General features: G+C 43.2%; 1 protein-coding gene across 1 annotated transcript; it reads left to right on the top strand.

Moving 5' to 3' along the window:
* The first annotated feature begins 53669 nt into the window (after positions 1–53669).
* On the top strand, positions 53670–221934 carry THUMPD2 (THUMP domain 2 tRNA and snRNA guanosine methyltransferase). The gene is made up of 10 exons (XM_089681777.1): positions 53670–53891; positions 80814–80946; positions 91728–92107; positions 105203–105280; positions 114211–114263; positions 165164–165251; positions 166702–166773; positions 189480–189594; positions 211826–211946; positions 220156–221934. Exons 1-10 carry the CDS (start codon positions 53775–53777, stop codon positions 220418–220420), a joined length of 1422 nt encoding a protein of 473 aa, XP_089537903.1. The 5' UTR covers positions 53670–53774; the 3' UTR covers positions 220421–221934.
* The last annotated feature ends 234 nt before the right edge of the window (positions 221935–222168 follow it).

Raw genomic sequence — 222168 nt, 5'->3', positions numbered from 1 at the left:
TCATGTGGCCGCCGTGACGTCACGTCACGGCAGGTCACATGATCTGGAAAGGTCCCGATTGAAAGAGCGGACCGGGACCTTTCCGTGAGTACCGCACATGTGTGCGCTCTCAGCACATATGTTTTTTGTTACATGAACTGAAAATGAAATGTGCGGCCGCTCGGCGTCTAGGCCCAGACGACGGGAGGCCGCACATTTGCATGCGGCTGGTGTGAAGGGGTTAATGGTGCACTAGATCCATTAAAAGTCATATACAGTCATGGCCGAAATTGTTGGCACCCTTGATATTTCTCCAGGAAATCATGTATTTCTCACGAAACGTATTGCATTAACACATGTTTTGCTATACACATGTTTATTCCCTTTGTGTGTATTGGGACAAAACAAAAAAAGGGAGGAAAGAAAGCAAATTCGACATAATGTCACACAAACCTCCAAAAATGGGCTGGACAAAAGTATTGGCACCCTTTCACAACTGCGGATAAATAAGAATGTTACAAGCATGTGATGCTCCTGTAAACTCACCTGGGGCAAGTAACAGGTGTGGGCAATATAGAAATCACACCTGAAAGCAGATAAAAAGGAGAGACGTTCACTTAACCTTTGCATTGTGTGTCTGTCTGTGCCACACTAAGCATGGACAACAGAAAGAGGAGACGAGAACTGTCTGAGGACCTGAGAACCAAAATTGTGGCAAAATATCAACAATCTCAAGGTTACAAGTCCATCTCCAGAGAACTAGATTTGCCTTTGTCCACAGTGCGCAACATTATCAAGAAGTTTGCAACCCATGGCACTGTAGCTAATCTCCCTGGTCGTGGACGGATGAGGAAAATTGATGAAAGATTGCAACGCAGAATAGTCCGGATGGTGGATAAGCAGCCCCAAACATGTTCCAAAGACATTCAAGCTGTCCTGCAGGCTCAGGGAGCATCAGTGTCAGCGCGAACTATCCGTCGACATTTAAATGAAATGAAACGCTATGGCAGGAGACCCAGGAGGACCCCACTGCTGACACAGAGACATAAAAAAGCAAGACTACAGTTTGCCAAAATGTACTTGAGTAAGCCAAAAGCCTTCTGGGAAAACGTCTTGTGGACAGATGAGACCAAGATAGAGCTTTTCGGTAAAGCACATCATTCTACTGTTTACCGAAAACGGAATGAGGCCTACAAAGAACAAAACACAGTACCTACGGTAAAATATGGTGGAGGTTCAATGATGTTTTGGGGTTGTTTTGCTGCCTCTGGCACTGGGTGCCTTGACTGTGTGCAAGGCATCATGAAATCTGAGGATTACCAAAGGATTTTGGGTCGCACTGTAGGGCCCAGTGTCAGAAAGCTGGGTTTGCGTCCAAGATCCTGGGTCTTCCAGCAGGACAATGACCCCAAACATACGTCAAAAAGCACTCAGAAATGGATGGCAAAGAAGCGCTGGAGAGTTCTGAAGTGGCCAGCAATGAGCCCAGATCTAAATCCCATTGAACACCTGTGGAGAGATCTTAAAATTGCTGTTGGGAAAAGGTGTCCTTCCAATAAGAGAGACCTGGAGCTGTTTGCAAAGGAAGAGTGGTCCAAAATTCCGGGTGAGAGGTGTCAGAAGCTTATTGATGGTTATAGGAAGCGACTGATTTCAGTTATGTTTTCCAAAGGGTGTGCAACCAAATATTAAGTTAAGGGTGCCAATACTTTTGTCCAGCCCATTTTTGGGGTTTTGTGTGACATTATGTCATATTTGCTTTTCTGCCTCTGTTTTATATTTGTTCCAATACATACAAAGGGAATAAACATGTGTATAGCAAAACATGTGTTAATGCAATACCTTTTTTGTGTGAAATACTTGATTTTCAGGAAAAATATCAAGGGTGCCAACAATTTCGGCCATGACTGTATACAGGCATCCATGGGTGAAGGGGTTAGTGTACAGGTCACATAGAGTGGGAGGATCAAAATTAAGGGAACATTCACACCGATTAAGGCAGCTGCGAATTGTAGAGGCAAGAATTTGTGACTCTCTACACAGCCTGCAATTACTTGTGATGATCACTGTTGGACACACTTTGGCATTAATCGCTGGTGTAAATGTAGCCTAAGAGGTCTGTTGGCACTGTTACTGTATTGCAATGGTGCTATCAATATTTTTTTTTGGAAAAAAGGAAAAAAGTACAATTTGTCATCACATGTAAAGATGCTACAGTGTCTCCTAAGGCTGGCCATAGATTATGCAATTTTCTTTCCTTTAACCACAGGTTGAAGTAAAGAAAATCACTAAATTCCCCCATCAACACAGTGAGTGTTGATGGGGGAATCCCCTTGGCTCCACTATCGAATTCTATTAGCTGGAGGTTAGCCAGCAGCTGTAATTATACAAAATAAAAATAACAGGCTGTTTGTACTGAAGTCGTTTGATTGATTGACTTCATTACACTGCCTGCTCATATATGGATCCAAATTCAAATGGTTTCTGGTAAACCAGCTAATTTCAATCTGTCTATGGCCAATTTACAGTTGCAAGAAAAAGTATGTGAACCCCTTGGGATTACGTGGAGTTTTGCATGAATTGGGCATAAACAACAATAGAAGAACACAGTCTGCTGAACATAATACTACACAAACATTAGATGTTGCCATGGTTTAATTGCACATAACATGTAAACATTCACAGTGCAGGGAGGAAAAAGTATGTGAACCTTTGGACTTAATAACTTGTTGACCCTCCTTTGGCAGCAATAACCTCAACCAAACGTTTCCTGTAGTTGCAGATCAGACCTGCACAACGATCTGGAGTAATTTTGGACCACTCCTCTTCACAAAACTGTTTCAGTGTAGCAATATTCTTGGGATGTCTGGTGTGAATCGCTCTCTTAAGGTCATGCCACAGCATTTCAATCGGGTTGAGGTCAGGACTCTGACTGGGCTACTCCAGAAGGCGTATTCTGTGCTGTTGCAGCCATTGTTTTGTTGAATTACTTGTATGCTTTGGGTCATTGTCCTGTTGCATCACCCATCCTCTGCGGAGCTTCAGTTGGCAGACAGATGGTCGTACGTTTTCCTGCAAAATGTCTTGATAAACTCTGGAATTCATTTTCCCATCAATGACAACAATCTGCCCAGGCCCTGAGGCAGCAAAGCAGCCCAAAACCATGATGCTCCCTCCGCCATGTTTTACAGTGGGGATGAGGTTTTGATGTTGGTGTGCTGTGCCTTTTTTTCTCCACACATAGTGTTGTGTGTTCTTCCCAAACAACTCAATCTTGGTTTCATCTGTCCACAGTATATTTTGCCAGTAGTGCTGTGGAACATCCAGGTGCTCTTTTGCAGACTTCAAACATGCTGCAATATTCTTTTTGGACAGCAATGGCTTCCTCCGTGGTGTCCTCCCATGTACTCCATTCTTGTTTAATGTTTTCCTTATTGTAGATGTGTCAACAAAAATGTTAGCATGTGCCAGAGATTTCTGTCGGTCTTTAGCTGACACTCTGGGATTCTTCTTTACCTCATGCAGCATTCTGCGCTGTGCTCTTGCAGTCATTTTCACAGGACGACCACGCCTAGGGAGAGTAGCAACAGTGCTAAACTTTCTCAAAACACCTAAAACAGGTGTGTGTTTTTTAAGGGCAGGACAGCTGTCAGCAACACATCCAATATCATCACACTGTTTGGAGTCAAGGTTGGCTCACTCCTGGCTCCAATTAGCTCTGGGAGAAGTCATTAAGCTAGAGCCTCACATACTTTTTCCTCCCTGCACTGTGAATGTTTACATGTTATGTGCAATTAAACCATAGCAACATCTAATGTTTGTGTAGTATTATGTTCAGCAGACTGTGTTCTTCTATTGTTGTGACTTAGATGATGTTCAGAGCACATTTTATGCCCAATTCATGCAAAACTCCACGTAATCCCAAGGGGTTCACATACTTTTTCTTGCAACTGTAAAGTTACAGTCCAGTTTTTGTTTACATTGGGTCTTATATGACAATGAAACTAATAAGTTGTAAACTAGGAAACAGTATAGGAGAGTGTCTGCAAGGAGGGGAACATTGAGTGCCTTTGGGTCACAATGGGGAATTACAAGTCCTAGCAACATAAAATAGGTAAGCCTTAAGTCTATCAGGAGTTGGTCAAAGTCTGTCGGTAGCATATCTGAGATCCACGGATCTCAGGTTTTCTTAATTTTTTTTTTACTTTGGTTAATTAAGAGTGGTGAACAATCAAGTTTTTGCAGTCATTTGTTTAGTGGCTATCAGGCATGCTTCATAAGTCTAACGTGATGCTTTATGACACCATCTGGTTTAAAGTGGTTCTAAATAATTAAGGATTTTTACCTTAATGCGTTCTTTCCCATTGGCTCCCTCTGTTGTCAATAACAGCCATTGAGGAGAGAGCAAGGGGTCGGACCAAGCCATGCTCTGTGCATCCATGAACACACAAAGCCAGCTTGGGAGTGAGCCTGTACAAGTGCCCCCATAGGAAGCAGTGTTGGCAGGGGGCCCAAGATGAGGATTGGGGCTGCTCTGTGCAAAACCATTGCACACAGCAGGTAAGGATGACATGTTTGCTATTATTAAAAAAAAAAGTTAGGGGCCCCTTTCACAGGGGGTTGACTCTATTTTGATCAGCAGGTGATCTGTCCGCTGATCCCCTGCTGATCATAGCAGAGCAGGCGGATGAGCCATCCATGTCCGCTCAGTTTATGGGCAGGCAGGAGTAAATTGACTCTTCCAATCCACCTAGATGGAGAAGGACAGAGCTCCTTCTATTTTTTTTTTTTTAGTGTACCAGATCGGATAAGAGGTAGGCGGGTGTAAATGGACACAAGTATGTTTACAACTGCTGGTCCATAGGGGTTAATGGACCGTCCGATTGGGTCCACCAGAAAAAACAGATAGACCTTCCTGTGAAAGGGGCCTAAGGGATTACAATCACTTTAAGATTGAGTAAAGTTTTTCCTGGGCAGATGGGTACTGGGTTACCTAATAGTAATGCTGACATGTTATATACTTGCTTCCACAGAGATTGAAATACCAGGCATGTCCACAATGTATGCAAATATGTTCCATGTTCAGGGAAAGCTTGGAAACAGGGACCTGTACAGCCTAGAGTAAATTGGGCAAGTCGGGTGGGGACCAGATACTAATGGTATAGGACTTTGTAATTGGTTTCTAATGCTAAGGCATGTTGTAATCATGACTTTGTGGTGTCCCAAATCTGAGTCCATTGTTTTGTTTCTATTGTGATATGGAGGTGAAGAGAGGCCACTGTGGACCGAATTGTACAACAAAGAGATCAGCTTTGGGGAGAACAACTTTGCGGAATGGGGGTTATTTCAACATTTTTGGTATATGGGAAAGTGTTTTAAACATTGCTAACTAATCGTTGCAACATTATGTTATTTAGGATTTCAGATTTGGTATGGCTTATTTGAAGACCAGAGATTTTGCCAAATTGTGACACAAGGTTGTTTAGATTAGATAAGGTGATGAGAGGGTTACTGATAAATACGATAATATCCTTTGTAAATCAGCTAAGCTTATGATGATGGCCAGCAATGGTAAGACCAGTTATATCTAAATTTTATTCTAATAAGCTGGGCCAGGGATTCAGTAGCAAGGGCAAAAAGCTAGGGGGAAAGAGGGCAGCCTTGTCTGGTACATCAGAATATGGGGAAACCCAGAGACTTAGACAGCCCATACATTAGTCATTATTTTTCATTCAACCAGTGTGTTGAACGAAAAAAAAAAATGAACCAGTTCCTCCATCTACACACCAGCTGAGTTGTATTCTGACAGCGGGGAGATTTGATCGGTATATCTACTTCTGTACAATCAGCCTCCCTATACATGATTTGAAATTCGTCTGATGCCCGCGTATAGCCAGCTTTAAAACCTGTGTATTTGATGTGTGCTTTAGGAGATGAAAACAAGTGGCCCAGTTATGAAACATTGGTCCCAACCGCCGATTCCTGTTGCAGGATATAAAACAAGTAGGGCCATGAGATGGAATCAGAGATTTGTTTTGCACTTCATGGCCCTGTTGTCTCTATTGTACCCCTCAATATTGTGTTCCGGTGCTTCCTGCTCATTTGCTGCCTTTCTGGGTGAATCAGAAGGCTGGAAGCAGAGCTACAGTAAAGCCTATTACCTCTTGCGGTGTGCTCTGACAAATAACAAATGGCTCAGTGCTTTCATCATCCTGAACGTGCAGGCACCCTGAGTCGTGTTCCTCCCAAGTTCCTGAAAAATGCTGTCTTCCCAATACTCAGTGTCACATTGTGCTGTCAGTTTGTGTCTTTGCATGACCCAAGCATTCAGTGTCCTTTTCTAACTGTTGGGGTACCAATACATGTTAGTCTTTAGAGTCCTGTGCCTCCACAGTGTGATAGTAGCCTATTTATGGAAAGCAACATTACCTGGAACAAGAAACTTTATTCATGACATAGACTATGCAAGGCTCAGTTTAGTAGAAATTTGCTATGTTTATTTTATACATTTACTAGATGGGACGTTTGATGTTGTTGCTTTTGCTGGAATAAACAGCCCATTTGGTTTAAAGTGGTATTTATCTTCCCTCATGATTTTTCCCTCTTACCTGTAGAAGTGTGTTCTCTACAAAACCCATACTCACCTGCACAGTGAACCCAGAGTTGTCCCACTGCAATCTGCTGTGTGGGTGACATACACCAGGTCCCAAACCACCATCTTGGTCGCTTTTAGCTGATTGACTGTTTTCAGTGCAGGCAGCCCAGCCAGCCTCTATGTGTGCCTGATCATGCAGCCTGGGAGATGTGATATATATATCCTAGTAGGCTTCAGGACCAGAGGATGGGGCCTAAAAAAAATGTTTAAACAGAACAAACTCCCTTGCGTGAATAATGTTCTGCTTTAAAGACAGAACATTTTTTGCCTCCACTTTAAATATAAGTCCCACAATTGGGGCTTGGATGTGGGCAGGATCCTTAACCCTGTGGTCAAAGTGACAATGACCTTAAAGACTGTGTAACCTTTGGTAGCTACTAAGGCTAGTAAATGAAGAAGCTGATTAAACAGTTTGTACGGGGGAAGGAGTTAGGCAGCCTATGTGAGCGGAAGTGTGCTCTGCAGCTCTGTACAGGATCCTGTGATATCCTGATTGGGAAGCCCAAGAGCCGTGTGAGAATCTCTGCCTGTATAGGCAGGAGTCGGGCGGTTTGTGGCGGAAACCCAGAAGCCGCAAGACATCCGGGTCATGTGTAGGTGGTCACCTGGAAGGGGAGCCGGTCCTTGGAAGTGTGACTGGTGTGCTGGTCCCACTAGCTGTGTAAGCGCCGGTGGAAGAAGGGATTATATTAAGGACATGCTGCCAGTTACACCAGAAAATGACAAGGAGGAAAGAAGGAAGTGAGATGGCTGGTCGGCTCTCACAGCAAGGTAATGGACCTTCTCAGCAACGACAAGGGAGAGATAAACAGAGAGAAGCAGTGGATAAATTAAAGTAAGTACACTCATACTCCCTCTAAAGCACCATCTGAGGCCCCTCCAACAGAAATGGCAACTTTATTAGTGTCACAGAAGAATGGAGAGGAGGAGGGGGAGATGCAGCAGTTAACTGTGAGGGATCCACCCATGGAGGGACCCTCTGCTTTGGCTGGTGCAAATAACACAGGGAGTATAGAACAACCAAACTGACATGGTGCAAATAACACAGGGAGTATAGAACAACCAAAGATGCATGGAGGAGCTCAGCTATGAGGAAAGATTAGAGGAACTGAATTTATTCTGTCTTGAGAAGAGGAGATTAAGGGGGGATATGATCAACGTGTATAAATACATCAGTGGTTCATATAGTGAACTCGGTGTAGAGCTATTCACCTTGAGGTCATCAAAGAGGAAAAGAACTGTAATCTCCAAACACGGAAAGGTTTCTTCACAGTAAGAGCTGTGAAAATGTGGAATAGACTCCCACAAGAGTTGGTTCTGGCCAGCTCAGTGAATTGCTTTAAAAAAGGCCTGGATTCTTTCTTAGATTCACAGAATATAACTGGATACTAACATTTATAGGTATAGTTGATCCAGGGAATTCCCGATTGCCTCTCAGGGGATCAGGAAGAAATTTTTTCCCTGCAGGAGCAAATTGGATCATGCATTGCTGGGGTTGTTTTTGCCTTCCTCTGGATCAACTGTGGGTATAGAATTATAACTTTTTTTTTATTTTATTTAATGGTTGAACTGGATGGACTTTTGTCTTTTTTCAGCCAGATTAACTATGTAACAAGTGACTCTGGGCCTGCTGGATGAGGTAGAGAGTAATATAGTATAAATGGACTCAGAGCCTACATTGAAAGATATACCAACAGCTGTACATACATACGGGACCTCATTGAATCAAATAAAGATTGTAGAGTAAGGTTGGCAGCTGTTAAGGACAGAATGAGCAAATTGGAAGAGGAGATGAACCCTGTAAAGTAGAATGTTCGAAACACTAGTGTGAAAATATCGGATGCTGATGCCCGGTTAGAGAACAATGAGAATCGGATGAGGCAGAATAATTTAAGAATAGTTGGTATCCCGGAAAAGGCAGAGGGGAAAAATCCAATAGAGTTTATCGAGAACTGGTTTGTGACTGTATTTGGGAAGGAAAAATTTACCCCGTTTTTTTCAGTGAGTTCCATTCTGTGCCCCACCTCCAGGAGGCCCTGCAAGACCTTTCCTGCTTAAAATGTTCCATTTCAAGGACAGAGATAATCTATTACAAATGGCCAAACAAAAATCTGGGTTGGAAATACAGGGTACAAGAGTGGCAATTTTTCCTGATGTTTCAGCTGATGTGCAATGAAGGTGCTCTAAGTATGTGGAAATAAAGCGTTGCCTGAGAGAGTTAAATGTATCCTATGGAATGCTTTATCCAGCAAAGCTCAGAATTATAATGGATGGAAGGACATTTAACTTTGGTTCTCCAAAAGAGGCTACAGAATGGATTGATAAGAATGAACAGCAGCTTACACATGCTAGCAAATGAGGGGGTTGAGTGCTCCCTAAAATAATAATAATACGGGAATGCAAGAGGACATGAGAGTGGGTTTAGGTTAAATGGACTTGGCCAATAGGGCCAAGAATGATGATGCATGAGTGCTAATTTTTTTTGTATTTCCCCTTTTGTACCTGCGGGATTATGAGTGGGGTAGAATGTGTTGTCAGAGGTTGAGGTGTTTTTTTATGGTTAAGATGTACTACTTGTCTCTGCGGAATTTATTAAAGCTAAAAGATCATTGCCATGGTAAAAGGGGGTTTAGTAAAAGCAAAAATAGAAGGATTATCCCTATTATGGATTATATCTCGTATAATATAGGGATATTGAATATGTTATGTATCGGGCTATTTGACTGTAGGTAAGAATGCCATAATGTCCTGGAATGTAAGAGGTCTGCACGATACTAACAAACGTATGGCTATATTTAACACTATAGGGTTTTATAATCCAACAATCATATGTTTGCAGGAAACACATTTAACAAGAGAGACATAAACATTTTTGAGAAGGGCAAAATATCTGCTACAATATCACTCAGGATATACGATCTACTCTAGAGGAGTGAGTATACTAATTTCAGTTGACACATCCTTCTCCGTTCTGCAAGCTTTGAGTGATAAGTTAGGAAGGCATATATTTTTATTATGTAACTGGAATTCTCATATATGCATTTTGGGAAATATATTTGTACCCCCTCGTTTGATATGGGGGTGCTGAAATCCTTGTTCCATTTTATTGCAAATCACCATTTAGTTCCTGTCAGGAATCATCGCAACGCATGGGTCTACACATGCGTAGGTGTCTGCCGAGACGTACAGTTGTGGCCAAAATTATTCAACCCCCAATGCTGTAAAGGGGTTTAGGGACTATAGTGTACATTTGGAATTGTATTCAGAATCAAATCCTACAAGGACGTTGTAACTACCCAAATGCAACTAAAATGACATCAATTGTTTATGTAATACAGTAGTAAATGGTTCTTATGTGGTTTCTTCATTGCCACAATTATTCAACCCCTTAAAGACTACCACTCTGAAGAACAGAGGTTCATACAGGTGCTTTCCATCAGGTATTGAAAACACCTGTGGATGTCACCGAGCAGCAATCAAGCATAATAAGCACCAATTAGGCAGCTTTAAAATGACTGTGATACTCAGCTCCTTCTAGACATTTACTGGTGTGGTTACAAACATGGTGAAGGCAAGAGAATGGTCCAGGAAGACAAGAGAAGAGGTGATTTCTCTTCACAGGAAGGGCAATGGCTATAAGAAGATTGCAAAGATGTTAAACATACCAAGAGACACCTTAGGAAGCATCATTCGCAAATTCAAGGCAAAGGGCACTGTTGAAACGCTACCTGGTCGTGGCAGAAAGAAGATGCTGACTTCGACTGCTGTGCGCTACCTGAAGCGTAGAGTGGAGAGAAGTCCCCGTGTGACTGCTGAGGAACTGAGAAAAGATTTGTCAGATGTGGGTACAGAAGTTTCAGCCCAGACAATAAGACGCACACTGCGTAATGAAGGCCTCCGTGCCAGAACTCCCAGGCGTACCCCCTTGCTGTCTCCAAAGAATAAGAAGAGTCGACTGCAGTATGCCAAAAGCCATGTGGACAAACCACAAAAGTTGTGGGATAGTGTTCTGTGGACTGATGAAACAAAATTAGAACTGTTTGGGCCCATGGATCAACGCTATGTTTGGAGGAGGAAGAACAAGGCCTATGATGAAAAGAACACCTTGCCTACTGTGAAGCATGGTGGAGGGTCAATCATGCTTTGGGGCTGTTTTGCTTCTGCAGGTACAGGGAAGCTTCAGCGTGTGCAAGGTACCATGAATTCTCTTCAGTACCAGGAGATATTGGATGGAAACGTGATGCAGTCCGTCACACACCTGAGGCTTGGGAGACGTTGGACCTTTCAACAGGACAATGATCCCAAGCATACCTCCAAGTCCACTAGAGCATGGTTGCAGAGGAAAGGCTGGAACATTTTGGAGTGGCCATCGCAGTCACCAGACTTAAATCCGATTGAGAACCTCTGGTGGGACTTAAAGAAAGCAGTTGCAGTGCGCAAGCCTAAGAATGTGACTGAACTGGAGGCCTTTGCCCATGAAGAATGGGCGAAGATACCCGTAGATCGCTGCAAGACACTTGTGTCAAGCTATGCTTCACGTTTAAAAGCTGTTATAACTGTAAAAGGATGCTGTACTAAGTACTAAGATTGAATGTCACTTGGGGGTTGAATAAAACTGATAATGCTGTGAGCACAGAAAAGACATTTGTGGTTATTTCATTATAACTGTTATGTTATATTTGTCTGACCTACAAGTGCCTCTTTAATGTAAATGTAAGCAAGATGACTGAATGATCAAAAGCAATGTCAAACTGGCCAAAACACTCAATTTCAGTGGGGGTTGAATAATTTTGGCCACAACTGTATAGGTGGCAGGGCACTAGGACCCAGGTGCACCCGTCATCTGGACCGTACTAGGCAGGCACTGGGACCCAGGCTACGCCTGTCAGGTGCAGGGCGGGCTATTTAAGCTAGCCCTGCAACAAACACTTGTTGCCAAATGGTCTTTGTATCCTGTTACCTGTGTGTGAGTACTTCTGATCTGGATTGTTTTGACCTTTTTGCCTTCTCCCGTCCTGACCCCTTGGCTTGCCTGACTCTGCTCCCGGATGTTCCTGTTTAGATCTGACCTCCTGGTATTGACCCTGCGTGTGACCCGACTATCCTTTGCCTACCGTTTTGTACCTTGCCGATCCTCTAGTTACTGTCCCGGCCTGCATGACTCTGATTTAGCTCATCCATCCATCCACCCCGCAGTGATCACTAGGCTCCCTTACATCAGACTCCTAGTTCTCTGGAGCCCCTGTCAGGCTCCTCTACCCCTGTTGGAGATACCTGGTAGTTGCGACCTGGTACCGGAGCGCTCCAAGTCCATCCCCACCATCAGGGGCCCTGGTGAACAAGTGCTCCGGTGCTTAGACTCCGCACGCTGGGGAGGCTCTACCGGGGGACTGATAGAGGTGCTGTCAGGCGGTCCCTTACAGTTCCAGTTGTTGTCGTGGGAGATTTTAATAATATTTTGGATCCCACATTAGATATACTTACATTTTTTTCAACTAATGGGCCCAAGAGGACATATTCCATTTGCTCACCATATGTTGGAGGTAGGGCTTAAAGATCTCTGGAGGCATTGTTATCCCTTGGAACCACAATATTCGTGTTTTTCACGGACACATATATCACTATTACCAGGGGCGGACTGACCATTTGGAAACTCGGGCACTGCCCGAGGGCCCGGGGTCAGTAGGGGGCCCCATGAAATGCCCCTGGTACATTTTTCATAGGTTTTTTTTGAGTTTGGGCAAGGACACAGGGGCCCCATGATCCCCTATTGCTCGGGGGCCCCATGAGTTGTCAGTCCGCCCCTGACTATCACGTGTTGATTTTGTATTTGGCAATTACTTAGTTTTTACTTTTTACCACAGGTTAATATTTACCTAGGGGATTATCAGATCTTTCACCTGTTTTTTTTTTATCAATGAATTTGGGAGCACAAAAGAATAGAGGGATATGGAAATTAAATCCTTTTTGTGTTCCACTATTTAAGAATAAAAATAATATAGTTTTACACATAAAACTATTTTGTTTTCAGAGAACAGGGACACAGCATCTCCATTGATTGTGTGGGACGCATTGAGAGGCTATATTAGAGGTATGTGTCTGAAGAAAGTGGCAATTATTAAACATAATACAAGGAAGTGGGAGACAAAAGCAAGGCAAAGGGTGATCAAAGAAGAGGCAGAATACATAGAGAACCCAAATAGTGAAACAGAACAGAGATGGTTAGAAGCACAACAATTTTATCAGGGTGCGGCTATAAGAAAGGCTAAAAGACGTTTTCTAGTGCACAAACCTCCTTTGAAAAAGGGGAGAGAACAGGACACTTATTGGCAGCTATTGCTAAATCTCAAAGGACTGGCACACATATACCGGTATTGGCAGTAAATGGAGAGTATGGTTACAGACACTCCATCAATAGTACAGGGGTTTAGGTGGTATTATGTGGATCTTTATAGCACTGAAATGGTAGATGACAACCATGAGTCAGACAGATGGCTAGAAAAAAGTACGGTACCAACTTTAGGGGCAGAGGATAGAGACCTCCTGAATACTCCATTGACACTAGAAGAAATACAGAGGGCAGTATCAAGCTTCCCTAGTTCAATAGCTCCTGGGAGTGATGGGGTATTAAAATCATGAAAAGATCCATCCTAGGTAGATTCATAAGGCCAATATCATTATTGATGACCGATCTTAAAATATTAGCTAAAGTTTTGTCCATTCGTTTGTCGAAGGTTATAGCAAAATTAGTACATCCAGATCAATCTGGGTTTATACCAGAAAGGTCGACGGCTGTAAATATATGTAGAGTATATTTGAATATTCAGGTCCCCTCTGATAATATGGGTGAAAGGGCTATGCTATCTTTAGATGCCGCTAAGGCATTTGATAGCGTCAAGTGGCAGTATTTATGGAATGTATTGAAAAAATTTAATGTAGGTGAAGAATTTATTGAATGGGTGAAATTATTATATCAATCCCCTGTAGCTCGATTAAGAATGAATAACGTTTTATCAGCTCCAATTAGACTAAGCAGGGGGACAAGGCAGGGATGCCCATTGTCCCCCTCTTGTTTGCATTGGCATTGGAACCCCTGGCCATAGCCATATGTGGCGATAGCCAGGTGGTGGATTTTAGGAGAGGTGAAAGGAGGAAAAAATAGCTTTATATGCAGATGATGCTCTATTGTCGTTCGGAGATATGACATATAGCGGTATAGAATGCATAAAGTTAAAAAACCTGGGGCCTTTAGAACCACTTCAAGGCCCACATACGACAGGCCCAACAGGCTCAGTTTTAGGTATATAACTGTTCCACCATGTCCAAACATTTAGCATTGGCGATAGAGTGCTTGAACTGATCCCAGTAGTTAGGGCTAAATTCAAGGCAACATGGAAAGGGCCCTATGAAGTTGTAGAGGGGGTTAAGGAGGTGAATTATAAAGTAAACCAGCCAGGTAAAAGAAAGCTGTACAACATATATTGGGTAAATTTAATCAACACATGGAAGGATAGAGTGTCCCTCACTGCCCAAAGGTCTTTTGGACATTGCTAAAGAAACTTTGGAGCGGGAGGTAATCCCTTAAAAGAGTGATAGAGCACATCACCCAAATGCAGGACAGAATAGAGATGGTTATGCACATCATCAACGCCCACTTGCAACAGGCCCAACAGGCTCAGTTTCAAGGATATAACTGCTCCACCAAGGTCCAAACATTTAGCACTAGTGAAAGAGTGCTTGTACTGATCCTAGTAGTCAAGAGTAAATTTGAGGCAACATGGAAGGGGCCCTATGAAGTTGTAGAATGGATTAGGGAGGTAAATTATAAAGTAACCCAGCCAGGTTAAAGAAACTCTACAACATATATTAAGTAAATTTAATCAACCCATGGAAAGTAATGAGTCCCTTACTGCCCAAACTCTATTACCCATGACAAGGATGGGGCCAACAATGGTGCCTGATGTAAAATTTGATTAGACCCTGTCAGTTAGCCTGAAATAGGAAGCTAACATATTTCTGCTTTGAAACAGAGGTTTTCTAAGAACCTACCACACTAGACCAGGGTGAATGGCAATGTTCATTATGCTATTCAAAATAAAAAATTCTAAATTCTAGGTGATTCCTAGGCCTGCCCTTCCATCATACTCTCTAACTTAAATCAAGGAATGCGCTAAAACCACAAACTATTCCTAATTTAGTGTAGAAACATTAGTGAAAAAGATATATATATCTATTATCAATTAATATCAAAAAATATCAAAATTATGTGCAAAACATAAGTAATTTAAATAATTAAATTTGTGAATATAAAAAAACAAAAATGTCCAATTCTGAATTTCTTCAAATGTCCAAACAAATCCTTTTCAAATTCAGGTGCTCTCAAAGAAATTGTGCCAAAATCCACCACCAAAAGTAAAGTTGGGTAACTCACCAGAGCTCCATGCTGATCAATCTCTAGATCAGCAAAAAACGCTTTTTGCTCTGGGAGCAGATGCAATGAATCAACTTCTCAGGTGTGATGATCAATAGCTACACATTCATCCATAAGGTAGGTATCCACCACTCAATATAATTGAGTGGTTATATTGAGTGGTGGATATATACTCAGTTATATTGAGTGGTGGATACCTACCTTATGGATGAATGTGTAGCTATTGAAAAAAACCTCTCTAGGAATACACACCAAACAAAGCATGTGCAGACTTGCATCTGCTGCTCTAAATTTGACAGATGGATTGGGGACAGCAAAAGAAGGGGAGAATCAGAGAAGACAGGATCAAACAGCCTTTTTACACAATGCGTAGGATTAACCCCTTCCACAGTGACCATAACAAGCATGCTTTACTGCATATACAGACTGATTTTACTGTTGTGGGTTTAGTAACACTTTAATACCAGTGACTAATGCTAGGTACATGTGAGAAGTGTTTTTCATTCAACCCAGCAGGTTGAAGAAAAAAAAAGTGAGAGGTTGCCCTACTAACTAAACGATGTTAGTGTGGCAATCTCCGCTGCTGAGCTATTGTATTCTGACAGGGGGACTACCATTGGCTGCCAGCTCTGATTGGATGCTGGTTTTCCAGCATGCCCATTCGACAGAATGTCAGCCAGTTTTTGATGAACCGATGAATATTCGTCCTGTGTGTACTAGCCTTTCCACTGGAGGGGTTTCTGAATGGCTGATCTAATGATTGTATTCTATCATGGAAAATACCATATTTTTCACTCCATAAGACGCACCTGACCATAAGACGCACCTAGGTTTTAGAGGCGAAAAACAAGAAAAAAAATATTCTGAACCAATGGACTGCAGACATAGTACAGGGAATGACCAGAGACTGCGGACACAGTACAGGAGATGACCAGAGACTGCGGACACAGTACAGGAGATGACCAGAGACTGCGGACACAGTACAGGAGATGACCAGAGACTGCGGACACAGTACAGGATATGAATGGCCCGGCGCCTTCTGGGACCTGTCATGTGGTCCAGTGTTTTCTGGGACATTCACAAAGCGCAGCGCATGCGCAGTGGGCACCCGGCTGTCACAGAAGCCAGCGCGGGAAGACTGTGCAGCGCTGGAGCGAGGAACAGGTAAGGCCTTGCAGGAGAGAACAGCTGAGCGGCCAGCCCGGTATTCTGACATTCTGACACTGGCCGCTTTATATTCGCTCTATAAGACGCACTGACATTTCCCCCCCTTTTTTTGGGGGAAAAAAGTGCGTCTTATGGAGCGAAAAATACGGTAACTAAAGCCTGGTACACTTCCGGTCAAGTCCTGATATAACTAGGCATAATAATAACTAACTCTGATCAATAGATGGCAGCCACATCACATAACATTGCTGTATAATCCATTACAGTACATTACATACTTGAAAAGTCTTGCGAGCCAGAAGGCAGACAAAAATTCCTTATTTTATACTCTCTAATGTTGGATCGCAAACCTCTAGCACATAACTACCAATGTGATAAAATGCAAAATAAAAATATATTGAGTGTTGCGCTCTCAAACCTTCAATCAATACATGATTATTTAAATCATTTAATTATAAAAATTACAATAATTAAGAATGATGTGTGTGAACAAACACAAATTGTAACAATCTTATACTCTGAATCTTCTGAATCAACTCAGATAAACCATGTGCATGGAACAGTGATGAACAAACAAATATAAAATAAAATAAAAATAAAAAAATGTCCCAAAAAGTGACTTTGTGCTGAAAAATCTTCAATAATTATAAATCGGTGACTGCTTGTGAATCCTCCCTCAAGTGAAGATATGTGCTCACCTCATAGGAAGCCTGCAATTAGGCTATATAAGCTTGCGGTTCACCTCCTTTGGAACCTGCTTGTTTGGAACTCCTGTTATAAGATATCCATGGTATACGGCATATGCTATGGAATGAATCTCCTCTCCAGAGGGTGCTATTCCTCTATGTTTTCATCTCCATGCGGTTCCGTGTGCTCTGACATGGAGAAGATCCCATGCTGGCCCTATGGTGGCCGTGTGTTCAGGATGGAGACCGATTCTGTTGGACCTTCTTGAAGCCGATCTAAAATGGCTGAAAGTGTTCCTGGGACAGGAAGTGACACAACAGGAAGATGAAAAAAGGAGATGAAAACATAGAGGAATAGCACCCTCTGGAGAGGAGATTCATTCCATAGCATATGCCGTATACCATGGATATCTTATAACAGGAGTTCCAAACAAGCAGGTTCCAAAGGAGGTGAACCGCAAGCTTATATAGCCTAATTGCAGGCTTCCTATGAGGTGAGCGCATATCTTCACTTGAGGGAGGATTCACAAGCAGTCACCGATTTATAATTATTGAAGATTTTTCAGCACAAAGTCACTTTTTGGGACATTTTTTTATTTTTATTTTATTTTATATTTGTTTGTTCATCACTGTTCCATGCACATGGTTTATCTGAGTTGATTCAGAAGATTCAGAGTATAAGATTGTTACAACTTGTGTTTGTTCACACACATCATTCTTAATTATAGTACATTACATACATTTATTTTCAACAATATGGGCAGAACACTCCCTGTCTGGCATAATTTATTATGACACTACCTATGTAACAACTGCTATGCAGAAAAAACACACAAACAGGAAAATGGAATCCTAGCTAATCTGAGACTAAAACTATAATGTCAGTTATAGGTCTAAGATAAATTCTGGCGGTCCCATTTTTTTATAATCTTGACATCTACCTTTCTAACCTTGCCATCTCTGCTTGGTAATGCATTTACAACAAGTCTTATGGGCCACTCATTCCTGCCCTCTTGGCTGTCCTTCAACAGAACAACATCACCCACTTTTACATTTGGCGATCCTTAGTCCATTACCTATGGCTCTGCAAAGTTGACAAATATTCCCTCCTCCATCTTTTCCAAAAGGTGTCTGCCAAGCATTGCACTTGCTTCCATTGCTTTGCATGAACTTGCGTTGTACTTATTTTTCCAGATGGAGCAGACAAAGAGTTCACCTTTTGAGTCAACAACATTGCTGGGGTTTTAACTAATATCTTCCAGCAAGAACATCTCTCAAAGCAATGTGAATGAAGTGCTTCAGAAGCTTTGGTACTGAAACTTGTCATTTCCAATCTGATTTCAGGGTCAACTTTGGGCTCTATGAGTGGATAAATATTAGCAGTGTATATCCTCACAGTGTGGTTGGTACAGAAAGGATGGGCCTGAGAACCATATAGAGTTCTGCAGGCATACTGCTTGAGTAGGTCTAGTGGCAAAATCTGCAGGGTTTTGCTCTGTAGATACATAGAACCACTGATCTCGGTGTGTAGATTGCCGGATTCTATTCACTCTCTTGGAGGCATACAGATAGAATCTCCTTGTGGTGTTGCAAATATACCCTAGGACAGTCTTGCTATCAGTAAAGAATTTCACAGCATCAAAGTCAGTGTCTAGTTCATAAGTGATTAGCTCAGACATTTCAACTGCAAGTACAGCAGCACACAACTCTAAACGAGGAATTGTGTGGGCTGGTTTAGGTCTTAATTTGGACTTTCCTATAACAAATCCAACATGGCACACATTTTCTGCATCAATTACTTTCAAGTAAGCCACTGCACCTATCGCTATGGTGGATGCGTCTGAAAAAATTCACAGTTCTTTCCTGCGAGCTGTTGATAGAGATATGGGAACATAGCATCTGTCTATCTTTAGGTGCTCTAACGCTTGCAAGGATTCTGTCCATTTAACCCACTCACATAGTCTCCCTTCTGGAAGCAATGCATCCCATTCACTTTTCCCAGATGACAGTTCCCGAACTAAGGCCTTTAAGGCCTTACCTTTTATTGTCACAGGTGACACAAACCCTAGGGGATCATAGAGGCTATTTACAGTGGATAGAATTCCTCTACGTGTAAAGGGCTTTTCCTCTGAAGAAACTCAGAAAAAAAATCTGTTTCTAGATCCCAACTCAGGCCTAGGCTTCTCTGCAGAGGAAGGGGTCTGTACCTAGGCAAAGATCTTTAAGATCCTTAGCTCTGTCTGCTACAGGGAAGGCTTCCATTACTCTTTGGCTGTTGGAAGCGATTTTATGAAGACGCAGATTGGATTCTACCAGCATTTGCTTTTCTTTACTGAGGATGGAAATTGCATCTTCAGGCGTGCAAGCAGAAGCGAGTCCATCATCCACATAGAAATGCCTCAATACAAAGTGTTTAGCTTCTTGTCCATAGAACTCCGCATTTTTCTGGGCAGCCTTTTGCATGCAGTATGTAGTGACAGCAGGAGAGGGCCTGTTGCCAAATACGTGCACTTTCATTCTGTACTCGACAATTTCCTTGTCTATGTCATTGTCTGCATACCAGAGAAAACGTAGAAAGTCTCTATGGTCTTTTCTGACAAGAAAGCAGTAAAACATTTGTTGCACATCTGCTGTGACAGCAATGGGTTCTTTTCTGAAGCGCATAAGGACACCTAGCAAAGTATTGTTTAGGTCAGGACCACTTAACAGTACATCATTTAAAGAAACTCCTTCATACTCTGCGCTGTAATCAAAAACTATTCTGACTTGGTTAGGTTTGTGTGGCTGGTAAACACCAAACATGGGTAGATACCAGTGTTCCCTGTCTGTCTCAATTGGTCCTGCAACTTCAGTGTGATCGTTGTCCAGCATCCTTTTAATCAATTCAGTGAAATCTCTTTTCGCTTCTGGCTTTTTCTGTAGTGTTTTGCTGAGTGAATGCAAACGCTTCATGGCTTGTAACAGGGAGTTACAAGGCAAAACACGTCTGGGTGTGCGAAAGGGGAGAGAGGCCACCCAACTGTGATTGTCATCTTGGTAGGCCTCTCTATCCATAATCTGTAAGAAGGTCTGATCCTCTATAGAGAGGGTCTGTTTATCATCATCTTTAGTTTTCTGGAACACTGTAATCCCTAGATTGTCTGTCTCAATGTCGGAATTGACTTCTTCTTTGCCATATAGTGTAGAAGAGCCCCAGTGTTGTGTTGACCTGCCAAAGTTTTCCTTGACAATGAAGCTGTTGTGACAGGGACTGAGAAGAGATGTGCATCCATTTGTTAACACAGATGTCTCCAAAGTACTAATGTTGTCAGGCTGGTGCACTGTCCCCAGGCAAACTTCTCCTACAATGACCCACCCCAGGTCCAGTCTCTGTGCATAGGGGGCATTGTAAGGTCCATTGATTTGCTGGAGCACCTTGTGTACCTGAAGGATGTCTCTTCCAAGAAGTAGGATAGAAACATCTGGCTCAACAGCTGGGATAAGGTGAGCAATTGAGCAGAGGTGAGGGTGATGATGGGCTACTTCTGGAGAGGGAATCTCTGTTTTGTTATCAGGTATCATGCCACACTCTATTAGGGTAGGAAGTGGGAACTGCACTTCCTTATTGAAGTATTCAATGGTAAAGCCAGTAGCTCTTCTCCCTGTGGTTTCAATTGTCCCTGCACATGTCCTTAGGGTGTATGGAACTGCACTTGCCTTAAGGTTAAAGGTATCAAAGAAGTCTGACATTGCAAGGGATCTGTTGCTCTGTTCATCCAGCACTGCATACATTTTCACTGCCCTTTCTCTCTTGCCAGTGGGATATACAGTCACTAAACAGATTTTAGAGCATGATCGTGCACTCTTGCCTTGTCCACATACTTCAGTGCAATTCGACATTACTGAAGAGAGTGCGGTCTCTTGTTGCTCCCTGCCCTGATCTTTCATGGGTTCTACAGTCTCTAGTGGTGCAGGAGCAGGGCCAGGGTGCAAAGCTGCAATATGTCTCTCACTGCCACATTCTGTACATTCCACTGATATTTTACAGTCTTTGGCAATGTGGTAAGTAGATCCGCAGCACTTAAAACAGATGCCGTTTTGTTTAAGGAAGGACATCCGCTCTGCAATAGGTTTGCTTCTAAAGCCTTTGCATTTCTTTAGTGGATGTGGTTTTTTGTGTATTGGGCAATGTCTGTCTGGGTTTTCTATTGTATGTACCTTATGGGTGCTTTGACAGTCTGTGACTTCTGAAGGTACAACTGTTTTGTGTGTGGATACAGAGGTCTTACTGTGAGGTCTGTGAGGTCTTTGCGATTGATTGCCGCTGGTGGTGAAGGTGAAACTAGGATCACTTCGGATTTTCGCTTGCTGTCGGACAAACCTAGAGAACACAGAAAAAGGGGGAAAAGCGATTCCATAATCTTCTTTGAATTTACCTCCCACAGACATCCAGTTGGCTTGCAGATTTGGAGGTAGTTTCTCTACTATGGGATTAGTGCCTCTGGCCGTATCTAGATAGGAAAGCCCTGGCAAGTAGCCATCCTCTTTGGCATATTCTATCTCTAGCAGAAGATCACTGAGTTCTTGTAGCCGCACGTTGTCTCTGTAGCCCACCTTAGGAAAGACTTCAAGTTTTTTCAACAGTGCTCCTTCAATTACCTCTGGGGATCCATACGTTTCTTCTAGTCTTTTCCAGGTCATGTTGAGTCCTGCTGCAGGGTTGAACAGGTTTGCTCTTCTCATCCTCTTTGCATGCTCTGCTGACTCGGTACCAAGCCATTTTATCAATAAATCAAGCATTTCTGCTGGTGATAAGTTCAGACCTCCAATGGCATTCAGAAATGAAGCTTTCCATACCCAATAGTTTTCAGGACAGTCATCAAATTGGAGAAAACCTGAGCTATTTCTTTGCGGATTAGATATTTGGTGACATCCACTGCACTGTACAATCCACTGTTGTTCGCACATGTAATCTTTAGGTTGAGGTAGTGGGAACACTTGTTTTTGTTCCTGGGAGATTCTAGTGCTTTATTTTTGGTTTGCTGGCAGCCACTGACCTCTTGTGGTTGATTGAGCCTGCCCAGGGGGTCTGTAGATCTTGGCTTGAATTCCTTTGCTTCAGGTTTAAGAGACTGTTCTTTTGTATGTACATCAGTAAGGTTCTGGACGTACTCACTTGTACGATCTGCAGAGGATAGAGGTTTTTCTGGAGCCTTTGGGTCCTTATGTTTTTTCACTTTCTGACCGGCTTGTTCCCATGTAAGCAGCGGCCTCTGCTTCAGCAACTGCAGCTGCAGTCTGTCTCTGCAGGATAAGCAATTTTGATTCTTCTTGTGCTATGGCAGTGTCAGAGCTCCCGGGTATGACCAGAGGTGTGTGACTGACGCAGGGAAACGCAGACTTCAGATATGTTATAAACAATATAATTTATTAACACTAACAATACATAAACGCAGTGCAATACTAAAACATAACACAGTGCAAACAAACCAAACCAACCACCCACAGATGACAGTACATACAATGCAAGCGTCGTCAGGCAGGCCGGGTCAATATCAATCGGGCAGGTAGGTACAGGGGGAGCAAGCGGAGAATGGTCGGGGTCACAAGCCAGGTTCCACAGGTAGCGGGCAGCGTGGTACAGAGGGTCAGGCAGAGGAGAATGGTCAGACAAGCCAGGGATCAGGAGCAGGAGAATGGTCAGACAAAACCAGGGATCAGAGCAGGGTCAGCAACGAATCAGACAGGAACAGGAACAGGAACAGGGAGCAGGAACAGGATACAGGGCCCAGGAGAAACACACACCAAGGCAGAGTCTGCAGGTCTGGCCATCCCTTAAATAAACCAGTATAATCAGTTCCAGGTGTTTGACTGGCTGCAAGGTTGAGTCTCTGATTGCTGGGAGCACCCGCTGGCCAGCCCTGGTACTGCAGCTCATAAGGCAGGTGAGTCCCACTATTGCTGGCCAGTCCATTCCTGACAGTACCCCCCCCCCTCAAGGAGCGGCCTCAGGACGCTCCAAACAGTCCTAGCTGGGCAAAATGTTCCACCGCCCGGGTCTGGTAACTGGCGGGATATCAAAGACTGGCACACCGGGCAGGACCCCGGGCAGCGGCACACCGGGCAGGACACCGGGCAGGGGCACACCGGGCAGGGGCACACCGGGCAGAGGCACATCGGGCTGGACTCCGGGCAGAGGCACATCGGGCTGGACTCCGGGCAGAGGCACATCGGGCTGGACTCCGGGCAGAGGCACATCGGGCCACCAGGTATGACAGCGGGCACTGGGTCACCAGGCATCAGGTCATATGGCTCGCCAGCGGGCACCGCGTCATCTGGCAGGGCAGTGGGCACCGAGTCACCAGGTACGACAGCGGGCACTGAGTCAATTGGCACGACAGCGGGCACCGGATCAGGTACCGGATCATCTGGATCAACAGCGGGCATCGAGTCAACTGGCCTAATAGGATCATCAGGCTGGATCAGTTCATCATGCTGAGTGGAGGCATCAGGCTGAGTGGAGGCATCAGGCTAAAGACAGGCATCAGGCTGGGTACAGGCATCAGGCTGGGTACAGGCATCAGGCTGAAGTGCGGGTGCCGAGGCACCAGGCTGAACCACGGAAGGCAGGTTCTCAGACGGCAGGCTCACCGGTTTGGATACTGGCAGGATGGTACTGGTTGGAAAGAATTTTCACTTTTTTCTGGTTTTAACTACTGGAGCACTGCAAGTAAACGCAGGTCTGCAAACGAATGGAGCAGCTGGAGACAGAGAAGAGCTGGAGGATGAAACAGAGGAGGGAGCAGTTGCTACAGAGGGCTTTTTTACAGGGTTAAAGGCAGGATAGGTGCAGCGAGTGGGAACAGGGTACTGACATGCGGTAGATAGCAGGGCAGGAGGAGCTGTTGGGAATGCAGGAATAGAGCTTTGAGGAAATATATTAGAAGCAGGACTGGGTTTTTGTAGGCTGACTGAGGCTGGGTGCAACAAATCTGTCCATGTCTGCAGTATGGGTTGAACAAAGCTGAGCTTACACAAAGCCTGTCTGGTCAATGACTGCACTGCGTTTATACAATCTCTTAGTATCTGTGGTGAACATGCAGAATAATGCTCCAAGAAGCAATCCACATCATCCCCTAATAACCATACCAGGGACTCTACCTGGTCGGCACTAAATGGCGGCAAAAATTCATCCCTGCATTCGGGGGTACCAGATGAAACCAACTCCGCACAAATCTGAATGAATGGCTGCACCTCAGAGAATTCTGTGCCCTGATCTACTAGAACATGAGCGAGCCGTATACATTCTAGCAGTTCATCCCGGGGATACTCCTTCAGAGTTTGATAAGCATACTCTGTCATCAAACACTAGCAGATATAAATACACAACCTCATCAAGATCCATCCTTCCCATCAACAAACCAAGATGGCTTCCCTGTGCAGCCACTTCTGGTCAGGATTGGCCTTGGTGTAATGTCAGGGCTCCCGGGTATGACCAGAGGTGTGTGACTGACGCAGGGAAACGCAGACTTCAGATATGTTATAAACAATATAATTTATTAACACTAACAATACATAAACGCAGTGCAATACTAAAACATAACACAGTGCAAACAAACCAAACCAACCACCCACAGATGACAGTACATACAATGCAAGCGTCGTCAGGCAGGCCGGGTCAATATCAATCGGGCAGGTAGGTACAGGGGGAGCAAGTGGAGAATGGTCGGGGTCACAAGCCAGGTTCAGCAGGTAGCGGGCAGCGTGGTACAGAGGGTCAGGCAGAGGAGAATGGTCAGACAAGCCAGGGATCAGGAGCAGGAGAATGGTCAGACAAAGCCAGGGATCAGAGCAGGGTCAGCAATGAATCAGACAGGAACAGGAACAGGAACAGGGAGCAGGAACAGGATACAGGGCCCAGGAGAAACACACACCAAGGCAGAGTCTGCAGGTCTGGCCATCCCTTAAATACACCAGTATAATCAGTTCCAGGTGTTTGACTGGCTGCAAGGTTGAGTCTCTGATTGCTGGGAGCACCCGCTGGCCAGCCCTGGTACTGCAGCTCATAAGGCAGGTGAGTCCCACTATTAGTGGCCAGTCCATTCCTGACAGGCAGCTTTCTTAGCTGCTATCTCCTGCATCAGCATGGCTTCCTTTTCTGCGTACTGTAGCTGGACATGGGCAGCTTCTGCCTTGGCACGAGCTCTAACTGCTGAGGAACTTGCTGAGGACATCTTGCTAGAGCGTTAAGATCTGGACACATGTGACTGTGCATCATCTTGCTGGGCACTGGGGATGTTGTCCCTACCTCCCTGTGTCGGCGGTAGTGTGTCATCAGCCTCGTACTTTGTTCCTGATCTTAGACTTATGCTGCAGTAATGGCGCCTCCGTTTATTCCAGACCGCAACGTGGTTGTCCTTTTACTGTTCAGCTTCGCGTTATTGAACTGTTGTATAACACTAGTCAGAAAGTCTAACAATAATTCAGAAGTCAAACGTGAGACATCAGATCTGTATGTATTCTTTGTTCTGAATAACTTTGTAAAACTACAACATAAGCACAAACAAAGCATACAGTACATTAAACATTGTACAACAGCTTCATCCCATCAGTGAGTGTACTCATGGACAATTCCATCATAAGTCCAGGAATAGCTCAGAGCTCCACTGTATGCTGCTTGCTAGATCCAGAAGCAGTCACGAAATGGAGGATAGGAAGTTCCAGGTTAAAGGTTACTGTCTCTATGTAAAAATTGCCACTTCCGGTCAAGTCCTGATATAACTAGGCATAATAATAACTAACTCTGACCACTAGATGGCAGCCACATCACATAACATTGCTGTATAATCCATTACAGCACATTACATACATTTATTTTCAACAATATGGGCAGAACACTCCCTATGGACGGTGTCAATGATGGTTTTCTGCACAACTGTCAGGTCAGCAGTCTTTCCCATGATTGTGATTCCTACTAAACCAGACTGAGAGACCATTTAAAGGTTCAGAAACCCTTTGCAGGTGTTATGGCTTAATTAGCTGATTAGAGTGGGACACTTTGAGCCTAGAATATTGCACCTTTTCACAATATTCTAATTTTCTGAGATTGTGGATTTGGGGTTTTCATGAGCTGGAAGCCATAATCATCACAATTATGACAAATCACGGCTTGAACTATCTTGCTTTGCATGTAATGAGTCTATCTCATATATTAGTTTCACCTTTTAAGTTGCATTACTGAAATAAATGAACTTTTGCATGATATTCTAATTTTTCGAGTTTCACCTGTATATTCAGTATATTTTTTTTATGTACAGCCTAAATCTAGATGCAAACCTACTTCCACTGCCTCTATACTGTCCCTGTTTCAATGAGACTTTCTGGTTGTTTAATATGACTTCCCATGGTTTGAATGAAGATTTGTAAGATCAGAATCTTTTAGCCTTGCTTTAGATTTGCTGTGGTTTTTGTGATACATTTTGAACAATAAACTGCTACATTTGCTCTTATTATAGGTACTCTGAGGACATCTAGTGACATATTTCAGTATGAAATTCTTTTCAGGATTTGGTTTTTGAATGACTTTTTTTTATCAAAATTGTCTTTCTAATATGTTTTACTGTATTTATTGTTAACCATATACCATGGTGCGGAGGGGTTTATTTCTGGTATTGATAAATATTTTTTTGTTAAATTTGTAAAAACTCCCAGTTTACCCATTTTTGCTTATTTATGCATATAACATTAATACTCATATCTAATGTAAGCCCTGGTTCACAGTAGTGCAATTTTGAATGCAACTTGAGTTTCACAGAATTACATGACAAGGGTAATCACATACTAATGCATTACTGTTTTGGTATACCTATGTATTGTATTAGTCATTCATTATTCCTAACTACTACCCCAGGAGGATTTCTATGATAAGTTTCTGACAGGTATTTTTAGGCACTTTTAGTCATTCATGTTATATGATGTCTAATAATAACACACGTTTCTCTATATACTGCAACTTGTACCTCCAATGTCTCCAATCCAATAAAGGGGAACCATCCAGAAACACTCAATGGAGGTATCCCAAGTCTCCAGGCTACCTGTGCTGCCCCCAATCGTGGAGTACCCTTGACATATTTATTTATTTATTTCAGGTGCTTATATAACACAGTCAATTTACACAGCTCTTTACATATATATTGTACATTCATATCAGTCCCTAACCCTCAAGGGGCATACAAACCACTGATATTGCTAATACATTCCAGAAGTATTACAGTAGTCTATATGGAGCAAAATTTAAGAAAGAAACAGATGAAAAACGGAAGGGGAAAAGGCAAACATATTTAAAAGAAGCAAGCGTTCCCAGATTGGATGAAGTCAGAATAACATCTTTTAGAAAAGCTTAGTCTCACAAAATGAAGTAAATTCTGTATTGAATAGCACAGCTGTAGGTAAGAGCCCCAGGCCAGACATATATTACAGTTATACCTAAGAAGGGGAAAGACGGGTCCCAGTGTACCCGTTATAGACTTATACAAATTGCACCAGACTTTCTTATATTAGTTCAACACCCTAAATATGTTCATTAAAATATATTACCCATATGCTGAAACTATTTTATTCCCTTTATCTCTGCCCTATAGCAGAATTACAGCTACAGGGCGGGCTCCCTGCGCAAAATTGTGTGTGTATATATATATATATATATATATATAATGTGTGTGTGTGTGTGTGTGTATATGTGTATATATATATATGGAATTTTCTGCTCCTGCCGTGATCATAGGCCGCGCGTGCCATTTGACCTGGTGGTGCCATGATTTGCTGCCCAAATGATCAGCAGATTCAGACCAGTGATCTACTGATTGATCCCTACCCTATCACACATCATTCTGTACCTGTGTTTACATTTACACAGGTACAGGGAATGATGCAATCTTCTCTCCCTGGGTACATTCCGTTCCACAGAGAGAAGAAAGCAGATACACGTGAGTCAAAAACAACACACTTTTACATTAAAATCACAGCTAGGTCACATTTAACCCCCTGATCGCCCCCCAGTTAACCCCTTCACTGCCTTATCACCAGTGTACAGATTTTTTTACTGATCACTGTATTAGTGTCACCGGTGACTTCAGATAGCATCTGAATGAATCAGATCAGATCAAAACTATACCAGCGTTCACAATAGTATAGTGTTCCCAAAAATGCAGCGTTAGCAGAATCAGCCTGCCAGCACCTGTATCTAGCCCCTATGCTTACCCCTCAGCAAGTGCAGTGTTATTAGATCACTGTCACTTGATACATTTGCACACAAAACCGCAGTGTTCGCAGAATCAGGCCTGATCTCTGCTAGCACTTGCAGGTACATTTTTTGTAGAGGTTAAAGCAGTGAGTTGCACTAGGTACCTATAAATTTAGTGGCCAAAATGTCCAACAAAAAGGTACTCTAGTGAAGAGGCCTACAGGATTCTGATTATGTCAGATGAGATTGAAGGGGAAGCCTCACTTACAGAATCAGGTTCAGAATAGGCACCTGTAGACTGCAGAGGCACTCTGACAGATAGCTCAGATGATGGAGTAGAGGTCCCTGCTAAGGTCAGGCGTACCCAACCCTGTTCCCAGGTTGCTGAGGTGGTACAATTGCATAATGATTCTCATATGCAGCAGAGTGCCATTACTAGTGCCGCTCAACCGTTTGGTGAACTGGTGAGCACCAGCGGCCTAGTACATCCTGGTCTTTCACATACCAGTACTGCAGTATTACTTGGTGACGTGGGTCCCATAAGTGCAGTACAAGCTGGTGTGGTGGCTAGCACAAGCAGCCACTAAGAATTCGCACACAGGCCCGTAGAGCTCATTGTGTCCTTCCAGATGTGCTTGCAAATCCTGATTGGCAGCCCACAAATTCTGCAGCACCCATACTTCCCCCATTCACTGCCTAACCCAGAATTCAAGTGGAAACAGCAAATTTACCGACTCCCCTTGATTTTTTTGGAGCTTTTTGGCTTGGAATATCTGTATGCATTGATTGTGGATAAAAGCAAATCATATGCACAACAATTTATTGCTGCCAACCCACATTCTAACCTTGCCAGACGATTTGCATGTAAACCTATTATGGTTTCCGAATTTAAAGTTTTTTGGGGCCTAACCCTTGATATGGGCCCATATCCTCTGCTTCCATGGCCAGGCATAGATATGAGGATATAATGTGACTTATACATTTCAACGACAATACACTCTGTCATCCTCAGGGTGACCCTGAATTTGATCGGCTCCACGAATTTCAGCCCCTCATAAGTCATCTTACCCAAAAATTTGCAGATGTGTACAGTGGCGTATTTTGGTTTTGTGCTGCCCTAGGCAACACAAAAATCGGGCGCCCCCTATGGAGAGAGCCAGAGAGCCTTCCACTAACACCCCCCCCCCACGGTGAGAGAGACACTCACCTTCACAGCTCTGGACATCCCCCAGAATGAGAGTTGGGCTTTCCATACACCATCAAGCAGCCCACAACCTCTCAGGATCTCACCTGGTCCCCATGCCACATGTGTCCCATCTTCCAGGGGGCGCTGCTGCCCCCCTGAAAAATGCCACCCTAGGCAAATGCCTTATTTGCCTTGTGGTAAATACGCCCCTGGATGTATATACACCCCAGCAAAACATCTGTGCTGATGAGTCCCACATTAGTTTTTCTGGACGCCTTGCATTCAAACAATTTGTCCCTGGAAAGCGTGCCATGTAATTTTCAGATTTACGAGGGAAAAGATAGTCACGTGGAACCCCCCGAATGCCCAGACTACATGGAGAGCAGTGGCAAGGTAGTTTTGGACTTAGTTTCACCCTTTTTCCATATGGGGTACCACTTCTACGTGGACAATTTTTTTATTCAAGCGTGCCACTATTAAGATATTTATACAATCTTAGAATTGGCGCATGTGGCATCATGCGACTTAATCGCCGGGGCTTCCCCCAATCTTGGAAAGGGGGAAAACGCCTGCTGGAGAAATGATGAATTGCTCACAGTGAAGTGAAAGGACAAATGGGATGTTTTCATCCTGTCTTCCGTTTGCACAGACACAACCTTCCATATTTCCATGGCAGCTGGTGTTGTTGAGAAGCCCCTCTGTGTCCACGACTATAATCTTAACATGGGAGGGGTGGACTTCAACGACCAAATGATGAAGCCGTACTTAGTTTCCTGAAAAGCCAGACGCTGCTACAAAAAAGTGTTTGTTTATTTATTTCAAAAGTGTTTGTTTATTTCAATGGGCTCTATATAACGCTTTTGTGCTTTACAAAGCACCTGAACGAAGTGGATCCTTCCTAAAATTCCAGGAAGAGATCATCATGGCTCTTTTGTATCCAGAAGGTGCTGTGGCTCAAATCCACAACACACATGCAGTGAGTCAGCTGCATGAGAGGCATTTTTCCGATGCCATTCCTGGTACCCCAACCCAAAAGTCACCCCAAAAAAGATGTTGTGTCTGTAGCAGACACGGAATTAGGTGTGACACCAGCTTTTTGTGTCCCTCCTGTCCTAGCCAAGCTGGTCTCTGCCTGAAGAACTGCTTTCTTTGCTACCACACTAGTGGTCTATTAGTATAGGGTACAGCACAGCACAGTTCAGGGCACATATTCACTATACTCACACAGGGTCTCAAAAGATGTTAGTCAGGAAACTGGCTATCGCATTTTGAGAGACCTTAGCATCTGGTTAAAAGTTAAAAAAGTTGAAAAGTAAAAATAAAAAAGTAAAAAAACCCCACCAAAAATAAAAAGTAAAAAATTTAAAAACCAAAAATAGTTGTCGTTTTATTGTTATGTTACTGTTGTACTGTTACTGTTTTACTGGTACGGTTTTATTGTTACTGTTTTATTGTTAACATTGCTGTTTTCTTTGCAGGAATGCCATTTAGCTGCAGCACAGATCTGTTTATTCTGATAGCAACAGGGACTTGCTCTCAGAATATACATAAGTGTGTGCAGCGCTGTTGGATGAGACTTTTCATCCACAGTTAAAAAAGAGCATATATGCCCAAGCATGGGGGCCTGGGGTGGCCAGTGGGTGGATGGCCCCTATGCTTTGGCATAAATATTTTATAATTTTTGGCTCAGATTTCAATTAAAAAAGTTGTTTCATTGAGTTACTTTTTATTGTTAACCGTTGCTGTTTTCTTTGCATGAATGCCATCCAGCTGCAGCACTGATCTTTTTATTTTGACAACAATAGGGGGGGTCTTGCTCTCAGAATATACGTAAGTGTGTGCAGCACTGTTGGATGAGATTTTTCATCCGCAGTTATAAAAGAGCATATATGCCCAAGCATGGGGGCCTGGGGTGGCCAGTGGGTGGATGACCCCTATGCTTCGGCATATATTTTAAAACTTTTTTTGGCAGAGATTTCTTCATCCACATCGATCGATAAATAGAGGAATCTTTTAGGTTCTTTTTTAATAGAAAATTGAATGTGTGCCCACCATTAGACGTGGGTGGATGCAGGTCGGTATATTCTAATGGTTGACATACCACACACTTTTTCTGGCAGAGATTTCTTCTCTTTATTTCATTCAGCCCACAGGCTGCATAAAAAAAGAACATAGCATATACAGTCAGGTCCATAAATATTGGGACATCGACACAATTCTAACATTTTTGGCTCTATACACCACCACAATGGATTTGAAATGAAACGAACAAGATGTGCTTTAACTGCAGACTGTCAGCTTTAATTTGAGGGTATTTACATCCAAATCAGGTGAACGGTGTAGGAATTACAACAGTTTGCATATGTGCCTCCCACTTATTAAGGGACCAAAAGTAATGGGACAATTGGCTTCTCAGCTGTTCCATGGCCAGGTGTGTGTTATTTCCTCATTATCCCAATTACAATGAGCAGATAAAAGGTCCAGAGTTCATTTCAAGTGTGCTATTTGCATTTGGAATCTGTTGCTGTCAACTCTCAAGATGAGATCCAAAGAGCTGTCACTATCAGTGAAGCAAGCCATCATTAGGCTGAAAAAACAAAACAAACCCATCAGAGAGATAGCAAAAACATTAGGCGTGGCCAAAACAACTGTTTGGAACATTCTTAAAAAGAAGGAACGCATCGGTGAGCTCAGCAACACCAAAAGACCCGGAAGACCACGGAAAACAACTGTGGTGGATGACCAAAGAATTCTTTCCCTGGTGAAGAAAACACCCTTCACAACAGTTGGCCAGATCAAGAACACTCTCCAGGAGGTAGGTGTATGTGTGTCAAAGTCAATAATCAAGAGAAGACTTCACCAGAGTGAATACAGAGGGTTCACCACAAGATGTAAACCATTGGTGAGCCTCAAAAACAGGAAGGCCAGATTAGAGTTTGCCAAACGACATGTAAAAAAGCCTTCACAGTTCTGGAACAACATCCTATGGACAGATGAGACCGAGATCAACTTGTACCAGAGTGATGAGAAGAGAAGAGTATGGAGAAGGAAAGGAACTGCTCATGATCCTAAGCATACCACCTCATCAGTGAAGCATGGTGGTGGTAGTGTCATGGCGTGGGCATGTATGGCTGCCAATGGAACTGGTTCTCTTGTATTTATTGATGATGTGACTGCTGACAAAAGCAGTAGGATGAATTCTGAAGTGTTTCGGGCAATATTATCTGCTCATATTCTGCCAAATGCTTCACAACTCATTGGACGCAGCTTCACAGTGCAGATGGACAATGACCCAAAGCAGACTGCAAAAGCAACCAAAGAGTTTTTTAAGGGAAAAAAGTGGAATGTTATGCAATGGCCAAGTCAATCACCTGACCTGAATCTGATTGAGCATGCATTTCACTTGCTGAAGGCAAAACTGAAGGGAAAATGCCCCAAGAACAAGCAGGAACTGAAGACAGTTGCAGTAGAGGCCTGGCAGAGCATCACCAGGGATGAAACCCAGCATCTGGTGATGTCTATGCGTTCCACACTTCAGGCTGTAATTGACTGCAAAGGATTTGCAACCAAGTATTAAAAAGTGAAAGTTTGATTTATGATTATTATTCTGTCCCATTACTTTTGGTTCCTTAATAAGTGGGAGGCACATATGCAAACTGTTGTAATTCCTACACCGTTCACCTGATTTGGATGTAAATACCCTCAAATTAAAGCTGACAGTCTGCAGTTAAAGCCCATCTTGTTTGTTTCATTTCAAATCCATTGTGGTGGTATATAGAGCCAAAAATGTTAGAATTGTGTCGATGTCCCAATATTTATGGACCTGACTGTACATATACTCTACTCTAGATCTTTTATTTTAGGGGGTTCTGTTGCTTGCCAATGTTTAGGAATAAGACCTTTACAATATCGTATTTTATAATGCTTCACAGATGTCTCAGATGTATGAAAGAGAGTGAGACTGATCTATGGGTACACTAATCCTCAATATCTCCTATATGTATTGAATTATCACCCGCCAGTTCTCTTGTATTTTGGGACAATACCACAAAATGTGTGCCATTGTTTCCTTAATCTCACACCCTCGCCAACATAAAGGTGATGCCTCTGGTCTTTGCTTGTGTGCTATGTTAGATGTTATATACCATCTTACAATACATTTATAATTCATTTCAACCGTGTTCATATTCACTGCCCAGTGTGTTAATCTAAATATTTAGTTTTTTTGTTGCTCATTCAATTTTGTTCCAAGCTCCTTTTCCCACTTATCTTGGGATTCTGAAGAACCCTTGGGATTCTGATCCAGATAATTCAGTAAGTATCTTATAAATTCTACAGGTAGCATGTTTTTATATTTTGTTTAAACCAAACATATGTTCTAGGGCAGGGGTGTCAAACTGGCAGCCCTCCAGCTGGTGCAAAACTACAAGTCCCATCATGCCTCTACCTTTGACAGTCATGCTTGTAACTGTCAATCTTGCAATGCCTCATGGGACTTGTAGTTTGGCAACAGCTGGAGGGCCGCCAGTTTGACGCTTGTGTTCTAAGGGATACATATCCTCTTCTTTCCTTAATGGTTGTGGGAACGTTGCAACAAAATGTCTCAATTGATAATACCGACATTCATCTAGTATTGAAAATATTTCCTTCTTATTTTTTAATTTGTGAAAAGAACATAATTCCCCTTTATTTACAATATCTTTCAAACGTGTATTACTATCCTTTATCCATTTTCCAGAAATTTTACAATTCCCAGGTGGGAAAAAGTTTTTCCCACCTAAGGAATTAAAAGTGAATTATACTTCCATTCCATCTGTTTGTGCAATGTATCCCATATCCTCAATACATTCCGTGTCAAGGTGCTAGTTTCTTCATCCAGTGTACGAAACTCATGTGGTATCCAAATAATCCTATCTAATTGTGCCTTACTTAGTATACTCTCTATATTTACCACCGTGAATTATATATCCAATCCCCTGTTTGTGATATTAACACCGAGGCATAATATCTCCTAAAATCCAGGGTATTTAGTCCCCCCTCTTAGTTTATTATTACTCAAAATTTCATATTTAACTCTTGGTTTTTTATTGGCCCATATATATCCGAGTATCATTTTTTTTAATGGTCACAAAAAAAGACTCTGGTAGTTGTATTGGGAGCATATTAAACTTATACATGACTTTTGGTACTATGATCGTCTTTATCTTATTTATTTTATGCGACCTATCCAGAACACCCTTCCCCTTGAAATTCTCTTCCTTAATTTTCTTTATTAGTGGGATATAATTTGCCTGATATAGATTTTTTAGGGACAGGGTTAATTTTATTTCCAAGTATTTTAATTATTTTTCTTTCCATGTAACGGTTCCAAAGAAACTACAAACAGTAGAGTGGGCACCCCTGCCTTGTTCCATTGTGCATTCTGAAAAACTTTGACAATGATTCGTTAACCTTCACCGCCACAGACGGGCTCCTATATAACTCTTTGATCCACTTTAACATTCTGGGCACAATTTCTAGTATCTCCAGTGTATCGATCATAAATCCCCAATCTACTCTATCAAAGGCCTTTTCAGAATCTATCGATAAGAAAACCCCTGAGGCCTTACCTTTCTACTTTTTGCAGGAGGAGCAATTATTTTGTATTTCAATGGTTTTTATTAATTTTAAACAGTATAAAACAGAGGCAACAAAACACGCCCACGCAGGGGCTATCAATTGCACCGATAGAAAATGCATAATAGAGCAGACAACGCTCTAATTCCAATAAGGCAAAACGTATGCCCGCGCAGGGGCTATCAATGGCACATAGGTTACAATAACATCAGTGAAACTCAGATTATCGCACCTAAAGACAGCTGTCCACTGTCACATCAAAACAAACAGAAAAGGAAAGAGGAAAAGCAGAGAAGAAAGAAAGAGAAAAAAAAAAAAACATACACCAAAGAGCAAGGGTCCATGAGCGCCAATACAAAACTCCTTCACCTCCCTACACTGGCCGGGGGGAGCGTGGGAAAGGCATATTGCAACCACGGCTCCCATATTTTCAAAAATTTATGTTGAGAGTCGTTGCATATACTCGACATCTGTTCATTGAGCATCATAGTAGTCATACGATCCGCACCCCCTGAAAAAGTACAAACGGACTCTTCCAGGCCTGGGCAATTGTCCTAGTGGCCGATAAAAACAAATAGGAAGCCAACCGCTGCTGACGAGCCAAGAGGCCCGGTATGGGGCAATGAAGCAAAGCATACCGAGCATCCCGGCGTATGGAGAGATGAAACAAAGTGAAAAGGAGGCCAAACACACGAGACCAAAAACGAACCAACCTCGGGCATGACCACCAGATATGCAGTACATCGCCACGATGGCCACAACCCCGAAAACATCGATCACTACAGGCAGGGTTAGCCTGGGCCAAACGAGCCGGCACCCAATACCAACGAAACAATACCTTATAGGCTGCTTCCAGCGTGGTCGTATTAAACGAACATTTAGCTATGAGTGACCAGGCTTTATTCCAGTCCTCCGGATCCACAGCCACTCCCAGGTCGCGTTCCCACTGAACTACATATGAAAGAGAAGTGTGCGATGAGTATCTGTTCAAAACTGCGTAAAGAAGGGAGATAAGGCCCGGGGCGCCCGGACGCTGCTGGCAAAGCCGTTCAAAGGCAGATTTCTGATATGGGAAAGCAGAAGTGGCCCTCAGCGAGAGTAGCCAGTTCCGCAATTGAAGGTACCGAAAAAATTCCGCTGGGGGAACATCCCGAGACTCCCGGAGGACATTCCAGGTGGGAAAGGACCGAAAAATCAAAAAGTGTTGCACCTGTGAGAAACCATGAGCCACCCACCAAGAAAATGCCCTCGGGTGATCTAGACCCGGCGGGAAAAGAGGGTTATTAACGATTGGAAGCAAGGGCAAGAAAGGTGACATCAGACCACTGGAGTAACGTACCGAGTCCCAGACTCGTAGGCCATGGAGCAACATCGGACTCAGCGCCGTAGGGCGCAGGGCAGGGGGAAGCCATAGAAGTGTCGATAGTGCGATAGGGGCACAATTAGGTAGTTCCAGCAGGACCCAGAGAGGAACGTCGGAGGAAGCGTGCAACATAGACAGCGGGGCAATTTGGCTCGCCTGATAATACTTAGTTACATTGGGTACCCCAAGACCACCTTGGAGTCTATGAGCAAAGAGCGTATTTCTAGAAACTCTGGGATGCTTATTGGCCCAGATAAAACGCATAAACTTCGCCTGAAGCAACCGAAGAACCCGCACTGGGAGGGTGCGAAAATAATATAACAATTTCGGCAAGATGGTCATTTTCACCGAGTGAACCCGTCCTATCCAAGACAGGTGCGGAAATTGCCAGGAATGCATAAGAGAAGATAAGGAGCTAAGCAAAGGATAATAATTTGCAGCAAAAAGGGAGTCATAGGTGGGGGTCAAGCGAATGCCCAAGTATTCAAGAGAAGAGGAAGCCCACCGGTAAGGGAAATGGGATTGTAGGCGTGAAACCAAATCTGAAGCCAAAGTAATATTGAGAGCAACGGTTTTATCCAAATTAATACGTAGACCCGAGATCAAGGAAAAGCGCTCAAGAACCCGTTGCAAATTAGGAAGCGTCGTCAGAGGATTAGTAAGGGTCAAGAGGGCATCGTCCGCAAAGAGGCTCAGCTTAAACTCCTGTCCCGCGTATGGAACCCCCGATACATTGCAGTCGGTCCGGAGCGCTAAAGCCAGTGGCTCAAGCGCCAGGACAAAGAGTGCCGGGGACAGTGGGCAGCCCTGCCTCGTCCCTCGCCCAACAGGAAAGGGATCCGAGAAATATCCAGCGTATTTAACGGAAGCCGAAGGAAAGGAATACAAGGCTTGAATCCAAGAGAGAATAGAATCCCCGAAACCCCAGCGAGACAGCACAAACCGCAGATATTCCCAGGATAGAGAATCAAAAGCTTTATATATGTCCAAGGACAATAAGAATCCTGGGATTTTCCGTTGTTGCAGAAAATGTATAAGATGGACCACCTTACGGACGTTATCACCCGCCTGCCTCCCGGGGACGAACCCTACTTGGTCCCTGTGGACCAGGCTACACAAATATTTATTGATGCGAAAACTAAGGATCTTGCCCAATATTTTCAAGTCTTCATTAAGAAGAGAGATGGGCCGGAAGGCTTGCGTTTCCTGGACATCATCGGTCGTCTTAGGAATCATAGAGATATGTGCCCTAAGTGCGTCCAGAGAGGGCAAGGAGCCCTGTCGTAACTCATTAAAGTAGGCAGCTAAAAAGGGTGCCAATAGGGCTGAGAATTTTTTATAATAGAGACCGGAGAAGCCGTCTGGACCTGGGGCTGCGGTGGACCGTAAAGATTTGATTGCTTGTAGCACTTCCGGTACGGTGACACCTGCGTTGAGGGCCGCCTGTGCTGCCTCGGTTAATCCAGGAAGATGGAGGTCCTGAAAGAATGCCTCTGCCTGGGCCACAGGGAAGGGATCTGGGGCAGCATAGAGGCGCGAAAGGAAGTCCGAGAATCGGGAAACAATCTGCTGGGGATTAGAAGTACAGCCACCTGTGGAAAGTCGAAGCCGAATCGGTTTATGGGGTTTCCCCACAGAATTTAGTTTCCTGGCTAGCATGGGACCGGGCTTATTAGCACACGAATAGAATTTATGTTTGGTCCAACGCAAGGCCCGTTCCGCCTCCGAAGAGGCAAGGAGGTCCAATTCTGTCACCAGAGCGTCCCGAGCGCGTTTATGGGCCACGGATGGAGATGACTTCCAACGCGCATCCGCAGAGGCCAGGAGAGAATGAAGCTCCGAGAGTCGACGTTCCCGCTCCCGCTTCCGGACCGCAGACAGCTGTATAACATGACCCCGCACCGTGGCCTTATGTGCTTCCCATAGGGGCACTGCTGAAGAGACCGATCCCGAGTTTTCCGTAAAGTATGTCCGTAAGAAGAATTCTATTTCTTGGCAGGTAGCCTGAGTGGTCAGTAAAGAGTCATTGATGCGCCAATGAAAAGGGCGTCGTTCTGACCCAGAAAGGGCAAGGAGGAGTACCAAAGGATCATGGTCTGACCAGGGTGAGGAGGGAATAGTTATCCGCCGGACCGAGGGGAGGTGCTGGACCTGCATGAATATATGATCAATTCTACAAAAACTGTCATGAGGGTTAGAATAGAACGTAAAGTCGCGTTCAGTTGGATGAAGTTCCCTCCAGACGTCCGCTAACCCCGCTGTCCGCAAAAGAGAGCGCATACGTGCCTCCAGCACCAAGTCATGAGAGGGGGTCGCTCCTTGTGCGTAGCGCCTATCCAGTGTGGAATCCAAGGTAACATTCGAATCCCCCATAACAAGAGTGTCGAGAAATAATGGTGCAAAGATGCGAAAAGAATTTATGCTGGAAACGGTTAGGAGCGTAGTAAGAGACAAAGGTAACCTCCTGGTCCCAGAGGGTGCCTTGCAGAAGCAAATACCTGCCCGTGGGGTCCCCTATATTCCGAGCACAGACAAAGGGGAGTTTGCGTTTAAAAGCTATCAGAACACCCCGACGCTTCTCAGGAGCCGAAGCCGTGTAAAAGATGGGATAGTGAGGTGAAAGATAACGCGGAGCAGAGGACTGAGAAAACCTGGTTTCCTGTAGACATACCACATCAATTTGTTGCGACTTGAGATGATGAAAAACTTTAGCCCGCTTCTGAGGCGAATTGAAGCCTTGAACATTATGTGAATATATTTTCAAAAGGGGTGAGGCCATGACGGTATCAACGCAACACGTTCAGCAGAAAAAAGCCCAAAGCAGCCAGCAATTTCCACTCCCAATGGCGATCGGACCATGGCGTCCCGGAACCCTGCAGAAAACAAAAACAAAAAAAAACAGAGAAAAAGAAGAACAAAGAAAGAAAAAAGGAGTTACCCCTAACTGTATCCTTCATGTGTAGGATGCATGGTGACATGCATCCTACACATGAAGGATACAGTTAGGGGTAACTCTACCACCGGACACATGGCTGCAAATGGAAACATCAAAACAGAAGCCCTCAGGGGGCAAAAAGGCAATGTACATAATAGAATATAGTAAATCTTAATAAACTAAAAGTCCCAGGAGCAGGAACCTCCGCGACAACCTCCCCATAGAAACCCGGAGAACCACAGGGGCCAACCCCCCTCCACCCAACCAGGCCCACCGGGTCAACCTCCCACCCCGGAGCCCAAGGGAACCATCACCCAATGCCACAAACGTAGACCCAAGCACCATCACATGGACCCAAAACAGGCTGCGGCAGCAAAAAGTCCCGATTCCTAAGTCCAGGAAGAGACCCCCCCCAACCCGGGATGAAACCCAAAAGGGCAAGCCAGAGCAGTCTCAACCTAGAATGTCGACAAACCGGGGAGGCCCTAAGGGCCAAACTCACGATCTCGTCAGGGTAGTCCCTCGGTGAGACGATATGTGGGAGTTCCCAGGTGCATCTTCAGCCTGGAGAAGAACAGGAAGGACTTGATCGCGAAGGGGTCTGAGGGAGAGCCCCCCTCCTGGTGGACGACCGCTCCCAGATGCGGCCCAGAGCGGGCGGCCTTGCCGAGGATCCAGATGAATGAGCCGGGCTCCGATCAGCAGCTTCCGGCGAGAGAAGATGTAGAGATTCCAAGAGAGAATGGGCCTCCTCCGGCGTAGCCACAGAATGACTGCGGCCCTGGTAGGTGAAGGTGAGGCGGAACGGAAAGCCCCAGGCATATTTAATTCTGTGTTTCACCAGGACCGAAGTGAAGGGCTTCAACTGGCGTCGCTTCTGGAGAATGGTCTGAGAGAGGTCCGCGAAAAGCTGGTAGCGGTGCCCCTGGAAGCTAAGATCAGGGTTATTTCTGGCCGCCAAGAGGATAGTTTCCTTAGTGCGGTAATAAGTAAACTTGATGATGATGTCCCTCGGGGGCCCATCCGGTCGTCTGGGGCCCAAAGAACGATGTATGCGGTCAAATTCGAGCCGGTCAATGGGAATAGCGGGTGTCAGCTCCTGAAACAGAGCAGTAGCAGTGGAGGTAAGATCAGTGACCGTTTCCGGAATACCCCTTAACCGCAAATTGCCACGGCGGGAACGGTTTTCGAAATCCTCAAGCCGCAGTAGTGCGTCCGCCAATTCCTTCTTAAGGTCGCACAGGTCCTGTTCGTGATTTTCAATGACCGTGGCCGCAGCGTCCATTTTATCTTCGAGATCATTCGTCCGATTGCCCAAATCCCAAATTTCCCGCGAAAGACGGTCGGCCAGCTTGGAGGTAGCGGAGGACAATTCTGATTGCAACATACTTTTAAAGCGGCGCAGGAGCTCGGCATCCCGCAGGGATGGAATGTGCGACTGCCGGGATGGCTCGGGATCCAGGTCCTCCCCACTGCCAGGATCCATCTCACCTGCAGGTAGTGATGGCAGGGGACCCAAACTTGCAGCCAGGGCTTCAGCTGTTGTCCCGGGCGAAAACCGCGAAGCCGGGGTCCTGGAAGCCTCCAGCGGCCGGCCCAAAATCGAGGCCGCGGCTTCACCCGCGATCTCCGGCGGGTAGGCCGCAACCTCCCGAACGGTCCGTCGGACGCTGGAGGTGCGGGCGGCCGGGGTTTTTTTCCCCATCAGGGTGCTAGAAGGACAGGGGGACAGGGAGGAAGCGGAGAGACCCCCCCTGAGGGTCAGAAATCGGCCGATTTGTCCGGTGGCTGAGACAGTAAATTAATAGGCAGCCATCCTGGCTGCTGCTCACGAGCGCCCCCCCGAGGAGCAATTATTTTAATCTGTTATCCCTTACTTCTCAATGAACCCGCAATGAATCCTACTTGTTCTACGTGTATCCATTCCGCATCAGCTCTTTTAACCTAGTTACTAATACCTTCGCATATAATTTTGTATCAGCATTTAATAAAGATATACAGTGGGGGAAAAAAGTATTTAGTCAGCCACCAATTGTACAAGTTCTCCCACTTAAAAAGATGAGAGAGGCCTGTAATTGGCATCATAGGTAGACCTCAACTATGAGAGACAAAATGAGAAAAAAAATCCAGACAATCACATTGGCTGATTTGGAAAGAATTTATTTGCAAATTATGGTGAAAAATAAGTATTTGGTCACCTACAAACAAGCAAGATTTCTGGCTCTCACAGACCTGTACCTTCTTCTTTAAGAGGCTCCTCTGTCCTGCACTCATTACCTGTATCAATGGCACCTGTTTGAAGTTGTGGACAGGTGTCTTTTATACTGATAACAAGTTCAAACAGTCACACTCCAAACTCCACTATGGTGAAGACCAAAGAGCTGTTGAAGGACACCAGAAACAAAATTGTAGACCTGCACCAGGCTGGGAAGACTGAATCTGCAATAGGCAAGCAGCTTGGTGTGAACAAATCAACTGTGGGTGCAATAATTAGAAAATGGAAGACATACAAGACCACTGATAATCTCCCTCGATCTGGGGTTCCACGCAAGATCTCACCCCGTGGGGTCAAAATGATCACAAGATCCCAGGACCACACGGGGGGACCTAGTGAATGACCTGCAGAGAGCTGGGACCAATGTAACAAAGGCTACCATCAGTAACACACTACGCCGCCAGGGACTCAGATCCTGCAGTGCCAGACGTGTTCCCCTGCTCAAGCCAGTACATGTCCGGGCCCATCTGAAGTTTGCTAGAGAGCATTTGGATGATCCAGAAGAGGATTGGGAGATGTCATATGGTCAGATGAAACCAAAATAGAACAGTTTGGTAGAAACACAACTCGTCGTGTTTGGAGGAGAGAGATTGCTGAGTTGCATCCAAAGAACACCATACCTACTGTGAAGCATGTTCCCAGAGAGTCTCCCTTGGTGTGGCCGTTCAGGATGTAGAGCTCCAGACTGTGACACAGATTCAGCAATTATCTTCCATTCTTGTTTATTGTACTGTCATAGCTGTTTCTTTGTGTATGTACCGTATTTTCTGGCATATAAGGCAACTGGGTGTATAAGACGACCCCCTAATTTTCCAGTTAAAACATAGGTTTTGGGCTATACTCGTCGTATAAGACTACCCCCCTTCTGAGGCAACACCATTTAACCCCTAGCCTACAGGGCACTTATACCCACTTCCCCCCCAGGCCAATTTTTAGCTTTCAGGGCTGTCACACTTTGACAATTGCGCAGTCATGCAACACTGTACCCATATGAAATAGGTGGCACTGATGGGCACTGATGAGGAGGCACTGGTAGGTGGCACTGATGGGCACTGAAAGGCAGCACTGATACATGGCACTGATAGGTGGCACTGATAGGCAGCACTGATGTGCACTGATAGGCGACATTGATGCGCACTGATATTCGGCACTGACTGGCACTGATTGGCAGCACTGATAGGTGGCACTGATGGGCATTGACAGGCATCACTGATGGGCACTGAAAGGCAGCACTGATACATGGCACTGATAGGCGGCACTGACTGGCACTAAGGTGGCACTGATTGGCGGCACTGATTGGCATTGATAGGTGGCACTGAAAGTCAGCTCAGATGGGCACTGATATGTTGCATTGATGTGCACTGGTAGGCACTGATATGTGGCACTGATGGACACTGACAGCTGGCACTGATGGACACTGACAGCTGGCACTGCTGGGGCTACACTGATCATCAGGGCACACTGATCATCAGTGCCCTGATGATCAGTGTACATGTCCCCTCCACAGAAAGCCGATTACTGGCTCTCCTCTCCTCTGTCAGCGTGATAGCTCGAGAGGAGAGAAATGCCGGCATTTCCCTGTTTACATGTGATCAGCTGTGATTGGACACAGCTGATCACATGACCGAGCTGATATCTTCGGCTCTTTCCGTGATCGATGATCCACTGTGTCCGAGGGACACAGCGCATCGCCGCGCATGCGCAGAGAATGGGAAGACGTCATATGAGCCAATAACGGCAAGTGATGTATTTTATTAATGAATACAGAACCTGCTCAGATTGGCTGCATCAGAGAGGCGGGCTGATGATGTCACAACTTCAGCCAATCCGAGCAGGCTCTGTATTCATTCATAGAATACATCGCTCGCCGTGATTGGCTCAGCGCGGTACACTGTATGTAGCTGAAGCTACCGTACAGTATTACCGCACATCCAGCGGTTCTATATCCGGCGTATAAGATGACCCCCAATTGTTGGGGTATGTTTTTAAGTAAAAAAAAGTCGCCTTATACGCTGGAAAATACGGTATCAACTCGTGACAGTAACTTGCAGGGCCCAGTATGTACGTGTTGCCATCAGAACTTACAGTCAGGTCCATAAATATTGGGACATCGACACAATTATAAAATGTTTGGCTCTATACACCACCACAATGGATTTGAAATGAAACAAACAAAATGTGCTTTAACTGCAGACTGTCAGCTTTAATTTGAGGGTATTTACATCCAAATCAGGTGAACGGTGTAGGAATTACAACAGTTTGCATATGTGCCTCCCACTTGTTAAGGGACCAAAAGTAATGGGACAGAATAATAATCATAAATCAAACTTTCACTTTTTAATACTTGGTTGCAAATCCTTTGCAGTCAATTACAGCCTGAAGTCTGGAACGCATAGACATCACCAGACGCTGGGTTTCACCCCTGGTGATGCTCTGCCAGGCCTCTACTGCAACTGTCTTCAGTTTCTGCTTGTTCTTGGGGCATTTTCCCTTCAATTTTGTCTTCAGCAAGTGAAATGCATGCTCAATCGGATTCAGGTCAGGTGATTGACTTGGCCATTGCATAACATTCCACTTCTTTCCCTTAAAAAAACTCTTTGGTTGCTTTTGCAGTATGCTTTGGGTCATTGTCCATCTGCACTGTGAAGCGGCGTCCAATGAGTTCTGAAGCATTTGGCTGAATATGAGCAGATAATATTGCCCGAAACACTTCAGAATTCATCCTGCTGCTTTTGTCAGCAGTCGCATCATCAATAAATACAAGAGAACCAGTTCCATTGGCAGCCATACATGCCCACGCCATGACACTACCACCACCATGCTTCACTGATGAGGTGGTATGCTTAGGATCATAAGCAGTTCCTTTCCTTCTCCATACTCTTCTCTTCCCATCACTCTGGTACAAGTTGATCTTGGCCTCATCTGTCCATAGGATGTTGTTCCAGAACTGTGAAGGCTTTTTTAGATGTCGTTTGGCAAACTCTAATCTGGTCTTCCTGTTTTTGAGGCTCACCAATGGTTTACATCTTGTGGTGAACCCTCTGTATTCACTCTGGTGAAGTCTTCCCTTGGTTGTTGACTTTGACACACATACACCTACCTCCTGGAGAGTGTTCTTGATCTGGCCAACTGTTGTGAAGGGTGTTTTCTTCACCAGGGAAAGAATTCTTTGGTCATCCACCACAGTTGTTTTCCGTGGTCTTCCGGGTCTTTTGGTGTTGCTGAGCTCTCCGGTGCGTTCCTTCTTTTTAAGAATGTTGCAAACAGTTGATTTGGCCACGCCTAATGTTTTTGCTATCTTTCTGATGGGGTTGTTTTGTTTTTTCAGCCTAATGATGGCTTGCTTCACTGATAGGGACAGCTCTTTGGATCTCATCTTGAGAGTTGACAGCAACAGATTCCAAATGCAAATAGCACACTTGAAATGAACTCTGGACCTTTTATCTGCTCATTGTAATTGGGATAATGAGGGAATAACACACACCTGGCCATGGAACAGCTGAGACGACTGTGCAGCGCTGGAGCGAGGAACAGGTAAGGCCCTGCAGGAGAGAACAGCTGAGCGGCCGGCCCAGTATTCTGACATGGTGGCGGCAGAAATACCGGACCGGCCGCTTTATATTCGCTCCATAAGACGCACTGACATTTTCCCCCCTGCAAATACCCCAAACACAGACTCCATATAAACCAAAGCCAGCAGGGGGTCTGATGTCTTGGCAATTGTTTGCTCAGAGGGAGAAAAGAGCAAACAAACAATGAAAACCATGAAAAAAGAAATCCTTAAGCAAAATCCAGAGACTCTGCTGATTTGCTATTCCATACTGAAAACACTGAAGGATACAGTCAGGTCCATAAATATTGGGACATCGACACAATTATAAAATGTTTGGCTCTATACACCACCACAATGGATTTGAAATGAAACAAACAAAATGTGCTTTAACTGCAGACTGTCAGCTTTAATTTGAGGGTATTTACATCCAAATCAGGTGAACGGTGTAGGAATTACAACAGTTTGCATATGTGCCTCCCACTTGTTAAGGGACCAAAAGTAATGGGACAATTGGCTTCTCAGCTGTTCCATGGCCAGGTGTGTGTTATTCCCTCATTCTCCCAATTACAATGAGCAGATAAAAGGTCCAGAGTTCATTTCAAGTGTGCTATTTGCATTTGGAATCTGTTGCTGTCAACTCTCAAGATGAGATCCAAAGAGCTGTCCCTATCAGTGAAGCAAGCCATCATTAGGCTGAAAAAACAAAACAACCCCATCAGAAAGATAGCAAAAACATTAGGCGTGGCCAAATCAACTGTTTGCAACATTCTTAAAAAGAAGGAACGCACCGGAGAGCTCAGCAACACCAAAAGACCCGGAAGACCACGGAAAACAACTGTGGTGGATGACCAAAGAATTCTTTCCCTGGTGAAGAAAACACCCTTCACAACAGTTGGCCAGATCAAGAACACTCTCCAGGAGGTAGGTGTATGTGTGTCAAAGTCAACAACCAAGGGAAGACTTCACCAGAGTGAATACAGAGGGTTCACCACAAGATGTAAACCATTGGTGAGCCTCAAAAACAGGAAGACCAGATTAGAGTTTGCCAAACGACATCTAAAAAAGCCTTCACAGTTCTGGAACAACATCCTATGGACAGATGAGACCAAGATCAACTTGTACCAGAGTGATGGGAAGAGAAGAGTATGGAGAAGGAAAGGAACTGCTTATGATCCTAAGAATACCACCTCATCAGTGAAGCATGGTGGTGGTAGTGTCATGGCGTGGGCATGTATGGCTGCCAATGGAACTGGTTCTTTTGTATTTTTTGATGATGCGACTGCTGACAAAAGCAGCAGGATGAATTCTGAAGTGTTTCGGGCAATATTATCTGCTCATATTCAGCCAAATGCTTCAGAACTCATTGGACGCCGCTTCACAGTGCAGATGGACAATGACCCAAAGCATACTGCAAAAGCAACCAAAGAGTTTTTTAAGGGAAAGAAGTGGAATGTTATGCAATGGCCAAGTCAATCACCTGACCTGAATCCGATTGAGCATGCATTTCACTTGCTGAAGACAAAATTGAAGGGAAAATGCCCCAAGAACAAGCAGGAACTGAAGACAGTTGCAGTAGAGGCCTGGCAGAGCATCACCAGTGATGAAACCCAGCGTCTGGTGATGTCTATGCGTTCCAGACTTCAGGCTGTAATTGACTGCAAAGGATTTGCAACCAAGTATTAAAAAGTGAAAGTTTGATTTATGATTATTATTCTGTCCCATTACTTTTGGTCCCTTAACAAGTGGGAGGCACATATGCAAACTGTTGTAATTCCTACACCGTTCACCTGATTTGGATGTAAATACCCTCAAATTAAAGCTGACAGTCTGCAGTTAAAGCACATTTTGTTTGTTTCATTTCAAATCCATTGTGGTGGTGTATAGATCCAAACATTTTATAATTGTGTCGATGTCCCAATATTTATGGACCTGACTGTACTTGTTTGCTAGATGGTCATGGTGTTTGTTGCACTTTTTGTCCTTATTCTCCTGTTTTTCGTGGATTTCTTCTTGTTCATTTCTGTCTTGCGTGGCTTGTCTTTCAATTTTGCTCATTACAAGGTATAAGTGATGACATTTCAGGTGCTCATGCTTAGTGCTGTTGCTCCTCTGCTCTCTCTCATCTCCCTCTCTCCTTTCCCCTCCTCTCCCGCTCTCTCTCTTCTCCTCTCTGCTGAAAAAAGGTATGTAGCTGTGTTTATTTGATTATGTACTAGCCTTGCCATATTCATTATACTAGGGGAGACCAGATATGGTAAATTCAGGTTGCTGGGTTTAGTATCACTTTAAGTATATATTTGGATGGGGAATATCATACCAAACAAACTGAGGTCCTATATGACTAAGCTAGAGCATACAGAAGGGGAGAAAGCAGTCTCCTACCTCCTGGGTAGGAGGTACACTTAGTTGTAAATCCGTTGTTAATTTGTGTGGGATTGCATTTTGTGGCTGTGCTACCAAATTCTCTGTAATTGCAGCAGTTAGCTGATAGAGGATGGGCCTCCATGCAGATTAGCATTTATGTGTGAAATTTGCTCTTTTTGGAGTGCATCAGGACAGAAGTGCAGCAGAACAAAAGTGCATAGTTTGAACAGCAGTAGCTGTATACAGTAAATTTAAATTATTTCTAATTGCTAATTTACTTTTTATAACTTTTGTATTTTGGCTGTGTTGCTATTGGTGATTGTTTAGTAGCTATTGGAGTGTTGAAGTGTTGAGTACTGGGTGTTGTCAATTAGCATATGTATGAGAGGTAAGCTATTACCCTAATTGGTGCTAAATTAGTTTGGTATTTAAAGTGGTTGTAAAGGTTGAAGGTTTTTTACTTTCATGCGTTCTATGCATGAAAGTAAAAAACCTTCAGTATGCAGCTCCTCCTGTCTGCACCTGTGTCTCTGTACACGAGAGAGTCTGCTCTCCAAGGTCTCTGCCTCCTAATTGGCTGAGAGGCAACAGCAGGAGCCATTGGCTCCACCTGTTGTCAATCACAGCCAGTGAGGCGAGAGTGGAGGGGTAAGTGCTACCATTGATGGGGATTTTCTATGGATACCATCCACTGAGGAGATACTGACCGTGAAGGATCCTGGTGTGATCCCATAGGCGCGTTGACCCAGTGGGTTGCGGTAAGGCGGTGAGGGGACAATCCAGCCATTTAAGGATTTATATCATTGGCTTGAATGCACATTCACCGCATCACCTGCATGGTTTTGAATCATTGGATCACTTTGCTGATTTGCACAATTTTGGACTTTTTATATATATTTTTGTGTATTTCATTATACAGTTTGTTTTATTAATATTGGATTGATAAGATTTATATGTGTTTTTTGATAGTGTGAGTTTTTTACATCTGTATGTTGTATTTGGGGGGTTTGAGCATGTATCACTTTATTTAGGAGGAATATCCCTCTTTTTCAGGGATTCACTGTATGTTGCACTAGGTCTATTTTAATTTGATTCATTGATCCCAATTAGGGATTTGGGGTTTTTTGTTTGTCACTTTGTCATTTCTCACTATATTGGGTCTGAATGGGACCAACTTGTTGTTCGTGTATTCTGTGTAGGTGTGTCACAATAGATCCCTAGAGGATCAGATCACTTTGGATTCATCACTAGATTTACAGCTGAAAGTCAAAAAATTAGAATATCATGCAAAAGTTCATTTATTTCAGTAATGCAACTTAAAAGGTGAAACTAATATATGAGATAGACTCATTACATGCAAAGCAAGATAGTTTAAGCCGTGATTTGTCATAATTGTGATGATTATGGCTTACAGCTCATGAAAATCCCAAATCCACAATCTCAGAAAATTAGAATATTGTGAAAAGGTGCAATATTCTAGGCTCAAAGTGTCCCACTCTAACCAGCTAATTAAGCCATAACACCTGCAAAGGGTTCCTGAGCCTTTAAATGGTCTCTCAGTCTGGTTCAGTAGGAATCACAATCATGGGAAAGACTGCTGACCTGACAGTTGTGCAGAAAACCATCATTGACACTCTCCATAAGGAGGGAAAGCCTCAAAAGATAATTGCAAAACAAGTTGGATGTTCCCAAAGTGCTGTATCAAAGCACATTATTAGAAAGTTATGTGGAAGGGAAAAGTGTGGAAGAAAAAGGTGCACAAGCAGCAGGGATGACCGCAGCCTGGAGAGGATTGTCAGGAAAAGGCCATTCAAAAGTGTTGGGGACTTTCACAAGGAGTGGACTGAGGCTGGAGTCAGTGCATCAAGAGCCACCACACACAGACGGATCCTGGACATGGGCTTCAAATGTCGTATTCCTCTTGTCAAGCCGCTCCTGAACAACAAACAACATCAGAAGCGTCCTTACCTGGGCTAAAGAAAAACAGACCTGGTCTGTTGCTCAGTGGTCCAAAGTCCTCTTTTCTGATGAGAGCAACTTTTGCATCTCATTTGGAAACCAAGAACCCAGAGTATGGAGGAAGAATGGAGAGGCACACACTGCAAGATGCTTGAAGTCCAGTGTGAAGTTTCCACAGTCTGTGTTGATTTGGGGAGCCATGTCATCTGCTGGTATTGGTCCACTGTGCTTCATTAAGTCCAGGGTCAACTCAGCACTTCATGCTTCCTTCCACAGACGAGCTTTATGGGGATGCTGACTTCATTTTCCAGCAGGACTTGGCACCTGCCCACACTGCCAAAAGCACCAAAACCTGGTTCAATGACTGTGGGATTACTGTGCTTGATTGGCCAGCACACTCGCCTGACCTGAAACCCATAGAGAATCTATGGGGCATTGCCAAGAGAAAGATGAGAGACATGAGACCGAACAATGCAGAAGAGCTGAAGGCCGCTATTGAAGCATCCTGGTCTTCCATAACACCTCAGCAGTGCCACAGGCTGATAGCTTCCATGCCACGCCGCATTGAGGCAGTAATTGCTGCAAAAGGGGCCCAAACCAAGTACTGAGTACATATGCATGCTTATACTTTTCAGAGGTCCGATATTGTTCTATGTACAATCCTTGTTTTATTGATTGCATGTAATATTCTAATTTTCTGAGATTGTGGATTTGGGGTTTTCATGAGCTGTAAGCCATAATCATCACAATTATGACAAATCACAGCTAAATCTATCTTGCTTTGCATGTAATGAGTCTATCTCATATATTAGTTTCACCTTTTAAGTTGCATTACTGAAATAAATGAACTTTTGCACGATATTCTAATTTTTCGAGTTTCACCTGTATATATTTTTATGTATGTTTATGTTTTTATTCATATGGTTTATATTTATATTATAGATTAGCGCTACACCATTTATTTATTTGTTTGCCAAAAGTAACTGTTGTATACAAGGTTGTAAACCAGTCAAGTGTTGGGGATAAGGCTCTTAAAAGGAGAGGTAATCTTCTTGCTGGCAATTCAATTCTAAGAGGGGTTTATTTAGGTAGTCATGTGGAAGTGTCAAAGGAAGTTTGCCTGGTGCTACTGTTAGGAGATAAAATGCGCATTTTAAAAATTGACATGAAAACTAGTGAAGAGTGCAATGTAGATGTTGTTGTGCACACAGGCACAAATGATTTATCCTAAAATGATGTGCGTTCTGTACAGAAGAATTTTCAGAATTTGGGCCAAGATCTTCGACAGCTAGGGTTTACTCTTACATTTTCAGACATCTTACCTGTCCAAAATGGACAAGAAAAAGTACTATGTATAGCAGAGTTCAATACTTGGTTAACCACTTGAGCTTCTGAGGATTTACCCCCCTTAATGACCAGGCCTCTTTTTGCTACTCAGCGCTGCACTAATTCAACTGATAATTGCGCGGTCATGCAATGCTGCACCCAAACGAAATTTACGTCCTTTTTTTCACACAAATAGAGCTTTCTTTCGGTGTAATTTGATCACCTGTGTGCTTTTTATTTTTCACGCTATAAACAAAAAAAAAAGCCAAAAATTTTGAAGAAAAACAATATTTTTTACTTTCAGCTATAAAAAATATATAGTAAACTCAAAGTTGGTTATAAATTTAGGCCAAAATGTATTCTGCTACATGTTTTTGGTAAAAAAAATCCCAATAAGTGTATATTGATTGCTTTGTGTGAAAGTTATAGCATCTACAATCTATGGTATAAATACTGCAATTTACGCCATTTTTCTGCTATACAGTGCTGCGCTAGTTTAACGGACAATTGCGCGGTCATGCAATACGGTACATAAATGAAATTTACATCCTTTTTTTCCCCATAAATTGAGCTTATTTTCGGTGGTATTTGATCGCCTGTGCGGTTTTTATTTTTTGCGCTATAAAAAAAAGGCTGACAATTTTGAGGGAAAAAAAACAATATTTTGGACTTTTTGCTATAAAACATGTCCTGTAAAAAAAAAATGCAAAAATCAAATTTAGTCATAAATTTCTGCCAAAATGCATTCTGCGACATGTCTTTGCTAAAAAAAAAAACCAATACGTGTAAATTAATTGGTTTACATGAAAGTTATAGCGTCTACAAATGGCGGGAAAGATACTGGGATTTTTTTATTTATACTAATAATGGCGCCGATCAGCGACTTTTGGCGGCAATCAGCGACATATGGCGGCGACCAGCGACTTATGGCGGGACTGCGGCGGACATTTTGACACTGGGGGGGGGGAACTGACTTGGGGTCACTGACATCCCCAGTGACACCAATACAGTGATGAGTGAAAAAAAAACACTGAAACTGTACTAATGTCACTGGGGAGGAAGGGGTTAACATTTTTAGAATTTACTGTGTAAGGGGAGTGTTTTACTAGGGGGCGGGGGTGTGTACTGGACGGGGGGAGGGAGGGGGGAGCTGATCTTGGGAGAGAAACTCTTCTCTCCCTCTTCAGCTTGTTGGCGAACTGTCACAGAGCAGGGCTGTGTGTAAACAATGCATCCCTGCTCTGTCAGTGATCACCGCTCATCGCGGGAAAACGGCCGGTAAAAACCGGCCATGACCCGGCGGCGGAGACCCGCTGCTGACACCCGCGGGACAGGTAGGGAGGGCGCGCACCCCCTACCTGTTTTGAAGGCAGCCGTTTTAAAATGTGCTTTTGCCTATGAGCGCCGCCCTGCCACCGTTTATATGCGGTGGCTGGGCGGCAAGTGGTTAAAGAATTGGTGCAAAGCTGAAGGTTGTCATTATCTTAGTCTTGATACAAGCAGGTGGTATGACATTGAGCTGTACAAAAGAGATGGTCTGCATCCATCACACAAGGGCACTGAGCTTCTTAGTATGGAATTTTGGAGTTTTTTTTTACATGCATTTAAACAGAGAAATGGGGTCGGATATGTAATTGATGAGGAGCATTTCTGTACCCAGCAGTTTAAAACAAATGTGGTGGTTTGTGTTGTTAAAGCGGAGTTCCACTCACCCTGTCAAAAAATAAAAGCAGCTACAAAAACTGTAGCTGCTGACTTTTAAAAAACAGCCACTTACCTGTCCCTCGTTGTGTGTCTCACAGCCCATTTCACCAGCCGTCCTATATTCCAGGAGGCCGGCATCTTCAGTGTGGGCACCTGACTGTGTAGCTTGCGGCTTCACAACCGGGTACCCACTGCGCATGCACGAGTAGTGCAGCGCTTCAAGAATGGTCCTGTAGTCTTCTGGGACCTGTCACGTGTCCCAAAAGACTACAGGGAGGGAGGGAGGACACCTTCCGTTTCCGATCACTTAGGCGATCAGACCGGAAGTGGGAGCGGGTACCTATCAAATTCGGGGTAGACGTGACAGTAGGGTTAAGGCGTTTGCAATGTAGCGTGTATGGTTCAGGAGTTAGCTATGTAGAGTGTAGGGTTCAGGAGTTTTCTGTGCACTGAGTGTAGGGTTCAGGAGTTTTCTATGCACAAAAGTGTAGGGTTCAGTTTTCTATGCACTGAGTGTAGGTTTCAGGAGTTTGCTATGTACAGAGTGCAGACTTCAGGAGTTCGCTATGCACAGAGTGTAGGGTTTGGGTGTTTGCTATGCAGCGTGCAATGCTCAGGAGTTTGCTATGCAGAGTGTAGATTTCAGGAGTTTCCTATGCACAGAGTATAGATTTTAGGAGTTTGCTATGCACAGAGTGTAGGGTTCGGGAGTTTGCTATGCACAGAGTGTAGGGTTCGGGAGTTTGCTATGCACAGAGTGTAGGGTTCGGGAGTTTGCTATGCAGCGTGCAATACTCAGGAGTTTGCTATGCATAGTGTAGATTTCAGGAGTTTGCTATGTACAGAATGCAGACTTCAAGAGTTTGCTATGCATAAACTGCAGGGTTCAGGAAAGAGCTGAGTTCAGAGGTGTGCTATACATAAAGCACAGCGTTTGGGAATGTGCTACAGACTTCAGGTTTTCTATTCTAGCTTCAAAGAGGTTAAATAAGTGAACTTCCAAACATAAAAATGTTGAAGGGATAAGCTGTACAGAAGAAGCCCCACTGCAGGTTCGCAACATTGCAGTAAGCTGCAGGTAATTACACGTGTGGATGCCGTTCCAAACGTTTTCCGTTCTCGATCTTCCTCTTTGAGTTCTGCAAGGCAGACGCACCATGCATGCCTGCGAATCTTCAGGAAAACCATACACTTGTAGCCCCGCCTCTTCCCTGGTCAGCTGGTATAGTCACGTGACGATGACCTTACGGATGTCTTTACGTACTACTTGCTGGGATCTCTCAGTTATTTGCGTTGTGTTGGTTTGTGACCCTCGTGCAGAGTTGTCAGCTAGTATATAGTGGACGAGGTAGTGATGACAGCTGAGGCGCCCCCTGTGACGGCGGAGTCTGTGAGATTCTTCTGCACTGCTGGCCGAGGTATGGAGCGCTTCGTGGTGGATGAAGTGACTCGGAAAGTGTCGGCTGCAGAGGTGAGTGCAGGCAGGCAAGTTCTGGTGCTGTCCAGGACTATGGTGTTACAACACGTGTATACCATGTTAGGTGTCTCTGATTTTGAAGCTGGTTCTTGGGACCTTGAGAATATCAAAATAATTTTGCAAAACTGTTTGCACCTGCCTTTGCGTCAAATTTGAATCTTTGATAGTGTCCAGGGATGTACTTTCCGAGAGGCAAACAAGGCGTTTGCGTTGGGCTGCATTTTACATGGCGTGGCGCTGCTCCCAGGAGAAAGGGACGTGTGGGGGTGTGAGCGGCAGGGCTGCCATCGGGGATGGGGGGCGCCCACGACACACAAGGGTACTGGCTGTAGAGGAGGACAGAGTGGTGGGTGGATCACTGGTGTGCGCAGGGAGTGTCCAGGGCCTGCTGACAGGTAGGCATTGGTTAGCATCTGCAGTGTGGGGTGGGTGAGGCTAAGAGGTGCCAGTGGAGGACCTGTGGAAGAGGACGAGGTTCGGGTGGAGGAACCCCTCCGTTCTTTGCTGCAGCTGTCACCAGAGATCCTGGTGGAGATGGGACACAGGCACAGCTACCACTCCTGGCACCAGACCCTAACACCATCTGGAGGAAACTCTTCTGGACAACCACTCCTATCATGCTGCCCCCGACCTGTCCTGAAGGGGTGGATAGATTTTGGGGGAAGGGTGATTTTTAGTCTTGCCTAGGGCAGCACAAAACAAAACTACACCACAGACAGTGTCCATGCATTTGCCACGTGTGGATCCACATCTATGGGTGCCCGTATGCAGCTCCGAGGTGGATGCAGAAAGCGTCTCAACACCTGATCTTCGCACCTGTCTGAATGAGCCCATAAGGGTATTACAAATGTTTTTGTATGGGTATTGGGCCTCATGAGTTTGTTTCCTGGACTGGGCAAAGAGGAAAGCAGCTCTGTAGGAGGAGAGACATTCTTCACATTTAAACGCTTGACCTCCGAAAGGTTTTACCCCCCCCCCCCTCATGACCAGAGCATTGGCTATTCAGCATTGCGCTACTTTAACTGGCAATTGCTCAGTCATGCAACACTACGTAAATTAATTTTTTTTTTTTTTTTTAGATAATTTTGTTTTTAAAACCAATAGAGCTTTCTTTTGGCGGTATTTGATCAACACTTTTTTTTTTTCTTATATAAAAATTATGGGAAAGAAACAATTTTTTCTACTTTTTGTTATAAAACATAACCAATAAAAAAATCTAATTTTTTTATATACTTGGGCCAAAATGTATTCTGCTACATCTGTGGTAAAGTAAATCCCAATAAGTGTATATTAATTGATTTGTGCAAAAGTTATAGCTTTGTACAAACTATGGTATATATACTGGAATTCATGCAGCAGTGAGGTTATACGGGAAATGGTGGTGATCATGTACTTATGGCAGGTCTCTGATAGTGTAGTGGGCAATCTGAGGGGCTGGGAGTTAACACATCATTAGTGACACTAATACAGTGATCAGTGCTAACCCTGTCACTGTACTAATGACACTGGCTGGGAAGGGGTTAACATCTAGTGGCAATCAAGGGGTTGTTTGCCTAACAGTGTGTAATGTGTGCTGGTTTTACTTTACTATGTCACTGTTTCCTGTACACAGATTTCTGTGTTTTGTAAATTCAGAACTGTGTGTGATTGGGCACAGCTGATCAGCTGACATAAGCTAAAATTATTGCTCATGCCCCAAACCTGGAGGAAGGCTGATTATGTACCTATACTTGATTGTGCCTGCAAGTGCATTCCGCTCACAGTAAATATATGGCAAGTGGTTAAAACATGCATATTGCGTGTATACCGGTGCTGCTATGGGATAAAAAATGCCTGTGGAAAAAAGCCTTGTACATTTTTGAGCGTAGAGCAACAGGCATCCAGCAGAAAAACCCTTAGGCTGCTTTCACATTGGTTCGCCTCAAAAACACTTGAAAAATGACTGAAACAATTGAGTACTGTCTGTGATACTTTTTTTATTTGCACTAACAAACAATTTTGAGGACAAGCTTTCGGGGAGTGTCCCCTTCTTCAGGTCAAAGCAGTACTGATCACAAAGGGTTAGAAGAGATGTTTTGGAGTTGGAATAAAAAAAAAGAACAGAGTTAAGATAAGACACAGCATAAGCAAAGTCTAGGCAAGGGGGGAGACAACACTCACAGAGGCAGTGATGCTTGAGGTGAGAGTCATAAAACTGTTGGATAATGAGTGAGGAATCCCATGTCCAAATTAAGGCCGTTATCTCTTGTGTCAAATAGAATTATCATTCTTAGTTCAAAAGTTTTTCTTTCGTGAATGGATTTGAAATTTCCTTTAAGAACTAAAATATTGAGGTCTCCCAAACTGTGGTCTGGTTGTGCGATATGGTGTCCCACAGGTGTGCAAAAGTCATCTTCTTTATTCCTTGATGATATGTCTGTGTATTCATCCTTGTTTGCAACTTCTGTCCTGTTTCGCCAACATAGGATCCTTTGTTACATTTTCTGCACTGGATAAGGTACACAACATTACTGGAGGTGCAGCTGTATGATCCGGAGATAATGAAGATCCCTTTTGAGTGTCTGACACTTTTTGATTGATTTGGTTGCACAGTTTGCAGCGTATTTTATTGCAGGGTTTGCTTCCATTATTTGTGACATCATAATCAGAAGGAAGTTTCCTACTGATTAGTTTATTTCTGAGGTTGGGGGGTTGTCTGAAGGCCAGTATTGGTGGTTGCTGGAATATTTCTTTCAGAGTTCCATCCTCTGTTATGATGGGTTGTAAATCTTTGATTATTTATCTTATTCCTTCTAGTGCTGGGTTGTATGTAGTTACTAGAGGTACACGGTTGTTTGTTTTTTTTCTCTTTGTACTGAAGTTGATTTTCCCTTCGGGTTCTCAAGGCTGTGTTTATGCTGTTGTTGATAGTTTTGTCCTTGTATCCTTTCTTATGGAAGGAGTCTGCTAGTGTCCCGAGATGTGTATCTCTGTCTCTTGGGTCAGAACATATTCGGTGGTATCTAATGGCCTGACTGTGTATGATGGCACGTTTCATGTGTTGGGGGTAGAAGCTGGAACTGTGGAGGTAGTTGCATCTGTCAGTGGGTTTCCTGTATATTGAGGTGTGAAGCGTATCATCCCTGATGTATACTGTGGTGTCTAGGAAGTTGACATGGGTGTTTGAGTATTCCATTTTTAGTTTGATGGATGAAAAGTGTTGATCAATGTAAGTAATGAAAAATTGAAAAATGACTAGCATTTTTGAGGTGTTTTTCAAGCAGAACATCAGATTTTCATGTTTGAATTCACTAAAAAATGCTACTAAAATTCAATATGAGTTATTTTATCAAGTCATGCGGTATTTTAGTCGTGAAAACCATGCGCTAATGTTTCAGCAGTCAGCGGGGTCCCCCATTGACAGCTGACTGTAAAAGAGAGAATTGCCAGCAATTAAAAAATAAAAAACGGCATGGGGTCCCCCCCTCCATCCATACCAAGTCTTTCGTGTCTGGTGTGGATTTTGAGGGGACCCCCCCCCACGCTAAAAAAAAAAAGGCGTAGGGTCCCCCCACAATCCATACCAGACCCTTATCTGAGCATGCAGCCTGGCAGGTCAGGAAAGGGGGGGGGTGGAGAAGCAAGCGCCACACCCCCTCCTGAACCATACGGCCCTCCCTACCCCCCCCCCCGAAGCACCTTGTCCCCATGTTGATGGGGACAAGGGCCTCTTCCCCACAACCCTGGGCTGTGGTTGTGAGGGTCTGCGGGCAGGGGGGCTTATCGGAATCTGGAAGCCCCCCTTTAGCAAGGGGGCCCCCAGATCCCGCCTCCCCCCCATGCGAATGAGTATGAAGTACATGGTACCGCTACCCATTCACAAAAAAAACCTGTAGCGTGAAAAAAGACAGGAGACAGTCTCTTTGACAAGTCCCTTTATTAAAAGAAGGAAAATAAAAGAATGTCCCCGGAAGTAGATTCAGTGTCAAGCATTAGATCAAAAAAAGCATTGATCTGCTGCTTTTAAAAAAAAAAAAAAAAAAAAAAAAAGTCTGGAACCGGAAGTGACAGCGTGCCGGTCCTCCAAGGGCATAAAAATGAGTGGAGGCCATCTTTCCTTCACTAATCTCAGTGCCCAGCGCTGGGATCATTCGATCTTTTCTCAGGTAAGGCTGAGAACTACCAAGCGGCGGACAGGTGACGGCGAGGGACAGGGTTTTTCGGCACCTGTATTGGTGCTTTTTTTCATATCGGCCGAAAGGGGTGTTTTTGGCCAAAACGTTTCGGCCACCGAAATTTCGGTGCATCCCAACTCTAAACACCTATGTGGTGTGCATGGACACATAGGCTAACATGTAGGGGGCGTCTAGAGACAGAAAATAAAAAACTGCCAGATGCCCCTAACAGCCACGTTAAAAACATCCAATGCACGAGTCCTAAAATAAGTAAAGCATGCTGGCATTTTTCCGCTTTGCAAGTGCATGTAAACTCATACAAATGCACATGAATGTGTGCAAATGCACCACAAACCTGTAAATGAACATCGTAAAGAACAGAAATTAAAATGAGAAAATATTCCAAAAAACACACTGCAAATACATGTAACTGCACTACAAACAGACTGAAAACACATTCAAATACGATTTCAGAAACATACAGTGAAGCAGAGATTATGAGCTGTCAAAAGTGGAACTAAATGCAAGACACCTTGGTTCCAACGGTCCGACACCTGCAAGGTCCCTTGCTGGTGGTACCATTTTTTTTTTTTTGTTCCAGCTTCTTTTGGTTGCCGGTCTTCGGCCATCTTAAATGTCCAACACAGAATGTCACTCCTGTACATGCATAAGAGTGCAGTCATCCTGACACACAGGCACTGTGGCAGAATGTAAAAATCAGCTGCGTATGCACAGCTCAGTGGACATTCTACAGGTGATTGCTCCTAGATTGTAAGCTCGAAAGAGCAGGGCCCTCAATCCCCTCATGTTTTGCATTGTATTGGTATTGTTCTGTCGCATGTTCTGTCCCCGTTTGTAATGTACAGCGCTGAGTGAACTATTGGTGCTTCATAAATACTGTATAATAATAATTGCGAACAAGCTTATAAATATATTTTAATGTAGAAAAGACATTGGATGTCTCTTCTGCAATAAAGAGCTAGCCTGTTTAACAGGTTTTTTTTTTTCTTCAACTTCCGCTTTATAGGCCAGTGCACAGGAACATGGCGGCTCTGTGCACTTTGATTTTCAGCTAAAATCGCACTGAATTGCACAAAAAATAGTGCATGCAAAAATACACCACATAAAATCGCAAGCTACTGCAGTAGCATGTGACCTGGTGCAGGCAAAAATACTGCACTCGCAATCTGCGTATGGGGTGTCATTTGCAATAGATTGACATCAAAGTCCATTTTATGGCATGTCAGTAGAACTGACAAGTAGCGATAAGCTGAAAATGCCTGGGTTCTGTTCAAATCCAAACTCCACTGAGGACATTAGGAGGCGAATGTTAAGAAAACAATTCTGGCTATTTTTCTCTTTCAATAATTTTTATTAAATATTTTAAAGGATACAGAGCATAACCTCATGCAGATATATCAGCAAGATTGGCGTATTAATGAGTTCCAAAACATTATCAATCAAATATCAAGTAAAAAAGGAGTAACTGGAGAGCAGAATGTATAACGAAGTACATATTAGTAAAAGAATAATGATTTAGCAATTTATGCAAAAAACCTAAACTGAGGGCCAGTAATGAAGTAAGGGATGCTCATACGTTTGGTGTGGATGTTGGGTCTGCTATGCAGGAAATCAAGAAATATGTAAGCAGGGGCCACCACAGTAGAACTGAAAAAAATAAGAGTAGAGAAAAAAGGACAGGAGGGAAGGACGCCAGGGAGACCCCAGTCCAAGTCCTAGGGCCTCAATAACTTTAGCTAGCGGTAGACAGAAGTATGAGCATATTGAATCCAGAGTGTTTTTTTTTGTTTTAACATTTCTTGTGTATTTCTTGGAGAATGCTGGTGAGTTATTAATTTGTAAAAAAAAAAAAAAAAAAAAGAAATCTAAACAGCGGTGGAAGTCTTTTAAGGATATAAACGGTTTCCAAGCTCTTTCTATTGTTTTTTTTGCCTCCTGTAGTACATATGTTGCCAATTTTAACTTAAGACCTTGTGTGGCCTGGAGGCTTCAAGTGTAACACAACATACCACGGATCTGTAGGAAAGGGACAAGTTAGTAATGATTGTAAAAGTTTACAAACGTTTGTCCAAAATCTAGAGAGCATAGGGGCACGTTCACCATGTGTAGAGCATCCCCTGGAACAGGTTCGAAAACAGGTATCAGGAGAGGACGGGTGCCAAACGAGATGGGGCCATGTACCACCTCAATATGGTTTTAAAGGCGGAGTCAACTGTGAGTACCAGATTTGGGACTAGTCTTCCTTATCTTTAACTAAAAAGATTTGTAAAGGGCATTAACACCCTAATCGTACCTAGGAGCAAAGAAAGGGGCCACTGGTGCAACTGCCAAAAATAAAAATAGGCATGGAATATACCTTTTAAAGGAGTCTTTTTTACTCCTTGAAAGAAGTCCACATGGAAACACAGTGGCTTGAAGTTTACATTGAGGCGACGTCAGCAGCCTTTCTTCCAAACACCATCTGGGGGGGGCTCTCACCAGCAAGCCATGTATAAACAAGAAAAGGAAGGAGAGAAAAGCACCACTACTTAAGTGTAGCATTTATTAAAATATATTTGTGAAATGAAAAACAATAAATATGCACTTACAGTGGATATACAAAGTCTACACACCCTTGTTAAAATGTCAGGTTTCTGTGATGTAAAAAAATGACAAATAATTTCAAAACTTTCCACCTTTTTAATGTAACCTATAAACTGTACAACTCAGTTGAACAACAAGCTGAAATATTTTAGGTGGAGGGAAGTAAAAATATAAAACTAAAATAATATGGTTGCATAGGTGTGCTCAACCTTAAACTAATACTTTGTTGAAGCACCTTTTGATTTTATTACAGCACTCAGTCTTTCTGGGTATGAGCCTATCAGCATGGCACATCTTGACTAGGCAATATGTGCCCACTCTTCCTTGCAAAAACATTTCATATATGTCAAATTGCGAGAAAATCTCCTGTGCACAGTCCTCTTCAGACCACCTCACAGTTTTTCGATTGGATTCAGGTCTGGGCTCTGGCTGGGCCATTCCAAAACTTTAATCATCTTCTGGTGAAGCGATTCCTTTGTTGATTTGGATGTATGCTTTGGGTTGTTGTCATGCTGAAAGATGAAGTTCCTCTTCATGTTCACCTTTCTAGCAGAAGCCTGAAGGTTTTGTGCCAATATTGACTGGTATTTGGAACTATTCATAATTCCCTCTACCTTGACTAAGGCCCCCAGTTCCAGCTGAAGAAAAACAGCCCCAAAGCATGATGCTGCCACAACCATGCTCCACTGTGGGTTTGGTGTTCTTTTGATGGTGTGCTGTGTTGTTTTTGCTCCAAACATATCTTTTGGAATTATGGCCAAAAAGTTCAACCTTGGTTTTATCAGACCATAACACGTTTCTCACATGCTTTTGGGAGACTTCAGATGTGTTTGCAAAATTTAGCCGGGCTTGGGTGTTTTTCTTCGTAAGAAAAGGCTTCCGTCTGGTCACTCTATCCCATAGCCCAGACATTTGAAGAATACACAAGATTGTTGTCACATGTACCACACAGCCAGTACTTGCTAGATATTCCTGCAGCTCCTTTTAATGTTGCTGAAGGCCTCTTGGCAGCCTCCCAGACCAGTGTGTTTTTTTGGGGGGTTTTTTTCTCGTCTTTTCATCAATTTTGGAGGGACGTCCAGTTCTTGGTAATGTCACTGTTGTGCCATATTTTCTCCACTTGATGACTGTCTTCACTGTGTTCCATGGTATATCTAATGCCTTGGAAATTATTTTGTACAATTCTTCTGACTGATACCTTTTAACAATGAGATCCCGCTGATGCTTTGGAAGCTCTCTGTGGACCATGGCTTTTGCTGTAGAATGCAAGTAAGATAATGTCAGGAAAGACCTACTAGGACTGAATTTTTTTATTTGGGTTAATCACAGACACTTTAAATAATGACAGGTGTGTACTGACTCCTGCTTAATTCTGAACACCGCAACATCCCCAGTTATAAGAGGGTGTGCACACTTATGCAACCACATTATTTTAGTTTTTTATGTTTACTTTGTCCCCCCACCTACCTAAAAGATTTCAGTTTATTTTTTTCAATTGAGTTCAGTTTATAGGTTTCATTAAAGGTGGGGTGGAAAAAGTTCTGAAATTTTCTCATTTTATTTACCGCACAGAAACCTGACATTTTAACCATTAGCCGCCCGGCCTATAGCAGTTTGGCGGCGGCAAAAATGCTTCACCATTCCGGGTGCACACCATTTGGCGTGCTCCCGCACATGCGCAGTTCGCGCGGTTGCAGAGCCGCGCAGCGGCGCGATCTGTCACTGGCCGTGTACCTCGGACACGGCCGAAACAGATCTGAGTACCGGCCTCCGTTGCCTGTGCCATGGGACCTGCTGTGACCAATCACAGCAGGTCACATGACAGTTGTATACAATGGATGGCTTCATTCATGCCATCCATTGCATACTAGTGCCTAGCTGTGAATGGTCACAGCAGGTCACATGTCGTGATTAGCTGTGTCCAAATCACAGCTAAGCACAAAAAAACCCCCAGAATGAATCGATTTCATTCTGATAAATGCTTGCTTATAGCAAAGTAATTCTTTGCTATGAGCAAATTGTGTAAAAAAAAAAAAAAAAAAAAAAATACTGATCACTTCCCCGAAAAATTATGACAAAAAAAATACAACTTCAAAAAACACGCCATTCCTCTTATGAAGTACGTCCAACTGTCTACTCTGCAAAAAGGGGTCATTTGGGGGATATCTGTACTGTTCTGACATTCTTGGACCTCAAGATATTAGATTGGCTGTCAGTACTTCAGGATTGATCAATTTTCAGATCTATACCATAGTTTGTTAACTCTATAACTTTCCTACAAACTAAAAATACATCCTAATTTGGGTTATTTTCACCAAAGACATGTAGCAGAATACATCTCGGCCTAAATTTATGAAGAACACTTATTTATTTACAAACTTTTATAACCGAAACAAAGAAAAACGTGTTGTTTTTTTCAAAATTTTCGGTCTTTTTTTGTTAATTTAGCAAAAAATAAAAACCCCAGCGGTGATTAAATACCACCAAAAGAAAGCTCTAGTTGTGTGAAGATAATGATAAAATTTTAGTTTGGGTACAATGTTGTATGACCGCGCAATTGTCATTCAAAGTGTGAGAGCGCTGAAACGTGAAAAATGGCCTGGGCAGGAAGGTGTAAAATTGCCCGGTATTGAAATGGTTAATAGGCGTGTGTAGACTTTTTTTTTTTTTTATATATATATCCAATCTACATTTAAAAGATATAAAATTGTATCAGTAAGTCTCCAGCAGTTGGTGACCTTCCAGTAGGCTAGTGGTGAGCAAGCCCCTTTGGGTGAATGTGATGTAAGGTGCTTGGAACCAGGAAGTTAACCAGGGTAACACCAGGAAGAGCCAACAGAAGCAGCAGACTGTGTGTATATCATATGAATGATAACCAAGATGGCTGTGATAATGTCATGTGTGATGTAGATGTGCATGGTTATGCATTTTGGGGCATGACCTTCTTTTGTCAAACCCCCCCTTTGTCAAACCGGAGGTGCTGGGAGGTTGATGGGGTCAGTGGTGGTTGGGGGAGGATCGGGGGAATGGGATCAGCGGCAGTGCTGTGGAAGGAGGAGGGGGATGGGATCTGGAGCAGTGCTGGGGGGGGTGATGGGATCAGTGGCAGAGTCCTTTCCATGGCTCTATCCATACTCCCTTCTCCCAAACAAATTCCTTGTCCTGGTGGATCACCACTTCAGCTCTAATAGTGGGCAAATCCTTCCTGCCTTCCTTCGGAAGTTTTCTAATACAGAAGCAAGTCTGTTAAGTTGGAGAGGGGTCTTCCAGTCCTTGACTGTTCAGGGAACAGGGCTAAGAGAAGAAGCCAAACGTCTCATCAACATCTTGGAACTCAGAGCTTTCAGGCTGTCCCTCCTGCATGGATCCCTCTTCTAAAGAGACACACAATTTGAATACAGACAGACTGTGCCACCACAGTGGCAGATATCCTCTATTATTGGGGCACGAGGAGCCTTATTGCCGTGGAGGAAGCAAGATTCTCTCAGGGACAGAAAAACACTGTCCCTGCACATTCCAGTAATTGGCCATCACAACTTTGATCATGGGGAATGCTGTTTTTTTCTGGATGTGTTTGATCTGATATGCCAAAAATGGGGCTCTGGATGTTGACATCCTAGCCTCCAGATACCACAGCATACCACCTATGTTGTAATCAGAACCAGGAATCCTCTGTAGCCTTGTATCCCCTTGTTTCAGTTCAGGCTATTCTATACAACCCAGATATGCTATTTTAAGGTACTCTATTGCACCCTGTGGAATAGTGTCTGGCTTTAAAGTATACTTTTTTTTTTTCCCCAAGATTTCAACAGAGTGGAGAGAGAATAGAACAGTTATATTGCTACCTCCTTCACCCATTAGGTTTGGTTCACGTATGTGCGGGTGGTGCGACTGCAGATCTGCACGAAAATCCGTACAGCCGCAGGAATGCGGACCCGTGGGCGGGTGCCATTAATTCTAATGGCACGCCGCCTGCACTGGAAAACACAACTGTACTGGGAACCGAGTCACTGGGCATGGGAGTCCATTCAAATGAATGGGTTTTCGTGCCTGTGCAAAACGCACCCCGCATGGCCGCGTATATGTGAACCAGGGGTTAGGGAAATTTGCCCTTTTCTGCATACCATTATCATAAAAAGTAAAAGAAAATCCCAAATTTTGGGCTGTACCCAGAACAGTAATAGAGAATTCTTCTAAGAGGGGACACTAGTTCCTAGGGGACCCCAATGGATTCCCTTAATTTGCAAGAATTTCCTCTCCCTTCCTGTTTTGGCTATGGAACAGGAAATAAGGTTAAATCTCCCCAATGAGGCACAGCGGGTTGAAAACTGACAGGGGTTATAATCTTCCCTTACTGTATCCAAAATTTAAAAAAAAGTGTTGCCTGTAGTTCTACTTTAACAGTATGGCTTTTGAAACCCAGGTCTTAATGTATAGAGTGGCTTCTGAATCTGTGACTCCTACCTTGCTAAAAGCAAGAAAAGTTACTTCCAGGAACATTTATTATAGTACCTGAAGTCTTATTTCACCTGATGAGAGAAGTAATTTTAATACCAGAGAATACTCTTTTCCACATTATGGCCTTCCTGCAGCCAGGTCTTGACCAGAATCCAGCTCTTGGCACCCTGATGGGGCAGCTTTTGACCTTAACCATCCTCTTTCAAAGGCCTTAGGCTTTTCATTCCCTTAAAAAAAAAATTAAGGATTTTTCTCCTATTGGGCCCCCCTTGCAGCATCCTGTGCCTACTTAGAACCTTAAAGTGGAATTTCTGCTTAACACTAACTATGTTTAAAAATGTCCTCTCCCCCTTATGCTCCCCATGCTGAACCCTTCAGTCACTAGAAAAAGCACCCAACAACTGCTGGGAAATCCAGAAGCAGTGATAGTACCCATAGGCTTCCTTGTCCCATCCATTGTCGATGCTCTTTCCCCTTCTCTGCAGCCACCAAAGACTGACATAGGGAGCCAGATCACATGATGGAGCAGGTTAAAAATAGATAAGTGTACACACGGTTTGTTTTGTTTTTACATGGTTTAGTCAGCATAGGGACTTTTTTAAGCTTGGCTAGTGTTGGGCAGGAATTCTACTTTTAACTTGGTTCTTTTTGCCTGGCAGAAAACACCCTTTACGGGACCCATTAGAGATATTCCCTTACAAACAAAATCAATATTTAGCATGTGATAACCTATATAAAAAGTGGGGGGGGCATGGTCTGCCAAGATCCAAGATGGTCGTGTGATACAGGAGCTCCTGCCAGCCTGAGACCTTGCATCGATATTAGCAGAGGAGCGGGTGAGACAGAGCCATTATATGATGGGGAAAGCAGACCGGAAGGTCACCGGTTCCCGCAATCCAGACATATTCAGGAGCTGTTCAGCTCTCAGCAAAGGGACAGGCCACATGCAGCATCCCCCCCCCTCCACTACAGAAACATGTGCTCAGGGTGTACAGAGCACAGACACTGGGGCTGACATTGCATCTGTCCCACCGCATGATCTCTCTTTAGGCTCGCATACACTTTCTTTAAGAGATCTGCAGGCAGTTGCAGCTGACATTTAAAGCTACTTTTACCACAGCCCTCAGTGACCTAAGAGAAGACCTTCATTTGTTAAGTACTGATGCCATAGTGGAGATACAGCAGTTGTCGGTATCGCACACATCTCATATCCGTGATTTTTTTTAGACAGATTGAAGATCTGGATAATAGAGGTCACAGACATAATATCAGATTGCGTGGCTTGCCTGAATCTGTGGAGTTGAGCGACATCCCCAAAACAGTAATTGCGATCTTCAATGATCTGCTGGGCCGTCCACCTGCTGCACCCATTGATCTGGACCGTGCACACAGAGCACTTCGCTCCAGAGGCAGAGATTCTGACCCCCCAAGAGATGTGGTGTGTTGGTTAGCTTTCCAATCAAAGAAGACATTCTCAGAAGGGCCAGAGAAAGAAGACGCCTTTTATTTCAGGGTAATGAGATACACCTGTTCCAGGACCTCTCCTCCATAACCTTGCAACAAAGGCGAGAACTTCTCCCCCTGCTGGACACACTTCGCTCTCATAACATACCATACATGTGGCGATTTCCATTCTGTCTCTCTGCTCAAGCTCAGGGGCGCACAGCCTACCTGCGAGTTCCAGAGGATCTCCCCAGCTTCTGTTCCTCACTAGACATTCCTCTAGTTGAGCTTCCAGATTGGTACAGATCTCTGCGTCTTCCAAATGCTACTGACTCTGGTCGAGTACCAAGTGACATGAATTGGCAAGGCCCCCATCTCTGCCGCCACCGATCGGTCACTTCCACTCCTCCGAGACTTCCTGCCAGAGGCTCCACTACCAACAACAGCCCGACGGCCTCTCCTGCACATCGCAGGCCTCGCCATGATGCCTAAAGGCCTTTCTTTGATCTCTTCCCTGACTTTCTCTCATCAGCAATACTTATCCAGACTATGATCTTACCAGATCCCTCCCATCCAACTCCAGGACCATGCTGGTAGCACCTCGGGTCCTATTTGGCCCCTTAACTGTACACCTTCACTCTTTCATTTTCTGCTCTCTAACCCATCCGCCCTGGTCTAGGTCTTTTAATGCCCCTGCAGATATTGCCAAATTCGCCTCATCGATCATGAAGACCTTTTCCCTCTCCGTCTCAGCTTCTCCAATGGACCGCCAGTCCTGATGTACCTCTGCAGGCACCCTCCATGTCACTGACCTTTTTATTGCTGCATTTTCACTACCTCTGATGGAAGCCTGAGGGATGGTCGTACAGTCTTTCTCTAGCCCTGTTTGTAATGTATATGCTGATTTGTCCGCTGCATAGAGTCTCTGGAGAGTATGGATCTCCAGACCCTCTATGCCTGGCCCCTGTTTTGTTGTATGGCCTCCCAGGGGTCTTTTTGTTGGTCTTGCAGTGGTCAGGGGTGATTTCCATGCCCTCCATTACATATTATCTGTATTTCCCTGACCATGATCCCTACTGTTCTTCATCAGAGTTTACTGTGAGAGGCTTCATACTCCAGCTCGCCTTTATACCTTTTCCAGGGGTAGTGTGGGATGGCGGGGGAGGAAGGGATCCGGGACCCGGGCTGTCATTTCATACTATTATTATGTTACATATCTGTTTGAAATCAAGTATCCCCTCGTTACACTCTCCAGGTGTTCCCTGCTTGGTCCGGCCTCCTCCTTCACCTCATGTCATAACCCATCTAAACCACATTTACTGCTTACAGGTTTTGAAACCATCAATTGGAGCTTCTGCTAAGCTCTCCCCTAGTCCCGTCCTCTCCCCTCTCCCCTTGCCTAGCTACTGCTATTTTTTCTTTTCAGACACGAGGTGCTACTTGATTTTTATAATGTCGTGGAGTCCTGCGGGAGCGGGGTGGGACATGGATGGTTTGAGTTTTTGGGAGGAAGTCGGGAAGAGAAGAGTTAAAACAGGTGAGAGATACCTTAGCGTTCCAAAAAGAAATGGTGCACCATGTCTCATTTTTCCCAACTGTTTCCTTTGATGGTTGCTTTTTTTTTTTTTTTTCCAGAATGGTTGCCCTGCTGTTTCTGTGATGTTGCAATGTTTTTGCACTAAACAGATTATGATACGATTTGCTTTTCATCTTAATATGCAGGTTTCCATCTGGCTTTCACTTATGTTTTATTTTCAGCATGGACTCGCACACTGGCCCTATCACGGCACACCTACGATGCCACAACTCTGCCCATAACTTTAGGATCATACCACGACTGCATTCCACTTAGATGTGCATTTTCTCATTTCCCTACATACAATGCTTCCTCCACGATACGCCCTAATGATATATGTATTCGGTCTCCTTGCCCTCATGACATTTGTTACATTTTCCTTCTGATATCCCTAAGCTTGTTGCTGTGTCTTACCTCACCCATTATGCTGGACGATGGCGGTTGTGCACCCATCTATATCTTCATTCAAACGAATTGTGCTCACCCTCCCTCCCTGACTCTTGCATTTTTTTAAGGTCCATGGCCCGGTGGACTCTTTCATTTTGGATCCACCGCGTTTCCCACACAGCGAGCTTTGAGAGCTCTCGCTGAACTTTTTCCGGCCGTCTTTACTCCCTTGTCCTCTGCCTCTCATCTCCTTTCATTCCTTGTTCCTATTTCTGCTATTTCCCTCCTACCCCTTCTTCTTTCTTGTTCTTTCCTCCTTCCCACATCTTGGTGGGTCAGCTGGTCTACCCCCACTGCCGGTTATCTCTCCTCCCCTCATTTCCTCTTCCTTTTCTTTTTATTTTATTTTCTTCCCCCTCCACCCCCTCTTCTTTTTTTTTTTTTTTTTTTTTTTTTTTTTCATATCCCTTTAGGTTCCCTTTACTCTCCTGGACATGCCTTCTCTCAACTCCCTGTCAGGACATCTTTCGCTGAAAGTTCTGTCTATTAATGTGAAGGGTCTGAATACCCCTGAAAAGCGCTCTCTCCTGCTTTCACACCTTTTTAAACAGAGAGCGGATATTGTCTTTCTTCAGGAAATGCACTTCTGACACGATGCCATACCTAAGCTTACCAACTCCCATTTTCCAACCGTTTATCATGCTCCTAACCCTCATGCTAAATCTAAAGGCGTTGCCATTTTGATTGCAAAGCACCTCCCTCTGGCTATCTCGGAGTCACTTCCAGATCCGGATGGTAGATTCCTGTTTCTAAAAGGTAATTTTGCCAATAGGCCCATCACTTTAGCAAATCTTTACTCACCCAACACTAGACAGGTATCCTTTTTCTGCTCCATTACCTCTTCACTCTCCTCCTTCCCGATGGGTATCCTAATCTTGGGAGGTGATCTTAACGTTCCCCTATGCCCTTTATTGGACTCTTCCTCGGGAAGCTCTTTCTTGCCATATAAATCCATTAGACAGATTCACACTCAACTTCAAGATCTGCAACTTCACGACTCTTGGCGAGTCCTCCACCAGAATGTCAGACTATACATTTTTCTCCCCTCCACACAACAAATATTCCAGAATCAATTACCTCTTTATCACACAAGCTGACCTCTCTTTCCTCCATGATTCCTCCATCGAACCGATGATCCTCTCTGATCATCACCCTATCACTATGACATTACGATTTCCGGAGAAACATTCCTGTTCTAAGATATGGCGTTTGGATGCCTCTCTTCTTTCTGACTTGGCCAATGAAGAAGAGGTTCGCTCCCAATTAATGGACTACTTTTTGAACAATCAAACTCCAGATACCTCTTCGTTAACTCAATGGGAGGTACATAAATGCATCATTCGAGGAGTCCTAATAGCTATGGCCACAAAACGTAAAAAAGAGAGACAGACTCGCTTGCAACAACTCTTAGATCGCATCAAATTCCTGGAAAAGGCGCACAAACATAATCAGGCCGCCTCGACTTTATCTGATCTTACGAACACCCGCACACAGCTCTTAAACGCAGATGCATTCTGTCGCAAAAACTTTTTTATAAGTTTGCTAACAATAGCGGGAGATTCTTAGCCAGATCCCTCCAGACAAAAAAGTCGAGTTTAACGGTTCACAAGATTAGGGGCTCGGATGGCTCTTTGGCCACCTCAAATGCGGATATAGCATCTCACTTTGAGCAATACTACAAAACATTATACAATCTCCCTCCAGAACGTCGCCCTTCTGAGGCCAATAAGCCTAGAGACACCCTAATCTCTGACTTTCTTCGCCTCTATAGTCCTTCCACTGTACCTGATGATACTGGGGTAGGATGGAGGCTGAATGAATCACTTCTCATGGATAAGGATATTACACAGAAGATTGGGAAAGAAATTGAGAGATTCTTTAGAGAGAATGAGACAGAGGATGTGTCCATGGCAACAGTTTGGGAGTCTCACAAGGCATATATAAGAGGAATCCTGATTGCAATTGGGGCAAGAAAGAAAAGAGGAGAGAAACTAGTGGGCTCTTAAAAGATCTATCTGACCTGGAACAGATACACAAAAATAGTATGGTAAAAGAAATTAAGCAGAAGATAATAAAAAAGAAAGAGGAGTTAGAGACACTGATGGAAGAGGAGAGAAGGAGAGTTTATAACAAAGTGCTAAGTGAGAAATACAAATGCGGAGATAGGCCAGGAAAATATTTAATGAGAGCCTTAAGGAAAAAGAAAAATAGGAATTATATAGATAAAATAAAAAGCCCCAAGGGAGAACTGGTCCACTCAAATAAGGAGATCGCAAAGGTGTTTGTGGATTATTACAGGAAGTTGTAAAACATCAACCCATACGACGCAGCAAATAATATGGAAAAGAAAAATAGGGAAAAAAGGAAGATATATTTAAAAAACGCTGGATTACCGAAACTAAAAGAAGATCAACTAGACTCCCTTGAAGTAGAAATAACACAAGAAGAGATAAAAGTAGCAGTTAAAAGTATGGAGAAGGGGAAAAGCCCAGGACTGGATGGCTACACAGCAGGGTACTCTAAAACATTTAGCGAAATATTGATTCCCAAATTGGAAAAGTATATGAATGCCCTGGGAGGAGAGATGGATATGAGGGGAGAATCTTTACAGGCTCACATGGTACTGTTACATAAGGAAGGGAAGGTTGCCTCGCAGTGTTCGAGTTACAGGCCAGTTTCACACTAAGCTATATGCAAAGGTCTTGGCGAATAGGTTGAAAGAGCTTATGCCTGAATGGATACATGGAGATCAGGTGGGCTTTGTCCCGGGAAGGGAGGGCAGGGACAATGGGTTGAGATCCCTGATGCTGATACAGAAAAGTAGAAAAGGGGAGATACCGGCGGTGGTTCTTACAATTTGATGCCGAAAAGGCCTTTGATAGAGTAGACTGGGGCTTCATGATGGATACCTTAGAAGCCCTGGGAATTGGAGTCAGAATGAGAGAATGGATTGGAAAGCTGTATAGTAAGCCCTCCGCAGTGGTAATAGTAAACGGGGAAAAAACAGAGCCCATCGGGATGTCAAATGGAACAAGGCAGGGTTGCCCTCTGTCTCCCTTATTATATGTTCTGTCACTAGAGCCTCTTCTGTCAACAATAAGGAAGAATGGGGATATAAAGGGAATTCAGATAGGAGACGTAGAACATAAAGTGGCGGCCTTTGCAGATGATTTGCTGTTTTACGTGGGGAATCCCAGGATAACACTCCCAAACTTAATGAAATTGCTGAAGGAATATGGGGAACTAACAAACTTAAAAATCAACCCAACAAAAACTGAGATCTTAAATATAAATATCCCAAAAAGCGAAAAAGAGAAAATACAAAGAATTTCCCTTCATTTGGAAAGAAAGAGATATAAAATATTTGGGAGTAAGGCTTAGTGCGGCGTATAAGAACCTGTATAAACTAAGCTATATTTCATTATTAAATGAAATGAAGGGGGAATTAAAAACCTTAGAGGATTTCCATCATGGTTAGGACGTATAAACCTGGTAAAAATGATAATTGTACCGAAAATTTTATATAGATTCCAAATGATCCCAATTAAACTCCCGGAAGCCTTTTTTAAAGTAATAAAAAGAATGATAAGATATATTTGGAAGAATAAAAAACCAAGGGTGTCCCATGAAATATTAAGTAGAGATAAAGGGAAGGGCGGTCTGGGAGTCCCAGATATTAAAAGATACTACAAAGCAGTAATATTAGGGAGAATTTTTGATTGGACGTTCAATTTAGAGGGGAAAAGTTGGGTAAAAATTGAAAACGCACTTAGTGGAACTAATTTGAATAGAATTATATGGGTACCGGCACAATATAGAGGATTGAAGGAGGATTCAAGTTTGTACACTGTAAATGTGTTAAGGGAATGGGATAAAATACACAAATATATGAAATGGGAATTTAACTCTATACTAATGCCACTAAGAAATACAGAATTTTTTCCCCCAGGTAGAGAAGAGATAATGGGTACATGGTTTATAAAGGAAGATGTCCAACTTAGAGATATATTGGGGGAAGGGAAATTGAAGTCCTTTTAAAGAGTTGGAAAAGGGAAATATTTTCACTAGGTTAGACGAGTGGCGTTATCACCAATTAAAATGTTTTTGGGGAAATCTCCCAAAACCCCTGAGAATGAAAAAGGATTGGAATTTGTTTGAAAGGTTGTTGGATGCACGGGGGGATGGGAAACACGGAACAGCTAAAATATATAGAATCCTCACAGATTTAGACACAAACACTAAACCAATGCACATAGTGAAATGGGAAAGAGATATGGGGGTGATTTTAGATGAAGAAAAACAGAAAAAAATAAATAGATTAGTTCACGAAAAGATGGAGAAGTTATACCATATACAGGAAGATAAGGTGGAGGTATATTCCGCGAAATGGGAAAACTTTTTGCAAATATGAGAAAGTGAAAAGGAGAAAGTTATAGAATGGATAGAGGGGTAGGATAAGCTTGCTTTGGATAAAAGATAGTGAAAAAGGCAGAGTGGGGAGGGTTTTTTTTTTGGGGGGGGGGGTAGGGGGTAATGTTTTAAGAGGGGAAAATAAAGTAATAAGAAATAATTGTATATTTATTATGAATGAGATGAAAATATTTTTGTAATTACTGTGAAAAACCAATAAATATTTAAATTAAAAAAAATAAAAGATAAATCGCAAACAAGCAATCTGTAGATGTGTAATCCAACAATCCAACTGTTTGATCCCTCTCCACTCGTACAGAACAGAAAAGAAATCAAAGCTCACAGTGCAAATACATCAATCTAAAATTACACCTTACTGTGCTTACTGTTTTTTTGTTCTTTTTTTTTTTTTTAAATTTAAAGATTTATTAATTTTTCAGATAAACAAGTTATACAAACATACTCATTAAAACCTTAGCGTATTATCAAAACATTTATCATTTCACCCCCCCCCCCACTTATATACCACCCATCTCCCCCTATCAAGGTCCTACCTTTCCTCAGGGCTTGTGCTGCTCCATGTGCTGGCATCCATCTTAGGTCTGCAAAGCATTGTGGGATCCTTTATGCTTTCAGCCCTCTGCGGCTCCTCCCAGGGGGTGGCGGCCTATCACATTTAAGTCTGCTGTTTGCAGCTGTCCATTGCATTAGTGTCTTGTCTGTTGCACAGCAGCAAGCTCCTGTTCAGTTAACTCTTTGCTCTCCTGGATACCGACTCGGCTTTGGCTAAGACTCCTCCTGGCTTCTGACCCCGGCTCTGGCGACCATTCTTCCTGGCTTCTGACCCCGGCTCTGGCGACCATTCTTCCTGGCTTCTGACCCCGGCTCTGGCGACCATTCTTCCTGGCTTCTGACCCCGGCTCTGGCGACCATTCTTCCTGGCTTCTGACCCCGGCTCTGGCGACCATTCTTCCTGGCTTCTGACCCCGGCTCTGGCGACCATTCTTCCTGGCTTCTGACCCCGGCTCTGGCGACCATTCTTCCTGGCTTCTGACCCCGGCTCTGGCGACCATTCTTCCTGGCTTCTGACCCCGGCTCTGGCGACCATTCTTCCTGGCTTCTGACCCCGGCTCTGGCGACCATTCTTCCTGGCTTCTGACCCCGGCTCTGGCGACCATTCTTCCTGGCTTCTGACCCCGGCTCTGGCGACCATTCTTCCTGGCTTCTGACCCCGGCTCTGGCGACCATTCTTCCTGGCTTCTGACCCCGGCTCTGGCGACCATTCTTCCTGGCTTCTGACCCCGGCTCTGGCGACCATTCTTCCTGGCTTCTGACCCCGGCTCTGGCGACCATTCTTCCTGGCTTCTGACCCCGGCTCTGGCGACCATTCTTCCTGGCTTCTGACCCCGGCTCTGGCGACCATTCTTCCTGGCTTCTGACCCCGGCTCTGGCGACCATTCTTCCTGGCTTCTGACCCCGGCTCTGGCGACCATTCTTCCTGGCTTCTGACCCCGGCTCTGGCGACCATTCTTCCTGGCTTCTGACCCCGGCTCTGGCGACCATTCAACCTGGCTTCTGACCCCGGCTTTGGCTACGATTCCCGCTGGTTCTTGACTTGATTATCCTGGAAGACGACCTCGGCAGGAGAACTTCTGTCCTACCAAGTCGTCCGCTGTTGCTGTTGGACTTGCATAGACTCTTGCCTTGTTTCTGTGTAAAAAAAAAAAAAACTATCTTTAATTGCACCTCCTTGTGTGTCTGGCTCCTCGCTTACTATTTTCTCCCAATACTCTTGTATTTTAGAACACTCCCACCATATGTGATACATTGTGCCTCTACCTCCACACCCACGCCAACATAAGGTGAATTATCTCCACTCAATCTGTGTGCCATACTTGGTGTAATATACCATCTTGCCAAACACTTATAATTCATTTCTACCTCCTGAATATTTACATTTCCATGAATTATTCTATACATTTTCCTATGTTTTTCCACATCTATTGTTACTCCTATTTCTCTTTCCCATTTTTCTATATATAGAGGCCTTATATCTGCATTTATTTCAGTGAGAATCTTATATATTTTAGAGATTCCATGTTTCCCATCTCCCCGTGTACCTAATAAGTGCTCAAAAGGATTCCAATTCTCTCTTATTCTTAAAGGCTTTGGAAGCTTTCCTATAAAGTGTTTCAATTGAAAATAACGCCACTCATCCATTCTCAAAAACGTCTCCTTTTTTTTTTCTAATTCCTTAAGTGATCCTATTTCTTCCCCCACCATTATATCCCTTAATTGTGCATCTTCCTTCTTAATCCACTTCCCTGTGATACCTTCTTTACCCGGCGGGAAAAACTGTGGACTTTAAGGGCATTAACAATGAATTTAATTCCCATCCCATCCTTTTTTGTAAAACATCCCAAATTCTTAAAACATTAAATGTGAACAAACTTGTACTGTCTGCTAATCCTCTGTATTGTGGAGGTAACCATACAATTCCACTTAATTTAGAATTACTTAGTATATTTTCTATTTTAACCCAGCTTTTCCCCCCTGCATTATATGTCCAGTCAAACATTCTCGCCATTATTACAGAGTTAAAATCTTTTTAAATCTGGGACTCCCAATCCTCCTTTCCCTTTATTTCTACATAAAATTTCCTGGCTTATTCTCAGTTTTTTTATTCCAACAAATATTAACATTTTTTTAATTGATCTAAAGTATACTTCTGGTAGTTTAATTGGTATCATTTGAAATTTCTTTTTCTCTCCAAACAAAGGGAAATTCCTCCTGTAACCTATTTTTCTCTCTATTTGGAAGATTTATGTTTAAAATTTTTTTGTTGGGTTAATTTTTAAATTTGACATCTCCCCATATTCTTTCAGTGATTTCATTAAATTTGGCAATGTTATTCTTGGGTTTCCCACATAGAACGGCATGTCATCTGCATAAGCTGCCACCTTATGCTCCGTATCTCCTATCCAAATTCCGTTTATATCTATATTATTCCTTATTGTAGCCAAAAGAGATTCCAATGATAAAACCTATAGCAATGGAGACAAAGGGCATCCCTGTCTAGTTCCGTTCTGCATCCCAAAATACTCTGACAATTCCCCATTAACCATGATTGCTGCTGAGGGTTGACTATATAATTTCCTTATCCACTCTCTCATTCTAGGTCCCATCCCCAATACTTCCAATGTATCCAACATATATCCCCAATCTACTCTATGAAATGCCTTTTCAGCATTGATGGAGAGTACCACCGCAGGTATTTTCTCTTTCCTACTTTTTTTTGTATGAGAAACAGATCTCAGTCCGTTATCTCTACCCTTTCTCCCTGGGACAAAACCTACTTGCTTTATGTCTATCCATTCCGACATTAGGTCTTTCAACCTGTTTGCCAGAACTTTTGCATATAGTTTGGTATCTGTGTTTAATAAGGAAATCGGTCTGTAACTTGAACAGTGAGTATCATCTTTACCTTCCTTATGTGTGAGAACTACATGGGATTTCCTACTCATTTCCATCTCTCCTCCCAATGCTTTCATATATTTCCTCAGTTTAGGTACTAATAATTCTTTATATTTTCTATAATATCTCACTGTGTATCCATCAGGTCCTGGACCTTTCCCAGCTATAGTGCTCTTTAATGCTAAGTGTATTTCCTCCTGCATTATTGCTGATTCTAGGGATTTTAATTGCTCCTCACTTAATTTTGGTAATCCTGCCTTTTTTAAGTATGTCTGTCCTTTTTTTTTTTTTTTTTTTTTTTTTTTTTTTTTATATTTTTCCTACTTCATCTTTACTTATGGAGTTGTGGGGGATAATATTATATAGCTTATTATAATATTCTTTAAACACTCTAGCTATATCTTTAGTTGAATACAATAAATCTCCTTTGTGGTCTCTTATTTTCTCTATATAGTGCCTAGAATTTTTTTTTCTCTGAGCCCTCATTTTAATACTTTCCTGGCCTATTTCCCCATCTGTATCTCTCGCTTATCATTTTATTGAACACTTCTCTTATCTTATTCCAGAAATGTATTTAATCTTTTATTTATTACCTTCTGCATAATCTCTTCTGTTACTTTGTGTCTGCTCTAACTCCCAGAGTTCACTAAGAAGCGTGTTTATTTTTTCTCTTCTTTCCCTCTTCTTTTTTGCTCCAATCGCTATCAGGATTCCTCTAATATAGGCCTTATGAGCCTCCCACACTGTTGCTATGGACACTTCCCCAGAATAATTTTCCTCAAAAAATTGCTTTATTTCCTTTTTAATTCTCTGATCCACCTCTGAATCCTGGAGAAGTGTCTCATTTAACCTCCATAATTTCCCCCGATCTGCTCTTTTACCCATAATTGCATTGTGACGGGCGTGGTCTGATTATTGACATCACTTTTATTTTTACTTTGACCAGAGACTTGATAAGTCGATGGTCCAGCAATATATAATCCAGTCTTGAATACATCGCATGAGAATAAAACGTATAGTCTCTGTCCTAAATGTGCTTTATTCTACATATATCTACAAGTTGATATTGGTATATCATTTTTTTTCAAGGATTTCAGAGACCTACTACAATCTCTTTGCACAGGGGACGTCATATCCATCTGGGGATCCATGCTGAGATTGAAATCACCTGCCACAATTAAATTGCCTTTTTTGAAATCCAATTTCCTCAGAGTATTTTTTAGGAATACCTCCGGTTTCTTATTCGGGCAATTAATATTTGCTAATGTACAGTCTATTTCCTGTAATTTTCCCTTCAAACAGAAATCTCCCTTCCGGATCTACCAATCTGTCTTCCAGCTTAAACCTTATATTTTTTGCAAAACCTATTGCCACTCCCTTGGCACGTTTAATTGGGGAATCTACATAAAACCACATTGGATAATATCTGGAATTTAATTTCACATTTGATTCTTGCACCAAATGTGTCTCCTGTAAAAAAAAAAAAAAAAAAAAAAAAAAAAAAAAAAAAAAAAAAAATTGAAGAAAATCTATGTTGAATTTCTTTAAAAATCCCAAATCTCTTCCCAGGACTATTTTACCCTTTAACATTATAAGTCACAAAGTGAATCTCTTCCATTCCTCTCCTCTCCTCACCTCTATCTTCCCCATCTCTTCTCTCTTCCTCTTTCCTACACAGCTTCCCCTTTTGATTTCTAGGATATCTCCAGACTGATGTTTCTCCCACTATTTCGCAGAGTCTTAAACTACCTATCCCCACCCCATACCCTCCTCCAACCCTCTTCCCTCCCACTCCTCTCCCTCCCCGCCCCCCACCCCCCCATCTCCCTTTTTGGCTTATATTTTGCCTATGAATCATTTGTGGTCCTAATCCCACCTTTGATTCAGCTTTTAAGGTGAAACTCTGACCATGAACTTTCCCCAATAAGCGTGTCTCATCCTCTGTGTCCTGCCATACTCTAGTAAACTTCAAAAATCATAAGAGAGAGGCAGAAATGTAGGGAGAGAGAGGGGAAAAAAAAGGCGAGCACCCTACCATCTTATTCCTCTTTACTATTCCTACTCTCTATTTCTCCTTAGAGCTACTTGCCTCCCCTCATTTTCCATAGCCCACATTTCTCCTTCTTCCTCCCAACCAGGGATCTTTATATTCTGTATATCAAGTCTCTCACAAAAGTCTCTCAGATCTTCAGGGAATCCTTAGTCTTGCTGAACATCCATTTCTCCATCCGATCAAACACGCTGGAAACCCCCAGCTATATCGAAAATTCTGTTTTCTTATCTGTTCCAATAACGGTTTCAAAGTTCTCCTTCTTATTAATGTTTCCGCTGCTAAATCAGCAAAGATCTGTGTATTTATGTCTCCATATTTTATTATTGCTCTTCCTTTTATCTTCTTCCAAAGCTTTTCTTTATCCCAAAAATTATGGAATTGCACTATTACATCTCTTGGCATTTCCTTTCTATCTTCTTGTATGTATTTTCCTATTCTATGTACTCCCTCCATTTTGAGAGGCTCTGTTATAGTTCGATCCATTATAGTATTCAGCATTCTTGTTATTATTCCCGTCAAATCTTCTCCTTGGGAGATCTCTGGAAAGCCTCGTATCCTTAGATTGCATCTCCTATCCCTGTTCTCCTGGTCTTCCAATTTATATAACAGATTTCTTTGTTGTTTTCTCATTTCCATCTCCTGTTTTTCTAATTTATGTATAATTTGGACATGTTTATCTAGTTTTTCTTCTGTCTCCCCCACCCTTGATAATATTTGCCCCAGGTCTTTGTGTAATTTCGCCGACTCCAGTTTTAGGGATCTTTCAAGTCCTTTAAACATTTCTGCTTTAGTAGGCATCTGTGAGCTCTCCATATCCATATCCACTTCTTCCATATGTTGACTACTGTTAGCTATTCCCAGGGATAATCTGGAACATTCCCTGCCGGTTTCTCTCTCACCTGTTACACCTATTCCCTGTTGTCTCTCTGGAGTCTGTTTCTCCTGTGAGGGTATATATTTTTTTAATGGACCCTGTTTGGAAAGCCTTAGGCCCTCCTCCCTTTTTTGATACTTTGTTTTTCATGCTGTCAGGGACTATTTAAATATTTCGCAGTTCTGGTTTTGGGGGGAGGCCTATTTTTGATTTAATATCAAAATTTGTTGTCTTCCAAGGGTATTCCCCTCTCAGTTCTTTTCTTCCTTTTTCTCTCCCCCCCCACTCCTGAACTCATCTACCCGGGCCCTCTTCTTCTAGGTCTTTATCTGTTTTAAATTGTCCTCCTTCTGATTTTCCTCTAAGACCCCCTGGGTGAACCCCTCCTCAATTTAAATATATAGTTCAATACATACAGTTCAGTTCCAATGCAATATATTAATCTTGAGTACTTTTGCCTCTCTCACGCCAGGTACTCTCTTCTGGGGAACATTGCACTTTACATTCCCCTCACACAATGAGTGGATTGCAGGGGGGGTTCACCCAGCCCGCTTACGTGTGACTCCAGCTGCCACGATCCTGTGTGCAGGAGGAAGAGCGCCGGCGTCTCCCTTGCTCCAAGAAATGGCGGCCGGCTCCTTTGCCTCCCAGAGCTCCCTTGCACCAGATCACCTGATCACCCGACGTCCACTGAGCTTCGGGGAACACACAGCACCGGGCCGAGAGCACAGGAAGACCAGCCGTGATGGCCGCCACTCCTGGAGATCCTCGCTCCTCGCTCCACGCACCACGCCAGGCAAGCCCCCCCCCCCCCCTCCCCGGCTAGTTTCTCCAGGGTTTCCCGCACATCTCTCCCCTTCTTGGCAGTCCACTGGTGCTTGAGAGTCGGGAGCCCTCACATCGAGCTCCCGCTCCAAGCCATGGTCAGGCTCCTATCTCCTATTTAGAATATTGGTGTTTATTTTGCAGTACCTCAAGTGTTTTCTTCTTTTTTTCTGTTTTTTACACACACACATACACACACACACACACACACACACACACACACACACGCCTCACATTTTTGTAAATATTTTATTCTATCTTTTCATGTGACAACACTGAAGAAATGACACTTTGCTACAATGTAAAGTAATGTGTCCAGTTTGTATAACCGTGTAAATTTGCTGTCCCCTCAAAATAACACACAGCCAGTAATGTCTCATGAATTCAAAATAACAAATTTTAGAAACTTTAAAAAACAATGGAATATACTGAATACTTTTATTGCAGTTATAAACTTCATACAGTTGTCAGAATACAATATTTTTCTAAATTATGAGATTTAATTTTGCATGAAGATTGAATTTTTAAATTATTATACTATATATAAAATGTAATATGTTCTTTAGGCTGTAGAAATATCTTGGTTTTCTTTTTCTAGGTGGAAATTCTACCAGGAAAAGTTTTCTTCACTGGAAAGCCAGATTTGAATGGAATAAAAAATGTTAAATCTGCAGAGAGAATGTTTTTGCTCCTAATGAAGGGGCCACCAGTTTATCTTGCTAAACATAAAGGTACGTTTTGTTAATGGGAATGTATAAAGTTTCTTTTTAATTTTTTCATTTACCATTGGCAGGGTTAAAATTAAAAAAATGTTAACTTTTTTTCTTTTTTAGTCAAGGTAACATAAAATAATGCATATAAATGTTATTCAGACAGCAAGCATAGACCTTCCCATATGTTAGTTTATCCTTATCTGCTTATATTTTGGGGAAATAATAACTTTTGTTTAGAGCTACAGATTAAATTTTTGCACACAGCTGCATATGGGGAGTGAATCACTCCACTACCAGTCTATTCAGAGGGCTTCATTCAAAAAAAGTCTGAACGTAAACCCTTCTGTCTGCAAGGAAGCTTACTTTCCTAAGGATGAACCATTTTGGTGATTGGGAAATGACAAAGCTTTTGAGGATACACCTTTTGGGTGTCCCCTCTGTAACTTTAATCAACTATTCACTGTCTTCTTATTCAATAATAGAAGCTGTGCATCCAGATCAGCGTGACCTCAGTAAAACCTTGGGAGCCGTACAAAGACGCAATGTTGTAGGAATGGCTTTTAATGTTGCATCATGCACTGTACCCTGCTTGGATGCTCAACGTGGTGCAACGTATGTTAGACACAGTGTGTTATAACGGTCCAGGGCCGTGGTCCATCCCTGTGGAACCCAGTCCCTGAAGACCCCTTAGGGGGTATGCCCACCGTGATGGGCGAAGTCTGGACCCTATATAGCAGTGGTTCTCAACCTTCCTAATACCGCGACCCTTTAATACAGTTCCTCATGTTGTGGTGACCCCCAACCATAAAATTATTTTCGTTGCTACTTCATAACTGTAATTTTGCAGTGGGAGGAGTAGTGCCACATCATTTGGTGTCAGTGGGAGGAATAGTGTCCCATCACTGATGTCAATGGGAGGAATAGTGCCCCATCATTGGTGTCAGTGGTAGGAATAGTGCCCCATCATTGGTGTCAGTGGTAGGAATAGTGCCCCATCAGTGGTGTCAGTGGGGGGAATAGTGCCCCATCGTTGGTGCCAGTGGGGGGAATAGTGCCCCATCGCTGGTGCCAGTGGGGGGAATAGTGCCCCATCGCTGGTGCCAGTGGGGGGAATAGTGCCCCATCGCTGGTGCCAGTGGGGGGAATAGTGCCCCATCGCTGGTGCCAGTGGGGGGAATAGTGCCCCATCGCTGGTGCCAGTGGGGGGAATAGTGCCCCATCGCTGGTGCCAGTGGGGGGAATAGTGCCCCATCGCTGGTGCCAGTGGGGGGAATAGTGCCCCATCGCTGGTGCCAGTGGGGGGAATAGTGCCCCATCGCTGGTGCCAGTGGGGGGAATAGTGCCCCATCGTTGGTATCAGGGGGGGAGGAATAGTGCCCCAACGTTGGTGTCAGTGGGCGGAGGAATAGTGCCCCAACGTTGGTGTCAGTGGGGGGAGGAATAGTGCCCCATCGTTGGTGTCAGTGGGGGGAGGAATAGTGCCCCATCGTTGGTATTAGTGACACCAATGATGAGGCACTATTCCTCCCACTGACACCAATGATACTTACCTTGCTGACCCCTGCTCCAGCCTGGGCTCGCTCGCTCCCTCCCTCTCCCATGGTACAGACACTTACCAGTCAGCTGTCTTCCTTCTCCGGCCTCTCTCCTCCTCTTCACTCGCTCGATCTTCGCGGTGCCGCTCGGCTCCTCCTCTCCAAGCTCCACCTCCTTGCCGGTGATTGGCCGCCTGTGTGCCTCTCCTGAGCTACAGTTCCAGCGGCCAATCACCGGCGAGGATTGATCCCGGGGGTGTGTCCAGATGACAGGGGCGGCATGTCATCCCGCCCACACCTGGAGACGGATAGAGGAGTGGTGTCTCGGTTCCTAAGACCATCGGAAATATGTGTTTTCCGATGGTCTTAGGCGACCCCTGTGAAAGGGGTCGCGACCCACAGGTTGAGAACCGCTGCTATATAGGGACCAGTGACATGGACAGGCAGGATAGGGTCACAAATATATAAACAGGGATAAATAATCACACAAGGCAAGATGTATGGCCTAAGTAGACATACATGTATACATATAAAGGTATCATAAGTGTGAAGTGAGACACACAACAATGGCACTCTCATGCATTATAGTGATTCAAGATAAACGATGTGAATGGTGTCCATGTGCATATAACAAATTCCATGCAGATGTGAACTGCAAGTGCCAATCCTCTATTGCTGGGGTGCCCCCTCACCTTCCTGCCCAGGCCCCTAAGGACCAATGAGCCTTTGATACTACAATGGGTATCCTTCTGGATGTTTAGATGGATCTCTCCGATAGTAGTGGTGGTACTCCCTCCTCTTGTCTATACCATAAATCGTTGGTGGTACCAGTGTATGGCTCTCCAAGACTATCACCAGTAAGGCAAGAGAGACTCATATAGTGTAAAACCGTTTTAATTGAATGAATAAAAGATGAAATCCTACTTACAAAGCAATCCAAATGACAAAGCTTTCACACCACTCAAAGGGTGTACTGTATGCTGGAAAAAGGAGCACCAAGATGGCGCCCGCGCCGGATGTGACGTCACATTGTTGATCGTACAAGCTCCTCCCACTGGCGTATCTACGCGTTACGTCACGAGAGACACGTGACTTCGTCAGGATATACACCTACCCCTGGTGGAGCTTAATTTATCTAACTTGTTGGCCAATCAGTGATCAAGATGGGCGGACCACAGCCGCCATTAAAGTGTAGTTCAAAACGCCAGAGCATATGTAAGACAACCCTATACAGCGGTATATAGATATAATATCCGAATATATTGCAGGTAGGGTTCTCATAAATGAAAATCACTGTATAGTATATATAAACCTTGGAAAATATGCTTGTGTAGGGAAAAAGTAATAATTAATAACTAGAACAGAGAATATATGTCTACTTGTGCATAATAATGCACTATATATAGATTTATAAAACGAATATAAAATCATAAAAAATTTTATTTGAGTAAAATGAAAATATATATAAAATTTATAGTTAAAATTAAAACCCGAAAAATGCTAAAAAAGCCCTTGTATACAGTACACCGATATTGTGATAATGCTTATAAGGCATACTTAAACAAAAATAAACCTCCAATCAATATAGATAATGATACTAAAAAATAACAGGGAAAAGATGATAAATCCTACTATAAGTAGGATACTACTCTAAATAGGACGCTGAGGGCCATTTATTCATCATAAAATGATGAAAGAGTATAAGACCTGATTACAAGTTACTAATGAAGCAATTCAGGTCAAATTCTACATTCAGACCTCTCGGAGCTTGAGACCTCATTAGAAAGATCCATTTGGATTCAGTTTGGCTAATGGATCGAACTTTATTGCTCCCTCTCCAGTGATTCTTAAATTTCTCTATACCCCGAAATTTTGAGTTTTGAGGGATCACTTTGATGGTGGGTAGCAAAATGTCTGGAGACACTATGTTTCAGATGACCTTTTTTGATGTTTTGCACGTGTTCCCTAATCCTCTTCCACATGGGCCTCTTTGTTCTTCCTATGTACTGTAACCCGCAATCGCATTGGCGGCAGTACACCACTCCCTCAGTGTGACATGTTATGAAGTCCTTAATAGTATATGTCACACCAGTGGTGGTTGCTTGGAACTGTTTCATTCTCATGTTAACCCTTCTTGTTTCCTTAGAAAAAGTAGAACAAGAAATAAAACACAGAAAAACTAAGAAATATCAAAGAGATTTGAGTGATTTTAGAAAAGACCAGGTCTTTAAATGGCAGGATAACATGAATTCTACAGTAGTAGCTTCAGTCAACACATCCCCAGAAAAGGTAACTAAATCTGCCCCAAAAACAGGAACTACACCACAAGATAACAGACAAAGAAATAATTCATAAGAATACCCGAAAAATAACTATCATACCCCAATGAATAAAGGGAAACCAAAAAACAAAGGACCACCGTATAATAGACCCCAAGGGAATGGTTATGGGAACCAATGGAGACCACAACATCCACAATTTAGACCTCAATATCCTCCAAGGTATAATGGGAATCCATATCCTAATGACCGTCAGTTATGACCACCCAATAGAGATCAAGGCTATTATAATAATGATAGAAATTATTACCAACAATATAATGTAAGAAGCCCATTACCTATGTATAATCGCTTTGAACCTATTAGATATGATTACCCGCAGGAGAATTTTTTAGATAGGAGCAGAGTAGTAAGAAGTCCGGAGGGGGAAAGGAGAAGAAGCCCCCCAAGAAATATAGAGGGTGTAGAGCAGGAGCAAAAGAAAAAAAAGAAAAAGAGACCATTAGGTGTTGGAGTATTCAATCTCAGTGGGGCGGACCTCTCTAGGGAAGAACTAGAGGTATTAGACAAAGGCCTGAAATTTGCTCCACCTAAACCTGCTAATAAATTTAATGTGTATGTGGATATGCTTAATTTAACTAGAAAACGTAATATTAAAAAATATTTTCTAGGAATCCCAGGGAGCTCAAATAGAACCAGTAGAGTGGCCTGTAAAATTATACATACTGATCTCAGGAACAAATCATTGTTCAACCCCCAGACACTTAATACAGAGGCGGGCTGCTGTGTCTTACCTGGGTCCGCAACTCCGTGTCCCAGTCCCACGTCAATCTGGTCAATGAGGCGCTGCTGGAGGAGGGGTAGGGAGGTTGTCAGCGGGTCTGGTGTCTGCATTTCCCTGGATCGCGATGTGTGGGCGGGATGACATGCCGCCCCTGTCATCTTGCCACACCCCCGGTATCATTCAACAGCCTATGGCAGCTTGTCCCTCCCTCTGAAAGCTCCGCCTCCTCACCGATTGGCTACCGGAACTGTAGCTCAAGCAAGGCACACACAGCCAATCACCGGCGAGGAGGCGGAGCATGGAGAGGAGGAGCCGAGCAGCAGCGCGAAGATCAAAGAAGTGAGGGAGCAGCTGGCGCAAGTGAAGAGGAGAGCGGCCGGAGAAGGAAGACAGCTGACCGGTAAGTGTCTGTGCCGTGCAGATGGAGCTGCTACTGCAGCCAGGTATGCTGGCTGTGGATGGGAGAGGGAGGGAGCGAGCCCAGGCTGGAGCAGGAGTCAGCAAGGTAAGTATCATTGATGTCAGTGGGAGGAATAGTGCCCCATCATTGGTGTCACATGATGGGGCACTATTCCTCCCCCCATTGACACCAAGAATGGGGCATTATTCCTCCCCCCACTGACACCAACGATAGGGGCACTATTCCCCACCCACTGACATCAATGATGGGTCACTATTCCCCACCCACTGACATCAATGATGGGTCACTATTCCCCACCCACTGACATCAATGATGGGTCACTATTCCCCACCCACTGACATCAATGATGGGTCACTATTCCCCACCCACTGACATCAATGATGGGTCACTATTCCCCACCCACTGACTCCAATTATGGGTCACTATTCCCCCCCCCCCCACTGACACCAATTATGGGGCACTATTCCCCCCCCCCCCACATTGACACCAATGATGTCTGTGCGTGTGTGTCTGTCTGTGCGTGTGTGTCTGTCTGTGCGTGTACACATGTCTGTGCGTGTACACATGTCTGTGCGTGTTTTTGTGTGTGTATGTGCCTGTGTGTGTACATGTCTCTGTGTGTGTGTGTGTGTGTACAGGTGTCTCTGTGTGTGTGTGTGTACAGGTGTCTCTGTGTGTGTGTGTGTGTACAGGTGTCTCTGTTTGTGTGTGTTTGTTGGTGGAGAGTAACTTTTAAGGGCTGGCTAGTAGCTCAGGACTTGAAATTTTAAGCCCTGCTATAATTGTTAAACGCTATAACTTTCAAACAAACCAATTCATATACACCCTGTTCCAAATTATTATGCAAATTATATTTTTCTCATTTACCTAAATAATTGATGTAAATAACAGCATAATTCTCATGTTATCAACTATTAAGAGTACAATTCAAATTTTATTGAACAAACCTCCTAATGATAACAGTATTTTTTTTTTTTTTTTTTTAAACCTAAAAAACTTACAATGCACTGTTCCAAATTATTACGCACAGTAAGTTTCAAAACACTTTATAGGTTGTAAAGAACTGAAAATTGTCATTTGTTGTGTTTGCAGCATATTTACTGAAATCAAAAGCTATTTCAATCAAACTTTTAACAACATTTTAACTTTTTAAACATTTTAACAGGTCACATTACATTTTAACATAGGACCCCTTATTTGATAGCAGCTTCACAAGTCTTGCATCCATTGAACTTGTGAGTTTTTGGACAGTTTCTGCTTGAATTTGTTTGCAAGATGTCAGAATAGCCTCCCAGAGCTGCTGTTTGGATGTAAACTGCCTCCCACCCTCATAGATCTTTTGCTTGAGGATGCTCCAAAGGTTCTCAATAGGATTGAGGTCAGGGGAGGATGGAGGCCACACCATGACTTTCTCTCCTTTTATCCCCATAGCAGCCATTGCTGCAGAGGTATTTGCAGCATGAGATGGTGCATTGTCATGCATGAAGATGATTTTATTACGGAAAGCATAGTTCTTCCTTCTGTACCGGGGAAGAAAGTGGTCAGTCATAAACTCTACATACTTTGCAGAGGTCATCTTTACACCTTCGGGGACCCTAAAGGGGCCGACCAGCTCTGTTCCCATGATTCCGGCCCAAAACATGACTGCACCCCCGCCTTGCTAACGTCGCAGCCTTGTTGGAACAGGGTGGCCATCCACCAACCATCCATCTGGACCATCCAGGGTTGCACAGCACTCATCAGTGATCAGGACTGTTTGAAAATTAGTCTTTATGTATTTTTCTGCCCAATGCAGCCATTTCTGCTTGTGAGCATTGGTTAGTGGTGGCCGAATAGAAGGTTTATGCACAGTTGCAAGACTCTGGAGGACTCTACACCTTGATGTCCGTGGGTCTCCAAAGGCACCAGCAGCTTCAAATATCTGTTTGCTGCTATGTAATGGTATTATAGCAGCTGCTCTCTTGATCCGATGCATGGATCTGGCAGAAATCTTCCTCAATGTGCCTTTATCTGCACAAACCCGTCTGTGCTCTGAATCAGCCACAAATCTCTTAATAGTGTGATGATCACGCTAAAGTTTTCGTGAAATATCTAATGTTTTCATACCTCGTCCAAGGCATTGAACTATTTCACTCTTTTCGGCAGCAGAGAGATCCTTTTTCTTCCCCATATCACTTGAAAATGGCGCTCTGCTTAATAATGTGGAACACCCTCCTTTAGTAGTTTTTTCCTTAAATTGGGCTCACCTGCCAATCTAATTATCACAGGTGTCCGAGATTGTTTTCAGTGATCAAAAGAGCCCTGACACACAATGCCATCCATGAGTTAAACTGAAAAACAAAATATTTAATCTTTGTGACACTTAAATAGAATTTGCATAATAATTTGGAACGGGGTGTACACTTACTTGGATTATTTTTTTATTTTACAAAAGATATGTTGCAGAATACATTGTGGCCTAAATTTATGAAGACATTTGAGTTTATTGGATATTTTTTATAACAAAAAGTAGGAAATATAGTTGTGTTTTTTTTCATTGTTTTTTTTTTTAAATTGTCAGTCTTATATAATAAATAAAAAACCCAATGGTGATCAAATACCACCAAAAGAAAGCTCTATTTGTGTGAAATAATTATGTAAATTTCCTTTGTGTACACTGTTGCATGACCACACAATTACCAGTTAAAGTAGCACAGTGCTGAATTAAAAAAAAAAAAAGGCCTGCTCATGAAGTGGGTAAAACCTTCTGGTTAAACTATGTGTTTGTTTTAGGCTTTACTTCTACTTTAGAAAAATCATGAATGTCTTGTTTTTAAGATCAGAGTGGTTTTAAAACTTAAAGCATGTTTCCACTTTTGCAGTTAAATTGGGATAACACCTACTTTATCTTTTATATGTTCTCATTCACATTGCATAACTTAAATAATAAAAAAAAAGCGCTGCTTAATTTTACTTTGCTCTTTTCTTCCATACAGTGTCCCTTTCTGTACTATGCTGGCAGATCTCATGATCAGTTGTAAAATAGATGCAAACAGAATCTGAAATAACAGGTTAGGGCTTCTAAATCGCATAACTGCTGCCTGCCCACTGCCCTACAGTAGAACTACTGCTACAGGGCGGCAGGCCTGTGCAAAATCGTGTGTGTATGTATATATACGTAATTTGCATTTCTGGTTGGAGGGTGTGCACACCGCCCTACTAGTCCGGCTATTGGTGGTTAGGGATGTCTGTCACCGAGTCCTGACCGGCAATTACCGGCCAGCACTCGGCGATCGCTGTGTAAAGCTGACAGGGGAGAGACCTGCGTGTAAACACAGGTCTCTCCCCTGTCGGCATGGACATGCTGTTTTGGATCTCTCTGCACAGCATGCCTCTCTAGTAAAACACAACACTGCACACAGTTAACACTTTGCCCAAAAGTGAACCCCTTCCTGCCCAGTGTCATTAGTACAGTTTCAGTGCTTTTTATTAGCACTGAATTGGTGTCACTGGGGATATCAGTGCAGTTAGTTCCCACCCAGTGTCAGAATGCCCGCCGCAGTTCCACTATAAGTCCCCGATCGCCGCCATTACTAATCTATATAAAAAAAAATTCCAGTGTATATATACCGCCATTTGTAGACGCTATAACTTTCACGTAAAGCAATTAATTTACACGTATTGGGATTTGTTTTTAACCACTTGCCGTCCGCCTGCTATTTATAAATGGCAGGACGGTGGCACTCCAGGGGCGGGTTGCCATTCATAAACGGCACCTGCCATTTCTAGCTGTGTGTGCTCCCTGGGAGCGCGTAGCACCGTGATCTGGTGCCCGTTGTGTCCTCCGGACACAGTGAAACACCGATCGTCGGACGGGACCTCTGTATGAGGTCCCGATCATGTGATCACTGATAGGCCAATCAGTGATCACATGCAAAGTAGTAAGCAAGATGTCACTTCATTGCTTACTACCTGTGAAATCTGTGAATGATCACAGAGGTCATATGGTACAAGGCTATTAATAACAGCCTTGTACCATGTGACAAGCTGTGACCAATCACAGCTCACTCAGTAGTTCTCAATGGCTGCAAGAATGCAGACAGAGAGAGCAATGATTGCTTTTACATCCTATATGGGTGTAAAAGCAATCACTGTAAAAAAAAAAAAAAAAAAAAAAAAAAAAAATCTTCATCACCCCCCACAAGTAGTACAGTGTTATAATTTTTGGTTATAAACTAATTTGGCTTTTTTTTTTTTTTTTTTTTTTACTTACTAAGAAGATAACAGAATACATTTTGGCAAAGATTTATGATGAAAGATTTATTTGCAAAATTTTATACGAAAAACACTTTTTTTTTCTAAATTTTTGGACTTTTTCATTTACATAGCAAAAAAAAAATAAAAATCCCAGCGGTGAATAAATATCACGAAAATAAAGCTCTATCTGTCTCAAAAAAATGGTAAAAAATTCATATGGGTACAGTGTTGCATGAATGCGCAATTGTCATTCAAAGTGTGATAGCGCTGAAAGCTGAAAATTGCCCTGGACAGGAAGGGGGTAAAAGTGTCCGGACAGGAAGTGGTTAAGCAAAGGCATGTAGCAGAATACAATTTGGCCTAAATTTATGACTAAATTTGATTTTTAATTTTTTTTTATTGGATATGGTTTATATCAAAGTCCAAAATGTTTTTTGTTTTTTCAAAATTGTCAGTCTTTTTTTGTTTTATAGCTCAAAAAATGACGCGGAGGTGATCAAATACCACCAAAAGAAAGTTGTATTTGTGGGGGGGGAAAAAAGGACACAAATTTTTATTTATGCACAGCGTTGCATGCCCACGCAAGTGTCAGTTAAAATAACGCAGCGCCGTATTGCAAAAAATGGCCTGGTCACAAAGGGGAGTAAATCCTCTGGAGTGCAAGTGGTTAAGGAGGGGAAACTCTTTATGCCCCTCTTTGTCAGTGGGGACAGATTAATTTTCCTCATTTTAAATTGTTATAGCTTGCATTCTGCTTGGGGCCTGCTCCAAGCAAACGCCTAGAAAGGTAAGAAATATTTTTTTAAAAATGTATTTTTTGTGTATGTGTATGAAAGTGAACACAAACCTACAGTGAGGTTTTCTCAACTTTGACTGCAAAATGAAATACATTTTAAATATGGTTTCTGTAACATTTTGTTTCATTTCATGAGACTGAAGAAACCTTTGACTTGTACTGTATTCAAATTGTTCTCTATAGTTTTCAGTTTATCCTTTTGCCCAGTAGTAGTTTACCACATTGAACTGGAGTTATTACTTTATGCTTGAAATGTTTTGCAGCTTTAAAGACAGTTTAACTCTTTAATTCATCCATTCTTGCAGAGAAAGATCCTGATTAGCTGCTATGGGCAAAACAGGCAATTCCTCCCGTAGACATTTTGTTAAAGTGGAACTTTAGGCACCACATTAAAAATGGGTGGACAGGCAGGATTTTTATTACAGAAAAGACATGCTTTATCTCTATTGCATTAAAGTAACTTACCTGCCTGTCCGCCCTGGTACAGTAAGCTGCGTACACGCAGCTCACTTAGAAATTCAGTAATGCCAAATCTGACCGTAATCCCTGCCTGGCCAATGACAGCAGCTGACAACTGAGACCTGGAAGCCGGCACCCAAAGATGTCAGCAGCCAGGCGGGGAGATTGGGGATTCCGCAATGCTGGAGCTAAGGTAAGTATTGTTCCGCTTTAAATGAGCTAATTATGTTTAAAATATTCTACAGGAAAGTCACTTATTCTGACTGGTTTTTATTTATTTTTCTTTAAGGTAATATATCCTGTGTTCTACAAAAATCTATCATTGGGGAACCCCATTTGTGGCTAGAATCACTGCAAATATGGCAGTATCTTCAGAAACAAGTTTCAAAAGAAGCAATTTTACCAGGACAAAGGAAAGTTGAGAAGAGAAAATCAGAGGGCTGTCCATTTGTTTCCAAGACAAAAGCTTGCAAGCAGGATACCACTGTGAAGGACAACTTTGCATATTATGACCAGATAGTCAGAGAAGCTCCAGCCCAATCTAAAAATATGAGCAGTGAAGAAGTGACTAAAACTAGATATCAAAGTTCTGGTGAAAATGACAACACTGTCTCTTTTAGAGTGTCTTGCCGATGTTCTGGAGGAAATGCAAAAAAGACTACTGCACAGGTATTATTTAATCTTCTTTCAACCCCTAAAGATGCTTACAGAGAATGTATAGTGGCTTTGCATATATATGTATGTGTGTATGTATATCTATCACACACACACACATATATTCATTCCTTGTTTTCGTCAGAACTGTATTTCCCTGGTCATTCTCCGGGACAGTCACAGAATAGGCTTTCCCACCTGCAGGAAACACAAATGAAAGGAGAATTGACCCTTTTAGAACTCCTCTGTTCCCCTCCACTATAAATTGATATCCTTCAGGTAAGTTGCTCACACAGGATAGTGTAAGGCCTTGTTCACATTGGAAAATGCCAATCCAAACACTTGTGTGAAGGGCAGTCTTCACCCATGCAGGATGCAGAGACCCACAGGGATGTACATTCCCGGATGCTCTTCAGGATCCCTGTGGCCAGCCGCCTGTCATTGATTTGAACAGGCTGTCTGCAGTGAGATTTGACTGCACCATCCAGCTGGAGTTCTTGCCTGATCAATCTGTAATTACTGAGCATTCACAGATCATGTGATCAAATGAAAGTGTATGCTCAGCAATATATTTTCCTGCTGTCTGTTAGGGTGTTAGTAAACTTTTTTCAAGAAAAGGGCTCTCTGCAGTGTGCACTGCATACTAGTACCAATGTGTACTAGTACAGTAGTAATGTGTTCGGAACGTAAGAATGCCCCATCGTTTGGAAAATTATCAACCCACAGAGGACTGAATTCAAAGACGCCCTATAAATTCAAAGTGAAAAAATTATGCAGCAGGCTAGTCCATTTTGCTGAAATTTTGGCTCGGTAGTTTGTATGGCCCCCACGTGTTTGAATGCATGCCTGACAATGTTGGGGCATGATCCTAATGAGACAATGAATGGTGTCCTGGGGTATTTCCTTCCAGATCTGGACCAGGGCATCACTGAGTTCCTGGACAGTCTGAGGTGCAACCTGGCATCGGATGAACCAAAACATGGTTGGATTTAGGTCAGGCGAGCATGGGGGGCCATTCAGTGTTATAAATTCCTTCATCCTCCAGGAACTGCCTGCATACTCTCACCCCATGAGGCTGGGTATTGTTGTGCACCAGGAGGAAGTCTGGACCCACTACACCAGCGTAGGGTCCAACAATGGGTCCAATGATTTGATACCGATACCGAATGGCAGTCAGGGTGCCATTGTCCAGCCTGTAGAGGTCTGTGTGTCCCTCCATACATATGCCTCCCCAGACCATCAATGACCCACCAACAAAATGGTCATGCTGAACAATGTTACAGGCAGCATAATGATCTCCACAGCTTCTCCAGACCCTTTCACGTCTGTCACATGTGGTCAGGGTGAACCTGCTCTCATCTGTGAAAAGCACAGGGCGCCAGTGGAGGACCTGCCAATTCTGGTGTTCAGTGGCAAATGCCAGTCAAGCTCTGCAGTGAGCACAGGGCCCACTAGAGGACATCGGGCCCTCAGGCCACCCTCATGAAGTCAGTTTCTGATTGTTTGGTCAGAGACATTCAGACCAGTGGCCTGTTAGAGGTCATTTTGTAGGGCTCTGGCAGTTCTCATCTTGTTCCTCCTAGACCAAAGGAGCAGATACCGGTCCTATTGCTAGAATAAGAACCTTCTATGGCTCTGTCCAGCACTCCTAGAGTAACTGCCTGTCTCCTGGAATCTCCTCCTTGCTCTTGAGACTGTGCTGGGAGACGCAGCAAACTTTCTGGCAATGGCATATATTGATGTGACATTGTGGAAGAGTTGGACTGCCTGTGCAACCTCTGCAGGGTCTAGGTATTGACTCCTGCCACCAGTAGTGACATTGACCCTAGCCAAATGCAAAACTAGTGAACAACAGTCACAAAAAATTAGTAGGGAAAAAAATGTCTGTTGCCTTCATCTGTAAAATTATTCATGTTTTGGGGGTCATCTCATTGTTGCCCATCTAGTGCACCTGTTAATTTAATTATCACCAAAGCAGCTGAAACGGACAACCCCCTCTGCTACTTAACTGACCAGATCGATATCCCAGGAGTTTAATTGACTTGATGCTATACTCTGATTAAAAAGTGTTCCTTTAATTTTTTTGAGCAGCGTAGATCTGTTCAAAAAATTATGCAAGAAAATTGCTACATACTACAGACTAGCCCTAAGTTAACTAGCATCCTTTCAGCTAAACTAAAGGTCAGAATATGAAAAGCATTAAATGTTTGAATCGTGGTAGGGCCTTGTTTTCTGAAACAAAAATATAAACATCCATATCCTTGCTCACTCCATTAGAAGGGATATACCAACATAAGTACAACTGAAAGGTGAACTAATCTCACATGGCCAAAAAAAAAAGCTTTAGATACAAGAGGTACAACTAGAAACCTTTGGTAAACTGTTCTGATACCCATGTGATATGTGCTCTTTTCTGTCTCTGTGATCTGTATTATATAGGTTTTCAATAAGGAATACAATGCACTAGAATAGGGAAATCAAGATGCTTTATTGAAAAAAGGTCCAGTGAACATAGTGTTCTGAGACACCTTTTTTTTTTTTTGCAGAACACCATTTAAGTCAACTTGTGTAAGAGTTCTAGGGATCAAAGTTACCCTCTTCTCACCCCCATGATTTTCCACCCAGTGACAGAATCAAACTACTATGTTATCAGGAGACTTACTGGATTTTTTAAATAATGCATTAATGTTGAATGGCCTAAAGGAAGCTCTTGATGGTCACACTGAAATAAATGTATTGAGTGGTATTAGATTTTGTTTGTGTGTGTGCGTGTATAACTGTATTTTAAATATTTTTTCCAGACTGAACATAGGACAAACCCTTGAATGAACTAGCGTATACATTTAAATGTATGAACATTTCCTATTTTACTGTCCCTAGCCTAAAGTGAAGTGCTTCACACATGTAAAATTCAAAACAAGTTTCAGTTCTTTTCATTTTAATATTGCAACAAACACTCCTTTTACTAGTTGGTTATGCACAAAGACTGCTATTGGCTTTCTTCCTCTTGCAATACAGATGATATAGCTCTCTCTTTGTATATTTCCTTTTTCTAGTTATGAATTCTATATTTTATTTTATGTCCATATGCAACATAGGATCAAAATCATTGTGTATGCATAATTGGGAGCCTTGGTGACCTTCACTCTTGTCCTGTTGTCCTTCAGTCTTTAACCATTTGCCGCCCGGCCAGACGGAAATGACGTCAGACGCCGGAACAGGCAACTGGAAATACGTCAACGCGTTTCACCCCACCCACAGGGCGTTATCAAATGCCCTGTTTGATAACGCCCTGTGGGTGGGGTGAAACGCGTTGACGTATTTCCGGTTGCCTGTTCCGGCGTCTGACGTCATTTCCGGTGAGTGGAACGCACGCCGAGCGGTGCGTTCCAAGGGGCCATCTTTGCATAGTGGATGAGTCTGCATCTGAGGTCTGTCATCCTGCTGTATACCTGGCTGTGGGGTCTCTATACAGAAGTCGCTGTATATGAAAGAAAGATCGTTTTTAAAGAAAGATCGTTTTGCTTCAATAAAATGCGGGTTAAATTCTGCTAAAATGTGAGTGGTCTGGAGAAATTCTTTTGATTGGAAATCACTACGGTATCACACTATGGTCTTTTCTTCTTCCTGATTTTCCCTGGGGGATTTGGTGAGAGGAGTAACCAGAGGAGGTATCCATATCCTAGAGGAGGCAATATTTGGAGGTCATATACAAAGTAAAGGGGGTCCAGGAGCCCTTAATATCCCTGAAAGGCGTTTGACTCACCATTATCTGGTGAGTGCGGTTAATGTTGGTTTTGCACTGGTGGATGGTGGAGGTATCACAGGCACGGAAGAATCCAATGAAAATATAATATAATACATTTTTTCACGGGACTGTTATTTTGGGATTTTTGTCACTGGACTTATTAATTTTAAAATTATATATATTTTTTCATTAATATTTCAAAAAAAAAAAAAAAAAAATTTTGTGTCAGTTTTTTAAGTTTGTAATATTTACTAATTACACTGTTCAACAAATTTTTATTTTTTGCCAGTTTTGGAAACAAAAGGATCCATTTCTTAATGAATTTCACATTCTGAGTTCAAATATAACAATGAAATTTGTCAATTGGCTCTAGTTTTTCTGTAAACGGAAAGTTTTCTACTACAGGCGTAATGACTACATAATGCACAATAATTATATAGATAGATGTCTTTCCACAAATATAAAGCAAGTGATATTGACTACATAAAAAAGCCTAAATGGCATAATATATTGCATAGGATTACCAAGAAAAATTATAGCCATAAGCTAAGTTGAATCATTTTAATACTTAGGATTCTCACTAGTTTTGTCTTCAGTTTGTGTCGGTTTTGCTTCTCTTGGTTTTTCTCTTGTATTCGAGGAAAGGGCTATCTCTTACAACTGCACGTGACTACACGCTTCAGGTTCTTCCTCACTTGACTCAACCACGAAGGATTCTGGTGCTTTAGGAATTGGTAGCCCCTCTCCATGAGGAACTGGACGTATTGCCGATGGAATATTTGGATAGTGCACAGATAACTTTTTCTTCTTATTGAGCCCTTTTACAATTGGAGGCACCATACAAAAGTAACAATTACTAACATGATCTGTTGGCTCTCTCCAAATCATTGGCACAGCGAAAGGCATAGATGCCTTTTTTTCATTCAACCATTGCTCCAGTGCTGTCCCACAAGAATTGCAGCATATATGTGGTGCCCAGCTCTTGTCCTGGTCTCCTATCTTGCAGCCAAAATACAAGTTGTAGGCTTTCTTAATCATTCCTGTTATCCTCCTTTTTGTGAGATAAAAGTTATTTCACCGCAGATATAGCAGAAATGATCTGCTTTATTCACACAAGTTCGAGGCATTACTGAGTAGCCTATATAAGCATAAAACGAAATGTAAAGACGCTGTCGAACTACAATCAGCTACAGATACTGCAGCTTTTATGCAGTGAAGTGATGCAATTAAAGGCTAATATTGCATCATCTCAGTATACATGCAATTTTCTATTGGTCACCAGTATCAATTGCGCAATATGCAGCTGAAGTTGCATCATAATTTTGAATGGCTTACGTCATTAGATGGGTGAATATATCATGGAAACTAGAGCCAATCAACATTTTTTAGGGTCATTTTCATTTTCAGCACCCCAAAATTATGTAAGATTAGCTAATTTTATGCCCAAAGCTTTTTACCTGTTGAACAGTGTTATCAATTTTATGGGTTGGGTGATGCAGTTTATTGCTTTGTGGGTTTGCGCTGGTATAAATTGATATAAGTTTTCTTGGTTTTTGCACCTGTGTACAGCAGCATCTCACGGGGAATAGTGTGTGTAATAAGAGAGTCCTGGGCGCTGAGGTTTTTTTCTTTTCTTTTTTACAAATTATTTATTTGTAAACTTTTATAACAGAAACAAAGAAATGTGTTTTTTTTCAAAATTTTTGGTCTTTTTTTGTTAATTTAGCAAAAAATAAAAACCCCAGCGGTGATTAAATACCACCAAAAGAAAGCTCTAGTTGTGTGAAGAAAATGATAAAATTTTAGTTTCGGTACAATGTTGTATGACCGCGCAATTGTCATTCAAAGTGTGAGAGCGCTGAAACGTGAAAACTGGCCTGGGCAGGAAGGTGTAAAATTGCATGGTATTGAAATGGTTAATATAGGAATTTTGATTATGTCAAGGTTTTGCTAAGTTTGCTCTAATCTGCTTTATCAAAGTCTGCTCTGTAATGATCACTGTGATCAAGGAAGCCTTAGTGACTTGACTATGCATTTAAGTCTGGCGGATATCTGGTTCTTGCAAACGAGCTTAATTTTCAAGGCATGGTTCACTCTTTAATTGCAGGGCCTCTATCACTAGTGAATGCATAAATCATACCTGAAACATATCATTGTAAGGCTGGCCATACAACAGTCATTTTTTTGTTCAACCAGTGGGTTGAACAAAAGAAAATGATGTAATATGCCCCATCCACGCACTCTATGTGGATGGGTGAATCTGTCCCGCTCAGCTATTGTAGTCTGACAGCGGGGAGATTTTCCTGTCTTCATAATTCATTCACCACAGCCGGCTATTGAAGTGTTTAACAAGTATTTTACTAAAAAATAACCTCCCAAAATATCCCAGGTTGTAAATCCATTTTTGGTCACTTTGTTCAGTGATGCAGATCCAGGTCAGTAATAATGCATGACACCCACTGAAAAAAAAAAAAAACAATCACAACTGCTTGCCAGCAGATGACAGCTAAGTATAAACAAAGGGGCAGGTTCTCCCAGATGATACCATTAACCAAATGTAGGATTTTACTGTATTTGGCTAATGATCTCACGGGATCTCCATAAACACATAGGGTAGAGATCAGGATCTACTGCTAAAGGGTCCTCAAGATTCTAATAAGCTTCCTGTTCTGCCAGGCTTCATGCTCAGGTAAGGGTCTGGTGTGGATTTTTCTTTTGTGCACTTGGTTCTCCCTTTTTAAAATCCATATTCCAAGGGTCTGAAATTGAAGATGGAGGGGTACATAATTCTTTGGAAGACCTGAAGAGCCTTCTATTTCTGAAATAGATCCGGACAACAGTGAGCATTATAGTGGCACATCCCTCATATGTATACAATTAAAGAAATAAAAGTATGGATGGGATTTTTTAGGCACTCAATAAGATCATAAATTTTAAATACCGGTATACAGATTTTTATTGTACAAATACTTAAAATCAAAGAACATGATTAAAAGCCACCCTCCCTTCCCCTCCACCTGCCGGCACCTGCTGTCCCAGCCCACAGATGGGTAGGTGGAGCCCGGGTTACATAGCAGGGGAGGGATGGGGCACTTTATCGGTGTGTGTAGAAGCAATCAGGCGCCAGTGGATGGCTAAATGTAGAAGAAAACTACCTACCCGGCGCCCAGAACTGCATGTCCCGAATGTTGGGCGATAGGAATTGTGCATCCCTGAGGCAAGGAAGACACAAGGGATGCCAATATAGGACCTCCAGGTAACTGAGACCACAACATAATACTATCAATATGCTTCAGTTAATCGATTCATCAATTTTAACAACTCATAAAGGCTTGGTTTGGAAAGAAGAAATGACCCAAAGGGCTGAATATTTATTAACAAATTTTCCAGTGCAGGAACACTACAGGATTACAACCAGAGATGGAGTCATTGAGGGTCTAAAAGTTTAATTATACCACACCTGATAATGATTTTAAATAAATGAGGGATTACCTCTCATAAATTTAAGTAAGTATAAAGGCTAGTCAAAGGCAAAGAAATTATAAATTGAAGACTTACAAATGGTCCTTCATCTACTAAAAAAAAAGAAAAAAAAAAAAAGAAAAGACAATCCTATGTCTAGTAATTTAGAGGAGGCTTGCCACATTCTGATATTGACCAATATTCACAGGGTACCTATCCACAGCTGTCCCACACTGGAGCCAAAATGGTTATTAGAATCCCCCAATGACTGCATTTGCTCAATTGCAGATAACCCTTATGGCACCTAAAACTGCCTGCCAATCACCAAAGCTCTTTTTAGCACACAGATTATGCCAAAACAAGTCCAACGATTACATAATTTCTGCCCAAAATAGGACGAAAGGCATACTGCAGCCATCTCTTGTCTTCTAGGGAGGACCAGAGTCTCCCCCGCCCATTTCTTGTGCCGATGATGTCCCCTCCACTGACTGGGAGGAGATGGTTCCGGTAAGCCTTCCGCCCCGTTTTGGGTGTCAATAATGCAACCATTGGACTTGTTTGAGCATATCCTTTAGTTAAAAAGAGCTTTGGTAATTGGCAGGCAGTTTTTTGTGGCATAAGGGTAATCTGCAATTGGGCAAATTCAGTCAATAAAATAATGGGTTAAACGAGCACTAGGTGAAAGAGTAAGCTGCTAGCATAAAGGTCAAACCTCAAATCCTTCTAATAAGTCAAATAAGGCAAATTCAGTCAGGTTGGGGTCCAACCTTTCTGTATTAATTTACATATGTGCATATACAGTATGTAAATAGACTATATAAATCTAAAACATATGTATTATAATTACTCCATCAGCGATTCATTGTTGCCAATGACTCTTCCCAGTGTAAAGAAGCACCAGCCACCACCTTATGAAATGAGCACTCACCAGAAAATATGCAACAAAATGTATGGCAAGCTTAGCATGTCATCAGAGGTAGGTGAACCTTGTGGACAGCCTTCCCAGAAGAGTTGAACCTTTTATAGCTGCAAAGGGTGGGCCAACTCAATATTGAACCCTATGGACTAAAACTGGAATGCCATTAAAGTTCATGTGTGTGTAAAGGCAGACAGCACAATACTTTTGACAATATAGTGTATGTTACTAATTGCCCCACTGTGATTAATTGTTGCATTTTGATTGTGTGGCGCTGCAGGTGATTATCTTTATGGTTCTATAGGATTTTTTCTGTCAACTTTCTGCTAGTAGCCTACTTTATCACAGCATGGACCTTATGTTAGATGTTTAGAGTATGGCTTTTATTTGCTTCCAAACAGGCAATATATCTCCCATGTATTTTAGTGCCCTATGTGGTTCTCCTTTAGTTTTTGTGGCTAATATAGTAGATAGGGGGATGAGCATAGGGTCTGATAGAACCAGGACAGTTTGCCAAAGTGGCTGTATGTAGCAAATTAACATTGCTATCAGAGATGGGCGAGATTAGGCCTATCAGCATTGCATTTAGGGCATGTGGATAACTATGCATTTGATGGGAGGTTTTGGGGGGGGGGGGGTTAAAAGGCTGTTGGGCTTGATGAATAATTAAAATTTTATTTCTCTTCACTTTCTACCAATTACTGCTTTGGTAGTATGTAGCCACCCATGTTGGCTATGAGACCAGGGTTCTTCTAGAGGTAAATATAAGAGACTAACCCATTTTTGTATATGTCCTGTGTTTATTGAGGGTTCTGAGCAAGTACCCTCTCGTAGGGTATGATAGAATCAGAACAAGTTACACTTTTCAGGGGGTTTTTGCAGTAATAACATGAAGTTTGGATGTACCTTTTTAGGTCAAATGAGGTTATCAGGGCAGAAACGAGGAAGCTTTTAAGTTGTGCTTATTGCAGAAACTGTCATTGTAATATTTTATAGAGTTCAAAACTTTTCCCACATTCCATTTTCCACTTTGTACATGCCATCCCTTCTTTCACTGACTGTTCCGCAAACAAGTGTGAGTAGGTGGTAGATATCAGATTGCTTTGGGATGAGTCTCTACTAGAAAGGGAATCAGGAGAGGTGAGGGGTTGTGAGTACAGGGACCTGTGTTGTGAGTCACTCAAAAAATGTCTGAACTGAACACAAGTCCAAAAGGTAATCCTCTGCTCTTGCATAAGTGGGGAGGGCTGATCGTAGCTCAGGAGCTGGCAAAGAATGTTTGGCCTGTGGCTTTGAATACGGCCATATTGAAGCCAAGTATTGTTGAGACATGTCCGGTGGAAAATTGGGGTTCAGACATAGCTGGGTCAAAGGGCTTGGTAAGGATGAAATTGTAGTCTCATTGCACTTCTCATGGAAGCAACGGAGAGTGACCTATGAAAAAATGATCCGTCATGGAGCTAAAGACATGCTTGAGAAGGAGCCATGGAACTAAAGCTAGAAAAAGTGCTACAGGTTTCTTTTATATAGAGAAAAAGGCCAAGGTTCATAGGCAGAGATTTGTAAGATCGATGCTTAATTTGGACATTTTGTTAGTTTTAAGAGCAAATCTAGGTCTCCTTCATATAAAGGAAGTGAAAGCTGAGTTAAATCTGTTTTTAAGTCTTTGTATCTTTGTTTGTGATTAATCATATGTAGGGTGTATACCAGTCTGGCAAAACTGTATTTTAATCAAAAGACACGTGCCTAGCATAGAAATGGGGAGATAATTGTAATTAAAGAGATTATGTTGTTGATTGGGGGGGGGATAGTTGAGAGCATGCAAATAGTGTATGTTTTTAGATATTATCAGAGGCCTAACTAGAACCTTCAGGGACCCAGTGCAAGAAACCATGAATGACCCCCCCCCTTCAAAAAGCATGATTTTGGTACATTGTTTTTTGTTTTTCAAAATATTAAACAGTAAAACATTTCTGTTAATGATTTCAACTTACTGTAATTGTCAATAGGAGGTAGTTTTATGATCAGACATGGTCTCATGACAGGTCACAATGATGGTAATGCACCTGCAAAATACCATACAGAATAACCATAAATCAAGCTGATATATACCTCCATTGGACAAAGTTATAGTCAAAGATTCACATTTCAGTTAGATATTTAGAGACCTAAATATTACATTTTGAATGAGGTTCTTAAATTTTGAAAATATAAACACTACGTTTATAGATGCACACAACTTTATTGAAATCTTCACAAAGGTGGAAGAGAAGCTTCAAAAAGCATTCACAACATGGCCAACAATAATAATTTCAACTTTTCCAGAACTTAAACCATTTCACACATTTTAACTTTGTTTCTGTGAAAGAAGATCTGTAAAATAGAAATGGTGACCATATATTAGCATGGTTTATTGAAACTAGTAGTGAACAAAAACAAGCATGCTTTCATCTTACCCGGTTAGTCCAACTTGGAACCAAGCATGCAAAGTTCAACCATAAAAATATGTTCGTATAACTGGTAACAAAAACTTAAAGTGTTTACAGTAACTTTTAATAGAACCTATGTAACTGCACACGTACTACTGTGATGAAAAGTCCTCTATAAATGTTGATAATGTTGAGTCTTTTAGCTCTCATTTTCTATGCTTGACAAAGCAAGCCCAGAGAGTCTTTGTTGAGACATGGTGTTTCTCAAATAAACTTTAATTGGTTTTGATTTTGAGAAGGACCTTTCTGCAGTTATTGATATTATTATTATTATGCAGGATTTATATAGTGCCAACAATTTTTACTGTTTGCCCTCCCTGTTGCAAAGCTCTGTGCAGTTACAATACAGTTTAATACAGGAGGAATTAGATGGTCCTGCTGGTTGCAATCTAACAGTTGCTGCTGTTACTGGGAGTATGAGGAACAGCAGTAATGCTATGCAGACATCTAGGAGAGTAGATGACAGTGCACTGTTTTCAACAAGTAGTAGGTGAGTAAGATCCTTTACAGTGGAACAATTACAAACCTCTTGAAGTGCTGAATGTAATTAAAAAAGCTGGTGATATATCCTCTTTGTAAAATTCATTCAGTGTTGATGCTGCGGCAATTAGATTATCATCAGATTGAGAAGCAAGAATGGCAGGCTGAACTATTTCAAATCTGAGGGACTTCATTTCTGTAAAATGGCCTGACAGCTGATTCATAAAAGTGTCCAAACATTTATAAAATACAGTTGTTTTAAAGTGTTCCTTTGGATCAAATAATCTTTCAACTATGCACAGCTCATCAAGCTTGACAATCTGGAACGGTAAACATTTCAATACACTGATCATAATTAACTGTATGTAGAACAAGATATAGACGCGGATAACTACTTCTTCAACTCCATCAACAATAATTGTAACACCAGTGAACCGTATAATCAAATCAAGGATGGCAAATCAATTGTACATATTAACAGTAGGAGCCTGTATGCAAATTTTTTGCAAACATTAAGAATTACCTGAGTCAATTTACACATTTATTCAACATCAACATCATAGCAATATCAGAAACATGGGTCAATGTGGAGAAAAGGGTTGACTTTAAGCTGGAGGGTTATGAGTTTATGCACATAGATATAAAATAAAGGTGGTGGAGGAGTTGCAATGTATGTGGACAATATTCTTGACTTCAGGCTGTTGGACAATATGTTAACTGTTGTTAACAATGTGCTTGCATGTATATCAGTTGAAATATAGTAAAGTAAACTATAAACCCAAAACAATTAGCTGTATTTACAGGACACCAGGTTCTAGTATTCAGCTGTTTTAAGACTAGATAAAGGGGATATTTACAAAAAACCAAAAAAAAAACCTCCTAAATCAATTTGTCTGTGAAGACTAACATTGATCTGCTTAATCCAAGTAAACACATAAAAGATGATTTTATTAAAACTATGGTAGTAACCTGTATCCAAAAAATCATCAGACCCACCAGGATAACTTCTCACTGTGTCAGGGATGCCACAGGCATCCAGCAAGGATGACCAGGTCAGTGGACTGTACCTTAAATCAAGAACCAGGTGGAGTAAAGTTAAATGATGTTTTTTTAACATAAAGACCACTTTTACAACACCAATAAACCATAACAATGTAAAGTGACAAAATAAACGTGAAGTGGAGGGAGCAGACAAGAGCAGGGCAAGGTCAGTACTAAGACCGGAAATGAGCAGGGAGCAAGGTTCTGAGAGAGCTGGATGCAATTCCCATTTTGAATACATAAGGAAATGTTTTACTTAATTACAAATGAGTGTAACATCTGATATAGAGTAGAGAAAAAAAAATATATCAAGGGAAGGACAGTACATGAGTAGCTAGTTTAGGACCAATTTTGGAGATACAAGGCAGGTGTTTTTTCCTAAGGAAAGGACAGTCTTGCATAACTCTTAATGAAATAAATATAATTCTCAGTAGCAAGATATTTTGTATAAAACTTACATTTACAATTATAATGTGATTCTAGATCAAGGGAACGACTCAGAAATGGTAGCATAGGATGTTAATAATTCAGCACAGAGAAGAGTGGATTAATGGACTCAAAACTATATATATTCCAGGGTCTGCTTGTTAATTTTAATTTGTTTTTATTGACAAATCTAGTATATTTTTATGTAGCTATGGATGTCAGGGGCAGGAGAATTGTGTAGAGAGGAATGGATGTTGGTGGCAGGTAAGTTGGGTATTGAGGGATAAATATCAGTAGCAGATTAGAGGAGAAATTGATGTCAGTGGTGGGAGAGGCATCCAGGGAGGGATGGAAGTGGATGTCGGCTCAGGCATGTATCTAGGGAAGGATGGGGGTATATGTAGCTGTAATTGTTTATTTCTGTTTGTAACAAAATACACCTGACTTTTTTTGTAGAACACCTAATGTAACTGGGAGTATTGCAAATGTAATTCTTTACAGGATAGGGCAATTATTAACTGCTTTTGGTACTTCATCATATTTTTCAGGAGATTGGTCGTATTATTGGTTTATTACTGTCGAAACTGTTTGGCTGGAAACCTGACCTGCGACAGCCTGTGCTTGAGGTAATTTTTGGCGTGTTACAGGATTAAAGTGTAACTAAAGGTGGAGAGGAATTAAGACATCTGTTATGATCCGCCAGGTGGTGCCTCTGGCTGCCCACTTGACAGACCTACCCAAAGCGTGGAGTCTAAGTCCCGGTCTGTGCTTTCACCAGGGCCCCTGATGGTGGGGATGGACTTGAAACAGACCAGGACCAGGTCAGGACCTCTGAGCAGGCCCACCAGTGGCAGGGGGAACCTCCGGGGATGTATTGGTACCGGGAGAGCCAGATGTGAGGAGGACGGCAGGGCCTAGCAGGATAGATCGCGAGCAGTGGTCCCGTGGGGTAGGCGAGGTACAGAATCGGCAGGCGGAGAATCGTCAGGTCACACGCAGGGTCAGCAGGATAAGTCAGTCCGTAGATAGGTTCAACAAGCCGGGGGTCAGGATGGGAGAAGGCAGAGTAGTCAGGGGCAATCCGGGTCAAATGCAGGAGAAGGCAGAATAGTCAGTACAATCTGGGTCAAATGCAGGAGAAGGCAGCGTAGTCAGGGTCAATCAGGATCAAAAACACAGGTACAGGACTCAGGAACTCAAAAGACCTTGCGGCGATCAGTGACAGTGCAGGGCATCTTTAAATATCGCGCCCTACACTGTCATTGGCCGCCCAGGACACGCCCCCGGGCTGTCATTGGCCGCCCGAGGCGCGCCCGCGGCTCCCACTGCGCATGCGCGGCGTCCTGTCATCCGCGGCTCGCCGGGACCTGGTGCTTGTGTCCCGGCGTGAGCCGTTGCCAGCGCGCATGCGCCGGCCGACAGGATGCCGTGGACCCTGACAACATCTGTCTGGTTTATTGCTGTCTTTATCCCCGTTAGGGAGTTTCACCTCTACTTGTCTTGTTTACCGTTCTCATTGACAGTGAAAATAAAGGAGAGTCACAAATTTTTGCCTGACAGAATACTAATAGAAAAGAAATCTTCCAATGGAGACACTCTTCTGGTGACACATTGGGATTCCCTCACTCCCTGTTTTGGCTATTGGGCTGGATATGAAGGGAAATCTCCCCACTGGGACACTGATGGTAAAAAAAAAAAAATTGTGGGGGTTATAACCCTCCCTTATGCTATCCAAGATTTAAAAGTTTGTTATACGAATTGTTTTTTAACATTTATGCCTATTAGCTGCCAGCAGAAGCTGATGTGACAAAAGAAGATGGTTATTTTCTTGGTTAATTATGCTTAAATTGCCATAATTAAAAAAAAATTATTCTGAAAGTTATTGTATACTGAAGTACCAAAGTCTGAGGTAAAGCAGCCTACAAAAACTGTAGCTGCGAACATTTAAAAAACAGTCACTCGGGGGATTAATAAAGGGTTATTGAGGATAGGAGACTTCCTTTCTGTTGCCCGAATCTATCCTCTTTAATATTCTAAGGATAAAATGCAGATGCTTCCCACTGAAATTTTTAGATTTTATCAAATTGCCTCTTTTATCCACTCGAAAATTGCCTTATTGGGTGAACTATCCATCCTGACCTCTTTCGTAGTCTCCTGTGAAGGTAACAATTTGGCTAGATGCCATATATCTCTTTGGTGTATGCCCTTCTTGCTGTTCCGAGTTGTAAACTTCCCTATATGGACCAATGGGAACGGGACCTGAATATCAGCTATGATATCTCAGACTGGCGAGACATAGCTTTAGCATTGTCCAAGGTTTCTAGCAATACCTCCTTAATTGAGGCGAACGATAAAACATTATTGAGGTGGTACTTGGTCCCAACTCGGATTGCGAAAATGCATCTGACTACTTCCCAAATGTGTTTTAGGCCATGTGGCCAGGTGGGGTCTATGTTCCTCGTCTGGTGGCAATGCCCAATAGTAATTTAGATTTTGGATCCGCATATTTAATCTACACGGTGATGTTGGTGAATATACGTAGAGCTCCGTAGTCGGCCCTCTTCCATAAATATCCCATTACAATTCCTAAGCACTCCCTTAGGCTGCTCACCCATATGTCGTTAGCGCAAGAATTGCTATAGCTAAACATTGGCAGAGTTCTCTTATCCCTCTAGAATATGTTAAAACTAAATGGAACTGGAACATGATCAATGACAAACTTACCTGTACGCTACACAACAGTACTATCAAATTTGACAAAACATGGGATCCATGGATTCAATACATCTCTGTTCCTTGTTCCTTCCCACAGTGACCTTCTCCTCCTCCTTCCTCTTTCTTCTTCTCCTCCTTCTCCTCCTCCTTCTCCTCCTTCCTTCCTCCTCCTCCTTCTCCTCCCTCCTCCTCTTTCTCACTCCTCCTTTTCTCACTCCTCCTTTTCTCACTCCTCCTTTTCTCACTCCTCCTTTTCTCACTCCTCCTTTTCTCACTCCTCCTTTTCTCACTCCTCCTTTTCTCACTCCTCCTTTTCTCACTCCTCCTTTTCTCACTCCTCCTTTTCTCACTCCTCCTTTTCTCACTCCTCCTTTTCTCACTCCTCCTTTTCTCACTCCTCCTTTTCTCACTCCTCCTTTTCTCACTCCTCCTTTTCTCACTCCTCCTTTTCTCACTCCTCCTTTTCTCACTCCTCCTTTTCTCACTCCTCCTTTTCTCACTCCTCCTTTTCTCACTCCTCCTTTTCTCACTCCTCCTTTTCTCACTCCTCCTTTTCTCACTCCTCCTTTTCTCACTCCTCCTTTTCTCACTCCTCCTTTTCTCACTCCTCCTTTTCTCACTCCTCCTTTTCTCACTCCTCCTTTTCTCACTCCTCCTTTTCTCACTCCTCCTTTTCTCACTCCTCCTTTTCTCACTCCTCCTTCTCTCACTCCTCCTTCTCTCACTCCTCCCTGTAACAAGGTTGCGTGAGCCCATTTGAATTGGTTCTACAACATTTTTCATGTTTTTCTGATCGCTTATTTAAGGCGCTTCATGTGGCTACAAGTATGGAGTCTTATTTTTGTGATATAACATGGCATTTGTTTTTGATGTTATTTGTATTTTGAAAACTTTTCAATAAAAACCATTGGAAAGTAAATTAAAAAAAAAACAACCATTCACCTGTCCGAAGATCCAATGGTATCCTCACCTGTCCCCAGCACCAGCATCTTAAGTATGGGCACCCGGCTATGACAGCTTGCGGCTTCATAGCCAGGTGTCCACTGCGCATGCGTGAGCAGTGCTGCACCTTGTGAATGGTTTTGCAGTCTTCTGGGACCTGTCCTGTGTCCCAGAAGACTGCAGGGGGGAGGGGGAAGGGAGAACCTCTGCTTCTGATCCCCTAGGCTATCGCAGCAGAAGTGGGAGTTGGTACCTGCCAAAATCGAGGACCCACTCCCCAAAGGTGCCAATCCTTAATTGGGAGCAGGGGATGAGGCCTTAAACCAGAACTTCCCCTCTTGGGTAGAGCTCTGCTTTAAATATGGAGTGGGATGTGAATGCTTTTATCAGTAATAACTAACCCGACCTTAAAGATTGTCAAGTCAATTTTTTTTTTTTTAATTCTTTACACACATTCTGTACAGACAGACATGGGAGAATCAATAGTCAGAGCCAACCAAAAAATACAACTCAAAAGGTAAACCACAGCATGAACCTGTGAACACGGTGCCAAAATCATACTTCATTGCATTGATCATCGCTTATGGATAGTAGTCTGGTTCTTGCCACCCAGACTGTGCTTGTTTTTTAAATGTCAGCAGCTGCAGTTTTTGTAGCTGCTGACTTTTTTTTTTCACCAGAGACTGGAGCTTTGCTTTAAACCGTGGGGTGTGAGAATTTGCAATTTGTACTGTATATCCACCTGGTCTTCATCTAAGATATTATGTCCTAATCCATCCTCCATGTCAATGTGGGACATATTTGTCAATCCGAAGGAACAAAACCCCCCTTTTTAGTCCTGATTGCTAGTATACACTCACAGGCCACTTCAATTACTTGGTAACACAAATTGCTTATCGTCCTATCACATGGCAGCAACTCAGTGCATTTAGGCATCTAGACGTGAAGACGACTTGCTGAAGTTGAAACCGAGCTTCAGAATGGGAAAGAAAGGGGATTTAAGTGACTTGAACATGGCATGGTTGTTGGTGCTAGAAGGGCTGGTCTGAGTATTTCAAAAACTGCTGATCTACTAGAATTTTCACACACAACCATCACTAGGGTTTACAGAGAATTGTCCAAAAAAGAGAAAATATCCAATGAGCGGCAGTTGTGTGGATAAAAATGCCTCATGTATGGGCGTTGCCTGATATTCTGTGGGTTTATATTTCCTTCCCTTCCATCACTTCCTGGCCTACCTCCCAGTTTGCTTACCTATATAAGACATGCTCAGTGTAGGCCACGTTGTCTGTGCAACTTTCCAGTTCTCTGTGCTCCCATTTGTCCTTTGTCTGACTACCCGTGTACCAATCCTGGCTTCATCTACCGTTTATGCTTGTCTGCCGCCCTCCCTGACCCTGTTTTGTTTCCTGGTTTTCCTTCAGTCTCCTGCCATTTGTACTCAGCTCATGCGAGTGGTCTCCGCATCTTCACATGTGCTGCAACCTGGTTCCAGCTTACTGCATGTCCATCCCCACCATCAGGGGCCCTGGTGAAGAAACAGGATGGGGCTTAGACTCTGCACCCTAGGGAACCCTGAGTTGGCAGTCTGCAAGGGCTCACACAGACAGACTACTGACAATCCTAAATTTGGTGTCAGCTTTTCTAATTTTTAATTTGTACCTTTTTAGCACAGTTTACATTTTGTGTTTTTATTTAATACTGTTGCTTTCTCCCTGTCACCTGTGACCAACTTCCCCGATCACCTTTTTATGGGGTCAATATGTTCCAACCTAACCGTTTTACTATTAACATGTTTGAAAAAATGTTTTTTTTTTTTTCTTCTCTTTTCAGCAATATCTCTCATTCTATTTTAGCTGCCCTGATCGCTCTTTTTTATTTCTAATTGCATTCATCAAAGTTTTGGAAATGGAAATGGTCCCTTTATATTTTTTCTCATTAATATGCCTTTTTACCTTAGTATTTAGCCACCCAGGTTTAACTTTTGTTCTTTACATACAGTATGTTGCCTAGTTGAATGCACTGACAAATGCTGATGTTTATTATGTTCTTAAAGCACTCCCACTTTTTTCAGTGCTTTGGTGGAAAAATTGGATCATATTTAGTAGCATAAGCATGAAGTGCAGCTTAGTAATATTGTCTCTTTTGACATGTAATATTTTTCTACAGTACATTAAAGAAATGACATGCCTACAGCTTGGAAGTCTTTATCTTTAGTGAGTACAATTCTTATCATGGATGCTCAACCTGTGGCCATCCAGCTGTTGTGGAATTACAAGTCCCATGAGGAATTGCAAGGCTGACCGTTATAAGCATGACTCCCAAAGACAGAGGCATGATGGGACTTGTAGTTCTGCAAACCCTAGAGGGCCACAAGTTGAGCTTCCACATTATAGGTAGTGATCTCACTAATTGTGAAGCGCTATAAGGATATCTGCATTATACAGGATACAGTGATTGTAACAGAATTCACTTGACTAGTTTAAGGGGTTGAGCGCTGCTCTATATGGTCTTTGGCAGCAATGTACCCAGACTGCGCTTGAGTACTTCCGTTAGAATACCGCTTCCCCGTCCAAACACCGACAACAAACACCACAGCCGACCATACAAGACTACTTTATTTGAACACAGATACAAGATGTATACACTCAGGGGACAATCCCCCATCCCTGCATAATAACACAGGGTGGGGCAATCTACATTTAGTAACGAGACACATGGGTATTCAAACTTCACACCAGCAGACAGTCCCATCAGGAGGGAGGGCTGCTGGAGACACCCCCCCCCCCCCCCAAAAGCTAATATACATAAACACATCCCATAATAGTTTGCTCCCAAGCCAGACAAACAATAGAACAATGGGATGCAGCCACATAACATTAAACAACAACCCCCACCCCACCTATTTCCTAAACATGTCTACATGGTCTGAGACGAAACCCACACAATATTAGGACAGATCACCCTGTACCCCTAACAGGCACAGGGTGATTTACACATAAGAGGATATGGGGAGCTGAGACAGGGGTCTCTCCACCTCTCCAAAGTGAGCTGGGTTCCATGGGCCCCTCACCCAAAGTGACTCCTGTCACAAGCAGTCCCCAACCTTTTTGGCACCAGGGACTGGTTTCATGGAAGAAAAGTTTTCCTATAACTAGACGGTCCCATCTGAGGGGTGATAGGAGATGGTAACAATCGAAGTGTGTTGCTTATGTTAGGCCTACTCTGTAATGTCGTTTTGGTTGCTGTCACTGCAAAAAAAGGATATTGGAAATGAAAGGAGGCTTTTCAGTGTTTTTGTGACAATCTCAGAATATTCCAACTTGGCTTTAATCCAGAACATATGGAGATTTGAATTTGTTTGAAACATACATTGAAAGCACCTTTCCTGATAATGGTGTCCTGCTCTAAAGCATACCAAAAAAATTTCCCTCCATTGTCAGGACGTGATCAGAGCTGTCAGGATCTGACAGCCACAGTCTTTTGAGAAAAAAAGACTATTTTTGTATTACCAACCGAGTCTCATAGGACACTCTGGGGTGGATAAGACAACTCATAGTGATGATTTATGCTTTCAAGGATAAGGTACTCCCAGTACTTTTAGGTGCTCACTCAACCAATTGTGTTGGAGTTTCCTGGGCTTTCTGACATCTAGCTACTCTTGCCAAGCTTTGCGGGGTCACCACCTGGTCTTTGGTTGAGATCTTCCCCAAATTCTACCAGATGGACATCCAGGCCTCTGCGGATGCAGCCTTCAGGTGCAAAGTTCTTTCAAGAGCATTGCTGTTGCCCACTCCTCTGATTCATTGCTTGGGGATGCCCCAGGGTCTTTGAAAATCCACCCAGCACTATACGATTGAGGCAAAATAAGTTTTTTGACTTGCCTGAAAATTTGATGTTTTGGACTACAGTACAGAACACAGGCCACCCTCCTCCTCTGATCCTGTGTTAATTTCTTGCCTAAAAACCAAGGTTTCATGATGAGGGGTATGGTTGTATGGGTACACCAAGGGGGCATATCGAAAAATCTTTGCTAATGTCCAATCACCTGAAAGTAGCAACCTATAACCCTGTGTCCTATGAAACTCCAGCCTGCATTCTGTACAGTACTCAAATATATGGATTTTACAGGCAAGTCAAAATTCCTTTTTTTTTCCTTTTTTAATGCACCCTCTTCCTGTGGGCAGCCGTTATGTAACCAACAATTGTGTAACACCTATTGAGTACTGTAATGTTTTGTGGACGTGCAGTTTTGAGGTCTAACACATTTGATATCTTGTACTTGACACAACCATATCTCACATTTTGTACACAAAAAGTAATTTCAGCAGTTCGTTCTGCACTTCTGTGACCTGTTTTCAACCAAGAATGGGTTAAAGTCTGCTGTTGGCTGATGCCACTTAGCTGGTCAAGACTCTGAAAAGATCGCAATTATATGCTCCGGGTCCACCCTGGACCTGGCACCTGGCTTAGCCTCCGTGATCTGCCGAGAACCTGAGCCAGCCCCTCCTGCCCCCTGCACAGCTCAGCACTCCAGTGAGCATTGGACGGACTGAGCAGAGAGATGGAGTCTGACACTCATGGCTCTCTGCACAGAGTAGCGGGGGAGAACTGACCGATTAGCTGTGCTCTCATTGCAGAGCTGGTGGGGGACAGATGCAGCATTGGATCATATTTTTTTCTTCTTTAAAGTCTATACTTGTCTTTTAAGTTTAGTCCCCACAAAAGTAATAAAATATTCACATTTTCTGTAAAATAAAAAACCAATATCAAGTCATGTAAATAGACTCCAGATATGTCAATACTCAAAACTGCACATTCTCCTGAAATGTTAACAAACCACAGAACTGCTTTCACACTGATTTGCTTTTCTTCCATTTTTGCAGTAAAAAAAAAAGTGGAAGAAAAACGCTTGACCAGTAAACCTATGGAACTGTTTACACTGATCTGTTGCAGTCCATTGCGCTTTTTAAAGTCCTGCTGCTGCATTTTTGGTGCAGTAAGAAAAACCCCACAGCTGCAGGTCTTTCACTGATGGAAAAGGCGGTAAAAACGCATGTATTTTTACCTCATTTTTGCAAGGGAGCATTGCAATAGTGGCCATCATTTTTTTAAGCAGTACTTTAAAAACCTTTTATAGCCCATCAATTTAGAGCCATATTTCTAAAACATGATATTCACAAAACATTTATGGCAGTTTAATGCAATTTAAAAATTACACCAGAAAGGTCCATCTACAGAAAAAGTGGGGTGAATGTCACATTAACTGCTTTATAAGTATTCCACTGAATGTTAAATGCCTCTTAATTATTCCTCTCATTCCAGGGTGTGTGGTGGGAGCAAAGGCCTTTGAACATTTGAAAAAAAAAAAGAGTATAACTAAAAAAAACAGTCTTTTTTTTCATTTATATAACAAAATGATTAAGTGATTAAATGGCACCAAAAAAAAAATCTGTGTGTTTCAAATAAACTAATTAGTTTGGGTACAGTGTTGCATGACTGAGTGTCATTTAAAGGGTGACAGTGCTGAAACCTAAAATAATGGCCTGGATAGGAAGGGGGTGTTTGGTATTGAGGTGGTCAAATGAAACATTTTCTGAAAAAAGTTGATAAATTTTCATGTTGCTAGTTGCCCAGCTGCCAGGCTGGCCCTCTGGCTTTAAAAATCTGAGCCAGTGAACCAGAACAAGTATGCAAGAACAAGTATACTTCTGAAATTTCTCAGACTTGAAAACTTGTTCTGCAATTTAAAGGAGGCCAGCAAAGGTAGCCCCCATGTTTCTGTCAGGACATGTTTTGGTCCCATAGTCTACATAGTCACTATTTTGACAAAAATTTGGCTTTTAATGAGCATAATTGTTAAATTTTTTTTTTTGTTTGTTTGTTTTTAACATTCCAGATTTTTGTTCACCTAAATGATATGTATTCAGTGGTGGGATTTCCAATACTAAGGTAATTATAAGGTGCCAGTTTTGTGCATTATCATACCATGAGTTCTAGAATGTGCCTATAGATGTTTAAATTTGATTTAATCATATACTGTATATAGAAAATAGATGTGTGTGGGCATTTTAATCTACTTGAAAGTAATTTTTCTTTGATCAAATCAAAAAGGAGAAACCAACAGGTTTTAAAATGTACTGTACAGCTGTGTTCAAGATGGTGCAGTTTGTGCTGGAGCATGAGGAGAAATTGCTCACTTGCACATTTTAGTAAAAACTATTAAGACACCTTTTCATAGGTTTCAGTGAATACAAAAAAGAAAATAAAAAACCTGCATATAGAGAATCCTAAACCCAAGTTTGATCCAGTGGAAAGCAAAACAAACCTTATAAAGGGTGGTTCTATTTGCTCCAACAGGGATAAAAACTCCTTCCTGATCTCCTAAGGCAGTGGTCAGCAAACATTTCTACATCAAGTGCCGTTTTTAAAAGCGTTACAAAATCAATTTGCAGTGATCAATAGCACACTGTAGACATACGTATAGTTTTTCTGCACCTTCACATCTCAGATCAGCCCAATCCCTGCACCTTCACATCTCGGATCAACCCAATACCTGCACCTGCACATTTCAGATCAGCCCAATACCTAGCAGAGGGGTGAGCAAATTTATTATTCCTCTTCTCAAAATACTATAAGAGAATTTATAGAGAACCTAGAGGATTATCCAGCAGAATCTATGCCGCTTAATGCTACTGTTATGAAAGATATGTTAGTTACCCTTAAAGGATCCCTACATAAAGAGATGATGAGCTTTATGTCACAGATCAATACAGAGGTGGAAAACCTTGGTGAGCGGGTATCACATGTGGAAACTAAAATGGGGGATTTCACCACTGCTCATAACGAATTAGTGGATGCCCACAACGAAGTTGAAGATGAGCTGAAATCTTTAAAGGCGAAAATGGCGGATATTGAGGACCGCTTCCACAGAAATCACATTAAATTTAGGGGGATTGGTGAGGACACCCCTGTCGCGGATCTCCGCAAATTCATTCAGGATATGATATCCACATTACTGCCGCACACCCCGAATAGGGAGGTGGTGGTGGATATGGCGCATAGACTGCTGAAACCCTCTTTCCTTCCAGCTCATGTCCCTCAGGACGTCATTGTGAGAGTCCATTTCTATCATGTGAAGGAGGAACTCATGCTGTTTGCGCAGAAGAATACTCCTCTGCCAGCGCCTTACAGCGGGATCTCTCTGATTGCTGACCTTTCTCAACACACCATACTAGCCCGCAAGAAATTGATTTCTTTCACAAAATTACTGCTCAACAACAATATCAAATACCAGTGGGGGTTCTCTACCAATTTGCTGATTACAAAGGACAATCGAGTCCTTACGGTCACTTCGGAAGAAGATGGCTTTCAACTTGCCAAAATATGGGGCCTTATACCAGCAGAGGAGGAAATCGTGCCTACAAAATCCTCCCCTAGAAAAATCCCCTCAGAGTGGGAACAAGTAGCGGGCTGACACATGCAACTGCTTCCTCCCACAGTCTCCGGTGCCTTATGTTTTCCCCGCTGCAAGTTTGGATAGCGGCGTTCTAGGCTGTTTGCCTCGGTACTTCCCCCCCATACATTCGAGTGATTAGTTTCACGTGAACTTATGTGTTACTTTTTTGTTTTGTTTTTTCTCCCCAGTTTTTCCCCTCTTTTTGTGTTTTTCTTCAGAGCAGCAACTACAGGATCTCGACAAGTCATCCTATGTCACTATTGGAGGGACGCACCTCCTTTGCCCACGTTTGAAAACCATGGTCCCCGTAAGAGAACAACTCTGGCTTTTAAACCTTTCCATGCTATTTTCGTTTCCACCACTTGAGGGCAAACACATCACTCAACCAAGCTTCCTCATGGTACTAAAAATTGTCTCTTTGAATGTTCATGGCCTTAATAGTCCATTCAAATGCCAGATGATGTGGAAAGAAGCCCAACGACTATATGGCAATGTGCTTTGTGTTCAGGAAACCCATTTCTTGGTATCTAAAGCTCCATGCTGCTCCAACCGCCTGTTCCCACATATCTTTACATCTAATGGTCCTACTAAGAGGTGTGGCGTATTAATTGCTGTCCGTGACTCTGTCGCTTTCTCTTTACATTCCCAAGTGTCCGACAGTAAAGGCAGATTCATAATTATCGTCTGTGAAATCAACATTACCTACACTATTGTGAATCTCTATGCCTCGAATACCCATCAGGTCCCTTTTTTTTCTCCTTGCGGAAAAAAGTAGCAAAAATACAAAGGGTTTTTTTTATTTACTGTGGAGACTTTAACGTTATTATCAACAACTCGATGGACACCTCCAATTCTTCACGGCATTTGAGACCGTCTCTATCCCAGACCATCACGGCAGTCAACCTTTATGATCCCTGGAGATGCCTCCATGCTTCTGAAAAGGACGTTACACATTACTCGGCACCCTACAAATCATATTCCCGAATAGACTTTTGGATGGATATCCAACTGCTGCAAAATATTTCTAAAGCTGAAATGCATCCGATGACGTGGTCGGACCACTCTCCTATTTCTGCAAACATTGAGGAGACTTTGAAATTTACTCCGGTATCCTTGTGGCGTAACGATGTTTCCATGTTTTGTAATAATGTGTCTTGCCCTGTTATTACTGCTGCCTTAGAGGAGTATTTCGCTGTTAATTTAGCTTCTGATACCAGTGCAACTAATGTATGGTGCGCTCATAAAGCATACTGCAGAGGGTTACTATTGAAACTGGCATCGCAGGCAAAATGGGTTAGGAACCGCATTCTTCTGGACACCATTGAGCAAATAGCTAAACTTGAACACACACACAAACTCTATCTCCTAATACTTTTCAGGAGCTTGAAACCACCTTCAAGAATGAAACTTAGGATTCTACTTTTAGGGAGATGTGGTCAATATTTAAAAAAGGCTAAATTCTATTCTCAAGGGAATAAAGCGGGTAAAATGCTAGCAAAATACTTAACTAGACAAGCAAAATCCAAAATATCTTCTCTCATAGACCCTACTTCTAATACACCATCTTATCATCCTAATAAAATAGCAGAGGCGTTCCGCACTTATTATTCCCAATTATATAACCTCAAGGATGACCCTTCTACCCCCCAACCCACCCCAGATTCGATTGATCAATTCTTGAATAAGCTATCACTGCCCAAATTAGACCTTCAAAAACTAGAAAGTCTTAACCCATCTTGGAAAGTGAAATTTCCGAGGTCATTAAAGCATTTCCTAAAGGGAAGTCTCCGGGTGGGGCCGGCTTATCAAACGAATACGATCAGGAATTTCAAACTATATTAGTTCCCCATATTAAATGCACATTTGATGAAGCTATTCTCAAATCTACGTTCCCATCGGAAATGTTGAGGGCTATCATCGTTAGTCTACCTAAACCGGGGAAACCCTCGGACTGTCCACAAAACTTTACCCATCTAATTACTAAATACTGATCTCAAAATTTACGCTCCTCACCTAATTCAGGCCGATCAAGTAGGTTTTGTTAAAGGTAGGCAGGCCCCAGATAGCACTTGTAGAATACTAGACCTAATGCACTTAATCAAATCTCGTGGATCACAGGTGGTGTTCTTGGCCCTGGACGCCGAGAAAGCTTTTGACAGGGTTCACTGGCAATACTTAGACGCTACGTTGCACAAATTCAGTATTACTGGATATATCAATTTGGCTATTATGGCACTTTATACAGTTCCTACTGCTCAGGTTTTCACGTCCAATGCCATATCCGAACCCTTTAGCATTACTAGTGGTACTCGCCAGGGTTGTCCGTTTTATTTCCCATCATCTTCTCTCTAGTAATGGAACCCTTAGCAACGGCAATTCACGATAATCCCCAGATCTCGGGCATTCAGGTTGCATATACATCTCACAAAATTGGCTTGTTCGCTGATGATGTGATTCTTATGGTTACTGAACCTGTGAAATCCCTGTTTTAGTGGAGTTACAGCGACTTAACAAATTTTGAAATTTCGTGGATAGGAAGAATAGCAGCCTTTAAAATGCTGGTTCTTCCCAAAATATTATATTACTTTCGAACGATTCCAATAGTTATACCACATACTTATTTTAATAAATTGGAGGTGGCTATTAGAAACTATATATGGCAAGGGAAGAAGCAGAGAATATCTTTCCTGTCCCTTTCTAAACATAAATCTAAAGGCGGGGTTGGTCTCCCAGGGCTCTCCAGCTATTCTGCCTCTATTTTGGATCAACTCCCGGAGTGGTTCATCCCTTCAGACAAACTATGGTACAAATCGAGAAATCTATAGTACCAGACAAAGATCTTCAGGCTTTAGTATTGGCTAAAGCGGCCCATTCCACTCTCCTCAATACCTTTCCGCAATCCATTGCTGCATCACTCGCGGCATGGTTTTTTTGGTGTAAATAAAATTATTCCCTCTTCTTCTAAGATTTAAATAGATATTCCCCTTCTAGCATATGAACACTTTACCCTAACCTCGACACCAGACCTTTACGGGAGTTGGGTTATACTACTCTTGCTGATACAGGGAATGCCACCCCAAGCAAAGGTCTATACTCCCTTTTACAGATCAGAAGTTATGGAGCACATCTGAAGACGTGGATTGAAATCGACCCCAAATTCTGGCAAGTCGTGACGAATCCCGTCCGACTAAAAAATGGGATTTCGTGGTTCTATAATTACTTACATTATGATACTGACCTCACTACCCCCCGTAACATAAGTAACTGGGAAAGTGATCTTAATAGGTCTTTTACAAGAGATGAATGGGAGGCTGCACTGGGCAACAACTTAAGCATTACCAAATGCACAAATCTCTGGAATTGCTCTCTAAAAATTTTTTATCGTAGCTACCTCACTCCGTATACTCTTGCTAAAATGTATCCCAATACATCGCCCCTTTGCTGGAGGAATCGCGGAGAGGAGGGCAATTTACTACACATTCTGTGGAGGTGCCCCCTCTTAAAGAATTTCTGGCAGGAAGTCTTTGCACTCATCTCACGGGTTTCTGGCACGATCACTAACCCAGCGCCTCACTTAGCTCCTTAATATTACAATACAATTATTCCCTGCCCAATATAGAACAATTGTTGATCACATACTCATCGCTGCTAGAATGTCTATTACTGCTGTTTGGAAATCAGTGAGGACTAACATTATAGAAGTAATCCATAGTTAACTCAAATTATTTTTGCGAGAGAGCAGTGGCAATTCAGTGTCAACATATGGGGAAATTTGATCTACAGTGGTCTTGTTGGACAAATATATGTTTTTATCCCATGATGTAACTGTATGAAAATACTGTTTTGTTTATCACAGTGTTTTGATTTGGTCTTTGCTGCATCTGTGCTCTAGTTCTAATTTTCTCTGCTCCTACTCTTCTTCTTATTATTATTATACAGTATTTATATTGCGCCAAAGGGTATGCTCAGCGCTGTACAGTAGCAAGGGGGACAGAACATGAGACAAGACAGTAACTATACAATACACGAGGGGTTCGAGGGCCCTGCTCTTTCGAGCTTACAATCTAGGAGGGAGGGGAAGGTGGTACAGGAGAAAATGGCTGTGGGGGATGGAGTGGTGGGAGGAGTGGAGGAGGTTAGTTGTTAGGTGAGGTCAGGTGTTAGGTGAGGTTGGGGTAGGCTTCCCTGAAGAAGGGGGTTTTCAGGGTGCGCCTGAAGGTGAGGAGGGTAGGTGACAGTCTGATGGATTGGGGTAGGGAGTTCCAGAGGATGGGGGAAGTCCTAAAGAAGTCCTGCAATTGCGCGTGGGAGGAGGAGACCAGGGAGCTAGAGAGCAGAAGGTCCTGTGAGGAGCGGAGGGCACGGGTAGGGTAGTATTTGGGTGTCAGGTCGGTTTTGTAGTTTGGGGCGGCGTTGTGAATGGCTTTGTAGGTCAGAGTTAGCAGTTTGAATTTGATGCGTTGGGCAATCGGGAGCCAATGAAGGGATTGGCAGAGGGGGGAGGCAGATGTGGAGCGGTTGGTGAGGTGGATGAGTCTAGCCGCTGAGTTTAGGATCAACTGGAGTGGGGATAGCGTTCGTTTGGGTAGGCCAGTGAGAAGGGAATTGCGATAGTCCAGGCGTAAGATGATGAGGGAGTGTACGACTTGTTTGGTGGTGTCTGGGGTGAGAAATGTGTGTATCTTATAGCGTTTCTCCCCCTTCCCTTATTCTTTCTTTTATTTTCTCTTGGTTCTCGTTTATTTTTGTCTATAATTGGCACTATGTATTGCACTATGGGCCTTAAAGGTCAATTCAGTTGTTGATTACAGATATTGACAACATTGTTGATACCTATTCTGTATACAATTGTAAGTCATGGGCCATTACTCTGAGGTCCCACCAGACCTAGGTGCGTAGTGCCACTGTGGTATTAAGATGTGGTTATGCATACTGGTTCTGTATATTCTCTGTCTGGAACTATCTGTTACTTGTAATCCTTTTCTGAAAAATAATAAAAAAGAATTGAAAAGAAAGAAATACTAATCTCTCCAGGATCTCCTTCTCAAACTCCTAGCATGTATGACAATACACACATAAAAAGAGAACAAATTCCTCCCATAGCATTGTAAGTTTTATTAAAAATTGTGCAAGACGAGACAGAAATCCACTCACATGAACAAGTGCCACTCCAGGCACTGGATAATTGGAGAATGTAAGAGAACCGTAGCGTCGCCACTCAGTCTAACCATGCCGGAGTGCTTTCAATGAGCTGACTCCAGACCACGTTCAATGGGAACCGGAAGTGATGACAACGGCCAGGCCTCAATACATTTTGCGGAATCGTGTCATCAGGGAGCTTGAAGCAGCAGTTATCAGATGCTCTTCATGACCCTGCTAGTAAAGCAAGTCCTGTTATCTGATTTCAGGACCCTGGAGAACTTTTATCTTGACACACATTCGGTCCACAAAGCTCTAGCTGTGGCAGTAACTTAGTTTTTTTTTCTTTGATTTAGAACTTCCACCTTTGAAAAAAACATGGATTACAACCAATAGTTATCTGTAGTGTCCATGGGGCACTTGGTAATTAACCTACAAAACTAATCTACAGAATCTCCCAGGGTCACTCAACCAAAGGTACCCTTCTAAGACTGGTTTCTTTTTCTTTGGCTTGGGGTTCATTTGTGTGCAGATCAGACACTCCGGCACCACCTGTTATTACTTTTCTCCCTCCAGTATTTTGCCTGGACAAATCTCAAGTTGCCTTGAACAATCATATGGCCTGTCAAGCTGTTATGCTGGGAGGACACAATAATTATAGCCCTTCAGAAGTCTAGCTTAGCAAGAGATTATCTTGTAACACATTTTTGGAAGGATCTGCCACTTTTTCTCCAAACTGCATTTTGATCTAACTCAAGGCATCATACTTTCCTCTGCAAAATTATGTTCTTCCCAGGCCTGCCTTCACTCAGCTTGATAGTGTCCACTTGCCTCCTATCAGGGCTGCCTCCTTCGCCAGCTTATCAGTCTAGTTGCCCACTGTCATCCTCATTTTTCTGGTGAGCTTTCACTTTAATGATGGCCATTCTCTGAGGCTAAACACTTGCTCTTTATGGTATAGCTCTGAGGACAGAGCTATGGACCAGAGCTTTTCCAAGGGCATTACTGAAACGCCATGTGTGCCTTAAAGGCAAGCACTTGATATCGATCAAGTGCTTGCCTTTAACCTGCTGACGTGCTATCAGAGAAGATGGTTAATGGCCATGAACTAAAATGCCTTAATCCCCTTGTTTAGTAAACCGGAATATACTGGCCAGTGGACTGCATTTGATTTGGAATGGCAATCTTTGCACCAGTAAATTCTCCACTGGACACTTTATGTATAGAATAGACTCGGGAGAAAATCAACACACAGAGGGCCTTTGCCAAGCTTCATTAAAACATCACTGAAACATCAATGAAGCATTATCTAAGCATAAAAAAAGCACGTTGAAGCAGTAGGCGCTTTAATATGTGTTGAAATCGAAACAAATCTAAATGGACCCTAAAGAGTCACCTCTAAAACCATTTTTGCTCCTCCTAGTTTTTCACAACCCCATCTTTTTATATTTTATCAAAAAATTGGGTATTGTATTGTTTGTGTGCACCAAAATTTAATTTTGGTGTATTTTCCCTGAATATATGTTTTTGATAAATAGCTGCACAAGTATTGTTTGACAAATAATTGCAATTGCCACCGTTTTCTTCTCCAGGGAGTAATTTCCTACCAGAAAATGCTGATTTTAATGTGTTTAACCATGGAAGATTTATCCCTTTTCCTGACCAGGCCATTTTTTGCTATTTGGCTCTGCACTATTTCAACTGGTTATTGTGTGGTCATGCAAAGCTGTACCCAAATTAAATTTATGCCTAATTTTTCACAATTGCGCTTTCTTTTGGTGGTATTTGATCACCTCTGGGTTTTTTATTTTTGAAGTTATAAACTAATTTCTCTTATAAAAAATATCCAATAAACTCGAATTTCGCCATAAATTTGGACCAAAATGTATTTTGCTACATGTCTTTGGAAACAAAATCCCAATAAATGTATATTGGTTTGTGAAAGTTTTAGCGTTTACAAACTATGGTATAGATACTGGAATTTACAGAGCTTTTACTTTGACCGCCTGACACATTTCTTAAGGTGAAAAAATGCCAGGGCAGTACAAACACCCCCAAATGACCCCTTTTCGGAAAGGAGACCCCCTAAACTATTTACTGAGAGGCAAAAAATCAATATTTTTTGCTAGAAAATTACGTTGAACCCCCAAACATTTATATATTTTTTTTTAAAGCAGACGCTCTAGAAAATAAAATGGTGGGTGTTGCAATTTTTGTATGCCACTCAGTATTTGCACAACGCTTTTCAAATTCAAATTTTTTTTAAAAGATGCACTTTTTGTAATTTTAATGCACAAAAAAACAATATATTGGCCAATTGTTTGGTAAACTATAAAAGATGATATGCCAAGTAAATAGATTCCAAACATGACATGCTTTAAAACTGCACGAACCGAGCAACGTTGACAAACCACATACATTTTTAATGTCCATAGGCAACGCTTTAAAGCGTTTACAGGCTACCACTTTAGATTTGCACAGGAAGTCTAGTGCTAGAATTACTGCCCTTGATCTGACATTCGCGGCGATACCTCACCTGCATGTTGCAGCTGCTGTTTAACCACCTTCCGCCCGCCATATAGTACAATGACGGGTGCAAGGTGGTTCTCTCGTTCTGATAGGATGTCATATGACGTCCTTCCATTCTCACCGCGCATGCGTGGCTCAGGGAGCGCGCAGTGCAGCGATCACGGACACAGCGGATCACGGAAAGAGCCGAAGATGTCGGCTCGGTCATGTGATCAGCTGTGTCCATTCACAGCTGATCATATGTAAACACGGAAATGCCGGTTATCGGCATTTCTCTCCTCTCGAGCTGTCACGCTGACAGCTTGAGAGGAGAGCCGGTAATCGGATTTCCGCAGAGGGGACATGTACACTGATCATCAGGGCACTGATGATCAGTGTGCCCTGATGATCAGTGTGGCCCCAAAAGTGCCACCTGTCAGTGTCCATCAGTGCCAGCAGTCAGTGCTCATCAGTGCCACATCAATGCCACATATCAGTGCCCATCTGAGCTGCCTTTCAATGTCACCCATCAGTGCCAGTCAGTGCCACCTATCAATGTCAGTCAGTGCCACATATCAGTGCCATGTATCAGTGCTGCCTGTAAATGTCCATTAGTGCAACCTATCAGTGTCCATCAGTGCAGCCTATCAGTGCCCATCACTGCAGCCTCATTAGTGTACATCGGTGAAGGAGAAAAATCACTTATTTACAAAATTGTATAACAAAAACTACGAAAAAACGTTTTTTTTTTTAATTTTCAGTGGTTTTTGGTTTGTTTAAGAAAAAATAAAAATCCCAGAGGTGATTAAATACCACCAAAAGAAAGCTCTATCTGTCTCAAAAAAATTATAAAAATTTCATATGGGTACAGTATTGCATGACCGCGCAATTGTCATTCAAAGTGCGACAGCGCTGAAAGCTGGAAATTGGCCTGGGCAGGAAGGGGGTATAAATGCCCTGTAGGCTAGTGGTTAAATAGCTACAAGGGGCTGATATTTGTGTACGCCGTTACACGCGCTGGGGGACGAGGGTGCTTTATTTTTTCATTATAACTATATATTTTTTTTTTTTTATCACTTATTGTTATGACAGGAAATGTAAATATCCCATGTGATAGCAGTAGGCAGTGACAGATATTATTTTCTGAGAAATGTGGGGTCTATTAGATCTACTTTTAAATCATCTTATCTCACCAAGATCGGTGTGTTCCGATGCTAAAAATGTTCATAGCTTCCAGTTTCTTAGACTAAAGAGATGATTGGAGCCATTCTGGTCTCCAGTCAGCTCTATGGTCAGCTGGCAGAAGGGATGGGGCTGCCCAAGGAAGCCTTGAAATGCAGCGGAGGGGGGGGGGAAACATACACGTGCATCTCCTCCTGCTGCTTGTAAAAGCAATCCTGTGGCTACTTAGCTGCTAGGATTGCTTTTACATGAAAGCTGTCCGCCAGCTGAAAACAACCATATTGAGCATACATATAATGCTCTTTTTTTATTTATTTTATGCAGCCTGTGAGCTAAATGAAAAAAAGAGAAGAAATCTCTGTCAGAAAGTGTGTGGTATGCCCACCATTATATATATATATATATCTATCCCTTATTTCTTTTTTTTTTTTTTTTAACACTGGATGAGAAATCTCATCCAGCAGCATGCATGCACTGACGTATATTCTGAGAGAACACCCTGCCAGAATAAACAGATGCTGCAGCTGAATGGTGTTCCTCAAAAGAAAACGGCAATGGTTTTCAATAAAACAGTAACATTAGAACAGTAACTCAATAAAACTACTTTTTTTATTGAAATCTGTGCCAAAAAATATTACAAAACATATATATGCTGACACATAGGAGCTATCCACAGAGATGTGCGCTTTACATACTGACGTCTATCCATAGAGCACACCCTGTTGTTGTCAGAATAAAGAGATCGGTGCTGCAGCTGAATGGCATTTCTGCAAAGAAAAAAACTGGTTAACAATAAAACAGTAACTCAATAAAAGCACAACTATTTTTATGGGGGGGTTAGGGGGGTGTTTTTTACTTAAACTGTAAATTCCTGATGTTAGGGTCTCTCAAAATGCGATTTCCTAACATCTTTCGAGACCCTGTGTAATTATGTGCCCTAGACTGTGCCAATCTCTTGAATTTTAGGAAGGATTCACTTCATCCAGTTGCTTTGTAAAGCACAAAAGCATTGTACAGAGCCAATTAACCACTTGCCTATTGGGCACTTATACCCCCTTCCTGCCCAGGCCAATTTTCAGCTTTCAGCGCTGTCGCACTTTGAATGACAATTGTGCGATCATGCAACACTGTACCTATAGGAAATTGTTTTATAAACAAAAAAAGAGCAAATAAATTGAAAAAAGTTTTTCTTTCTATTATAAAATTTTGCAAACAGGTCATTTATTTCCTTCACTGACGTGTTGATGAGGTGGCACGGATAGGCAGAACTGATAGGCACTGACTGGTGGCACTTCTGGACACTGGCGGTACTGCTGGGCAGCACTGATGGGTGACACTGCTGGGCAGCACTGATGGGGGGCACAGTTGGGCACTTGTGGCTGGAACTTCTGAGCACAGGTGGGTGGCACTGCTGGGCACTGATCATCAGTGCCCTGATGATCGGTGCCGATCCGTCCTCTGACAATTGCCGGTTATCAGCAGTACTTTCCTCACGCTGTGACAGTGTATACCGGTGATCTGCTGTGTCATTGGTCACAGCTGATCACGTGGTAAAAGGCCGCTGTGATTGGTCTTTTACTACATCACGTGATCAGCTGAGGCCATAGGACACAGCTATCATGGAGATTGCCAGGAGCACGGGAGGGCGTGTTCTAGGAGGACGTCATATGACGCCCTCGCAGACCTGGACAACCGCACTGTAGCCATCATTCGGCTATAGCACGGTTGGCAAGTGGTTAAAATAAGTACAGAAACATTTTTTTGTATCAGCGTCTGCTTTTACGGGAAACTAAGTACGGCTTCATCATCTGGCCGTTAAAATCCACCCCTCCCATGATAAGGATATAGTCGTGGACACAAAGGGGCTTCTCCACAACACCAGCTGCTGTGGAAATTTGGATAGTCGTGTCTGCATGAATCAAAGACAGGACAAAAACATCCCATATGTCCTTCCAATTCACTGCAATTCATAATTTTTCAAGCAGGTTTTCTACCCCTTTTTAAGACCGGTATATACAAGCCATTTGGGAGAAGCCCCGGTAGGTCGCACAGTGTCGCATGCGCCAATTCCAAGATTGTACAGATGACTTAATATCGGCATGCTTGTATAAAAAAAAGTGGTACTCCATATGGAAAAGGGTAGCACCAAGTCCCAAACTATCTTGCCATTGCTCCCCATGTAGTCTAGGCATCCGTGGGGGGGCTCCACGTGTCACTCCCGTCTTTTCCCTCGCAATCCAAAAATTGAATGTATAGCCTTTCCTGTTGCCCTCTCACAAGTCTTATACATTTTGACCCTATATCTGGCACACTTGCTGGGGAGAAATTGTTTGAATGCAAGGCGGCCAGAATATCTAATGAGGGACTTATCAACTCAGATGTTTTGCTGGGGGTATACACATCTGCAAGTTTGTGGTTAAGGTGTTTTACAAGAGACTGAATTTTATGGAGCCTATTATATTCAGGGTCACCCCAAGGATGACAGAGTGTAATGTCACTGAAATGCATAAATTGCATTATATTCTCATATCTTTGCCTGGCCATGGCTGCAGAAAACACAGGCATATGATGAATCTGGTCTGCGAACCAATACAACCGCAACTCATTCTTTTTAGTAATGTCCATGTTGAGGGCTAGGCCCAACAAAACTTTAAATTCATAATAGGTTTCCATGCAAATGGTCTGGCAAGGTTTGAATTTGGTTTGGTGGCAATAAATTTTGTGTATAAATTGCTTTGATCCACAATCAGTCCATACAGATCTTCCGTGAAAAACTGCTCCAAAAAATGAAAGGGAGTAGTTAAGTTTGCTGTTTCCACCTGAATTCCGGGTTGGGTAGTGAATGGGGGAAGTACGGGTGCTGCAGAATTTGTGGGCTGCCAATCAGGATTTGCAAGCACATCAGGAAGGACATTATGGGCTCTGCAGGCCTTGAGATGGAATTCTTGGTGGCTACGGGACACTACTTGTGTTAGCCACCGCATCACCTTGTACTGCACTTACGGGACTTGCCACATCACTAAGTAATACTGCAGTGCTGGTATGTAAAAGACCAGGATGTACTAGGCCGCTGGTGCTTGCCGGTTCACCAAAAGGTAGATCCGGCATGAATACTGTCACTCTGCTGCATATGAGAATCATCATGCAATTGTAATACCTCAGCAACCTGGGAACGGGTTCAGATTCGCCTGACCTTAGCTGGGACCTCTACACCATTGTCTGAGCTATCTGTCAGGTTGACGCTGTTCTCTACAGGTTCATATTCTGAGCCTGATTCTGTCAGTGAGGCTTTCCCTATTCTCTTATCTGACATAGTCATAATCCTGAGGCCTCTTCACTAGAGTACCTATTTGTTGGACATTTTGGCTACTAAATTTATAGGTACCTAGTGCAACTCATGGGAGAAAGAGCATCTGACTGTCAGGACTTCTTGAACTGTCACAAAAACATTACCTGCTAGTGCTAACAGGGATCAGGCCTCATCTTGCTAACCCTGCAGTTTTATGTGCAGTGTATCCAGTGACAGTGATGTACTGACACTGCAGTTGCTGGGGGAGAAGGAGGGGGGTTAAGCATAGGGGTAAATGCAGGTGCTGGCCGGTGTTGGGGCTGATCCTGCTAACGCTGCATTTTTGGGGATATTATACTATTGTGAACACTGGTATAGTTCTGATCCGATCAAAGATATTGATCCGTTCAGACACTATACTAGCAATAGAGGTTTATTGTGTGTGCGCATTTTCCTGGCAATCAATGGGTTAAATATGATAACTGATGTAGTGTCGGGCAATTTGATGCTATCTAGGAGGGACACTAATGCTGTATAAAGTCGCCTGTGGTAACGGCAGTGAAAGGGTTAACTGGGGGCGATCAGGGGGTTAAATGTGACCTATCAGTGCTTTTACTCACGTGGATCTGCTTTCTTCTCTCTGGAACAGCATGTTCTCCTGGGAGAGAAGATTGCATCATTTCCTGTGTCTGTGTAATGTAAACACAGGGACAGGAATACCTCTTATTCAGTACAGCAGGTCCAGGCTAAACCTCATTGGGCTGATCCTGGTGAGTGATCAGTGCTGTACTGAATGACAGCATCCCGGGGTCAGCAGGCATGCACGCACGTGCCCCCTGCCCATGAACAGGTGGGAGCGCGTGTCACGTGTGTATGTATGTGTATAAACAGTTAGGTCCATATATATTTGGACACGGGTACAATTTCAGGTTTTTTCAGCTACTGACCAAAACATATTCAAGCTATAGTTCTATAACGGATATGGGATGAAAGTGCACACTCTAAGGTTTAATTTGAGGGTATGTACATCTAAGTTGGAGGAAGAGTTTAGGAATTACAGCTCTTAAGAGTAGCCATCCCCCCTTTTTTAAGGGACCAAAAGCTGTTTCATGGCCAGGTGTGGGCTACTTCTTATTTATTTCTTCATCATTTAAGCAGGTAAAAGGTCTGATCCAACAATATTTAGAAAGTATAAGGTGAATAAAGCACTTGGACCGGATGCCATACACCCATGGGTACATAAAGAATTGAGCTTTGTCATTTCAAAGCCATTATTTCTCATTTTTAGGGACTCTTTAATGACTGGCATAGTACCACTGGATTGGCGTAAGGCCAGTGTGGTGCCGATATTTAAAAAGGGGTCAAAATCTTTACCAAGCAATTATAGACCTGTTAGTTTAACTTCTATAGTTGGGAAGATACTAGAGTTTAATAAAAGACCACATAGATGAGTTCTTGCTAAAAAAAAAAAATATTTTAAGCAACAGACAGCATGGATTCATAAAAGACAAAAGTTGTCAAACAAATCTTTCTTTTTATGAGGGGGTGAGCAAAACCTTGGACAGAGGGATGGCAGTGGACGTGGTATACTTGGATTTTGCAAAAGCATTTGACATAGTTCCCCACACACAGCTAATGTGTTAGGTAAAGTCTACGGGCTTGGAAAAATCCATATGTAAATGGATCAAAAACTGGCTAAAAGATCGTATTCAAAGAGTAGTGGTTAATGATTCATACTCTGAATGGTCTAAGGCTGTCAGTGGTGTACCACAAGGTTCAGTGTTGGGATCCTTACTTTTTAATACGTTTATAAACGATATAGGGTCTGGGATTATAAATACCATTTCAGTCTTTGTAGATGACACCAAGCTGTGCAGTGGAATAACATCCTTTTATAGGATGTCTTCAACATACAAGCCAACCTCAATGCACTGTGTAATTGGGCAACTATGTGGCAAATGAGGTTTAATGTTGATAAATGGAAGGTTATGCACTTGGGGACTAAGAATATGCATGTATCATACATACTGGAGGAATCAATGGTGGAGAAGAATCTGAGAGTTCTGGTAATAATAAGTAGAGATGAGCGAATTATTCAAAAATTCGGTTCGGCTGATTCGGCGAATTCGCCAAATAAATTCGCTTCGACCCGAATATTTTCGCTGCGAATTTAACTTATAAAAAGGGTGTTTCTAGGCTTCCGAGAGCCTTTATATTAGTGCAGAACACTGTACCTTTAATTTAAATGCCCTTGGAGTCTGCTGGGGAAGAGAAATAATACTGTCAGTCAGTATGACATGCAGATGAGTGCCGTCGATCTTAGAATCACCGCACGCTTCACTCATTTGGGCAGTCACGGGGCCAAAACCAGAGTGTGGAGCCACAGTGTGGCGGTGGAGGCAGCAGCAATGGGAGGCCATACAGCACCCTATGACAAAATGGAACCCACCAGCAGTGTGAGGAGACCTGAAAGTGGCACATGGCAGAGTGTGGCGATGGAGACAGCAGCAATGGGAGGCTGTACAGGGACCCATGAGAGACTCTGGACCTGGCAGCAGCATGAGGAGGCGGTACAGGGGCCCATGACAGATTACGGGCCTGGCAGCAGCATGAGGAGTCGGTACGGGGGCCCATGGCAGATTACGGGCCTGGCAGCAGCATGAGGAGGCGGTACAGGGGCCCATGGCAGAGTGGCGGAGCGTAAGCAGCTAAAATTGAAGGCCATACAGAGGCCTATGTTAAAAAGTCCCCCCAGCAGCAGCGTGGGGAGACGACTAGCAAGAGTCCAATAGCAGAGTGGCGGAGCAGAAGCAGCTTCAATTGAAGGCCATACACAGGCCTAGGTTTAAAAGTCCCTCACAGTTAATTCCAATAACGAACTCTACTCCTCCGTGCAATCTACTTACGAGACCCTGGGCAGGTCTGGGTCCAATTTGTGGTAGAGACTGGTTTTGTTCAGCCATGCTTGAGCGAGTAATAACAGGTCTGTGGTGCCCTTTGGTGTCTGGCTTAATGCGCACAACACTGAACGTTCCAGCGTTTGTCAACGATTTGCCGTTAAGTGATGCAAACCCGCTGAACCACGTTCATGAGGAGCCGGTACAGGGGGCCATGAATCAGTATGGACCTGGCAGCAGCGTGAGCAGACGACAGAGGCACATGGCGCAGGGTGGCGGTGTAGGCAGCATTATTCTGAAGCCATACACAGGCCTAGGTTAAAAAGCGGAAGCCGTCAGCAGCGTGAGCAGACGACAGAGACACATGGCGCATGGTGGCGGTGGAGGCAGCAGCAATGGAAGGCCATACAGCACCCTATCACAAAATGGAACCCACCAACAGTGTAAGGAGACCTGAAAGTGGCACATGGCAGAGTCTGGCGATGAAGTCAGCAGCAATGGGAGGCCGTACAGGGACCCATGACACACTCTGGACCTGGCAGCAGCAAGAGGAGGCGGTACAGGGGCCCATGGCAGAGTGGCGAAGCGTAAGCAGCTTAAATTGAAGGCCATACAGAGGCCTATGTTAAAAAGTCCCCCCAGCAGCAGTGTGGTGAGACGACTATCAAGAGTCCAATGGCAGAGTGGCGGAGCAGAAGCAGCTTCAATTGAAGGCCATACACAGGCCTAGGTTAAAAAGTCCCCCCAGCAGCAGCGTGGGGAGACGACTATCAAGAGTCCAATGGCTGAGTGGCGATCCGGGAAGTCAGCGTTGTGATTGCAGATGCAATGCAGAGATTCTATGAGGTGATGCCGTGGGTGCGAAGAAGATCATATACCGTCGTACTTCCATCCATAAGACGGAACAACCTGCGAACCGGGAGCTTTATTGCCCTGACCCGCTGAGCAGCTTCTGGGATACCCAAGAGTTTGGCTTCTGTGGGGAATATGGTTGAAAACTGAAACTTAAAGGCATGTTGACGGAAGGGCACCAGTGTCAGTGCTCCGGAGGGAATATAGCTTCAAAGCTGACACTTAAAGGTATATCGACGGTCAGAGACCACAGGAAGTGGAGCTTGCGTCTTAAATCGACTGAATGTGGCAGACGTGAAACGTCTACGGGCCGTATATGAAACGGGTTGTTCCTCTTTCTGGAATAAGTGTTGGAAATGGCCACTCTTTTTGGTGTGGCGTTTTGTCTATTTAATTCCGATAACGGACTCTACTCCTTCGTGCAATCTAGTTACGAGACCCTGGGCAGGTCTGGGTCCAATTTGTGGTAGAGACTGGTTTTGTTCAGCCATGCTTGAGCGAGTAATAACAGGTCTGTGCTGCCCTTTGGTGTCTGGCTTAATGCGCACAACACTGAACGTCCCAGCATTTGTCAACAATTTGCCGTTAAGTGATGCAAACCCGCTGAACCACGTTCATGAGGAGCCGGTACAGGGGGCCATGAATCAGTATGGACCTGGCAGCAGTGTGAGGAGACCCGAAAGTGGCACATGGCGCAGGGTGGCGGTGGAGGCAGCAGTATTCGGAAGACATACACAGGACTAGGTTAAAAAGCAGAAGCCGTCAGCAGCGTGAGCAGACGACAGAGGCACATGGCGCAGGGTGGCGGTGGAGGCAGCAGTATTCGGAAGCCATACACAGGCCTAGGTTTAAAACTGGAACCCAGCAGCGTGAGCAGACGACAAAGACGCACATGGCAGAGGATGGATCTAGCAGCAGTATGAGAAGGCGGTACAGGGGCCCGTGGCACAGTGTGGTGATGGGGGCTACAGCAACTGGATGCCAGAAAGTGGCCGATAGGGCTATATACTGCATGGAATTATAAAGTTGTAAAGACAGCGGCCTATAAGGCTATACACACTATAACAATCATGACTTGATTGACCATTGGCCTATAAGGCTATACACAGCATGAATATCATGACTTATTCTGAGAGTGGTTTGGAAGGCTATATACAAAAAGTAATTCATGAGCTGTCCGGACAGCGGACAATAAGTACATATGATGAGATGGACAACACGTGTCAAATAAATATTTAAAAAAATTGCTATTCCATCAGTCTGGAACTGGTCGACTATAAATAATTAAAAAGTTTAAATTCATGTGACAGTCGTCCAGCGACGTATAAATAATTTAAAAACACCAATTCATGAGGGGCCCGACCAGCAGAGTATAAGTCATTAAAAAGGTTCAATTCATGTGACGGTCGTCCAGCGAAGTATAAATAATTTAAAAACCCCAATTCATGAGGGGCCTGACCTGCAGAGTATAAGTCATTAAAAATGTGCAAAACATGAGTCGGCCGACCAGCAGCCTCTCAATAAAATATATATACAAATGTACGGATCAGGTGGAGGTCTTCCATTTGTCCCTAATAACATGTTTGGGGCATGATTCATGGCGGATTTAGTCAGTTGTGTCAGGAACTGGTGGTTTGAAATCCAGACTAATCCACGCCTGATTCATTTTCACAAACGTGACTCTCTCCACACTTTGGGTGGACAGTCGTGTCCTCCGCGGAGTTACAATACCTCCTGCCGCACTAAACACGCGCTCCGATGCCACGCTACTGGCCGGGCATGACAGCCTTTCAAGGGCAAATTCAGCTAGTTGGGGCCAAAGGTCAAGTTTCGTTGCCCAGTAGTCAAGGGGATTGTCTACCTCGGTTGGCAGGGTGCTGTCCAAGTAGGCCCAAGCCTGTTGTTTGAGGTCCTGCTCCAGGTCCACCTGCTGCTGCTGCGGCTGGTTAGTAGTTTCCTCACTGCGCTGGTGAAGAAAGCTACTCATCATCGACTGCAGACTGAGGCAGCCGCTGCTGGTGGAGCTGCCACTGCTCCTACCACCCCACCCCTCCCCTGCTGCCATGGCAGCGGAACGCGAGCGCACAGGGCCCACAGTGTCTGAGGATGGACGTTGGCGCAGAAAGGCAGAGACCAACTGACTACATAGGTGGTTTTTATAGTACTTTATTTTGGCCTCCCTCTCAGCAGGTGTGAAAAAGGCCACCATTTTTGAACGGTAGCGAGGGTCCAACAAGGTGGACAGCCAAAAGTCATCCCTCTGTCTGATGGTTATTATTCGGCTGTCGCTACGCAAGCAACCGAGCATGCTATGGGCCATTTGTGCCATGGAATGCGAGGGACTCCCTGCCTCCATCTCCACAGCATACTGCCACGGTGCGTCTGGGTCCTCTGTCTCCTCCTCTACCAGATGCTCCTGCTCCTCCACTCCTGTCCGCTGAGTGGAAAAACCACCCATTTCACTCAATAATTCCTGAGCACCAATGTCCTCCTCTACCTCCTCCTCTTCTTCCTGTCCTGCCCCCACAGGGGTCATGTGGCGTTGAGATCTGTGCGCCACGTCTACCGCACCCTGACCAGCCATTGTTAACAGCATTTGTTCCAGGACGTGCAACAGAGGAATGACGTCGTTCATCCCATAGTCCTGCCGACTCACGAATAGCGTGGCCTCCTCAAAGGGCCTGAGCAAGCGGCAGGTGTCACGCATGAGCTGCCAATGGCTGACATCTAAGTTACACAGGGGAGTACCTTTATCCGCTTGTAACATCAGGAAATCGGTGATGGCCTTTCGCTGTTCGTAAAGGCGGTCTAACATATGTAGGGTTGAATTCCACCTTGTTGCAACGTCGCAGATCAGGCGATGCTGTGGAATTCCGTTCTGCCGCTGCAGCTCAAGGAGGGTGTGCTTTGCGGTGTAGGAATGGCTGAAATGCATGCAAAGTTTACATGACATTTTAAGGATGTCTTGCAGTGGGATGGTGGATTTTAGGAACCGCTTGACAACCAGATTGAACACGTGAGCCATGCATGGCGCATGGCACAACCTTCCTTGACGCAGAGCAGACACCATGTTCTTTCCGTTGTCGGTCAACATGGTTGCGATTTTCAGTTTGCGCGGAGACAGCCATCTGTCGATTTCTCTGTTCATTACACTAAGAAGTTCCTCCCCTGTGTGACTACGTTCGCCAAGGCATACCAGGTGCAGCACAGCGTGACACCGTTGCGCCCTGCACATGTGATATGCCGGTCGGGTAATGGGACTTGGCACGGGGGTGGCGGCTGAGGACACGGCGGAAGAAGAGGTGGTAGAGGCGGACATCTTTGCTGGACCAAATACGTGCAAACGTGGAGGCAAAAGCGGCGTGACCTGTCCAAGTTGCTGGTGCGGCTCTGCCGGCACCACGTTCACCCAGTGGGCCGTAAATGACATGTACTGTCCCTGACCGTAGTTACAGCTCCACACGTCGGCGCTGCCGTGCACTTTGGCAGAGACCGACATGCTCAAAGACTGGCCCACCATCTCTTCTACATGTGAATGCAGGGCTGGCACTGCCTTTTTGGCGAAGAAATGCCGGCTTGGCACTCTCCACCGCGGCTCGGCACAAGCCATCATTTCTCGGAAAGGTGCTGAGTCCACCACTTGGAAAGGGAGGGACTGCAGCACCAGCAACTTGGACAGGAGGACGTTCAGCTTCTGCACCCTCGGGTGCGTGCTCGCAAACTGTTGTCTCTTGGAAACGGATTCCAAGAAAGACTGCTGACGGAATCCGTGAAGAGAAGTAGCAGGAGAAGGAGCATCTGAACGAGCGGAAGATGCCAACGAGCGACAACTCCCCTCATCAGAGGTGTTGGAGCCTTGACTGGCTGATAGAGGGCGATTGACGTCGGGTGACGGAGCAAGTAACGGAGCGGGTGATGGAGCGGGGGCTGGGGCAGGCAGAACCGCCGTATCTTTATCACGGTTTTCCCAGGCCACCGAATGGCGACGCTGCATATGCTGACGCAACGCTGTAGTCCCAACATGGGCCCCCTGGCCACGCTTGACTTTCTGGCCACATAGTCGACATACGGCTACGTTTACTTCCTCGGGCGGCTTGACGAAAAATTGCCACACCGCCGAGTAGGAAACTTTGCCCCCGCTACTCCTCACTGGCTGACTGCTACTTCCTCCGTGCACACCGGCACCACTACTGGCCGTGGTGGTAGGCTGCAGTGGAGCTGGTGCTCTACTCCGTGGCCGTTTGGCTCCACTGACACTGCTGTGACCCTGCTGCCTCCTGGGCAACCCACCGACTGTTTTGCTCGCTGGCAAGCTGGCACCCTCTTCTCCTGATGATGCGGAAGCAATAGCCTGATGACGACGAGGCTGCCAAGTGCGATCAGCCTCATCATCATCAATTAGGGTCTCCGCGTCACTACTAGCCCCCTTGACTGCGTGTGGGTCAGTAGACAGACCTGTCTCTAGACCGGCTACCGAGCCACTCTCCTCGCCAGTACTTCTTCGCCTGGCTGCTGAAGAGGCGGATGTCTCCCCCCGTTCCTGACCGCCCTCTGTTAGCTCTTCCTCACTGTACAGTGGGGCTGAGCCCACAGCATGCGATACTTCTCTTGGTGAGGGAACAGCAAAGGACAGGGGCAGGTCGAGGACACGTGATTTCAGTGGGCTTGCTTCCGGGCCATGCCAACTAACGGTTGTGTCTGACGTACCCACCGACCGTTGGCTGTAGGTGTCAGAGGTGACCTGGGAAGAGGAAGACGACCGAGTCAACCAATCGATGACGGCATTGTTGTCGGTGGAGACACGACCGCTGGATGACACCGGGAGCACTGGCCTCTGGCTGCGACTAGTGCTGCCTCGACCCCTTCCTCTGCTGCCACGTCTGCTCGCTCCTGAAACATTGCCTCCTCTGCCACTCCTCTGCGTGTTGTCTGACATACTCTTTAATTCAATAAGCACCCCAAAAATAAAACCGGATTTAACTCTTTGAACGTACAATAGTGGTTGTGAAGCAGAAAGTCAGTTTATTTAGCACAATCGGTCAATTGCAGCTTGCCGTTGGCTGGAAACTGTACGTTTATGTCACTGGAATGCACTAATCACCCAAAAAATATTACCGCCAGCCGGCGTGTATATGGATTTAACTCTTTGAACGTACAATAGTGGTTGTGAAGCAGAAAGTCAGTTTATTTAGCACAATCGGTCAATTGCAGCTTGCCGTTGGCTGGAAACTGTACGTTTATGTCACTGGAATGCACTAATCACCCAAAAAATATTACCGCCACCCGGCGTGTATATGGATTTAACTCTTTGAACGTACAATAGTGGTTGTGAAGCAGAAAGTCAGTTTATTTAGCACAATCGGTCAATTGCAGCTTGCCGTTGGCTGGAAACTGTACGTTTATGTCACTGGAATGCACTAATCACCCAAAAAATATTACCGCCAGCCGGCGTGTAAATGGATTTAACTCTTTGAACGTACAATAGTGGTTGTGAAGCAGAAAGTCAGTTTATTTAGCACAATCGGTCAATTGCAGCTTGCCGTTGGCTGGAAACTGTACGTTTATGTCACTGGAATGCACTAATCACCCAAAAAATATTACCGCCACCCGGCGTGTAAATGGATTTAACTCTTTGAACGTACAATAGTGGTTGTGAAGCAGAAAGTCAGTTTATTTAGCACAATCGGCAAACTGCAGCACCAACTGTGCACGACAGCCACCAAAAAAAAAAGGGTGTATGTCACTTTAAATTTTTGATTCTTTGATAGCTGTGGCCCTAAGTAACGATTCTGTGTTCCTGAGTAACGATTCTGTGGCCCCAACTCTGTCCCTTAATACACACAGGTCTGTCTCTCTTGAATGACTGGAGGCTAATGGAGAATTCTAAGATGGCCACAATTTATAGCTCCACCATTACACAGTGCTGGCTGGCTGCTGATTGGCTAATGCGATCACATGTCATGAATGCATTATGGGTCAGCGCGCCTTGTCTGCGCGCCTTCCCAGAGATCCCCGCCCCATCTTCTCTGTCCATTTTCTCCGTCGCCACACATGTCGCCGCCATTTTTGGGAAAATTCGATTCGTGCATCCGAAGTTTGCTAATCTTCGGATTCGTCGCGAATAGAATTTTTCCAAATCTTCGGAACGAATTCCACTTCGTCATGTTCGATTCGCTCATCTCTAATAATAAGCTTAATAATGGCATGCAATGCCAAGCTGCGGTTTCTAAAGCGAGCAAAATCCTGTCTTGTGTTAAAAGAGGTATAGACTCCAGAGAGAGAGATATATTGCCCCTGTACAAATCATTAGTAATACCTCATCTGCAATATGCAGTTCAGTTTTGGGCACCAATTCACAAAAAGAACATTGGGGAACTGGAGAAAGTACAGAGTAGGGCAACCAAACTGATAAGAGGCATGGAGGAGCTCGGCTATGAGGAAAGATTAGAGGAACTGAATTTATTCTCTCTTGAGTAGAGGAGATTAAGGGGCGATATGATCAACATGCATAAATACATCAGTGGTTCATATAGTGAACTCTGTGTCATCACAGAGGACAAGGGGGCACTCTTTACGTCTGGAGGAAAAGAAATTTAATCTCCAAACATGGAAAGGTTTCTTCACAGTGAGAGCTGTGAAAATGTGGAATAGACTCCCTCAATAGTGGATTCTGGCCAGCTCAGTGGATTGCTTCAAAAAAGGCCTGGATTTATTCTTCGATATACAGACTATAACTGGATACTAACATTTATAGGTAAAGTTGATTCAGGGAATATCCGATTGCCTCTCGGGGGATCAGGGAGAAAAAATTTTTCCCAGCAAGAGCAAATTGGATCATGCTCTGCTGGGTTTTTTGCCTTCCTCTGGATCAACTGTGGGTATAGGATTATGTCCATGGGTTCCAGGCTTCAGGAAGTCATTGCCAGTAAATTTTCTCAACAAAATTAATAAAAATGAACATTTTATTTATGATTATATTCAATTTTCCAATTACTTTTGGTCCCTTGAAAAAGGGGGGGGGGTGGCTACTCTTAAGAGCTGTAATTCTTAAACCCTTCCTCCAATTTGGATGCTTATTATTATTATTATACAGTATTTATATAGCGCCAGAAGGTTTGCTCAGCGCTATACATTATAGTGGGGACAGTACATGAGACAATACAGTAACAAAACAATACATGAGGGGTTCGAGGGCCCTGCACTTCGAGGCTTACAATCTAGGAGGGAGGGGAAAGTGGTACAGGAGGAAGTGGCTGTGGGGGATGGAGTGGTAGAAGTAGTGGAGTAGATCGGCCGTTAGGTGAGGGTGGGGTAGGCTTCCCTGAAGAGATGGGTTTTCAGGGTGCGCCTAAAGGTGAGGAGGGTAGGTGACAGTCTGATGGATTGGGGTAGTGAGTTCCAGAGGATGGGGGAAGTCCTGGAGAAGTCCTGCAGTCAGGCGTGGGAGGTGGAGACCAGGGAGCTAGAAAGTAGGAGGTCTTGTGAGGAGCGAAGATTACGGGTTGGATGGTATTTGGGTATCAGGTCGGTGAGGTAGTTTGGGGCAGCGTTGTGAATGGCTTTGTATGTCAGTGTTAGTAGTTTGAATTTAATGCGTTGGGCAATCGGGAGCCAGTGGGGGGAATGACAGAGGGGGGTGGCAGAAGAGGAGCAGTTGGTAAGGTGGATGAGCCTGGCCGCTGAGTTCAGGATAGACTGAAGCGGGGATAGTCTGTGATGAGGTAGGCCGGTGAGAAGGGAGTTTCAGTAGTCCAAACGTGAAATAATGAGGGAGTGAACGAGTTGTTTAGTAGTGTCTGGGGTTAGGAACGTACGTATTTTGGAGATGTTGCGGAGGTGGAGTCTGCATGAGTTTGCCAACGGTTGGACATGGGGTTGGAAGGACAGGTTTGAGTCTAGAGTGACACCTAGGACTTTGGCTTGCGGGGTGGGACTGATGGTGGCGTTGTTGGTCATGATGGAGAGGGGGGGCACGGGCTGGGGGGAAGATTAGGAGCTCGGTTTTGGAAAGGTTCAGTTTGAGGAAATGGAGCGACATCCAGTCTGATATGTCATTCAGCAGGTGGGTGATACGGACGGAGACTGAAGGGGTGAGGTGAGGGGTGGAGAGGTAAATTTGCGTGTCATCGGCGTAGAAGCCGTGGGAGTGTATCAGTTTGCTGAGGGAGGAGGTGTAGATGGAGAAGAGAAGGGGCCTGAGGACAGAACCTTGGGGGACCTCAACAGAGAGTGGGAGAAAGGGGGAGGTGGTAGCATTATAGGTAACGCTGAAGGAGCGTTGGGACAGGTAGGAGGCGAGCCAGGAGAGAGCGGAGTCTCTGATGCCGAGGGAGTGTAGTTTATTGAGGAGGGGGTGGTCAACTGTGTCGAAGGCCGCGGAGAGGTCAAGGAGTAAAAGGACTGAGTAATGGCCATTCGCTTTGGCGGTTAGCAGGTCATTAGTGATTTTGAGTAGGGTGGTTTCGGTGAAGTGTAGGGGATGGAAGCCAGACTGTAGTGGATCGAGAAGGTTGTTGTCAGTGAGGTGGGCGCTTAGGCGAATTGTAGACTAAGCGCTCAAGGAGCTTGGAAGTAAATGGCAGCAGGGAGATGGGTCTAAGGTTGTTCAGGTCGTTGGGGTCCAGGGAGGGTTTTTTGAGTATGGGGGTGATGTGTGTGTGCTTTAGGGGGGGAGGGGAGGGGAATGCGCCAGTAGAGAGGGAGAGATTGAAGATGTGGGTGAGGGAGCGTAGTATGGAGGAGGAGGGTGCCCGGAGGAGTTGTGTGGGGACATGCCCTCAAATTAAACCTGAGTGTGCACTTTCAGCCCATATCCATTATATAACTATAGCTAGAATATGTTTTGGTAAATACCTGAAAAAAACTAAGTGTGCCTGTGTCCAAATATTTGGGGACTTAACTATGTGTATGTATGTATGCATGTACTGTATGTGTATGTATATTATATATAGTGTGTGTGTGTGTGATTTTGCTCTGGCAGTCCACCGTGTAGCAGTAAAAATGCTATAGGGCAGAGGGGATCTGGTTATAAATTCTTTGCAAAGAAATTAAATCACAGAAGTTGCACTTTTATACCAGTTTATTAACCGGTTAAAAATTAGTGATCCCAACACTGTACCTCTAGGTACAATACTAACAACCTTAACCGCCTCCCGCCCGCCATATAGTAATATGATGGACGCAAGGTGGTTCTCTCATTCTGGGAGGACGTCATATGGAGGGGACATGTACACAGATCATCAGAGCACTGAGGATCTGTGTGCCCTGATGATCTGTTAGCCCCAGCAGCGCCAACTGTCAGTGTCCATCAGTGCCAACTCTCAGTGCTCATCCATGCCACCTGCCAGTGCTCATCAGTGCCACATTTCAGTGCCCATCGGAGCTGCCTTTCAGTGCCACCTATCAGTGTGCATCAGTGTCGCCTACCAGTGCCTAACAGTGCTATATATGAGTGCTGCCTTTCAGTGCCCATCAGTGATGCCTGTCAATGCCCATGAGTGCCTCCTCAGTGCCACCTATCAGTGTCCATCAGTGCAGCCTATCAATGTCCAACACTGCAGCCTCATTAGCACACATCAATGAAGGAGAAAAATCACTTATTTACAAAATTTAATAACAAACACTAAGAAAAAAACTTTTTTTTTTCCAAAATTTTCAGTGGTTTTTGGTTTAAGAAAAAATAAAAAACCTAGAGGTGATTAAATACCACCAAAATAAAGCTCTGTCACAAAAAAAATGATACAAATTTCATATGGGTACAGTGTTGCATGACTGCACAATTGTCAAAGTGCAACAGCGCTGAAAGCTGGAAATTGGCCTGGGCAGGAAGGGGGTATAAGTGCAGTGTAGGCTAGTAGTTAAACTATTACAGTATTAATCTTTACTCTCCCGAGTTCCATTTTTTTTTTTTGAGAGTGTCACAGTAAAACATATCTATCTCTAGAGCAATATTAGGGAGTGGATATTGTGACGATCGCGGCGTCAGACCCCAGCCCTTCTCACCAAACACGTGACTGAAGGACTAGCCAATCTAAAACTGCCCTGTCACGTGCATAACAATGCCACGCCCAGCTGCACCCGGCACAAAACTTTTCCAGCTCACCGGACCACAATCGATGTACCGGCAGCCTGAGAGCGATTGTTACTGGATCAGGTTAATTACGCAATTAGCCCTTCACACTGCCACCACCTCCTTTTTGTTTTTTTTTTTTAAATTTAAATATTTATTAAATTTTTTCATATTAATACAAAAACCCAAAGGGAAAAAAATTCTTATACAAATAAACATTTATGACGTTTCTACCCTTTCCCTTACTATAAAAACTCTTTTCTTCCCCATCCCACAACCCCTCCTTCCCACCCCTCATCCCCCCTCCTCCCCCTCTGCAAACTCTAGCCCATTCTAATCTCTTGAGGCTTTGCTAACATGTTAGTTTATATTTTCCTATATTTCTCTTTTAATCTTGCTCTTTCCCACTTTTCCCACCTCCTAGAATAAACTCTCATCCTATCTTCCTGCATATGGTATGATCTTTCCATTCTACCTATCTGATTTACTCTATTAATCCAGTCTTCCTCCTTCGGTACCTCCGATTTCCGCCAAAACTTGGGTATCAACCCTTTCGCAGCATTCAAGAAGTACCATATACCTGAATCTTTATATTTATTTACAGATATCTCCACATTGTGTAGGAGGCACGTCGTTGGGTCTAACCCTATGTCAACTTCAGTTATTTCTTTAATCAATTTGACTATTATCCTCCAAAAAGCCTGGATCTTCGGGCATTCCCACCATATGTGAAACACCGTGCCGATCTCTCCACATCCTCTCCAACACATATTTGAATTTTCCCCGTTCATCTTGTGTTCTACACTCGGTGTAATGTGCCATCGTGTCACACACTTATAATTAACCTCAACCTCCCTCATACTAATATTATCGTGTATCAATCTAAACAACTTTCTCTGTCTATCTTCGTCAAACTCAACTCCCATATCTCTTTCCCATTTTGTTATAAAGTTTAACTTTGTGTTTGTGTCTAATTCTGTGAGTATTCTATACACTTTTGAAATACCGTGCTTCCCATCCTTTCGTGTCTCTAACAACTTTTCAAACATATTCCACTCCTGTTTTATTCTCAGGGGTTTCGGTAAATTTCCAATAAAACATTTCAATTGATGATATTTCCACTCATCTATTCTAATAAAAATATCTCCCTTCTTCTCTATTAAATCTTTAAGTGATCTCAATTTCCCCTCCACCAAAACATCTCTCAGTTGGGTATCCTCCTTTCTAAACCATCTCCCTGATATCTTATTCTTTCCCGGGGGAAAGTACTCAGTATTTGTGAGAGGCATTAATATAGAATTGAATTCCCATTTCATGTTTTTGTGTAAATTGTCCCATACCCTAAAGACATTTAAAGTGTAGATACTTGTACTTTCTTTAATTCCCCTAAACTGTGGTGGAACCCATATCATCTGACTCAATCTAATGCCACTAAGATCATTCTCAATTGTTACCCAGCTTTTCCCCTTATGGTTAAATGTCCAGTCATATATTCTTGCTAAGACCACTGCTTTATAGTATCTCTTGACATCTGGTAGACCCAATCCCCCTTTCTCTTTAGTCCTACTCAATGTTTCATATGCTATTCTAGGTTTTTTATTCTTCCATATGTATCTTGTTAACATTTTTTTCATTATCTTAAAGAAGGCTTCTGGAATTTTAATTGGTACCATTTGAAATCTATACAGTATTTTAGGCATAATTACCATTTTGACTAAGTTTATACGTCCTATCCAGGATGGATTTCCTCCTTCTAGTCTTTTTAAATCTTCCCTGATCTCGTTTATCAAAGAGATATAGTTTAATCTATACAAATGCTTAGATGAGGCAGTGAGTTTTATTCCTAGGTATTTTATCTCTTTTTCTCTCCATATAAAGGGAAATTCTTTTTGTAGTTTTTCTTTTTCATTCTTTGATATATTAATATTCAGGATCTCCGTTTTCGTTGGATTAATTTTTAGATTTGATAGTTCACCGTACTCCTTCAGAATCTTCATTATATTTGGGAGAGTTATTAGGGGATTCCCCACATAGAACAACAAGTCGTCCGCAAAGGCCGCAACTCTATGTTCTATGGATTCTATCTGAATTCCCTTTACCGATCCACTTTTTCTTATTATTGACAGCAGAGGTTCAAGTGATAGTACATATAGTAAAGGGGACAGTGGGCAGCCCTGTCTTGTACCATTAGACATTCCAATGGGTTCTGATCTCTCCCCATTTACCGTGATGATTGCAGTAGGCTCCCTATATAATTTACTTATCCATTCTCGCATTCTAACACCTATCCCCAGCACTTTTAAGTTGTCCATCATAAAGCCCCAGTCCACTCTATCAAATGCCTTCTCTGCATCAATTGACAAGAGCACCACCGGGGCCTTCCCTTTTCTACTTTTCTGAATAAGCATCAGGGTTCTCAAGCCGTTGTCTCTACCTTCTCTCCCCGGTACAAAGCCCACCTGGTCTCCATGGATCCATTCAGGCATCAGATCCTTCAACCTGTTTGCTAACACCTTTGCATACAGTTTAGTGTCTGTGTTCAATAATGAGATAGGTCTATAGCTGGAACATTGAGATGGATCTTTTCCCTCCTTGTGAATAAGTACTACATGGGCCTGTAGGGATTCTCTCCTCACTTCCATCCCACCTCCCAAAGCATTCATATATTTCTCCAGCTTGGGTAACAGTACTTCACTAAATTTCTTATAGTACTTAACTGTATAGCCATCCGGGCCTGGGCTTTTTCCCCCCGCTGTGCTTCTTAATGCTATTTTAATTTCTTCCTGGGAGATTTCTGCGTCTAGAGCATTCAACTGTGCTTCACTTAGTTTTGGTAATCCCGCATTTTTTAAGTATGTCATCTTTATTTCATTAATTCCCTCTTGAGCTTCTTTTAGAGGGCCTTGGGGACTAATATTATATAACTTTTTGTAATACTCCGTAAACACTTTAATAATCTCTTTATTTGAGTGGACCAGCTCCCCCTTTGAACTTTTTATCTTTTCTATATAGTTCCTATTTTTCTTTTTATTCAAAGCTCTCATTAGATATCTTCCTGGTCTGTCTCCCCATCTATATCTCTCATTCAAAACCCTGTTGTATACTCTTCTCTTTTCCTCATCCATCAACCTCTCTAGCTCATCTTTTTTATCTAATAGCTTCTGTCTCGTATCTTTTGTTATTTTCTTTTTATGGGTCTGCTCCAAGTCCAATATTTCTTTTAAAAGCCCACTGACCCTCTCTCTTCTTTCCTTTTTCTTCCTTGCTCCTGCCGCTATCAAGATTCCTCTTATGAATACCTTGTGGCTTTCCCAGACTGTAGCTATCGATACTTCCTCAGTTTCATTCTCCTTAAAGTATACCTTAATCTCTCTCTCGATTTTCTGAACTACATCCTCATCCAGAAGAAGAGCCTCATTTAACCTCCACCCTAATCCTCCAGTCCACCTTCTTCCCCATCCCATTTTCATTACGACCGGGGCATGGTCCGAGAACGTCCTTGTCTCTATGTCAATTTTAACCAGATGATCTATAAGTTGATGGTCTATTAAGATGTAATCTAATCTCGAGTATATCTCATGTGCATTAGAGAAGAAGGTATAGTCTCTGTCTTTCATATGCGTTATTCTCCAAGTGTCCACTAGTTGATATTCATGCATCGCTTTTTTCAAGACTCTCAGAGACCTACTCCCCTCTCTTTGCACAGAAGAGGTATTATCCTTTTGTGGGTCCATACAGAGATTTAGGTCTCCAGCTACAATCAAGCGCCCTTTTTTAAATTCCATTAATTTTTTCAACAGGCCCTTCATATACATCTCCGGATTTTTATTAGGGCAGTATATATTGGCTAAAGTACACTCAATCCCCTGCAGTCTACCTTTTAAGAACAAAAACCTCCCCTCCGGGTCAGTTCTTCTATCCTCCAGCTCAAATCTCATATTCTTTGCCAAACCTATTGCGACCCCTTTTGCTCTTTTAATTGGAGAATCTGCATAGTACCATGTTGGGTAGTATCTGGATTTCAATTTCACGTTTGCGTCTATCTCAAAGTGCGTCTCCTGTAAAAATACCACTGACGTAGCCCTGTGATGTAACTCATTAAACAACCTAAATCTCTTCCCTGGACAACTCAGCCCGTTCACATTATAGGTTATAAACTGTATTTCTTCCATCATTCCCAATTAACTCCATCCCTCTTCCAAATTGCCTCTTCCTCTTTATCCTTTCTGTCATACAGAGTATTACCCCAATACCTCCTCCCCTCCCACCCTCCCGCCCAACTCCCATCCCCTCCCCCCTCCCTCCCACCCTCCCCATCTCCCCCCTCCCCCAACTCCCCCCCACCCACCCACCCCCAAGGCCTTCTTTGCCTTTGGATCATACTCCACCTCTGATCCCTACCTTGGAGGTTCGGCTCCGCTCATGGCCGCTCCCCTTCCCCCCCTCCTCCCCGGGGTCCCTTTATCTGATAGCTCTCTATTTACTCTTCCAACTAGCTGCCACTTTCCTTCCCTACTGGTATATAAGTCTCCCTCCTCCACTTCCCAACCCGGTATCTCCAGTCTCTGCAATCCAAATTTATCACAAAAATTTTTCATATCTTCCGGAAATCTCAGAGTTGCCGAAATTCCATCCCTCCAACCGATCAGACTCGCTGCTTGTCCCCATCTATATTTCACATTATGTTTTTTCATCTCTTCTAATAAAGGTTTCAATGTTTTCTTTCTTCTCAAAGTCTCTGCTGTTAAGTCCGCAAAAATTTGGATATTTTTCTCTCCATATGGAATATTTGTTCTTCCCTTAATCTTTCTCCATATCTCCTCTTTATCTCCAAAATTGTGGAATTTAACTATTATATCTCTTGGTTTTTCAAATCTTTTTTCTTGTTGGTACTTCTCTATCCTGTACACTCCATCCAGTTTAAACATCACCACCTCAGCTTTATCCACTATGGAGTTCAAGATTTTGCAGATTAACTCTTTTAAGTCCTCCCCCTGGGTCAACTCTGGGACTCCTCTTACTCTTAAGTTATTTCTCCTTTCTCTATTTTCTTGTTCTTCCATCATAAAAAACAATCTTTTTTGTTCTTTTCTATTGTCTATTATCCATCTCTCTAATTTTGGGATAACTTGAGCATGACCCTGAACTTTTTCCTCTGTTTCCTCCATCCTGGTTAGCAGTTGTTCTAATTCTTCCCGGATTATGCCCATCTCTTGCTTTATTGATAATTCCAAATTTTTAAACATCTCCGCCATTTCCTTTTTATTTGGTATTTGCAGATCTCTTTCAATTTCTCTCGGCCCTATACCTTCCGGTGGTTGTTGACTATTATATACCGGTCCCAGGGAAAGTCTCGGACTATTATCCAGACTTATTTCCAGTTCACTTTTTTCACTCACTCCTTGAGGTCTTTCTGGGGTCAAATTTCCTTGTGGTATATACTTCTTAATCGAACCAGTTTGAGGGTTCTTAGACCCACTCCCTTTTGTATTTTTACCTTTCATGTCTTCAGCTCCTCCAAACCTTCAGACCCTCCCAAGGAATCCCCAATTTCCTTCTCTCAGCTTAGAAAATACAATTTCCTTTTGCGCCCAATGAAAGCATTGCTTAAATCTGATGTACAGAGAAGAAAAATCCAATACATAAGTCCAGGATATAGAGAGTATATAGGGAGTATATAACAACCCCTGCAGTATACAAAATGTTATCACTCACCCTCCACACTGGAATACTTTTCAGTATGCAGTCCTCTCCTATAGTTGTCTTTCTTTGGGGGATTCCTTTGGGTCTCTTTAAGCCTTTATCTTTCTTTTCTTATTTTTCTGGGTTGGAGGAGGTAAGGGAGCAAGAGGGATGGAGGTGGTATAGAGGTATGTAGCACCGTTCCACTTTACACCTCTACACATCACTCACTTGTCTCCCCTGGGCTGCTGGACGCCGGGAAGCCGGCTGTTTCTTCTGCTCCCAGAGCTCCTCCGCGGCTACCCACGTGTGGGAGCCGCTATGTTCGTCTCCCGGGCAACCCCAGTCCTGCTCCGGAGCTAACGCGAGAGACGCCGAGTGAAAGAGGAACTCAGCCGTCTCTCTTCTGGGCTCGCCGCCACGCCGTCTCCTCGACCACACTCCGACTGGGTAAGACTCCAGTAGGCTCCAGCAGACTCCAATGCTGCTCCAGTGCAGCTAGTTATGGGACCGGGACCTCATAGGGAAGATGTTCGGGGAAGGGAGCGAGGAGTACTTACTCCACGCTCTCCCGAGCCGCCATGTTCAGGCTCCACCCCCCTCTTGATTCTCACCCTGCTGTGTGTCCACCACCTCCTTTTTGTACAGAGAAAGAGGAAACTCGGCAATATTAGCAATAACACTATGATGGTTGGATAATCGTCTGTATACCACTGTCACTGCAGGCAGGTTATACAGAGGGTTAAACACACACACAGTAGTGCTCTTCAGCGGCAGGCAGGGGCGGACTGACCATTCGAGCAATCGGGCGCTGCCCGAGGGCCCGGGGTCAGTAGGGGGCCCCATGAAATTCCCCTGGTCCCTTTTTTATAGGCTTTTTTGGGTGTGCTTTGAGTGAGGGCAAGGACACAGGGGCCCCATGATCTCCTATTGCCCGGGGCCCCATGAGTTGTCAGTCCGCCCCTGGTGGCAGGAATTAGTAATTTGCATTAAAGAGCTTTAGAAACAGTTCAACACTTTCAGAAAGTAAGATTTGTTACTAAAAGGTCAAAAGGGTGCAATAAAAATATTTACAGAAAAAGATGTAGCATATATATATATATACACACACACACACACCCACCCAGAGAACAACTGCACAGCAAAGAGATAACAAAAAGAAGTTTAGGTAGATAAAGTACTTGCCAAAAAGTCTTGGGTTAAGCAGCTTCAGGTTTCATGAGCCAAAAGGGATTTCTTATCTCCTACTGTCAGTTTCGATGTTAAAGCAGGGAGATTCTTCAACTCTTACACACAGCTCAACTTAGCTTTTTCTAGGAGCTCCACAGGGTTTTTCCCTGGAGCAGTAAATCAATCGCGTCATTTGAGGAGGGAGTTTGTAGGTGGAGACCCAAGCTATGACCAAAAACTCTCATAGCTTATATTATGGTTCATAATTTACCCTGGATACATACAACATCCTATCCCAGGAGTAGATTATTACGCAGAATCTCCTGCTGAACGGTAAGACATGAATCACAAAATCTCCGCTTGAATGGTTCAGAAGATATAATTTTCTGCTCTCCTATATATGTCAGGTAGGGAATGTAATATATCAGGAGAATGGCCTTAAATTAAGCTGTCCGAATATGGGCTCCATGTTTAGGTAGTTATGTCCTACCTGAAGATGTACACTTATATGCAAAAATGTGTTTTTAAATGCAAGTCTGTTTTTACGACTCTCTGGAATGCCTCTGAGCTCAGTGAAGGACTTGGTTTATAGCTTTACGATATCCCAGATTGCGAAGTTAACAGGCATCTAGGCACCAGCTACGCTGGGGTTTTTATAGCTCTGGAGCTCTCCTGCTGTGCCTTGATTGCCTGTGACCTCCGTCATCACCTAGACCACATGTCACCCAACAGCGAGCGAGGGGGGATGAGGGAAGCTGATTTGGGAGTGAGAGATACAAGATTGGAGGGGTTTGGAGCAAAATGGATGACCGCATCCATATCTGTATGCCCAATTGCTACAGATATAGCTTTCTCTCTTTTTTCCTTTTATTCTTTATACTGAGATGTGCCAATGATAAGTACTTACACATAATACATCCATCAATACAGAATTAAAATGTAAGCATTAAACCTACAAAGTAAATAAATGTAAAAAATGGCAACAGCCAGCCAAGAACAAGTCCAGTGCAACTGTAATATTCAAAATTGAAGGTAGCGCTAGACTACAGAATAAGGACCGACACACTGTCCGCTGGAGAATGAGGTCTAAATACACTATGATATGGAATGCTTGTGTGGGGTGATGTAGAAGGCCAGTGAGAATTAGAAATGCCCAGTGCTCCCACATCGGTGTGGTACCAAACTGTATGCTGGAAGGCAGATATGATTCTGTGAAGAGAATGAAGAGGTAATACTGAACAGAGCACCAACCTCATTGTCTCCGGTAATTGCAAGTCATTGATGAAAACGGTAAATTTCAAAGTTGATCTATGCTGCGCACCCGTGCAGGGTAACATACTTGACAAATAGTTCAGATTAAGGCACATTTCACAGAAAGCAGGGACATTAGAAGGAATGCAGAGACTTCATAAACCTCCACTAGCCAGGGTTTTCAATAGACTTCTAATGAGTACAAAATCAGTGTATGGTGTTGCGTTGCTCAAGCTACATCCTGATCCACTCAAACGAAAACCAAACTGTATAAAACAATATATAGTGCTGGTCAAATGTATAAATGTACAAATGTACAAGGTGCTTAGCCCAGAATTACAGAGCCATAAAAAAAAAAAAGACATTCAGAGAAAAAGGAACTTTAAGCACCAAAACTACAAAAGAAAAAAGGTTTTATATAAAATTGTTTATTGAAAATGGTACATCAATGAAAAGACAGACAATACATAAAACATAATTTCTGATGCAAATGGTTATGATTGGACTATATATCACCAAAGAAGAAAACTCCAACGCGTTTCAATTAATGGAATTTATAATTTGAATCTTCTTCAGGGAAAAAAGGTGAAATGCCATAAGCAGTATTCTAGAAAATAATAAAATAATTCAATAAGGGTGAGAAAAAAAAAACACCATATGAAGAGTAACTCACATCGCCATTCATAAAAACAGAAATTCAGAAGATCCTTCCTGGTTAATTCCACGCATCGTCTATGCAAAAAGACACCTCAGTGGTCCAACTGAGTGAATGAATGCTAAACATGATCATAAAAACCATAGATTACATACGTTAAGTCTGTTGGCATTCTATATAATATATGTGAAGAAAAAAAAAAAAGGAACTCGCATAAAATTGTCTAATAGAAGTCAATAGGGAATTGGAAAGGGTAACACAGCCCTCTATCAAGCTCTTAAATCAACCCAGACATCTAAAACAAAATGGCGATTGTAACGGAACCGGAACCCAGACCGTACTGAGTTTTTTCGTTATGCTCCACTTCCCTGTCTGAACAACATCCTTGGAACACACCACCCACTCTGATCATGCAGGAAAATAGAGACAGCAAACAGGAATCCAACTCTTTTATTTTTACACAAAACACAAGTTATATACACAGGGCGGGGAAACACAATCAGGAACAGGAAACACATCATCAGCCCGCCCCATCAGTGGGGTGGGCTACAGTATGGGCAGGAAACACATCATCACCCCTCCCCATCCAACCAAGACACAGAACAATGCAGCAGCACATGGCAAGGAAAAAGGACAGCCATGTAGCCGAGAACAAAGGAATAACCACATGGCAGTACAATAGGCAACCACATGGCAGGGACAAAGGACAACACACCAATACACAATAGACATTCACTTACACACCCTGTACCCTAACAGGCACAGGGTCACTTAAATATAAGAATTTGGGGAGATGATACAGAGGTCCCCCCACACCCAAAAGTCACTCCCGTCACAGTGATATCCATGTGAGGAGAGGCAAAAATATAAAAAAACTGCTTTGTCCTGAATAAAATCAGTAATCCACTTAAAAGTGTACAGATGGATAAGTCAATAAAGGCAATAAATATACCTGGACTAGATTACTGATGAGCTTCCTGTATGAGGTATCAAAGTGTGGAACCAACAAAATGTTTCCACAAATGATCTCTGAAAGGTATACAGAATATGAGATACTTAGTATAGCTACTCATAGAGATCAAACAACAAGCTAATAACAGATTGTATACCTCTATCTTGTATCAGGATGGACACAGCCCAGAGAACCGCCACAACTACAGCTCCCACTTACAGAAAGTGAACTGAGACTAAACCGATTATATAGCCGTTAGAAATCAATGAAGCCACATGAAAAAACACACCAGCTGTTCATTAGGTGATCAGTTAAACACTCCGACACACGTGTGTGTCCCAGAGTTGCCAAGCAACATATCTCCGATGCAAAGGGAGACAGAGAAACAAACATTCAACCTAAGCAAAGGAAACCCCCGTTCCAGGAGTGATCGTGCATGGGGGCCACATGTGCCGGATGCACAGCAATGCCTTAGGGAAGAGCAGCAAGGATCACTAAAGGAAAAAAGAAACCCAAAAAAGAAATAAGCAATATACAAACAATGGTAAAAATACAGTATAAACGTTCTCAAGAGAGACTATAAGGTGACACAGCAAAAGGGAGATACCAATATAGAGCAGTCACAGGCAAAACACAAACTATCCATAATTAAACAGAAAAATACAAAAAATTATGTAAATACAGAAATCAACTCCATTTTATAATATTGTCAAGGATCCGTCAAAGATCACCCTGTCACGTGTCCACCACACGCCACGCCCACAGCGACTAGCTAACCATGACGCACGTGTGCGGCCGCGACAGGGTGGTAAAGAGGGAATAAATGCGATTTACACTTAAATATCTAAAACTGTATATAAGATCAGCCGTGATACCTTTCCACAGCCCGCACTATCTTTGGCCACCACTAGATGGAGACTCCACTCCAATCCAGCTGGTCGACCACACACTGGCAGATATGATCTTACATACAACCTGGTGCCCTGATTAGAGTTGAGGACCAGCTTAGTAATCACACACCCTCTGCTAAGGTCCCTCCAGCTATCCTAGCTTGAACCCGGTGTTGATAACCCTTCCACTGTCCACACATCCCCACACCAGACACACCACAAAAGGTAGCCTGCCACCACCCAACAATTTATCCACAGAATGGTCTGTTGAGACACCCCACACACACAGATCTCCGTCTGGCCGATCTGTTATCTTTTACAATCTGCCCACACACAGAACAATTGCATACAGATTGGCAATGAGCTTACCCGAGCGGTTTAAAGGCACTAAAATACAATACAATCTAATCTCCCCGATCTAGTCTCTCCTAAGATATGAGCACGTGCTTAAATACACAGAAGTTCACTAATTAATTTTAAGATTTAATTTCCCAAAGTGGGCAGTGCATAAAATATGTACAAAATATAAAACGTTACAGAAAATACAAAAGATATAAGAAGACACACAAATGACTAATTACTATAAAATAAAAAGGGAACAAAAAGACACTTTACCCTGCGGCTGGAGCAAGCCAGAAAATCAGCAATCCGCTAGTCGATCGACCAACTCCGTACGGATCACCAATGTCCAAATGTCCGTGCGCTCAATTTATTGGGATTTGGACATGGGCGGGACATTAGTCTTCGGCCAATTGACTCTGGGGGAGGTGGTCCTGACCTGCCCACAAGACGTACCATGCATGGACCTGCCCAAGTTCAATTGGGCCAAGACTGGCCTGAACACCAAGTCGGGGATTGGCTTTCCGACACCAGCGTGTCAGCCCGATCGGAACAGTACCAAACACCATCAGACTGTCGGGACCCCGCATCATCTAATCATTCCATGCATTTTCCTGGCTTTCTCTCCAAGCCACAAATATGATTCTTATATGCAAATGTGGCGCACAGCAGGCCCTGCGCAATGGAAGCATTTCCATCTCTCTCCAACTAATATTTCAGCTTTTATAAGAGATTAAACATACTCCTTTTATGAACGCATAAACCTAGCCGTCCTATCCCCTATAACAAGTTCCTAAACAGGTTTTCCCAGCAGGTGATAATTTCATTAACACAAAGGTGTGACATCCAGGAACCTGGCTTTTGACTAATTAATGCTAATTGATGCTAAATGATGATTGAGTCTGTAAGGCCTATTGAGTAATTGTGTATACATACACATCTGTATCCCAGATCAATTGATGACCATTGCTTGTACAGTCTATTAATTTCCCTACTGCCCAGGGGCTCAATATACATCCTTAATTACCAGACTGTTCCTGCACACACCTTTGCAATGAAAGGGCCTGACATCTAATCTACTCAACCTGTTATGGCTATGATTCCATATTTCCACTGATCAAATCTTTATCCACTCAAATCTTACATGTCCGTTACGTTACAAATATTTTTTTAGAAACACAAGGCCAAACCCCGCATGTAAAACACAGCAAACCAATAGATTCCTACATGCTGAAACTTCCACTGTCTCCCAGGATGGGTCCCAAGTTATAAATCTATCTTCATATATGCTTTCCTCATGTGAAAGAGGTTCTCTCTTTGGGTTTAAGTTTTTATCCTACCATCGACATTGATAAATTTGATACCCTTAAGGATATTCAATTGTTTGCTCGCAAAGTCATGTTACGTATTGCCTATGATAAATCTAGAGATGTTATCACTAAGGAAAAATTATCTATTCAGGAATGTAGAGCAATAAGGGATCTTACTCTTTTATATGAGCAAGTAATTCAGTTTAACTGATTATTTGGAGACTCTGCTTGAGACCCAACCAGATCCCGTTTTACAAATTAAGAAAAAATGTAAAAAGAAATCTGATTTTTTTTTTCCTTTGGTCTATACTAATCCAAATATAGCGGCATTTTTTAAATGTACTACAAAAGCCATTGAAAACATCTCTCCCATCTCATCCAAACAATCCAATCTGACCCCAAGACAACAACAAGCTCTTTTAAGATTACAACAGAATAAAGACATTTATTATTAAACCAGCCAACAAAGATGGTAATACCATCATTATTATTCAAATTACAGATCATTAGTAATACCTCATCTGTAATATGCAGTTCAGTTTTGGGCACCAGTTCACAAAAAAGAACAATGAAGAACTGGAGAAAGTACAGAGAAGGGCAACCAAACTGATAAGAGGCACGGAGGAGCTCAGCTATGAGGAAAAATGAGAGGAACTGAATTTTTTTTTAATGGTTGAACTGGATGGACTTTTGTCTTTTTTTCAGCCAGACCTAACTATGTAACTATCATTATGGACAACAATTGTCCTATGATACCTGGGAGTTTGTTTTCAACAAATTCCCATGTATCCCTTCTTTCTATGCTCTTCCCAAAATGCACAAAAGATCTATGGACCCTCCAGGGCATCCCATTATATAGGGAAACCAAAGTTTCACTTAAAATGTGAGTAAGTGGGTGGATTTGTTTCTGAGACCTTTTGTATTAAACTTACCATCCTATATCAAAGACACAATACATTTTTTGCGTACCATTGAAAATTTGCATATTCCTATCTCTGCCATTCTGATAACCATTGATGTAGAGGCATTATACTGCTCGATTCCTCATGACAAAGGAATCTGTCATTAAACTTTTTTTAGACAGAGCATGTTACATTCTGAGCTTTTGTTTCATTTTGTTCTGGATGTTCTTGCAATTATTCTTTAACATAATGTTTTTATTTTTGATGGTTCCCATTTCCTCCAGGTGCAGGGCGTGGCTATGGGGACATGCTGTGCCCCAACCCGCACCTGGGGGACTGGGAGCGTCATTTCTTCTTTCTGAGCAATTTTCCATGTTTCTGACCACATTTTGACTTGGTTGAGATGCATTGATGATGTGTTTTTGATATGGGATGGCCCAATTGATAAATTACAGAAATGTTTGAAAATCATGAACTAGAACAACTATAACCTGGCTTTCACGATGGCTTATAAACCCCAAAAAATAACCTTTTTGGATGTTGAAGTTGCCTCAGATTGAACACTTTCCAGCAATCTTTATAGAAAACCTACAGCTGGCAATACTATTTTAAGAACTAACAGTTTTCATCCCTCACATCTCTTAAATTCAATTCCATATTCTCAATATTTAAGATTAAGGTGGAATTGTCAGAATGGCACAAATTTCAAAATTGCTGCTGATGATTTAAGACAAAGATTTCTTGAAAGAGGCTACTCTAGGAATTGCTTACGTAAGGCATTTAATAGAGCTCTAAAACCATCACGTACAAAATTACTTTTTGAACTATCTGTAAGAAATGCTAGGCATTTAGAAAATCCTCCTGTTAGAATTATAACAGCTTATGAAAATCAGCATTCCTTGTATATATTGTTTGTATACTGCTTGTTATTTCTTCTTTGGTTTTTCTTTTTTCCTTTAGTGATCCTTGCTGGTCTTCCCTATGGCATCGCTGTGCATCCAGCACGTGTGGCCCCCATACACAATCACTCGTGGAATGGGGGTTTCTTTTTGTCCCTTCTTTCCTTTGCTTAGGTTGAGCATTTGTTTCTTTGTCTCCCTTTGCATCAGAGATATGTTGCTTGGCAACTCTGAGACACACATGCGTGTCGGCGCTTACACCGGACCAGAAGTGACGTTCCGATACAACGCAGGCGCTGGAAGTGATGTCATGCCAGCCCGGATGTCGGCTGTGGACATCTTTAGTGAGCTGAAACTGTCTCCCATGCACTGAGTGTTTAATTGATCACCTAATGTGCAGCTTGTGTGCTTTTTCATGTGGCTTCGTTGATTTCTAACAGCTATATAAGCTGTTTAGTCTCAGTTCACTTTCTGTAAATGGGAGCTGTAGCTGTAGCTGTGGCGGTTCACTGGGTTGTTTCCATCCTGCTACAAGATAGAGGTATACAGTTTTTTATTATTAGCTTGTTGTTTGATCTCTATGAGTAGCTATACTAAGTATCTCATTTTTTGTGTATATTTTAGGGAACATTTGTGGAAACATTTGGTTGGTTCCACACTTTGATACTTCATACAGGGGAAGCTCATCAGTAATCTAGTCCAGGTATATTTATTGCCTTTATTGACTTATCCATCTGTACACTTTAAGTGGATTACTGATTTTATTCAGGACAAGGCTGTTTTTTAATATTTTTACCTCTCCTCAGATGGATATCTCCCTTTATTTCAGATGTCTGCGTTGATTTAAGTGCTTGATAGAGGGGTGTGTTGCTCTTTCCAATTCCCTTCTATTAGACAATTTTATGTGAGTTCCTTTTTTTTTTTTTTTCTTTTTTCTTTACATATATTATATAGAATGCCAGCAGACTTAATGTATTTAATCTATGGTCTTATGATCATGTTTAGCATTCATTCACTCAGTTGGACCACTGAGGCGTCTGTTTGCATAGACGATGCATGGAATTAACCAGCAAGGATCCTCTGAATTTCTGTTTTTATGAATGGCAATGTGAGTCACTCTTCATATGGTGTGTGTCTTATTTTTTTTTTTTCTCTCCATTATTGAATTATTTTATTATTTTCTAGAATACTGCTTATGGCATTTCACCTTTTCCCATGAAACAGTGACTTGACAATATAGGGTAGAGGTAATAGTTCAATAAAATCTCTTCAGAAATACTGGTGAAAAGCATTTTCCTACTGGTGAATGAGCTTACTATCCCAGTGCTGTAATTATTTCAAACCGTGTGCACCACAATATCCATGATTTTTAGATAGACCCTCACCTTCGTATATTGACCTGTATGCATAGACAGGTCAAATAGGCATCTCCCCCCTTACTAGGGGTACGGTGGTGTAATGCAAAGCTGGACGCAAAAACCAAGAGCAAGTCACACACACTGCACAGGTACGATCAAAACTAGCACTCACACTATATTTTCTAAGCTTGTAAGGGACACTACCAAGTGTAAAACTGCCCTGGCACATCATGCAGCATTCACTCAGCACCCCAAGAAATAACAGAATCTAACTGCAGTGTTCTTGCAATGTCAAAACCTCCACTTTTATTATCACAACATCCAGGAGGATATTTCTTATGGTCATCACAATCTGCATAATAACACACATAGTAATGTGAGTATTACAGCATGAAATAAACACATCTTTTGACAGCATCACAGCATAGAATTAATACATTACGAAAGCTACGGGAAGAAAGGAAGGAAGAGACCTCATCGAACCACAGTGCACAGGAGATCGTCGAGAAGCCCGACCGACCGATGAGTCCATGCAGCTTTGGCAAAAATCCCAGCATCAGAGTGTCCCCTCATGCGTGGGATGGCTTCTGATCGCGTCGTCTCCAGGCCCCTCCTAAATACACCGCTCAGTGCTTCTGGCCACAATCCCAGATTGGGCGGCACCTCACCCGCTCCAAGATGCTCTGTTTCAGATAACATTGAAAGGTTCTGTAAGGTAACAGAGTCCCACCCAGTCACTTATCACTGTCATGCCATCTAGCAGGCCTAATAAACACATGATCAAACTTATCTACATACTGCCATCTAAGTTTTCTCTAAGTTCAAGATGTTTAAACTTTATGGCAATAAGTCCGCCAGGCGGGGGCCAGATAAAGTAACAAACAAGTCTTATCTCCTGATTGTAGCTATATCTTGTGACTCTGCAAGTTTCCCTGTATTAAACACAGGACAGGGCTTTCCTTAGACCAGTGGTTCTCAACCTTTCTAACGCCGCGACCCCTTAATACAGTTCCTTATGTTGTGGTGACCCCCAACCATAAAATTATTTTCGTTGCTACTTCAGAACTGTAATTTTGCAGTGGGAGGAATAGTGCCTCATCATTGGTGTCAGTGGGAGGAATAGTGCCCCATCATTGGTATCAGTGGGAGGACTAGCGCCCCATCATTGGTATCAGTGGGAGGAATAGCGTCCCATCGTTGGTATCAGTGGGAGGACTAGCGCCCCATCACTGATGTCAGTGGGAGGAATAGTGTCCCATCGTTGGTATCAGTGGGAGGAATAGTGTCCCATCGTTGGTATCAGTGGGAGGAATAGTGTCCCATCATTGGTGTCAGTGGGAGGAATAGTGCCCCATCATTGGTATCAGTGGGAGGAATAGTGCCCCATCATTGGTATCAGTGGGAGGAATAGTGCCCCATCATCGGTATCAGTGGGAGGAATAGTGCCCCATCATCGGTATCAGTGGGAGGAATAGTGCCCCATCATTGGTATCAGTGGGAGGAATAGTGCCCCATCATTGGTGTCAGTGGGAGGAATAGTGCCCCATCATTGGTGTCAGTGGGGGGAATAGTGCTCCATCATTGGTGTCAGTGGGAGGAATAGTGTCCCATCATTGGTGTCAGTGGGAGGAATAGTGCCCCATCGTTGGTGTCAGTGGGAGGAATAGTGCCCCATCGTTGGTGTCAGTGGGAGGAATAGTGCCCCATCGTTGGTGTCAGTGGGAGGAATAGTGCCCCATCGTTGGTGTCAGTGGGGGGAGGAATAGTGCCCCATCGTTGGTGTCAGTGGGGGGAGGAATAGTGCCCCATCGTTGGTGTCAGTGGGGGGAGGAATAGTGCCCCATCGTTGGTGTCAGTGGGGGGAGGAATAGTGCCCCATCGTTGGTGTCAGTGGGGGGAGGAATAGTGCCCCATCGTTGGTGTCAGTGGGGGGAGGAATAGTGCCCCATCGTTGGTGTCAGTGGGGGGAGGAATAGTGCCCCATCGTTGGTGTCAGTGGGGGGAGGAATAGTGCCCCATCGTTGGTGTCAGTGGGGGGAGGAATAGTGTCCCATCGTTGGTATCAGTGGGAGGAATAGTGTCCCATCGTTGGTATCAGTGGGAGGAATAGTGTCCCATCGTTGGTGTCAGTGGGGGGAGGAATAGTGCCCCATCGTTGGTGTCAGTGGGGGGAGGAATAGTGCCTATCATTGGTGTCAGTGGGGGGAGGAATAGTGCCCCATCGTTGGTGTCAGTGGGGGGAGGAATAGTGCCCCATCGTTGGTGTCAGTGGGGGGAGGAATAGTGCCCCATCGTTGGTGTCAGTGGGGGGAGGAATAGTGCCCCATCGTTGGTGTCAGTGGGGGGAGGAATAGTGCCCCATCGTTGGTGTCAGTGGGGGGAGGAATAGTGCCCCATCGTTGGTGTCAGTGGGAGGAATAGTGCCCCATCGTTGGTGTCAGTGGGAGGAATAGTGCCTATCATTGGTGTCAGTGGGGGGAGGAATAGTGCCCCATCGTTGGTGTCAGTGGGGGGAGGAATAGTGCCCCATCGTTGGTGTCAGTGGGGGGAGGAATAGTGCCCCATCGTTGGTGTCAGTGGGGGGAGGAATAGTGCCCCATCGTTGGTGTCAGTGGGGGGAGGAATAGTGCCCCATCGTTGGTGTCAGTGGGGGGAGGAATAGTGCCCCATCGTTGGTGTCAGTGGGAGGAATAGTGCCCCATCGTTGGTGTCAGTGGGGGGAGGAATAGTGCCCCATCGTTGGTGTCAGTGGGGGGAGGAATAGTGCCCCATCGTTGGTGTCAGTGGGAGGAATAGTGCCCCATCGTTGGTGTCAGTGGGGGGAGGAATAGTGCCCCATCATTGGTGTCAGTGGGGGGAGGAATAGTGCCCCATCGTTGGTGTCGGGGGAGGAATAGTGCCCCATCGTTAGTATTAGTGACACAAATGATGGGGCACTATTCCTCCCACTGACACCAATGATACTTACCTTGCTGACCCCTGCTCCAGCCTGGGCTCGCTCTCTCCCTCTCCCATCTACAGCCTGCAGAAGCAAAATTTGCACTTACCTGTCAGCTGTCTTCCTTCTCTGGCCTCTCTCCTCTTCACTCGGTCCTGCAGCTCCCTCGATCTTCTTCAATCTGCGCGCTCTGCCGCTCGGCTCCTCCTCTCCAAGCTCCACCTCCTCGCCGGTGATTGGCCGCCTGTGTGCCTCTCCTGAGCTACAGTTCCGGTGGCCAATCAGCGGCGAGGAGGCGGAGCTGTTGAGTGATCCCGGAGGTGTGGCCAGGTTACAGGGGCAGCATATCATCCCGCCCACAGATCGCGAGACAGAGCAGCGGTGTCTCGGTTCCTAAGACCATCGGAAATATGTGTTTTCCGATGGTCTTAGGCGACCCCTGGGAAATGGTCGTTCGACCCCCAAAGGGGTCGCGACCCCCAGGTTGAGAACCGCTGCCTTAGACAATCATTGATTTGTTAGTTTAAACCAGGCGATTATAGATAAAAATGAGTTGAGGGAATATCAAGCAAATTCAATGGAAAGGTAACATTCCTATCATCCTTTTTTTTTTTTTTTTCTTCCTTTTTCTATAATATTATTATTATTATTATACAGGATTTATATAGCGCCAACAGTTTGCTCAGCGCTTTACAATATAACGGGAGACAATAGAGCAACAATACAGTTCAATACAAGAGGGATAGGAGGGCCATGCTCCTTGGAGCTTACAATCTAGGCTATAGTTACAGCAAAGACCTTTTCTTATTGAAGAATAGATTTTGAATATCTTGGGTGTATTTTAGCTTGTTTCGCTTGATGTCTAGGATAAATGTTCACTGTAAATTTTTGGGCGAATCTTTTTTTACTATAATAATAGAGGTATATAAATCATTTAATTTTCTTACTCTGTATTGCAGTCTGCAATTTTGTTTTTTTGTATTTCTTTTGTTGTATTCTTTGTAACTGTTGTTGTATTCTTTGTAACTTTCAAATGATAAATGTTTGATCAATCTAAATATTTTTAAAATGCCCTTTATTCTTTATGGCTTTTTTAACACTGAAAGTGAGCCACATACAGATGGTTTTTTTTCTTCTTTTTTTTTTAGCCTTTTAAACTATTGTTTCATATGGGAACATATTATGCATTGTGTTAGTATACAGTCAGTTTGAAACATCTCAGTTCCTGTTCTAAGTCTTCTTATGACAATATTCCCTGTCTTGAAGAGCAGCCCTCTGCATTGGAAAATGCTTTTAAAATTACCGTATATACTCGAGTATAAGCCGACCCGAATATAAGCCGAGGTACCTAATTTTACCACAAAAAACTGGGAAAAACTATTGACTCGAGTATAAGCCGAGGGTGGGAACACCAGTGGGAAGAATCGTGCCTCATCATTGGTGTCAGTGGGAGGAATAGTGTCCCATCATTGGTGTCAGTGGGAGGAATAGTGCCCCATCATTGGTATCAGTGGGAGGAATAGTGCCCCATCATTGGTATCAGTGGGAGGAATAGTGTCCCATCATTGGTGTCAGTGGGAGGAATAGTGCCCCATCATTGGTGTCAGTGGTAGGAATAGTTCCCCATCATTGGTATCAGTGGCAGGAATAGTGCCCCATCATTAGTATCAGTGGGGTAATAGCACCCCATTATTGGTGTCAGTGGAATAGTGCCCCATCTTTGGTGTCAGTGGGAGGAATAGTGTCCCATCATTGGTGTCAGTGGGAGGAATAGTGTCCCAACATTGGTGTCAGTGGGAGGAATAGTATCCCATCATTGGTGTCAGTGGGGGGGGTGGAGGAATAGTGCCCCATCGTTGGTGTCAGTGGGGGGGAGGAAAAGTGCCCCATCGTTGGTGTCAGTGGGGGGGAGGAATAGTATCCCATGATTGGTGTCAGTGGGGGGTGGAATAGTGCTCCATGATTGGTGTCAGTGGGGGGTGGAATAGTTCCCCATCATTGGTGTCAGTGGGGGGGGGAGGAATAGTGCCCAATCGTTGGTGTCAGTGGGGGGGAGGAAAAGTGCCCCATCGTTGGTGTCAGTGGGAGGAATAATGCCCCATCATTGGTATCAGTGACACCAATGATGGGGCACTATTCCTCCCACTGACACTTGCTGACCCCTGTTCCAGTATGGTGCTGCTGCAGCCAGCATATGTGGTTGCAGCAGCACCTAAGCACGGCACACTTACCTGCATCTCCTTCACTCGATTTTCGTGGGGCCGCTCAGCTCCGCCTCCTCGCCGGTGATTGGCTGCCTGTGTGCCTTTCCTGAGCTACAGTTCTGGCGGCCAATCACCGTGAGAAGGCGGAGCCGAGCAGCCGCGCGAACATCCAGGGGACGAACCGAATGAAGGAGCAGCTGCGCTTCCTGGACCGGATCGTCGTGGGACCGGAGCCAGGTAAGAGACAGCAGCCCCCTGCCCACCCCTGTACTTACCGTAGTTTCCCTTCTGTTGGAAGGGGGGGGAGCCATCTGCAGACGTTGACTCGAGTATAAGCCGAGGGGGCCGTTTTTCAGCACAAAAAATGTGCTGAAAAACTCGGCTTATACTCGAGTATATACGGTAGGTGTTTTTATCTTCTCAGTTGGTGCATTTTTATCAATTTATCCATGTTATAGCCACTCCTACCCATATTTTCCTTTATATGAATAATTGTACTCTGAATTGTTTTAGATTAATAGATCTAACGATGCATTTCGAGTTGAGGCTACTAGAAACACGCTCATAAATTGTCTGGTAATATGTTTTTAGATTTGTATCCTTTTACTGGTTTAGCGGTGCCATTATACCAGTCAGTGTCAGGGTAGCCCCTTCACGCCTAAGGGTAAAACAAATCTTAATGCCTAAGTAAAATTTTGCATCTTTGACATGTGTAAGTAAAACCGCTCTCTCTCTCTCTGTCTCTCTCTCTCCCCTTGCAGAGGGAAAAAAAACAACAATGTATCTCTCTCCTGCATTCAGAGAGAGAGAAAACACAGGAATGGGGTTCACAGTGACTGATCAGTGTGATAACCAATCAGAGCCTATCACAGCAATCACGTGACCCAGAATCGGGAGTTCTGGGTTTAGTAGGGAATTCTGTGAGTGAGTGACTCGGCTGGCTGGAGCCCCACACGACCACGTTTGTTTTTAACTTTGACAGCTAGGGGGAGGTGAAGATTCCCCGCTAGCTGTCAAAGCAGGGAAGGGGGGAGGAGCAGGGTCCCAGTCATGTTAGATGTTACACCCTGAATATATGTAACTTGTTATGAAGGGTGAACTTATTGTCGTGTACCTGGGTAGTGAGCCTGACGTGAAGAGGCAGACCTCTCGTACAACTCCGGCTAAAGGACTGCTGAGAGTGGAACAGAGGTCGCAGGAGCTCGGCGGGGTATGAGGGCCTGAGATCTGTCCGGAAACAGCTGTTGGGCTGATGAGTAGCAGGCCGGAGCACGGTGCAGATGTATCCGTGCAGGATGGATGGATGCTGGAGCACCGTGTGCTGAAGAAGCAGAGTCAGACGAGCCGGGTTCGATATTGGCGAGACAGATCAGGCTAAAATGGCAGGCAGGAGAATAGTCAGGTCACAGGCTGGGTTCAGTAACAGGAGGTCAATCAGATAGGAGCAGGCAGAAGAATAATCCGAGGATAGGCCAGAAGTCAAGGCAGGAGACGATCAAGCAGAAGTCAGGAACAGGCTGGTTTTGGCAACAGGAATCAATCACGGAAGTCAGGAAACACGAGCAGGGGGAAAAGACCATACGACAATGAGACAACCACAGCAGTCAGTTTAAATAGCCCTCTTAGCGCCAGCATTAATGACAGGCGCGCGAGTGCGCATGCGTGAGCGCAACTGTGCGCGCCTCTGTCCAGGCGCCCGCACATCTGCTCGGCTTGCCAGAATCCTGTGCATGCGCATATTTGTGCGCCGTGGAGATTCACCTGTACTACGGGCAGGCCTTCCCTGACACTTATCCTTTTAACTAAATTATACATCAAACTTTTTGTGAGGTTTTTATCTGATTAATCGAAAAAATAATCGGCCAAATAATTGTTAGTTGCAGCCCTACTATCCCATCTCCCTCTATCACATACAGTGAATATAGTATGTTGTATGAATGAAGTCAGCACTCCCACAGAAAATAACATGCAAAACAAGTTTGTATTGATTGCAAAGCTTAGAAATACTGTAGATTAAAATGGATATTGGATATAAAAGTAACAGCATAAGGTGTACACATTACCGCACATAATACAAAGCATGCCCTATCCACAGTAGCAATACCAGAGATTAAGGAAGACACTTTCACCCTGGAGCTGTTACTGTTTTTATGTTACGTGTGGCACATTGAAATAAAGCAATACCTTTAATCTTGCCATTATTCTTTATTACAGGTACAATATGTATAATATAGGAAATTACTGGAATTTAAACATATTACAGTCTGTAGACTCCATTTGTTTTCAACTCCTGTGTTTTAACTCCACCTTGTTCAAAAACCTATTCAGATTATGCAGGTCACATTACAAATGTAACTTTATTTTATATTACGTATTGGTTTGGTGCAAAAAGGCAATAGAACCCAGCTAAAGCCTTAGTACTCATTGTGCACAATACTTGCCACCCCCTATACTTCATATTCTGGTTTTCTTCTAATTTTTTCTCCTGCATTTTTTAATTTTGCAGTGCTACTAAAATGTTAGATGGTGAATCCAGCAGTGAGAGTGAGACCTCCCTTCTTTTTTTTTTTTCTTTATTCCCAAAACAGAGTTTCTAACATGGGTTCAGAGATTGTGTCACCAGTTTACACACAAAACAGGTACCAGTACAGTACTGTGAAATTGTTACTTTGGAATGGGTATTGCCCATAGCTATAAATACATAGCTCTCATGCACATCGCCGGATCGAGATTCGACTCAGTTAAGTATTGGTGGGCTGAGGGGGAAGCTACACGCTGAAGGTTTTTTTTTATCTTCATGCTTAGAATGCGTGTAGATAAAAAAACCTTCAACCTTTAGAATCTCTTTAAATCTGTGCAACTCATATGCCTCTTATTTCTGATATAACTTTAACATTTGTCTTACAGACAGCCTTTGGCATATAGGAGTTATATTCAGAATACAGGGCTCCGGTCCACTACTGCTTGGGCAATGGCATCACTTGCTGAAATTGGTGTAAGTAAAATAATTTGCTTTAAAGTTGAACACCAACCAAAAGCTTTTTTTTATTTTTAATAGTTTCTTGGATAGAGAAAATCCAAAGGAAAAAATTAAAACCTCTGAGATCTTTATTGCTGTCATTATCCTTGTTGTGGAGATTTTGCCTCACTCTTCAGGCCAAGAGGTGGTCTGAATTTTGTTTATTGAGGGCAAACACAATAGCATATTTAGTAGAATTGGCAAGGGCAAGACCCACTGCCAGAATTGTATTGCTGTCTCTAACTGGAGAGATTATCCTCCCTTCCTTTGTGATATTGGAGAACGTATATAAGGGGGATTCATCCTGAATGAGACCATATCAGTAAAACCTGAAAGGATTTTTAACATTTTTCAATTCTATCAAAAAACTGTTTTGTAGTTCAATTTAAACTATTTCACTTCCAGGCACCCTTGTCTCTCAAGTGATTTACCAATTTCTGATTTGTTAGGAAAACAATTTTATGTCTCAGTCCGAAGCAAGGATGTACAGTATATTTGTGTGTTGGTAAACAGGTTGTAAAAGTGGCTATATCCATTGTGATGATTTGGGGGTTCAGTAGCTCTTTGCTAGTGGCAAACAATGAATTTACTCCAAGCCTGGGGTAGGTTTTAGAGCTTTTCCTGCCCACTTTTATTTAAAACAAAGTAAAAGTTCACAAAAAAGGCTTCCCACTCAGGGAATTCCACCTTCCTTATGAAAACAAAAATTCAGCCTCCAGGCTCCTAGTTTCCTGCAGCCTCCCAACTGCTCCATCTCTTATAGGCTCTGACGCTTGTGCCTCAATCTGTCCTGTCCTGGACAATATGGTGCAAACGAGAATCTCTCACTGCTCCCTTGCAATCACTGACCCCCTCATGAGGGTGGGGCTCTGATCCCAGCTCCAATATGAAGGAGACACACACCTGCATCATGAGTGTGCTTGTTTCCTGTAAAATCTGACCAAAATTGCCTTATCACACAGTGGCATGGCCTCGCCCTTCCACAGCATGATTAAGAAATAATATAGTTATGCTGTTACAAAAAAGCTGAAAATGTATTCCACATAGGCATTTAGTGGTGTTCAGATGATTTACTGAAAAGAAGAGATTATTGGACGTTTTCCACACCTGGAATGGCAACCATGTATTCCTCAAGGAAAGTACATTTGTCTAATTTCATTTGTAATGGATAACACTTCAGTGTTGCACTAGAATTACTTTAGGCCCAACACATACCAAATATCCTTCTGTGCAACTATTCCCTATTCTGCTTCCTTTACTTACAAGAGCCCACTTTAACACAATATACATATATAATGGGGGCGGGCCTTTTCTTCGGAGATTAAGAGGATTACCATTAGATATTTCTGGGGTGGAGGTGGGTATTGTCTCTACATAATTATTAGTGATGATGACTAATGATGAAACTGTTTGAAATCTCTCATAGATGGCATCATGTGTCCTTGATCCAATGTGTGGTGTCGGAACGATACTATTGGAGGCAGCTAAGGATTGGCCTGTATGTAAAAAGCATTGTTATGCCAACTTGTAATTTATTTTATATCAGATTTAAGAATAGGTTCACATTATTGCATTTTGGAAACGTGCACACCAGACATACGCACCAGACACCATCATGTTTTCCAGACATGCAAGAAAATTCATAAGAGATTAATTCTTAATGACACACCCACGTGTTGGCAGACCTCACATTTTCACATGCAGAGGGTAGTGTGGGTTAAGACCTGGGAGGGCGATCAGATGTCAAGAGCCTGACTGCGGTCTGCCGTTTGAGGATTCCTTGCTGTTTGACTCAGGACTGGACCAGGTGCTATCAAGGTCCACCAAATAAAGGAAAAAATTCCCCATCAAGGCCAAAAAGGATAAGGGGAGGAAGTTTTTTTCCGTATCCCCCTTAATCGGAACCAGCAAAGACTCTTGGTCTCTTGGGAGGGATCAGGGATTTAGCGGACTAGGAGGTAATTGTTCACGTGCCAATGGACCAGCTTTTTCAGGGATTTTATTCCCATGTCTTCGTGGTCCCGAAGCCTTTGGGGAAATCATAAACCTAAGAAGCATGAACAGTTTCCTGCGGTACAAGAAGTTCTATATAGAAAGTATCTACAATTCATGGAAACATCTGCTCAAAGGAGTCTTTTATGGCCACTTTGGATCTCAGGGACGCCTACTTTCACGTTCCCATTGCCCCAGAATACCAAGCCCTCCTACGTTTTGATATCTTCACAGAACAGGGGGTCAGTCACTGGCAGTTCCCAAGCCCTCCCTTTTGGGCTAGCGGCCAGTCTGAGAATATTCACCAAGGTCTTGGCCAAGGTAGTAGCCTATTTAGAACTTCAGGGAATTTCCCTCATCCCTTACATAGATGATCTGATGATCTACTGAGTGTCACAGCACCAAGTCTTGAGAGACCTAGAAAAGTTGATCCTCACCTTGTAATCTTTGGAGTGGATTGTCAATCAGGGGAACTCCTCATTGACTGCCTCCCAAACCAAGGTGTTCCTGGGGTATGTAGTGGACTCCAGAGTCCAGAAACTTTTTACCCCAAGAGAAGACCGAAAAGGTAATGAGGCCGGTCTCCGCAATTTTAACGGTTTCAGATGCTTCCAGAGGCACATAATGAGAGTCCTAGAACTCATGACAGCCTGCATTCCAGCCGTGGAGTGGGCACAATTACATTCCAGGGAGCTTCAGTTCTTTCTTCTATCCTCTTGGGACAGGAAAGCAGAATCACTGGATGAGACGATTTCTCTCTTGGAGAATGTAAAAAACTCACTGAGATGGTGGCTCAGGCCCCAGAATCTGGGAGAATGAAGACTAGGTGCAGTGGGACTCTGTGCGGGTAACCACAGATAAAAACGAGTGGGGCTGGGGAGCTCATCTAGTGGACCGACAAGCCCAGGGCCAATGCGAGCCACACCTAAGGGGGACCTCCTCCAATTACAGGGAGTTGCTGGCAGTAGGTCAGGCCTTGAAGTCCTTCAAAGACAGAATTGGGTGAAAAGAAGTCCAAATTCTGTCAGACAATGTGTTGACAGTGGCATACCTGGATTTTCAGGGGGGCACCAGATCCCGGAAGCTCCTGGACCTAGCTCAGGAGGTTCTAGGATGGGCGAAGAGCAGGGTCCTTTCAGTGTCCACAGTCCACACAAAGCGCTCAGCCAATACGAAAGCAGACTTTCTCAGCCAACAGTTAATCCACCAGGGAGAGGGGGATCTTAATCTCGAGGTCTTTTGGCAGCCCAGAAATAGACCTTTTTGCCTGCAGGAAAAACAGGAAAGTGAGGCATTCTTTCACCATGGCCTGGGAACATGAGTCCGACGGTCTGGACGCGTTAGCACAGGAATGGGACTTTGAGCTGGCATATGCATTCCCCCTCTGGCATTGATCCCACGGGTGGTACAGAAGTTGAGCCTGTCATACTGCAGACTGATCCTGATAGTGCCTTAGTGGCCGAGAAAAGCCTAGTTTGCCACTTTGAAGAGGTGACCTGTGGCAGGAAGGATCTTCTCTTGCAGGGGCCAACTCTGCACCCCAATCCGGAGTTTTTTCGGTTAACGGCTTGGCTCTTGAAAGGGAGATCCTTAGAAGAAGGGGGTGTTCTGAGAAGGTGATAAACACTCTTCTCCTCAGTAGGAAAGTGGTTACTAGAAAGATATACGCCAAGGTGTCGTGAGTGTTTTCTAGTTGGTGTCAGGAGAAAGGGGTTTCCCTTTCCACGGTCCCTGTAATCTTAGACTTTCTCCAGGCAGGGGTGGATAAAGGTATAGCTGTAAGCACCATAAAGGTGCAAGTGGCAGCCTTATCAGTCTATTTGGACCCGAAACTTGTGTTGGAACCTGTAGTTATGAGGTTTCTGGGGCCAGGGAAAAAGTGACCACCCCATTAAGATGCATAGTTTTCTGGCTTGGGATATGACTTTAATGTTAGAGGCTTTAACCAAACCACCGTTTGAGCCAGTGGCACAGATTTTTGTTAGGATTTTATCTTTTAAGTTAGCCTTCCTGTTAGCCATCATAGCGGCAAGGAGGATAAGCGACCTTCAGAGCCTGTCGATCAAGGAGCCCTTCCTTTAGGACAAGGTAGTGCTTAGACAGGATCCTCTTTATTTGCCCATAGTACAGCTCAGAAACAATAGTGCTTCTTTTTATCCTGCCTAAAATGTCATTAACTGATACTAATTTAAAAATTAAAAAAAACATCCTGACCAAAAAAAGAAATACTGGCCCTTGACCCTAACTTTGAACCTGACCTTGGCCTAACACTAACCCTAGCACTGATCTAAATCAAGCCTTGATCTAGGGTTTTTTATTTATTATTATTATTTTATTGAATTTTTTTTTACACAGTTTTTTTCTCTCTCTAAAGGACAGAGATGTAATGTATCTCTCTCCTCCATTCAGAGAGAGAAAACACGGGGGCGGGCTTCACAGTGACTGATCACTGTAATAGCCAATTAGAGGCTATTACAGTGATCAGGTGACCCGGCTCTCGGTGAGACCCCAGTCTCTGTTCTGGTAGCACGTCATGAGGCACGCTCCTAGCACAAAGACAGGTACGCAGATATGTGGCCCTGTGCAAAAAAAAAGCCCAGTCCCGTGGGGCCACATATTTGCACACGGTCGGTGTACCTGTACGTCACTTACCACATGCGCACGAGCGCTCCCCTTGGAACATGTAGCGGCGCAATCATGTGACTGCCATGTCCATTCACAGCACTCGATACCTGGCTGCTGTGAGCAGCTGGTGTATTCTGTGATCATTTTGACCAATCATAGCGATCACATGATTACAATGTAAACAAAACAGATGTGAATGGCTTCCAGTCATGACTGCTTTCTTACTGTTGTGAAGCTGTGATTGGCTCACAGCTTTCACATGGTACCTGGCACTCTGTACAATGTGATTAGCTGTAGCCAATCACAGGATATCAAGCCATTCATGACAGTTAACTCTTGCTTACAATAGTATCGCTGTCATAAGTAATAGTGCAAAAAAAAAAAGCCTCATTACCCCCTCTTTTCCCCTCTATGGTGACACTGAACTACTTTGCTTACATTATGTAAAAAAAAAAGTAAATGGACATATTTTTTTTTTTATTACATACTTTTACCTGTCAGTATTTCTGATCACTCCACACCAGTCATATGATGACGCTGTACTGTGCTGGTGACAGTAAAAAAAAAAAAAAAAGTGACAAAAAAAATTACAACTTAAAAAAACTCACCATGCCTCTTGCAAAATATCGTAGACTTTCTTTTTTCCAAAAAGGATAATTTGGGGGGTATACAGGTGAAACTCAAAAAATTTGAATATTGTGTAAAAGTTCATTTATTCCAGTAATGCAACTTAAAAGGTGAAAGTAATATATGAGATAGCCTCATTACATGCAAAGCAAGATAGTTCAAGCCGTGATTTGTCATAATTGTGATGATTATGGCTTACAGCTCATGAATACCCCAAATCCACAATCTCCGAAAATTAGAAGATTACATGCAATCAATAAAACAAGGATTGTACATATAGCGGCCTTCAGCTCTTCTGCATTGTTCGGTCTCATGTCTCTCATCTTTCTCTTGGCAATGCCCCATAGATTCTCTAAGGGGTTCAGGTCAGGTGAGTTTGCTGGCCAATCAAGCACAGTAATCCCACGGTCATTGAACCAGGTTTTGGTGCTTTTGGCAGCGTGGGCAGGTGCCAAGTCCTGCTGGAAAATGAAGTTAGCATCCCCATAAAGCTCGTCTGTGGAAGGAAGCATGAAGTGCTCCAAAATCTCCTGGTAGACGGCTGCGTTGACCCTGGACTTAATGAAGCACAGTGGACCAACACCAGCAGATCACATGGCTCCCCAAATCAACTTCAAGCATCTTGCAGTGTGTGCCTCTCCATTCTTCCTCCATACTCTGGGTCCTTGGTTTCCAAATGAGATGCAAACGAAAAGAGGACTTTGGACCACTGAGCAACAGACCAGGTCTGTTTTTCTTTAGCCCAGGTAAGACGCTTCTGACGTTGTTTGTTGTTCAGAAGCGGCTTGACAAGAGGAATACGACTAGAGATGAGCGAATTATTCAAAAATTCGGTTCGGCTGATTCGCCGAATTCGCCGAATAAATTCGCTTCGAGCCGAATATATTCGCTGCGAATTTAACTTATAAAAAGGGTGTTTCTAGGCTTCAGAGAGCCTTTATATTAGTGCAGAACACTGTACCTTTAATTTAAATGCCCTTGGAGTCTGCTGGGGAAGAGAAATAATACTGTCAGTCAGTATGACATGCAGATGAGTGCCGTCGATCTTAGAATCACCGCACACTTCACTCATTTGGGCAGTCACGGGGCCAAAACCAGAGTGTGGAGCCACAGTGTGGCGGTGGAGGCAGCAGCAATGGGAGGCCATACAGCACCCTATGACAAAATGGAACCCACCAGCAGTGTGAGGAGACCTGAAAGTGGCACATGGCAGAGTGTGGCGATGGAGACAGCAGCAATGGGAGGCCGTACAGGGACCCATGTCACACTCTGGACCTGGCAGCAGCATGAGGAGGCGGTACAGGGGCCCATGACAGATTACGGGCCTGGCAGCAGCATGAGGAGTCGGTACGGGGGCCCATGGCAGATTACGGGCCTGGCAGCAGCATGAGGAGGCGGTACAGGGGCCCATGGCAGAGTGGCGGAGCGTAAGCAGCTAAAATTGAAGGCCATACAGAGGCCTATGTTAAAAAGTCCCCCCAGCAGCAGCGTGGGGAGACGACTATCAAGAGTCCAATGGCAGAGTGGCGGAGCAGAAGCAGCTTCAATTGAAGGCCATACACAGGCCTAGGTTTAAAAGTCCCTCACAGTTAATTCCAATAACGAACTCTACTCCTCCGTGCAATCTACTTACGAGACCCTGGGCAGGTCTAGGTCCAATTTGTGGTAGAGACTGGTTTTGTTCAGCCATGCTTGAGCGAGTAATAACAGGTCTGTGGTGCCCTTTGGTGTCTGGCTTAATGCGCACAACACTGAATGTCCCAGCGTTTGTCAACGATTTGCCGTTAAGTGATGCAAACCCGCTGAACCACGTTCATGAGGAGCCGGTACAGGGGGCCATGAATCAGTATGGACCTGGCAGCAGCGTGAGCAGACGACAGAGGCACATGGCGCAGGGTGGCGGTGTAGGCAGCATTATTCTGAAGCCATACACAGGCCTAGGTTAAAAAGCGGAAGCCGTCAGCAGCGTGAGCAGACGACAGAGACACATGGCGCAGGGTGGCGGTGGATGCAGCAGTATTCGGAAGCCAAACACAGGCCTCGGTTAAAAAGCGGAAGCCGTCAGCAGCGTGAGCAGACGACAGAGGCACATGGCGCAGGGTGGCGGTGGAGGCAGCAGCAATGGAAGGCCATACAGCACCCTATCACAAAATGGAACCCACCAACAGTGTAAGGAGACCTGAAAGTGGCACATGGCAGAGTCTGGCAATGAAGTCAGCAGCAATGGGAGGCCGTACAGGGACCCATGACACACTCTGGACCTGGCAGCAGCAAGAGGAGGCGGTACAGGGGCCCATGGCAGAGTGGCGAAGCGTAAGCAGCTTAAATTGAAGGCCATACAGAGGCCTATGTTAAAAAGTCCCCCCAGCAGCAGTGTGGGGAGACGACTATCAAGAGTCCAATGGCAGAGTGGCGGAGCAGAAGCAGCTTCAATTGAAGGCCATACACAGGCCTAGGTTAAAAAGTCCCCCCAGCAGCAGCGTGGGGAGACGACTATCAAGAGTCCAATGGCAGAGTGGCGGAGCGGAAGCAGCTTCAATTGAAGGCCATACACAGGCCTAGGTTAAAAAGTCCCCCCAGCAGCAGTGTGGGGAGACGACTATCAAGAGTCCAATGGCTGAGTGGCGATCCGGGAAGTCAGCGTTGTGATTGCAGATGCAATGCAGAGATTCTATGAGGTGATGCCGTGGGTGCGAAGAAGATCATATACCGTCGTACTTCCATCCATAAGACGGAACAACCTGCGAACCGGGAGCTTTATTGCCCTGACCCGCTGAGCAGCTTCTGGGATACCCAAGAGTTTGGCTTCTGTGGGGAATATGGTTGAAAACTGAAACTTAAAGGCATGTTGACGGAAGGGCACCAGTGTCAGTGCTCCGGAGGTAATATAGCTTCAAAGCTGACACTTAAAGGTATATCGACGGTCAGAGACCACAGGAAGTGGAGCTTGCGTCTTAAATCGACTGAATGTGGCAGACGTGAAACGTCTACGGGCCGTATATGAAACGGGTTGTTCCTCTTTCTGGAATAAGTGTTGGAAATGGCCACTCTTTTTGGTGTGGCGTTTTGTCTATTTAATTCCGATAACGGACTCTACTCCTCCGTGCAATCTAGTTACGAGACCCTGGGCAGGTCTGGGTCAATTTGTGGTAGAGACTGGTTTTGTTCAGCCATGCTTGAGCGAGTAATAACAGGTCTGTGCTGCCCTTTGGTGTCTGGCTTAATGCGCACAACACTGAACATCCCAGCATTTGTCAACGATTTGCCGTTAAGTGATGCAAACCCGCTGAACCACGTTCATGAGGAGCCGGTACAGGGGGCCATGAATCAGTATGGACCTGGCAGCAGTGTGAGGAGACCCGAAAGTGGCACATGGTGCAGGGTGGCGGTGGAGGCAGCAGTATTCGGAAGACATACACAGGACTAGTTTAAAAAGCGGAAGCCGTCAGCAGCGTGAGCAGAGGACAGAGGCACATGGCGCAGGGTGGCGGTGGAGGCAGCAGTATTCGGAAGCCATACACAGGCCTAGGTTAAAAAGCGGAAGCCGTCAGCAGCGTGAGCAGACGACAGAGGCACATGGCGCAGGGTGGCGGTGGAGGCAGCAGTATTCGGAAGCCATGCACAGGCCTAGGTTTAAAACTGGAACCCAGCAGCGTGAGCAGACGACAAAGACGCACATGGCAGAGGATGGATCTGGCAGCAGTATGAGAAGGCGGTACAGGGGCCCGTGGCACAGTGTGGTGACGGGGGCTACAGCAACTGGATGCCAGAAAGTGTCCGATAGGGCTATATACTGCATGGAATTCTAAAGTTGTAAAGACAGCGGCCTATAAGGCTATACACACTATAACAATCATGACTTGATTGACTATTGGCCTATAAGGCTATACACAGCATGAATATCATGACTTATTCTGAGAGTGGTTTGGAAGGCTATATACAAAAAGTAATTCATGAGCTGTCCGGACAGCGGACAATAAGTACATATGATGAGATGGACAACACGTGTCAAATAAATATTTAAAAAAATTGCTATTCCATCAGTCTGGAACTGGTCGACTATAAATAATTAAAAAGTTTAAATTCATGTGACAGTCGTCCAGCGACGTATAAATAATTTAAAAACACCAATTCATGAGGGGCCCGACCAGCAGAGTATAAGTCATTAAAAATGTGCAAAACATGAGTCGGCCGACCAGCAGCCTCTCAATAAAATATATACAAATGTACGGATCAGGTGGAGGTCTTCCATTTGTCCCTAATAACATGTTTGGGGCATGATTCATGGCGGATTTAGTCAGTTGTGTCAGGAACTGGTGGTTTGAAATCCAGACTAATCCACGCCTGATTCATTTTCACAAACGTGACTCTCTCCACACTTTGGGTGGACAGTCGTGTCCTTTGCGGAGTTACAATACCTCCTGCCGCACTAAACACGCGCTCCGATGCCACGCTACTGGCCGGGCATGACAGCCTTTCAAGGGCAAATTCAGCTAGTTGGGGCCAAAGGTCAAGTTTCGTTACCCAGTAGTCAAGGGGATTGTCTACCTCGGTTGGCAGGGTGCTGTCCAAGTAGGCCCAAGCCTGTTGTTTGAGGTCCTGCTCCAGGTCCACCTGATGCTGCTGCTGCTGCGGCTGGTTAGTAGTTTCCTCACTGCGCTGGTGAAGAAAGCTACTCATCATCGACTGCAGACTGAGGCAGCCGCTGCTGGTGGAGCTGCCACTGCTCCTACCACCCCACCCCTCCCCTGCTGCCATGGCAGCGGAACGCGAGCGCACAGGGCCCACAGTGTCTGAGGATGGACGTTGGCGCAGAAAGGCAGAGACCAACTGACTACATAGGTGGTTTTTATAGTACTTTATTTTGGCCTCCCTCTCAGCAGGTGTGAAAAAGGCCACCATTTTTGAACGGTAGCGAGGGTCCAACAAGGTGGACAGCCAAAAGTCATCCCTCTGTCTGATGGTTATTATTCGGCTGTCGCTACGCAAGCAACCGAGCATGCTATGGGCCATTTGTGCCAAGGAATGCGAGGGACTCCCTGCCTCCATCTCCACAGCATACTGCCACGGTGCGTCTGGGTCCTCTGTCTCCTCCTCCTCCTCTACCAGATGCTCCTGCTCCTCCACTCCTGTCCGCTGAGTGGAAAAACCACCCATTTCACTCAATAATTCCTGAGCACCAATGTCCTCCTCTACCTCCTCCTCTTCTTCCTGTCCTGCCCCCACAGGGGTCATGTGGCGTTGAGATCTGTGCGCCACGTCTACCGCACCCTGACCAGCCATTGTTAACAGCATTTGTTCCAGGACGTGCAACAGAGGAATGACGTCGTTCATCCCATAGTCCTGCCGACTCACGAATAGCGTGGCCTCCTCAAAGGGCCTGAGCAAGCGACAGGTGTCACGCATGAGCTGCCAATGGCTGACATCTAAGTTACACAGGGGAGTACCTTTATCCGCTTGTAACATCAGGAAATCGGTGATGGCCTTTCGCTGTTCGTAAAGGCGGTCTAACATACAGTCATGGCCGAAATTGTTGGCACCCTTGATATTTTTCCTGAAAATCAAGTATTTCACACAAAAAAGGTATTGCATTAACACATGTTTTGCTATACACATGTTTATTCCCTTTGTATGTATTGGAACAAATATAAAACAGAGGCAGAAAAGCAAATATGACATAATGTCACACAAAACCCCAAAAATGGGCTGGACAAAAGTATTGGCACCCTTAACTTAATATTTGGTTGCACACCCTTTGGAAAACATAACTGAAATCAGTCGCTTCCTATAACCATCAATAAGCTTCTGACACCTCTCACCCGGAATTTTGGACCACTCTTCCTTTGCAAACAGCTCCAGGTCTCTCTTATTGGAAGGACACCTTTTCCCAACAGCAATTTTAAGATCTCTCCACAGGTGTTCAATGGGATTTAGATCTGGGCTCATTGCTGGCCACTTCAGAACTCTCCAGCGCTTCTTTGCCATCCATTTCTGAGTGCTTTTTGACGTATGTTTGGGGTCATTGTCCTGCTGGAAGACCCAGGATCTTGGACGCAAACCCAGCTTTCTGACACTGGGCCCTACAGTGCGACCCAAAATCCTTTGGTAATCCTCAGATTTCATGATGCCTTGCACACAGTCAAGGCACCCAGTGCCAGAGGCAGCAAAATAACCCCAAAACATCATTGAACCTCCACCATATTTTACCGTAGGTACTGTGTTTTGTTCTTTGTAGGCCTCATTCCGTTTTCGGTAAACAGTAGAATGATGTGCTTTACCGAAAAGCTCTATCTTGGTCTCATCTGTCCACAAGACGTTTTCCCAGAAGGCTTTTGGCTTACTCAAGTACATTTTGGCAAACTGTAGTCTTGCTTTTTTATGTCTCTGTGTCAGCAGTGGGGTCCTCCTGGGTCTCCTGCCATAGCGTTTCATTTCATTTAAATGTCGACGGATAGTTCGCGCTGACACTGATGCTCCCTGAGCCTGCAGGACAGCTTGAATGTCTTTGGAACATGTTTGGGGCTGCTTATCCACCATCCGGACTATTCTGCGTTGCAATCTTTCATCAATTTTCCTCATCCGTCCACGACCAGGGAGATTAGCTACAGTGCCATGGGTTGCAAACTTCTTGATAATGTTGCGCACTGTGGACAAAGGCAAATCTAGTTCTCTGGAGATGGACTTGTAACCTTGAGATTGTTGATATTTTGCCACAATTTTGGTTCTCAGGTCCTCAGACAGTTCTCGTCTCCTCTTTCTGTTGTCCATGCTTAGTGTGGCACAGACAGACACACAATGCAAAGGTTAAGTGAACGTCTCTCCTTTTTATCTGCTTTCAGGTGTGATTTCTATATTGCCCACACCTGTTACTTGCCCCAGGTGAGTTTACAGGAGCATCACATGCTTGTAACATTCTTATTTATCCGCAGTTGTGAAAGGGTGCCAATACTTTTGTCCAGCCCATTTTTGGAGGTTTGTGTGACATTATGTCGAATTTGCTTTCTTTCCTCCCTTTTTTTGTTTTGTCCCAATACACACAAAGGGAATAAACATGTGTATAGCAAAACATGTGTTAATGCAATACGTTTCGTGAGAAATACATGATTTCCTGGAGAAATATCAAGGGTGCCAACAATTTCGGCCATGACTGTATGTAGGGTTGAATTCCACCTTGTTGCAACGTCGCAGATCAGGCGATGCTGTGGAATTCCGTTCTGCCGCTGCAGCTCAAGGAGGGTGTGCTTTGCGGTGTAGGAATGGCTGAAATGCATGCAAAGTTTACGTGACATTTTAAGGATGTCTTGCAGTGGGATGGTGGATTTTAGGAACCGCTTGACAACCAGATTGAACACGTGAGCCATGCATGGCGCATGGCACAACCTTCCTTGACGCAGAGCAGACACCATGTTCTTTCCGTTGTCGGTCAACATGGTTGCGATTTTCAGTTTGCGCGGAGACAGCCATCTGTCGATTTCTCTGTTCATTACACTCAGAAGTTCCTCCCCTGTGTGACTACGGCATACCAGGTGCAGCACAGCGTGACACCGTTGCGCCCTGCACATGTGATATGCCGGTCGGGTAATGGGACTTGACACGGGGGTGGAGGCTGAGGACACGGCGGAAGAAGAGGTGGTAGAGGCGGACATCTTTGCTGGACCAAGGACGTGCAAACGTGGAGGCAAAAGCAGCGTGACCTGTCCAAGTTGCTGGTGCGGCTGTGCCGGCACTACGTTCACCCAGTGGGCCGTAAATGACATGTACTGTCCCTGACCGTAGTTACAGCTCCACACGTCGGCGCTGCCGTGCACTTTGGCAGAGACCGACATGCTCAAAGACTGGCCCACCATCTCTTCTACATGTGAATGCAGGGCTGGCACTGCCTTTTTGGCGAAGAAATGCCGGCTTGGCACTCTCCACCGCGGCTCGGCACAAGCCATCATTTCTCGGAAAGGTGCTGAGTCCACCACTTGGAAAGGGAGGGACTGCAGCACCAGCAACTTGGACAGGAGGACGTTCAGCTTCTGCACCCTCGGGTGCGTGCTCGCAAACTGTTGTCTCTTGGAAACGGATTCCAAGAAAGACTGCTGACGGAATCCGTGAAGAGGAGTAGCAGGAGAAGGAGCATCTGAACGAGCGGAAGATGCCAACGAGCGACAACTCCCCTCAGCAGAGGTGTTGGAGCCTTGACTGGCTGATAGACGGCGATTGACGTCGGGTGACGGAGCAAGTAACGGAGCGGGTGATGGAGCGGGGGCTGGGGCAGGCAGAACCGCCGTATCTTTATCACAGTTTTCCCAGGCCACCGAATGGCGACGCTGCATATGCTGACGCAACGCTGTAGTCCCAACATTGGCCCCCTGGCCACGCTTGACTTTCTGGCCACATAGTCGACATACGGCTACGTTTACTTCCTCGGGCGGCTTGACGAAAAATTGCCACACCGCCGAGTAGGAAACTTTGCCCCCGATATTCCTCACTGGCTGACTGCTACTTCCTCCGTGCACACCGGCACCACTACTGGCCGTGGTGGTAGGCTGCAGTGGAGCTGGTGCTCTACTCCGTGGCCGTTTGGCTCCACTGACACTGCTGTGACCCTGCTGCCTCCTGGGCAACCCACCGACTGTTTTGCTCGCTGGCAAGCTGGCACCCTCTTCTCCTGATGATGCGGAAGCAATAGCCTGATGACGACGAGGCTGCCAAGTGCGATCAGCCTCATCATCAATTAGGGTCTCCGCGTCACTACTAGCCCCCTCGGCTGCGTGTGGGTCAGGAGACAGACCTGTCTCTAGACCGGCTACCGAGCCACTCTCCTCGCCAGTACTTCTTCGCCTGGCTGCTGAAGAGGCGGATGTCTCCCCCCGTTCCTGACCGCCCTCTGTTAGCTCTTCCTCACTGTACAGTGGGGCTGAGCCCACAGCATGCGATACTTCGCTTGGTGAGGGAACAGCAAAGGACAGGGGCAGGTCGAGGACACGTGATTTCAGTGGGCTTGCTCCCGGGCCATGCCAACTAACGGTTGTGTCTGACGTACCCACCGACCGTTGGCTGTAGGTGTCAGAGGTGACCTGGGAAGAGGAAGACGACCGAGTCAACCAATCGATGACGGCAGGGTTGTCGGTGGAGACACGACCGCTGGATGACACCGGGAGCACTGGCCTCTGGCTGCGACTAGTGCTGCCTCGACCCCTTCCTCTGCTGCCACGTCTGCTCGCTCCTGAAACATTGCCTCCTCTGCCACTCCTCTGCGTGTTGTCTGACATACTCTTTAATTCAATAAGCACCCCAAAAATAAAACCGGATTTAACTCTTTGAACGTACAATAGTGGTTGTGAAGCAGAAAGTCAGTTTATTTAGCACAATCGGTCAATTGCAGCTTGCCGTTGGCTGGAAACTGTACGTTTATGTCACTGGAATGCACTAATCACCCAAAAAATATTACCGCCAGCCGGCGTGTATATGGATTTAACTCTTTGAACGTACAATAGTGGTTGTGAAGCAGAAAGTCAGTTTATTTTGCACAATCGGCAAACTGCAGCACCAACTGTGCACGACAGCCACCAAAAAAAAAAAGGGTGTATGTCACTTTAAATTTCCGATTCTTTGATAGCTGTGGCCCTAAGTAACGATTGTGTGTCCCTGAGTAACGATTGTGTGTCCCTGAGTAACGATTGTGTGTCCCTGAGTAACGATTGTGTGTCCCTGAGTAACGATTCTGTGGCCCTAAAGTCTCTGTGGCCCTAACTCTGTCCCTTAATACACACAGGTCTGTCTCTCTTGAATGACTGGAGGCTAATGGAGAATTCTAAGATGGCCGCAATTTATAGCTCCACCATTACACAGTGCTGGCTGGCTGCTGATTGGCTAATGCGATCACATGTCATGAATGCATTATGGGTCAGCACGCCTTGTCTGCGCGCCTTCCCAGAGATCCCCGCCCCATCTTCTCTGTCCATTTTCTCCGTCGCCACACATGTCGCCGCCATTTTTGGGAAAATTTGATTCGTGCATCCGAAGTTTGCTAATCTTCGGATTCGTCGCGAATAGAATTTTTCCAATTCGCTCATCTCTAAATACGACATTTGAAGCCCATGTCCAGGATCTGTCTGTGCGTGGTGGCTCTTGATGCACTGACTCCAGCCTCAGTCCACTCCTTGAGAAAGTCCCCAACACTTTTGAATGGCGTTTTCCTGACAATCCTCTCCAGGCTGCAGTCATCCCTGCTGCTTGTACACCTTTTTCTTCAACACTTTTCTCTTCCACCTAACTTTTTATTAATGTGCTTTGATACAGCACTTTGGGAACATCCAACTTCTTTTGCAATTACCTTTTGAGGCTTTCCCTCCTTATGAAAGGTGTCAATGATTGTTTTCTGCACATCTGTTAGGTCAGCAGTCTTTCCCATGATTGTGATTCCTACTGAACCAGACTGAGAGACAATTTAAAGGTTCAGGAACCCTTTGCAGGTGTTATGGCTTAATTAGCTGATTAGAGTGGGACACTTTGAGCCTAGAATATTGCACCTTTTCACAATATTCAAATTTTCTGAGATTGTGGATTTGGGGTTTTCATGAGCTGTAAGCCATAATCATCACAATTATGACAAATCACGGCTTGAACGATCTTGCTTTGCATGTAATGAGTCTACAGTGGGGCAAAAAAGTATTTAGTCAGCCACCAATTGTGCAAGTTCTCCCACTTAAAAAGATGAGAGAGGCCTTTAATTGGCATCATAGGTGGACCTCAACTATGAGAGACAAAATGAGAAAAAAAATCCAGACAATCATATTTGCTGACTTGGAAAGAATTTATTTGCAAATTATGGTGGAAAATAAGTATTTGGTCACCTACAAACAAGCAAGATTTCTGGCTCTCACAGACCTGTACCTTCTTCTTTAACAGGCTCCTCTGTCCTGCACTCATTACCTGTGTCAATGGCACCTGTTTGAACTTTTTATCAGTATAAAAGACACCTGTCCACAACCTCAAACAGTCACACTCCAAACTCCACTATGGTGAAGACCAAAGAGCTGTCGAAGGACACCAGAAACAATTGTAGACCTGCACCAGGCTGGGAAGACTGAATCTGCAGTATGCAAGCAGCTTGGTGTGAACAAATTAACTGTGGGAGCAATAATTAGAAAATGGAAGACATACAAGACCACTGATAATCTCCCTTGATCTGGGGTTCCACGCAAGATCTCACCCCGTGGGGTCAAAATGATCACAAGAACGGTGAGCAAAAATCCCAGGACCACACGGGGGGACCTAGTGAATGACCTGCAGAGAGCTGGGACCAACGTAACAAAGGCTACCATCAGTAACAAACTACGCCACCAGGGACTCAGATCCTGCAGTGCCAGATGTGTCCCCCTGCTTAAGCCAGTACATGTCCGGGCCCGTCTGAAGTATGCTAGAGAGCATTTGGATGATCCAGGAGAGGATTGGGAGATGTCATATGGTCAGATGAAACCAAAATAGAACTGTTTGGTAGAAACACAACTCGTCGTGTTTGGAGGAGAGAGAATGCTGAGTTGCATCCAAAGAACAGCATACCTACTGTGAAGCATGGGGGTGGCAACATCATGCTTTGGGGCTGTTTCTCCGCAAAGGGACCAGGATGACTGATCCATGTACAGGACAGAATGAATGGGGCCATGTATCGTGAAATTTTGAGTGCAAACCTCCTTCAATCAGCAAGGGCATTGAAGATGAAACGTGGCTGGGTCTTCCAACATGACAATGATCCCATACATACCGCCCGGGCAATGAAGGAGTGGCTTCGTAAGAAGCATTTCAAGGTCCTGGAGTGGCCTAGCCAGTCTCCAGATCTCAACCCCATAGAAAACCTTTGGAGGGAGTTGAAAGTCCGTGTTGCCCAGCGACAGCCCCAAAACATCACTGCTCTAGAGGAGATCTGCATGGAGGAATGGGCCAACATACCAGCAACCGTGTGTGCCAACCTTGTGAAGACTTACAGGAAACGTTTGACCTCTGTCATTGCCAACAAAGGATATATAACAAAGTATTGAGATGAACTTTTGATATTGACCAAATACTTATTTTCCACCAAAATTTGCTTATAAATTCTTTCCAAATCAGCCAATGTGATTGTCTGGATTTTTTTTTCTCATTTTGTCTCTCATAGTTGAGGTCTACCTATGATGCCAATTACAGGCCTCTCTCATCTTTTTAAGTGGGAGAACTTGCACAATTGGTGGCTGGCTAAATACTTTTTTGCCCCACTGTATCTCATATATTAGTTTCACTTTTTAAGTTTCATTACTGAAATAAATGAACTTTTGTACGATATTCAGATTTTTCGAGTTTCACCTGTATGTACTGTCCTGGCATTTTAGGATTTCAAGTACATCAGGACTGATCAATATTCAAATATATATATATATATATATATTTGCAAGGAAAAGTATGTGAACCCCTTGGGATTATGTGGAGTTTTGCATGAATTGGGCATAAAATGTGCTCTGAATGTCAACGTCACAACAATAGAAGAACACAGTCTGCTGAACATAATACTACACAAACATTAGATGTTGCCATGGTTTAATTGCACATAACAGTGCAGGGAGGAAAAGTATGTGAGGCCCTAGCTTAATGACTTCTCCCAGAGCTAATTGGAGCCAGGAGTGAGCCAACCTTGACTCCAATCAGTGTGATATTGGATGTGTTGCTGACAGCTGTCCTGCCCTTAAAAAACACACACCTGTTTTGGGTTTACTGGTTTCAAGAAGCACTGTCTGATGTGAACCATGCCTCGCAGAAAAGAGCTCTCAGAAGACCTACGATCAAGAATTGTTGACTTGCATGAAGCTGGAAAGGGTTACAAAAGTATCTCCAAAAGCCTTGATGTTCATGTGTCCACGGTAAGACAGACTGTCTACAAATGGAGAAAGTTTAGCACTGTTGCTACTCTCCCTAGGTGTGGTCGTCCTGTAAAAATGACTGCAAGAACACAGCGCAGAATGCTGCATGAGGTAAAGAAGAATCCCAGAGTGTCAGCTAAAGACCTACAGAAATCTCTGGCACATGCTAACATTTTTGTTGACACATCTACAATAAGGAAAACATTAAACAAGAATGGAGTACAAAAAGAATATTGCAGCACGTTTGAAGTTTGCAAAAGAGCACCTGGATGTTCCACAGCACTACTGGCAAAATATACTGTGGACAGATGAAACCAAGATTGAGTTGTTTGGGAAGAACACACAACACTATGTGTGGAGAAAAAAAAGGCACAGCACACCAACATCAAAACCTCATCCCCACTGTAAAACATGGCGGAGGGAGCATCATGGTTTGGGGCTGCTTTGCTGCCTCAGGGCCTGGACGGATTGTTGTCATTGATGGGAAAATGAATTCCAGAGTTTATCAAGACATTTTGCAGGAAAACGTATGACCATCTGTCCGCCAACTGAAGCTCCGCAGAGGATGGGTGATGCAACAGGACAATGACCCAAAGCATACAAGTAATTCAACAAAACAATGGCTGCAACAGCACAGAATACGCCTTCTGGAGTGGCCCAGTCAGAGTCCTGACCTCAACCCGATTGAAATGCCGTGGCATGACTTTAAGAGAGCGATTCACACCAGACATCCCAAGAATATTGCTGCACTGAAACAGTTTTGTGAAGAGGAGTGGTCCAAAATTACTCTAGATCGTTGTGCAGGTCTGATCTGCAACTACAGGAAATGTTTGGTTGAGGTTATTGCTGCCAAAGGAGGGTCAACCAGTTATTAAGTCCAAAGGTTCACATACTTTTTCCTGCCTGCACTGTGAATGTTTACATGTTATGTGCAATTAAACCATGGCAACATCTAATGTTTGTGTAGTATTATGTTCAGCAGGCTGTGTTCTTCTATTGTTGTGACTTAGATGATGTTCAGAGCACATTTTATGCCCAATTCATGCAAAACTCCACGTAATCCCAAGGGGTTCACATACTTTTTCTTGCAACTGTGTATATACAGTCATGGCCGAAATTGTTGGCACCCTTGATATTTCTCCAGGAAATCATGTATTTCTCACGAAACGTATTGCATTAACACATGTTTTGCTATACACATGTTTATTCCCTTTGTGTGTATTGGGACAAAACAAAAAAAGGGAGGAAAGAAAGCAAATTCGACATAATGTCACACAAACCTCCAAAAATGGGCTGGACAAAAGTATTGGCACCCTTTCACAACTGCGGATAAATAAGAATGTTACAAGCATGTGATGCTCCTGTAAACTCACCTGGGGCAAGTAACAGGTGTGGGCAATATAGAAATCACACCTGAAAGCAGATAAAAAGGAGAGACGTTCACTTAACCTTTGCATTGTGTGTCTGTCTGTGCCACACTAAGCATGGACAACAGAAAGAGGAGACGAGAACTGTCTGAGGACCTGAGAACCAAAATTGTGGCAAAATATCAACAATCTCAAGGTTACAAGTCCATCTCCAGAGAACTAGATTTGCCTTTGTCCACAGTGCGCAACATTATCAAGAAGTTTGCAACCCATGGCACTGTAGCTAATCTCCCTGGTCGTGGACGGATGAGGAAAATTGATGAAAGATTGCAACGCAGAATAGTCCGGATGGTGGATAAGCAGCCCCAAACATGTTCCAAAGACATTCAAGCTGTCCTGCAGGCTCAGGGAGCATCAGTGTCAGCGCGAACTATCCGTCGACATTTAAATGAAATGAAACGCTATGGCAGGAGACCCAGGAGGACCCCACTGCTGACACAGAGACATAAAAAAGCAAGACTACAGTTTGCCAAAATGTACTTGAGTAAGCCAAAAGCCTTCTGGGAAAACGTCTTGTGGACAGATGAGACCAAGATAGAGCTTTTCGGTAAAGCACATCATTCTACTGTTTACCGAAAACGGAATGAGGCCTACAAAGAACAAAACACAGTACCTACGGTAAAATATGGTGGAGGTTCAATGATGTTTTGGGGTTGTTTTGCTGCCTCTGGCACTGGGTGCCTTGACTGTGTGCAAGGCATCATGAAATCTGAGGATTACCAAAGGATTTTGGGTCGCACTGTAGGGCCCAGTGTCAGAAAGCTGGGTTTGCGTCCAAGATCCTGGGTCTTCCAGCAGGACAATGACCCCAAACATACGTCAAAAAGCACTCAGAAATGGATGGCAAAGAAGCGCTGGAGAGTTCTGAAGTGGCCAGCAATGAGCCCAGATCTAAATCCCATTGAACACCTGTGGAGAGATCTTAAAATTGCTGTTGGGAAAAGGTGTCCTTCCAATAAGAGAGACCTGGAGCTGTTTGCAAAGGAAGAGTGGTCCAAAATTCCGGGTGAGAGGTGTCAGAAGCTTATTGATGGTTATAGGAAGCGACTGATTTCAGTTATGTTTTCCAAAGGGTGTGCAACCAAATATTAAGTTAAGGGTGCCAATACTTTTGTCCAGCCCATTTTTGGGGTTTTGTGTGACATTATGTCATATTTGCTTTTCTGCCTCTGTTTTATATTTGTTCCAATACATACAAAGGGAATAAACATGTGTATAGCAAAACATGTGTTAATGCAATACCTTTTTTGTGTGAAATACTTGATTTTCAGGAAAAATATCAAGGGTGCCAACAATTTCGGCCATGACTGTATATATATATATATATATACAGTATATACACACACACACACCATAGTTTGTAGACTCTCTATAGCTTTTACAAAGACTAAATTATATATATTGATTTAGGTTATTGTTTTCAAAAAAATGTAGCAAACTACATTTTGACCTAAATTTATGAATAAAGATTATTTGTTTGCAAAATGTTATCACAGAAACCAAGAAAAAGTAAAGTTTTTTTCAAAACTGTCTGTATTTTTTCATTTATATAGCAGAAAAAAAAACCAGTGGTGATCAAATACCACTAAAGAAAGCTCTATTTGTGTGGAAAAAAAATATATTTCTTTTGGGTACATTGTTACATGACTGAGCAATTGCCAGTTAAAGTAGCAAAGTGCTGAACAGCAAAAAAATGCCCTGGTCATGAAGGGGGTGAAACCTTTCGGAGGTCAAGTGGTTAAACAGTGTCTACAGAAGGTGAACAATTGGCACTTGCAAATGACTTGTTTTCATTCTTATAACAAAAATTTATGAAAATACAGAATTGTCACAGATTTTTACCACCACTTCACATCCACTATATATTAGGTATCATTTATTAGACCATCTGTAGGGAGTATGCAGGTAGAACCTGTTCTTGATTAAAAAAGTTTGTCGATGCCTATGAGTGAGGCAAGAATTTTAAAAGGAACTGGCTGGCCCAACAAATTTAGCCCAAGTGCTGATCATTTGATGATAAAATTAATCTCCAAGAACCCCAAAATTCAAAGCCTGCAGGCAACACTTGCAATAGTTTGTCAGCATGCACGCATCTACAGTATATACTGATTATCAGAAAGATATTGCACCAATTCAACATGCAAGGGAGGTTTGCTAGGAAAATAATTTTTTTTAGAAATCTTTAATTGGTGCATGTCCTCCTTGACAGTGTCTAGTTTGTTTGACATTCCTTTGCGTATTACCCCTGTGTATGTGTTTGCCTTGATCGTTTGCTGGTATAAGTCTCTGTATGCTCTGACTGTGTGTTTTTGCCTGTCTGCCAGTACTATGTGTGTCATTCTGCCATGATTGTGTGAGTGTGTTTATTTTCCCCAACTGGTTGCATCAGTTGTGTTTTGTATCTGTTAGCCTTAACTGTGTGCGTTTCTGCCACAACTGTGTTATGTGTATGGCTATCTTCCCTATTTGGAGTGTTCTGGTTTCTGTCTGCCCTGGCTATTTGCATGTTTGTGTCATCTAGGACTGTGTGCATGTCTGTCCTGAATGTAATTTTGTGGCTTTTTTGCCTGGCTGTGTGTGTCAGGGATGTGCAGACAGACTATAATAATGGTTATTTTTAAGGTTTAGCTGACTTACTGGCTTTTTTATTTTGTGAAGAATGGTTATGGTGTCTTTAATTAACATAGATCTCGAATCGTCATTTAGTCTTATAGGAAGTGAGAAGGATTGATTGTTTAAACTGAAGCATATAGTGATCTATCAGTTCAACTTGGTCTGAACCTTTAAAATGAAAGTGGAAATGTGGGCAAAATACTAAATATAAGATGTATTTTTGAGTCAGTTCCTAAATTTATTTTTCCACTTCCTTTAGTCCCCGTTTTAACGTGCTCATTGTAAATCAAAACAGCAGATATGTCATAAGAAGAAATGTTATTCAGTGAGGCTGTTCAGATCTATGGGATGCAATGCAGTTTGAAAAACGAAGCATGTCTTTTTTTTCTATGCAATTGCAAGTAAAGTGATATAGTAGGGGGTTCAGTGAGCGCTAAGTAATACAGCAGCTGATACACTAAAAAGGATAACCATAAAACCTTAAAAATGACAAAACATAACATAAATAGTGCAGCGCTAAAAAATGATATATACATATGACTGCACCAGTATTTGTAAGGTGGTGCAAATGTTCTTAGATCTTATCAAATTCATTTAATATTTGACCTAAATACTACACTATGGGTACTCCTTTCTGCTCTATATGGAGCACTTAACTCCTCCAGGACCACAAGGTGATTATCCCAGGGCCCAGAGTAACATTCAGCTGATCCCGTTTGGAGCCAGGTCTACTGTAAGGGACCCCCAGATGCGGCACCCCCCATCACGGAGTCATCCGTTCCGAGCTTCTTTCCATCCACAACTGGAGTGACCATTGGTGTATATGACACAAATGCGCAATTAAATTGTGCTTCCGGTGAGTGCGCAATTTACTCATTTTTCTGCATAACGCCGGACTATATTTGTCACGGGGATCTTATCAAACCTTTCTCAATCCATCTGTGGCTTTTTGATCACTAAACTTTCATTGGACTATCATTTTATTGTGCATTTATATTGTGCGTTTATATGGTGAAGTGAAGGCGTGTGGGGTATACGCCATTACTGCATCTTTGTTGGGAAGGTCATACACATCGCATGTGGCCTATACTATTTGATAAGATCTAAGGAACTTTGCATCACCTTACAAATACTGGTGCAGTCATATGTATATATCATTTTTTAGCGCTGCAAGTAAAGTGATGCCCAGTAAGAATAATGGAAGTGCATGTAAATGTTTTGCAACTGATGTTTACGTAACAATAATTGTAACAAATAAGTGCCACGCTTCACAGACGTGTTACTTATTTTTACTTTTATCATTATAGCACAGTAATATAAGAATGTGAATTGTGGGTGATTCACAATAAGCTTTATTCGAACCATAGCAGCTCTCAAGGGCATTATTTATATACTGAAAAAAACCCTAAAAAAAGGACCAGAGCGTAAAAGGGCGAGTATGATGTTTATTCTGCATAAAATTACACTTCAGTGTTGTCACCCTGTAGACAGGGTAATCTCAGATGGGCCTAGGGCTGGTTCACATCTTGAATTGCACAGGAACTTGTGCGTTCTTGTGCAAATCATGTGACCTGGGTGCAATGCAGTATCTATCTATTCGGTACAACCTCCTGTTTATTATTAAAAAAATGGGTAATAGATCACATTTGTATGTCCCCAAATTCACTTAAGTGTATTTTTTACTTAAATTTTGCACTTGATAATATTGCATTAAAAATTGGCACTATATATAAATATATTTTTTGGGTGTTTTAGCTAATCTTTAGGGCAAAAATGAGAATTTTACCATGTGGGCAAAATAATCAATGGGTAAAAAAACTGTTACATGGGGACACAGAAAAACAAAAACTGTTTTATTAGTGCTAGTAAAGGACATGGTGTATATAATGTATTTTTTTTATTTTGCCTATAATTCCTCTTTAAAGTTTTCCTAATTTTGTGTTTTTAGAGCCTCACTGTTCTTATATACCATTCTAAACATTTATGTAAATTCAGTTGATTTACCTTTTACTTTTTTTATGCAAACTTCTTTCCAATAGCATGTCAGTTACATGGGAGCAGACATAAGTGACTCACAGTTGACACATGCACTTGCCAATATGAAGAAGGCAGGAATATCAGATTCTGTGGCGCTCTTAAAAGGATCTGTGTTAAGTAAGTAAGACCCTTAAATTATTTTTTTTTTTTGAGGTTTAAAGAATGCTGCTAACTGTACACACCATGCCCACACATGAATCTCACAGGAATGTGCTGTCCCTTCCTGTGCGGTGTAATTTCAGTTTATTTTGAATGGGCTGAAACTGCGCCGCTCTAAAATTAGGGCTTGCCCTACTTTTTAAAACACACTACAATTTGATCACATGATACAAAAATATAATTCGATCCGATGGGAGCAAACGCACTGGGTTTGCGACCTGCATTTGAGGTGGTGTTAACTTTCAATTGACATCCGCTGCAGAACGCAAATGTAGTTCATTTTGCATGCGGTCTGAAATTCACTTGGTCACTTACCTGATAAAGGGGCTCTGCACAGCTCTGAAACATTGCCTCTGTAAATATGCTGTGACTTCTGAATAAAGCTTTGACTATTTTAAAGAATCCTTGGTGTGCCGGTAACATATTTTTCAGCTTTGCATGCAGTCTGAATTGTACTGGAATGCACAGTGTGTTATTGTGCAATTCATGTGTGGGCATAGTGTGAACCTGCCCTTAGATCAGTGATTTTAAGTAGTAAGATTCCCGTGTCATTTTAAAACACTTTTTAAACCAGAGCTAAACCCTTGTATCCTTTTTAACCAAGGAAGCCATCTTAGCCTCTGTTTGATCTGCAGTTGCATTATGATGCACATGTGATCAGCTATGACACCAGCTATTTGATATTTTGACAGGTTGGTTAAACTGCAAATGTGACAGCATTCCTGGCATGTCAGTAATGTAACTGTCTTTTGAAACTGTTAAGTTGATGGGTTTAGTTTTGCTTTAAGGGTAATAATGTATACAATGTTTGGTCTTCCAATATCTTTAGCTGCTATTCTCCAACATCTGTTGAACCACTTGTATGCCTTTTTGGAGATCTGTATTAATGTAGAGACTATGGTACTTCTGAGTTGGAAAAAGTATTAATCATACATATACCTGTATAAATCATATTTTGGTTCAAGAGGTAGAATTCTCAGTGAATTTTAATATTGGCATTTTTAGTGAGCATTCTAAATATAATGAATTTATGAAAGGGCTTATACATCTCTGTTAAATGGTACTGATAATGTCCTTGGTGAATATGTAGTCGATATTTGAATATAGTAATAACAAATATTGGCAGCGCTCGCTCTGATTATATTGCAATATATACCACAATCTAATGTAATCATTCAAGGTGATACAGTGACAAGTTCTCAAAAAAACAAAGTAACGAGTGTTTTATAAACATCAACAATCAACATTTCATCTAGTGCTCAAAAACACAAAGTGCCAAGTGCTGTGTAAACATCAATGAGCAACATATCCTCAATATGTTTATATACAGGTGAAACTCGAAAAATTAGAATATCGTGCAAAAGTTCATTTATTTCAGTAATGCAACTTAAAAGGTGAAACGAATATATGAGATAGATTCATTACATGCAAAGCAAGATAGTTCAAGCCGTGATTTGTCATAATTTTGATGATTATGGCTTACAGCTCATGAAAACCCCAAATCCACAATCTCAGAAAATTAGAATATTGTGAAAAAGTGCAATATTCTAGGCTCAAAGTGTCCCACTCTAATCAGCTAATTAAGCCATAACACCTGCAAAGGGTTCCTGAGCCTTTAAATGGTCTCTCAGTCTGGTTCAGTAGGAATCACAATCATGGGAAAGACTGCTGACCTGACAGTTGTACAGAAAACCATCATTGACACCCTCCATAAGGAGGGAAAGCCTCAAAAGGTAATTGCAAAAGAAGTTGGATGTTCCCAAAGTGCTGTATCAAAGCACATCAATAGAAAGTTGTGGAAGGGAAAAGTGTTGAAGAAAAAGGTGCACAAAGCAGCAGGGATGACTGCAGCCTGGAGAGGATTGTCAGGAAAACGCCATTCAAAAGTGTTGGGGACTTTCACAAGGAGTGGACTGAGGCTGGAGTCAGTGCATCAAGAGCCACCACACACAGACGGATCCTGGACATGAGCTTCAAATGTCGTATTCCTCTTGTCAAGCCGCTCCTGAACAACAAACAACGTCAGAAGCGTCTTACTTGGGCTAAAGAAAAACAGATCTGGTCTGTTGCTCATTGGTCCAAAGTCCTCTTTTCTGATGAGAGCAACTTTTGCATCTCATTTTGAAACCAATGACCCAGAGTATGGAGGAAGAATGGAGAGGCGCACACTGCAAGATGCTTGAAGTCCAGTGTGAAGTTTCCACAGTCTGTGTTGATTTGGGGAGCCATGTGATCTGCTGGTGTTGGTCCACTGTGCTTCATTAAGTCCAGGGTCAACGCAGCCGTCTACCAGGAGATTTTGGAGTACTTCATGCTTCTTTCCGCAGAAGAGCTTTATGGGGATGCTGACTTAATTTTCCATCAGGACTTGGCACCTGCCCACGCTGCCAAAAGCACCAAAACATGGTTCAATGACCGTGGGATTACTGTGCTTGATTGGCCAGCAAACTCACCTGACCTGAACCCCATAGAGAATCTATGGGGCATTGCCAAGAGAAAGATGAGAGACATGAGACCGAACAATGCAGAAGAGCTGAAGGCCGCTATTGAAGCATCCTGGTCTTTCATAACACCTCAGCAGTGCCACAGGCTGATAGCTTCCATGCCACACCACATTGAGGCAGTAAGGGGCCCAAACCAAGTACTGAGTACATATGCATGCTTATACTTTTCAGAGGTCCGATATTGTTCTATGTACAATCCTTGTTTTATTGATTGCATGTAATATTCTAATTTTCTGAGATTGTGGATTTGGGGTTTTCATGAGCTGTAAGCCATAATCATCACAATTATGACAAATCATGGCTTGAACTATCTTGCTTTGCATGTAATGAGTCTATCTCATATATTACTTTCACCTTTTAAGTTGAATTACTGGAATAAATGATCTTTTGCACGATATTCTAATTTTTCGAGTTTCACCTGTAATGTGGTGTTCTTATCGGACCAAAAATTTGAAAAATATAGGAAAAAAAGAAAAAAAAAAGTATCTACTTCTTGTGTTCTTGAAAAAATTATAAATGCATATACAGTTGTGTTCAAAATAATAGCAGTGTGTTGAAAAAAATGAATAAAGCTCAAAATCCTTCTAATAGCTTTTATTTCCATACACACAAATGCATTGGGAACACTACACATTCTATTCCAAATCAAAACATGAAGAAAAATATATCAAATTTGTGTTGTTCCTCTAAAAAAATTGAAGAAAAGTGAATATTAGACTGTTCAAAAAAAATAGCAGTGTTTGTTTATTCTTCTTTACAAACTCAAACATTCACTATATAAACTGAAAAATGTTTGAAGATTTTGCTTTCCTTTGAATCACTTAATAATACTTAGTTGTATAACCACAGTTTCTGAGAACTGCTGTACATCTGTATTGCATGGAGTCAACCAACTTCTGGCACCTGTGAACAGGTAATCCAGCCCAGGATGATTGGACTACATTCTGCAGTTCTTCTCTATTTCTTGATTTTGCCTCAGAAACTGCATTTTGTATGTCACCCCACAAGTTTTCTATTTGATCAAGATCTGGGTATTGGGCTGGCCACTCCATAACTCAATCTTGTTGGTCTGGAACCAAGATGTTGCACATTTACTGGTGTGTTTGGGGTCGTTGTCTTGTTGGAACACCCATTTCAAGGGCATTTCCTCTTCAGCATAAGGCAGCATGACCTCATCAAGTATTCTGATGTATTCAAACTGATTCATGATCCCTGGTATGCGATAAATAGGCCCAACACCGTAGTATGAGAAACATCCCCATATCATGATGCTTGCGCAACCATGCTTCACTGTCTTCACAGTGTATTGTGGCTTGAATACAGTGTTTGGGGGTCGTCTGACAAACTGTCTCTGGCCACTAGACCCAAAAAGAACAATCTTACTTTCATCAGTCCACAAAATGTTGCGCCATTTCTCTTTAGGCCAGTCAATGTGCTCTTTGGCAAATTGTAACCTCTTCAGCACATGTCTTTTTTTCAACAGTGGGACTTTGCGGGGGCTTCTTGCTGATAGCTTGGCTTCACATAGGCATCTTCTAATTGTAACAGTACTCACAGGTAACTTTAGACCTTCTTTGATCTTCCTGGAGCTGATTGTTGGCTGAGTCCTTGCCATTTTGGCTACTCTTCTATCCATTCGAATGGTAGTTTTTCGCTTTCTTCCACGTCTTTCAGGTTTTGGTTGCCATTTTAAAGCATTTGCGATCATTTTAGCTGAGCAGCCTATCATTTTCTGCAGTTCTTTATATGTTTTCCCCTCTCCAATCAATTTTTTAATCAAGGTACGCTGTTCTTCTGAACAATGTCTGAACGACCCATTTTCCTCAGAATTTCAGAGAGAAATGCACTGTAACCAGCATGTACAACATTTGCTGCCTTCCTTCCTTAAATAAGGGCAATAATTGCCACCTGTTTTTCAAAGAATGAATGACCTCACTATTAGAACTCCACACTGCTATTATTTTGAACATGCCCCTTTCAATTAGTGATTCAATTACACAGAATCAGCAGCATGCATGTCATGGCTGTTGGGTCTGTTGGATTTCTATTGCTCTACTACACCTGCTAGTAAATTATTTGCCATGTAGAAATATTATTTCTACCAAAAACAGTGATTGATCAGGTTAGTGATGTCTGACTGCTATTATTTTGAACACAACTGTAAATCAATAAATAAATGTCCTGAAAACAAATGTGAAAAAAAATCATTTGAGATTTGTATCACATTTCTTGTGTGTGTGCTTGGTCCAATCCACTACTTTAAACGATTGCCACCAACATTTGCCCCAAACTGACTCACCAGATATAGTGGCTGGTATATGGAAAAACCAGCATACTCACAGAAATCCACACTATTTCTGTAGTTACTCAAATATTGTATGTGGACCACAGACCAAAGTTGTTGTTCAGAAGTATCTGATGCACCAATATATGTCAAGAGAGGGAAGAACTGAAGCGATCCTCAGTGCATAAAAATGTATATTTATTGTAAAAAGAAAAAGATTGCACTAAAACTCACATTTAAAAGTGTCTTACCCGACACTAGGCATTAGTCTCCAACACCAAGATGACGTCACATCCAAAGCCATGCCCTATGTACATTTCATCTATCGACTAGCTACTATGAGTCTGTTTGGGGCAAATTTTTGTGGTGATCATTTAAGGTGATGGATTGGATGTGATACAATTCTTCAACCATTTTTTTCACGATTGTTTTCAGAACATTTATTTATTGCTTTATATGCATTTATAATTTTTGCAAGAACACACTTCCGTATTTAATACCCTTGAGCCAAACACGGCACCAGAGGAAGGGTATCTGCTAAGGACGAATACTTGCCATCTGAGGCATCTGGTGATACAGAATGGTACACAAATCTTTCCAAAATGTAAAGAGACTATTGCTATGCTGATTAAAGCTGTACACTCTTGTTTAGCATTGGAGTCTGCTCAATCTAAGGTGTCTGGTATGAGGTCCCTAAAATTCTCATCATAAGAAAGGGGGGCTAAGGGGGAGAGAGGTCTACTTGAACATGTTACATTCTAAATATGGATGTAAAATGTTCAAGAGGTGAACCTATCCTTTAACAGCATGGCTGTTGAAGCCTGGTATTGAGGGACAGTGGAGTCTCTGATTATGTCAATCCCACATTGCTAAAAGCAAGGAAAGCCACTGCTAGAAAGAGGTACTATTGTACCTGTAAATCCTTCTATGTCTGGTGTGAACACAGACACTTCAGCCCCAGAAATTACTCACGTGCCTCACATTCTAACCTTCCCACAATTGATACTTGACCAGAACTTGACCATAAGTACTCTTAGGGGACAGGTTTTGGCATTGTTTTCCAAAAACTTGCAGCTTATTTCTCCCTTGTAAAGTCCAGGTGTATCTCACATCAAACCACCCTTACAGCACCTTGCGCTTTCTTAGAACCTCTCTCCTGAAGAAACCACCCTGTGAACCCACCTGGAAACCCACTTGAATGACGTTTCCTGTATGATAGCCTTCTTGGTGGCTATCATGTCTGTCTAACTTGTGTCTCTGAGTTAGTGGTTCTCTCTTGTAAAGAACTGTTCTTATTCTTCACAAGGACAAAGCAGTCTTGTGCCCAAGACCTTCCTTTCTTCCTAAGGTTTTGTCAGCCTTCCACCTTAACACCTCTTTCCACCTTTTGTTTCCAGTTCCTAAGCACCCTAAGGAGATCGCTCTTCACTGTCTGGTCATGATCAGAGCCATCAAGATATACCTAAGGCCTACAGCTTCTATCAGGAAAACAGACTTCCTATTTAGCCTACCTTCAGAAGCTTGCAAGGGACATTCTGCTTCAAGATCCACCATTGCTAGGTGGATAAGACCGCTTAAACTCTAAAGATTAAAACACCTACTGTACTTATATTTGTTCACTCCAACAGTTCAGTAGGCGTTTCCTGAGCATTTCGACACCAAGCCTCTGTTGCCCAGCTCTGTAAGATTACCATCTGGTCTTTTATTCATACCTGTTCTAAGTTGTCCCAGGTGGACTTCCAATCTGTGTATACAGCTCTCGGCCACAATTTTCTTCCAGCAGGACTCTTGAGTGAACATCCGAAGATCTATGAATATCGACCTGTGTCCTGCACTGTAAGAGCAAAAGAATTTGGATCTACCATCCCTTCTGTTCCAGCATAACTGTATTGGTAACTAAAAAGTAAGGACTCACGGAGTGGGCTAGGGTTATAATGAGATGCCCAGAAGGTGTGTCCTCAAAAGTTTTGCCATTGACCAATCAGCTGAAGCCACCAACTTATAACCCAGGGTCTATGAATACTAATGTCAAACAACAAAAAAGAAAAATTCCCAGCTCTAACTTGCCAGCTAGCTTGTCTAAATCCTTTCAAAATTTTAGAGAACAAATGCAAGAACAGGCCCCAGATCAGCCTCAACCCAACACCTCAGGTTTCTCCCTCCCTCAGAAGAAATAAACAGGACCAGGGCACCATTACGGATCAGGAATAGAAAATACCTGGCATTTCAAACTCAGAGGAAGGCGAGATGGAAGAACGGGATCACAAGTCGCAAAGGTTCCTTTTTCCGGTAGAAGATACAGAGGGCCTCTTAAACGTAAATTACGACACGCTAGACTTAGAAGAACAACCGATCTCTCTGTGCACGATCAGCTATATGCAGGGCTACAAAAGAGAAGTGAAGGCATGCTTCCAGTCTATTCCATGCTACGGTCTACCATAAAAAGAGAATGGGAGGAGCCAGAAAGGAAAGCCTTTTTCCCTAAGTATCTTAGGAGGTGATTTCCATTTAAAGAGTAAGATGCGTCAATATGGGAGTCTTACCCGAAACCGGATGCTCCCCTTTCAAAAATTTCAAAGAGCATCCTTTAAGTATGGGGGCTCCCTAAATGACCCAATGGACCACAAGGCCGACACATTCGTCAGGTTGAGGCTGAAGGGAATAAACATTATCCCCTACCTGGACTACCTACTCTTGTTTGCGGACACGAAAGAAGCTCTGGAATGTCATGTGGCGTATACAATATCCTTGGAAAACCTAGGATGGCTAATAAATAAAGAGAAATCACAGCTAATCCCTTCCAACAGAATGACATATTTGGGATATATTCTAGATTTCACAAGCACCTTCTTATACCTAATACCAGAAAAAGCTCTCAAACTTCAACATGACACAGTGAGTCTCCGGGGGACACCAGTTTGAACGATCAGAAATGCCATGAAGCTTGTTGGTCGAATAACCACAGCCATACCGGGGGTGCAATGAGTGCAACTGTACTCCTGGACGATACAGAATTATGTCCTCTCCCAATGGGACGGCAGCCAATCATCTCTAGACTCCAGCATCCGCCTCACGCACAAAGTAAAAGTGTCGTTGGATTGGTGGGGAAACATTCACACGCTGAAACTCAGGAGAAGATGGAAACAATCCAAACTAACAAAAATCACTACAGATGAAAGCATGTCGGGGTGGGGAGCACACATGGAGGGCTGCCTGGCCCAGGGCAAATGGGACCCAGAAACCGCAAGAAGCTCTTAAAATTTCAGGGAATTACTGGCAATTTTCAAAGCATTTACGGCTTTTTTAGGAAAAAATAAAAGAGATCCTGTCAGATAACGTGACGGCCGTCGCATATTTGAACAGACAAGGGGGTACAAGGTCCCCAAAGCTGATGGCGTTGGCAGAAACCCTCTTAGACTGGGCAGAAAAAAACCTAAGGTCAATCACAGTGATTCACCTGAAGGGGAACCTGAACTTGCTAGCGAATCAGTTAAGTCGAGAGGAAATCAACCAATCAGAATGGTGCCTCAGCCACACAGTGTTTGCCCAACTCTGCAGCAGATGTGGCACTCCCTCCATAGATCTTTTCGCCAACATAAGAAATGCAAAACTAGGGAAGTACTTCTGCTTTCAAAAAGACCCTCAAAGTGCAGGCACAGATGCACTGGCTCAGCCATATGATAAGGACCTCCTTTACGCCTTTCTACCATTCAGACAACTATCAAGAGTGGTACAGAAAATACAGATGTCTCAGTCCAGGTCATCCTACTCGCTCCATTCTGGCCCAAAAGGTCATGGTTCTCCTTCCTGAAGAAGCTGAGCCTAACAGACCCATGGATGATAGCACCCAGGATGGACCTACTAGTACAGGGGGCAGTGTTACACCCACACCCAGAAAAGCTGTCATTGACAGCATGGATTCTGAGTGCGAAAGGCTAGGCCAAAAAAAGGCTTATCAGAGAAGGTGGTCTCTACCATCCTAGGCGAGAGGAAAAACTCTACAAACGCCATTTACGACAAAATCTGGAGGAAGTTTTCCTACTGGAGGGAGGGGGAACGAGTCGCCAGGAGCTCCTATCCTGCACACAGTACTCAAATTCCTACAAGGAGTACACAAGAACCTAGCAGCTAATACACTCATATTCCAAATAGCGGCCTTGACTAATTATCTGGAATTGAAGTTAGCGGAGGATCCCCTAGTGGTCAGATTCCTGAGGGCTATCACTAGACGTAGAGTCCCATACGCACCCAAATGCACAGTCTGGGATCTAGGAATAGTTCTAAGGAGTTTCCAACATGAGCCATTCAAACCCTTGGAAAAAATGTTCTTTTAGGTAATTAACTCTCATAACTACTCTCTTGTCAGTGATAGAGCCTTACTGTACAACCCTGATGGATAGGATTATCCTCAATACAGACCCAGCATTCCTACCACAGGTCATGTCACATTTCCACAAAACAGAAGAGATTGTAATACCATCATTTTGCGGGAGCCCAAGCAACACCAAAAAAAGAGACTAAAACAAAATCGATGTAAGAAGATGCCTAATTGCATAAATAGAGCGCACTAAAGCATGCAGGCACTTGTCCAGCCTCTGTCTTATTTCAAGGACCAAGGAAAGGTTACATATCCTCTAAAGGCACTATCGCAAGGTGGCTAAAGGAAGCCATCTCAGAAGGATACAAAACCCTGACACTGACACCACTATCTGGCTTGAAAGCACATTGAATTAGGGTTACCGCAGCTACGTGGGCAGAGAAAGCTGGTGCCTTCCCCAGACAGATCTGCAAGGCCGCAACATGGTCCAGCTTCAGAACATTTGCCAGGCACTGCTGGGTAGACCTGTTTGCCAACAAGGATCAGGCATTTGGCAGAAAGGTCTTGCAAGCAGCAGTCCCACCCTAACATACGTATTCTTATACAATCCTCTCATGTGAAGCTGTCCTGGAAGATGACTTGGGAAAACGTAGTTATTTACCTGTTAACTGTATTTTCTGGAATCTTCCAGGACAGTGTAGCTCCCTCCCAATTGATGTATAATTATAAGCTGGTGTTTTACTGCCTAGTGTAAGAATGTTATAGGACCTTAAGTTCCATGGCTTTTCTTTTTTTCCCTGGGATTTTTACTTACAGAGATATTCAATCACCAGCCAGGCTGGGCGACGGCCTGAATAGTCTAGATCCAGCAGTCACCCCAGTCTGGCCAACAAGTGAGCACCTTTCACTTCACGCTCAGTGGGGTCGGTGGTGAAAATCCCCATTCTGGACCAGGGCAGCCAGTGAGTTAAACATCTCATGGGGACACACATGATCAGATGCTGGAGTCAGGGTCAGTATTACCCTGGCTGACAGCCCCCCACTTTGGTGGAGAGCAGGATCTGTCTCGGGAGTGTTACTCTCTATCTTGGCTGTACCAATAAGTAGAGGCCCCCTCCCTCAAGCACAGTGGCAGGCTTCGGGTACTCCCTAAGTGGTAGGCCCTACGAGGTCCCCTCCAGGCTTGCGTTATTGTCTGTGATTCCCCCCCCCCCCCCAAGCCACACATGGGGCTTGTCTGACTGCAATGTGTTCCTCTGCCTGTCCAGTCTGTGTCCCTTGATGGACATGGTGAGATGAGAAGGTTTGCTGCTGCTGAGATGGTACTGCTTCCATGGGCTCCCCCCCTCCCCACCCTACCTTAATGGTATGTGACTAGCAGCTCTGAGGAGTTTGCAGGGATTGATCCTACATGTTTTTTTATCTGTGTAAACTGGGGGTGCTCTGTGCTGCCCCTCCTGGATCTGTGTTTTCTGGTGGGCTCTCCCTCAGCTGTACACACCATGCAGTCGGGCTGCCTGTCAATTTAGGCTGCACCTTTGTGGGCTAGGGGCCCACCATTTTGCCTTGGCGCATTTGCCCTTACATGTTATCACTTCTGCTGGGGAGCAACACTGCGGCCAGTTTCCGGTGGGGTTGTGGTGGGCGGGCTGTGGCTCTGTCATTTTGCTTTTGGGCACTCGCCTTTCTATTTCCGGCAACTGTGTCACTGCGCTCAGTATGGCGCTAGGGGTGGCTGTGCTGTGAGCCCCAGTGTCCTCCTCTGGCTGAGCAGCCCGGGTGGAGGGGGAAGGGGGGCAGATGCATGTCCGATGGCATCACACCCGTGCCTGCTTTTCCTGTGTGACAGCTTAGCCCTTCTGATGGGGAGTCTGGTTGGCCGAGTGTGTGTGCACACCAGAGCTGGTTTGGTTTCTGGGTGCAGTAAATATGCTGATGGCCCTGCCTTCTACCTGTTTGTGGCAACTAGCTGGTTCCCTCTGCTAGCCCTCTGACTTGAGGCTCCTAGGGGCACTGTATGCTCCATCTGGGTCACATGTGGTCTCGGAGGCTGTTATACATTCCTCAGGGTCGGGAGCCTGTTTTGTTATCGTCTCGGGTCTGGTCCCTGGTGGCTAGGGTGACTCTGTTATGATGTCTAAGCTGGTGTGGGTCCCACCTTTCCTACAGAACCGGTGGACACTGCCCCCAAATGTTCATGCAGTTGCTGTGCAAGGATGGGCACTGGTAGCTACACTCAGTTCCTCTGTGCGGGACACCTGACAAATTAAGGATATTCCTGGGGCTACCAAACAGGTTGCGTTCCCCTTTTTAGTAAAGTTCTGCTAGGATCTTGCCTTACCCTGCCATTTGATGTATTGATTTACAAGGCTAGGGAATGTCCACAGCAGACAAAACATTTTTTTTTATGTTTCCTCTATGAGGAGGCCCTTTTGCTAAAGAAGACCTTTCCTTCTATTGTGGTCGCTCCCATCTCTGAGTTGTACAGGGCAATCAGAATACCCATGGAGGAGTCCCCTTCCCTTCAAGGATTCCGTAGACAGGAAGGTGGACTCAGTCGCTGGCTCTGTTTATGGCCACTGGCTTGGCACTTTGCCCGGTTTTTGGCCACAGCCCTTTTGCCTCAGATGCTCACTGAGTTCTTATATCAAAGTTTGGGTACTGAGCGCTTCCTCCAGTCTATGTGGAACTTGCAGACCTACTGGTTCATAGCCTGTGTGCTGCTCCCCTGGAGGTGGCCCCATCTGCTTTTCACACATCCCTGTCTCGGAAGTGGTGCTTCAGTCAGTTCTTTAGCTTAAGTGTTGGTCTGCTGACCAGACATCTAAGAGAGCTTTCATCAATTTGCTGTCCATGGGTGACTGGCTCCTTGGTGCCTCACTGGATGACATTATCACTTCCTTAACAGGATAAAACCTCCCGTGCTACCATTAAACACTGATAAAATCTAAGAAAGCAGCAGGCACCCAACTATATACCGAAATAGAGAGAATGCAGAGGAAGGGGGAATGGTGCTGCGCTAACAAACACAGGGGAATAGAAATAAACTAAAAATGATGGGTGACCACAAAAACATAACGCATGTAAAGAACTGTATAAACAACATAATGCAACTTGTGCATAGAACAGATGTGAAATGGACGTGAATAAGCACGTAATGGACTAAAAATATGTGCTTAAAAAACTAAAAAAGACAAAACAAGTGATAAGAGAATCAAAATAAATGAAATATAATAGAACAAATGACAGGAGAGCCCAAAAGGTGATGTCTAATGGTGGGAAAATACAAAGTGGATGACATAAACGTCAGGACAAATCAATAAAAAGTGAACACAGGCACAAAAATAACACAGCATAAATAATGGTGCCACAACACGTGGATATCAAAAAGTGCACCACCTAAAAAAAAAATCCTCAACTCTATAGGTGCACTGTAAAAGTGAGGCCAGCTAGAAAATATGGTGAAAATACAGTGTACCAATAATAAATGCGTATAACAGCTGAGTGAATAAATCCCAATTAGGAACTGAATGTGAAATAACGAAAGTATCACAATCAATGCTGATGACCCTGATGAAGTCACGTGATATTCGTGACGCAACGCGTTGGTACGTCCATCGTCATTTCCGGAACGCAGTGACGTCATTTCCGGCGCCCGCGCCATATTGGGACTCCATGAAGCCACATGTCATGAGGACAACTGAGGATGTTTGCGGTTACCTGCTAACATGTGAGTGGGTATTTTAATTTAAATAAAATTGACAACATTGCACTATGGAGCCTGTTTCGTTTGTGTCTCTGAGTGGACCCTAGAGGTGTTGCCAGAGCGGTGGAGTGCAGGAAGAGGTCTGGCTAAAGCTACTGTCATTCTGGTCGTATTGAGGGGATCTGCAGGAGATTGTCTGAATACTAGTAGAAACGCTGGTTGGCCCTTGAGGTCATTGCAAGGAGGTGAGGGGGCACTCAGACCATTTTGGGATTTTTTTGGCACGTATGACACATCCACGTGTATGAAGAGTTTCTCACCTGTGTGCTTAAAGTGGACTGATTCATCACCCCTTAGTCACGAATTAAGTGCGTGTCACTTTGGCACCTTGACACCAGTGATTGATATATGTTATTCTATGTTATATACAGTGGGGATCGAAAGTTTGGGCACCCCAGCTAAAAATTTGTATTAATGTGCATAAAGAAGCCAAGGAAAGATGGAAAAATCTCCAAAAGGCATCAAATTACAGATTAGACATTCTTATAATATGTCAACAAAAGTTAGATTTTATTTCCATCATTTACACTTTCAAAATAGCAGAAAAGAAAAAAATGGCGTCTGCAAAAGTTTGGGCACCCTGCAGAATTTATAGCATGCACTGCCCCCTTTGTAAAGCTGAGACCTGCCAGTGTCATGGATTGTTTTCAATCATTGCCTGGGAAGACCAGGTTATGTCAATCTCAAAGGTTTTAAATGCCCAGACTCATCTGACCTTGCCCCAACAGTCAGCACCATGGGTTCTTCTAAGCAGTTGTCTAGAAAACTGAAACTGAAAATAGTTGACGCTCACAAAGCTGGAGAAGGCTATAAAAAGATAGCAAAGCGGTTTCAGATGTCAATATCCTCTGTTCGGAATGTAATTAAGTAATGGCAGTCATCAGGAACAGTGGAAGTTAAAGCAAGATCTGGAAGACCAAGAAAAATATCAGACAGAACAGCTCGCAGGATTGTGAGAAAAACAATTCAAAACCCACGTTTGACTGCACGATCCCTCCAGAAAGATCTGGCAGACACTGGAGTTGTGGTACACTATTCCACTATAAAGAGATACTTGTACAAATATGGTCTTCATGGAAGAGTCATCAGAAGACAACCCCTTCTACGTCCTCACCACAAAAATCATCGTTTGAACTTTGCAAATGAACATATAGACAAGCCTGATGCATTTTGGAAACAAGTTCTGTGGACCGATGAGGTTAAAATTGAACTTTTTGGCCGGAATGAGCAAAGGTACGTTTGGAGAAGAAGGGGCTCAGAATTTAATGAAAAGAACCTCTGTCCAACTGTTAAGCATGGGGTTGGATCAATCATGCTTTGGGGTTGTGTTGCAGCCAGTGGCACAGGGAACATCTCACGAGTAGAAGGAAAAATGGATTCAATAAAATTTCAGCAAATTTTGAATGGTAACTTGATGCCATCTGTGAAAAAGCTGAAGTTAAAGAGGATGGCTTCTACAAATGGATAATGATCCTAAACACACCTCGAAATCCATGGGGGATTACATCAAGAGGCGTAAACTGAAGGTTTTGCCATGGCCTTCACAATCTCCTGACCTCAACATAATTGAAAATCTATGGATAGACCTTAAAAGAGCAGTGCGTGACAGACAGCCCAGAAATCTTAAAGAACTGGAAGACTTTTGTAAGGAAGAATGGGCAAAGATACCTCAAACAAGAATTGAAAGACTCTTGGCTGGCTACAAAAAGCGTTTACAAGCTGTGATACTTGCCAAAGGGGGCAGTACAAGATATTAACTCTGCAGGGTGCCCAAACTTTTGCAGACGCCATTTTTTTGTTTTCTGTTATTTTGAAAGTGTAAATGATGGAAATAAAATCTAACTTTTGTTGACATATTATAAGAATGTCTAATCTGTAATTTGATGCCTTTTGGAGATTTTTCCATCTTTCCTTGGCTTCTTTATGCACATTAATACAAATTTTTAGCTGGGGTGCCCAAACTTTCGATCCCCACTGTATATCCACTTAGGGGGTTCATTCACCCATGCAGTTGTGATTAATTTATTTGCATGCATTTTCTGAGTGTTTTTAGTGCTGGCTGTATATATTAGTAGCGCTGCACCATTTATATTATAATTTTGGATTAAGGTATTTATTGGTACACAGTAGGTGCTAGCAGCTTTATATTTGTTAGGGCCATCTAAGCGCAGGGGCTTTTTTCACTATTTAAAAAAAATATATATAGCAAAAGAGATAAACGCACAAAAAAACCCATGTAATGGAATATGTATTGCCACAGGTGGTGAATAAATCAAAAGAAAATATATTGCGATTGTCCACAATACATAAGTGCATATAAAGTCCAATGATAAAAAACTCCCAAGTGAACTTGATCAGTGGTAGTGAAAGTGATCAATTTGTCAAGCAATCCATCACTGGCTAAATAGCCTCCTCACCTCCACGTTGCGACCCCAAGGGGCAACGCACTTTCAAGGTGCTCAACGCCAAACAGATCAGCAATGGGGCCTTTGCGCTTTAATCCTGGACCATCAACCGTCAGCAATAGTGGAGGTATCCCCCTCACGGAAAAAGTATGCACTGCACAGCCAACTCAAACGATCCCAAAAGAGGAGAAAAGTAACACTCCCATAATGTAGTATATAATACAATTTATTAAAAAGCATATTGCCAAATGCCCACTCACATAAAATCAATGTAAAACCAGCTCAAAGCAGCATGTGACGATTTGGGTGTACTTGCATGGGTGTAGCAAGATGGCGGCTGCTGTCCACGCCGGAACTGATGTCACCACGCTTCTGTTCTACGCGTTGCGTCACGGAACACGTAGGTCGGAAGTGTGGCGACGTCAGTTCCGGCTTGTACGGCAGCCGCCTTCTTGCTACACCCATGCAAGTACACCCAAATCATCACATGCTGCTTGGAGCTTGATTTACATTGATTTTATGTGAGTGGGCATTTGGCAATATGCTTTTTAATAAATTGTATTAAATACTACACTATGGGAGTGTTACTTTTCTCTTCTTTTAGGATCCTTTTGGGTTGGCTGTGCAGTGCATTCTTTTTCCGTGAGGGGGATACCACCACTATTGCTGACGGTTGATAGTCCAGGATTAAAGTGCAAAGGGCCCCATTGCTGATCTGTTTGGTGTTGAGTGCCTTGAAAGTGCGTTGGCCTACGTATTTATGCTGTTATTTTTGTGCCTGTGTTCACTTTGTATTGATTTGTCTTGACGTTTGTCATCCACTTTGTATTTTCCCACCATTAGACATCACCTTTTGGGTTCTCCTGTCATTTGTTCTATTATATCTCATTTATTTTGATTCTCTTATCGCTTGTTTTGTCTTTTTTAGTTTTTTAAGCACATATTTTTAGTCCATTACATCCTTATTCGTGTTCATTTCACATCTGTTCTATGCACTAGTTGCATTATGTTGTTTATATAGGTTTTTTTTACATGTGTTTTGTTTTTGTGGTCACCCACCATTTTTAGTTTATTTCTATTCCCCTGTGTTTGTTAGCGCAGCACCATTCCCCCTTCCTCTGCATTGTAACTTCCTTGTCTTCCAAAAATTGGATCCACAAACTGTTTCTCAAGCTACAAAATACAGTTTCTTCCTATCCGCCAGACAAGATATTCCTTCCACTCTTCATCTCTCCCTGTCTTGTCTGCAGGATTTTTTAGGGGGCAGTGCAGGACCTGCTTCTCCAGGGCATGATCGCACCCAGTTTTGGAAGCGGAGAGGTTTAAGGGGTTTCATTCTGACCAGCTTTCGTTTCCTGGAGAAGGAAGGAGTCTGCCCAATTCTGGCCTTCATGGCCCTGCTTGACCTTGTGAAAGTACAGTTCAGGTTGGAGTCCACTTGTTTGGTGACTTTCCCTCTTTTGGGGTTGTGCATTGTCAGTTTTTGTTGCTCCCCCTTGGTCTGGCCTCTACTGCTTGGGTATTTGCCAAGCTTTTTGCTCCAGCTCTGGCATTGCTGAAACAGCAGGGAATTGCCATGATAGCCTGTCTGGATTACCTCCTCCCGTGAGCAGTCTCATTCTGCGCTAATGCACAATGTGACTCTCTCCATGCGCACTCGGCAGCTGTTGAACTTTAGGAAGTCTGCTGTGATCCTGACGAGGTGTCTGGAGTTACTCCTGTCTCACGAGTGGCCCTCTCTGTGTATTTGCATTTTCTGGGACTCATGGTATCTGTCTTCAAGGTAGTCCCATAAGCGCAGTTCCACAAATCTTATCCAGAGGGGACAACCTGAGAATCTGTTCCGCTTAGGACAATTGGTCAGGGTCTCCGTTCTCTAGTGGCTTTGATCTTCATCTCTTTGAGCCAGGAAGTCTTGTCTCCTTCCCCATTGGACAGTGGTCACGACGGATGCCAGCCTGTCCGGTTGGGAGGGTGGAGTTCTGGATTATTGGTTGGTCCAGGGCCATTGGATTCTGGAAATGTCCCAAGCTACCTATCACTATCCTAAAGTTACAGGTGATCAGACATTGTCTGACTCGTTGGACGAAGTTTCTTTAATTATTATTATACAGGATTTATATAGCGCCAACGGTTTGCTCAGCGCTTTACATTAGAGTGGGTGACAATACAGTAACAATACAGTTCAATACAAGAGGGAATTGAGGGCCCTGCTCATTGGAGCTTACAATCTAGGAGGGAGGGGTGAGTGGTACAATAGGTAAAACTGTGGGGGATGGAGTGGTTGGAAGCATAGCGGATTCCAGTATTAGCAGAGGGCGGGATAGGCTTCCCTGAAGAGATAGGTTTTTAATGATCGCCTAAAGGTAAGTAGGTGATAGTCTGATAGATTGGGGTAGGGAGTTCCAGAGGATGGGTGACGCCCTGGAGAGGTCTTGGAGACAAGCATGGGAGGAGGAGATAAGGGAGCTAGAGAGTAGGAGCGGATTGTATGGTTTGGGTGATATTTAGAGATAAGATCGGATATGTAAATTGGGGCAGTGTTGTGGGTGGCTTTGTATGTCATAGTTAGTGTTTTGAATTTTATCCGTTGGGCAACTGGGAGCCAGTGGAGGGATTGGCAGAGAGGGGTGGCAGATACAGAGCGGTTAGTGAGGTGGATGAGTCTGGCAGCAGCGTTCATGATAGACCGAAGGGGGGAAAGCCTGCAATGAGGTAGGCCAATGAGGAGGGAGTTACAGTAGTCGAGGCGTGATATGACAAGGGAGTGAATAAGTTGCTTAGTGGTTTCCGGGGTTAGGAATGGTCGTATCTTGGAGATGTTGCAGCGGTGAAGTCTATATGATTTTGTCAGCGATTGGATCTGGGGCTGGAAGGACAGATGGGAGTCTAAGATTACACCTAGTACCCTGGCATGAGGGGATGGACTAATGATTGTGTTATCGATATTTATGGTGAAGTCAGTGGAGGTGGCCCGGGCAGGGGGGAATACTAGGAGCTCAGTTTTGGAAAGGTTGAGTTTGAGGAAGTGGAGTGACATCCAAGCCGATATGTCACTTAGTAGGCTAGCAATGCAGATGGAGGCTGAAGGGGTGAGGTGAGGGGTAGACAGATTTGCGCGTCATTAGCATAGAGATGGTAATTGAAGCTGTGGGAGTTTATCAAGCGACCAAGCGAGGAGGTGTAGATGGAGTTGAGAAGGTGTCCAAGGACAGAACCTTGAGGGTCCCCTACAGAGAGAGGGAGTGAAGAGGAGGTGGCAGCGTTATAGGTAACACTGAAGGAGCGCTGCGATAGATAGGAGGAGAACCAGGAGAGAACGGAGTCTCTGATGCCAAGAGAGTGTAGTTTTTTGAGGAGGAGGGGTTGGTCAACCATGTCAAAAGCCGTGGAGAGGTCGAGTAGTAGGAGTATTGAATAGTGGCCATTGGTTTTTGCAGTTGGTAGGTCATTAGAGAGTTTTAGTAGGGCAGTTTCAGTGGAGTGTAGAGGGCAAAAGCCAGACTGTAAAGGGTCGAGAAGGTTGTTGTCAGTGAGGTGGAAGCTCAGATTATTGTAGACTAAGCATTCTAGGGGTTTAGACGTAAATGGCAGCAGGGAGATGGGTCTTAGCTTGTTCAGGTTGGTGGGGTCTAGGGAAGGTTTTTTTTAAGTATGTGCGCATGCTTTAGAGGGGAGGGGAAGGCAACTGAAGAGAGGGAAAGATTGAAGATGTGAGTGAGGGAGCATAGGATTGGAGGAGGAGGGTGACCGAAGGAGTTGTGAGGTGACAGGGTCCAGGGGGCAGGTGGTGAGGCGGACTTTTGAGAAGACCTTGAGGACCTCTTCGGTGGTAGCGAGGTCAAAGGAGGAGAGTTTTGAGGGAGGTATGGTATGAGGAATGCTAAGTGGGGTGGGTGTCTGTGTAGTGGCGATGTCCCTACGAATTGCGTCAATCTTGTTTTGGAAGTGGTTTGCAATCTCGTGGACAGTCAGTAAGGCGCTGGGTGGCGGTGGGGGCGGAGACAGTAGAGAGTTGAAGGTAGAGAAGAGCCAAGAGGACTCGAAGAGAAGGTATTGATGAGAGTGACAAAGTAGGCTTGTTTGGCAGCGTGAAGGCAGGAAGTGTATGTTAAAGGTTATACAGTTAGGATTATATCAGACAATGGCCTATGCCATTCACAAGGGAGAGACAAGGAGCTTGGCAACAGCACTGGAGGCCTCACACATTATTCGGTGGGCAGCAGTTCACATGCTGGCTCCTTCCACCGTTTACATTCCGGGCGTAGATAACTGGCAGGTAGACGTCCTCACTCATCAGGCGTTGGATCAAGGAAAATGGTCTCTGCACCTGGACATGTTTCCTAGATTCTGTCTGTGGTGGGGCATACTGGACATGGGTTAGTATGTCTGTCCAATACAACCTCCTTTTCGAGGGCGGACTCTTTTTTTGGTGATGACAGTCCTAGAAATGGCCTGGCAGCTTCCTCTGCCACTATTTTTTTTTTAATTATTATTTTTCGATAGATTGGCCAGACGGTTGTCATGATTTGACATTATGCCTTTGAAGGGTTGGGTTCCTCCCTTTTCCTGTTATGGCATTCTCTATCAGGGTGATTAGTGCCTCTTGGTTGTCCTGACCTCAAGCGTCTGTGTCTCAAGTTTGTATGGCAACTACTTGGTCGTCTGTGCATACCATTACCAAGGTTTCCACAGTTGCTGTTTTGGCATTTTTGGCTGCATGTTTTGACCGCAAGTTTTTGTGGGCAGCTGTTTGAGGTTCTTAGTTTTTGGATGATCTTACATGTTCTTTAGTTCTCCACCCCTTTATTGAGGCACTGCTTGGTGCTTACCTACAGTCAAGTTTATGAAAGAGTTGTGTCTATCAATGAACATAAGAGAAAACTGGATATTTTGTTACGCACTGTAAAATTTCTTTCTCTGATTTAGTTGACAGCACTCTTTGTTTTTTTTCTCTTGTACTGCCTGGAGATGAACTGAGCTGCTTATGGCAGAGAAGGGGTTTGCTACCAGCTAGGTCTGCCCATAGGAAGTGCTGTGTTCCTTTTTTTTTTTTCTTAATCTAGTGTCCCACTATTGAAGGTGGTGCTATAACCCTATGGTCAAGATTATGGAAGAACTGTGTCAGTCAATGAACTCCGAGAAAGGGATTGTTCGATAACAATAAAATCCAGTTTTTCCCCATTCATGAACTAACTGAATGGACAATTTATGACAAATTGGCTTCTCCTGAGAAGGTTTTCACCCCTCAAATAATTATTACTGAGCTACAGTATATCTATTAAAAAGTAGTCTGTTCTGGTAGTAGATCCTGCTGTCCACAAGCATCTGTGGTTTTAACCAAACATTGTTCTGCGCCTATAGGAAATGACTATTTGTTTAAGGATTCTGCTGATGGAAAATTTGAGATGCTCTTAAAGGCATTCTTTACTCTTGAAGCTGCAGCCCTGTAACCAGCTATTGCTGCAATTTCAGTTTGTCAAACCGCAGCTAATTGGACTAGGGTGATGAACGCTCAACTGGATCCTGTCTTTCATGATCAAACACTGTCTTCTGCCCTAATTGTTTGTGATGATATCCTAGAGCAGGCCATGAAACAAATTTCCAGAACTCCTCATTTCTGTACATATGCACAGAATCTTATGGCTGAAAGAATATTCAGCTGAAGCTGTTTGTAAAAGATGCCTCACTCATATGCCCTTTGAAGGAGGATGTCTCTTTGGTGAGGCATTTGACAAGTTCTTAAAGGATGTCACTTGAGGAAAGAATCCTCCTTCCACAGTAAAGTCTCCAAAACCTCCTCTTCAGGGCTTTTATCTACTCAAAATACATATCACCCAACCATTCTCATCAAAGCCAAAATTCAGCTCTTCTTTTCGGTGCAAAACTTGGAACACAAAGCCCACCAAGTCTAATCCCAAGCCTCCTTCACAATGAGGGGGTGCTCACACATAAGAGTAGGGGGTTGTCTGGTATAGTTTACATTCCTCTGGGTGACAGCCATCCCAGACTTATGGGTTCAATCAGTGGGGTAAAAGGAGTAAACAATAGAGTTCCAACACTACACTTCTTTTTTCAAGCCAACCAAAATCTGCCCAAGGACAGTCAATCCAGTCTGCTCTGAAGGAGATTACAATCTAAGGTCCCCAACTCACATTCATACATACAAATACTAGGGCCAATTTAGACAGGAGCCAATTAACCTACCAGCCTGTCTTCAGACTGTGGCCTCTAGGCAGCAAGTGGTTAAACAAAAACATATTCTAAGCCTGTTGTGTTACCAGATCACCAGGTGAAAACAAAGAAAAAAGTCTAAAAAATTAAAACAAATGCAGCCACAATATCTAATGATTGGTAAGCTGCAATATATTAAATTTTTTGTTTTAATACCACCTTAAAGTTTCTAGTATTCAGACTTTATGTTGGGTAGAGACAAACATCCTGTGAATCAAGACAGATGTTTGCTTATCCCTAAAAGTGATCGGAATGAGGATTACACTTTGTTGACCTTTTTATAAATAAAAAAAATTTAGAGGTTCGTATTTTTGGTAATTACTTCTGGCTTGATAAAGTATTTATTGCAATCCAAGACATCACCTCTGTATCCTGCTGATGGAGTGATTTTAGCAGCCATATATCTTTCAGGTTTTTAAGGTTTTAAAGAAGAACACATCAATATGGGAAGTACTTGATATTGCACATCTTTCTTTGTCAGTTGGAATTTTCTTGAAGTAATTAAGTAACTATGTTAAATTGCCAGACCAAATTCCATAAACATGATGGATCATGCTAAAGTAAAGGAACAATCCAGTGCAAAATCATTATCAGTTTGAATCTTCCACCTTTTGAGATTTTTTTTTAAATGCTGTTATCTATATAATTGTGTGTAAAACATTGTTTTATGTTATGTAGATATTCCAGTTCTGTCAGAGAGTATGGATGTTGTGATTTCTGATATCCCATTTGGAAAAAAATTTAAATGTTTTAAAGATATAAAAGAACTTCTGCCTGACATCATCAGAGAAATGGAAAGGTATGTACTATTTCAAAACTGATCTACAGTGAGTTAAAGAAAAGTTCTGAGAACTATCTTGCCCGGCATTCATACTGTCATACTACACAAGCATTTCTACATTCGTTATTGATCCATATAATTAATGTTTAGAACAAAGGAAGAAGTGAGCGCTTTAAACGGACAAGCAGCTGAAACACATAGGAACAACCAAAAAAAATTCCTCACATGAATATAATTATAAAGTGCAGCGCTAAAATTGTGACTTGAAAATAAAAAAGGGGGAAAGGCAAAAAACAGGAAAATTAAGTCCCAATGTAAAAAAAGGTCCCAGTAAAGATGACTTCAGGTGGCCGTGCACACTGGCCAGAGGTGCATGCAATGTGGCAGAGATAGAGTCTAAGATGTAGTCAGGGAACAGAGGTAGATACAATCCCTGGATCAGTGAAGATCCTCAGACCAAAGCAGCACACGTTCCACTAGACAGCAAGGAAGAAATCACAGCTCCACCGGAGAAAACCACCACTCCTCCACTCCACATCAGCGGTATCTAGGAGGAGATACTCCCCACAAAGGAATCAAGAAAAATGCCCATGGTGAGGTATAATCGAATAGGTTTAATAAGTATAAGACAGGATGCATCCAGTAGCAATCAAGTAAAACAGTACACAGCTAGCAAAGCAAAAGGCTAGCAACAAAGCAAACAGGACTAACCGTCCTGTCAGATGTAGTGGCCGCCGGAGCTCCACAATGCTCCGACGGCGTGGCGTCAAGGCGTGCGCAGGTTCCTCCTTACGCGTTACGTGCCAAGCACATCCTCAGAGAAAAGAACCGGTGTACGCCGTGACACAGGTCGGAGCTAAATAGATCAAAAGGCGCATGCGCAATAGCCAGGCGCCATTTTGTCGTAGCTCTAAAAAGGTCTGCATGTCCATCCGAGACTACCAGAGAGACAGCAGACGATACAGCAGTTAAAACAGGTGTACAAATATTATTAAGAAAAGTCATACATGAACAGATAATAATAATGAGTAATAGAACCATACAAAAGGGGGAAAATTAAAACTGCAAATATGGGCAATATCATGATTATTTAGAAATCTAAGCTAGATCGCAAGGCGTGTGCGCCCTAGCCAAATGCCAATTAGTCACAGTTCCATAAAAAAACACAACAGAGGACACAGTCTACACGCTCATACTAAATTAACAGGAGAGCAAGCGACCATACCTCAATTATGGAATACATGCAAAAAATTCTCCATATCTCAAAAAAAGGTCATTCATAGTGGAGAAAGAAGGTTTAGGGATAAAAAGTAGATAATCATGACATGGGCCAGTAAATACATATACCACAGCAATATTAATCATGTGATAGCAATAACCACGTAAAGATGTATTAAAGCAAAAATCAAGAAATTAAAATACATAAAAATTGAGTAAAAAATGAAAATTAATCACTGTAAATTCAACTATTGTCTATAAAACAATTTACGTCAAGTTCGACGTTAAGGCCCCGTGGGTATAAAGTATCCAGTTGACAAATGTACCAAGTCTCTAACTGTGAGACAGCTCGGGTTTTGTGAGTGCCCCTCCAATGTGGAACAACAATATCAATTCCAATGAATCTCAGAAGGGAAGGGTCTCTCCCATGATGACGTCTGAAATGTAATGAGAGGGAATGATCTTTAAAGCCCTTTCTAATATTATTTATATGCTCTCTGAGCCGATCACGTAACCTTCTCGTGGTGCGGCCTACATACTGCTTGGAGCAGGGGCATTCAAGTAAGTAGACTACATGTTTGCTGTTACAACATATAAACTTGTCTATGTCATATGTGTTGTTATTAGAACTGGAACGGAAAGTGGTAATTTTCCTTTTTCTATTACCATCTACTTTACAAGCTATGCATTTATTGCACGGATAGAAACCTTTATAATTAAATAAGGCCAGAGGTTTAGCAGGAGGATTAATCACATTAGGAGATATAATATCTCTCAAAGTAGATGGCTTACGAAAAATAACCTCTGGTGAGTAAGGTAAGATTTTGTTTAAAATGGGATCAGCTCTCAAAATTTGCTAATTCTTTTTAATGATATGACGGATAGATCTATGTTGAATAGAAAAGGTGGTAATAAAGGGGCAAACTAGATTCTTAGGGGGTTTGGGGTTAGATGTAAGAAGTTGTTCCCTTCCCATATTTGCGACCATACTAATGGTGCCATCAAGCGTAGATGTATTATAGCCTTTTTCAATGAATCTATCCTTCAAAATTGAAGCTTGTGTATGGTAATCCTTTAGATCGGTACAATTCCTCCTGATCCTCTGAAACTGGCTTTTAGGGATGTTAGAAAGCCAGTTAGGATGGTGGCAGCTGTCAAGAGGAATGTAGCTGTTACGATCGGAAGGTTTGAAGTAAGATTTGGTAACAATCCTACCACCAACGTTCATAAGAACTAAATCCAAGTAATTGACTTCCACCATACTATAGGTGTATGTCAAATTAATATTGCTAATGTTGTAATTGAGCGTTCCAAAAAAGTTAATAAGAGACTGCTCACTGCCATTCCATAACAAAAGTACGTCATCAATATACCTCTTGTAGAAGGATAATTCAGGCCACTCCCTAGCATAAATGACCTCCTCCTCCCAGTATGACATAAAGAGGTTGGCGAGGCTGGGGGCAAACTTAGCCCCCATAGCCACGCCTTTAATCTGCAGGTAGAAATTGCCATCGAACCACATATAGTTCTTTTTCATCGCAAAATCCAATAGTTCAAGGATAAAACACATATGTGGTGCGGTTAGAGAGCTGTGATTTTTTAGATAATACTCAACTGCCTGCAAACCTTCATGGTGGCTAATACTACTATATAGAGCTTCCACATCTGCAGTAACTAAGTAGGTAGTGGTGTTGGTGGCAACATCTTGTATAGCATTTAATACTTGCTTGGTATCCTTTAAATAGGATGGTGTAAGAGCAACTAGTGGCTGAAGATAATAATCTATATAAGCTCCAATCTTGGAGCAAAGGGAATTGATCCCGCTTACAATAGGCCTACCCGGAGGGTGCACAGCGTCCTTATGCACCTTGGGTAAAATATACATAATGGGTAATCTGGGTACCTTAGGACACAAGAAAACCTTTTCTTTCTGATTAATTAACTTATTGTCAAACCCAGAACTGATAATACTCTTGAGGGATTTCTTGTATTTCAAAATAGGGTTATTATTCAAAGGTAGGTATGTGGTGGTGTCATTCAAAATTTTGTAAACCTCATCAACGTAATATTGCTTATCAAGGATCACTACACCCCCACCTTTATCCGCCGGGCGGATAACCAAATCTTTCTTCTCCAAAAGAGAACTCATAGCTTTTCTAGTTGAATAGTCAGTGTGACATTTTTTAACAGGAAGACTATTTAAATCCCTTATAACCTGCTCACGGAAAAGACCCACTGCAGAATTGACTTGAGGAGGAGGATTGAAGGTGGAAGCATTGCTCAAATTAGAGTAACTGGATTTAACAGGCTCCTTACTAATAGGGTTGGAGAGGAAATATCTCTTGATGGATAATTTCCTTGAGAATTTGTGAACATCTATGAAAGCCTCAAATTTTCAAGTCACAATTTTAGCGCTGCACTTTATAATTATATAATTAATGTTGTTTTTTATTCTGATAACTAAGCCAAAGAAGTGGAAACCATTTTTCTGCTGATATTAAGTAGGTACACTTAAGAATATTCTTACGTGGATACATAGTTTTATGTAATAAATGTGTATTATTAAAAATAAGCTTACCATTTTTGTTTACCTTTCGGATAGTAGCTAAATGCAAAATATTTCTGTTAAGTTTTCAGGACTAATCAATACTACAGAAGAAATCTGTTATGACTAATGAATATCTGATTTCCTCTGGTCTCCCTAAGCTAACACAAACACAACACAGCTAGAGCTCCCCATTATAACAGAAGAATTCCTGGCCACTATAAAAACTTTAAAACATAGCCAAGCAGCTGACTCAAAGTCTTGTTGTGCCCCTAAACCCAAATTTTCCAAAGCATTCAATTCTGTCCATGAACAACATGATTTCCCAGTTGATGCATTCCAAGCATAATTAACAGTTTTCCCAAAGAGGCTAAATATTCAGGTTTTTGCACTAGCCATAGACCAGATTCCTTTCTAAATACATATATCTTAAAATAATCTAAAAAATAAAGCCTCCCCTAGCAAGCCAGCCACATTCTATTCCCCATTATCAGTGGGGATATATATAGCACCAGTAGGCAGAAGAATAGAGCCCCATCTTTGGTATTCATGGGAGAAATATTGCTGGTATCGATTGGAAGAATAGTACCCTACCTTTGGTGTCAGTGGGAGGTAGAGTGCGGCATCCCTGGTGTCAGTGAATAGTTCCTCTTTACATTGTGGGAGTAATAGTAACCCATTGTTCATGTCAGTGGGAGAAATGGTGCCCCAGTGTTGGTGTCAGTGGAAAGAATAATGCATCGTTGGTGTCGGTGGAAAGAAAAATAGCTCACTGTTGGTGTCAGTGAAAGGAATAATGCCCCATTGTTGGTGCTAATGGAAAGAATAGTGCAACATCGTTGGTGTCAGTGGAAGGAATTGTGGCTCATTGTGGGTGCCAGTGGAAGAACTAGTGCCCCATTGTTTGTGTCAGTGGGAGGAATAGTTCCCCAAGGGCCAAATAAAAGTAAGCCAAGGGTCGCAGTTTGGAGACTAAGAAAAAATCATATGCCACTGACTGATCACCATTTACTGTTATCCCATAGCAGCACTTTGGATCAATGTACCTCAGACCCTGTTCCCATTAAACATTAGAACCCATCAGGGTTGTCCCCTGCTCCTTTTAATCATCTTCAGAAGCATTGCTCAGAAAAATCCTAACATAGCAGACAACTCTACCAATTTTGCCTAGTATTACGTAGCTGCATATATTTTCTACTTTGCTACCTAAAACAACACTTTTCAACCTCCTAGAAAAATGTTCTTTACTCTATTGGGCACTGATAGGCGGCACCGATTGGCACTGATGCACTTACCAGGGCCCTAAACAAAGCGCTGTCAGGATTGATGGTTATCGGCTTTTCTTTTCTCACACATTGACGGCGCTGAGGAACGGAAAAGCCAATAACCAGCAATCTGTTTACATGTGATGAAGCTGTGATTGGACACAGCTGATCACATGGTAAAGAGCCGCTGTAATTGGCCCTTTACCGTGATCTGTGATCAGTTATGTCCAAAGGACACAGCACTGACAGAGTGCGCTTGATGACATCTATAGATGCTCTCCCAGAGCAAGAGAACAGTGCTGTAGCCATCTTTTGGCTATATCGCGATATTAAAGTGGTTAAACAAGAATTTTACAAATGCAATAAAGACATACATCTAGTCTAAGGGAAATGCTATTTTAGGGATGAATGTTCCACCCTGTCTGCTCCATCTGTGTCAGACAATCTTAATTGAGATTCTGAATGCATTCTTGCGCTCACTGGGATGGAAGTTCATCTTGTTTATCTGGTAAACAAAACACAAACAAAATGAGTATTTGAATAGGTAGAGAAGTCCTTAGTGCAGGTAGCACCCTATCATGAATTCTAGATTGGTGTATGCACAGGAAAACTAAACCCTGGATAGAAGAGTTTAGGAAGAAGCCAACCTTCCCACACAAGAATTTCCCTTTGGCTCTCCAGAGCTTTCCTGGGCCGGCATTGAACCCATCCTGTGATAAAAAGCTACCTTAAAATTAGCACCTATCTCCGGCTGTATCCCTGAATCATCTTCCTCTTCTCTCTGTAATGATTCCAGAACCGAAAAAATAGTCCAAACCTGGAGTCCAAGACAAACAGTTTGAATTCTTAATCGCTATAAACAAAACTAGATTCAAGTACTTCCAGATGACAACTATTTTCATATCCCAGAGACTCAAACTATACACTAATAGTTAATGTTTCAGCTTTCAGCGATCTACCCACTTCTTTCTTTCAGATAAACTTTTTTCCTCCAGAAGTCTGCACTCTTCTCCATCTGATTTTTTTTTTTTTCAATCTTTCTGGGGTAGTACCTATGTATTCAGTTCTTGAGAATGTCCCATGGTGTATGAATAAGTTGCCTTTCTTATACTGTAAGATTAACCGCTTGCCCACCGCCCTATAGCAGAAATACGGCTACAAGGCGGCAGGGCCGTGCAAAATCATGTATATATACGTGATTTGCATTTCAGGGTAGGCACCGCCATGGCAGCTAGGGATGTCAATCACCAGGTCCCAGCCGCCGATTTCCCGCCAGCACCCAGCAATCGTTGGGAAAAACTGACAGAAGAGAGATCTGTGTGTAAACAACACAGGTCTCTCTCCTGTCAGCAAGGACATGTTGTGTTGTATCTCTTTGCACAGCAGAGAGGTAGAAAACAGCATGTCTCTAAAGTAAAACACACACAGGACATAGTTAACCCTTTGCCCTAGATGTTAACCCCTTCCTGCCCAGTGCCAGTAGTACAGTGTTAGTGCTTTTTATTGGCACTGATCACTATTATAGTGTCACTGGGGATGTCAGTGGTAGTTACCCCCCAGTGTCATAATGGCCACCGCAGTGCCTCTACAAGTCGCTGATCGCCGCCATTACTAGTATAAAAAAAAATAAAAGTTCCAGTATATATGCTGCCATTTGTAGATGCTATAACTTTCACGTAAACCAATTAATTTACATGCATTGGGATTTTTTTTTTTTATAGCAAAGATATGTAGCAGAATACATTTTGGCCTAAATTTGCCAGAATTTGATTTTTTAAAATTTTTTTATTGGATAAAGTTTATAGCGCAAACAATAAAAAACACAGAGGTGATCAAATACCACTGAAATAAAACTCTATATGTGCGAAAAAATATACATAAATTTCATTTATTTACAGCGTTACATGACCACACAATTGTCAGTTAAAGTAACTCAACGCTGTATCTCAAAAAATGGCCTGGTCAGGAAGGGGGGTAAATCCTCTGCAGGGCAAGTGGTTAAACTAAGAGGAATTTTGACTTGTAAATCCCATAGCTTGGAATATAATACAGGACATGGGGAATATAATACAGGATACCCTCCCTAAACTCTCCAAGTTACTCATTACTTGCTGGAAAACTGTGGACTCATGGAGTGGGGTATGGTTAAAGGGGAGGCATGTCCTCAAAAGCTTGCCAGTGTATTTGCTAGCATATGGATATGGACAATTGCTCTCTGCTCAGATAGTCTTTTACAAACTGTAGATAGCATCTAGGTGTTAAGGTCAAACTAGTAAATGTATACAGTTCACATATCAAGGTTCCATATATATCAAATAAAACTGTAATGGCGTTGATTTAATAAAGGCAAATAGGCTGGTTATTTTGCAAAGGAATTTGCCCCATTGCTTAGTAAATCAGGTGAAGCTCTGCTGACTTTTATCATCCAATCATGTGCAAGCGGAAAAGCTATTTTTTATTCCCTTGCATGTGATTGGGTATTCTCTACAAAGTGAAACTTCACCACATTCACTATGCTCTGTAGCAAATGTTCTTGCAAAGTGAACATCCTATTTGCCTTTAGTAAATCAACTTCAATATCTTTATCTGTATAAAATTATACTAGGCAGATTTGCATGCAAAATCAACCTTAAATTAGGTCTTGAAAATGGGTCAGGTATTTCTTAATCACAGTCCTAGAACAAATCTGGAGCAAATAAGTCAGAAAAGTTGTAATTCCTTATTTCTTTACTTGTTCCATATATGTGACCGATGTGGCGTGCACGGCTTGAATTATGGGTGATTCCTGCTGAATCAGCCAAAATTAAATGTGTGGGTGGCCCTTTGGGTACTACGCTGCTCAACAAACTTCAATTGCAAAGTCAATCGATGCACATAAAAAACAGTGACTGCATCCAATCAGCTGTTGATGGAAGTATACATACAACTGGCAGGGAAGATTCCTCTATCCATACTGTTTAGTGTGGATGAGCGACTCAAGTAGTTTCTCTCATTCAGCTAGCAGATCTGAACAAGATAAATCTAAATATGTATGGATAACCTTAGTGTATTGAGCAGGGCATATAACATTTTCAAAAGGGAGAGGTCAGTAATTGCAGCCAATACATTTCTGACATGATCGTGTTCTTGAAGCCATTTTAAAGTCTCTTGGTCACCTTATTTTTAAAATTCAAAACTTTTTTTTTTTTTTAATTTTCAGAGTCCTACGTATTGGAGGAGTGATTGTATTACTGCTCAGTCAAAATCTTCACTATTACTTGAAGAAAAACTTTAATTTTAAATCTGCTCAAACTACTAAAGTCAATCATGGAAAAGAAGCATTCCTTCAGTGTAAAGATGAAAGTATGTGTTTGAGAAAAGACTTTGTACAGAATTACTATTTTCAGTCTTTGGTTCATGTTGAATCTCATCCAGTTAGCCTAGGAGTGACTGAAGCTGTAATGTTTAAATGTAAAAAGATATAAACATCGTATTTTTTTTATTTTTTTTTAACAAATATTTGAATTAACAGTTTGTTACTTGTGTAATTTATGACTACACAGCAGGAAAGTAACACATTTAACTGCCATTTAACTGCCTGCCTGTGGGGGCAATTTTTAAGTTTTCCACATGCTGAAAATACAATTTATTTTTTTTTACTAGAAAATTACTTAGCAGCCCCATACCTTCAATATTTTTTTGAAAGCATTGGCCCTGAACAATGAAATGTTAGCAGTTCCAGTTTTTTAAAGTCAAACAATATTTGTGCAGTCGTTTATCAAACTCAAAATTTTCACGAAAAAATACACCTGAATTTAGTACACACAAACACAATATAATGCTCAGTTTTTTATAAAAGCTGATGATATGTCAAGTAAATGTTTTATAATAAAATTCCTCCTGCGCTGATATGGACCCCAAGCCCTACCCTTCAGCTGCTAATGCTCAAACTGATACCAAAACAGTGCAAAAAAATATAAGATATAAAATAGTGTAGCGCTAGTATACTAAATCACCATAAATATTAATTCATGGGCAAATCAAGCCTTAATGTGAAAAGTGATATTGAAAGCATACATAAATGTGACACATCCTAAAGTGACAAAATCATCTTGGTGCCCTACACACGTGCCAGCAAATAACTCAACAATGTTAATTAAAATGTAAAAATGCAAACATATATCTTGTGATAGTGCCACTTCAAATCTCATAAATAAATAAAAAATATAAGTCCAATATTTGAATAATTAGGTGATGCAACATACACATGCAATGTGCAATTAGTGCTCAATTGTGTGAGTGCCAACACACTTTTCCACTCCAGCTGCAGTGCCTCCTCACCTCCTTTCTGCGATGCCTAGGGGCCAGAAAGCCTTCAGGATCACCCTGGATCCTCAACAATCCCGGCTGGTAAATCTCCTTCCCAAGCTGTTTTCCTATTAAGCCTCCTCCAAACTTTCTCCTCTGTGACCTTTAAGGTTCTCTAAGCAGGTATTCTGTGAAATCTCACTCACATATTAGTGAGCAAAAAAGAGATCCTCCATAGTGTAGCAAATCAAGCTTTGCAGTTCATTTATTTGTCATTTAGTGAGCAAATTTTTGACAATAAGCATTTGCATGTGAGCATGGGGGAACGATGCGTTTTTTAACTTTTTTTTTTTTTTACACTTTTTTTTTTGTTTGACTTTATTGCAATCACAAGCGGTGAAAATGGATAGTGTTTGATCATATGCTCCCTTGTTTGTACCGGCCAAGAAATGACAGCCCTGAAATCTGCACTGAAAAGAATCCTCGCCACTTTAGGCTTCATTAGTTGCAGAGGAGATCAGGGAATGGCCGCAAAGTCACTCAATCACTTTTACATGAAAGCAGGTTGCCGGCTTTAAAAAGCAGTACCAGGATTCATCATACTGGTAAAACAGCTTGCTGTCGAGACTGTATATGCTGTATATGTTACACTGGGCAGCAAATGGTTAAATAAACATTCAAGAAGCCCAAAGTGCACTTTCATTGTCTTTAACTGTCTAAATCTTTCTAAAACAGTCTCTCAACCTTCTATACTAAAGTGTGGGGTCTTGTGAGCTATTATGGTGTATGCTACACTGTTAAAATATTACCAGTGCTGTGTGGTAAAATAAATACAATATTAAAATGAAATTATCATAAATAGTGTAAATACATGTCCTTATTGTAATAGTGTAAATAAATGTCCTACTAAGTCCTTGACCTTGAC

The sequence above is a fragment of the Staurois parvus genome, unplaced genomic scaffold, assembly GCF_062004578.1.
Source record: "Staurois parvus isolate SC_StPar_1 unplaced genomic scaffold, SC_StPar_1.0 ptg000277l, whole genome shotgun sequence".
NCBI classification, from domain to species: Eukaryota; Metazoa; Chordata; class Amphibia; order Anura; family Ranidae; genus Staurois; species Staurois parvus.
This window is presented reverse-complemented; position numbering and strand designations above follow the sequence as displayed.

Bases quoted from the DNA above. Each gene is read 5' to 3' on its own strand.
- THUMPD2 (XM_089681777.1), top strand. From the start codon at position 53,775: ATGACAGCTGAGGCGCCCCCTGTGACGGCGGAGTCTGTGAGATTCTTC. The intron at 165,252-166,701 runs GTAAGTAAAATA...AATCTCTCATAG, and splicing joins CATCACTTGCTGAAATTGGT to ATGGCATCATGTGTCCTTGA. The intron at 189,595-211,825 runs GTAAGTAAGACC...TATGTTATGTAG, and splicing joins CTTAAAAGGATCTGTGTTAA to ATATTCCAGTTCTGTCAGAG.